We start from the raw sequence: 279,848 nt of genomic DNA, 5'->3' as shown, positions 1-279,848 counted from the left end.
CTCACATAGCGTTGGAAACAGTTAGATGAGCAGCGCCCCAGCCGCATGATTTCCCCCCTAGACCAGCCTCGATTGCAAGCTTCCGTTGCTGTCCCTATTCTGAAAGAGTGCGTCCCAAACTGAGACCCACCCAGCCCAATTTCTTGGAGGCTTTACGCAACACCATGCACAGTTGATAGTTCGTCACCCTGCCCCCATCCGCGTGCCGAAAAACCCTTACACTACCTTCTCCTCCGGACAGAGTCCTCCAATGCCAGTATAAAGGGCATGTCGACACCGGAGAGGCTGCTTCCAGCCATACTCCCTTACCACTACTCCTCTGGTCTGTCTTTGCGCTGGCTAACCAAACATGAATCCCTCTCTCCGACAAGAAAACCTCCTGCCAAGTGACCCCCAATTTCAACCTGGAACCTAAAAGCTCAGAGACCCTAAAGGCTCCAAAAACATCCAAACCATGAGAGTAGAAAACAAACAAACCTCAAAACCATCTCTACAAACCACAGGTAAAACTGCCAGTAAACGCGCCAAATTCTTCCAAGATAACGGCCTACGTGTTAGGCGTTCTCCGCCCGCTCCCTAGCCCAGCCTTCCAACATCCTCCTCCCTACTTCCCCTGCAGAAGGAGAGTAGCCCCACAGACGTTTCCCCATGAAAGAAATACCTGCCAAGTTCCCTGCGATGGTAACCATAGAAAGACCCTTCTCAATGAGGACCAGCATGAATTGTATCACATCCTCTGACCGCCTCCATGACTCCTCCCGTTGACAAGCACCCCATGCTATGAATTCATCCCAGGCCATGGCATAAGCTGCACGAGTAGACGCTGACAATGAACCTACCACCAACTGAATAACCCTGCGTTGCCTACATACCACAGATGTTCCGGCATTGGGGTCGGTGTCCTGTCCGCCTCCTTGGCCAGCCCATGGAATCTCTCCCACTGCGAACGAGACAAAGCATCCGCAATGTCATTGTCCACCCCGGGAATATGAAGTGACCTGAATGCAATATCATGCCTAAGGCAGCCAAGAACAAACACCCGCAACAACTTCAGAAGCTGCTCTTCCCGAGCCGACTGCCTTGTTGTCAATCCTGAACAACACCTTCTTATGTGCCAGTTCCTCCCCCCACAGCGTCAATGCCACTAGTACCGGAAAAAGCTCCAAAAAGGCAATGCTCCTCCCACCATTCCTCCACTACTCCGGCCACTTCTCTGCGCACCACCTGCCCTGCCAGTATAAGCCAAAACCATCACTGTCTGCCGCATCTGAAAAAACCTGAACATCCCAATGAAAAGCATCTTCTCTGACCAATGGTATCCCATTAAAGGAATGCAGAAATGTTTTCCACATGCGCAGATCCTCTTTCACCCCAGCCGACAAACGGACATGGTGGTGAGGCAGATGATGTCCTGCCAATGCACATCCCAATCTCCTGCAAAAGGTCCTCCCTGCCCAGACTACCCTGCAGGCAAAATTGAGATGGCCCAACAAACCCTGGATGTCCTTCACCGTTACCTTATGTTTTGCAAGCATTTCTTCCAACAGACCCAACATTTTTGCCTTCTTATCAGCTGGCAGCCGCGCTTGCATTCTCACTGAATCAATATCAATGCCTAGGAATGACATGTTCGTACAAGGACCCATTGTTTTGATAAGCGTGGATCAAATCCACCTGAGCGACTTACCTCACTCATCTATCATTCTCATATAATAAGCCAGCCGGACAGTGGAGAAGAATTAGAAATATATTTATTAGGACATAAGATTCATCTGCAGATGGGCCCCGTCAGGTCTACACCCCAGGGAGTGCGCCGAGAGGACTGACCCATCCCATCATGACAATACATTATAACATAGCATAGCAGGGTAAGGACACGCCCAGACTGGAAAAGTACTGGGCTCAGCAGAGGGCGAACAATAGCCTCACACAAGAAGCATCTGCACCTGCAAAAGCAACATTTTCTCCCAAGGCCACGGAACCGAGACTCGGCTTCTCACGCGCATGGAAACATTTCTGCAAGAAAAATACCCAAGGCGAGAGATGCTGAAACCAGGGATTTTCTGCTCATAAGGGAGGGGGGAAAACTGTACCATGAGACATTGGAGCTGCAGAGCAAATGTCAGCATCAGAAGTCTCTCTGCCATAGACAAGCCTCTCTTTCTTATGAGAGAAGTTGAAGCTTGCATATTACAAAAATAGCTCAGTGGGTTGCAGCACATGAATAATAAGCTGTAACTGCATATTGGTTAGACACATTAGGCTAACATATTCATAACATCATTAGAACATTCTGCAACAGGAAAATTACTATCTATCAGACCCTTCTTTTAGCCTATTGTGGCTAACATAAGTGCAGCCTTTATTGCTTAAAGGTAAGGACTATACAATTCTAAAGGCATCATTCATCAATCAAAGGGAAACAAAAAAAAAACAAGAATAACTAATAGTATATCATCATAAAAGATATCTGTTATCGGGAAATGAAATACTAGGATGAGCATGATCACATAAGTAGTGCAGCATACTATAGGGCAGGAAATGCAGAGGCAACAAGTAAAAGAACAACCCCTGCAATACCTACTAAGACAATAATTATTCTCTGGGTGTGAGGCACCCTCCTTTTTGACTAATCTAAGCATATGTTCTCAGGGTACCATTTCTCTATAACACTATGTCATGATCGGACTACTTAAAAATACATCCCAGTTTAAGTCATGAGCAGGAATTAATGCAAATAAGATCAAACGGTCATTATCAGGGAAAACATCCTATTGAATTCTATACTGAGGGCTCACTTGCATTATCAGCGAGGACCTATATCTAACATCCATGAAGTAGATGTTTATCGGGCTGAGAAATGTGTTTTACTAAACTACTCAAAGTATACTAACCCTCACAGCTACTTCCATAGGGCAAGAATACAAGCAACAGTTTTCCACCCCTGTGTGTGTATGAAGGCAATGACCCACACACCCAATAATTTGCAGTACTATAAATAACATGTGTCTGGTGCAACATTTGAATGCTACATCATCCTAATGAACTTCCCAGTGCTCCTCTTCGTGAGGAGCTAGGGTACCAATGACATTCTCAGGTGGTGTTGGAATAATACTCATGAGGGTATGCGCCAAGCAACAAGAAACTAATTCTCTAAAGAGAAATATGAAAGCAATAGTTAGGATACAAACAAACACAATATTAAATTTGTAGACCATGAGAACCAAATGAGATCAGGGACATCTGGACAAGGAGCCGCAGAGGCTGCTCCTACTGGGGAATAGGAACATTCAAAGGGACTCATTTTCCTAGCAAAAAGTCCAAAGTAAACTAAAGGAAACAATCTGCAACACAGCCAGCCAGAGGGGAGTCTTCTCCCTGTGTCCGTCTGAGCCTCACAGGCAGGCTCCTATTGTCCATCAAAAATTCAAAAATCATCTGCGTTGGAGCTGCACTTGCTAGCAACTCATCAAAAATTTCAAAAATCATCTGCGTTGGAGCTGCACTTGCTAGCAACTCAAAAGGAAAACAATCTTGGTCAATGATGCAAAGTCTTTCTTGCAGAATTTAGCAACCACCAATCCAGGTAGTGCCCTCCACATATTCTGTCCAGTGTCTCGCTCAGTACACCAGATATGAATCTAACAGATATTAAGAGCACTGCATCTGTACCCTAAGACTAAAGTCTCTCGCTACCTCCTACTTTTCTTCTCCTGGTACACCGCTCTACTGTCGAGGCCATAGATTGTATAAAGTGTAACCAGGTACCTCCTTATCAGCAGACAAAACTGTAGATTCCAAAACAAATGGGGAACAGGGAAACCTGAAGCATAACCACTGGAGAACTGGCGGCAGCCTCTTGCACAGACGGAACTGCCCCTCTCGAGTATTTCTGAGAAACCGTTTCCAACCATTGGGAAATGGCACAAAAGCGAAAAGTGAGTTCTCCATCTCAGTCAGGCCTGCCCTTTTCTTACCCAGGAATCACACACCTACAGCAGCTTCAGCGGTACCTTGGCTCCAAGCAAGACTTCCGTTGGTATCTTCTGACGACGAGACTTGACTTGCACTGAGTCTTGAAGTTTGATCTGATGCTTGGGTCCCCTCTGGCTCCGGGGGTGTGATACATTTCTATTGATGAACAGAACAAAGATCTTTAGACAAGGCATATGAATAAAATTCAATTTCAAAGAAACCAAATTAGGTCTATTCTGTGCTTTCATATCGCTCTACCAATGTCAATTTGAAGGTGAACACATCTCAGGCCTATCAATAAAGTTGTGACCTGACAATAGGTAATACATTACATATCTGACTTTTTCGCTGTATTACCTGTGGACGGACGTATGCATTTACTGAATTCTAAGAGAAGAGAAAAAATAAAACAAAACAGACATGTTGTATTCCCGCATTTGCACTTGAGAAACAGCAAAAGGGGAAGTTCAAATCGCTATTCCTATAGCGAGCACACAGCGTCTACTTTGTGAACCTTTACTGTTGTGCAAAACTTCAAACACTTCTAATATTCTTTTTCTTACTCAAAACAACTATATTTTTGATCATGACCATGCTCACATATTATAGATGCAGCAGGAAACTAACTTCTACAAAGCTTTAATTTCTAAAAAATGTTTTGCTGAGGATCACACAAGCATCTTTCACCTTTCTCACTATTTAGACCATGTAACATTTTGTTTAGGGGAAAACCTGTTCACCAGCTCTAATAGGTATTGTCAGCTCAACTATACAGGCTAACTGATAAGAGACTTGTACACCTTTACTTAGTGCTGCACAATAATTATGTTGTTACCTAGGAATGTGAAGCAAAACAACAACAAAAAAGTACCGACCTATTGTTCCCTTCAAAGGTCAAATAAGGAAACACTAATCTGGGCTGTTCCCTTCAAAGGTCAAATAAGGAAACACTAGTCTGGGGCTACCAGTCCTTTCATCCTTTCATCCCTATCCAATTAAAATAATCCTCTAAAAAAAGACTATCAGTTTATTTTCACAGACTAGCTAATAAAGAACTAGCAATGTACTTGCAAGACTACAATAATGGTATTATCACCCAACACTTGTAGAACAAAACTACCCACATCTAATTCCCCTTTTAGATCAAAGCAGGACAGGCTAATAAAAATTTGAGAAGAGAAGGGAGCAATATACATGTTACCTAGTTTTAATTTATAAGAGAGCTAGCGGGAAACTAGCTTCCAGCGGGGAGCTAGCCTCCTCCTCCAGTTTGACAGGAAGAAATCTGAAACATATTTCACTTCAGTCAACACCATCAACCCCCGGGTGTAGCACTGAGCATAAACAAAATTCTAGGAGATACATAGCACTTTTGAGAGGGCTAGAACGCCTTTTAGCACATGTACAAATGTCATTGCCACAAAATGATGTGTGTGCCTATTAATATCTAATACAATGTAACTAAGAAAAATTCATTATAATTATTTATCTATTACAAAACACACTATTTCTTTTTGAGGCCTTTTATTCCCATGAAGGAGTAAGGAAAAGGAAATGGGACTGGGACACAGCTAAAGTCTCCCATAACTAGGCACTATGCGACATTCATTAGGGAAATGGCGGCAAAAGGAAAATCTATAAAAGAACAAAAATTACTTAGGTGATGGTCAGGCTTGTGACACAACACCATGAGTACACCGTAGAACTCTTGTATTTTTCTTCTATACCATTAGACCAAATAGACATACACTGCTGAAGTGCTGTCTGTGAAATTTAGGGACCAGAACAAATTCCCCACAGAGGAGCTTGTACTAGTATCAAAAATAGAATTGTCAAAACAATACAAAACAGAAACTTACATAAAATATAAACAAGCATACCAAGGCAGCAGGAATACTTGCCGTGCTAAGCACAGAAAGCATAGACAAATCACAATAACACATACAAATGAGCTGTGACACACAACACGATGCCATGCATTTCATGCACAGTGAGCCTGCGGCCCAAAACCCAGCATGCTGGCCTGCTTAATTTGTCAGGCTTAAGATCGATCAGCATACCTACCACGCAGAACAGAACAAGCAATGCACAATAAGCCAAAGAAAACATAAAGCACACAATATAGGTACATGCGTATAAAATAAAATAATACGCAATAATACATATACCAAACACAAAGGCCACAAAAGGAAAACACAATATTAGTTACTCAAAGGACTATATTTTTCTCATGCATGTCATGCATCATGCGGTGTCAGTGCACACTTAATCTGTCTAGCACAAAGCTGCATCAATACTCACTGTAACACACAGATAAAAATATTTCCCATTGCACTGAAACGAAACAAATCAAACCACAAAAAAACAACAACACACAAAATATTGGACAAAAAGGCAACCACTTAGTAAAAATACCTTCTACAAATACTTACTTTAAAACCTATGCTTGGAGCTCATTCACACCAGTTCATCTATATTATCTATCATCACCCTATATATACTAACTGTTCACTTTCCGTTCTGAAAACCCTGTCTGCTATCTTAGACAAGAAACAGACCTAACCTCTTTTAACCGTCAGCCAAAAAGATAAAACATTTAGCAGCATTGAAAATCACATGACAAACTTGTAATGACATTTAATGCAGCATCAAAAAGGGAAAAAGATATACATTTACTTTCACATCTTTCACTTGTCATGAACCAGGAATTTCCATATTTGCGTAAATTTTTTATTCTTGTTATTAAAGGTACCAAATATATTTCTGCACAGACATCTTTCGCTGTCTAAATGGGCCATTTTATAACCAATGCAATTACTCATCTTTAAACAAAAAGGGCGCCATCTCACTACATTTAATCCTGTTGCCAAAGGTATATTCTCACCCCCAGAACATACTAAATACTCCAGTGCACACTAGCAGACATTTGCTCAAAACACGCACTCTGCACCTCCACTCAGCGGGTGGGGCACTGGGCCCACTGCAATAGTGTCCCATGGACAAACTGCATACAAATACTGTTACACACATATATACATTCCCACCAGGCCGCTCCTATGAGCAACACAATCAATATTCTTTACCTACTGGGCGCTATGCATTTACCTACCCTCGCATGATCAGTACTCTCCACTAGGGATCCACTAGCAAAGTCACTAATCAGTATGCCAATCAGAGACCCCCCAACTCAATATTTATTTAAATAGAAAACGTTTATACTATGACTTGGACCAACAGTGAAACAAAAAAATCAACAACAAAAATGGACACAACAGACAACCAATAAATCTCTTTTTCTCTTTGCCTTTAAACTGCACACAAATCAGTCACTTATTCTAAATACTATTCAAACAATAGGAGTAACATGTGCTTAAACTATTGCATCTGAAACACTCACTAACATATTTAGTAAATTAATTTTTCTCAAAACAATCCATCTTTTATCAGAGTAGGCCATTTTAAAGTGTAATTCTATGTCCCAATACAATAATCTGTTGAAAGTTATTCATAATTTTGTTCCTAATACTAAATCACATGTGTTCTGACCAACTGCATTATACTTTCGTCTAAACCAGCAGTGTTTTGCACTTGCATTTATGCAGACTCGCTCCAAATTCACAATTCACATGGCTCCAACTGTGTATCTCTGCCTGTCTGTGCCAAGAGCTGAGCCTCCTAGCCCCCCCACTTGACAATCTGCTGCCTGTCTTCTCTCTTGCTGTCTGTGCTCTGCCATTGGAATGTTCTTATCACACCAAGGTCACATCTGCTCTGCTCCGCGTCTGCAAGCATATATATTTCCATTCTACATAATCTTCCTAGCTCTGCTCACATTCTCTCTTTCCTATTTAACCCTTCCAGAACTTAATAATATTCACACACTGTTATTCTAAACCTTACCAGCCCAGAGCTCTACAACCTTTTTTTTTTTTATTGTAGACTGAAACACATCCACTCAACAGGTCATGTTTAAAACTAACTAAACAACTCCTGCTCTCCACGCCCTTTTGAGGGCCGCTTTTGCCGTTCAGAAATGCATTTCACTCTCACAGTCTTCCAAGAGCTAAGAATTCTGGGCTGCTTGCCAGCCTTCCAGCCTTCCTGGCCCCCCACCACCTTACAGACCTCAAGGCCAAAATCTGCCTCGCGCTCTGCGCTCCTCGTTCTGAAGCTGTCAAAGACAATAGGCCTTCCTAACTCTTTCTAACATGCAATAATTAACTCTATTTTAACAAATACATTTCTCTTTTTCCCTCCTTTTTTCCTTTTCCATAGAGCACAGCCCTGCATGCACTTTTAAACTACATGAAAAACACACGGCAAAAATTCTAATTATCTGTGCATTCCCTTTTTTTTCCACTTCTTTCTAACTTTACACTCTTTCTACATTCTATTAATATACATTCTAATACTGGTAATCAAATTGTTTTTGTTTTCTTCATCTTCTACTGTTCACAAATTAAGGGGATGAAAGAAACCAAATTAAATAGGTTCCAAACACATTTTATTTTTTAAAAGGCCACAGTGGTTTTTTGGTTTTTTTTTTCTTCTCATTCTTTTCTTTACTGAGAGCCAGGCAAAACCATCTCAGGTAGCTCACAAGGACCAGACAATCTAACTCATGCAACAAGACGCACTCACTTCATTCAAACAAACATTTACACAAACAAAAGGCAGCCCACAGACTGCTCTCAAACCAAACCAATTATAACCAAATCAAACATATTACATGAAATACATACCCCATCCTCTTAATCACTGCTCACATTGGCTCACTGAGCCATTAAAAGCAACTTTAAATGGGAACAACCTGCAAATTCCAAATGTACACATTTTGTCTTCTTTTAAAACTAAACTTTTGATCTGTCCATATTCTGGGCTATCCTCTCATCTGTCTTTGCTGAACCTCTTTCTGCCACAACCTTAGGGAATCAAACATGCTCTGACAGCTGTGCCTAGCAAACAATCTCTCCTGCAAGTAATCTATCTTAGCTGCATCAAAAATATTAAACAAAATCGGGATAAATCCATGTTCACATACATCTCAAAATTAAAAGAGTCTTCTGCAGGAGCGGGTTGGCTCTCGGCCAATCTGACATCAGTTGAACTGCAGCAACATCCAAAACATCGCAACTTACTGAAACGCGGCATCTTGCACACTCAATCAAACACCACCAAACTCACTCAATCAGACACCGCCAAAGAACCCACACATACCCAGATACAAAAGAACCAAGCAACTATCTCCACACACAACCACCTACAACCGCACACGCACGTCCTATGCATTGAGTCCCTGCCAAACACGTGTTACCATAATGGGACAAGGCCCGTCGACCAAGTCCAGGGGAACCTGGACCCTACCGCAGACCGTACAGTACACTAACTGTTCTGAGGTTGGAGGACACATCCGCCACCCGGGCGGCACTACAGACCGTTGCGCACTTTACCCCGGAAGATCTGGGACTCTTCCATCAAACCACTCACACTAGGGGTTTGGGTCCTTTCCCAGTATTCAACCGTGATGAGCCACACTCCAGTCTCAGTACCACCCGGTCGGATGCTCTAAAACAGACATCCACCCGAAACCCTCATCACCAATAGTCTGTCAGAGCGCCACTTGCACTCTGAGTTCCCCGGAGCACACTAGCTCCTTTAACCACTGGGGACACACTAGTCCCGGAGCACACTAGCTCCTTCAATCACCAGTCGGACCACTCACCTCCCGCTCACAGAACCGACATCCACCGTTCTCCACCCTTCGGCTGCTGGGACCAACACGGTCAGCACCAAAGTCCCGCCTCCCGGACCCCGGCGCAGGATCATGAACCGGGACCTCTCCCGATCAGCAGGGTGGGGCAGCGCTGCGAGAACCAAGCTCGGCATCAAAGTGGGTACCCAGACCCACTGTGCCGACCAGAGGGTCCCCGGCCTTCTGCTACCCACTTACGGGTGAGAAAGATCCTTATCGCGGGGTCCCTGTTCGGGCGCCATCTGATAAGCGTGGCTCAAATCCACCTGAGCGACTTACCTCACTCATCTATCATTCTCATATAATAAGCCAGACGGACAGTGGAGAAGAATTAGAAATATATTTATTAGGACATAAGATTCATCTGCAGATGGGCCCCGTCAGGTCTACACCCAAGGGAGTGCGCCGAGAGGACTGACCCATCCCATCATGACAATACATTATAACATAGCATAGCAGGGTAAGGACACACCCAGACTGGAAAAGTACTGGGCTCAGCAGAGGGCGAACAATAGCCTCACACAAGAAGCATCTCCACCTGCAAAAGCAACATTTTCTCTCAAGGCCACGGAGCCGAGACTCGGCTTCTCCAGAGCATGGAAACATTTCTGCAAGAAAAATACCCAAGGCGAGAGATGCTGAAACCAGGGATTTTCTGCTCATAAGGGAGGGGGGGAAACTGTACCATGAGACATTGGAGCTGCAGAGCAAATGTCACCATCAGAAGTCTCTCTGCCATAGACAAGCCTCTCTCTCTTATGAGAGAAGTTGAAGCTTGCATATTACAAAAATAGCTCAGTGGGTTGCAGCACATGAATAATAAGCTGTAACTGCATATTGGTTAGACACATTAGGCTAACATATTCATAACATCATTAGAACATTCTGCAACAGGAAAATTACTATCTATCAGTTTTTTCCGGTGCCAAGGGCACCCCCAGCTCCCCCATGAGCTCATGGAACGTGTCCAGCCCTACCTGGCACTCCGTGGAGCCCGGGGAACCAACAAAAAAGAAGTCGTCCAAGTAGTGTGTTACCAGCCCATTACCAGTTTGCTGAGTGAAAAACCACTGTAGGAAAGTGCTGAAACACTCGAACAAAGCACAAGACATTGAACAACCCATCGGTAATGCCTTGTCAACGTACAATTGTCCTTCAAAATGGATTCCCAAAAGACTCCAATCGTCCGGATGTACGGGAAGTAAATGAAATGCAGATTTTATATCGCATTTCGCCATCTCTGCAGTTGCGCCCGCGGTCACAACCAGTGACATAGCAACGTCAACTAAGGAATATGACATTGAGGCTGCCTCCTCATCAATAAAATCATTGACTGAAGACCCCTCAGGCCACGAGAGGTGTTGTATTAGTCTGTACTGTACAACTTCTTTTTTGGGCACCACTCCGATTGGAGAAACAATCAAATCGTCCACAGGCCAGTCATCAAAAGGACCTGCCATCCGTCCCTCACGAACTTCCTTGTCTAATTTTTCCTGTACCACTGCCTTAAGTTCAAATGCTGACTTCAAATTTTTTGCCCAACGCCTCTGCCGAGGACCCTTGTAGCCCAAACGAAACCTTCATCAAAACCCTCCATAAATTCCTGTTTTGCTTCTAAATCCTCGTACTCCCTCAAAGCTGATGCTAATGCTGCCAGTCTAATTGGCATAGGAGCGCTTGGGCCCAGTCCCCTGAGGTCCCTTACCTCTCCTACCTCTCTGGAATTGCTGTGATGACCCCGATGTACTGGCCCCTGTCTGCTGCCACTGCTGATTACCTTGCGGCTTGACTCCCCAGCATCTGTCCAGGGGTGTTTCTTTCCACACTGGGAGCACTCGTGCCGGAACTTACAATAGTCCCTTGTACACATGCCTTTATTAAACTCCTAACATGCACCTGACCCAGCTTGTGTGGCTGTTGCATTCCCCACCCCTCCCCGGGTGGGTTTTCCCTGAAAGGGCCGGTACACTAAAGGTAAACCACTTGCTGTAAATATCGTTTTATCCCACGCCGGTGCCCCCATTGTATGTTGCCATAAATCCAAATCCAACTCCCTCCACTTTGCCTCCGGACCCCAAGCCATACGGACCCTGAATTCTTCATCATACTGTGCCCAGGCATACCCACTACCCGTGATCTGCGCTTTCAGAATGACATCCATATATTTAAAAATAGCCACGCAGCGCTCTGGAAACTTTTCACAATATACGCTGGCATATATCAGAAATGCTGCAGTCCAGTTTTCAATAGTCAAAGGCACCTTAGGCCGCTTGGCCAGCTCATACTCCTCTTCCTTAGATCCTTCCTTGGACCGCACCTCCCTGTGAAGTAGCTTCAAGATTTCAACATACTCCCCCTTCCAGATGCACTCTTTAGTAGCTAACATCAAATATGCACCCAAGGGCTTCGTCACGCCCATGCAGGGCAACTTCTCAAACTTTAACTCTTTACTCTGTAAACCCTCTTTACCTTGCACCTCTGGTTCTGTATTCATGCCACTCTCCACTTTAGCGCCCGGCGCCACAACATCACCCATCCCCTCACCTTTGTCTTTCACATATTTACCCTTATGGAGCTTACCACCCAGCTCCTCCCGCATGTCCTCCCCCCCTGTCCCCACCGACACCATCTTTGGTTTGGCCTGTGGGACAACCTTCTCACCTGGTTCTAGTTAGGCTGCCCGACCAGGCGCCGATCTCCATGCCATTTGCTCCACAGGGTCCACCATCCGAGGAGCCGTCGCCAATGGGCCGCCCTCTCTTCTGGGTTCCAACGACACTGCCCTCCTGGGCTGCACCGCCTCTGGTGCCTGTAAAAAACTAGGAGACACATGAGAAGGCACCCCCCTCCTCATTGTCCCTCAACTCCCCTTCCTCGGGACTGTCCTCATCATAATCCAGTACAATTGCTTCCTCTATCTGTAGAGGATCTGACACAAATCCAACACTGCTGGCCTTAACCGACCCAACATTGCTTACACCGGCCTTAGCGGCCCCTGAAATCACTCCTGGCGGGGGAGCCAACTGTACCCGCCGGTACTCCCCCCTACGTTGACTGTCTTGAAGATTCCTGTCCAGTGGCCCAGGTGACCACCTTGTTCCTCCTGACTTTGGGGCCAGCGAGGTCGCACCGGACCTTCATAAGCTGTCCCCAACGGGATCCCTCGCCGGTACGGAATGTGCCGCGCAAGGCTCCACCCTCTCTTCTCCTCGGCGCAAACGGGCCACACCTCGCCCTACCGAGTCCGCCGTCCCACGACGCTCCCTACCCTGAAAAGAGAAAGTTTGCACTGGTGTTCTGGGACCTTTCAAAAAACGAACTGGCCTACTCTCCTGCCCACCCCAAAAAGCACCTTCCCCTGCCCCCTCACCGTCCTGAACTGCATACCGCGACCAAACCTTACTTGCCCGGGAGCAAATGGGGGGGAGGTTTCCCTCCCCATTTCGTCCCCACTCCATACCAACATCGCCTGCGCAGTTGGCGGAGAAAGCGCCGCAAACTGGCAACCCCTCCCCGCCCCCGATAGGCTCTACAGATTCAAACCTTGCGACCTCAAACCCCCTCATGTTCCCATCACCCCCCCCCCAGCCTATGTGAACTCGGGGGGGAGGTGACAGGTTCCCCGCACCCACCCTCCTCCCTGCCCACTCCCTCCGCCCAGGACGGGAAAACATCAAGGCCCTCCGATGCTTGAACACCAGCCGCCGGGTCCAGCTCCTAATCAGAAAGCCCGCAGGCCCTCGCATTATCCTCGTCAAACCCACACACCTGACCTTGATCCACCCCCAGGGGCTTTAACCCCCCCCCACGAACCTGCGCCCATTCCCCCTCCCCTGGAGAGCTGCCCCCAACTGAAAAGGGCTTCCCCCTACCTGGAGGAGTAGGAGAAAAAAGGAGAGGACTATCTGAATCCCTCCCCCCCTGCCTTCCTAAACCGGCCCCCCCACCTCCCTTTCTCTCCGCCCACACCCACCAGACGACAAACCAGAGTCGTAAAGTCCTAACTTTACTACTCCCAAATGCCTTTTGTGAATACTGAAAGTCGTAAAGTTAGGATTTTGTCTCAGTTTAGGAGTAGTAAAGTTGGGAATCCTAACTTTACTACTCCTAAATGCCTTTTGTGAATACCGAAAATCGTAAAGTTAGGATTTTGTCTCAGATTACATTTGTGAATCGGGCCCCTTGTTTTTGACACACCAGAGGCTGCTTTGGCATGGCTGGAGGAACGCCTCTCTCTCCAACAAGCTACGACTTCTTCACCCACTAATCCAGATGCCGCTTGAAGTCCGTGTATCCGGATCTGGCTTCTGACAAAGTTTTGCCCCCACGGCTGCGGCAGGAGCCTTAATCCCATTGATACTCTTATGTACGTGGGCCTATCCTGGATTTACTTCCTTTGCTACTATAGCAGAGAGGTAGGCAGCTGACCAAGTGGACCCTCTTTCTTTCTTTTTGGTTTGTGGATACTATTATGGGGACAGTTAAGGGAATGGTGATGAGGAATGAGGTTGGGGTAGTGTCGCTCAGTTGGCGACAGTTTCTAGTTTATTCGGCAACAGGTACTTCAAGTTTATGAGGTATGGAGTGGTTCCAGTTCAGTTTTTTTATTCTTCTCACACATCAGACAGCACAGTACATGGTTAGGCCTGACTTGGAGCCAGAAGACTTTCTCCACGTGAGTGGCCACTTGCCTTCCCTTGGAACATAAATGGGCTCTTAGACCCTGTCAAGAGGGGTATGGTGTTAAAGAGTGCAAAAGGGTATTCGGTTGATATACTCCTTTTGCAAGGGCCCCATGTTGTTGGCACCAGATGCTCTTTTCTTGCTCGCATGGGGTACGCACAGGTGTTTCATGCCGGCTTCATTCGAGAGTCATGGGGAACAGCCATTCTTGTGTATCAATGTTGTCCTTTGGTGGTTGACAAGGTATGGCATGACAATCTGCGCTGTTATGTTGTAATGGCCTACTGTATTTGTTCCTCATCACGTTGGCTGATATTTACGGCCCCCACCACTCACATACGAGTATTTACAGACATTGGGGGCCTTGGTGACTCACTTCCCAATAGGACGACGGGTCCTTGAGGGGGATTTTAATGGGGTGGCTGACGCAGAGAGGAACAGGACATCCAAAGTGGGGGTCATGGGTAGGGGAATGCCCCCTGCTAATTTTTTATCCACGCCATTGTTCGGATGGACGCATGGTGGGCCATGCACCCAGGGGAACGGGGTTACACCTTTCACTCTGGAGCCCAGAAGGTCTTCTCCCGGCTTCACTATTTTTTCCTACCTGCTGAGGATTCCACCATGGTGCGGGACAACCACATACATGCCCAAGTTCTTTTAGGCCACTTCCCTTTGAAAACATGATTGCAGCTTGGCTTTCACGGTTGGACTAGTGCTTGAACATGTAGTGGCATCAGGATTCCAAGACCAAGACACATGTCCATACACCCATTAAGTGCTATAGAGATGCAAATAATGGCATGATCAAGCCCCAGGTACCCTCTGGTAGGCCTTGAAGCCCATGGTTAGCAGTGACTTTATCAGTCATATCTCGGGCAGGCGAAAGAAGCGCCACCAGGAGATGACTGACCTGGAAAGTTGCAACCTGAGACTAGAGGCGGTTTATGCTGCATCCGGCTCCCAAAGTGTACTGAGGTACTCCCTACAGCAACAAAAAGGTACTCCGTCAATTGCTTGTGGATGGGGCTCAAACAGCCTGGCTTTCTGCACAAAGAAGCATCTACCAATGGGGTGAAAAAAACAGTAAAACTCTGCACTGGCGCTATATAAACATGGAGCCTCACACCCAAAGCTTACATAACAGACGGGAAAGCAGTTAGACATACTGTGGACACAGTCATTGTTCAATTCTATGCTGCATACTACACCTTCCTGTATGCCCGATCGGGGGGGGGATGCAGAAGCCCCCAAGATTTTGTGAGGTACCGGTCTATACACTCCTTGACTGATTTGGAACAAGCCTCTTTCGACAAAGATATCACCTGTGAGAGCTGGGGGAGGCCCTGTCTCAACTCTGTTCAGGCTTGACCCATGGTCCTAATGGCTTCCTGGGGGAGTTCTTTCAGTCTTACAAAGGGCTACTCATGGACCCTCTTTGGAACATATTCAGTCAGGCTCAGGAGGAGGGCATGCTCTTCCCTGGCCGCCACTTGACTGATATAGTAGTTATGCCCAAACAGGGACTGCCCTCTGACGACTGCTCTTCCTAGTGTCTCATCTCCCTCCTCAAAACGGAGGTTAAGATATGGGCCAAGGCATTGCCAAACAGGCTGTCATGTGTTATTGCTACCTCGATTGTGGCTGGCCAATCAGGCTTCATGCCTAAGTGGGCCACGCGGCACAATATCCGCTGTGTGCACAACACATTGGCACTGGTTGAAAGGTGCCCATGCATTTCTCGTTGTGGACTTCCATAAGGCATTTGATTCAGTCCAACCTGTTCGGTCTGACAAACTTAATTTTGGGACCAAATTCGTCTCTTGGATCCAACTATTATATACTGACCTCCAAAAGAGAGTGAGTGTGGGGGTACACTGTCTGCCCCATTCCCACTGTAAAGCAAGTTGAGGAAGGGATGACCCTTGCCCTGTTAGCAATTTGCGATAGCAATCAAAGCCCTTGTGGGATGGTTAAGGGTTGATGCTCTGTTGAGGGTCCTGGAGTGGGCGCTGGGGATCTCAGAAAGGGTTGCGATAAATACTGATGATGTGATAATTTTCCTGGACGGCCCCTCTGGCTACTGATCCCGGGTCCTTCAGATCTTACGGATTTTCTGAACTTTTTGCATACTTCACATTGATAAAACAAAATCCTCTGTACACCTCCTGGCATGCCGCCAGTGGCACTTGAGGGGGCTGCTGGCCTTTGGATTCACCCAGAGGGTTTTCATTACTTGGGAGTATATGTGACAGATAACTTAGGGCCTCATTTATGAAAAGTGTTGCATCACTGCGTGAAAGCAGCGATGCAACACTTATCAGTGCACCCTCCTTGCGACACCATGGATGCGCCGTATTTACTGTACGGTGCTCCATCTCAGATTTACAGATACGTCAGTATTTCTGATGTATCTATAGGCGGAGTATTGACACATTCTGGAGTGTGTTGCAAAAGTGACGCTACTCCAGCAATGGGTCATTACACATAGGCAAGTTCCTTGTTAAAGGTTGCCTGCGTCAGTCTTTCGCCTGCTGTGAGGCAGGCGTTAGGGGCCTTATTTATGTTTTTTTCCGTAGGGCAGCACAGCAGGCCTTGCTGCTGAGTTGCCCTATGGAAAAAGAAAAGGGCAGGAATGTGCTGTATCTATTAGATATTGCAAAAAAACACAGTTGATGGACAGAATGTAGAACAATGTCATACATTCACCCCAGTACAAGGATCTGGGCCTAAATCCATCATTTTTTTTGCACTCCACACCACCCTGGGTTAGACACTGGCTATATGCAAATCAGCTCTGACCCTGTGCCTCATGGGAACAGTCCAGTCCGAACTACCAAGCCATGTCTTTCCCAGACCGGAATCAAGCATCCAAGGACCGGTTTCTGGCTATCAGCCTTCATCAGCCTGGATAGCTTGACTCCAGTGGTGTGGAGAGCCTGGGACTCACGTCTGAGCATACCCAGCCCCCTCGGGGTGAAAATTGCAAAAAACACAGTTGATGGACAGAATGTAGAACAATGTCAAACATTCACCCCAGTACAAGGATCTGGGCCTAAATCCATCGTTTTTTTGCACTCCACACCACCCTGGGTTAGACACTGGCTATCTATTAGATATGGCACATTCCTGTCCTGTGGATTTTGAACCCAACTCAGCCAGCACCTAGGGAAAACCTATGCAATTTTGAAAAACTAGAAACCCAGGGGAATCCAGAATGAGGTGACTTGTGTGACTTTCACCAGGTTGTGTTACCCAGAATCCCTTTCAAACCTCAAACCTTGTCAAAAAAAACTAATTTTCCTCACATTTCTGTGATGGAAGTTCTGGAATCTGCGTGAATCCACAAACGTTCACCCACCTCGCATTCCCCAGAGTCTCACAATAAAAATGGTACCTCACTTGTTTCTAGGGAAACCTACTAAACCCACACATTTCTGTAAACTAGACACCCGGGGGAGTTCAGGGATGTGTGGCTTGTGTGGATCCCCCAACGTTTCTCTACCCAGAATCCCCTGCAAACCTTAGGGCAGGAAGAGAAAGAAAGTTCAGTGACACAGAGCTGGACATTTTAGCAGAGGAGTGTCACAGAACATGGAAAGCCCTTTGGAAAAAACAGTGTCAGTTCCAGAGACAACTAAAAAGCAAAATTGATCAAGGATCCAAAACCTCATAAATGTAGTGGGTGTTACAAAGAGATTGACGGAAGAGATTAGGAAGCACTGGTATGATCTGCACTCACGCACCAAAGAGAAGGTAGCAACTAGAACAAAGGAGGCTGCAGCTGTGGAGGACCAAGCACAGAAACACCACCCACGCCTAAAGAAGAATTAATAGTGATCACATTCTAGTCTGAAGCCATACCTCGAGTCTCCAATATTGACACTTCAGCCCCTGTATCTGATACTTTAGGTTATTTATTTGCAATGCCCTTATATAAATATATCTAGATTAAACACACATTTTATAACATTTCAGGTATTCATGGTGTTCAAAATAATCACTGTGGGTCATGTAGACAATATGCATAAAACCAATACTAAAATTTCTACTTTTGTGGTGTATATTAAACATCTTATTAATTAAATATATATGTTGTAAATATAACTTCCTTCCTTGCGACATGATTGATGCGTCATATTTACTGTATGACGCATTATGTCACAAGGAGTTACAGATACGTCAGCATTTCTGTCGTATCTGTATGGTGCAAAAGTGTGCATCGCTGGAGTGTGTCACAAAAGTGACGCAACTCCAGCAATGTGTCCTTTCACATGGGGCAATCCTAATGTGAAAGGGCTTTTGTCAGTCTTACGCCTGCTGTGAGGCAGGCGTAAGATATTGACTCATTTGCACCCTAGAAGTGGCACAGTGAAATCTGGTAGATTTCACTGCGTCACTTCTACGAGGATTACTTACGTGGGACCACCCACCTTGCATACATTATACCTGACGCAGGTATAATGTAGCGCAGGGCTTTACAAAGTGACGCATCTGCTTAGATGCGTACTTTGTAAATAGGGTGCAACAGGGGGCATGTTTTATGCCGCCGATGCGTCACAAAAAGTGACGTAACAGAAGCGCAAAACTGTCACAAGGCCTCATAAATAAGGCTCAACATGATTAAAAACATCATTAATATCCGGTGGATAGTACTACAGCATGAACTGTCTTTTTGACCAGAAACTGATATTTGCATTCACCAGATCGCAAAACTTTAAAGAAATATTGTCCAAGAAGATTCTACCCATTGATCACAAAAGTGAAGGACAGGTGAAAAAATTAAGTTGATTCATTGTTAATATATTTAATAAACTTGTAAGTACAAAGAACAATGCATCGGAATCAATATTTCAATCAACATTAAAAGGAAAGGAAAATATTAATTAGTCCTTCCACAGAAAAAGATTTCTCGCCTTTACTTGCTTTGGTAATAACCTGGGTACCTTATGTAGATATATAACACGGTATTAGCGATATTCCTCATGATTGTGAATGTCCCCGCGTTTCATTTAAGTGACAGATTTAGAAGAAAGACGGTTATGGAAGCAGAGTTAATATGGCGACATTGAACTACGCGGGAGAATACGAAGTGATCCAAAAATAGAAAACGAGTTTGAGTTTCAACAGCCTTTAAAACACCCGACCCGGGGTTGTAAATATACCCAAACCGCGTCAAAGAACCGTAAGAACTTTATTGGAAGCCGAGCAAGTGAGATCCCTTATTTGAAACGTGGGGACATTTACAATCACAAGGAATATCACTAACACCGCGTTATATATCTACATATGGTACCCAGCTTATTACCCCAGTCCTAATGAGGCCTAAGATATGTCAGGCCGAAACGCATCGACCTTGAGAGGAAAGGCCCCATAAAATATTAAAGAAATGATATAATAAGTGTGAGAGTACAAAAAAGACTGAGAGAAGGACTAAAAAAACTGTAGTCTAATGTTGTACTCCCCTATGAGAACATGGGGCGATCACTAGACAGAATGATGTTGTGTGTAAATATGAATAAGCATCTGTATTATTGATTAGGGTAACTTTAAGGATTTTTTGAGTATTGATTGGATAATAACCTGTGGCTACATTTTTTATTAGTTAATTGAAAATATGTACCGTTTCTTCAATTTTTCTCAAATATATATATAAAAAAGAAATATGGAGAACTACAGTTTGAGTTGGTGACATTTATTCAAAGCAAATAAAGGCGAGAAATCTTTTTCAGTGGAAGGACTCATTAATATTTTCCTTTCCACTTAATGTTGATTGAAATATTGTTTCCAACGCATTGTTATTTGTACTTACAAGTTTATATATGCTCAGATGCGGTCGGAGTATTAGGGCTACCCCCTTGTTTATTATACAATATATTTAATAAACGGATGAATACCCAGAGGTGTCTTGGCGCTGTAGTCTGAAGAAGCAAGTTTATATAAGGCACAGGTCACTATTTATTGAACAACCAATTTTTCAGGGCCTTCCTAAAAGCAAACAAGGTTGGAAGTGTTCTAATGGAGAAAGGAAGTTCTTTCCAAAGTTTAGGGGCCGCCACCCTAAAGCTTCTTCCACCCCAACTGGCTTTAAAAAATCTCAGAGTTACTAGCAATTTAGCTCCCCTGAGCGCAGGTGCCTTTTAGGTGTCCCTACCAATATAATAGGCGTCTCAGGAACTTAGGACCAGAATCGTGGAGTGCTTTGTCGGTAGTGCAGAGGATCTTAGAGATGATGCAGCTCTTAACTAGGAGCCAGTGCAGCTTTTGCTGGTGTTTACGAACTGAATGATGCTTAGGAATTCCCAGCAGAAGCCTGGCGGCCACATTCTGGATCATTTGCAACTTATTAAGTTGTTTCTTAGGTACTCCAATATAGGGACCATTACAATAGTCTAATTTAGCGAGAAATGGTGAGGTGATCACCGTTTTCTTGCTGTCTACGGGAATAAAAGGTAGTATTTTTTTGATTATTTTAAGCAAGAAGAAACTTGATGAGGAAACGGCATTAACTTGTGCCTCAAAGTTCAGTTTATGGTCAATGATCATGCCAAGGTTCTTTACCTTGGCGGCTGGAGCTGGTGCCGTCCCTAATACAACAGGCCACCAAACATGTGACCAGTTTGGCAAAAAATTGCCAAAGATGACTACTCCAGTTTTATCTGAATTTAATCTAAGGCAGTGAGAGCTCTTTCAGGAGCTGACAACCCGCATGCAGTTCTTGAAATTTTGCACCGGTGGGAAAGTACTTTTTGACACGGACAAGACAATTTGTGTATCGTCTGCATAAGATGTCAAAGCCAGTCCGAAGGATCTAATAAGTGTTGCCAACTCGGAAACACAAATATTAAAAAGAGTGGGGCTCAAGGATGAGCCCTGTGGGACTCTACATGGGAGGAAAAAGGGGGAGACTCGTAACTGCCCAGGGCTCCCAACTGTATTCTACTGGACAGAAAGGAAGAAACCAGTGTGAGTGCTCTGTCGGAAATGGCAACGGAATCCAGATGCTTTAGTAAGAGATTGTGATCGACCGTGTCGAAGGCCGCCGACAGGTCGAGCAAAATCAGAGCAGCAGCGCCTCCCTCATCCAGGACTGTTCTGATTTTGTCTGTGGCTTTAACCAGGGCTGATGCCGTACTATGGGGCCTATTAAAATCCACCTGCCACCGTACCAGGAAACGGGACCGCCCGCCATAGGTGCGGCGGTCTCGCCATGGAGATTAAAATGCCACCGCCATGGTGGTGGTGGCATCCCGCATACATTACATTGTGGCGGGCAGTGCTGTAAGCAGCACCCGCCACAATGCAATCTATGCATGTCGCGCATTTGCATGCACAACGCGGCAGGCACCGCGCAGTGCCTGCCGCATTCTGCATGCAAATGAAGGGGGTACCATGGGTCCTCCCCAAGTGCACACCCAACCCCCCCAACCCCTGGGAGCCCGCAACAGGCCCCTAAAAGGGATCTCCGCATGGCTTTCCATGGCAGAGTCTCCGCCATGGAAAGCCCTGCACCGCCGCCCATCATGATATGGATGGGGTGTCTTGCAGACAACGCCACCATATCTGAGCCCTTTTCCGCCCGGTCACCTGTTTGAGCAGCAGAAAACCGGTAGATGGTCTATTCGGCCGCCGGGGTCCCCCGCTATCGTAATATGGCGGGGGAAATGGGAGGCGGGCAGTAGTAAATGGTGGGCGATCGACACCGCCATAAGGGCGGTGGCGATCCGCCCGCTATTATAATAGATCCCTATGTTTGGCCCAATAACCAAACTGTGTTTCGTCCAGATAGCTGTTGCAATGCGGGTAATGAGTTAATTGTTCAGTCATGATTTTTTCTACCAATTTTGCAGGGAGAGGAAGACGTGAAATCAGTCTGTGGTTATTCGGTTCCATGGGATCAACATTGGGTTTTGTAGTAATGGCAAAATAGACGCCTTTTTCCAAATAGTAGGAAATACACCCTGAGCAAACATGGAGTTAAAAATAGTAGTAATACAAGGAACCAGCGCTCAGAGGCTTGCTTAAACACAGTGGGGGTTAGAGGGACATAGGGGGAGCCTGATTAAGCCTGCTGAATAAAAGTGGTAATCTTCTCGTTGGTTATTGATTTAAATTCAGAAAAAGTTGTTGAGCAGAAGAGCCATCATTGGCTATGATGCTTTTATCTGTGTGAGTAGTGGTATCAAATATAATGTATATTTGCTTCAATTTCTTCAGAAAGTGTTGCGCTAAGGCATTGCAGAACTCTTGTGATGGCTCTGTGGTATTTGTTACTGATGGTCCAGACAATTTGGAGACTACTTGAAAGAGTTCCCTAGTAGAATTTTCAGCCTGCTCAATTTGTTTAGAGAAATAGGAGCGCTTCTTTGTCATTATCAGGTTTTTATATTCAGCCAATAGGGGCTTATAAATGGCTAGTTCGTGGACATTATAATTAATTCTCCAGCGTCTTTCCTGTCGCCTACACTCCTGTTTCTTGGCTTTGAGTGTTTCTGTGCGTGAGTGTATTTTGTCTGAGGCTTTATTAACAGGGGCTATCTTATCAGCCGTGTGTGAGAGCCAATTGTTGAATTGAAGTGAAGCTACTTCCATATCATCCGGAAGTTTATTTTGAGTTTTAGACAGTTGATCATTAAGCATGTTGTTATCAACCTGTTTCCAACTACGGTAGGTCCTAAGTTGCCTTGGGCCGATGATCTTGTTCGTAAGAGGATCATGCAACTCAAAAATAACAGCTGAGTGATCTGTCCATATTAGAAGCAGAATTTCCTTGATCATGATTAGCTTGTTATTAGTAAATATACCATCAAGGTTATGACCGGCTTGGTTTGTAGGACCTGTAACTATTTGGTTTAACCCTGCCATAGTCATAAGATCAGTTACTGCAATTGTGTTTGAGTCCAAGCCATCTTCAAGATGAAAATTAAAATCACCCAGAAGATGGATTGAGTTCTCTAAGGCATAGATTTCAAGCAGGGATTTAATTATGTTTAAAAATCCAGTTTTGCTTCCTGGTGGGTGGTAGAGTAAGACCTCTTTGAATGCAAAGCAATTGGCTATTTTTAGGTTGAAGGAGAAGGCTTCACAATCTGAGCTGGGTATGAGCTCAAAGGATGCTTTAATGGAGTCACAATAGATCAGACCAATTCCACCTCCTTTTTTCCCAATTGTATCGTGTCTAAATACCATGAAACCCTGGGGGACAACCTGGCAGAAATCTGTTCCTGCCGCCTTATCACCCCAGGTTTCAGTGAATTAAAGTATGTCTAATTGCTGAGCCTCAATCAACTCAGCGATGTCTAGCCTATGTTTAGGTAAAGACCAGGAGTTAAAGAGAGCGCACCAAATTGTGCTAGTGACTTTAGGCGTTGTTGGCACGTTGGAAGGGAGAGTGATATGGGGTGTCAGTTCTGTCTGGAAGCGGAAGCCACATTTGGGGCATTTTTCTGATATCTTTGCAGCTAACATACTAAGATCTATGCAAATACAATCTTTGAACCCGTTTGCAGCAAGAGTATTTAATTTGTGTAGATCCTTACCAGAATATAACTTGCGGTCCCTCTGGTGAGTAAAATATTGGGCAGCATCCCAGGCGCTCAGCACGGTCTTAGCGTGGACGGGCGCAGATGGGCTTGCCTAAGGCGCGTCTTCGGCACACCAGCTGTGTGCCCGCTGCGCGCATCTGCTGCCCATTCGATTCCCCATGATTAAGTATGCCCCGCCCGGAAATGCTGAAATGCTAAAAAAAGCTAGACTGTCACCACCACCCTTATGATGGCAGCCGTCACCGGAACTCTCAAGGGAATGAAGGAGGCACTATCTCCGCTTAATCAGGATCACCCGTGGTGGACCGAAGAGTGAGAGCTAGGTGCAGGTAAGAAGGGAGGTCAATATATTAGGGTTTAGTAAAATAACATATAAAAATGCTAAAGCAGGTTAGAATTGGTTAACGAAGTAAAGTAAAGTAAAAGTACGGCGCCTTAACGGAACTTACGTCTGCTGCGCGTTGGATTCCCCATGATTAAGTATGCTCCCCCCCGGAAATGCTGAGATGCTAAAAATAGCTAGACCGTCACCATCACCCTTACAATGGCAACCTTCACCGAACTCTCAAGGGAATTAAGGAGGCACTCTCTCCACTCAATTGGGATCACCCGTGGTGGACCGGAGAGTGAGAGCTCCGTGCAGATAAGAAGGGTGGTCAATATATCAGGATTTAATGAAATAACGTGTAAAAATGCTAAAGCAGGTTAACATTAGTTAACACAGTAAAGTACAGTAAAAGTATGGTGCCTTATCAGAACTTATGTTCATTAAGCTGATTGCAATTCCAGCAACTTAGTTTATGCCATCAAATGCCCTTGTGGCTTATTGTATGCAGGTAAAACTGAAAGGTAAATCAAGATCAGACTAACAGAACACAAGAGTAAAATTCGCAATAACCATGTCAATTCTAATCTTGTTGCTCATTGGATTGAACACAGACGCTCCATCGCACAGATGAAGTTTCAAATCATTAAGGTATTGCAGAAAACAGCCGGTAAAGACAATACTAACAAGCATTTGCAATATAATTGGTCTCACATTAGGAAAGTTTGAGCTATTGGTATTGTAAATGACACATTTTTTATTTATGTTTTGTTTTTGAAAATAGTGAAATTAATAGCTTTGTCATTTACAATGCCAATAGTTATAATTTTCGCAAATGTGACACCTATAGCATTTGTAATGCAATATGTGTTGTATTTACGTGACTTACATGTATTGATATTACAAATAACAATGGCTTTTAAATTTTTTTCAATAATTAATGCTTACATAAAAGTTATTGTAATTTATAATGGCAATAGCTTAAAGTTTTGTAAATAACTTTTGTGAAGATTATGTTCAGTGTATTTTATTGTGACGAAAATCCAAGAACAGAAGTGAAATATTAACATCTTTTTGTTACATTTGTAATAAAGCTTGAAACATTGAGAGAAGATATTTGAACCAGGTGTTGTTGAATGGTTGCACAGATTGATGCTGTGGTGGCGCTGAGTGATGTTGTGATGGCGAACGAGTCATGCTGTAGCGTTCAGTGATGCTGTGGTAGCGCATAGTGATGTTGTGGTGTCCCTGAGTGATGCTGTGGTGGTGCGGAGTGATGCTGTATGCTATGCTATGTTTTTTTTGCTATCCTATGTTTTGTTTTGTTATGCAATGCTATGCTATGTTTTGCTATCCTATGCTTTGAATTGTTATGCTACGCTATGCTGGGTTTTGTTATGCTATGTTTTGCTATGCTATGCTTTGTTATGCTATGGTATGCTTTGTTATGCTATGCTATGTTTTGTTGTGTTTTATTATGCTATGCTATGTTTTGTTATGCTATGCTATATTGTGTTGTGTTTTATTATGCTATGCTTTGTTTTGTTATGCTATACTATGCTATGTTTTGTTGTGTTTGGTATGCTATGTTTTGCTATGCTATTGTATGTTTTGTTTTGCTATGCTATGTTTTGTTATGGTTTTTTTAAGCTATGCTATGTTTTGTTGTGTTTTGCTATGTTTTGTTATGCTATGTGTTGTTGTGTTTTGTTATGCTATGTTTTGTTATGTTATGCTATGTTTTGTTATGCTATGCTATGTTTTGTTTTGCTATCCTATGCTTTGTTATGCTATGCTATGTTTAGTTTTGCTATCCTATGCTTTGTTTTGTTATGCTATACTATCGTTTGTTGTGTTTTGTTATGCTATACTATGTTTTGTTATGCTATGATAAGCTTTGTATTGCTATGCTATGTTTATTTATTTTATTTATAAAGTTTTATATAGCGCGAACTTGATCCCGAAGGATATCAGAGCGCTTTACAATTTGAGGCAAAGGTAACAAATCAGAACATTAGTCTATCATTGGGAATCTAATGGGCAATGAATCACCAGACAGTGAAACTCTCATGAGAAATACTCCACAGAGTTTAAAAAGTATGTACTAAGAACAATGTACATTCTATACATATCTTGTGCAAAGAGAGATAATTCACTTACAATAACCAAGGTCTGAGGGTGCTAAACATCATACTACCTTTAGACTTCATACTGTGTGAAAACAGTACATAGGTTAGTACCTGGCGCACACAGTCCGGGCCGACCTTATGGTGTCACTCAAGTAAGGAAGCCCAATTCAAGATGTAAAATGTAAGTTGGGGCTGATTGGGGTAAAGAAATACAATATTTAAAAAAGGAGTCTTCCATTTGCTGTAACAAAGCAGCATTAACCATCCCTCAGACACCTGCTCCGTATGTCACAGCTGACTTTATTTTAGCTAAGTAAATGTTTTTAATTGCGTGCAGTGCGTTTCCTCCGAACTTTTTTGCAAATCTCTTAACAGCATTGACGCTCCTCTGCATACCCTGGCATCTTTTTTTCACTAATTTAGCCCACGAGTGATCCTTATCGAAGAGCATTCCGAGATATGAAAAGGAGTTAACCACCTTAATTTCCTTACCAGCCATCTGAAAATGGGGATGTTTCTCACCTCTAGTCTCTCCGGCCACTATTATAAATGATTTGGATTCATTGACTTTTAGATCAAGGGAGGCCATGGAGATGGAATAAGCTTTAATTAACTTCTGAAAGGCCAGCCCCGATCTTCTCATCAGTACCGCGTCATCAGCGTATGCCAAGATCGGGAGGGGGTTTGATCGAATTTGGGCACATCCAATGAGAGAGCAGACAGGGAGGACCCAACTGCGTTCGTATGAGAAACGGGGTAAGCGCACACCCCTGTCTTACTCCCTTTTTGATTTTAAAATGACGAGTGCACTCCCCCTTCCTGCCATATCTTACGCAGGCAGTGGCATTGGCATATAGCTGGCGGATTAACCCAATGATCGGCAGGTCAATGCCCATACTCTCCATCATGGACCATAGCCTAGAATGTGAAACACTGTCAAATGCTGATGTGAAGTCCACAAATGCCTTGTATAGGTTCCTCCTTTTAGCCTTTGAGTACTTCCCTATAGTTAGTGAAGGGTTGAGGCACTGATCGACCATCCCCATACCTCTACGGAACCCATATTGTGCCTTCATGATTATATTATGCGATTCAGCCCAGTTCTCCAATCTGGCCAGTAGAACCCACCCAATTAATTTGGAGGTGGTATCGAGAAGAGATATATGGTGGTAATTCTTTGGAGAGCCCCTGTTCCATATTTTCTAAATCGGGACAATTACGCTCTGGATCCATGATGGAGGTGGACCTACTATCTAAATGCGCTTAAAAATATTTGCGAGTAAAGGGACCCATATGTCATAATCTTATTGGAAAAGGTCAATTGGTACACCGTCCCGCCTCGGGGCCTTACCGGGAGTACAGAACGCCTTTCGGACCTCGGATACAGTAAAGGTTAGTCCTTCCCGAGGTGAAGTTTCTGGGGAGCATACTGATGTAGAGGAAGGTGTTGATAGACCAAAAATGTCTTAAACATTTCTCACCCATGCCTCTTCATCTACATGCACGTCTAATATGGGGTCACTAATATCTTTAAAATAAGGAGCATTCACAACTTCCCAAAAATCTTTACTGCTGCCAGAGCTAGCAGCTTGCTCAAGGTCTTCCCATGCCTGTGCTCGCAGATCATTCTCTCGCCCTCCTGCCTAATTTATACTCATTATGTAGTGAGCGGATCTTAAGATAATCTCTGGGGAGAGTTTTTAATGCATTTACTAGGGCTATTTTCGGATTGGTACAGGCAGAGTCAAACCACCCCTTTTAAGCTGTACTAATTGATGACTTCACCGGCGTGATTGCTATTTTTATTTTTGCCAAAAAGGCGATGAATCTAATTACCAAGTCTGCAGGCAATATCTTTTCTCCCAAGCATGCTATGATGTCATTCTTCACCTACCTGCACTAGGATTTCGGGGACCAAAATTGATTTTTTTACTGCTGTCCATTTCAATTGGTAGCCGTTTTTTCTAGACAGGTTCACGTCCTCAACAACCTAGTTGTGTTCTTTAGGTTTTGATAAGATATTTAAGTAAGTCAATAGCATGGCATGATCACTATGGGGTGAAAACCGGATGCTCTTATGGGTCACTTTCCGAAGCAGATGTCCGGACACTAGAACAAAATCAATAGTGGACTCCTGAGTGCCCTTTCTGAAGGTTGTCCCTTGCCCTTTCTCATGCGTCACACCTAGCATAGACAGATTCCACTGAAATAACAAACTGTTCAGAGTCTCTCCATACCAATTATGTGAAAAATGCGAGAGGGGATTACCATGAGCATCTTCTGCTCCACATACCCTGGTCCCATTGAGCTTACAAGGGTGAATGTTAAAGTTCCCCGCCCATATAAGATTCACATTGCCCCCTTTTTTCACTTTGTACAATTTCTCAATCTCCACCACTAAAACATCTACCACAACCTTCGAGTTCCTCCCAAACTCATTATTATAAAAGTTAACAAGAGTGCAGATGGTCTGTTTCCTGATGGCCAACTGTAAAACCTGAAAATGGGTGTGTGAGGGCCCAACTTGTTTAACTTGGAGTGGAATAGTATTTGAAATTAAAATAAGTAAACCCCCCTTTGCCCTTCCAGAGGTTAAAGCAACAGCAGGAGAATGTAAGGTGCGAAACCCCATAAAGAAGGGAGGGTCTATTGCCCAGGTTTCTGGAATAATACTATCTCCATGGATTGCCACTCGTTTAGCCAATGCAGATTAACAATTTTGGAGGCTAAGCCTGCAACATTCCATGATACAATGTACGCCCTAGTACCCTTCGTTATGTTCATAAGGGGTGGTAGGGTCTGCCCTTGTCCCGGTGTGCCTTGAGCTAAAGTTGCAGCTTCAGGGGCCTCCTCAGAGTGTAATATAGTGGGTGAAGGTATCAGTGGACTACACTGTACTGGGGCTGCGATGGTTAGCCTGATGGTTAATTGGGGTGGTGACAGAGTTAGTCAGTCACAGTCCTCCAGATTTTATGTTTTGTTTTGCTATCCTATGCTTTGATATGCTATACTATGTTTAGTTTAGCTATCCTGTGCTTTGTTGTGTTATGCTATACTATCTTTTGTTGTGTTTTGTTATGCTATGCTATGTTTTGTTATGCTATGCTAAGGTTTGTATTGTTATGCTATGCTATGTTGTGTTTTGTTATGCTATGCTATGTTTTGTTATGCTATGCTAAGCTTTGTTTTGTTATGCTATGCTATGTTGTGTTTTGTTATGCTATGCTATGTTTTGTTGTGTTTTGTTATGCTAGGTTTTGCTATGCTTTGCAAAGCTATGTTTTGTTATGTATGCTATGTTTTGTTGTGTTTTGTTATGTTATGCTATGTTTTGTTGTGTGTTGCTGTTTTGTTATGCTATGCTTTGTTTTATGTTATGTTATGCTATGTTTTGTTATGTCATGCTATGTTTTGTTCTGCTATGCCATGTTTTGTTTAGTTATGCTATGCTTTGTTGTGTTTTGCTATGCTATGTTTTGTTTTGTTATGCTATGTTTTGTTTTGCTATCCTATGCTTTGTTTTGTTATGCTATGCTATGTTTTGCTATCCTATGCTTTTTTTTGTTATGCTATGCTATGCTGTGTTTTGTTATGCAATGCTATGTTTTGTTATGCTATGCTGGTGAGGGTGTGTGAGTGTGTGTGAGGGTGAGTGAGGGTGAGTGAGGGTGAGGGGGTGTGAGGGTGAGGGGGTGTGAGGGTGAGGGGGTGTGACCGTGAGTGAGGGTGTGTGAGGGTGTGTGAGGGTGAGGGTGTGTGAGGGCAAGGGTGAGGGTGTGTGAGGGTGAGGGGGTGTGCGGTGAGGGGTGTGAGGGGGTGAGGTTGAGGGGGTGTGAGGGTGAGGGTGTTTGAGGGTGTGAGGGTAAGGGGGTGTGAGGGTGAGGGGGTGTGAGGGGGTGTGAGGGTGAGGGGGTGTATGGGGGTGTGAGGGTGTGAAGGTGAGGGAGTGTGAGGGTGAGGGGGTGTGAGGGTGTATGAGGGTGAGGGTGTGTGTGAGGGTGAGGGGTGCGAGGGTGTGGGGGTGTGAGGGTGAGGGGGTGTGAGGATGAGGGGGTGTGAGGGGGAGGTTGTGGGGTTGTGAGGGTGAGGGTGTGGGGTTGTGAGGGTGAGGGGGTGTGAGGGCGAGGGTGTGAGGGTGAGAGGGTGTGAGGGTGAGGGGGTGTGAGGAAGGGTGAGGGTGACAGGGGTTGTGTTTTGTTATGCTATGTTTTGTTTGGCTATCCTCTGCTTTGTTTTGTTATGCTATGTTTTGCTATCCTATGCTTTTTTTGTTATGCTATGCTATGCTGTATTTTGTTATGCTATGCTATGTTTTGTTATGCTATGCTGGTGAGGGTGAGGGGTGTGAGGGTGAGGGTGTGGGAGGGTGTATGAGGGTGAGAGGGTGTGAGGGTGAGGGGGTGTGAGGGTGAGGGGGTGTGAGTGAGGGGGTGTGAGGGTAAGGGGGTGTGAGGTTGTGAGGGTGAGGGGGTGTGAGGGTGAGGGGGTGTGAGGGTGAGGGGTGTGAGGGTGGGTGGGGGTGAGGGTGAGTGAGTGTGTGTGAGGGGGTGAGGGTGTGTGAGGGTGTGTGAGGGTGAGGGGGTGAGGGGTGTGAGGTTGAGGGCGTGTGAGGGTGAGGGGGTGTAAGCGTGAGTGAGGGGGTGTGAGGGTGAGGGGGTGTGAGGGTGAGTGAGGGGTGCAAGGGTGAGTGAGGGTGTGTAAGGGTGTGTGAGAGAGAAGGTTTGTGAGGGCAAGGGTGAGGGTGTGTGAGGGGGTGTGAGCGTGAGGGGGTGTGAGGGTGTGAGGGTGAGGGTGTGTGAGGGTTAGGGGGTGTGAGGGTGAGGGGGTGTGAGGGTGTGCGAGGATGAGGGGGTGTGAGGGGGTGTGAGGGTGAGGGGGGTGAGGGGGTGAAGGTGGGGGGAGGGTGAGGGGGGAGGGGGTGTGCGGGTGTGAGGGTGAGGGGGGTGTGAGGGTGAGGGGTGCGAGGGGGGGGTTGTGAGGGGGAGGGGGAGTGAGGGGGAGGGGGTGTGAGGGGGAGGGTGTGGGTTTGTGAGGGTGAGGGTGTGGGGTTGTGAGGGTGAGGGGGTGTGAGGGTGAGGGTGTGAGGGTGAGGATGTGAGGGTGAGAGGGTGTGAGGGTGAGGGTGTGTGAGGGAGGGTGCGTGAGGGTGAGAGGGTGTGTGAGGGTGAGGGTGTGAGGGGGTGTGAGGGTGAGGGGGTGTGAGGGTGAGGGGGTGAAGGGGTGTGAGGGTGAGGGGGTGTGAGGGTGAGAGGGTGTGTGAGGGTGAGAGGGTGTGTGAGGCTGAGGTATGGGGTGTGAGGGTGAGGGTGAGGGGGTGTGAGGGTGAGGGGTGTGAGTTTGAGAGGGTGAGAGGGTGTGTGAAGGGTGAGAGGGGGTGAGAGGGTGTGTGAGGCTGAGAGGGTGTGTGAGGGTGAGTAAGGGTGAGGGGGTGTAAGGGTGAGGGGGTGTGAGGGTGAGGGGGTGTGAGGGTGAGAGGGTGTGTGAGGGTGAGAGGGGGTGAGAGGGTGTTTGGGGGTGTGAGGGTGTGTGGGGGTGTGAGGGTGAGTGTGAGTGTGAGGGTGTGTGAGGGTGAGCGGGTGTGAGGGTGAGGGGTGTTAGGGTGGTTGAGGGTGGGTAAGAGGGTGTGAGTGGGTGAGAGGATGAGAGGGTGTGTGAGGGTGAAAGGGTGTGTTAGGTGAGAGGGTGGGTGAAGGTGAGAGGGTGGGTGAGAGTGGTGAGAGGGTGAGTGAGGGGGTGTGTTAGGGTGAGGGGGTGTGAGGGTGAGGGAGGGTGAGGGGCATGAGGGTGTGAGGGTGAAGGGGTGTGAGAGTGAGGGGTTGTGAGGGTGAGGAGGTGTGTGAGGGTGAGGGGGTGAGGGGGTGTGAGGTTGAGGGTGAGGGGGTGTGAGGGTGAGAGTGTAGGGGGTGAAGGTGAGTGAGGGTGAGAGGGTGAGTGAGGGTGAGAGAGTTGTGAGGGTGAGGGTTAGGGTGTGAGGGTGTGTGAGGGTGTGGGAGGGTGAGAGGGTGTGAGGGTGTGTGAGGGTGAGGAGGTGTGAGGGTCCGAAGTAGGTTGAGAGGGTGTGTGAGGGTGAGTGAGGGTGAGGGTGTGTGACGGTGAGGGTGTGTGAGGGTGAGAAGGTGTGTGAGGGTGATAGGGTGTGTGAGGGTGAGAGGGTGGGTGAGGGTGAGAGGGTGGGTGAGGGTAGGTGAGAGGGTGAGTGGGGGTGAGGGGTGTGTGAGGGTGAGGGGATGTGTGAGGGTGAGGAGGTGTGAGGGTGAGGGGGTGTGAGGGGGTGGGGGTGTGAGGGGGTGAGGGTGAGTGAGGGTTGTGAGGGTGAGGGGAGTGAGGGTAAGTGAGGGTGTGTGAGGATGGGTGAGGGTGCGAGGGTGAGTGAGGGTGTGTGAGGGTGTGTGAGGGTGAGGAGGCGTGATGGTGAGGGTCCGATGTAAATGGTGGCAGGGCAGACATCATAAGACAGAGAGAAGAGGCTGTGTTGTGACGGGTTGGTCAGTTTCAGAATCAGGAGGGGCAGAGTCAGCACAGTCTGCGAGGGATCAACGTGTCTCGAGGCAAAGCATAGCCGATGTAGCATTGCAGCTAGCAAGTCGAGGGTTTTCAAGCTGAGTGTCCCTAGAGAGAGGGAAACACAGCAACAGCATTTGAAGAGCAAGGCTACTGTAAACAAGCACGGCAGGTTTTCACTTTCGTCCGGAAAAAAAACCGAGAAAGGTGCAGAGAACGCCAAACAAAACACGGCTTCCCCGCGAAATGGATGCAAAAAAAACCAAACTCTTGGCATTGCTGTGGAAGGGGAGGGGGGGCGGGGGAGTGGGAGTGCATTACTTCGAAGTCTGATTGGGGGGAGCAGCTTGGGACCGGATTCCTTTGAAGTCTGATGCCGAGGCTCAGACAAATGGTGGTGTGCGAGCGGCTTCCTTTGAAGTCTGATGCCGAGGCCGATGGTGTTTGATATGCACGCGCCTGCCTCACATGAACTGTACGCGATCCGCAGGCTAGGTAGACTTTTCGGACTGCTTGCTATAATCTCGCCTATTCAATCCCTAACGGATAGAATAGTCGAGACCTAAAAACTGCTATAGCGTGAAATATACTGGATCAGGAAACTGGATACAATGAATCCCAAAGGACTTATTGATAAAATAGAGATGGGATGTTTCCTATGATAGACGTATCACAGTTTGCTTAGTCAATATTCAACATCCAATGCCCTACCTTCGTTGCTTAATCTCCCAAACAGAACTACACTTAAACGCCCAATTTTCCACCCACACTAAATGTAGTAACAGCTGCACATTTCTTTCCGATGTTATTGGGTCCATACACAAGGTCACCTGACTCCAATTTCATTTTTTAATACTCATTAGTATCATCTCAGTCACACTGCCACTTTACAGACATCCAGTTATATTTTATCGGTTGAGCATATTGACCACATACACAGTTCATGCATGTGGCAGTGCATCAATATGGCTTTCAGCGAGTTTGATAATCAACTCAGATGAATACACTTTGGGCTAGATGTTCGCAAGTTCATGACTTGCTGCTCTCTTCAGAAGAACAGCGACTCGTCATGCATCGTGTTCATCCTCTTTCTATACCTTCTGATAGTTCACTAGTTGCTCAGAATAGGGCTTTGGGGGGGCGGCCGACCAGCGGGAGGCCTGTCACCCCCGGGAGGTTTTGGGGCCGGGGGGGGGTAATGCCAGCACCGTACGAGGGTTGGTTTGGGCTGGGTTTTGGTAGCCTTGGGTTGGGTTGGGCTATTTTTGGGCTGCTTTTGGGCTGGTTGCCTTTAAAGCCAGCCATTTTGCGCCACAGGCCACCATTTCGGTGGAGAGTGTCACAGCAGCTGGGCTGGGGGTGGCAGATAAAATTATTTTAAGGGTGGTCGCGTCGCGTGCGGGGCACGGTCATCCTTAGTTGTCCACGGGAGGGGGCAGGGGGCCTGTAAGTGCTGGGAGGTGTGGTTGTCGGTGGAGGGAGGAGAAGAGGTGGGCGGCGCGCGACGACGACCCGCGGGCCCTGGAGGGCCGGTGGGGTGAGGCTGCGCGGCGCGCCGCTGGCGCTGCTGCGGTGGCCGGATTAGCAGTGGTGCCGCCGCGTGCAAGCCCAGGTGAGAGGGGGGTGGGGTGGGGGGCATCGCGGGCCTGGCGAGAGTGGTGCGGGCGGGACGCGGCCGGGTAGTGGGGCAAGTGGGAAGGGGTGAGGCATTGCGGCGCATAGGCGGAGGGGGGTGCTGCATGGACACCACTGCCTGGTACGTCGGGCCGGTCCTGGTGCCGTATGTGGCGCCTACGGTTTACTAGGGCTCGGGGGTATGTGATGGCCGGCATGTTGTTACGGGCAGTGCCAGCGGAGCTAGCGCCTACAGGGGGCAGCGTCTACTTGTGCTTGGCGGGAGGACGCGCAGCTAGGTACGACGGAGATAAGCACGTGTAGAGCCCTATTCTGCCTGGCTTTTACTTGACGAGCTCGCATCGGCACATCCCACAGGGCGCAGTTAACAGGTGCACAGGGGAAGGAGGGGATTAAGTTGTCACGCCGGAGCTGGCACAAACTAGGGGCCGATAAGGAGGGGGAGGGCTGGGGCAGTTGTTGCGAGCCTGGGGGGGGGGCAGTTTTGCGCCACGGTACGAATGGGGGACGGGTTGGGGGGAGGGGGGCGGACCGTGTGTGGGGGTGGAGGACTGCGAGGGGGGGGGCTTTCAGCAGCAGCTGGGTAGGTGGGGAGGGGGGGAGGCGCGATGGGCGCGGGGGTACGACGGGTGTGGAGGGGGGAGGGCTTTTGGGGAGCGGGGGGTTGTTGCTCCCCCGGCTGGCTGGACCAAACCTCTTGTGCTAACAGGGACGCTGAGATAGGCGCTCGGGGGGCAGCATGCGGCCCCACTCGACCGAGGGGATGGGCCGGCTCTGCCTGTACGGGCGGCCACGCTCCCACGAGGGACCATGCTTGAAAGCGCGAGGGGAAGCAGGGCGGTGTGCCCCCCCCCCCCTCAGTTCCCCTCCCCCCGAAGGGTCGGTACGGCCGCCGGGGGTCGGGGATGGAGTGGAGAAGCGTGGTCAGATGCAGAATTTTACTTACTATTTATGCGTTGGGATGGCACAGACTTACTGGAAGGTGCTGGAGCACTTCACGATAGGGATGGACCTGATACAACGAATGAGAGAAGCGATGTTACGGTATATGAGGTGGACACTCGGGTGCAAACAAAATGGAAGTTGGAGGAATGGGATTTGTGTTCTGGGAGAAGCAATGCTACGGTATATTAGGTGGACACTCAGGTACAAACAAAATGCAAGCTGGCAAACTGTGCAGTATGGGAGGAAAGAGACTGGTGTGCAGAGGAAAAGGGGCAGGCAGCCAGGGGAGACATGATACTGCGAACAATGGAGGACGCTCGAACACCAGAGCACCGGTTGTGTGGGGAAATGGGGGGTAGCGGACAGAGTGTTGCAGGGGACCGGTGGCATGTGCGGGTGACTGGGAGTGCCAATCGCAGGTGGAAGGGTGTTATGCATTTATGGCAACCACTCGGACCACACGTACACATCGGGTCAGCACTGTCAAGGCCACGGGGAATGTCAATTTGGAAAACAAGGTCTGCCTGCAGGTATGGTGGAGGGGCAGGCGTGCATTTGGGAGCATCTGGAAGGGGGAACACTAGGAGGCCAATTTTGTCAGTCGGGGAGGAGTGGTGGTACGAGGCGGAGGCAGAAGGGGTGCCTCTGCTATTTGCGTTGCCCGGACAGGTTGGGCTGTCGACGTCCATTCACTGTAAGGGGGAGTTGCAGGCTGTGGGGTCTGTGCTTTGGGGTTGGGCTGCGCCCCCAGGGAGTTTCAGCTTTCGCATCTTTGTGTGGGGAGGGGGAGTGCGGGGCATGGTGAGGGAGGCAGTCCGGGAAATGGACCCTGTAACGAGGGGAAACCAGCGGGGGGTGGATATCGGGGTCGCTTTCTGTGGCCCCAACAGCATGTGGCCGCCGTTGTTGGCGAGCAGGCTTGTCAGTTGCATTACCTGGGAGGGTGGATGGTGTGGAGGAGGGTAGGACTCCTGGTGCACCGGGTTGTAATGCCGGGCTCCGGGAAGAACATATGGACCTCACAGTGGAGGCGCAATTGGTAGCGTGCGGGCGTTGCAAGGGGGTTGTTGGGATGGTAGATGGCGTTGTGGATCGAGTATGACTCCAAGGGAGTCTTTGCTGCCGATGAGGTGTGGGGGGTTTTCTTGTTGTGTTTTTCTTGGGCCACCCTTTACTGGACCGGGGGAGGTGGAAGTAGGGCGGAACAGAGGAGGAGAGGAGAGGTGGAAGAGCTGGACTGGGGGACTTGCGGTGGTTGTGTCGGCAGGAGGTGGGTTTGAAGGGGTCGGAGCCCAAAAGAGGGAGGGGGCGAGGGGATGTGTGGAAGGAGGGGCCCGCTGCGGGGCAGGGGCCTTGTGGCCTCCGTGCTTGGTGGAGCATGCGGAGGAAGAGGAGGTGAGGCGGGAAGCGGTGGGGGGGGAGCTGAGTAGCGTTGAGTAGGGTTTTTCAGGAATGCCCTCGGATAGGAACGCCGGGAGGACTGGACCATGGGGACAATCGGGACAGGGCAGGTTAGCCAGTCAATACCAGTACATGTTTTGCCCGTTCCCTTTCCAATTTTAAGGGATTAATATTGCTTTTCCTTCAGTATTCTTTCTCGTCCTGTCGGAATAAGGCTGCTTGGGCCCACCTCGTTTCAATGTTAGGACAACGTGGGTACAGGGGCTCTTTCAGCGGAAGGTAGAACGTACCTTTAACAGCAGCAGCATCCTTCTTGCAATGGCGATGTCGGATGTAACCTACAATCACGGGGGTTGAGGCGGGTTCGAGGGGGCGAGGGGAGGACGTGTTTCACTTATGGCTTACTTTTTTGCTTAGAACACAATCTGGCGGCTACCCCCCCTGATTGATGTGGACAAGGATTTTAAGGTCCATTATCAATGTAATCTGGAACATCGACGGAAGGCTGAGTTGGCGTAGCAGGGGTTAGAGCTGACAGTTACACACGAGTCAGGGACGCTCAGAAATTCGTCTGTAAAGAAAGGTGAATAAATGAGCACGTGTTGCTGGATTTGTGATTGTCCATTGCACCAGGATGGGCACAGCCAATAGGCCTCGCCTTGGGACCTTATAGGGGTTTAGCTATGTGATATATTATCCGGGGTGCTGTGCTAGGTACGCTGTCTCAAGTGGAGTGACGCCCGTGAGTGGAGGACAGGGAGTAGGAGGGCCGATTTCAAGGAGAGCGGGTGGCAGGGAAGCTACCATCAAGGGGTGTGCAAGGCTGCAGGGGGGGACAAGCAGCGTTGATAGGGAGGCAACGAGTGTGGGCAGAGGGTGCGGGTTGGGGGGTAGTACCGAGGTGTGTTAAAAGGTGTGTTCAAGGGGCGCATGGGTTTTTTTTGAGCTGGCGGCGTGGTTTAGACGATTCGGTTATTGGTTTCAGGGGGCTTTTCACGGTGGTTAGGCTCTGAGATGGGGATACACGAGCTGGAGGACTTCTTTCTGGGGGGACGGCCGGGTTCGACGGATTGTCAGCGGCAGCTGGTCAGTTGTGCGGGCCTCGTGGTTTGACTGGGGGTGCCCATGGCGCCAAAAAGACATACGGTTCCAGACGGTGATGTCCTGGTTGGAGGGAGCGCGATTTGGGTCATGGAAGACCGCCTGCCAGAGGAGGAGGGGGCGTCAATGTTGGCATGGGGGGCGACAGCTCTTCTCAGGGGAGGTTCAATGTCATATGCGTGGTGGGGACCAATCAGTTCTGTCGGTTGTGGGTGTTTTTCAATGGCGGACAGGCTCTGGTGGGGGACACACTATCTGGTTGACTTCTTTCTGGTGGGACGGCCGGGTTCGACGGACTGCCAGCGGCAGCTGGTCAGTTTACGGGCCTCGTGGGCTGCCTGGGGTTGTCCCCTGGCGCCAGAGAAGAGGTACGGTCCCAGACGGTGCGGTCCTTGCGTGGTAAGAGCTCGACTCCGGGCCATGGAAGCTCGCTTGCCAGAGGACGGGGGGTTGCAATTTGGCATGGGGGGTGGCAGCAGTGCCAGGGGAGGTTCGGTTTCGTTTTGCGGTGTGTGATGTTCAGTCCTTTTGCAGTGGGCTTTTTCCTGACGGGCAGGCTCTGGTGGGTGACGCACTATCTGTTTGACTTCTTTCTGGTGGGACGGCCTGGTTTTCGACAGACTGCCAGCGGAGCTGGACGGTTTTACAGCCTTAGGGTTTACTGGGGGGTGCCCCGGGCCCCAGAGAGGAAGCACGGTCCCAGTTTGGTGCGGTCATTCCGTGGTAGAGAGCTCGACTCCGTGGCATGGAAGCACGCCTGCCGGAGGACAGGGAGGGCAACGTCGTCGTTGGGGTCGGACGCTGGCGGGTTGGCGCTGCTGCATCTTTGAATACGGTGGTCGGCGGAGTTAAGGGAAGTTTGGTGGGGTCAGGCGTCGTGGGGCATTTCCTGGTGTGCCTCTAGCCGGACAGGGGAGGAGTCGCGGCGGTGGAGAACAGGGAGGCTCGGAGTAGGTGGCTTCTGCGAGAGCACGTGGTGCGGTTCAGGTAGGCTTTGAGGGCGGGGTGTCGAGTCGCCGTCGGCGGGAAATGAGGGACGTAGTTGTTGGATGGTTGGGCGGGGGTTTTGGTCGAGGTTGGAGTTGGAGAGCAGGTTGTTTCGTGGTCAGTGGCACGGTGGAGGGGCAGGCGCGGGATGCGTCGTGCCGGCTTGTGTGCAGTGGTAAAGGAGAGAGCGTGCCGGACGAGGCCTTGGTTACGGCGAGTGTTGGCGCTGGTTTAAACGAGGGAAGCGGGACCTGTTAGAGATTCGGCGCAGGTAGGCGGGGTTTTTATGTAAATTGGTCGGATTTTAGGTCACAGGCAGGTTTGGAGGGGGGTTGAGAGGCCTGCGGCCATGGATAGGCCCGGAGGAACTTTCATGGAAATAAGGGCTTTTGGAGGAAAAATCAGGTAAAAAGGATGGAGCACCCGGAGAGTAGGTGCGGGGCAGTGGCTTTTCAGGAAGAAGGGGTACACCTGGTAGTACGGAATGGAGCTTATTGATACACTTGAAGGAGCCTCTGGATTAGGCCACTGGGGGGTGCAGATACACGAAAGGCAGTAGTCCTAGTGGGGGGTCGAAAGCCGTTAGCACGGCTTTCGAGTGGCGGTTCTTCCTAATATATGGGGGAAGTGTACGAGATCTGTTTTGGATTAACGGGGGGTAGGTCAAGCACAATAAAGCATTTAGACAGGTGGAGAGGCAAATTGAAGTTTTTGCTAATTGTTTACTGTTTGTGGATTGGGGGAACCAGTTTAGGGGAGGGGGTGGGGGTTTTGTCAGGAATGTATATATTTAGTGAGGCCTAGTTTTGTACGGCACAGGCCAAGGGTTTTCATTGAGTAAGGTGCACCTGCTTCCAATAAAGCGGCCTTTATCACACCAATTTTGGAGTCTCTGGTCGGTGCTGTTGTCTCCTCCCCCCACCCCCGTTTGGCCCCAATAGGGCTTTGGGGGGGCGGCCGACCAGCGGGAGGCCTGTCACCCCCGGGAGGTTTTGGGGCCGGGGGGGGGGTAGTGCCAGCACCGTACGAGGGCTGGTTTGGGCTGGGTTTTGGTAGCCTTGGGTTGGGTTGGGCTATTTTTGGGCTGCTTTTGGGCTGGTTGCCTTTAAAGCCAGCCATTTTGCGCCACAGGCCTCCATTTCGGTGGAGAGTGTCACAGCAGCTGGGCTGGGGGTGGCAGATAAAATTATTTTCCCGCCCTCCCTCCCTGGGTTTTTTCCTTGCAGCTGAAAAAAAGGGGGATTAAAATCTTGTCCCGGGGGGTCTTGGGGTGGGTGTTTGCTGTTTTTCATGGTGGAGTGGGGGTTTTTGTGGTGGCGGGGATGTCTTTTGGAAGGAGTTTTCTTGGGGGCCGGTGCATTGGAGCTTGTTTGAAGTTTGTGTGGTTTTGTCGTGTCGCTGGAGCAGGTGTGGTGGTGATTTTCTGCCTTTGGGGGCGGTTCTTCCTAATATATGGGGGAAGTGTACGAGATCTGTTTTGGATTAACGGGGGTAGGTCAAGCACAATAAAGCATTTAGACAGGTGGAGAGGCAAATTGATGTTTTTGCTAATTGTTTACTGTTTGTGGATTGGGGGAACCAGTTTAGGGGAGGGGGTGGGGGTTTTGTCAGGAATGTACATATTTAGTGAGGCCTAGTTTTGTACTGCACAGGCCAAGGGTTTTCATTGTGTAGGGTGCACCTGCTTCCAATAAAGCGGCCTTTATCACACCAATTTTGGAGTCTCTGGTCGGTGCTGTTGTCTCCCCCCCACCCCCGTTTGGCCCCAACAGATAAAGTCTAGCATCATTTTAATCCCGCGGCATGATGCACTGGATTATTCATGTTGTTTGAAAGATATCCAAGATGGCACTTGTATTTAACGCGCAGCTTATATGCATTGCAATGATCGTATTTTGGTCTGGACAGATCCGTATGCACAAACAGATTCCAAGATGGGACCCATAGCTACCAGCAACTAGACTAGACGGGACTTTCGTCTTCATCATCTTGAATGATCTAAACCATTACACCCACCCCTTATCCGCACATCTCCGTATGACTCAGATTCTGCCGCTAAATTTAAACACGCAACGATTTGACCGGTAAGAACCTGTTGATTTGTTGTCACCACACCCTGGTTTTCGGAGCCGTGAGATCACAATTCATTTGTTTTAATTTTTTTGCAGTGCAGTTTTCGGCCGTAACTGAGGAACTTACCACATTTCTTTTGAATGTTCTGTCACAAGGTATGGACATGTTCGAATCCCTTGTATATTGTCGTAGATTGTCATGTCCATGTATGTTTTTCATCCCTCTGGTCTTTTTCTTCAGATCAACTTATCTTCCCACCTAGAAAGCAAACACTCACATGTCTACAGTGAGTATTGTCAGTAACTTGTGGATTTTGGCCCTATCGGCATGCAGTTTTTTGTTGCACATCAGTTTATCCTTGTTACAGAGGGTGAGCGATCACGTCAGCTTGTAGTGGCAATGGCATGGAACTTGGTGAACATTCCTTTTAGGTACCGAAAGAGCAATGACTTCATCACGGTGTTCATACCTTTCACTTGATGGTGTTTTTGAACATGTACACAATGCATTAAATCACTTTGACTCAGCATTTTACACCCAGCATGAGCATTCATAGCCACACATCACAATTAGTTTGGAACACACAAATGAACACAGGGCACTGCAGTGCATAAACTGGCATGTGTTTTGTTCACTGCAAATCAACCATATATGTACATTAGAACTCTTTATTTTGTTTTCATTACAGATTTTGCCCTGAAGAAGGGACTTGAATCCCGAAATGCAGTCAGCACACGTTCTGAATGTGATTTTGAAAAATTATGGATTGTTATGATTTGGATTCTTTTTATATAAAGTGTTCATATAAATGAATTTGAACACTATTTACTGCTAAAAAAGTACTCATACAAATAATATGTTAATCACTGGTTGAAACAAATGTGATTTATTGTTATAATCATTGTATGAAATATAGTCAAATCGCTAATATATTGTTTAAAAGTGGTGCATGGAACTTGGCCTTCTTTTGCATACAGCGTGTGCTAGATAGCAACCAGAAGGCGTAGCACACTGACTGCTCTCCTTGTTCACCGAGTGCCATAAACGGAACAAATAATGGGAGTGCACAATTTACACACTTCTCTTTGTAAATATAACTGAAACATAAACTTAAACAATAATGTTAAGATGTAATTAGTGTAGGTAGTTTTTAATACACGCTGATCATTTTTATGAAAGGATTGTATATACTCTCTTTTGATCCACAACAGTAAAATCCGCTCACACAACATCACCAGTAATGCTGGTGAAACATGTCACACAAAAGCTGGAACTGTGATTACCATTCCTACAGAGAATGAAGGTGCATCCAATGAAGGAGCAGTCAAAATATCATCCTACATTAGGAGACCCATCTAAAGCTATTGCTTCCTCTGCTGTAACTCAATACCGACCAACACCATCTATATCTATTTTAGAAAGATAAAGTAGGGCCTACTACTGAAAGGCCCAGAGTTAGAGAAGTCTGGGAAACTTCTCCTACTCCAGCACAATTCTATGCATTTGAGCAATCCAAGTTGAAAATTCAAAGAAATAAGCACATGGCTACCTCTGAATTGAGTAGATGGGTTGTAAACTTAGGTAGAACCATTTCTGAAAGTAATGAGCCATTAATTAGTTCATGCTTTAAAGAGATAACAATGCCTATAACAGATATGGCCACTCAGATGGATCAATTCTGCATCACGCAGGCGACAGAGGTAAACGAACACTCGCAACATTTTGATTGTTCTGTTGAAAGGATGGCTATAGCTACCTCAACTATGTGTTGCTAGCATGCAGGTGGAGTTACTACAACACAGTTGTGATGTAGCAAGGAGCCTCGCCCAAATAGGCCTAGCCCAAATAACAAACACCTTAGAGGAAATGTAAACTGTGAATGCAGGAACTAACGCAGCAAGGTTGGTTGGGAAAACTGAGGAGGGCTCAAGTCTGTGACCAGTACTTCCACTGGTGAGCTTCATAAAGGAATACTGGAAGCCTGAGTGGAGAAGGAAGAGCCACACAGCATTTAAACCAGAGACCAACTATTGGACATCAAAGGTGTCACTACTAAAACATATAACACTATTTTCAAGAAAAGAAAGCAAACACTGTTAATTTTTTGTATATGTTTCTCATCTCCAAATAAGTCTGTGAATAAACAGAAACATTTTTGTTTAGTACTCAATACACTTTGCTTGTATTTAACATGTCGGCTATGTACTATAAAAGTAGTTTTTTGTGACATCATTCCTATGTACTCATTTCTCTGCACCTCCTGCAGCATTAGGCCCAGAAGGTGGAAAGAAAAGGGATTTCTTAGATCATCTTCTTCAGAATTGTCGCTTGCAGAGTCATTTGGGAGCCTTTTGTGGATTGCCAGATTAGGTAGCATAGCATAGGTGGCTAATCATTTCCAGCACATAGCTGGATCATTTTCTAGGGCACCCATACTTTTACACAGACATCTGCTTTTAATTAAACCAAATGTCCGCTCAATAATGCTCCTTGTTTTTCTCCTTTGTCTACGTGATCGAGAATGAAAGCATGGAGTCATTGTCCATGGGCTTAATGCTTATGCAGGGACATTAAAAATTAACTATTTTCTTTTTGAAATTATTAAATATGCAAATATGGACACTCAGGTAAAGTTAAAAAAGAATTACCTAACAAGCATCCTTCTCCAAGCTCTTCTCTTCTCTTGCTGCTACTCATATAGTCCACAGTGCCTAAAGATATAGGAACAGATGTATCATTCTTTGACACAGCGCAAAGCAGCAAGCATTTACCATTACACAGCACATTTCTGTCCTTTCCTAGCACTGTTCCACTTTTGGTTGCCTGGCGCCAATGCAGGTACCCTTGTGCCATGTTGTAAGGGTGCCTGCATTGCAGGCAGGATAGTTTTTGTTCGGAAGGGGTACCATCCTGCACAAAACAATGTTCCTCTTTCTATGTGTGTTGTCGAATGCAGCATACTTAGAAAGAGGAACAAGCATTTGAATGCAATAGGTTTCGATTTTGCGAAAGTTAGAGCTATTGGCATTGTAAATGACAATGCCTATGGAACCCACACTAGGGACGGCTATGAGATACACTTGTGAACCAGCTTTGTATTTATGGCTCATCGAGGCCTGGGGCTACCTGAACGTATGGTGAGCACCGCGTAAGGGTCCTCAGAGACATCTGTTTCCACTTTACACCTCCAAAACCACCGCACAAGATAATGGCGTGAGAAACAGGAGCAATGCAAGGAGACCGTGCGGCACCTGTATTTAAGCTCTGCACTTTCAAGGACGGGTTAAAACGAAGGGATGCCAGACCAGAGTACATGTGTGTTAGAAAGGCGACCCCGGGGGAGGCAGAAGACGTCTGACTGACCACCCCTAGGTCCACCTCTCCGTCAAGTAGTAGCCGAGCGTTACGGAGGGGCCTCCTGGGTGAGGGCCCTCTCCTAGGATCGTACAGCCGAGTAACCACAACACTACAAATGGACACCACACCAGAGGTCGAGTTCGTAAGCTTTATCAGAAAATAAAGGTTGCTGGTTCCCAGCGATATGTACAAGTAGATCGAGTGGTCTTAAAAGTCTCAAAAAAGGGGGTCAGGGTAGCGGGACAGTCTCGGTTGGGGTGTAGGACGGGATACCCTGCGCACAGCTCTCAATCCTCGAGCCGGGGGTTCCGAGAGGTCGAGCCGCGGCAGCGCCAGCAGGCTCTCTAGATGGTTCGGCAAAGGTGGGCCGCGGCAGCGCCAGCAGGCTCTCAAGATGGTTCAGCAAAGGTGGGCCGCGGCAGCGCCAGCAGGCTCTCAAGATGGTTCGGCAAGGGTGGGCCGCGGCAGCGCCAGCAGGCTCTCAAGATGGTTCGGCAGAGATGGGCCGCGGCAGCGCCAGCAGGCTCTCAAGATGGTTCGGCAAAGGTGGGCCGCGGCAGCGCCAGCAGGCTCTCAGGATGGTTCGGCAAGGGTGGGCCGCGGCAGCGCCAACAGGCTCTCAGGGTATCCTCGGGTTACAGGGCCAATGAGTTCTTCTGGTGTCGGCCGTGACAGCGTCAGTAGGGCTTTCCAGTCCAGGATACAACTGCGGTCCTACTCCGGGGCTGGCCCAGATATAGGACGGGAGTCCTTTGATGTCCGGACCTTCGCGCTTGGGGGCCAGAGGGGCCGGGAAGATGGTGTCCAGACACCCAGCAGGGGGGTGGAGCCAGCACCCAGGGATGCCGGGGGCGATCGATACCAGGCATCCGGGGACGGTTGGAGGCCCATCGAAAGTCCCCTTCCTCCGGGATCTGTCGAGTGGCCACTCGACCACCTGGGTAGATCTTGGCGCCTCGAGGTCGGGGTCTGGGCCGGGGCCGAGGCCACGTGTTCGTGACGTGGTGGTCCCAAGATGGAGTCGGGCGAGTGTGGAGGCCCGTGGTGGTAACCGGACCGGTAGTGTTGGGGCGTGCGGGATCGGGCGGAAGGGGCCGCCCGGGGCTCTGGGGAGGGCCGATGTCGTCCGGGGCCCGCCACGCGGGAGGGGTAGGACCACGCCACGAGGCCGGGTCCAACACGCGTCCCCCCCAGCTGAAGGCAGGGGAGAGTCACCCATCTTCTTGGGGATTCTCCTCGCCGAGGCGGAAGAATCGGGACAGGCCGTCAGCATTGGCGTGGTCGTTGCCGGGGCGATGCTCCACAGTGAAGTCCATCCCTTGGAGGGAGATTGACCATGGCAACAGTTTCGGGTTTTCTCCCCGCATCTGCATCAACCACCGTAGAGGCCGGTGGTCGGTCTGGACCCGGAAGTGGGTGCCGAAGAGGTAGGGCCGGAGCTTCTTTAGGGCCCACACGACGGCGAAGGCTTCTCTCTCGATAGTGCTCCATCGATGTTCTCTGGCCAGCAGCCGCCGGCTGATGAAGGCAACGGGGAGGTCGGCCCCTTCAGGGTTCACTTGGGAGAGGACCGCTCCAATGCCGTGCTCCGAGGCGTCGGTTTGGACCACAAACTCCCGGCTGTAGTCGGGGGCTTGGAGCACCGGGGCGGTGCACATAGCGGTCTTTAGGGTGTCGAAGGCTACCTGGCACTCGGGGGTCCAGTGCACCCTTTGTGGTAGTCTTTTTGAGGTCAGTTCTGACAGGCGGGGCCCCACAATGCTCCCATAGTTTTTGATGAAGCGCCGATAGTATCCAGTGAACCCCAGGAAGGCTCGGACGGCGGTCTGGGTGACCGGGGGCTCCCAGGCCTGGATAGCGTCAATCTTTGGCTGGAGGGCAGCCACCTGGCCGCTCCCTACTTGGTGTCCCAGATACGTCACGGACCCTTGTCCTATCTGGCACTTGCTGGCCTTTATGGTCAGTCCGGCCCGACGGAGGGCCGTCAGGACCTCCCGGAGGTGGGTCAGGTGCGCATCCCAGTGGAGGCTGTACACCGCAATGTCGTCTAGGTAGGCGGCGCTGAACTCTTCTAGCCCGGCCAACACTCTATTCACGAGTCTCTGGAAGGTGGCCGGGGCGTTTTTCATGCCGAAGGGCATCACCTTGAAACGGTAGTGGCCATCAGGGGTCGAGAAGGCTGATCGCTCTTGTGCTCCAGGTGTGAGGCCGATCTGCCAATAGCCGGCCGTGAGATCGAAGGTGCTGAGATACTTCGCAGCCCCCAGGCGATCGATCAGCTCATCCGCCCGGGGGATGGGATGGGCGTCGGTCCTGGTGACGGCATTCAGCCCCCGGTAGTCAACACAGAACCGGAGCTCCGGGGGCGTGCCGGGTGCGGCGGCATTAGGGACCAGGACAACTGGGCTGGCCCATGGACTGTCGGAGGGTTCGACTACCCCCAGCGCTAGCATCTTGGCCACCTCGGACTGGATGCAGGCCCGCACTCGGTCGGGCACTCGGAAAGCTCGGTGTCTTACAGGCGGGCTGTCTCCGGTGTCTACATCGTGGACACACCACCGGGTGACTCCAGGGGTGAGGGAAAACAGATCTGCAAACTGCCCCAGCAGCTGCTGGCAGTCATGGTGCTGTTCGGGGGTCAGGGTGGAGGAGAGCATGACCCCTTCGATGGAGCCGTCCTTCTCAGTGGTGCTCATGAGGTCTGGCAAAGGTTCGGAGTCGTCTTCAGCTCCGGCATCGGTCGCTAACAGCAGACTTAGTTCAGTGCGGGCAAAGTGCGGCTTGAGCCGGTTAGCGTGTAGAACCCGGAGGGGGTTCCTGGGGGACTGCAAACCTTGACCCAGTCTTGAGGCGGAAAGCCGGGGCTGGAGGTACTCTGTTGTATTTTTAAAAACTGTACATTTCACTGCACTCTGTCTCTTGTGTGGTGTCACTATTTACTTGTATTTTAAAAACGAAGCACTATTCAGCGCTCGCTCTCACCTTAGCGCTCAGCTGATTTTAAAAGCTGTTCGCGCCTTCTCAGTTGCTTGCCTGCAGCCGCCATCACCAGCGGCGTGTGCGCTGACTCCGCCCCCTTGGAGGCCACGCCCCCTACTCGCCCTACTTAAACCCGCTGATTCCTAGCGGCCACCAGCAATTCTTGACCCAGTCTTGAGGCGGAAAGCCGGGGCTGGAGGTACTCTGTTTTATTTTTAAAAACTGTACATTTCACTGCACTCTGTCTCTTGTGTGGTGTCACTATTTACTTGTATTTTAAAAACGAAGCACTATTCAGCGCTCGCTCTCACCTTAGCGCTCAGCTGATTTTAAAAGCTGTTCGCGCCTTCTCAGTTCCTTGCCTGCAGCCGCCATCACCAGCGGCGTGCGCGCTGACTCCGCCCCCTTGGAGGCCACGCCCCCTACTCGCCCTACTTAAACCCGCTGATTCCTAGCGGCCACCAGCAAACCTTGACCCAGTCTTGAGGCGGAAAGCCGGGGCTGGAGGTACTCTGTTGTATTTTTAAAAACTGTACATTTCACTGCACTCTGTCTCTTGTGTGGTGTCACTATTTACTTGTATTTTAAAAACGAAGCACTATTCAGCGCTCGCTCTCACCTTAGCGCTCAGCTGATTTTAAAAGCTGTTCGCGCCTTCTCAGTTCCTTGCCTGCAGCCGCCATCACCAGCGGCGTGCGCGCTGACTCCGCCCCCTTGGAGGCCACACCCCCTTCCTCCCCCTACAAATGTGTGTGCATAGGACGCGCAGCGGACGAGCGCAGCGGGAGCGCCGTTTGCGCGCCGAAGTCGCGCCTAAGGCTAGCCCGTCTGCGCCCGTCCGCGCCAAGACCGCGACAGGCGCAGGTAACTCTGCCCAACTCACCTCCCGTATCTCCTACCAACCCAGCGATCTTCTTCAACTACAGCCCTCTAAGCATTGTCCATGTATACTCGACCCAACCGCTTTTTCAGGCCTAGTTAGTTGCAAACTCTGCCACTGGTCCACTGAGCTCCACTCAGCTGTCCCATCGGCCAATATCCTTCAGGCCCCTCTACCCTCCTTCAAAGGTGGCCTAATCAATGCTCGCTCCATGTGCAAGCACAACCAAGACATACACGACCTCATCTTGGAGTCCGACCTCGACTGCCTCATGATAACTGAGACATGGCTTACAGCAGATAGTAACCCTGATATTGCTGTTGCTCTTCCCCTGGGCTACTCCCTCTTCAGGGAAGATAGAGCCAAGGGCCGAGGCGGAGGTGTTGCAATCATCCTTAAAGATTCCTTCCCTTGCCACACCTTTAGTCTAGAGCCTCTGAAAAAGACCGAAGGACTAGGTTTCTCTATTAAACTGAACGAACATACTTCGTTCTCTGGCGGACTTATCTACCGCCCACCCGGCAATGCATCTGAGTTCCTCGACTCTCTGTACGATTCTTTAGGACAACTCTCCCTTAGATACCCTTTCTTCACCCTCCTTGGTGATTTTAACCTCCATCTAGAATCGAAAACAGATACTCATACCATCAATTTCTTACAAACCCTCGAGATGTTCAATTTTAGGCAACTCGTCACCTCACCCACCCACTCTCTGGGTCATACCCTTGATGGAGTCTGCACCAATTCCCCTTCCTTGATCACTCTTTCCCCTTTGCCCCAGATTTGGTCTGATCACTCCCTGATCCCATTCCACATCTTGAGCAAAAACCTACCCAATCGTGACAAAGTTGCCTTTCACCCTGATAATTATATCAATTGGAAAAAGGTCCAGGATAACATCACTCTTAATCCTTTAATGCAAACTCAAGCTCCTATTCTCTCCGGCAATGTCGACACTGACGCCGATCTTTTCCAAAACTGGATCACTCAAGAAATCAAATCCAGAATCCCGCCCTCACGCCCCTGCATCTCCCGGCGCAAAACCAAAACTAAAATCAATGCCCCCTGGTTCACACCAGACCTTGCAAAAGCGCATCTGCTATGTAAAAAGGCAGAAAGAAAATGGCGGAAGACATACGAGGCTACTAACCGCTCCTCCTATATCGCAACAAGGAAAAACTACCTTTCGGAAATTAAACTGGCTAAAAAAAAACACTATGTCAATGCCATAAAAAACGCAGGCCAAAAACAAAAGGTTCTGTTCACGATTGTTAAATCATTCACGCATCCAAAGGTACTTCAGCCTGAAATCCCCCCTTCCCAGAAATTTTGCGATCAAATTTCTGATTATTTCGAGGAAAAGATTGCCGCGCTCCAAATCAATTTCCCCCCCCCCATTGCTCCCCCAGTGTCCCCTCCACTGGTCCCCCCAGGCCTTGCACTAAGTCGTTTCTCCCCTGTCACTCTTGAGAAGTCGAAAAAAGCCATCTTGGCCTGCAAATCTGGCGCCCCGACCGACCCTTGTCCCCCCATGATACTTCACCAGCTAATTGATGAGGTCAACCCGACCATCAACAGCCTAATCAACTCCTCGCTTAGCTCAGGCTCAGTACCCAGCTGTTGGAAAAAAGGTATAGTCAAACCCCTTATGAAGAAAGCAAATAAACCCCTGACGGATCTCACCAACCTCCGCCCAATTTCGCTACTCCCGGCCTTGGGACAAATTACGGAACACCTAGTCCATAGCGAGCTGAAACGCTACCTGGATGATAACAACCTTCTTCATCCCCAACAATCCGGGTTCCGCCCCAAGCACTCGACAGAAACCGCTCTCATTGAACTGTCTGACACCATAAAAACTCTACAAGATCAGAGAAAAAATTCCATCCTAATCCTTCTCGATCTAACGGCGGCGTTTGACACCGTCTCCCACACCATCCTCATCAGTAGACTCAGGGACATTGGTATCTCCGACGCCGCCCTATCCTGGATTACGTCTTTTCTCTCGGACCGTTCCCAAACTGTCACTCTGGGCCCATTCCACTCTAAAGACAAACTTGTCTCCTCAGGTGTCCCGCAAGGATCTATCCTAAGCCCTCTCCTTTTCAACGTATATCTCATTCCCCTCCTTAATCTGATAGAATCATTCGGCATACCTGTCACTTCGTATGCCAATGATACACAACTCATTGTGCCACTTGACAAACTATCTACCAAAGCTGAACTCAACCTGAAACACTGCCTGACCGAAGTATTTCGATGGATGGACAACAACCACCTGAAATGCAATTCGAGCAAAACAGAGATCCTCCCGATTGGCACAAATATCTCTTTCTGTCCAGCACTATGGTGGCCGGATAACTCTGTTGCCCCCCCCCCCCAGACGGTGTCGTCAGCCAGGAACCTCGGCGTAATCTTTGACTCTGAACTCTCCTTTGACCAGCATGCCAGAACCATCGCAGGTAAATGCTTCGGAACGATCAGATCCCTGAGAAAGTTCTTCGACTTTCTCCCCATCGATGCCAGAAAGACGGTGACAGTCGCACTCATAATCTCGCGACTGGATTACTGCAACGGCTTGCTTGCAGGAGTTAAAAAGGGCACCCTCCTTAAACTGCAGAGCGTACTTCACACAGCCGCCCGTCTCGTCCTGGGCTTACCCCGCAGATCCTCCATCTCTGCAGCGCTTCATTCACTTCACTGGCTCCCCCTTCACAAAAGGATTCTCTTTAAAATCCTGATTATAGCCTTCCGTGCCTACAACAAGACAGGCCCTAAATACCTCATCAGGCGTTTTCCCCACTACGTGCCCAGCCGTCACCTTCGTTCAACCAATGACAACCTCATTCTTCTCCCGAAATACAATCTGAAAACGAAGGGTGAGAAGACCCTTAGCTTCCTTGCATCTAAAGCTTGGAACAAACTGCCCAAAACCCTCAGACAACAAACCCAGGAAAAACCCTTTAGAAAGCTGCTAAAGACATGGATTTTTAATCTTCCGGACGATTACTCCAAAGCTTCCATCTAACCCCCTAGACTGGTTCATTCAGGTTCTCAAGCGCCAAGATGCTCCCTCCGGAGCGAACGTCGCGCTCTAGAAATACCCCACAAATACACAAATACAAAATACAAATACTCCATGTCCACCAAGTAAGTGACGGGGCTCTTGCGCTCCACCACCTTGAAGGGCCCCGTCCATTGGTCCTGGAGGGCGCAAGGTTCAACCGGGGACATGACCCAGACCTGCTGGCCCGGCTCGAATTCGATGGACGAGGCGTTCTGGTCATACCAGCGTTTCATCTCCTCCTGACTAGCCTCCAGGTTGGCTTCGGCCAGTTCCCGGAACTTCCGAGTTTGGTTGCGGAGGGTCAGGAGGTACTGGTAGACATCTGGTGGAGCACCTCGGACAGCCGTCTCCCAGCCTTCTTTGACCAGGCTGAGGGGGCCTCGGACCGGGTGCCCATACAATAGTTCGAAGGGGCTGAACCCCAGGGACTTCTGGGGTACTTCCCGATACGCAAACAGGAGGCAGGGCAGCAGAACATCCCATTTGCGCCGTAGTGGCTCCTCTAGGCCCTTGATCATTCCCTTCAGTGTTCTGTTAAACCGCTCCACAAGTCCATTCCCTTGGGGGTGATACGGGGTGGTGAACTTATATGTGACCCCGCACTGTTGCCACAGGGATCGCATATACTTGGGGATAAAGTTTGTGCCCCGATCACTCACGACTTCTCGGGGGAAGCCGACTCTGGAGAAGATCCCCATTAGGGCCCGACCTACTACTGGGGCCGTGATGGTTCGGAGGGGGATGGCTTCCGGATAGCGGGTGGCATGGTCCACCAGAACGAGGATGAAGCGGTGCCCTTGAGAGGTGCGGGGGTCCAGGGGCCCCACGATGTCTATCCCCACTCGCTCGAAGGGGGTGGTGACCACGGGAAAAGGCTGGAGCGGGGCTTTGACTTTCCCCCCGCTCTTCCCGCTGGCTTGATAGGTCGGGCAGGTTCTGCAGTGATTATGCACATCGTTGCGCATTTTCGGCCAGTAGAAATGAGTCACCAGGCGGCTGTAAGTTTTGTCCTGCCCCAGGTGCCCGGCGAGGGGCACATCATGTGCTAAGTTCAAGACGAAGTCTCTAAATCGGAGGGGAACGACCAGCACCCGGCTGGCCCCTAGTTCGGCAATCTTCTGCTCACTGTAGAGAAGGTCGTTGTCCCAATAGACCCAGTGGGACCCCGCCGGGTCTCCAGCGGCTTGAGTGGCGGCTTGTTGTCGAATTCCCTCGAGGGAGGGACAGGTGCTCTGTTCTTGTCGGAATTGTTCGCGGGTGGGGCCACCTTCTTGGCGCCACTGAGCTAGTTCTGGAAGGTGGCCGAGCTCGGTGATTTCTTCATGGCTGGGCCCCTGGGGGCCGGGTTCAGGGTCGGCGTCCTCGGGGACGGCGGGCGGTGGAGGTGCGGGCCACTCCGGCTCCTCCATAGGGTCTTCCTCCGTTGGGGTGGAGGCCCGGGCGGACATGGAGCGGGTGGTCGCACAGACCCACTCGGGAAGGCCTAGCATCCCCAGATGCTCTCTCCGCTCTACGCCGGCCCAGAGGGAACTTTCCAGGTCGTTCCCGAGGAGGCAGTCCACGGGGGAATCGTCTCGGACAGTCACTTTCAGCATGCCCGACACCCCTCCCCACTCGAAGGGGATGCGGGCCATCTGGCACAAACTCTCAGAGTTGTCCGCCGACCGTACTGGGCACAAGACGTTGGGAAGAATTTGTTCGGAGGTCACCAAGTGGCAGCGGACCGCCGTCATGCTGGCTCCAGTGTCCCGGAGGGCTTCGGCCCGGCGTCCATTGATGGTGACCCATTGGCGGTATTTCTGGGTGTTATCTGGGATCGGGTCTCGGGGGATCATGTCTCGATCACCCAGGCATGCTAGGATCATGGCGGCGGGCTCCCACTCGGCCCGCTCGGTGTCGTCGCCTTCTTCTTCGCCTCATTCTGCACTCAGGGCGGCGGCCGCGATCTGGCGGCTCGGGGGACCGGTGGTGCCGGGTCGCTGGTTCATCGGGCAGAGAGGGTCGTTCGCATAATGGCCCTGCCGCTGGCATCGGTGGCACGTAACATTCGGGTGGGGCCCGGGTCTTGCTGGGGGCCCCCCCTCCAACCCAGGGATGGCGACGGGGAGGTAGGGGATGACCCCGTGGGGGTGTCTCGGCCCCTGCTCTGACCTCCTCCGCCGCCTCGTGGCCGGTGGTTCCCCGGGGATCCCCGGCCGTAGTCTCCCATCGGACTCCGGGGAACTCGGGTGCCCTCCCATCTATCCGCCTCGACAGCGAGTTTTCGTGGCTCTGTCAATTTGCTGTCGAGGAGGTGCTGCCGGAGTTCGATGAAGCAGTTATTGGAAAGATGTTCCCATAGGATGAGGTCGACCAACTGCTGGTAGGTGGTGACCTGGCAGCCTCTGATCCACCCTTCGAAGGCTCTGCTGTAAAAGTTCACATACTCCACCCAAGTGGTACCGGGGATTTTTTTACAGTCTCGGAATCGCTGCCGGTACATTTCGGGGGTGAGTCCGTAGCGAGTGAGGAGGGCGGTCTTCATGTGTTCGTACGAGGTCATCTTGGCGTCGGGGAGCTCTAGCAGGGCGTCTCTCCCCTCGTTGATGAACTTCCCCCATAAGCCGGCGCCCCAGTCTTTGAGGGGTACTCGATGGGCGGTCATGGCGACCTCGTAGGCTTTGAACCACTGTTGGATGTCGTCGTTCTTATAGTATTCTCGGACGACCTCCTTGGGTATGTGCACCTTCGTGTCCACCGGCGGGGGTGAGGTCTTGCCCCCGGCGGTGCCGGTTTCGTTTGTCTTGGCCTTGATTTCCAGTTCTTTGAGGCCGCGCTCATGCTCGAGCATGAGTTTCTTTTCTTCGAGGTCCCGTTGTCTTCGCCTTTCCTCTAGGTCTCCTTCCAGCCGTAGTTGCTCGAGGGCTAATTTCCTTTCTGCTAGCTGTATCTCTCCTTCTTCTCGGAGTCTGGCGAGCTCCAACTCGTGGAGCCGGTTTCTCTCTCGTTCTCGGGCGTCTCCGTGGGGGAGGCCCGTGTCTAGGTTGGCGGGTCTTTCCCCTGCTGGGTTCGCGTCGGTCTCCGGGCGTCCGTTCGGGCCCGGGTTGTCTCCATTCTGGGGTGGCGCGTTATCGGCGTCCGCCCAGGCTTGCAGGGCTGATTTAAAGTCCTCTTTGGTGTTGAGGCCCGTGGTAGCGATGCCTAGGTCCTTGCAGAATTGTTTTAATTCCTTGTGGCTGTAATCTTCCATCTTTTCTTTCTGGAATTCCGCAGTCGGTCTGGTTTCCTGAGTAGTCATGGTCGCGGTGTGTTTTTCTCGGTAGTGAGTGGATTACTCTCTGTATGATCTGCGTCGGCTCGGATCCCGTCGCCTGCCACCAATGTTAGAAAGGCGACCCCGGGGGAGGCAGAAGACGTCTGACTGACCACCCCTAGGTCCACCTCTCCGTCAAGAAGTAGCCGAGCGTTACGGAGGGGCCTCCTGGGTGAGGGCCCTCTCCTAGGATCGTACAGCCGAGTAACCACAACACTACAAATGGACACCACACCAGAGGTCGAGTTCGTAAGCTTTATCAGAAAATAAAGGTTGCTGGTTCCCAGCGATATGTACAAGTAGATCGAGTGGTCTTAAAAGTCTCGAAAAAGGGGGTCAGGGTAGCGGGACAGTCTCGGTTGGGGTGTAGGACGGGATACCCTGCGCACAGCTCTCAATCCTCGAGCCGGGGGTTCCGAGAGGTCGAGCCGCGGCAGCGCCAGCAGGCTCTCTAGATGGTTCGGCAAAGGTGGGCCGCGGCAGCGCCAGCAGGCTCTCAAGATGGTTCGGCAAAGGTGGGCCGCGGCAGCGCCAGCAGGCTCTCAAGATGGTTTGGCAAGGGTGGGCCGCGGCAGCGCCAGCAGGCTCTCAAGATGGTTCGGCAGAGGTGGGCCGCGGCAGCGCCAGCAGGCTCTCAAGATGGTTCGGCAAAGGTGGGCCACGGCAGCGCCAGCAGGCTCTCAGGATGGTTCGGCAAGGGTGGGCCGCGGCAGCGCCAGCAGGCTCTCAGGGTATCCTCGGGTTACAGGGCCAATGAGTTCTTCTGGTGTCGGCCGTGACAGCGTCAGTAGGGCTTTCCAGTCCAGGATACAACTGCCGTCCTACTCCGGGGCTGGCCCAGATATAGGACGGGAGTCCTTTGATGTCCGGACCCTCGCGCTTGGGGGCCAGAGGGGCCGGGAAGATGGTGTCCAGACACCCAGCAGGGGGGTGGAGCCAGCACCCAGGGATGCCGGGGGCGATCGATACCAGGCGTCCGGGGACGGTTGGAGGCCCATCGAAACTCCCCTTCCTCCGGGATCTGTCGAGTGGCCACTCGACCACCTGGGTAGATCTTGGCGCCTCGAGGTCGGGGCTTCGCTGGGGCCAGGGCCGAGGCCACGTGTTCGTGACGTGGTGGTCCCAAGATGGAGTCGGGCGAGTGTGGAGGCCCGTGGTGGTAACCGGACCGGTAGTGTTGGGGCGTGCGGGATCGGGCGGAAGGGGCCGCCCGGGGCTCTGGGGAGGGCCGATGTCGTCCGGGGCCCGCCACGCGGGAGGGGTAGGACCACGCCACGAGGCCGGGTCCAACAATGTGTGTGCACACTCTGCTGCAAACCCATACAATTATGAGGACCACAATTGTACAGGTGTACATTGAATGTACACACGGAAGGCCACTGGTGGCGGACACCCTCACACACGTCACATTACTCCTACAAGAGTAATAGGAACTACTGATTAAAATAAAATATATGGAACAGCCCTAATGCAGGTGAGGCTATCCTTAGCGCAAGCACTAAGAACCAGCGTTTATTCTGTACTTCAAGATTGCTGCCCTCGTCACTCGCTTTTTACCAACTACAACCAAACCCTAAAGGGTGCAGCAAGCATGGGATGTTAAAAAGACAATAAAACCCCCTCCACAAAAAGAAACCCAAAGAGAGCCTATGTACACAGGGTAACATGAGCAGGAAATAAAAGAAGTAGTCTCCAAAGGAAAACAAACACCTACAGTGTAAGGAAGCTGTAGTTGGCCGGTGCTCCTGAGCGAAACATGGAAGTGATGTAGGGGGATCGCCAACCAATGAAGAGCCAGCAAAGAAGAACGATGCAGGAGTCAACCTATGACAAGCTGCAGGTGGGATTTCATTTCATATAGTGAATACAACGCGTCTTGCATACAGCGCATGCGTGCTGACACTCGACCTAAAAAGCAAGGAACAACACACCTACGTCTGTGAGCAGCAGTACATAGCTGTGACCCCACTCATGTATCATCTCTGTGTTACACAACCGCACTTGAATGCTAAGAATTTTGGCTCATGCTTGCCAGAGGGCAAAGGAGCCGTACATCAGCAAAATAAAACAATTTCTGCAAGCTTTGTAAAGTCAGATGCAGGCCAACAATTGTAGGAAGTTGTATGGGATGCAATTGAAATGCGAATGCGTTTTCCACTGTTTCTTTTTCCCACAATATTACTAATCAGCGTGTTCGAACAACAGTTTGAAGCTCTGACTCTCCCATTAGCCTCCCCATGGGTCTAATTACATGCTGCTATGCTTCTAATTAGCTTCAGGTGGATCGGAGTCCTCTCAAAATCTGTCCATTCCTTCCCCTCACACCATGAGACAACAATGCACACATCTGGCAAATTAATCCATCTTTTGCTCATTACCTTCAGAAAACAATGTATTTGCAGCCGGTGGCCAACTGCTAGGCGCACAGGGCCTGATTCACAGAACTAACTTAAGACAAAATCCTAAACTTACTACTCATGGTATTCACAGAATGCTCTTACAACTGCCCTAAGTTTATGTCCACACTCTGGCCGGAATTTCCGCACCCGGAGTGTAAGCTCTGCACCCGGAGTGTAGGCTCCACACCCAGAGGGGAATCTCCACCACCGGGCCGGAATCTCCGCTTCCATGCCGGAATACCCACAATGCATCAGATATAGTCAATTAACACCAGATTGTGGTATTCCGGCCCGGAAGCGGAGATTCTGGCCCGACGGTGCAGATTCCGCTCCGGGTGTGGAGCTTACACTCCGGGTACGGAATTAACACACTCGGAGTGTAAGCTCTGCACCCAGAGTGTTAGCCCCCTGTCTTTGGGTCCAGATTGCTGGGCACGTTTACTTAAGGTTTGAACTTCAGCGACAATGGTGCAATTCCTTTTAGTTTTATTTTGATGCTTCTGTAACTAGTAATGGCACAAAAAAGTTTCTAATAGGTCCAAATATAGTTTACACTTTTATATGGTTCTCGTAATGAGAAATGGAACAAACTGTGAAGTTTTCCTTGTGTAATGTAACCGGTGCTTATATAATGCATGCCAATACCCTTGGGTCGTGCTATATAAAACAGTAATAGTCAACAAAAAAACCTGCTTTTGTGCCGTACGTTCCCATTCAAAAAAGGGAATAAACTGCACTAAATAAATTGATTCACTTTTTGCACAGAAGCAAAACTTTACGGACTCTGACCCCAGATTTCCTGAACAGGAAATAAAAGTAGTCCCCAGAATAACACATCATTATAACACGTCTTGCAGACAGCGCATGCGTACTGATTCTTGACCTCAAACACGAGGAGAAATTAAGGAATTTCTCCTTGTTATGCCTCAACTGGGAAGGCTTTGGATTTTAATGCCTTTCCAGTTCTACCACTAATGGTAAATCTGGTATGCACCAAAATCCATGGGTGACATGTTGCTGTTCACCTGAGGGACATGGTGCCCCTCCACAAAAAGTAAAGTTCAACTTTATCAACTCAGGGGCATATTACCAAGCAATAGCGATAATTATCGCTATTGCTTGGTTAGAGACAAAAAATTACCGCTGAGCTGCGGCGATTTTTATCGCAAATAAACCTTGGTATTACCAAGGTTTATCGCAAATGCGATAAAAATCGTCCGCAATGCATGAATATCGCTGAAAAGTCCGCGATATTCATGCATTATCGAGCTAATGCTCTTAGCCATGTTATCCACCTCCCATTGGATAACATGGCTAAGAACTGCTCAGGGCAGGTGTTAGCTTTTGGAGATATTTGCGCTTAGCGCGAATATCTCCATAAGTTGGTAATAGGAGATAGCGATGTTAGCGACTGTTTCCAGTCGCTAACATCTTGGCACGCCCACTTTGCATGTCATTAGTGATAAATATCACTGACATGCAAAGTGGGGCCCAAGATGGTCGCTATCTCCTACTAGCTGTCGCTAACTAGTGTTAGCGACAGCTAGGTAATAGGGAGATAATTTTATCTCCGCTTTCTTGGCTTTTAAAGCAAAAAAAGCTGAGATAAACCCCCTTGATAATATGCCCCTCAGTTTTTCTATGCCCCTCGATGACGCACAAGAATAAATAACGCCCTTGCGAAAGCCACTTAAGAAGTAATAAGCTGAAAACAGAAAATCCTGATTCCCTGCTAAAATTGATGTTATGTCAACCAGAGGGAGCCGGGATTTTAAATGTGTTTGCGAGGCTAACCACATCATCCTTTTCTGGATAAAGTCTTTAACCAGCTGCCATAAAAAAATGGTTAATACATTTAGTTGAAAATCTATGAATTCTAAATTCTGATGAGATTATGCATGAAACGGTTCTTGATTCCATAAAGTCAATGCACATTTAAGGGAAAGGTTTGAGTAAAAATGCCTTCAACCAAAGACGCATAAAACATGAAAAATCCATAGAAATGGCTGTCACCAGAACTTTAATTGTAAATCACAACAGCCAATATCTGGTTATTCTTCAGTGGTAGCAACATTTCTAAAAACAAGACAGAACTGTCTTTCCCCCTTAGACCATATAAAGCTTGTCAAACTCAGCATGCAGATAACTTTTTAGGTCATGAAAACAATACATATCCACCATCATTGTCGAACCATGGCTCATTGAAATGTAAAAGGAAGATGAAGAAGGAGAAGAGATGCAACTCATGATCCTGGTGTGGATAAGAAGATCCTAGATGGATATGCCACTGTTCATATGATTACATCAGACAAGACCAATACCTTTCTGGACTATTCAATTAAATTCATTGAATACAAACAAAATCAGTTTAGTAAATCCAATCTTCACTGTATAGATGTTAACTTTAATCTCTATAAATAAGACATTCTGAAGATCTCTATGTGAGTTAAAAGAGGTACTTGTAGATGAGCTGGGCTGGCTGAAACAGTGCCAAGCAAACAGCTGCAATTCCTGTCACATGATCAAAACAATAAGGGCTTTTTCACCTACTAGCTACCCAAATAGCAGCAGCAACACATCATGGTAAAGTTGTAGTTAAGCATGAGAAACAGCAAAGACATTCATGCTTCGGGGTTGCAACTGCAACAGAGAGATGGAACACATCACACAAGTGGAAACTGACAAAAGAATGTTTCTTTTTGCTGGTGATGGTGTTGCGTAGGAAGATCATATTCATATATACTGTAGACACTTATGTTGTTGTGTTGGCTTCACAATTTGCAAAGAGCCTAAAGTGTGGGAAACTCAGGGTTGTATTCAGTGCAGGCAAATCTTTTCATATTCTTGACATTAGTGGTATGGCTGAGGCATTACAATGTATCAGCGTGTAGCCCTACCAGCCTTTCACGCACTGGTGGAATAGTGACGCATACATGCCAATAGATCCGTTTCAGAAGTGCTATTTTTTTAAGCCAAAAGTGGCGTTATTTTACCTAACTCACCCCTAAAATAGCTTCCCCTTAAATGCAAGTCAATTGGGAAAATAAAGCCCACCAAATATTTTTTCCAAAAAAACATCTTTCATGTATTCAAATGTTAGCATGTATGGTGACATACATCAAAGTTTTCAGAAGAGGCATAATAACTTTCCGGGCCACTTGAAATAATGATCCACACATTACGCCCTCTTGTCATACATTAAAGCCCACATACATTAGAAGAGACTGTAGCAGTTATGGCTGCTATTGAAAAGTTTGTCATCCTCGTGTATGACCACTGCATTATGTGCTCAGAGAAGCCCACTAACTAAGGGGGACATATTTGGGACCAGGCTCTTCAGAAATAACCTCCGCTCCGGGGCTTAAATATCTTTGGTTAGATCAAAATCTATAATCGTTGCCGTGGGAACCTCAACAGCCTGTAGGGGCCATGTCTAATGAAATAGGTGTCAAGAATTTATCGGTGCAAGTGTAAAAGTGCATGTGCTTAGATGTGCTTCACTACGCAAAAGTATGAAAGCTCTTTGTTTATATGGTGGTCGTGAATGTGAAGTTTTTTTATTTCATGAACATATTTTTTTTAATGTTTATAGAAAAATGCTTTCCAGGACACATTTTTTAGACATTACCAATTCCATTACTTTATTAAAAAATATAAAGTTTTCCAGAGACAGCAGGTATTAAAAAATGGAGAGAAATATACTCAATCGTCCATAGTTAACTTGCTTTTGATTTCTGAAATGGCCGCCGCCTCTCTTCCGTCCTCTTCTTCCTGATTCCAGTCCCACAGCAGGTTGCAGGAAGGACCCTGCTTCCAGCCAATCACAATGCTGCAATGCAGCGTTGTGATTGGTCTGAGTGCTGTGGATCGGCGCTCAGCCAGGGAATGGGGGCCTGGGATTGTTCTCCACGCAGGCTGTAAAGCAGCCTGCATTGAGATGATGTGAAGTACGCCTGACTGTTTGGCTGGTCCGACAGACCGGCCAAACAGTCATGTGCACTTAGTGGTGGGCAAACCACTCCTCACCTGCTCCTCTGTCATTGGAGCAGCCCTGCTCCAAAAGCAAAGCTGCAGCAGAAGGAAACATAAAATGATAATGTGAGTTATTATCATTTTATATTTCCTTTACTTCACTGCTGCGAAGCATTGGGTCGACACTTCTCCGCGTTAGTGGAAGAGCTGCCACGGTGTGTGAAACACTGGTGCCATATCACTTCCAGCCAGAGGCGTAGCTACTATAAGAGCAGCAGCTGGAGTGGTACCGGGGCCCATTGAACCCTGATAATTGCTGTATTTTATTACCCCAATAGCAGTCAAAAGACCATTTTGATTGCCTACACCAGGACCCATGCATCTTTGCTACTTTGCAAGATGACAAAGCAGCTATTTCTATGAAGTGAATAGCCGCACCTCCATCGCATGGACCCTTCACCATACATTCATTTCCATGAAAACCCTTATTTTGTTTAGCAATACAAGGATATGTGATAAAATGTAAGGAAAATGTGATGCATCTTTGAGCACCTTCCAAGGGGCTTCCTGATAAAGTGATTGGGACAGTCAGAGTTCCACCTTAATTCCAGTGTGCATAAAAAAGCTGTTCTTTTTCAGCCGTGACAGCAGTGCATGCATGCTTCACAGAAGCACAGTGTGCATGTGAGCCTTTCTTACCTTAATCCTTGCGCAGTTAGTGACAATTAAATTAAATAAGCATTGGCATTAGGTCACGCCTTTACTATGTGCTAAGTTGTGTAGTTTGACAATGCTTGCTTGTAAAAAACAAAAATAAAGAAAAACTTTTCAAAATGCCTGCCCCCACATTATCGTGCATACACCCATAGATACATACCATAACCCATCTGGAAATGCTCTTTATTTCATGAAACCCATTTGAAGATGGAATGAATGAATGAATGAATGAATGAATGAATAACTTTTATTGTGTGGTTACTTAAAACCATTACATTAAAACCAAAGTATAAAATTACAAAAGTTAAAAAACCACAAAGTTTCTGTAGGCAGGCTTTTGTAAGAAGATCCCAGAGTTCATAAGGGCACACGCGGTCGGGGACCTGTGGGGACCACCAGGTGTCCCACGACAAAGTCTCTATTCCTGCGTGACCTTGGCAGCTATCAGCTCGAGCCGAGTCTGTTGTACAAAATTTCCAAATGAGGCCATCTGTTTTACTATGCTCAAGGTGTATAAATGATGGATTGCTTCCTTGGCTGTTCGTGTCCCGGCGTCCCTAAGAATGGGCCTAAGGTAGAGGGTGTGGGGTGCACGTAAGGCGGGGCAGCAAAACAGTAAGTGGGCCAGTGACTCTCGTTTATAGTTACAGAGTCTGCAATCCCGAACTCCTGTGCCTGCATTTTCCGGATGATATAGTTCGTTGAGCGGCAGGGGGTGCAGTCTGTAGGCGAGAATCTTGTGGAGAGCTGAGAGGCCCACGGCCTGCGTGAGATGGTTTTGAGGATTGTGCGCGGTATGTGGCAAGCATAAGGACTCGTGGAAGGCTCTTTTCGTGAGGGACTCCAAGTCCAGCTCCCGGGAGCGTGCGCGCACTTGCCTCTTTATCGCATATTTGATGGTCGTGTAGTTGACAAGGTCTGGGTTCCACGACTCGATCGCCAGGTTCAATTGCGTCATGGCAGCTTCGATGGTGGCTGACCAGGGATTCCCTGGTTCAGTGAAAATATGTTTCAGAGCGGCCTTCAGTGTGTTATCGCGTGCCGCTATTGTGAGGTAATAACATTTACTTAGGGCTGCCATCTCTTCCAGAGTTTGTTGGTTAAGGGCCACCAATACATGATGACACAGGCGCACACCAGGGTCCATGTTACAGAAAGTCCCCCGGGGTTGCAACTGGCGTTTATGCCCACTTTTCGTGCCGCGGGGGCACTGTGGTATTACAGAAGGTGCCACAGACACTTGAGCGGCCCCTTCTGTAATACAGACAGTGTTGGTGCACATGTAGCGCCAACGCTATCGATACAGGGAGCGCCATCATTTGCAAGGGTGCGTGGCCACATTGAACTTGAGGGAATCAATTTGCCTCTGTGCCTATGCCATACTACCGCCGTGGGCAAGCATGACCTTAGGAGACGCACTGAAAGTGTCAGTGTACTCCCTGAAAGCAGCCCTCTCAAGGGATGAAAGGGGACACAATGGGCCCCCTAAACATCCCCCTTCTGGTGGATGCAGTCACTTACTGCACCCGCCAGCAAGGGGATCGCTAATTTCTTTTGAAAGTGCAGGCTCCTTGCGTGCCTTGTGTTACCCTGCGTTGGAGAGTGGTTAAATATGCCGAGTAGGGGCGTTCCCATGCATCCACCCACATATTTTGACCCAAACCCAGATTTACTTAAAGACTGTAAACATGGTTTGCACCAAAATGGTGCATGTGCCTGACCTTGGCATAATGAGCAGAAATATTAATATTTCTCCTTTTTACTTTCTCCCTGATTGTGTGCTGTGTTCTGCAGCACACAGACAAAAAGAAATACGTCTGTAGGAATACTTTTGTGCAGGAAGGTATCACTTCCCACACAGAAACCATCCTGACCACAATGCAGGCACCCTTGCGCCATCATGCAAGGCTACCTAAGTGCACCAGAGCAAGGAGAGAGCAGAAGTGTGCCATATCTTAATCAAAACGGCACATTTCTGCTCTCTCCCTTTCACACAATACAGCACAGCACCTTCCCTTGCTGCATTGCAGTGCGTGAGCGTTTAGTAAATCTAGGCCCTTATTCTAGCACTTCCCAACAGCTGTTACGTTTAAATTGCTGAGAGCTCCAACCTCCAAATACGTGCGAGTGTCACTCCTCATGACCTCTTGTTTCTCTCTCTCTGTCTCTACCTACCTCTACCTCTTTAATCCCTCTCTGCACCTCAACTGTCTCTCTTCCTCATCCTCTCTCTGCACTTCACTGTTTTTTCCATCTAACCTATCTATCTATCTTCCATTTTACCTCTCTCTCAACCTCATACCCCTCTTTACATACATCACTTGCCTCTTTCTCCATAACTCATCTCTATACTTTTCCCAGCCCTTTCTCTCCATCTCACCTCTCCCCCTACCTCACATCACTCTCTCTCTCTCTCTCTCTCTCTCTCTCTCACTCTCTCTCTCACTCTCTCTCTAGCTCTATCTCATTTCTCCCTCTCTCCCTCGCATCTCTCTTACTGCCTCATTTAAACCTTACCTCTTGGGTCCTCTTGGTTCCAGTGGTGAGTGTGTTGTGTGCATGTGTCTCAGGTGTGGTTTTATGTAGGGTTTACTATGCGTAGGAAGAGTATTTCAGATCAGTTGCATATTTGAAAGCCATCCAAGGTGAGGCTTTTACACATACAAATATGCCTATGTACAGTATTATTTGGCAACAGAGGCCAGGAAGATACTCAGTCATCTCCCTTGTGAGATAGTCTTAGATGACTTAGTTGCAATTAATGGATATGCTGTGGCTATCAAAATGCTCGACACTCGTCTTAAGCCTCATAGGAATTTCATTATGGAAAGACACATTTAACACGAGAAAACAGCTGTCAGGGGAACAAATGGAAATGTTGTGGATGCTTTCATAGTTTGAGCTGCAACTTGTGAATATAAAGAATTTTCCTAATAAAATGATCAGAGACCATATAGTAGAAAAGACATTGGCATGAAAATACAGGAAACTTTATTAATTACTGCAAAATTCACTGTGGGCAGGGTTATCAAACTGGAGGCAGACATTTAAAGTACAAGGTCATACATGAGGACCCGTCACAAGAAGGGCATAATGTTGTCAAGGAAGTCTAGACCTGTAGAGTGTTAACGTTTTTGGAGTAGAAGTCACCTAGGAAATGCCTTATTTTGTCTAGCTTTAGATAGGGTGTGCAATAAATGCAGATTCAGGGTCTCCTTTTACGATGATTGATATGGAAGATTGGAAGAAATTTGAGGGTGTGGACCTGAGGAAAACCAGTGTTAGACCAGCCTGTTATGGTGGTAACCTTATTGATATCCATGGTGAGTTTGACACATTCTTGTCTTTCAAGGGAAAATCAACTGGAACAATTTATATGGCAAGGATTGGACATACCTTTTAGGTCGGTTAGAGCAGAAGAATCTACAAATGATTATGGATCTCAAAGACCCATAGCAAGTAATTTTAAAAAGTGAGCTTCTTATGAAAAGAGGGGTGGTGAATATTTGTGAATGGCAACAAATATTCCCTAATGCTTTCAATAACAGATTGGTCAAATTAAAGGGATTCACATGTGAGATAAATTTAAAGTCGGATGCCCAACTGGTTGTTTTATAAAGTTTGTTGTGTCAGCATCTGTGCATTCAGAATTGAAGAAAGGACTGGAAAATGTGAGCTTTCAGGATGTTATCAAACCAACAGAGGCTAAGAATACCTATGCAGAGTGGTTCTGCTAATGGAACTTTGAGGATGTGAGTCGATCTATCTGATTTGAATGCCAGGATTTGAGTTGACAGACTTCCGCATTCAAATATTACAGAGATCTTTGCTAAAAAGTGTGCAAAGTGTCGATTCTAAAAGACAAAATGATCACATTGAGAAGAGTAAATTTATGTTTTTTTCAGTGGAATATGTGGGTTATAAGTTTTCTGCTGAAACTAGTAAACCTAAACAGTAGCTGGTACTAGCAACTTCTGAATTCCCTGTACCTGATAACGAGGACAAACTTAGATCATTCTTGGGTTAGAAATGCATTCTAGGTGTGGCGCCGCGGCCAGGGCGACTGACGCTGGAATCTGGGGACCACGGTTCGATCCCCGGCTCCGGCGGCAGGTTAGCCCAGCACCATGTGACTCTGGGCAATAGCTCGCTTAATCTTCCCGACGGCCCCCAGCACCTAGAGACCCTTACCTTACGGGTGATTGTGGACTTTACTTTGTTTATTGTGAGCATTCGGAGAACATCCATAGGCTATGTAGGTTATCGAAAAAAAAGTTGTGTTTTCTGAGGGATCATGCTTGTGATAGGGAGTTTGCCCCAGTTAGAATGGAGATCCCATGTGCCATTCCCATGAAACCTTTTGACACGTGCAACCCCAGGCTTTTCGTAACAGACGCTAGCCAGTACGGTCTAGCTCCAGTTTTTCTACAGGTAAGGAATGGCAAAAATGAGGTGTTTGCCAGGGAGAGAATCCAAATATTGTGCTGTAGAGCACAATATTTTGGCATGCAGGTGGAGTGTTATTCATTTTCAGCAATATTGTGGGTCACTCATTTTAAAGTTCGAGATGCCCATAAAGTTTAAACCACTGTTGATTTATTCAGCACTATAGGTTCAGGTGAGGTGACCCCAAGAATTGAGAAATGGTAGTATAAGCAGCAGGAGTTATGGACAATTATCTTACTAAGCGCCCCCTGGAAGAACCCGTTGAACAGGAAGAGGTTGTTAGTGATGACGAAATGGTGGTCTGTGCCTTCTACAGTAATACACACGTGCAATTACAGAATCAGAATGGGTGAGGGCCTCTGAAGGCCCCTATTTTCACCCTATTTTCTCGAATATCCCGTACCTTAGGGCTTTGCCTGCCTGCCCTCTGCCGTGGTCAGACCATTTCCTAGTCCCGGTAACCTTGCAAGTTGATCCTAGAACTGCCCCTTTTCCGAGGGTTTACACCTTGGAAAGAGCCTGGTCCAGGCTATCACTAGATAACTGGATCGCCAAATTGGAGAGCTCATGCCCTCTCTTAGCCTCGGACCCGGTAGTGGCTGATGCGGATTTCTACCTGTGGGTCACTAATTCCCTGGATGCCATCCTCCCGGTAAAGAGGGTGGCAAAGAAGGGAAAAAGAACGGGATCCGCCCCATGGTATTCTCCGGAATTGCGAATCCTTACGAAAGGATGTAAGAAGCTGGAGAGGGCGTGGAGGAAAGACCGGGGGGTGGCTAGTCGGGATGAATATCGTGCAGCAATGAGAGTATATAAAAACATCCTTCGGCGCACTAAGGCTCAATTCTTTGAGGAAAGAATAAAAAGTTCCTCCAACTCGTCTAAAGAGACTTTTAAAGTAGTAAAGGAGTTGCTCAAAATTCCTGAGCCCCCCCCCCCTCAATCAGGATAACCCAGCTGAGAAGTGTAGGGAGCTGGCGGAATATTTTCATCTGAAAATTGAGAACATCATAAGCGCCCTGGCTCAGACTGTGCAGAGGGCAGATATGGGTGATCTGGTAGGAGGAGAGCGTGCCCTCCTGGACACTTTTGGCCCAATATCTGCAGAGGAAGTTATGAAGGAGCTGGGGTCCATGAAGAGTGGTTCTCCGGGGGATCCGGCCCCAATGAGGTTTCTCAAACAGGTGGCTTCTATCATTGCGGCCCCTGTTACAAACTTGATTAATACGTCCCTTGCCCAGGGTGTGGTACCGCCGAGCTGGAAAAGAGCAGTGGTAAAGGCTCTCCTGAAGAAACCTAATCTGGATTCATCGGATTTGGCAAACTTCAGGCCGATATCTTTGCTGCCGGGACTGGGTAAGATCGCGGAAAGACTGGTTAACCAGCGTTTGTCAGACTTTCTGGAGTCCAACGGTCTGCTACGAGAGTCACAGACAGGTTTCCGGCCAGGGCATGACATCGCCCTATTGGCAGTCATTGAAGAAGCCAGGAGCATTTTGGATTCAGGAGGGTCAGTGGCAGTGATCCTCTTGGACCTCAGTGCGGTTTTCGACACTGTTAACCATCAAGTGTTGATCCAACGGCTGTCTAATGTGGGTGTGGCAGGAGTGGCGCTGCAGAGGCTTCGGTCATTTTCGTGCGGCCGGACCTACCAGGTCTGGGAAGGCAGCGCACGGTCATCAACTATCCCCCTCCAGTGTGGGGTGCCACAGGGCTCTTCCTTAAGCCCCATATTATTTAATGTTTACATGACCCCCCTGGAGGATGTGGTTGCCCCATTCGGGATAAAAATCATCAGCTATGCTGATGATACTCAGCTGGTGGTTTCATTATCTCAATTTGTGAAGAACCCGGAATCGCTGCGCCTATGCCTGGCTAAAGTGCACACTTGGATGTGCGAATCGGCGCTTAAATTAAACGGCTCAAAGACTGAAATAATGTTGCTGGGCCATAAGACGCCTTCACTCCCTCCAACCATCTGGCCCAGCTGCTTGGGCGATCTTCCCTGCCCTAAGCAGGAGATCAAGAGTTTGGGGGTTTGGCTAGAGCAAGATCTGTCTTTTAAGACTCAGGCGAAGAAAACGGCAGGGGTCTGCTTTGGCCTCCTCCGCTCAGCCCGTAAAGTCCTGCCGCTTCTCCCTTTGACATCAAGGAGGTTACTCATTCAGGGCCTGATTATTTCAAGGCTTGACTACTGCAACGCTATTTTCCTTGGCGCCCCTGAAGCAACCTTTACAAAGCTTCAGCGGGTCCAAAACGCCGCGGCTAGGTTGCTGACGAACGTACCAAGGAGGCAGTCAGCCAAACCAGCCCTGAAGTCATTGCACTGGCTTCCAGTGCGGGAGAGGGTCAAATTCAAGGCTCTCTGTACAGCACACAGAATCCTCCAGGGGAAGGGACCCTCTATTCTAAAGAAGCTAGTGGTGCCCTATAAAGCTAACAGAGCCTTGCGCTCTGACCAGAAATATCTGCTTCAAGTTCCCAGGGTCAATAAGGCCCGGACGGGCGGCAGAAAATTCTCGGTCTACACAGCCACCCTCTGGAACGCGCTTCCGTTGAGGATGCGTTTAGAGACTTGCACCCTTCGTTTTCGGAAACTTCTGAAAACACACTTATTCCCGACGTAAGTGTCTGATTTAGTTCTGTGTACTTGGCCGCTGCCTGGACAAGCGCTGGGATGCCCGAGGGTAACTACGCGCTATATAAAACTCCACAATAAATAAATAAATAAATAGATAAAGATGTCGTTCACACAAAAGTGTTGGCATACAAGTGATTGGGATGGCCGTCAGCGAAAGACTTAGGGCCTTATTATATGAGTTTGTTGGTCCAACTGCCGTAGGATCACGTCCACCCCCACCAGTAGCCCACAGCATTGGTGGTCCAAAGACCACTGTATTACAAGTCGACCACAGGCCGTCAGTGTGGAGGCAGGGATTTTGCAGCAGTGGTGAGTACTATTACCAAATATATTGATGCCTGTGTGTGCACTTCGACTGCATTTGTGTCGGATGCACACATATGCATGATATATGTGGGACAAGGTAATCCTGGCATTGGGTATATGGTACGAAAAGGACTCACCTATAGATCGCCACACTCAGGGTCGTAATCCTCAGGGTGAAGATCCTGCTGTGAATTAGGGGCCTGAAGAAAGGGCTCACATTGGAATCTGCCTGGGAGAAGGGGAAAGGGGTGAGTATGCACCTCAAAACCTTAGTCCCCGCCATCTTGAGGCAGGCGGTCGAACCACCATGGTACGCTCGTGGAACAGGCAATTTGTAATGCTCACAGCGGTGCAGCATCGGTGCATCTCCCCTTGTTCTGCCCTATGCCGACTGCCTTTCCCCAATCATGAACCTGGCGGTCTGCGCAAAGCTGATCTGCCCAACTCAAAATACAGCGGAAGGACTGCCGTGCTCACCATGCTCAGACCACCACTGCTGATACAGCAGTTCACGGGACCGTCAAACTTGTAATAATGCCCTCAGTCAAAGAGATGAATTGTCGTTGGTGAAGGACGTAGTGAGAATGTGTGATCTGTTTGTGGTTTCAAGAGTCCTTCATGACAAATTATTGGATCTAGCTCCCAAGGGCCACATTCATATGAAGGCCATGAAGTGTAGGCTTCTTGACAATTACTGGTAGCCAGCATTAAATAAGTGCATTGAACGTGCTGTTCAATGCACTTATTTAATGCTGGCTACCAGTAATTGTCAAGAAGCCTACACTTCATTGCCTGCCTGCACTGCTTGCCCTGTGCTGTAATGACACATATCAAATGGCCAATTTGTGTCCTGTTGAGCAGATTTCGGTACCTGACAAAGCCTGGTCTAAATTGGGCCTGCACATCATCATACGTCCTTTAAAAGTGAAGAAGGGTGTTAAGTATGACATTGTAGCCAGGGGTTACTACTCTTGGTGGCCGGAGGTTCTATTTCTGGAGTGTGCGGGCAGCAAGAGATTTTTGGGTGTGTATGTATAGTCTAGAAATGCAGTTCTTGAAAAAGATGTCACAAATAATGGTTCCCAATAACCTTCAGGGGAATTCTCGAGTTTCTTGAAAGATCTTGGTACCAGACATTTGATCACCTCACTCTATCACTCAGTTGCGTCGGGAATACCAGTTGCGAAGGCGCATTACTTATGATCCTTGTAATTAATTCGCTAGACATAGAATTTTACTAAAATGTTGTTTCACAACAAAACAAATCGAGATCTAAGCATGTACAGATATGGCTTCATGAATATTTGTTCAAGTATTTTTTGGTACTGTTTTGCTGATGGATGTTGGGGGTCTTTTGTAAACATCCGTTTTCTGAAAGTTAGCCGTGCAATTCAATCTGGCTTGGCATAACAGTGGCTTGAATTTGCTGGAAAAGAGTAATACATTTAAAGTTGCTCTGAACAAGGGGCCTTAAAATATGTCTTATCGAAGACCCTCTAAATCTGTAGGAAGCCGTTGCATAGCTGCCACACATTCCAGGTCAATGCGTGACTAGTTTGGCCAGTCTCGTTTTTTGCCTTAGAATTCAGGGACTTGTACTCTTATATTTAACTCCGTATAAAACCAGTACTACAAGCCCCACAATTATATATTTTTTTAAACTTCACTAACTGCTTATGCATGGCCTTTAGAAATTTGGCAGCAATGCACTGGCAGTATACCCAGTTGCTCCTTGCATCCATATGAGAACACTAGGAAGTATGAAAAGGGGGGGCCCTCGCCCCCCCGCACGCATGGCGGCGCGGCGACCGTCGCCCCCCCTTTCCCCTTTGTGGTCATTCGGCGGTGGGGGCGTGCCCTGGGGGCGCGGCCCACCGCCGATTGGCCGGCGGCCTTCCTGACCCGGATCCAGGGTAGTGGGTCCGGGTCAGGGGGGGCGGGCGATAGGAGGGGCCGCCCGGCCCCTCGGGAATAAGAGGTGGGGAGCGCCCAGGAGACCCCCTTGTCCCTGGACGCTCCCTCGCTGAACGTTGTGCCCCGCGCTCGGAGTTGGGCCTGTGGACGGATGCCACCGGGAGTGTGGGCTTTGGCGCCATCCTTGGGAACAGGTGGGTCGCTCAACAGTGGCCAGAAGTATGGCGAACATGGGGCCTGAACAACAACATTGGCTTCCTGGAACTCTTCCCAATATGGGTGGCACTGATGGTCTGGCCCGAACACCTATGTAATAAATCAGTGGTGTTTTGGTCAGACAACATGACGGTGGTGGAATGTATCAATCAGCAGGGGGCGCGGTGTCCTTTCATACTTCGTTTGATCAAAGAAATTGTTTTGCGGTGCCTCAAATTGAATGTCAATTTTAAGGCCAAACATGTCCCTGGTGTTCTGAACAATGCAGCTGACTCCCTCTCTCGCTCCAAAATGCAGGTGTTCAGGGAGCATCTTCCTACAGCAGACCCCTCGCCAGCGCACTTCCCACCAGTACTTTGGCAGATTGGTGCCCCAGATTACAGGACCTCGTGGTCGCTAGCCTAGCCCCCAGGACCAAGACGGCTTACGAAGGGGCGTTTTTGTCTTATTGTTCTTTTTTGGGGCAACAATGGGAAGCGCTTTGGGCAGAGGAGGATGGCTTTGCAGCCTATTTAGAATGGATGCATAAGGAGGGGCGCTCGGTGGCAGCTGCGAATAGACATAGGGCAGCGGTGTCATTCTTCGCTCAAGCTAGGGGCTTCCGGGATCCCACTAATACCTTTATGATACGTAAGGCTTTGAGGGGATGGCGCCGTATCCAGGGACATCAGAAGGATAAGAGAAAGCCCATTGGATTGGCCCGGCTGACAGCCTTACTGGGCACGCTGGACACTGTTTGTAGCTCGGAGTGGGAGGTGCTTCTTTTTAGGGCGGCATTCTCTTTGGCATTCTATGGGGCGCTGAGAATTAGCGAACTTGTGGCAGGTTCTAAGTCAGACCTACTGGGCGGCTTGCAAAGGGCTAGTGTGACGATAAGGGAGGACACCATGTGGGTGATTATCCAGAAGTCAAAGACCGACCAGGAGGCTAGGGGTCACACCATAGTTCTCCAACGGGCCCCCGCCAACCCTTGCTGCCCAGTGAGGCACGTGGAATTATTGCACGGACTGCTGGTGGGCTCAGCGGGCAGGGCATTGCTCTGTCACGCCGACGGAAGCCCCTTGACCAGATATCAATTCAGGAAAGTATTGGAGATGGGGGTTAGGAAAGCAGGTCTTGACCCTAAAGAGTTTGGCTCTCATTCCTTTAGGATTGGGGCAGCAACTGAGGCGGTGGCGGGGGGCCTCCCAGTGGAGAGAGTGAAGACAATTGGGAGATGGTCTTCAGAATGCTACAAACGTTATGTTCGGATTGACATGCTATGATTACAAGTCACTCACGCTTGGTCTCTTTCCGCTCTCTTACAGTTTCTCAGACCTGTTACGCAGGGGAGGAATTTGTCGTCGGTCACCGGCAACATACATCAGCACGGAGCGGCAGCCAGGAAACGATGAAGAACAGTGTTTGGATTGTGGGTCACTCATATGTAAAGCGAGCAGAATGTGTCTTTATGTCAGGTGACAAGAGGAAAAGGGCGGCACAACTAGGGTTGGACATCACGTTCTTTGGCAGAGGGGGGTTGTGTCTGCACGAGTTTAGGGGATTCTTCCAGGGACTCCTAGCACGCCGGCAATCTCCACCGTCAGTGGTGATACTTCACCTTGGGGAGAATGATTTGGCAACACTGGGTAGGCGCATTCTGATCGAGGAGATTATCTCAACGGCGGGTTGGATGGCCAGGACCTGCCCGGGTTGCACACTAGTATGGTCACAACTCATACCTCGACTGCAGTGGCGGGGGGGACATTCGGTCAGGGCGTTGAATCACTCGGTAAAGAGGATCAACACACGGTTGGATAAGTTGTTTCGAGCCCCCGTGTTACAGTCAGTACCTCATGGGTGCATCTGGGGCGACAAGTATTACCTGAAGGACGGAGTTCACTTAACAGAGGAGGGGAATGTCTTGTGGTCTGACAATATCTGGGCCTGGCTAGAGGGTTTTGCAAGTAGGAGGGTTTCCTTAGGTAGGGGCTAGAGAGGGGAGGCCAGATCGTTGGTTAACAATGCTGGCCTGTGGCGGTAAGGTCATTATCGGTGAGCACATATTTGAGGTCTGAGGGGGCGGGCATCATCCTATGGAGGTTCCCGCCCAGGGGGAGGGGCCTGCGGGCCACTCCCAAAACTCCAGGGGCAAGGTAATGGATGCTGCAAAGCAAAGGAGTGCGGGTAGGAGTAGTTCACGCTTTCCTTAGGCTGGTAGCCACCCCGCGTGCGTGGACTCATGACGCCACCGGCGCAGAGTAAGGGCCCTCCTTTAGTGGGTAAATGGAGTTCAGGGCGTAGACCGGGCAATTCCCGGGGTAACACTGCGCATGCGCACGTCTCTAGGGGAGGCGCAGCTTGTAGGACCTGACACCGGTAGTGACCCTGCCATATGGCCAGAAATGTACAAAAATCAAGATTAGGATGTTTAGTCTAAGTTAGGAAACAACATGTATTAGAGTTTTGTTAAGGTCAGGCTCTCAAACTTGTTGATACGAATTGTGTAACTAAATGTCCTGCTGATTTTTGTATTCATTGTTGATTATGCAATTAAAAGCCTTTTTTAATTTCATACTTTAATAAATACGGCCGGGCGACTAGCGCCCGCCTTCCAAAAAGTAAAGACGTCTCGTGTCCACGTTCCTGGGTGTTGGGTGCGGGATTGGGGGGGAGGCGGCAGCTAGTCGCTGACCATGTGAAAAGGGGGGGCCCTCGGCCCCCCCGCACGCATGGCGGCGCGGCGACCGTCGCCCCCCCTTTCCCCTTTGTGGTCATTCGGCGGTGGGGGCGTGCCCTGGGGGCGCGGCCCACCGCCGATTGGCCGGCGGCCTTCCTGACCCGGATCCAGGGTAGTGGGTCCGGGTCAGGGGGGGCGGGCGATAGGAGGGGCCGCCCGGCCCCTCGGGAATAAGAGGTGGGGAGCGCCCAGGAGACCCCCTTGTCCCTGGACGCTCCCTCGCTGAACGTTGTGCCCCGCGCTCGGGGCTTCTTTGTTTTCCCACCCACCATCCCTGGAACAAAAGTCTTGTAGCAATTCTTATGTCTGGTTGAATGGTAAGTTTTGAAGGTACGGTCCACAGGTCTCACAGGGTAGTAGAGATGGATCTGTTGGTATATTTTGTGATGCTTTTGTTTAGGAATTTTTTCCCCTTTTTAGCAAACCATGTGTGAAGTGAATTGTATTTGATGCCATGTGTCTTTAGGCCTTTTTTCCCTTTGTAGCTATATGTTGATACTGTTATTTATTAGCCAGTGTAGCTGTCCTTTAGAATTTTTCCCATAGGTCGTCGTATTTATTAGGTATGGGGCATGCGGTAAGGTCATTATCGGTGAGCACATATTTGAGGTCTGAGGGGGCGGGCATCATCCTATGGAGGTTCCCGCCCGGGGGAGGGGCCTGCGGGCCACTCCCAAAACTCCAGGGGCAAGGTAATGGATGCTGCAAAGCAAAGGAGTGCGGGTAGGAGTAGTTCACGCTTTCCTTAGGCTGGTAGCCACCCCGCGCGCGTGGACTCATGACGCCACCGGCGCAGAGTAAGGGCCCTCCTTTAGTGGGTAAATGGAGTTCAGGGCGTAGACCGGGCAATTCCCGGGGTAACACTGCGCATGCGCACGTCTCTAGGGGAGGCGCAGCTTGTAGGACCTGACACCGGTAGTGACCCTGCCATATGGCCAGAAATGTACAAAAATCAAGATTAGGATGTTTAGTCTAAGTTAGGAAACAACATGTATTAGAGTTTTGTTAAGGTCAGGCTCTCAAACTTGTTGATACGAATTGTGTAACTAAATGTCCTGCTGATTTTTGTATTCATTGTTGATTATGCAATTAAAAGCCTTTTTTAATTTCATACTTTAATAAATACGGCCGGGCGACTAGCGCCCGCCTTCCAAAAAGTAAAGACGTCTCGTGTCCACGTTCCTGGGTGTTGGGTGCCGGATTGGGGGGGAGGCGGCAGCTAGTCGCTGACCATGTTGTAACCAGACTGACCCATGTCCTATGTTCTACCACTAGATGTCACCATTTACTTATCTATAAAAGAAACAAAAAGCTAGCGACACAATGTACTTTTACTAACAGTAAAAGTACAGAGAAGTGTAAATGCAGAGAACCCCAACATCATTGTTTTTGGGTAAAGATGAATGCCTGTACAAATTCATGGTGCATTTTTTTCGGCAGAAAACATAGTTTTCTTTTAGGTCTCCATGATTTCCAAATTCAATTTTACAAGTAATTATTCTCAGATTTTTTCAACTTTTAAAGCCTCGAGATTTTCCATCTTTGCAGGAATGTTCCAGCAGGCAAAAAGCGTGTAGAAACAACAGAAAAGTATGAGTGATATTTGTAGCCAGGGAAGCCGAGACGTACTGCTAGCTAATAGCATACACCAGCAACAATGCGGCGGACGTGTGAGGTACACGTTTATTTTATCATCATACCTGCTCAGCTGAGTTACAAGCTGTGCTGAGCAGCAGGCACATGCTTGGTGAGTCTTGGATGGGAAATTATCCACCCCAAGGCACTTGGTCACCCAGTGACTCCTTTTTCCCACTGTAAAGAGAGGTCATGTGTGTCCAGTTTGGTTACACACATACAAGAGGGCTCGAGGAAAGATGCATGAGAAGGAAGAAACAGAAGTGCTTCTGTGAGCCAGCACCTTGACCTCAGGACTCAGAAATTGTGGCTTAAGAGCGATGCTCACAAGGGGGACAGAGACACTACATATTTATCTAAACAATCAGAAATGTTAAAAAGTAAATATTCTCACTATTTTAACTCTGGCCTGAGAAACACAAATATCATTTTTCACAGTTGTTTCCTAAGAATGTACCTCGCTTTTATGTAGAAATGTGACATTTGCCTTGAGTTTCACTTATTTTTCACGCTGATTTGGAACGCCTATACCCGGGCTTATATTTAAGATGGAAATTAGTATTACCCACTGTTGGACATGACCAGGGCCCGACTGGGAAAGTGATCCTTCCCCCCCAGAATCCCCAACCCCCCCGGGGGTTAGGGGTGCCACGTAGCTCTTTGCCAGGGCCGGTTTTGGTCCATTTTGTTACAGGGCCGATTTTTCAGCTATGCTGCAAAAACGGCCAATGTAAAAAAATGGCCCCCACCCGTGCGGCGCACCGTGTGATTGCCCGGTGCCTGCTACGGCCATTACGGCCCTGGACATGGCCCTTTTTTCAGGATCATCCCTAATCTGTTTGCCTTTCTCCTAGCCTTTTTTCTGACATGGGGCTGGTGGTTTTAGGACTCTTGGCACTTTAGCACTGCTGTCCAGTATAAAGTGGGTGTGCTCCTTGTGATAAATATGGTAAGATTGGTCTACACCTATCTGGCTTATTTAATTTACCTGTCAGTCCCTTGTAAAGTGGTATCTCATATACATGGGGCTGGTAAATTAAATGCTACTGGTGGGCTTGCAGCGCTGATTGCACCACCCACCAAAGTAGACTTTCAAACCTATACCAGGCCTCTGCCATTGCAGGGCCTGTGCGTGCAGTGTTACTGCCGCTGTGACGTGGCACCTAAAGTGTGTGCCACTTCTGTGACCCCCTTTTACTGCATGTCAGTCACCTCTAAGGTAGGCCCTAGCTAGCCCTATGGGCATGCTAGGTAAAAGGTAGGACATGTACCTTAAGTGTGTGACATGTCCTGAAAGTTACAAACAGCCATTTTGGTTTCTCACTACTGTGAGGCTGCCCTCCCATAGGAATGCATTGGGGATTCCCTGATAAGTTTTTCGGTGGTAATTCCTAATATAGGAGGAGCAGCGTGGTCAAGTTTGGTATATTTGGAATAGTGATAATAAATGCTATGCAATGGTGTGCACAGATTTATTATAACTATTTTAGAAATGCCACTTTTAGAAGTTGACATTTCTGTGTGCTATGTGTCTGCTTGCCTGATATGGATTGCATGTCTGGCTTTGGCGTGACAGGGGCTGGTGAGGTGTGTGTGGCTCCAGGAGGGGTAGGGTGAGTCAGCGCTAGGCTGAATAGGGCATCTGCATTTGGAGTAGTGGGAGGAGTAGTTCACTGACCCTGAATAGGGCTGTGCCTGCCTATGTGAATGCTGGCTCCGCCCCCCTGTGGTGTGTCGGATGACGAGCCCCCACCTGACAAAGGGGAAGAGGAGCCTTGTCAACAAAGTGCTCCAAAACCCCCCAGAACCAGTTTAGGCTGGTTCCCCCAAGGCCTGTGCCAGGGCAGACAAAGCAAATATGTGATATACATATAGGGGCTGTGATCCCATGAAAATGTTGTGCTATTTATGCTTCCAGGCGACTTGATGCTGCTGGGCCCCAGGATGAACCGCCACGAGGGACTACCTCCCTGCTGGAGGGCCCTGTGAGTTGGCCTGCTTGGGCCCAGCCTTTGCCCTGGGACTTTGGGGGCAAGAGGAGAGGACTACTCCTGGGGCTTGGCACACCTTCGGTACCCAACTTGCCTTCTGAGCCTCTTGGCTCTTAGCGCCTCGTGAGCGTTTATTTGGCTCCTAGAAGAGCGCTGAAGCTTTAGCAGCGCGGAGCCGTGACTGGTTTAGAGGGGATCGCTATGTGGGGATTCCCCCACATTTTGCCCAACGGAGTGGGAGCCAACCCGCTTTATGCTTTTTTGAAAGGTGGGTGCCCACCCCGCATTGCCGCTTATTTGGCAGTAGCCCACCCCGAACCTGGTTTACCCGCATTGCACCGCTGAGGACAAAGTGAGCCGCCGCCGCTGCGAGCGGTGAAACCGGAAGTCAGGCACCCCTGCCTGACGGTGGGCGGGACAGAGTGCCAGAAAAGTGGTGTCGGAAGGAGGACAAGAGCCTCCCCCACCTCAGTGACCGCAAGACACTGTTGGAGGGCGGGAGCCTACCCCGCATTCCAGGACATCCCGGGCCCAAAGAATAAGGCTGGGGAGAACCGCTTGCACCCTGGAGGCTGGCGCTGGACGGGGCTAGTCTAGGTACATTGCCGGTGCCTATGGAGGAGACCAGAGGAGCCTGCAGAGCCCCAGTGAGTGAGGGCAGACTGGAGCCAATTTGGCGCTCCCGGACACACCGTGGTGCCTGGGCTCATTTTCCAAGGGGTGCTCCCTTGTTTTTAAGAGTCGCGGAGTGGGGCTCAGGCGGCACAGTGGTGCCAGACCTTATTCTACAGCTGCACTGCACCAGCACAGGCAGCTGCAACATTGGGCACATTTGTTAGAAAGTCCCAGTGGGGACCCAGGAGGCACAGTAGTGCCAGCACCATTCTTTTCTTTGGGGGCATTTAGTGTATAATAAGAAGAAAGGGGTAAGGTGCACCCCCCTGCCCCAGTGTTTGACGTTCAGTGCTGCTGCTGCAGTGGTAGCGTAGCGCCCTAACTTTCTGGACAGAAGGCACCTTTGGGCCCATTGATTCTAAATCAGGATCCCCCCACTGACCCCTGTCCGCCTAAAATTCTTAAAGAAATTGCTGACCTGGTCAGTCCAGATCTCACAGAAATTTTCAACTCCATGTTCAGTTCCAGATCCTTTCCCTCCATCTGGAAAGATACCTCCATCTTACCTTTACTAAAAAAAAACATCGCTGGAGCCTTCGGACCCTAATAATTATCGGCCCATTGCTCGGCTACATGTACCAGCCAAATTAATTGACAAAATTATGAATTCTCAATTGACCCAATTTATTAATGATAACGACCTGCTGGACTCCTCCCAGTTTGGCTTTCGCCGTGAACATAGCACTGAGACAGCTCTGATTAAAGCTACAGAAGAGATTAGGGCGGCGATGGATTGGGGTGGCACAGCAGTGCTCATACTCCTCGATCTGTCAGCCGCCTTTGATACAGTTGAACATTCTCTCTTGCATGAGCGGCTCGAGAGAATAGGGATCGGGGGCGCAGCACTGGCTTTGCTATCCTCCTTCCTTAAAGATAGAAGACTCACGGTCGAGATTGACGCCTTCCGCACAGACTCGTACACCCTTCCCTGTGGAGTACCCCAGGGCTCCTCCTTAAACCCTTCACTCTCTTCAACGTTTATGTCTCAGAGCTGGCCCCATTAATTCAGAGCTTTGGTTTCTGCCTCACGTCTTATGCCGACGACACTCAGATTGCCGTAACAGTACATAAAAATGAGACACCTCCCACGGCTCAATTTCAAAACTGCATGCGGACCTTCAACCATTGGATGAACTCCCATTGCCTCAAATTAAACTCTGATAAAACAGAGATTTTGATCTTTGGCAACTTACTACCGAGCTGGGGCAACCTTTGGTGGCCAGTGGAGATGGATGAACATCCAAAACCGGCGGCAAAAGCCAAGAACCTGGGGGTGTGGCTGGATCATAAACTCTCTCTTATTCAACACACCAATGCTACTGTATCAGCCAGTCATTTTCTCATCAAAAAGATTAGGAAGATTCTTCCATACATTCCAGCAGGATCTAGAAAAACGGTAGTAACAGCTCTAATCCAGTCTAAGCTGGATTATTGCAAGGGACTATTGGGAAATGCTCAGAAACAATGCCTAAAAAAACTCCAAAGTGTTCAAATCTCAGCAGCACGACTCCTACTCAATATCCCTAGAAACAACTCAGACACCGCCAGAATTCGTAAGCTGCATTGGCTCCCAGTGGAGCAACGGATCAAATTCAAGGCACTGTCTTTAGCCTACAAAGCCATGAACAAAAAAGGGCCGATTTTTCTTCAGAAACTGCTCTCTTGGTACGAACCCACCAGACACCTCCGTTCCTCTGGCACAAAACTTCTGCAGGTACCAAAAATCCGCACTGGGCAATGGGGCGGGTGCAGTTTCCACTTCTATACCTCCAAGCTCTGGAACGCTCTTCCTTTCGAGCTCAGAAACGCCCCTCTCTCATCGCCTTTAGGAAGGGCCTGAAGACCTGGCTATTCCAGAACTAGCCGCCAGTGCAGACCCCCCTCGTTGTCCATAGCGCCAAGACACCCACGGGTATATGCGTGCTCTATAAATTAAAACAATATAATGACATTTCCCCTCATTGCTAACTAATCAAGCACATAGATAATTTAGTTCTGGGCCTCCTCTATGCTTACATCACTATTCTTCCTGCCAGCCTTTTCCCGGATCGCCTGACACTCCCCTTACGCTAGGAGCTACAGGCAAAGCAGTGTTTATCTCCAACAGAACCTGAAGCTGACACCATTAAATATTTTAGCATCCCTACAACATCTCTTGGTGCTTATAATACTCCCTTCCACTGTGCCGTAGTGTCCTAGACGCGGCTGCAGCGTAGGACGTGTAAGTAAACCTGGGCGGAGTTCCTGTAGCTGCGCTACGCAAGGTTACGCAAAGCGGTACAAAAACTCTGCAACCCTACAATGAGTAACGCAAGCATGCGGAGTTGCTTGTTTTCGCATGCTCGCGTGTGCTCATGTATACTCGTTAGATGTATTTGACAACACGTATTGCGTGTTCGGGGGGAATTATTGCGCAAACTTTACCACGCGGTTGCCAATGGGCATGGCCATCTTGCTTTCCCACTCTTTGTATGGTTCTGGGGCCTGTTTTTCATCCCTCTCTAAACTTTTCAATCCTTGGTTTTTTACACTGTTTTTCTGATCTTTTTTTATTTATTATCTATCCCTCTCTCTCCATAAGTGTATATTTTGCGTTTTATTTCTACTTTTACTGCATTTTTAAAACTTTTTTCTACTGTTTTATAATACTTCCTTTTTACTCTCCTATTTCTTCTCCTGACTTTATTTTTTACTCCTACAATTTATTTTCCGCCTCCTGCCCACCCAGAACCATGGCTAAGGGTAGCTCGAAGTCCAGCAATACCAATGGGAAGCCGCCTGCATCTAGGAAGAACTGCGTTCCTTGCGGCAGGTTGCGCCCAGAAGGAATGCAGGCCCGGTTACTTTTTAGCGAGGCGGAGGTGGCCGCCCTTGTTTTTTTGTTCAGCGCCACCTCCCCTTGACCTTGGCAGCAGGCGACAGGCCTGGTGCTGGGTACGCTACTCAGGAGCACCACCGTCGGTGGGCGAGGGTGCGCCGGGCAGTGTTTCGCTCCTCTGCGGTCCGGCGCACCCATAAACAGCGGACCCAGACATCTTGGACCAGGAGCAGGACCTGCTGGACCTGCTAGGTGTTGAGGTAGTGGGGCTTGGTGAGTAGCTAATAGTAGTATTGTGTGTTCTGTAGACTCTCTCACTGTTATTGTGAATATTTTTTTCCCCCAATAGCAAGAATGCTGCTGCTTACATTGCAGGTAAGTTACGTTTAAAACTCTTCTGTGATTATTCTTATAGACACTAGACAGGTGCTCAGCGCTACCAATCTTACTTGTTTGCAACTTTGCACTCGCTTGGGCTGATTATGTAAGAGAGTTTACTTTAGCAAACTTAAGTTAGGTAATGCTAGAGAGACTCTAGTCCTTTCCTTTGTCCTTCTGTCACTAAGATAGTGGTGCATTGATAGGTAGTTCAGTTACCAAGTATCAGTTGGTAATTATTTAGCGGTCTGTGTGATGCATCCTCTGTCACTTCATGTGCTGCTGAGTGCTGCTGACTCCAGTCCTTAGTAGAACCGTTTGTAGTTTGTTAGTGAGTGAGTAATAGGCTTAGCAGAACATCAGCAGCAACTAACCTACAGTTTGGTGTATGCAAATGTATGTATGCGTCCTCCATCTATGCATTGTTGAGGACTAAAATTAATAGAAATGCAGAACTTAGTGAACAATTGGCCTGTCTGGAATAGGTGGACTAGGTCAGGTGGTACTTAAGCTTAGGATTCTGGAATCAGAATGGAACACAGGATTAGTGTTCATAAATAACTTGATGGTCCACGAATCCCTCAATACTACTAGTGGATCGGATTAGATAGGTCAATTTTATTGCAATTGTTGTTTTCAAAAAATATGGATGACGATACTACGTGATCATGTTGATCGCGGTATCTACCACTAGGCAGTACGATCTTTTCACCCTCCTGAGGCGGATGCCGGGAGGTCTCTCTTTCACTTTTTCTCGTATTTTAAAAATGTTGGTGTTATTTTGACTATTGCTTGATTTAATAAGCTGTTTAACTGGTGACATCTGCTGAGACCTCGCAGAGACCTTTCCTCCCCACCTCGCTGCCTGGCCACTCTTAGCCGAGTACCGACGCTGAGAGTCCGGTCCCGGGTAGGCGAGTGATAGACGGCGGCCATATTGGGTGTGGGCTATTGCTGGGTCGCGCTCTAGCTGCGCATAAAAGGGTATTCGGAAGCCCTGCGCTTGACTAGGCAGTACGATCTTTTCACCCTCCTGAGGTGGATGCCGGGAGGTCTCTCTTTCACTATTTCTCGTATTTTAAAAATGTTGGTGTTATTTTGACTATTGCTTGATTTAATAAGCTGTTTAACTGGTGACATCTGCTGAGACCTCGCAGAGACCTTTCCCCCCCCCTCGCTGCCTGGCCACTCTCAGCCGAGTACCGACGCTGAGAGTCCGGTCCCGGGTAGGCGAGTGATAGACAGCGGCCATATTGGGTGTGGGCTATTGCTGGGTCGCGCTCTAGCTGCGCATAAAAGGGGACGGCTATGTCTCCGCGCAGTGGACACGAACAGCGGACGCGCCGGATCTGTGCCGGAGTCGTGCCAGAGTCCTGCCCGTCTGCGCCCGTCAGCGCTAAGGAGGCGCCTTGCGCCAGGGATACTGTGCCTTACAAACCAGACGGAGGTTTGTACATGAGGGAGAGCTACTTAGTATCTGGCAGCTCTCCCTACACTGTGAGCATTCCTCTCTTGATCCGTTGTGTGGCCCTTTTCAGTGTCCATGTGGCAATTTTTTACTTAATCCCCCAACCCCTATTAGAGCTTTTATTGAGCCCCCCCCACTGTTCCCCCGCCCACCGAGCCTTTGGCTCCTCGGGATCTTAACATTTGGAATCTTAATGTTAGGTCACTGGTTAAACACCATTCCGCAATCTACGACCTTATCTTGGAGGAGGCCCCTGATATTTTCTTCATGACCGAGACCTGGCTTCATGATGAGGCCTTGGCCGAACTGAACTTAGCACTCCCTCCAGAATACTCCATTTACACTCATAATCGTAACTCTAGTGGTGGGGGTATTGCAGTGGTAGTTAAATCATGCTACCCTTGTATTTGGAAGAAACTAGCTATGGATGGTTGCGAGAGTGCGCATTTCTGTATTACGGTTAATCACCATTTTACCTTTTCTGGGCTTCTGATTTATAGACCCCCTGGTAATGACACCGCTTTTAGAAAGGCTCTTCCAGAAACCGTGACCTCTTTTGCGATAGGATCGGCTAACTTTAGTGTCCTTGGTGATCTCAACCTCCATTTTGACCTCTGTCATACCCCAGCTATTGGTAGTACACTTGCAGATTTAGAGGCGCTGCAGTTAAGTCAGGTGGTTACCCACCCCACGTATGTGGGTGGACACATCCTGGACCCCATATTTACTAATTTGACAGTGGCAAATACCTTACCGCCGATTCCAGTAGCCTGGTCAGATCATCTTTTAGTGGAATTACACCTCGCGATTAGAGACCCTCCTTTTAAAATCATAGACAGAGTTGTTCTTAAACGCCCATGGAAGAAACTAAAGCTTGAGGATTTTCATCGAGTGCTCAGTGAACACCCGCCTGGCCCTTTTAACGACGTTGAGTCTGGCTATGATCTCTTTTGTGAATGGGTCTCTCTGGCACTCGATTCCCTGATCCCTGCTACGTGGAGTAAATGTCGCTCTTTAGAACCCAGTCCATGGTATGACAGCGCCTTATTGCTCCTGAAAAAATCATGCAAACAAGCGGAAAGAGACTGGCATAAAACCTATGATGCCGAGAAAAAAACGCAGTACCAAGATAAAACCAAAATTTACCATAGAGCCATATTTAGGGCTCGTGCGGCCTACTACTCCCAAGAGTTCAAACGCAGTAATAATCCCACGAAGCTGATCTTTAAAGTTCTCAAAGACCTGACTGCTAAAAGAGCCCCAGCAGCTGAGATATGCTCAGTGTTCCACTGCGAAGAGCTCGCTACCTTTTTTTCTGGAAAAGGTGCATACTATCTATCGCTCCTTCCCTAGTACCATCCCCAAGAGTGAGGACCAGAGGCCTAGTACCATCCCTCAGAGTGAGGACCAGAGGCCTAATTCTACTACTAATGTGGTTTTATCCACATTTCCTGGAATTTCAGAGGTAGAGTTTGATAGGCTGGTTGGCCAAAGTAAAATCCGGGACTCCTGCCGACCCGCTCAGACCTGCGCAGTTCAGAGAGTCGGCTGCACTTTGCCTTCCCCCCGTGCGCCAACTCATCAATCTTTCGTTCTCTTCAGGGACAGTACCAACTAAGTGGAAACAAGCCTATGTCACTCCTATTTTGAAGAAACCCGCGCTGGACCCTCTCAAACTGGAGAATTATCGTCCGATTTCTCTTCTCCCATGGGCCGCGAAGGTTGCGGAGGCTCATGCCAATGGAATCCTGACTAAACACCTTCAGACTCCAATATCCTGGATTCCTCCCAGAATGGATTTCGGGCAGGTCATAGCACAGAGACTGCTCTCCTTGCTATGACAGAACATCTACGCTCCGTGCTCGACTCTGGTCAAACTGCGGCGCTAGTGTTACTCGACCTCTGTGCCGCGTTTGACACGGTCTCACGCGCGATATTGCTGCAGCGTCTGGGAGAAGCTGGTGTCTCTGACTTAGCACTTGAATGGTTTCGGTCATTCCTAGCAGGTCGCTCATTTCGGGTTGCTACTCCTCCATTTGAGTCTAAGTCCTATTCCATCGAGCAGGGAGTGCCTCAGGGGTCGGCACTTAGCCCCACGTTGTTCAATCTGTATTTGCAGCTGCTGGCTGCGGTCGCCAAGCAATGGGGTCTGACTATGGTTTCGTATGCTGACGATACGCAGCTGGCGGTTGCACTCAGTGGGGACTCCGACTCTGAGGCCCCTAGGTTCAGGGAGGCTTTGACAGCAGTGGCTGGCTGGATGACCGCTAACTGTTTACAGCTCAATGCCAAGAAAACGGAGGTCCTTATTGTTGGTAAGCATAGCAACCTCTGGGGCGTTCAGTGGTGGCCTCCAGAGCTGGGCCCAGCTCCCATCCCGGTACCCGAGGTTAAAAACTTGGGAGTCTGGTTAGACCCCACCCTCAGTTTCTGCGGACACACAAAAAAAGTGGCTGCTACATGCTTTGGTATTTTGCGTGGGCTCAGGCCAATCCTGAAATTCTTTGACACCCCCACTAGACAGTTGATAATCCAGGCCACCATACTCTCGCGGCTTGATTCCGCGAGTTCGCTCCTGTTGGGGACCAATCAGGCAGAGGTTATCCGGACGCAGTGCGTACAGAATGCGGCAGCCAGAGCCCTGGTGGGCCTACCTAGGTTTTGTTCTGCGAAGGAAACCATCCGGAAACTCCATTGGCTGCCCATGGCTCAAAGGATTGAGTTTAAGATTCTATGTCTTTCCTTCAAGATTCTTAAACTGTCCTCTCCCCAGATCCTAGAGCATCTTCTCACCCTCTATGTCCCCTCTCGTTCTTTGAGGTCATTGGGTCAAAATCTGGCTACAGTTCCACGGTTCAAACGCTGCAGAGCGGGAGGGCATTCCTTCCGCTTTCTAGCGGCTAGGCTTTGGAACTCATTACCAGCTCACATTCACGCCCTAGATGAGTTGCTTACGTTCAGGAGGGCTATTAAAACCTATCTTTTCCCCCCTGGACCCTAACATACTGCCCCGCTGCTACTTCTCTCTGGTTTTTCTTCTGTTCTGTATGTGTATTCCTTCTGCCAGTCAAAGCGCCGGGACGCCCCTTTGCTGGGGCAGCTGTGCGCTATAGAAGTTGAGATAACATAACATAACATAACATCTTACAACGCGGGTTTTACAACGCAAGTCGTTTCAACGACTTGGGCTGGAGGGCGCTGGACTTAGGGATAGTACGATTTACTATTCCAACACCAGTCTACGTACAGTAGGGAAGTTTTTGGATGGTAACTCATACTATTCCTTAGCTTACAGCGCCCTCCAGCGCGAGTCGTTGAAACGACTTGCATTGTAAAACCCGCTTTGTAAACCTACCGCAGTGAAACTCCAGGGTAGTAAATGTCGTCTCCATTCCAAAAATGCTTTTTTGAGCGATTTTTTAAATATTTTATTTGTTTCACACCAATCATCACTGTTTGTCTTTTTCTTTATTATGTCTTACATGATCACCACCCAGGGGGAAGAAGAAGGGGTCGGAGTCGGCGGGAGCTGGAGTAGATGCCTCCCTGGGCCAGGCCCGCTCCTCTACCGAGGGCTCTGCTGCTGGCCCCAGTAATCCTCCTGTTGTTAATATTAATAATTATATTTCCCTAACTTTTACAGCACCTTTTTTTTCCAAACTATTATTTCTGCTTCCTAATTCTATTTTTTACCAAGTCATCTTCGATCTAGACTATCTGTTTCTAAATTCTTGTTATTCCTGCCTCTAACTACCTCTGATCTGACTCTCTGTACTACTACTATTAGTCTGTCTGTAGCTAAGCTTGCCCATTTGGCCTCTCTTTATTTTTATTTAAAAAGTTCTAAAACTCAGATTCACCAATAGCTCTAGCCACTGAGTCCAGTCCTTTGGGTTGTCCTCTTCTAGTCTTCTTAATCTTCTTGAGAGGTTTTTCGACAATTTCCACCAATAAAATGCCCAATTAGATATTTTACTATTTTTGATCGGATACGACATACTACTAGTAGTGTCTACTCTACTCTAGTACCCAATTTGTACTAGTGGTGTATGTGGTATATGTATGTATTTTAACTTTATTTTCAATCTTGCTAGTGAAAAAGAATAAATAGGGGGAGGTGTATAAGGCATCTAAAATATTTGTAATGTTTTTTCCAGGCGTACCGACCACCAGTGCCGGGGCCAGCAGCGGGGCAGGCGACGCCAGCCAGGAAGGAGCAGAGGATGTGGCAGCTGCCACAGGGGTGGGTGAGGCAGCAGCAGTTGCGGGTGGTGGTAAGTTATACTCATATTCCTTACTTATTGACAGTAGTTATACACTTGCTGCAAGGGTGTACACAGTATGTTGACAGAGACTAAGTTGTTGTGAACAACTGTTGAAGAAGAAGACACCCTTTACTTAGCATTAGAGCAATAGCATTAGTGGCGCTGCGGGAGTAGTTGAGTAACTAATGGCCTCTTCAATGTAACTTCAACTCAGCTGGGAAAGTTTTATGGAGAAGACTAAGAGAGTCAGATGACCTTAAGGATGGGTTGAACGAAAAGGGACAGAAGGATGGAAGGAGGAAGGACGGGCAAGATGCAATATATATGACTGGCAGAGAAGGATATGTGAGATGCATAGGTGGCTGATAGGAATCAGATGCATGAATGGTTGAAAGATGGGTGGAAGGTGAAGGAAAAGATACCTGCCTGGGTGGGTGAAACTGTATGGGTGATAAGACGAATCTTCCGGGGTGTTTCATGAGTCAAACTCAAAGGCAAGCAAGTAAGGAAGGATGCATGGGTGGTGGTTTAAAAAAATAACAATGTATGTTGTTGGTGAAACAAACTAAGGTTTGTTGAGAGATTAAGAAGAATGATAGACATGTTTACTTTGAATGGATGGATGCCTGGCATCATCATAGCATAGATGGAGACTGTCACTGGTTAAAGAGTCTTTGAAGAGAATGTAAAAGAAAAATTAACCACTCCAGAGTAGCAAAGCCAAGGAGAATAGAAGATTAGAATAAAAAAATATTTAAAGCTAGAAGAGCAATGCAATGATTGATAAATGGAAAAATTGCTGGAAGAGAAACGCAGGACTGTTATTTTGCAAGGCTTTTGATTCAAAGTTGTATTTTCAGAATACTCCCTTGACTGACTCACAGTAGTTTGCAAGCACAGCCTATAGATTGTGTATGTATGTTATCAAGCACCTCCCTCTGACTCCGAGGCCTACTCCCTACCTGTGTTAATTTACTTTCAACTGTGTCAGCCTGCCATGGATGGCCTATTAGCTGCATGGTTACACAATCAATCAAAAGTACCTCATGTTGTTGTCCCATATATAATCAATGATCATTTGGATCAGATATCTGCCTTGTTGTAGTAGTCAGGGTGAAAGTGAAATTGAGCAGTTGCCCTTGATGAGTATGGCCACACATTAATAGAAAAATGTAACATGATTGTGTAGTCAGCTTCCCCACCTGCAGACAGTAGTAAATAAAAATAACTTGAGTCTGTGACTCGAGTATGTTTGCCTAGGGCGCAAGCTGACTGAGCTGGCATGCTGGCTACAACAAGGTTATTTAATTTAGCTACACAAGAGTGAAGAAGAAGAAGACTGGTCTACTCGAGTCCACTCCATAGTGCTAGTATAATGGCTGAAACTCCCACAAATGTTAGAGGCCAAGGAAGTGGGAGAATACCACAAGTGTTATGTACTGAGCTTGCTAGTCTATGTGTAGAATTCATTTGTGTTACTATTTTGCAAGGAGTAAATTGGTTACAATAGTCTTTTTTCTTTCTTGATATAGCTACTCCTTCCCAACCAAAAAAAGGAAAACCAAACAGGAAGGAGTTAGCAGCCATGGCCCGGCCCGGAAGCTGGAGGCCATCTACACAGAATATCGGCGGCTGTTGGCTCTGATGGAGGAGGAGGAGGAGGAGGCGGCAGCAGCTGCAGCCGCCTCCAATGCCCAGGGCCCCAGCCAGGCCCTTGCAGTGGTACTCTTTTATGTCACACGGTTTTCTTAGTTGCTGCAGTGCCGCAGCCAGTTTTTGATTTAAATAATCTGCTGATTTTGTAACACACGAACAGATAGATGCGGTACCCTCAGTGAGTGACTTGTCCTACTAGTACTGTCAGTCTCTCCTCCTAGTCTATGCAGTTTGCAACTGGACTCGAAGGGTGTGGGTGTTTGAATTAATGAATTAATTTCCATTATTAATTATGCCTCCCCCAAACTTCTTCTCTTACCTGTGATTTATGTTTAAACTTAGGCAAAGCGATGGCTGCTTGGTGAAGATGGTTTGGTTTCCCTAGATGCCATGGTAGTGGTGGTAGTAGTAGATACTGGCAGTAGCATTTGCAAAAATAGAAAATGAGACAGTCAGTCGCCTGAGGGAGACTCTGGAAGGAGTAGGAGAACAAAGTATAGTATAGTACACAAGAAGACTGCCAAACAAGAAACCATAAAAATGATTAGCAATGCCAAAGTAAAATAAAACATATTGGTGGCTGGGATAGCCTAGTACAACAAGTAACAGTTACAAACTGTAGTTGACGCGAGTCACTCGACATATGAAGTGGACAGGCGTAACCTTTAGTGCTGGAAGGATGATGAATGCAATTGATGCTGGCTATTTATTATAATTTATGATGGATTATGTTCCTTTGGAAAAAAAATTACTTGCAAATACTGAGCATGGGTGGGGAAGCAGAAGAAGATCCTCGCCCTGCCTTGAAAATTAATTAGTGTTGCTTTCACCGTATCCATCCCAGCAAATGTGTGATCAATTATTGGTGTACAATTAATTTAGACACACCTCAATGAAAATCACACAGCCCGGGGGAATAGGGTTAGGGTTTGATGAATGGTTTGGGAAGGGGTATTTGAGGGAAGGGTTTAACAAAAAGATAAATACTACACTTGGACAGCACAACACACACATTCTTGGCAGATGACCATCATATTCATAAATCTGTTAAGGGAGAAAAAGGAAATGCATGCATAATGACGCCTTAATGGTTAATGATAAGTAGTACTAACTAACTAGACTTGTAGACAGTACAGTACAATATATTATTAATTATTATTATTATGCAATTTGCCTTGCCTGTCTGCCCTCAGAGAGACCCAAATTACATACATTTTATGTTCTGTTGTACCAGGCTTCCTTTTAAAGCTAGCAAAGAAAATTTTAAAAATAGCTGTAGGGATCAATTATAAGCAAAGACCAAACATGATAACAACAACACACAGTCATAATAATTGAAGAGAAAAAACAACGGTCTCACCTTTGCAAAGGTTAGAGCTATTGGCATTGTAAATGACAACATTTTTATTTATGTGTTGGTTTTGAAAACAGATTAATAAATGGCATTGTGATTTACAATGCCAATAGCTTAATCTCTCGCAAATGCGAGGCCTATTGCATTTGAAATGCAATAAGTTGTGTATTTACGCGAGTTTGAGCTATTGACATTGCAAATAACAATGCGTTTTATTTATGTTTCAAAAACACACACACACAGAGCCACACACAGCCACACATAGCCACACACACACACACACAGATACACACACAGAGAGAGAGACACACACACAGAGCTACACACACACACACAGAGCCACACACACAGAGAGCCACACACACACACACAAAATGGTGTTAAATTCCAAATCTCACTCAAGTTTTGGTTTTGCAGTTACAATGTTTCACATTCCTCTGGGGTAAATTTCATCTGTCCATTTACAAATGATTTTCAATGGTTCAGCTGGGGGATGAGTAAGAAAAAAAATGATTGGTTAATTAAAAGTGCAAGTGATATAATCAATAAACACTATCAGACACCGACAGCCAGCCACGAGAGGGGAATTAAATCAGTAACCATCAGACGTCAATAACCGGCTACAAACAGCAGCTGAAACCAGGATAACCCCAGTATCGATTCAGCGGATGTCCAAAGCCTTGTCTGCTAGCAAACGGCCCAGTGGCGACCATTTGTAACTGGGAATTTTCATGAAAGGAAAGAGCTCATCTGATTATTTTATTTAAACTGTATAAACTGTTGATTTGGGCCAAGTTGCAATTTGGCACTTTGCTGCAATTTCTAATTTTGATGTCGTCGGCCCAAGACATGTCCCGTAGCCAGAGTTTTACATCACTTTTTGGAAAAGGAAAGTGACAGATTCCCTGGATGAAGTATGGGGCACGGCTACCACTGGTGCAGCGGGTGCAGTGACACCGGGGCCCATTGAACCTGGATCATATCTGTATCTACTATCCCTAGCACACATCTTGAGACCACCATCGCCGGCGGGCTGCAGGTCCCTGTGGGCCATTGACTTGTATACCCCCTGGAACATCTGCCCTTCGTCAAAGGCTTGGCAGTTCGGGCTAGACTGTTCCCATGGGGCACAGGGTCAAGGCTGATTTGCATATGGCCATGTCTGAACTGGGGTGGTGTGGAGTGCAAAAAACGATGGATTTAGGCCCAGATCTCTGTACTGGGGTGAATGTATGACATTGTTCTGCATTCTGTCCATCAACTTTTGCTTTTGCATTTGTCACCCCGAGTGGGATGGGTATGCTCAGACGTGAGTCCCATGCTCTCCACACCACTGGAGTCAAGCTATCCTGGCTGAAGACGGCTGATAGCCAGAAATCGGTCCTAGGATGCTTGATTCCGGTCCAGGAAAGACATGGCTTGGCAGTTCGGGCTGGGCTGTTTCCATGGGGCACAGGGTCAAGGCTGATTTGCATATGGGGTGAATGTATGACATTGTTCTGCATTCTGTCCATCAACTGTTGGTTTTGCATTTGTCACCCCGAGTGGGATGGGCATGCTCAGACGTGAGTCCCATGCTCTCCACACCACTGGAGTCAAGCTATCCTGGCTGAAGACGGCTGATAGCCAGAAACCGGTCCTAGGAGGCTTGATTCCGGTCCAGGAAAGACATGGCTTGGCAGTTCGGGCTGGACTGTTCCCATGGGGCACAGGGTCAAGGCTGATTTGCATATGGCCATGTCTGAACTGGGGTGGTGTGGAGTGCAAAAACCTATGGATTTAGGCCCAGATCTCTGTACTGGGGTGAATGTATGACATTGTTCTGCATTCTGTCCATCAACTGTTGGTTTTGCCTTCGTCAAAAAATGGCCATCTGAAAAGCGCTGAGAAGCCCCCTGCAGAAATAAAGGAAGCTGCAGACCTGTCCCAACCATGGGGACTCTTGCGGGTCCCTCGTGCCAGATGCCCTCGACGCCGGGTCCGGCTCAAGACGCGAGATCCAGGCCGCCCATGGCGTTTTCATGGGAAGGTCGCCTGTCCTGTCTCCCCTATACACACTGGGCACAAGGGTAGGCAGAGAACATTCTTGACACACCCTGAGGCCAGCAGGTGTTTTCCTCAAACTGTTAGACCCATAAATGCACAAGAGGCGACCCTCTGACCTTCGGAGCAGCTGCTGGGCCTGAGTTTCTTTTTAACTCCAAGGCATCTCCCTCCCACCCTTTTTAATGCCACTCCAGCTCCACGCGTCCCTTGTTACTGGAGCCAGAGATGAATAAGGCTTCTCTGCCGGTTACGTCATTTCCGACGACACAAAATCATAACGCGGTAGCAAACGTGACATATTTTATATAATACAGTTATTTGTATTATGATCTCTTGCATGAAGACGATAAGCAACCTTCGCTTGCTTTATTTAAATAAATGAGGTGCATGTGATTTTGAAAACTGCATTAAATAGTGCCGTGAATTCTGTTCTCTAAAACGTGAGCTTTCTTTCCAAGATAAAATAAACGTTTCCTTTTTAAAGGCCTACAACAGCTGTATTGGTGTCGCACGCATTGGCCCCCGACAAGTCTTGTCCCTCGAATGTTACCCAACTCACTAGTGCTCTGCTTATCGACCTCTGAAGAATGAAAGGCTCAACAAGTGAGAGGTGACACTCGTGAGCTGAGTCTGGCTTAGGGGATGCTTGAGTGGTTTTAGATTAGTGTTGTAAACGTTTCTCCATATTGGAGGACTGAGTCTTCAAAGCGCTACTTGATAAAGCTGTAAGTGTGCAATCTTACTTGGTGACTGTGGTGAATGCAAGGAATTCTGACTAACGGAACTTCCAGATGCTGTTGGCCATAAATCCACGACCGGGGTGGACACTGTTGTGACTTCCACCTTTATGTTTGTTAAGAGGGTCGGTCATGTGCCTTGTGGTTCTGCAAATTCTGGACTCGTGCAATAATTCTGGACTCAAGAATAAAACTTCATCGTAACATGACGAATTTAGTATCAAAAGACCGAGAATGACGAGTACACCATGTACATTTTCAGTATATTCGAGTGACGATTTCACCTCGAAATCATCATTTTCGTTCTAAACCCTCGGCTTCCATTTTATGTATGGCAGCCATTTTGTGAGTTGCCCTTTACATAGGCTTTAATCCAGCTAAATTCGATCCCAAAGGACACGTACACCTTAATCGACTTTCCTGTGACCTGTGCAAGTTGGAACCATTGCCCCAGGCCGAACCTGTTAGGTCAGTTCCTCTCCAGTGGCCGAACAAGATAGCATCAAGGCTCAACAAGCCATAAAACCTTCTTATCGCACACACACCCTGCCGAATCTTGCTCACATCTTTCCCTGCTCATTTCTCTCACTTGCTTTATGATGGGGAGGTGCCCGTTTCTATTAGGGGTCCACTGATATCTGATGGAAATACCGGACCTTGCCGGGTAATTTATTTTGGGCTGGACGAAGTGAAATATGGACATGTCATCATGACTCTGCTTTTTCCCATTGTAACGAAAAATGTTAATAGTATACTGTAAATTTAAGAATGTTTGCCTGAAGCTGAACATTTTGTATAAAAAGAGAAGCCTGGTTTTGTGAATTCGAGCAGTCTCTTGAGAATATACTTCCCGTGTGTTGTACTTCTAGGACGCTTGTTACCTTGGTTGCAGCCAATAAAATCGATCCTTGACTTCACCTAGAAGACTCTGAGTTTCTGTGGTCTGAATCAGGAAAGAACCCGAGGTCTCTGGGTGTACCCTGGCACCGCTGGGTTACCGGTTTGGTACCGGTTCTTACAAACCCAGTACCTCAGTTTGGCGCCCAACGTTTGGGGCGATACCAGTGGTACCAGTCAGCCAGAGGTTCGTGAGGAGTTTCGTGTGAAAATTCTGGAGGACGGCCAACCACTTCATCGACCCCTGCATGTCGACGTGGTCCGAAGGTCTTTGCTGCGAGGTTCCACGCTTCCCGACGGCTACAGAGGACTGCTGCCCTGGCTATTGCCCTGATTTGGACCCTTGAAGTTTGATAGAGCGAAACACTAAGACGAGTCTTCTGGTGACGTCATCAATATCTCAGTTAAGTATAAGTGGAGCGTCTCCCAGTCCTTAGTTGGTTTTGATTTGGAACTTGCAAGTGCCAAAGCCGAAGGACTCGTGTATTCACGAGAAATATCGTAATCGATAATCCTTTGAAGTTTGGAGCTAGACTAGAGAGCGAAGATGCCTGGTCTTAGACTTGGAAATTTGTTTTGTCTTGGTTGTAATAATAGGGACTCCCGATTGGAGGACTCATGTCCGGTTCCTCCGGTTGGAACTCCAACTTACGAGTTATATGTGAAACATGGAGTAGGCCCCATCACATACAATGAAGTGTGGATCAAATACACCAGAAAAGATGGTGTTTTAAAATGGCCCCAATATGGTAGCTTTGATACCGAAATCTTAGATAACCTCGAAGTTAAACTCTTTAAAAAGAAAGCCCGGCCGGCGATGTTTGACTCTTTCCGCCTATGGCGTAAGGAAGCCAAACAGAAGGAAATTAAATTAGCGAAGAAAAATAAGAGAGAAGGGGGAATTTCGATAATGCAAGCTGCTATGCAGTTTAAAGACAATGAAGAAGAACAGATGTGTGAGCAGTTGCACAGGCAACGTAAAATGGTAATAGATAAATGCTATCCAGTTTTGCCACCTCCTCAGCAAGATGCAGCAAAAGGGCTTGAAAAAGATCCCTTAATGTCGCATTTATTAAATTCACCACCCCCCTATGCTCAAAATGCCACGGCTCCTCCGCAACCTTTAGTTGTGCAACCTGTGCCTCCTGTTCCTTCCTTGTCTAACCCAGGGTGGTGTGGAGTGCAAAAAAACGATGGATTTGGGCCCAGATCTTTTGACTGGGGGAGTGTGTGACATTGATCCACATTCAGTCCATCACTTGTTGTTTTTGCAATTGCCGCCCTAAGTGCGCTGGGGATGCCCAGACGTGGGTCCCAGGCACTCCACACCACTTGGAGTCAAGCTAGCCGGGCTGAAGAGAGGTGTTACCTCGAAACCGGTCCGGTCCTCGGATGCTTGATTCCGTTCTGGGAAGGACATGGCTTTTGTAGTTCGGACTGGACTGTTCCCATGGGGCAACAGGGTCAGAGCTGATTTGCATATCGCCATTGTCTAACCCAGGGTGGTGTGGAGTGCAAAAAAACGATGGATTTGGGCCCAGATCTTTTGACTGGGGGAGTGTGTGACATTGATCCACATTCAGTCCATCACTTGTTGTTTTTGCAATTGCCGCCCTAAGTGCGCTGGGGATGCCCAGACGTGGGTCCCAGGCACTCCACACCACTTGGAGTCAAGCTAGCCGGGCTGAAGAGAGGTGTTACCTCGAAACCGGTCCGGTCCTCGGATGCTTGATTCCGTTCTGGGAAGGACATGGCTTTTGTAGTTCGGACTGGACTGTTCCCATGGGGCAACAGGGTCAGAGCTGATTTGCATATCGCCATTGTCTAACCCAGGGTGGTGTGGAGTGCAAAAAAACGATGGATTTGGGCCCAGATCTTTTGACTGGGGGAGTGTGTGACATTGATCCACATTCAGTCCATCACTTGTTGTTTTTGCAATTGCCGCCCTAAGTGCGCTGGGGATGCCCAGACGTGGGTCCCAGGCACTCCACACCACTTGGAGTCAAGCTAGCCGGGCTGAAGAGAGGTGTTACCTCGAAACCGGTCCGGTCCTCGGATGCTTGATTCCGTTCTGGGAAGGACATGGCTTTTGTAGTTCGGACTGGACTGTTCCCATGGGGCAACAGGGTCAGAGCTGATTTGCATATCGCCATTGTCTAACCCAGGGTGGTGTGGAGTGCAAAAAAACGATGGATTTGGGCCCAGATCTTTTGACTGGGGGAGTGTGTGACATTGATCCACATTCAGTCCATCACTTGTTGTTTTTGCAATTGCCGCCCTAAGTGCGCTGGGGATGCCCAGACGTGGGTCCCAGGCACTCCACACCACTTGGAGTCAAGCTAGCCGGGCTGAAGAGAGGTGTTACCTCGAAACCGGTCCGGTCCTCGGATGCTTGATTCCGTTCTGGGAAGGACATGGCTTTTGTAGTTCGGACTGGACTGTTCCCATGGGGCAACAGGGTCAGAGCTGATTTGCATATCGCCATTGTCTAACCCAGGGTGGTGTGGAGTGCAAAAAAACGATGGATTTGGGCCCAGATCTTTTGACTGGGGGAGTGTGTGACATTGATCCACATTCAGTCCATCACTTGTTGTTTTTGCAATTGCCGCCCTAAGTGCGCTGGGGATGCCCAGACGTGGGTCCCAGGCACTCCACACCACTTGGAGTCAAGCTAGCCGGGCTGAAGAGAGGTGTTACCTCGAAACCGGTCCGGTCCTCGGATGCTTGATTCCGTTCTGGGAAGGACATGGCTTTTGTAGTTCGGACTGGACTGTTCCCATGGGGCAACAGGGTCAGAGCTGATTTGCATATCGCCATTGTCTAACCCAGGGTGGTGTGGAGTGCAAAAAAACGATGGATTTGGGCCCAGATCTTTTGACTGGGGGAGTGTGTGACATTGATCCACATTCAGTCCATCACTTGTTGTTTTTGCAATTGCCGCCCTAAGTGCGCTGGGGATGCCCAGACGTGGGTCCCAGGCACTCCACACCACTTGGAGTCAAGCTAGCCGGGCTGAAGAGAGGTGTTACCTCGAAACCGGTCCGGTCCTCGGATGCTTGATTCCGTTCTGGGAAGGACATGGCTTTTGTAGTTCGGACTGGACTGTTCCCATGGGGCAACAGGGTCAGAGCTGATTTGCATATCGCCATTGTCTAACCCAGGGTGGTGTGGAGTGCAAAAAAATGATGGATTTGGGCCCAGATCTTTTGACTGGGGGAGTGTGTGACATTGATCCACATTCAGTCCATCACTTGTTGTTTTTGCAATTGCCGCCCTAAGTGCGCTGGGGATGCCCAGACGTGGGTCCCAGGCACTCCACACCACTTGGAGTCAAGCTAGCCGGGCTGAAGAGAGGTGTTACCTCGAAACCGGTCCGGTCCTCGGATGCTTGATTCCGTTCTGGGAAGGACATGGCTTTTGTAGTTCGGACTGGACTGTTCCCATGGGGCAACAGGGTCAGAGCTGATTTGCATATCGCCATTGTCTAACCCAGGGTGGTGTGGAGTGCAAAAAAACGATGGATTTGGGCCCAGATCTTTTGACTGGGGGAGTGTGTGACATTGATCCACATTCAGTCCATCACTTGTTGTTTTTGCTCCTGTTCCTTCACAGCACCCACCAGCTGTTCTTCAGCTGGCTCCTGTTCCTTTGGTGCAGCCTCCTCAAGGCCCACCGATCACACCTGCTTCACCTGTGCCCTCTACGATTTTGCCTAGTGCTCCTTCTATTTCTCCTGATGCTTCCTCTGCTATTGTCTCTGCCCCTGCCTTGTCTCACCCTGTTTTTCCACCCGTTCTCCCGTCAGTTTCTCCTTCCGTTCGACAGAGAATGGCCAACACTGTTACTAATATTTTCTCACCTCTTTTCGGGTCGCCTACTACGACCCCTAACATGGGGTGAAGACAGTTGCGAAGTCAACTGCCTGACTATCAAGAGAGAGATTCACTGAATCGTTTAGCGCATAAATGGGTTATGGACACTGTAAAGTATGATGTAGAGTCTGTCATGGAACTCTTCCGTCAATGGGAAGCACCGACGCAGAGATATGTTTTTGAACAAATGTGTGTTTTTCTCTGTGAGGATTTGGAAGACAATGATCTGGAATACAACCCACAAGAGTTGTGTCGTGTGCGGTTCAATTTCGCAGAGGGCATGATTGTAGGTCGCGATGTCAAGAGAGCGGTTGAGATATTGTTGTCATATCGGAGTAAGGGAGGCCCTTCTCAGTCGCTATTTGAGCATGGTAGGAAAAAGGCACGACAGTACCCCATGAGAGAGGTTCCCCCACAATGGAGAGAGGGTGATGCAAATGCCAACCCACCTATTCAGCCTCATTTCCAGCGGGTATGGGTACATGTCCCATGGAGGCGAGCTGAAGTTTTAGCCCTTAAACAGACATTACCTGATCCCCGTAAAAATCCCGCAGGGTATTACAAAGAGTTGTCACAGACTGCAGGGTCATGTATCATGAATTTAGCCGATATCGATATGTTATTTGGGAATGTTGTTCCACAGCCTTTATGGGGTAAGATTCGTCATACAGATCATGATCAGGAATTAGGTGACTCATGGGCTAATATTACTGCTGCAGATGCCCGACAAGTTGGTGGTGCTAAGCCTGAGCCTTTAGTAGCTGAACTTCCTGGTAAAATAATTGATTCCATGAAAACGATAATGCCTGCAGTACGTGTAAATTGGGATAAGTTGTCTGCATGTAAGCAGAAGAAAGATGAAAAAGTGTCAGATTTCTTCACCAGGTTTGAGAGACTTTTGTCGACCACAGTGGTCAAGATATGAGCACAGAAGGTGGTCAGGGTTTGTTCGTCGATAAATTCGTGCACAATCTGCTTCCCGAGTTATGTAAAAAGTTAAAAGATTCAGAGAGTTCTTGGCCAGTTTCCTCCTCAGCACAGATATTGGCTACTGCACAATATTACGAAAATAGAGACAAAGACGAGAAAGATAGAGCAGAAAAGAAAACTAAGGAGCTGAAAACGAAGGTTTTGTTGCAACAAGCATATCCGCCACGTGGTGGTGGTGGCCAGAATAGTGGTGGTCAAAATAATAGTGGTCAGAGTAACTATCGAAATAATTATCAGCAGCCTCAACAGTATCAGAGGAACTCGCAAAGAGTCGAGTATACTCAACCACGTGTCCCTGTAGGCCCCAATCAGTGTTCATATTGCAAGGAAGAGGGTCATTTCAAGTATAGTTGTCCTATTTTATTAAAGCGTGCAAATGGTGCTTCTGGTGTAAGAGGTCGAGGTGTTCAGCAAGTGTCTAGAGGTAGAGGACATGGAAATTTCCCCCAGAACACACAGTCTCTTCCACCTCAAAATTCGATGAATAGGTTTGATCAGCAGAATAACGCATCTGGTAGGACAGCTCAGTACTATGCTGATGATTACTATACAGAAGATGAGCATTGGGAAGGTAATGATTGCTAGGACAGCCATAGACAAAGAGAGGGAGTTGTTTCAGTTCCAGTAGATCAGAGTGGACCTTACGTTGAGGTGATTACATCAGGTGTGTCAGAGCCTTTTCTGTTGGATACTGGTGCTACAAAGAGTTCTATTATGCACTCCAAACTCCCTGGCGCACCTTTGTCTGGCGAAATGAATGTATCTGTAGGTTTTTCTGGCGCCCCAGTTAGAAATCCGATTTCTGACCCTTTGTCCCTTTCTGTTGGACCTTGTGAATTCGAAGCACCCCTTATTCTGACAACAGGTTGTGGTGAAAACTTGCTAGGATTAGATTTGCTGAAAAGATTGTATGCGACTTTGTACTGTTCTCCTTCTGGAGTACAACTTACACTGGGTAAGAAAGTGGTTTCTCCAATGTATTTGTCAAGGGACAAACTTTCAACAGAATTGTCATCTCTCCCTAATATTCTTTGGGCTACTGGTCCTAATGATGTAGGTCTTTTAGAAATACCACCATATGTGGTAACATTGAAAGCCAATGTTAGAATGCCACGAATTCCCCAATACAGAATCTCTAGTGAAGGTGAAAAAGCTTTGCTAGCGATCGTTTACGATCTAATTGAAAAAGATGTGATTGAAGAGACAAGAGGCAACGTCTGCAATAGTCCTGTTCTGCCCGTTTTAAAACGAGTTGATCCCTCTCTGCCACCTGTTTACAGATTCGTGATTGATCTTAGAGAGGTCAATAAAATAGTTGTGCCACAATTTCCAGTTGTCCCCGACATTACTACATTATTGACTATGATTCCAGCTTCTGCCACTTGGTTTTCGGTGATTGACTTGAAGAATGCTTTCTTCAGCATCCCGATTGCTGAGGAGAGCAGGGATATTTTTTCCTTCAGTTTAGGAGGACGCAGCTTCCGCTTTAAACGCGCTCCTCAGGGCTACTGTGAAAGTCCATCAATATATAGTCAAGCTCTAAAAACACAGCTTGACACGATTGTTTTACCTGAAGGTGCTACCCTTATTCAGTATGTGGATGACTTGCTCATTGCTGCAGATACTGAGGAAATCTGTAAAGAAGCCACACTGTCATTGTTGCGTCATTTGTGTGATTTGCACCACAAAGTGTCTCTCTCAAAACTGCAATATTGTCGACAAGAAGTGACCTACTTAGGTCACCTCTTATCGAAGGAGGGAAGGAAACTGACCCCAGAAAGAATTCAGGCAATAGCGAAATTGAGTGTGCCAAAAACACAGAGAGAAGTGCGTGCTTTCTTGGGCATTACATCGTACTGTAGACAATGGATACCAAATTTTTCGTTATTAGCCAAATCTTTGGTGGCATTAACGTGTAAAGATACACCCAATCCCATTCCTTGGTCTGAAGAGTGTCAGAAAAGTTTTTCTGAATTGCGCACAGCATTATGTTCGGCTCCTGTGTTAGGTACCCCCAACTACAGTAAGCCCTTTACATTGTATGTCCATGAGAAGGAAGGTTGTGCATTGTCAGTTTTGACTCAGTTGTTTGGGGACAAACAGCGTCCATGTGCATATTTTTCGTCGACTTTGGATCCAGTAGCTAGAGCGTTGCCAAGTTGTTTAAAAGCCACAGCGGCAGCAGCTGTTTCTATTCGACAGTCTGCTGGCCTGGTAATGAACAATACACTAGTCGTGATGGTCCCACATGCAGTAGAAACGTTGTTAAATAGAACCAAGACACAGCACTTAACTAGTGCTCGATTGTCAGGTTACGAATTAACATTGTTAGCGAGTCATGTGCACATTAAACCCAGCTACGTTGTTACCAATTGTAGAGGAATTAGATGCTTCAGAACAGCATGATTGTTTTCTTAGAACAGAAGCAGAAACGAAAGGGAGAATAGATCTTAGGAACACTCCTCTCGCTGAATGTGGTGGTACATTGTGGGTAGATGGTTCATGCTTCAAGCTCCCGAATGGTGACACGACTGCAGCATATGCTGTCACGACTTTGCATACAATTGTTGAAGCTGCACGTATTCCACATAATTCAGCTCACGCAGCAGAATTGATTGCACTTACCAGAGCATGCGTGTTGTCTAAAGGTATGAAAGTGACTATCTATACCGATAGCCAGTATGCATTTGGTGTGGCTCACAGTGTTGGGCGATTGTGGAGAGAACGTGGGTTCCTGACTTCGCATGGAGCTAAGATTCAGCATGGTCAGTTGGTGAATGAGCTTCTTGAATCACTGACCATGCCTCTGCAAGTGGCGATTGTGAAATGTAGTGCTCACAAGAAGGTGACTGATGATGTTGGTCGTGGAAATGCATTTGCTGATGAAATGGCGAAAGAAACTGCAAGGAATGTGATGAGCCGAATGTATGTTGCAAGCCCTGCAAGATGGGTTGGTGATGTTGGAATGTGTGAAGACACGATAGAGAGTGTGAAGTCCATTCAAGCTGAGGCCACAGAGAAAGAGTTGAGCACGTGGAGAGAAAGTACGGGTAGAATGGATGCAAATGGTTGTTGGGTTGAATTGTCAGAGCATCAGAGATGGTTGTTACCCGATGCATATGTGCTTGCAGTGGTTACAATGGCTCATGGAATGGCTCATATCAGCGTGAAAGGGATTTGCAAGTTGTTGGCTCCAGTATGGCAGAATTCAGGGATTCCCAAGTGTGCAGAGAATGTCGTCAAGAATTGCATGGTGTGTCTGAAACACAATCCTGGTAGGGGAACCCCAACTCCAGCTGGTCATTTTGCACCTCCTACGTACCCGTTCGAGGTTTTGCAGCTAGATTTCATTCACATGGAAAGGTGCAACAATTTAAAATACGTACTCGTTGTTGTTTGTGCCTTCTCAAGATGGGTAGAAGCCTATCCCCTAAAAGACAACACTGCCTTATCCACAGCTAAAGCTCTTGTGAAAGAGTTCTTCCCCAGGTTTGGAATGCCTAGAATGGTCTGGAGTGATAATGGAAGTGAATTCGTGGGTCGTGTGATGAAGAGAGTGTGTGAAGGGCTAGGTATCCAACAGAGGTTCCACGCTGCAAATCACCCCCAATCAGCTGGATTAGTAGAATGTTACAATGGCACGCTTAAGTTGAAACTGGCCAAAATTCAAGCGAGCACAGGTCTTAAATGGCCTGACGCTCTACCCTTAGCACTCCTGTCCACCAGAATGACTGTGCATTCACAAGTGAAACTTAGCCCCTACGAAATTGTTTTTGGCCGCCCAGCCAACATATGGGGAGTGCCTAGACCCACTAAGTTCAGTGAACTCGAACACCCTGTTTTGCTTGATTATCTATATGAATTGACGGCTAAATTGCGTGTTTTGCATCAACAGGTTCACGACACCCTGCCTCCGGTCTCTGAGACTCCAGGACATCGGATCGACCCTGGATCCTGGGTGTTGGTCAAGAACTTCCAGATAACGAAGAACGACCAGCCCAGGTGGACCGGACCGCACCTCGTCCTTCTTTCCACAAGATCAGCAGTTCGAGTGGAGGGGAAGGCCAACTGGATTCACGGAATCCATTGTAAACTGATCCCTCTGCCTCTGCCATACGACCAGTGGGTCCAGAAGGGTGTCGCTGACTCAGAAACAAACACCGTGCCACGTTTCCTACCTTTCAGTGATGCACGTGTAAAAGGAACTAACTCTGAACGTGAAAGTGAGGACATTTTGCAAGAAGCTGTGCCACCATCAAAGCGGTTGAACACTTTGGAGCCTGAACTTTTGTTCCAGGATCAGACAGTACCGGGAAAGAAACGCTATAATTTGAGGCCGAGACCTATGGACTAATAAAAATCTTTTTCCCTTCAAGTGCTATTTTTGAAAGTGCACCTCTCCCATCTGAAAACTTGCTTATTTTTGTTTTTCGAACCGCCATCCGGGTTCCGCTGCTAGGGCCGCGATTGCTTAAAGTCTGTGGGGTGCAGCTGACGACGTTAGGTCGGCAGTTCTGGTTGGTCCAAGGGAGTTGCCCTAGACTGACAGAAGCATTCCTTAGCAGAATCAACCTCCCGTCGCGGGCAGCACTTTAGAGAGGATGCAGTTTTCCAAGATGGAGAGACCTGCCAAAAGAGTGAACTTTAAAACAAGGATCTGTAAAACAATGACAAGGAAAAGCTTCTTGATATTGTGCATTTGTATGTTATTCAGTGTGATGATATTTTTAATAAGTTACGTTTTGTTCTCTTTTCGTGTAACCTTTACACCCACTGCATCGCCCATACCTCCTCCTACTGTTTCCTCTCATTCTTTTCAACCCCTTCCTGAACATGAATCAGCTAGGAGGTTAGAGTTCATTAATAACTCTTTGTTCAGCTCTTGCACCAACACCAACTAGTAATGAACACAACTAACTGTTGGGTGTGCGGTCTTATGCCTCACACAACGGATAAAGGTATCCCTTATCTGGTCCTGCCATTCAGTCACAATGGTTCTGTGTGGGCATACAGGACAATGTTCATATATGCACACGAAATCTACCCCCTACGTTCTGTAACAGACAATCCTAGAAATAGTGCTCTAGTTAAGGGTATAGTGGACATGATTAAGGAAGGTATTTCTTATGAGACTATCCCGAGAGAAGAGACACTAGTGTACATAGGATGGAACTTAACCGGATATGGAGCTACTCTGAGTGAGAAACAGCAAGCTAAGAGATCTTCCCCGATTTGGATTGTACCCCATAAGGGTCATCTATGTCTGCAAGGTAATGGCACGAATCCCAGAGCTCAGTTAGGGAAGAGTATCTGCACTAAAACGTATATTTTTGCATCCCAGACTTCCCCTTCGTTCTTAGCAGCTAAGGGTACCTATTTCATCTGCCATGATAGAGCCTATACATGGTTGCCCCCTGACTTTCCGGACTCATGTTTTGTTTCATTCCTGTTGCCTCCCACCTACACAGCAGCGGCAGATTACCACAAGACAAGGGTAGTTAGAGGTGTCTTGAGCGAAGAAGACACTGCAGGTCAAGAATTTGGGGACTTTGCAAAGGGTTTTCTGCCGTTCTGGGGATCCATGGCTAACAGCAGGAACATATGGCAATTGACAAGGGTGGTTGAATCCACCGTGATTGAAACTGCTGGTGCCCTTAGCAACTTGACTGCTGAGCTCCAGTCGGATCGACTTATGACCCTTCAGAACAGGGTCGCATTAGATGTCATACTTGCAGACCGAGGTGGGGTATGTAGATTGATCCAATCGAGTTGCTGTGTTTTCATTCCAGATAACGCTCCAACAGTGTACCAGGCCATCTCTAAACTGCATAAGATTTCAGAATCTATTCATGTGGATAAAGGAGATTGGTCATTAATGGGATGGTTCTGGGAACTGATATCCGCCTGGGGATGGAAAATTCTCATGGTCATTGGGATGGTCTTAGCCATTCTTTTCCTGTTCTGTCAGTGCGTACAGTGTGCTCCTGCAATATGTGGCCTCTGTGTTACATCATGTGTAAGGAAGCCTGTATCAAAAGACGAACTAAGTACTAGAATGATGTTACAGCAACATCTCAATGACTTTAGGAATATAGATCTGGACTCAGATTAGCATGAGGATAGATTAATTGCCTATGTAAGGGCAAAAGGAGGGTTTGTGCAATAATTCTGGACTCAAGAATAAAACTTCATCGTAACATGACGAATTTAGTATCAAAAGACCAAGAATGACGAGTACACCATGTACAAGCATTTTCAGTATATTCGAGTGACGATTTCACCTCGAAATCGTCATTTTCGTTCTGAACCCTCGGCTTCCATTTTATGTATGGCAGACATTTTGTGAGTTGCCCTTTACATAGGCTTTAATCCAGCTAAATTCGATCCCAAAGGACACGTATACCTTAATTGACTTTCCTGTGACCTGTGCAAGTTGGAACCATTGCCCCAGGCCGAACCTGTTAGGTCAGTTCCTCTCCAGTGGCCGAACAAGATAGCATCAAGGCTCAACAAGCCATAAAACCTTCTTATCGCACACACACCCTGCCGAATCTTGCTCACATCTTTCCCTGCTCATTTCTCTCACTTGCTTTATGATGGGGAGGTGCCCGTTTCTATTAGGGGTCCACTGATATCTCATGGAAATACCGGACCTTGCCGGGTAATTTATTTTGGGCTGGACGAAGTGAAATATGGACATGTCATCATGACTCTGCTTTTTCCCATTGTAACGAAAAATGTTAATAGTATACTGTAGATTTAAGAATGTTTGCCTGAAGCTGAATATTTTGTATAAAAAGAGAAGCCTGGTTTTGTGAATTCGAGCAGTCTCCTGAGAATATACTTCCCGTGTGTTGTACTTCTAGGACGCTTGTTACCTTGGTTGCAGCCAATAAAATCGATCCTTGACTTCACCTAGAAGACTCTGAGTTTCTGTGGTCTGAATCAGGAAAGAACCCGAGGTCTCTGGGTGTACCCTGGCACCGCTGGGTTACCGGTTTGGTACCGGTTCTTAAAAACCCAGTACCTCAGCCTGGCGAGCAAAACACACAAGATGATGGACAGAATGTTGCACAATGGCTAAACATTCACCTCTAGTCACAGATCCGGGTTTAATCCTTTGTTATTTTACTCACCAAGCCACCCCAGTTCAGACATGGTCATATGCAAATCAGTCTTGACCCTGTGACTCATGGGAACAGTCCAGACCGAACTGCCAAGCCATGTCTTTCCTGGACCGGAATCAAGCATCCTAGGACCGGTTTCTGGCTATCAGCTATCTTCAGCCAGGATAGCTTGACTCCAGTGGCTTAGTGAGCAAGGGACCCACGTCTGGGCATCCCCTTCCCACATAGGGTGAACAGCAAAACACACAAGATGATGGACGGAATGTTGCACAATGGCTAAACATTCACCCCTAGTCACAGATCTGGGTTTAATCCATCGTTATTTTGCTCACCAAGCCACCCCAGTGCAGACATGGCCATATACAAATCAGTCTTGACCCTGTGCCTCATGGGAACAGTCCAGACCGAACTGCCAAGCCATGTCTTTCCTGGACCAGAATCAAGCATCCTAGGACCGATTTCCGGCTATCAGCTGTCTTCAGCCAGGATATCTTGACTCCAGTAGCTTAGTGAGCAAGGGACCCACGTCTGGGCATACCCTTCCCACATAGGGTGAACAGCAAAACACATAAGATGGACAGAATGTTGCACAATAGCTAAACATTCACCCCCAGTCACAGATCTGGGTTTAATCCATCGTTATTTTACTCACCAAGCCACCCCAGTTCAGACATGGCCATATACAAATCAGTCTTGACCCTGTGCCTCATGGGAACAGTCCAGACCGAACTGCCAAGCCATGTCTTTCCTGGACCGGAATCAAGCATCCTAAGACCGGTTTCTGGCTATCAGCCGTCTTCAGCCAGGATAGCTTGACTCCAGTGGCTTAGTGAGCAAGGGACCCATGTCTGGGCATACCCTTCCCACATATGGTGAACAGCAAAACACACAAGATGATGGACGGAATGTTGCACAATGGCTAAACATTCACCCCCAGTCACAGATCTGTGTTTAATCCATTGTTATTTTGCTCACCAAGCCAACCCAGTGCAGACATGGCCATATGCAAATCAGTCTTGACCCTGTGCTTCATGGGACCAGTCCAGACCGAACTGCCAAGCCATGTCTTTCCTGGACCGGAATCAAGCATCCTAGGACCGATTTCTGGCTATCAGCCATCTTCAGCCAGGATAGCTTGACTCCAGTGGCTTAGTGAGCAAGGGACCCATGTCTGGGCATACCCTTCCCACATATGGTGAACAGCAAAACACACAAGATGATGGACGGAATGTTGCACAATGGCTAAACATTCACCCCCAGTCACAGATCTGGGTTTAATCCATCGTTATTTTGCTCATCACGCCACCCCAGTTCAGACATGGCCATATGAAAATCAGTCTTGACCCTGTGCCTCATGGGAACAGTCCAGCCCGAACTGCCAAGCCATGTCTTCCCTGGACCGGAATCAAGCATCCTAGGACTGATTTCCGGCTATCAGCCGTCATCAGCCAGGATAGCTTGACTCCAGTGGCGTAGTGAGCACGGGAGTGGGTGTTTGATTTGCTCAAACACTCCGTCCAACATCCCCTTTGGTATCGCTTTGTTCGCTATAAGTTAGCAGGGTATGCCCAGACTTGGGTCCCTTGCTCACTTTGCCACTGGATTCAAGATAGCCTGGCTGATGAGGGTTATGAACCTGAAATCAGTCCCAGGATGCTTGTTTCTGGTCCAGGGAAGACATGGCTCGGTAGTTCGGGCTGGACTGTTCCCATGAGGCACAGGGTCAGACTGATTTGCATATTGCCACGTCCGAACTGGGGTGGTGGAGTGAGCTAAAGAATGATGATGGATTAAACTCAGATCAGTTGCCTGGGGGTGGATGTTTGATTTGCTCAAACGCTCCGTCCATCATCCCCTTTGGTATCGCTTTGTTCGCCCTAAGTTGGCAGGGTATGCCCAGACGTGGGTCACTTGCTCACTTTGCCACTGGATTCAAGATAGCCTGGCTGATGACGGTTATGAACCCAAAACCGGTCACAGGATGCTTGTTTCTGGTCCAGGGAAGACATGGCTTGGCAGTTCGGGCTGAACTGTTCCCATGAGGCACAGGGTCAGACTGATGTGCATATTGCCGTGTCTGAACTGGGGTGGTGGAGTGAGCTAAAGAATGATGATGGATTAAACCCAAATCAGTTGACTGGGGGTGGATGTTTGATTTGCTCAAACGCTCCGTCCATCATCCCCTTTGATATTGCTTTGTTCTCCCTAAGTTGGCAGGGTATGCCCAGACGTGGGTCACTTGCTCACTGTGCCACTGGATTCAAGATAGCCTGGCTGTTGAGGATTATGAACCCGAAACCGGTCCCAGGATGCTTGTTTCCGCTCCAGGGAAGACATGGCTTGGCAGTCGGGCTGGACTGTTCCCATGAGGCACAGGGTCCGACTGATGTGCATATGGCCATGTCCGAACTGAGGTGGTGGAGTGAGCTAAAGAATGATGATGGATTAAACCCAGATCAGTTGACTGGGGGTGGGTGTTTGATTTGCTCAAACGCTCCGTCCATCATCCCCTTTGGTATCGGTTTGTTCGCCCTAAGTTGGCAGGGTATGCCCAGGCATGGGTCCCTTGATCATTTTGCCACTGGATTAAAGATAGCCTGGCTGATGAGGGTTATGAACCTGAAACCGGTCCTAGGATGCTTGTTTTCGGTCCAGGGAAGACATGGCTTGGCAGTTCGGGCTGGACTGTTCCCAATAGGCACAGGGTCAGACTGATTTGCATATGGCTATGTCCGAACTGGGGTGGTGGAGTGAGTTAAAGAATGATGATGGATTAAACCCAGATCAGTTGGCTTGGGGTAGGTGTTTGATTAGCTCAAACGCTCCGTCCATCATCCCCCTTGGTATCGCTTTGTTCGCCCTAAGTTGGCAGGGTATGCCTAGACGTGGGTCCCTTGGTCACTTTGGCACTGGATTCAATAAAGCCTGGATTCTGATGGGTTATGAACCTGAAACCGGTCCCAGGAAGCTTGTTTTTGGTCCAGGGATGACATGGCTTGGCAGTTCGGGCTGGACTGTTCCCAGTTGGCGCAGGGTCAGACTGATTTGCATATGACCATGTCCGAACTGGGGTGGTGGAGTGAGCTAAAGAATGATGACGGATTAAACCCAGATCAGTTGACTGGGGTTGGGTGTTTGATTTGCTCAAACGCTCCGTCCAACTTCCCCTTTGACATCGATTTGTTCGACCTAAGTTGGCAGGGTATGCCCAGACGTGGGTCACTTGCTCACTTTGCCACTGGATTCAAGATAGCCTGGCTGATGAGGGTTATGAACCCAAAACCGGTCACAGGATGCTTGTTTCTGGTCCAGGGAAGACATGGCTTGGCAGTTCGGGCTGAACTGTTCCCATGAGGCACAGGGTCAGACTGATTTGCATATGGCTGTGTCTGAACTGGGGTGGTGGAGTGAGCTAAAGAATGATGATGGATTAAACCCAGATCAGTTGACTGGGGGTGGGTGTTTGATTTGCTCAAACGCTCCGTCCATCATCCCCTTTGGTATCGCTTTGATTGCCCTAAGTTGGCAGGGTATGCCTAGGCATGGGTCCCTTGCTCACTTTGCCACTGGATTCCAGATAGCCTGGCTGATGAGAGTTATGAACCCGAAACTGGTCCCAGGATGCTTGTTTCCGGTCAAGGTAAGACATGACTTGATAGTTCAGGGTGGACTGTTCCCATGAGGCACAGGGTCAGACTGATTTGCATATGGCCATGTCCAAACTGGGGTGTTGGAGTGAGCTAAAGAAAGATGATGGATTAAACCCAGATCAGTTGACTGGGGGTGGGTGTTTGATTTGCTCAAACGCTCCGTCCATCATCCCCTTTGGTATCGCTTTGTTCGCCCTAAGTTGGCAGGGTATGCCCAGATGTGGGTCCCTTGCTCACTTTGCCACTGGATTCCAGATAGCCTGGCTGATGAGGGTTATGAACCCGAAACTGGTCCCAGGATGCTTGTTTCCGGTCTAGGTAAGACATGACTTTGCAGTTCGGGGTGGACTGTTCCCATGAGGCACAGGGTCAGACTGATTTGCATATGGCCATGTCCGAACTGGGGTGTTGGAGTGAGCTAAAGAATGATGATGGATTAAACCCAGATCAGTTGACTGGGGGTGGGTGTTTGATATGCTCAAACGCTCCGTCCATCATCCCCTTTGGTATCGCTTTGTTTGCCCTAAGTTGGCAGGGTATACCCAGACGGGGGTTCCTTGCTCACTTTGCCACTTGATTCAAGATAGCCTGGCTGATGAGGGTTATGAACCCGAAACCAGTCCCAGGATGCTTGTTTCCGGTCCAGGGAAGACATGGCTTGGCAGTTCGGGCCGGACTGTTCCCATGAGGCACAGGGTCAGACTGATTTGCATAAGGCCATGGCTGAACTGAGGTGGTGGAGTGAGCTAAAGAATGATGATGGATTAAACCCAGATCGGTTGACTGGTGGTGGGTGTTTGATTTGCTCAAACGCTTCGTCCATCATCGCCTTTGGCATTGCTTTGTTCGCCCTGAGTTGGCAGGGTATGCCCAGGTATGGGTCCCTTGATCACTTTGCCACTGGTTTCAAGGTAGACTGGCTGATGAGGGATATGAACCCGAAACCGGTCCCAGGATGCTTGTTTCTGGTCCAGGGAAGACATGGCTTGACATTTCGGGCTGGACTGTTCCCATGAGGCACAGGGTCAGACTGATTTGTATATGGCCATGTCTGAACTGGGGTGGTGGAGTGAGCTAAAGAATGATGATGGATTAAACCAAGATCAGTTGACTGGGGTGGGTGTTGGATTTGCTCAAACGCTCCGTCCATCATCCCCTTTAGTATTGCTTTGTTTGCCCTAAATTGGCAGGGTAGGCCCAGAAGTGGGTCCCTTGCTCACTTTGCCACTGGATTCAAGATGCCTGGCTGATGAGGGTTATGAACCTGAAACCGGTCCCAGGATGCTTGTTTCCGGTCCAGGGAAGACATGGCTTGGCAGTTTGGGCTGGACTGTTCCCATGAGGCACAGGTCAGACTGATTTGCATATGGCCATGTCCGAACTGGGGTGGTGGAGTGAGCTAAAGAATGATGATGGATTAAACCCAGATCAGTTGACTGGGGGTGGGTTTTTGATTTGCTCAAACCCTCCGTCCATCATCCCCTTTGGTATCGCTTTGTTCGCCCTAAGTTGGCAGGGTATGCTCAGACATGGGTCCCTTGCTCACTTTGCCACTGGATTCAAGCTAGCCCGGCTGATGAGGGTTATGAACCCAAAACTGGTCCCAGGATGCTTGTTTCCGGTCCAGGGAAGACATGACTTGGCAGTTCGGGCTGGACTGTTCCCATGAGGCACAGGGTCAGACTGATTTGCATATGGCCATGTCCGAACTGGGGTGGTGGAGTGAGCTAAAGAATGATGATAGATTAAACCCAGATCAGTTGACTGGGGGTGGGTGTTTGATTTGCTCAAACGCTCCGTCCATCATCCCCTTTGGTATCGCTTTGTTCGCCCTAAGTTGGCAGGGTATACCCAGACGGGGGTCCCTTGCTCACTTTGCCACATGATTCAAGATAGCCTGGCTGATGAGGGTTATGAACCCGAAACCAGTCCCAGGATGCTTGTTTCCGGTCCAGGGAAGACATGGCTTGGCAGTTCGGGCTGAACTGTTCCCATGAGGCACAGGGTCAGACTGATGTGCATATTGCCGTGTCTGAACTGGGGTGGTGGAGTGAGCTAAAGAATGATGATGGATTAAACCCAAATCAGTTGACTGGGGGTGGATGTTTGATTTGCTCAAACGCTCCGTCCATCATCCCCTTTGATATTGCTTTGTTCGCCCTAAGTTGGCAGGGTATGCCCAGACGTGGGTCACTTGCTCACTGTGCCACTGGATTCAAGATAGCCTGGCTGTTGAGGATTATGAACCCGAAACCGGTCCCAGGATGCTTGTTTCCGCTCCAGGGAAGACATGGCTTGGCAGTCGGGCTGGACTGTTCCCATGAGGCACAGGGTCCGACTGATGTGCATATGGCCATGTCCGAACTGAGGTGGTGGAGTGAGCTAAAGAATGATGATGGATTAAACCCAGATCAGTTGACTGGGGGTGGGTGTTTGATTTGCTCAAACGCTCCGTCCATCATCCCCTTTGGTATCGGTTTGTTCGCCCTAAGTTGGCAGGGTATGCCCAGGCATGGGTCCCTTGATCATTTTGCCACTGGATTAAAGATAGCCTGGCTGATGAGGGTTATGAACCTGAAACCGGTCCCAGGATGCTTGTTTTCGGTCCAGGGAAGACATGGCTTGGCAGTTCGGGCTGGACTGTTCCCATGAGGCACAGGGTCAGACTGATTTGCATATGGCCATGTCCGAACTGAGGTGGTGGAGTGAGCTAAAGAATGATGATGGATTAAACCCAGATCGGTTGACTGGTGGTGGGTGTTTGATTTGCTCAAACGCTTCGTCCATCATCGCCTTTGGCATTGCTTTGTTCGCCCTGAGTTGGCAGGGTATGCCCAGGCATGGGTCCCTAGATCACTTTGCCACTGGTTTCAAGGTAGACTGGCTGATGAGAGTTATGAACCCGAAACCGGTCCCAGGATGCTTGTTTCTGGTCCAGGGAAGACATGGCTTGGCATTTCGGGCTGGACTGTTCCCATGAGGCACAGGGTCAGACTGATTTGTATATGGCCATGTCTGAACTGGGGTGGTGGAGTGAGCTAAAGAATGATGATGGATTAAACCAAGATCAGTTGACTGGGGGTGGGTGCTGGATTTGCGCAAACGCTCCGTCCATCATCCCCTTTAGTATTGCTTTGTTTGCCCTAAATTGGCAGGGGAGGCCCAGAAGTGGGTCCCTTGCTCACTTTGCCACTGGATTCAAGATAGCTTGGCTGATGAGGGTTATGAACCTGAAACCGGTCCCAGGATGCTTGTTTCCGGTCCAGGGAAGACATGGCTTGGCAGTTCGGGCTGGACTGTTCCCATGAGGCACAGGTCAGACTGATTTGCATATGGCCATGTCCGAACTGGGGTGGTGGAGTGAGCTAAAGAATGATGATGGATTAAACCTAGATCAGTTGACTGGGGGTGGGTTTTTGATTTGCTCAAACGCTCCGTCCATCATCCCCTTTGGTATCGCTTTGTTCGCCCTGAGTTGGCAGGGTAGGCTCAGACATCGGTCCCGTGCTCACTTTGCCACTGGATTCAAGATAGCCTAGCTGATGGGGCTTATGAACCTGAAACCGGTCCCAGGATGCTTGTTTCCGGTCCAGGGAAGACATGGCTTGGCAGTTCGGGCTATACTGTTCCCGTGAGGCACAGGGTCAGACTGATTTGCATATGGTCATGTCCGAACTGGGGTGGTGGAGTGAGATAAAGAATGATGATGGATTAAACCCAGATCAGTTGACTGGGGGTGGATGTTTGATTTGCTCAAACGCTCCGTCCATCATCCCCTTTGGTATCGCTTTGTTCGCCCTAAGTTGGCAGGGTATGCTCAGACATGGGTCCCTTGCTCACTTTGCCACTGGTTTCAAGGTAGACTGGCTGATGAGAGTTATGAACCCGAAACCGGTCCCAGGATGCTTGTTTCTGGTCCAGGGAAGACATGGCTTGGCATTTCGGGCTGGACTGTTCCCATGAGGCACAGGGTCAGACTGATTTGTATATGGCCATGTCTGAACTGGGGTGGTGGAGTGAGCTAAAGAATGATGATGGATTAAACCAAGATCAGTTGACTGGGGGTGGGTGTTGGATTTGCTCAAACGCTCCGTCCATCATCCCCTTTAGTATTGCTTTGTTTGCCCTAAATTGGCAGGGGAGGCCCAGAAGTGGATCCCTTGCTCACTTTGCCACTGGATTCAAGATAGCTTGGCTGATGAGGGTTATGAACCTGAAACCGGTCCCAGGATGCTTGTTTCCGGTCCAGGGAAGACATGGCTTGGCAGTTCGGGCTGGACTGTTCCCATGAGGCACAGGTCAGACTGATTTGCATATGGCCATGTCCGAACTGGGGTGGTGGATTGAGCTAAAGAATGATGATGGATTAAACCTAGATCAGTTGACTGGGGGTGGGTTTTTGATTTGCTCAAACGCTCCGTCCATCATCCCCTTTGGTATCGCTTTGTTCGCCCTGAGTTGGCAGGGTAGGCTCAGACATCGGTCCCGTGCTCACTTTGCCACTGGATTCAAGATAGCCTAGCTGATGGGGGTTATGAACCTGAAACCGGTCCCAGGATGCTTGTTTCCGGTCCAGGGAAGACATGGCTTGGCAGTTCGGGCTGGACTGTTCCCATGAGGCACAGGGTCAGACTGATTTGCATATGGTCATGTCCGAACTAGGGTGGTGGAGTGAGATAAAGAATGATGATGGATTAAACCCAGATCAGTTGACTGGGGGTGGATGTTTGATTTGCTCAAACGCTCCGTCCATCATCCCCTTTGGTATCGCTTTGTTCGCCCTAAGTTGGCAGGGTATGCTCAGACATGGGTCCCTTGCTCACTTTGCCACTGGATTCAAGCTAGCCTGGCTGATGAGGGTTATGAACCCAAAACTGGTCCCAGGATGCTTGTTTCCGGTCCAGGGAAGACATGACTTGGCAGTTCGGGCTGGACTGTTCCCATGAGGCACAGGGTCAGACTGATTTGCATATGGCCATGTCCGAACTGGGGTGGTGGAGTGAGCTAATGAATGATGATGGATTAAGCCCAGATCAGTTGACTGGGGGTGGGTGTTTGATTTGCTCAAACGCTCCGTCCATCATCCCCTTTGGTATGACTTTTTACACGTGGCATGGGAATGTAGCAGGGTGCAGCTTTTCTGGGAAGATGTATTGCAACATCATTTAGAAATGAAGGGAAGCATATTGCTATGTACGCCTGCACTCTGTATGTTATTCCATGTACCCCATTTAGAAGGGGCTGTGGGTACATTTGCGCAAATAGCACTACTGATCGCCAAGAGCCGAGTCGCTCTACACTGAGAAAGTGTCATGACCCCGAAAATTGAGAACTGGATTAAGGATCTGGTATACTGTAATGAAAACCTGAATGTTAGAAGAACTGCCCATTGTGTCCAGGCCCAGGGATATATGGTTGCCTTAACGCCAATATATGCAACAATTAGCTATCAATAGCCCGCAGAATGAATAGAGAAGGTAATATGGTAACTGGAATGTTGTCTTGCTGCAAATGTAATGAGAAATATTAATGAGACGATTGTCATTAAGTTCATCGTGAAAAGGATGATCACAGACTGGTTGTATGTTAGTTATGGTTATGCTGCCTTGCAAGGCAGAGAAAATCACTTATTACTTGAAAAACCAATAAACTGAATTAAAAAATATATATTTTGCATTAAGCGCATTCCATAAAGAAATAAACTCCCTATTGTAAAGAACAGGGTCAGAGTTTTAGATTCAAAGAACCCATAAAGAGTTTGAAGTCAAGGAAAAGAGTCAGATCAGAGGAGCATAAAGATTCAAAGTCAAACTAGAGTTGCAGAACTTCCCATAAAGGGTAGTTCATAAGACTCAGCTGAGTCTCAATCAATTTTATTTATTTATTTATTTATTTTGAAAGTTTTATATCGGACAAGATCTTTGCAGATATCAGAGCGCTTTACATAGAAGGGGTACATGAGGGAGCATAGTCAGACAGATAAATCAATAGATCAAACAGTACAAATAGGTGGCTGCAGAGCCAATCATGTGAGTAATAAGACAAATAATACAAATAAAGAAAGGGGTCAAACATGTAGTACAGCTCGGTGCAGAGTATTAACAGAGTTCGAGATAATAGTTCAAGTGTATTTAGCCATGAGGATAGCTTTTACTTCATTTTTAAAGAGTGTAGTGGAAGAGATAAGCCTGGTTTCAGGAGGGAGTGAGTTCCAGATCCTAGGCGCCATTCCTGAGAAGGAGCGCTTATATGTTTTTTCCTTCCGGAATCTTCGAGGTTTCAGCAGAAGATTGTTTGTGCCTCTAGTGTTTCTAGCTCCGCCAGAGATTGTCAGCTTCTGAGCGAGATAGCCGGGTGAGTTTAGGTGTAACGCCTTGTGTGTCATGCAGGCGATTTTCAGATGTATTCTGGCTTCAAAAGGCAGCCAGTTCAGGGATTTCAAGTCAGGGGTAATATGGGAGTGCTTTTTTGACCCAGTGATGAGTCTCGCTGCAGTGTTTAGAGAAGCTCTTAGGGGTGCGGTTGTAGTTAGGGGGAGTCCGCAGAGGGCGGTGCTGCCGTATTCTATTCGAGGGATGACTAGTGCTTGTACTGCGGTTTGGAAGTCTTTGGCTGGGAGGAAGGGTTTAAGTTTCCTCAGAGTGTTGTTCTGGAAGTTCGCTCCCTTTGTTGCCTTGCTGATATGTTGCTGCATGTTGAGATTGGAGTCGAGTATTATGCCTAGAGATTTTGCTGAGTCCACGATAGTGGGTTGGACATTGAGTGCGGTTAGGTGTTTAAGCCAAATTTGAGTGGTGGAGATCTTCGCTGGAGGTGAGATCAGAAGGAACTCCGTTTTCAGGGCATTGAGTTTGAGATGATTATCTGCAAGCCAGGATTGGGTGCCTCTGATCGTTGAGTTCAGGAGCAAGATGTCTTTGGGGGATTGTAATTTGAGATAAAGTTGGGTGTCGTCGGCGTACATGTGAAAGTGTACATTGGATGCTTGTAGCAAGGTGGTGAGAGGTTCCATGACTAGGTTGAACAGAGTTGGGGATAGAGAGGATCCTTGGGGGACGCCTAGCGTTACAGGTATTGGCGAGGACATCAGGTTGTTGCTCTTGAATTTCTGCGACCTGTTGTGAAGAAAGGAAGTGAACCACTTGAGAACAGTTGCAGATAAACCCATTCTTGTGTTTAGTTGTTCTAGTAAATTCTCATGTTTAACGGTGTCGAATGCTGAAGAGAGATCAAGAAGGATGAGGAGGCAGGTGTCGTTTTGGTCTAGCATTTGAAGTGCGTCATCAATTATGTGAGTCATAGCAGTTTCTGTACTGTGTCCTGCTCGGAAGCCTGACTGGTGAGGGTTGAGGAGATCAAATTGTTCAATGTGTTTAGTCAATTGTAGTTGTGCGCATTTTTCCAGCAGTTTGGCGAGAGTGGGAATATTGGTAATGGGACGGTAATTGTTGAGATCAGAGGGGTCGGCTGTAGGTTTCTTTAGTAGAGGTGTGACTTGTCCAACTTTGAGGGAGTCAGGTGTGCTTCCTTGTTGGAGAGAGCTGTTGATAATTTTAGTCCAGAGAGGGAGAAGCAAAGGGGTAAAGTCTTTTACTGCGATAGCAGGAAGGGGGTCCGTGAGGTGATTGGATGGTTTCAGGGTGCTGAGCAGTTTGCCAATTTCTTCTTCCGAGTATGTGCCAAAGGTTGACCATGTAGCATTGTTTTTTGGTTCAATGGGTGCTAAGCACTGGGGTTTGGAGTAGAGGCTTGCGTCAATGAGGAGATCGCTCTTTATGTTGTCCGTTTTTTGGATAAAGAAAGCAGCGAAGTCTTCACAGGAGGGTGCTTCATGCACAGTGTTGAGTGGTTGGGGTAGATCCTTGGATTGTGATCTGACTAGCTCAAACAGTTTTCTCGGGCGGTTTTTTGCTTGGTCGAGCTGGAGGCTGAAGAAATCTGATTTTGAGCGTTTTATTTTCCTGAAGTAGGCGTTTCTCTTTTTCTTCAGAGCTTTTAGGTGCAGTGCAGAGGGAGCTGATCTCCAGGTGTGCTCTGCCATTCGTATGTCTCGTCTATCCTCATTGAGACTCCCGTCGTACCATGGATTGGAGATTTTAGTAGAGACTCTTTTTAGCTGCATAGGTGCAGCCTCATTAATTATTGAGGTCATAGCGTTGAGATAGTGGTCAGTCAGGGTTTGAACGTCCGTAGCGCCTGTCGGTGGGAGTAGGAGATTGCAACTGTTAGGGGGCAAAGAGCCTGGGTTGAGTTTTTTCATGTCTCTTTTCCAGACTTTGGGCTTGGAGAATTGAGCCGGGTTGACTTTAACTTTTTCATTGATGAAGAATGTGACAATATGATGATCTGACCAGTCACAGGGTTGGATGGACTCGAGTTGGATAGAGTCCTCTTTGGAGATGATCAGGTCGAGGATAGAGCCTTTCTCGTGGGTCGGGCTGTTGCATATTTGGGTGAGGTTAAGGGCATCGAGGAAATTTTTAAGACTATTTACCACCGCGTCATTGCGATCGTTCCAGTGGAGGTTGAAGTCACCAAGGTATATTTGGGTGAGCTGTCGTCCGGAATTGGTTGAGATCATATCCATGATGATGATGAATCCAAGCTAATTGGCATACAGTTGCAGTAGCAGCCTGCTCGAAAATCAAAAATGGGTAAAAGTTGCAACAGTAACCACAACCATCAAGGGTCTACTTAGGACTGTGCACTAATATAAAGTAGAGAAAACATGTTGAAAACATTGCATCAGGCTTCTTCCATCCATGAACCAACAGTATGGCATTCTTCTTCAGTGAGGTTCCGAGTCCTCCTTTCCCATGAAAATACATGCGGCTTGTAGACCTTGTCACAAGGTAGCTACAGATAGTCTTACATAGTTAGATTCTGGAAACACGACTTGATTCCCATTAACCTTAAAACACAGATCAACCTTCTACATCTAAGTTTGTTTCAGTGCGAGAACAATGAACTATTAAGTAAAAGTCAAAATGAGTGTTAGGTAATGCATTCCTTTCAAGCAGCATTGTTTAAAATGCACACATTATTCTATTCAAACTTTATATGAAACAAGAGCAACTAAGTAAGTTCATGATATTTAATTAATAAAATGTTGCTTGAAAGATAATACATTTGTTAAAACAGAATATTCTGTAGTTAGGACAATATTTCTAAGCATGACAACTTAAGGTCAAGTTTCTAATTCACGTTGTGCACATTTCAGCAATATTGGGTTTGTTTCTAGTTAAAGGAAAATTGCTTCATACCAGTTCTTTGGCCTACACGGGTAACTTGACTGCCTATTGTAAATCAGCACATTTTAAATGTGTGTCTTTTTCTGCATTACATTTTACATTTATTATGCACAATAAACTACTAGATTAAATAATGTTCATGTTAATTAATTAACTTTCCAATAGACAACACTTTTTCCATGGAAATTACGACTAAATTTGCACAGGAATACAATTTTACGGAAAAAACTATCCAGCGTGAAAAAGGAAAATTTAATCTGTGCATCACATAGTACATTATACTGCTTTATTTTAATCATATTAAAATCTTTGTTTTCATCATACTTCAGATTTTTAAATGAAAGTGCTTCATTTGTACTTTAATACCTTCTGATATTTTGAAATATTAGTACATTTCATTTACAAGTATTTAAGGTTTCTTGTGTTAGAAAACAAATGATATCCTGCAGCCTTTTCTTTTACATCCCTGTACCCCAGTAAGATTGACACATAGTTAAGTTTCCAAAATCCTCTCACTCTTCAGAGAAAGAAAAGTAAACATCAATCTCCATCTTCAAAGAATAAGCAGCAATGTGTCCAACTGTCAGACAATAGCGTCTGACATTTGACCTCTGTAACCAGATAAAAAACAAAATTTGGACACATCTTTATTGCTCTAGCATCTTCTGAACTCCAACATGGTTATTTTGGAGGTGGTGCAGAACCCCTGCAGCTCTACATTCAGCGCCTATGTGTCCAGGTTCAAGAAAGCCCATAGCTCAGAGCCATGATTGGACGAGATGGACTGGGGTCCGATTGACAGCCTTAGAAACGGGGGTAGCTAGACCCTGCTGACCTTGGTGAAGCAAGGCTCCCTTGGTATTTGCCCCAATGCAACGAGAATGTGTCCCCAAACCAGGGAGTGAGCGGTGCTGACAAAAGTTCTGGGTACGACAAAGTCCCCGCAATGGAAGATACAAATTGAGGCCAAATCCAGCACCAATTCAGCTCCCCAGGGACCATCTATGTGTGGCCCAAGACGACTCCAGATCAAGCATGTTTGTCATCCAAAGTGGCAAGCAACGTAGTGGGCCACCTGGCCACTATTGCCATGTTCTCTACGTTCCATGAAGGCCTGGACCAGTTGCGTCTGCCACAATAAAGAGGTGGTGGGTCGGGTGGAGGGGAGTTGGGGGAACGCGAGAGGGGGAGCGCACGTGGGTCATAATAATAAAAAATAAAAAAACTTACCTGGAGCTGCCTCGCGCCTCCCACTCGGCACAGTCCTTCCTGGTCCCCACAAGCACTGGGACCATGTCACGGACTCCCTGCAATCCCCACGCTGCTTTCACGTGAGAGCAGCCTGGGGATTGGTCGAAGCAGGCAGACCGATTGCAGCGACCCGGAGTGGCATTACGCCGTAATATAGAGAATCCTATGAAATCTAATGAACAAGACATGCCGAACTAGAATACTTACCGTTCCCAACCACCCTGAGGAAGCCCCAGGCCAATGCCCATGTAAAGGGGTGAAACACGTGTTGACTGTTCTCTCACTCACTATCACGGATATAGTGACTACACCATTATAAAAAAGCAACAAAAATTAACCAATGTGTGATTGGAATTTTTCCATAAAACATATAGGATACAAATCTTGCCCAGACAATCCTGTTCTGAACCTTACTCACATTAGGGGGTTAGGGGTTTTCCCCTGTCAAGGGCAAGCAACCAAGAAGGCTTTAGCTTAATATACGGCCATAAAGGAATCGGGACCTTTTTTTACCCCTATTCTCAATAACTAGGAAAGACGCCCTGCTCAGAGCAGGGAGTCTGGGTTTTCTGCTCAATGGAGCTGGGCTGGAGAAAACCTAAGTGCGCATGTGTGTTTTGATCAGCCTGAGAAGGACGGCCAAAACACATATGCATACTTAGGGAGTGGAGTGCACGTTGCGCTCCTCCTCCCAATGACTCGCCGCACCCTTCGCAAACTGGCTCAGAGTCGTAAAATGAAAAATAAAATTATTACATTGTTTTACTTTTTCATTTACTGCCTCTGAGTCAGGCAGTGAGGCGACACTCAACCGCCATTGTGGAGGAGCCACCACTGCTCTGGGCCAGGCGCGGCCGAGGGAATACATTAAGGAGATGTGGACCCCTCGGGTGACTCCTGTAGTGATACTATAGAGTGTGGGTGTGAGTTGTTCAGGACAGCACCCAAGATTACATCTGCACTGCACAGGAGCGTTCCTCAAACCCGGTATCTGGAAGATGATTGGCTTTCCGTGGCCTCCGAAAAGCTCGAGTCAGGTGAAAACTGTAAACAGCCGTAACCACACAGCGTGAACTATATGGGGCTGAACCACACAGGGGTACCATGCACGTCTAAACCACGAATATGCCTTAACCACGCATAGTTGCTGCTGCTGCTGGGCAGAAAAGCAGGAAGAGGAAGGATCGGGACAAGGTGGAGAGGTAGGTCGGGTTTTGAGGGGGTGGGGGTAATTTGTTGGGGTTGTGGGGTAGCTTTCAGGACTGGGGGGGTCAGGGTAGTTTTCAGGGATGACAGGGGATCAGGAGTTTTAGGGCTCAGGGCAGGGGGCGGAGGTGGGGATAGATAATTTGGATTGGGGTAGTTTTGCGGTTGGGGGGTCGGACAGTTTTCAGGGCTGTTGGGGTCAGGAGTTTAAGGGCTCAGGGGACAGGAAAGGGGCAGTTTTATGGCTGATCAGGCAGTTGGACTGGGTGGGCTCTTGTTTTATGGCTCAGGGTGGGGGCTGGGGTCGGAGTACGTTTTAGGGGGCTGAGTTGTAGGGTTCAGGGCAGGGGACAGGGTGGGGCAGTTTTCAGGTGGAGGGGGCAGTTAGGAATTTTAGGAGTCAGGGCAGAAGACAGAGATGTGGGTAGATTATTTGGAATGGGGTAGTTTTGGAGGTATGGGATCGAGTTAGTTTTCAGGGTTGGGGGCAGTAGTTTTAGGACTTAGGGCAGGGGACAGGAAAGGGGCAGTTTAAAGGCTTCGGGGCAGTTGGCCTGAGATTGGTGGGGTTAGGTTTTAGGGGGTGGGGCTTGTTTTAGGGATCAGGGAGGGAGCTGGGGTTGGAGTAGTTTTAAGGGGGCTGAGTTGTAGGGCTCAGGGTAGGGGCCAGGATAGGGCAGTTTTCAGGTCAAGAGGTGATAGAGCGCGAGAGGTCACCCAGCCAATGATTTCGCCGTTTCCGGCTTCAGGGCCCATATATTTTCAATTCACACTATTCATTGACCAGGCGACTTCACGGGCTGCTACCAATTGTGTGTGTTCCCTACTGTTATTACTTAGTGTACCCGACTTACCATCCACCGACACGGGTACCTATGACTTCAATGGATCAGGGGCCTAGCTGTAAAAGGAAAGGCAGCAAATGCAATTTCAAAATGACATTCAATACTGTTGTAAATGACCACGGACAACTGGAAGTTTTAAAATGTTTATCTAAAGTTCGTTTTCTGAAAGCATGAGATTTACAAGAATAAGGCAATCGATAATCAAGATAATGAAAAGTACATAACTATAGAGAAATAAAGTCAGGGTAATCATTAAAATGCAATTATGAGATGCAAAGGAAATATACTATGCATTCAAGGCAAGAATTCTTTAGAAAATCTAAGTAAGGTCGTTCTAGACCATATCAGGAAATGACAAACTGCAATGCAAAATATGATCTCTAAAAGGTAGGGTAACATGAGAACATATCAAGAAAAATTATGCAAAATGACTTTACGTTTCAATAGTTTGCGGCAAAAGCATGGAAAAATCAACGTATGCAAGATGTCTCTTTATTTGAGCAAAAGACAGAAATATAGAAAGGTGCAAGTTTTAAGGAACTTAGAGCAGTATTTACCTAGACTGGTGTGGAAACCAAACCCTGGCCACGGGTCAGTTAAGGACAGGAAACCCTCAAGGAAGGATACCCCTCAAAGGACAGCAGGTGCAGAATGGACACCCCGGACAGGACAGGATACCCTCAGATTAGGAATCAGGACAGGACCTCAGGACAGGACAGCAAACCCTCAGGACAGGACCGCTCAGGACAGGACCACACCCGCAGTTTGGAAGCAACGCCTGCGTTCCACCCTCTCTGCAGCTATCGATCAAGACCCCGATTGGGTCAGCGAACTCCCAGCAAAGTGCTTCGCCAGCACTTTAAGGTTCAGTAAAACCTTAGTCTATGGTCAATTTCGGACAGAGTGCTCCGCAGCGCTCTGTATCTTCAGTCACCTATTGAATACGATGGGTCAGTGACAGGTCAGCTAAACCAGACAAGTCGGACAATTCCCTAGGTGAACCCAGGGTAGATATACTCTTTTGGGTCAGTGTACCACCCCCCAAATGTTGCAAAGTGTCAGAATCCCCAATTTCGATTGGTCCTAAGGTAGGCTTTGGGTAACACACCAATCATATCAGTCTATTTAGATGCTACATTTACATATTTGGGTACCGCCTAGCGAGATTGGGGTTCCCATGAGAAACTGTGCAGAAATATGAGTGACAAATTACATTGTTGCCGAGCTAGGACAATTGTCTCTGTTTTCCTGGGTTTTTCAGGTCAGTTCTCAGGAGCATCTTGCCCATCACTGCCAGCTGGCTAAGTTCCATCAGCCAAAGTTGTCAGGTCCCTGGAAAGGCGATCATGCGCAGAAGGGACCTCCAAGATGGCTCATCGGTACAAACAGACCCCCATTCCCCGCGGTACATGAAAAGTAAGCGAAAACAAATTAATACATAGAAATAACGTTATGAAAACACATCATTTGGTTTTGAACTTTCAACTTATCACTACAAAATATACTTATGCAGTCTAAATGTTAGCTACATATAACATACACAAGAGCAGTGGCACAAGCAGTACCACGTTGCAGGCAAAGCTATGAATTACGCATGCGCATAAATTTCCCTCCACTTCTGCAGACCCGTCAGGACACGTGAGTGTGGCTGACGCATGCGCAGTAACTAAATACAAGCGGCGGCCATATTTTACAGACACGGATTAAAATTATTAGGAATACACATAGGCAAGCTTCTTAATCCTTATTTAAACTAAATATAAACGTTAGTAAGACGTACACTTATTACCTTGTTACACATAAACGAGGTTCATGACTTCGGCAAGGTCGCAAAATATGCGAAGCTTTGCTTCATCAATCCCCTCTTTGATGATATTTACTATCATCACAAATAAATGGAACCAGATGCCAACTTTTCTTTCACACTTTATACAATTCTATCTCTTCTAGCAATCGCTCCAGCTTTTCTCGTTCAGTTTTGGTAGGGTGAGAATTCTTCACCTTTTTATAGATCTGATTATTCATCTCTTCTAATTCGAGCTCATCCACACTCCGTTTCACTCCTCTTGTATTTACTTCTCTCGCATTCACCTCATACTTCTTTGTGTGCTTGCGGCATTTCCAACAGACAAATATGAAAAATAGGATGAGACCTATAATTCCAATTGGCATCAGTACTTTGAGCAATAATCCTTTACCTAATCCTTTACCTATACTAGCGAACCAATGACCTACATTTGAGAGACCATCTACCAGTCTCTTCCAGGCACTATCAACCTCGAGTGGTCTGAGTTCCTTTGCCAAATTAGTAATGTTTCTTACATATCTTTTGAGCTGCACACTTTTGTCCGGAATATAAGTGCAACAATGTTGCGCCTTCAACATCCGGCAGACTCCGCCCTCTTTTGCTAATAAGGTGTCAAGAGCAAGTCTGTTCTGCAAAACCATTGATCTGATCGCAACCATTTCGGTATTGACCAGCAGAAATCCATGAGCTGTCTCAGGCGACAACACATCCACTATAGTGGACAATTTGCAAATTCTGTGAGTGTTCAGAACCACTCCCACTCCAGGTATCAGTGCACTGAAAATACTACCCATTATTTCACCTATGCTTTCTCTTTTACTACGCACTAAGCCATTAGTATTTTCACTGCTTCCAGCAACTCCATTCACATGGTATATTTTCGGGAAGACAATGCCAAAATAGCAACTTCCATACCAGTGATCCGGCAATTTGAAATAAGCCTTGTCCCCACAAATATAATAAATTCCAGGAAACACAGGCTCTGACCCATTTTTTAAACCCCAACCTCCAATTACCTTGTAATTATGTTCGCATTCACTGGAACCAATGAAAATGTTGTTATAATAGCTAGTCTTCTCGCGGTGAAGACATAGCTTGCCTTTCTTTTCAAAATCCAGCAACAGAGCAGGACCCGCCCCACCAGTTGAGGTGCCTTCCATGTTCTCTGCCCATTTTGGCCTTTTCTGACTTTCGTCATTAGCCTTCTTTTGTATTTTAATTCTCCTTTTCTCTGCCATGTTTAGGAACATCTTTTCCTGCTCATGCAAAGAACAAGTCAAGTTATCTCTGTGTGCGTCCGCTATGTCAATGTTACCTATAGTCAGGAAATAATCCCCCATGTATCGTATTGCGTCACTTTTGGTATGTACAGGATTCAAGTTCCCACGTATAGGAAGCTCAGAAAAGATCACGTCATTATTAGAGTAATAGTACTGTAACGGTCCTCTTTTGTAAAATAAACTAGCTAAAATGCTACAGGAAATTCCGTATGTCAGTGGCAAGTGATGGTATGTCACGCCTTCAGCTACAGAAGTAGGTAGCTTCATGCAGACATAGCAATCTTCAATTTCCATAGTCTCTACATAGTGTATTAATAAGTTTGCGAAAACATTTAAGCGTGTCCTGTTTTTGATTCTATGATAGTGTAGTTCTTCCTCATCTGATGCTTCTAAGTCTTGTTTTGTTTGTCTCAGTGCTCTCTCATGTCTAGCTACACTCTGTGTTGTCAGCTCTTCACTGTCATTATTTACAATTTCAGTAGGGACAATATTAGTATCTTTGCTTACAGCAAAGGGAATGAAAATGGTTAGTCCTATCCAGAGTAATATCAGGACAACTATACTACAGACACATACCTTGCAGCATGTTTTGCAACAGCTGCGACTAGGTCTACCATTCACGTTTGAATCAGACATTTTGGCTCAGAAGAAGTTTCTCAACCCCTCTTGGTGTCTCTACACAAGTATCTTACTTTGTGCAAATTCACGGTGGCTCTTCTTCCTCTTCGTCAGAGTACTCAGGGACGGGCTCTCCGTCGCTTACGTCAGTGATATCGAGATCTTCAAGTTCTTCTAACACAAGTGTCCATTCAGGTGACTTGTACTTTTTGTTTTGTCTCTTTATCCGATCACTCCTTCTTTTGGAAGTGTCTTCTGGTTGTTCTGCTATACGAGCACTTCTCCTTTCTTCTGCACGTTTTTCTTCTACTGTTTTTATTCTCAATCTCAATTTCTTTATGTATTTAGGCTCAAGATGCTTTCTTTTCTTTAGTCTTTTGGTTGGTACTTGGACTTCGTTTTCTTCTCTTGCCCTCTTATTTTCAATAGCTTGTGGCAATTCTGCTTCAGTTTCTTCTTCTTCTATCTGACTAATTCCAGGGCTAGTATCTGTTTCTTCTGCCTGGGTACTAATCTGGCCTTGTTCAGGTATACTGTGTGTTTGCTCTTCAAGTGTCTCTGATTCTGTTTCCTGAACACGTTCTTCTAATTCTATCTGATCCTGTTCAAGCACTTCGATCTCTGGACTTTCTTCTGCTCGAACTATTACACTATGTCTAGTCTGTCCCTTCCCGATATCAGGTGTCAGTGGAGGAGTATCAATCACTTGTTCTGAATTCCTTTCTTGTTCAGGATCCTTCACTTGTTCAGTATCGGGCACTTGTTCCGTCTTATTCACTTGTTCTGTATTAATCACGTGCTCTGTCCCTGTCTGACCTTCTCCTTCCTCAGTTTTGATGTGAATCTCAAGAGTCTGAGGTTCTTCGCCTGTGCCTTGCTTTTCCTCTCTAGTCCACTCTCTACCTTCCCAAAGTCGTTCACTTGTTCGGATGGGGTCTTCGGTGAGATCAATCAAGGGAATCCACTCTTCTGGCCATATGCTTGGCAGCTCGTCTTCAGCTACTTCTGGCTCAGCTTCTTGGACCCCTTCAGCAGGCTGGGCTCCTGGTAGTTCGTTGTCAACTATTCTTGGGCCAACGTCTGCTGATTCTGCAGCTTGACTGGTACTGGGCTGTACGTCGTCAGCTACTTCTGGTCTGGCTCCTGCAGAGTCCTCTGCTGGACGCCCTTCCGCTTCAGGCACTTCGTCTGGTGGTACCTTCTGGGAGTGGCTGGCGTGTATCCAACGCGGAACCCCTGCACACTTGACTGCTGTGGTAGTAACCAGAATCACCTGACGTTTTTCTCCCCACCTTGGCTCCAGGCAGCTCTTCCGAGTATGCTTCTTTATCTTCACCCAGTCCCCCGGGACCAGTTTGTGGAGAGGAGTCGTTGGATTGAGGATGGCGTCTTCTCCGATCTGGCGAGAGATAGAACGCACTTGGTCACCCAATCTCTTGCAGTATTCAAGCACCAAATCATCAGTAATACTCAACAGTTTGCGTCCAGGCACCCATGCTTGTCTCATCACTCTTCCCATAATGATTTCATGGGGACTTAGGCCTGTCTTGCGATCAGGAATACTTCTGAGTCCCATCAGGACCAAGGGTAGGGCCTTCACCCAGGTCAGTTTAGTTGCATCACACAGTTTTGCTAGTCTGTTTTTGATAGTTCCATTTATTTGTTCCACTACTCCAGAAGCCTCTGGACGGTAGGCACAGTGAAGCTTTTGGGAAATTCCAAAGGCCTTACAGAGTTCGTCGATCACTGCATTCTGAAAATGTGAGCCTTGATCTGATTCAATAGTGACTGGAACCCCGAACCTAGGTATCAGTTCTTTTAATAAACACTTAGCTACTGTTTTTGCGTCATTTTGGGGAGTAGGGAAAGCTTCCACCCATTTTGAAAATAAACAGACCATGACAAGGACATATCGCTTTCCTTCACACCGGGGCATGGTGATGAAATCAACCTGTATCCTTACAAAGGGACCCCCAGACCTCCCAATTTTCCCCAGTTCCACCACAGTCCTCTTCCCTGGGTTCATCTTTTGACATGACAGGCACCTCTGGCAGAGGGACTCTGCTACTTTCCTGAACTTTTTACTGTACCAAGTCTGTTGGAACACTAGAATCATGGCGTCCCTACCAATGTGTGATCCTTCATGTATCAACCTCGCCATTGTGCTAAGTAAGTGTCTAGGCAATACAGGCATACCAGTTGGACCTAAGATGACACCATCCACACGTCTTGGTCTACACCCATCGTCCTTCCACTTCTCTCTTTCTTGCCAAGGTGCCGCCTGCTGCCACTCTTTCACTTCATCCCATGTAGGCACTTCCTCAAACACCTGAAGTTGGCAGCTGGTTCCTGGCCCCCCTCGTTTTGGATTTACGATATACCGATCTCTTGCGCACCATTGGGCCACTCGATCAGCATAATCGTTTCCCAGTGATACCTTGTCCATGCTCTTCTTATGAGCAGCACATATTACCACTGCCAGTTCCTTTGGTAACTGGATTGCCTCTAAAAGGTCTTGGACAACTTTTCCATTTCGAATAGGGGTACCTGATGAAGTCAGGAACTCCCTCTGTAGCCACAACTGGCCAAAGTCATGCACAACCCCATAACAGTACTGACTGTCAGTATACACCGTTATGCGTATGTTCTTCCCAATTTGGCAAGCTTTTATCATAGCAATCAATTCGGCTACTTGTGCAGACTTGATGTGATATAGATAACCTGCTTCCTCAATTTTCTCTAGGGACACTACTGCATAGGCAGCACTCAGGCCTCCTTGTTCATGCCTTAGACATGAACCATCTACAAATAGTTCTTTATCATGCTCAGGCAATGGCGTTTCCTTTATGTCTGGGCGTGGCTTGGTATTGAATTCAGTTAGATCAATACAATCATGTTCATCATCCACCCCCCCTTCCATATCCTTTGGGTCGGGTAGTAAGGTGGCTGGGTTCAGAATACTGCACCTAACAATGTTTACATTTGCAGCACCCACAAGAATCCTCTCATATTTAGTCAGCCGACTAGGGGTGAGATACTGAGTTTTTGTTCTGGTCAACAAAATTACCACTCCATGCGGAACATACACAGTTACCGGATGTCCCATGACAATTGACTCACTCTGTTCTAAACTGGCACAGGTAGCAGCTACTGCTTTCAGACAACCTGGTAATCCAGCAGCCACTGGATCTAAGGTGGCAGAGAAATATGCCACAGGCCTTCTCGTTGTGCCATGTTCTTGAGTTAGGACTGACAATGCGCAATTATCGCGAGTGTCACAGAATAGGGCAAACTCTTTGGAATAGTCTGGCATCCCCAATGCAGGAGCAGTACACAGACAATCTCGTAGTTTGGTGAAGGCTGTTAAGCTTTCATCATCCCATTCTACAATTTCGGGTGTTCCTCTCTTAGTCATTTTTATCAAGGGCCTGGCTAGGACTGCAAATCCCAGAATCCACTGCCTGCAGTATCCTATCACGCCCAGGAACATTCTGATCTCTTTCTGAGTACGGGGTAACTGCATCTTTTGAATTATCCTCACTCTCTCCGATGTCACTTTTCTGACACCTTTTTCTATCTGGTGCCCCAGATATTTCACCGATTTTGCACAAAACTGTAACTTGTCAGGGGACACTTTATGTCCCTTTTCACACAGGTGATTCAGTAGGGCAATGGTGTCAATCACACAATCCTTATGACTTTTAGACGCCACCAAGAGGTCGTCTATATATTGCACTAAGACAGAGTTCCCAGGTAGGACTAAAGTTTCCAAACATTTTTTCAAGATCTGATTAAAGATAGAGGGGCTCTCTGTATACCCTTGAGGGACCCGGTTCCAGCAATACACGTGACCTTCGAAGGCAAATGAGAAAAGAAATTTGCTATCTGGATGCAAGGGAATGGAAAAGAATGCATGACACAAGTCTATCACGGTGAACCACTCAGCATCCCAGGGAATCTGATACAGAATCACTGCTGGATTCGGGACAATAGGGCAACAGGGAACTACTATTTTGTTGACTTTTCGTAGATCCTGTACTACTCTGTACTTGCCACTAGGCTTCTTAATGCCCATAATCGGAGAGTTACATGGGCTACTCATCACCTCCTGTATGATGTTTCCTTCTAACAATTTCTGTATTTCCACAGCAACACCAGCTTTCACTTCTGCATTCATCCTGTAGGGTTTAGTATTGGGGTATACTGCATTGTCCTTTATTGCTATCTGTATTGGGTCCACATTTTTCATTAACCCTACATCTTTCCCAGTAAAGTCCCATACCTCTGGCTTTACTGCTTCTTGGAGTTCTTTGGGCAAATCCTGCATAGTCATTCGTTTAATTTCCGAGTCAGGTCTGACTAACATTAATTTATAAATGCCGTCTTCATCTGGGGTCTGAATTTCCACACCCTTTGGTGTGCAAAAGATGGTACAGTTCATTTTGCACAGCAAATCACGTCCCAGTAAATTCACTGGACTGGTGTCACAAACGACAAATCTATGCATTTCCCTAAAATTTCCAATTGAGATCTCCATGGGCTTGGTAACAGGAGTACTAATCAATTGATTAGATACACCCACTACTTGGATGGCTTCTCCCGAGAGGGGTAGGTTTGGAACGTCCACTGTTCTCACAGTAGAACGGGTAGCGCCAGTGTCCAACAGAAAGGTGACATCATTCCCGTCAACCTTTCCTTCAATGTATGGTCCGGACTGGTCTACCGGCAAGGAGGCGCCAAGTACGCACTCCTCGTCCTCCCCTCTCAGGCCCCGTCAGTACTGGTCATCACAAAGGAAGGTATCATTTAAAAGATACTGCGAAGTTGCTGCATTTCTGTTCTCATTGCTTTCCCAGACTTCTATCTCATCTCCCCCTGCCTGTTTTCCCCTGTATACTTGCTTTGGTGCTCGGGGCACCTGAACTGTTTTTACCTGTGGTTGAGTCTTTCTTGGTCTCTCTTTCTGCGTCTGTGGAGTTAAATCAGGAGTTTTGGGGTTATCTTCGGGCAAATATGGACACTCGTTACGCCAGTGTCCAATTTCGCCGCATTGATGGCAGGGAAATTTCTTCATAGCCTCTTCCCTGCTCATTTTGGGCCGGGGCTTGCCTCCTCCCCCTCCCCCAGGGCCTTCGTTCTTTGCATTTTTGACCATGTTACTCAACTGCTTTTCCTGCTGTTCTGCGAGCTTCACCTGAGCCCACATCACTTTTTCCTTGAGAGCCTTTTTCTTTTCTGCCATCTCGTCCTCGCAGTACTTTGCATACCGCAGGACTTCGTCTACCTTTTTGGAGTGCCAACAGATTTTGTTATCTTTTATCCACTGACAAATTTCAGGTCTTAAACCGTTTACAAACCTGTAAATGAAGTGCGTCATGTCCTTCATCTCGATGTTATCTATACCACTGTATGTTTTAAACACCTGCAACAGCCTTTCATAATAGGAGTGCACTGTCTCCTCTCTTTCCTGCGTTGTTCTATCTATCCTGGTCCAATCAGTTTCCTTAGCTGGCACCTTTAGTTTCAGATGCTGAATTACTTGTTCATACTTTCTCATGACTTCCTTCGAAGGTTCCCCTGTTTCTTTATCTCTTGTATACTCCTCACTAGGCCAAGCTATAGCTATTTTACACTCGGTCCATAGATCGACTGGGACCACAATGTCGAAAAACCCATCCAGGTCTTTCCACAGGCATTTCTGCACCTTTATGAACCTTTCCACTTGCCGGTACCATTCAACCGGCTTCTCGCGCAGTTTTGGGAAATCGTTAGTAAAGGACACAATATCCTGTCTGGACCATGGAACGTGCACATACCTCCCACCTGGTACTTCCCGCATGGGGCATAATGTTTCGGGCTTGTCTACTTCTCTCAGAGGGAACTCAGGGGTAGCTTGTCTCGATCGGGCCTCATCTTTCTTACGTGCCCACCTCGTTTTCCACCTTTCCACGTCTCCCCATTTTTGCAAAACTGCAAGCAACTCTTTAATCTGCAACTTCCTCCCTGACACATTCAAGTTCTCTAAATCCTTATCTGAGAACTCAGCTCGGTATGGTTTCTGCAAGGGCTTCGATCTCGATATATCTATCCCCATACTAGCTGCAGTGTCGGTCAGTTTTTCGTGGAGCACCCTAGTACTTCTGGTAAGGCTTTTACACATGAACAGCAATTCTTCTTCAGAATAGGTATTTAATCTGTCTAACCCCACATTTCCTGCCATCAATTCCTCTATTTCTACCCTCAGTTTATAGAGGTCTAAAGGTTTCGTTTGCGGAGCCTGTTTTTCTAAATCACGACTCCAATTTTCAATCTCTTCTGGCGTTACCAAGGAAACACTCCTAGTCCCTGTTGCTGATTCTAATTTAATTTCTTTCGCATCAAAAGGATTATGCCTCTTCTGCACTCCCTTTCCGGTCTGTTTGTTTGGTAGATCCAAGAACACCACTTCGGATTCGCACTCACTGGACTGATCGTCTATCAGTAGGGGCTCTTGCCTCGGCGGGGCCATTATCGGGTTCATAACCGGAGGGTTCAGACCTCCTTGATTATTCCCGTACAACGGAACCACTGGTCCGATTGTTACCGGAATAGTCAAAGCTTCAGGACTGGTATTTAACTGGGAGATCTTCTGAATTATTTCTGTCCTCTGTCTAGCTAGGGCTTCTTGCTCCCTTTCATCTAGTACTCTTCCTAATGTCCGGTCAGGTATCATCTGTGGGGTCAAGTGAGGGGTAAGACTCGGGGCAGTAGGATGCGTTTCACTTGGACCCCCACCATAATTTGGTTTCGGGAACAAAGTTCCTGTCCCCAACGACCTGCGCTCTTCCCCATATGGAGGCTGCAAAAAGGGTACCGTTCTCATAAAGAGGTCTGGGGTAAAATGTTCTTTCACGGGAATATTTTTCCTCTGAGCTCTCGGGCATTCTAGGATATATATTGCGTACCTCCGGGGGCTCGGGTTTCTCAAAATAGGGCAATACCTGGCCCCCTCCCCCCCTACATAGGGATCTGTCCTCCTCCTTAATAGATGGACGCTGGAGATTCTCTCCTGCACTGGAAGGTCGGGCTCCTTCATTATAAGGGGGCGGACTTCTCGTAAAGATGTCATCTAACAATTCATCATCTGACTCTCCAAGAGCTCCCCAATGCTTACACTTTTCTGTCCTTTTTTCTCCCCCCGACGGGGTACATGCTGGCATCATAGGAAACAGACCCTCAACAATCATGCTCTGCCTCCACTGTTTCATCCTCTTGTCCCTTGTCTCTTGTTTCAGCCTGGGGTACCATTTAGTCAGACCTTTGTCCATCCGGGGTTTCTCCCTTTCGAAAGCCTCAATCTCCCATTCCTCTAATGCCTCATACTGCGTTAGTCTCGGTCTGGGATGCAATTCATTCATGCGGGTTCTCAAATTAAATAAAATTCTGCCATTAAAAGTACCGTCTAACGGAAAAGCCAATACTCCGTCATCTTTTGTGTACTTTACCCAATTCTCCAACCACACACAGGTGTTGTACCCTCGGTCAAACATCATGAATGAGGCAGGAGTATTCGGTGGCGGGATAGTAACGCCCTCTCTAGACTTAATCGGGTTGTCCGTTTTGAAGAAATTCTTTACCCTGCTTACAAGGGACATCTTTCTCTTAGCTCCGTACATAATATCGTATCTATTAGCTTTCCACTGATCCCTTTCAAACCCTTGGTTTCTTGGATCGGGTCTAGTCTCTGGACAATACGAGTGCCACATACAATTTCTACGCTTAACTCTGTTTACAAAGTCGCCTCCAATCAGAACGCGCCTTGCAATTCCGTGCGACCAATGAGGTGCACGCGTTCAAATAATTTTGGCCAATGGGTGCGCGGCCCCTTCGTGAGACAGTTCTCACTCCTCGGCGCTTCACCCCTCCTTTACAATTTCAGCCCCGCTACCCGCCCGCTGTTTCTACCAATCCCAGCGCGGCACGGAGTGACGTCAGAGGCGCTTCGCGACTGACTCCCTCCCTTCACAAGGTAACGGAAACTTTCTTTCCTTTTAAAGTGCTCAGTGCTTGGTTATTTTACAACAAATACACATTCGCCACAGTGCTCAAGTGTCTAGACAGGAAAGATTTCTTTTACTGCAAGTAAACTACTTCCATTTACTTTTCACGCGCTGCGGGCAGATCTCTTCCGCCTACCCTTCACTCTAGCATCGGTGAACCTGTTATTCCCCTAAACTCATCCACTCTTCCGGGATATATCCGAGTCTAAGGTTTCCTAGCGGACCCCTTTGCTTTCACCCAAGCTCCGATGAACCTGCTACTCTTCCGATGTGACCCTTACTAGGTTACGCCACTATGGGAATTTTGCCAATGAACCTCGTTACTGACATTTATTCACACATATATTCAGAAAAACCCTAGTTAGTGCTTCCCGGTTATCCTAACCTGCACCTAACTTTCCTTAAGCCTGTGACCTCAGGACAATGGATTCTATTCACCACTTGCCCTTTCAATTCCCCGGGGAGTTCGGACAACAAGAAACAATACGGTTTACAAATGCATGGATTAATACATATAACAATATAAGAACAAGAATAATAACAATACAACAATTCATGAATTTCAGCAGCGTATTCACAAGAGAATGATCGGTTCCCTCGCAACAGCCGCTCTTATAGCAGCATTAATGTACTAGCAGCTTCCGGCTTAACTAGTCTAACCTTTAGCTAGTCCCTAACCATCCTCTGATCTACCAGAAAACTGATAGAGCGCGAGAGGTCACCCAGCCAATGATTTCGCCGTTTCCGGCTTCAGGGCCCATATATTTTCAATTCACACTATTCATTGACCAGGCGACTTCACGGGCTGCTACCAATTGTGTGTGTTCCCTACTGTTATTACTTAGTGTACCCGACTTACCATCCACCGACACGGGTACCTATGACTTCAATGGATCAGGGGCCTAGCTGTAAAAGGAAAGGCAGCAAATGCAATTTCAAAATGACATTCAATACTGTTGTAAATGACCACGGACAACTGGAAGTTTTAAAATGTTTATCTAAAGTTCGTTTTCTGAAAGCATGAGATTTACAAGAATAAGGCAATCGATAATCAAGATAATGAAAAGTACATAACTATAGAGAAATAAAGTCAGGGTAATCATTAAAATGCAATTATGAGATGCAAAGGAAATATACTATGCATTCAAGGCAGGAATTCTTTAGAAAATCTAAGTAAGGTCGTTCTAGACCATATCAGGAAATGACAAACTGCAATGCAAAATATGATCTCTAAAAGGTAGGGTAACATGAGAACATATCAAGAAAAATTATGCAAAATGACTTTACGTTTCAATAGTTTGCGGCAAAAGCATGGAAAAATCAACGTATGCAAGATGTCTCTTTATTTGAGTAAAAGACAGAAATATAGAAAGGTGCAAGTTTTAAGGAACTTAGAGCAGTATTTACCTAGACTGGTGTGGAAACCAAACCCTGGCCACGGGTCAGTTAAGGACAGGAAACCCTCAAGGAAGGATACCCCTCAAAGGACAGCAGGTGCAGAATGGACACCCCGGACAGGACAGGATACCCTCAGATTAGGAATCAGGACAGGACCTCAGGACAGGACAGCAAACCCTAAGGACAGGACCGCTCAGGACAGGACCACACCCGCAGTTTGGAAGCAACGCCTGCGTTCCACCCTCTCTGCAGCTATCGATCAAGACCCCGATTGGGTCAGCGAACTCCCAGCAAAGTGCTTCGCCAGCACTTTAAGGTTCAGTAAAACCTTAGTCTATGGTCAATTTCGGACAGAGTGCTCCGCAGCGCTCTGTATCTTCAGTCACCTATTGAGTACGATGGGTCAGTGACAGGTCAGCTAAACCAGACAAGTCGGACAATTCCCTAGGTGAACCCAGGGTAGATATACTCTTTTGGGTCAGTGTACCACCCCCCAAATGTTGCAAAGTGTCAGAATCCCCAATTTCGATTGGTCCTAAGGTAGGCTTTGGGTAACACACCAATCATATCAGTCTATTTAGATGCTACATTTACATATTTGGGTACCGCCTAGCGAGATTGGGGTTCCCATGAGAAACTGTGCAGAAATATGAGTGACAAATTACATTGTTGCCGAGCTAGGACAATTGTCTCTGTTTTCCTGGGTTTTTCAGGTCAGTTCTCAGGAGCATCTTGCCCATCACTGCCAGCTGGCTAAGTTCCATCAGCCAAAGTTGTCAGGTCCCTGGAAAGGCGATCATGCGCAGAAGGGACCTCCAAGATGGCTCATCGGTACAAACAGACCCCCATTCCCCGCGGTACATGAAAAGTAAGCGAAAACAAATTAATACATAGAAATAACGTTATGAAAACACATCATTTGGTTTTGAACTTTCAACTTATCACTACAAAATATACTTATGCAGTCTAAATGTTAGCTACATATAACATACACAAGAGCAGTGGCACAAGCAGTACCACGTTGCAGGCAAAGCTATGAATTACGCATGCGCATAAATTTCCTTCCACTTCTGCAGACCCGTCAGGACACGTGAGTGTGGCTGACGCATGCGCAGTAACTAAATACAAGCGGCGGCCATATTTTACAGACACGGATTAAAATTATTAGGAATACACATAGGCAAGCTTCTTAATCCTTATTTAAACTAAATATAAACGTTAGTAAGACGTACACTTATTACCTTGTTACACATAAACGAGGTTCATGACCGGCAAGGTCGCAAAATATGCGAAGCTTTGCTTCATCAGAGGGCAGTTGGGCTGGGGTAGAGGGAGGTAGGGATTTTAGGTTTAGGGCAGAGGGGCAGAAGTGTGATCTTTACCACACATGCCCATTTACCAAACATGTCTTTACCACAAAATTGCGTGGTAAATAAAGGCATGCCTGGTAAAGGCGAGGCTGGGGTTTAGACCGCGTTGTTGAGGCATTCGTTTTTCCATCACACAACTGGTGAAAACCTATGCCAGTGATTCATAACCTATGGTCCAGGGACTCCTGGGGTCCACAAAGCTTGCTCAGGCGGTCTGTGACAGCTTAGATAATTAAATAATATTAACATATTAATAAAGTATATATAAATAAAGAAGTAAAATATAAAACTGTGAATTGTAAAACGTGATGTAAATGTGAAGGAATTCGAAATTTGATTAAAAATGAAGTTTATATCCTGAGATTGATTTGTGGGAGTAGAACAAGTGCATCAAACAGAATATAGTAAGGATAATTTAATTTAGAAAAGCTTTAACCGTCCCATTAACATTTTTTCAAAATGTACTTGTGTGAATTAAATAAAATATTTGATCAACTATGCATTTGTTTGAGGAATGCTTGTTTCTGTAATTTCTTTTATATTTTACTCCTGTTTCAACCTAACGCTGTCACCTTTCCATATTTTTACAATATGAATATGCAACTTGCTAGCGTTGTAACTACATATTTGTAACATCTTAGCGTGATCAGCCTATCGCGTGTACCTGTAACTGTATATATGTAATGTTTTCGCGTGTTTAGTCAATCTTGTGTACCTTTTGGAATTTACCGGGTACTCATTTGAGGTCAACTTTGTAAATATGTATTTTACTCCTGCTCTAACCTAACGCTGCCACCTTTTATAATTTTTACAATATAAATATGCAACTTGTTACCGTTGTAAGTGCCTATTTGTAACTTTTTTGCGTGTTCGGACTACTTTATGTACCTGTAACTGTTTGTATGTAACTTGTTGGCATGTTTAGTTTATCTTGTGTACCTTTTGTAACTTACCTGGTTTATAAAGCGCTCCGACACCTTTGGGTAAAGCCACTTTGCCATCAATTCACGTGCCACCTGCCTCAAAATGGAATGCATGAAGCGGAATTTTGTTTTTGGAAAGATAGATTATATTTTCTTTTAACTTCTGACAATGTCCGGTTCCTCGGTAGGGGGTCCCTTGATGGATGGAGGGCGGGAAGAAGTACCCTGCGTGATGAAGTGCCCTGCACAAGGTGACAGTCCAGCCCCCAGTCACAGCTCCCAGCCCGCCCCGCGCGGCTCCCATTGGCTGGGGCTGTTGGGTTAGGCTAAATAACCTGATAATACAGGAATCGGAGTTTGCTTCCTGGTGCAGAGAGAAAGGAGGAGGGACCGGCTGCCCCTGGACAGGAGGGAGACCCCTTCCGTGGGGGCGAATGACTGTAAGTGAGGGTTGGGGGACCGAGGGAATCTTGAGAGGGACGAGGGTTGGACCCCAGGGAGGAGTGAGAGACAGTCCTGAACTTTAAAACAGAGAGGAAGAGGTAGAACTGAGAGGGTCGAGGGAGGTCACGGAGGGGAGAGGGAGTGAACTCGGCGAGAGGTGTGTGAGTGAGGGCACATAGAAATGCGTCCGCGAGGGACAGTTGCATCTGTCACAGCGAGGGGGCACCGGGGTATGTGTGGGGGTCATGGTCTGGAGCAGAGCGTAGAGTGTGGTGAATGAGATAGCACAGTAAGGTGAGCGAGGGAACACAGAGAGGTGAGTGAGCGAGCCCATGGAGTGTTGAGTGAGGGAACTCAAGAGAGGATATTGAGCCCGCGGAGGGTTGAGTGATATTGATTATCTTTTTACTACAACAAATCACATGGGATTTTTCAAGTTAAAAACGCTTTTAAAAAGTCTATTTGTTTACATACATTTTAGGCGCTTTTTATACTACGATAATGTAATATGAAACAATATAATTTGCTTTCTCAGAAAATGCATATATTACAGAACAAAAATGATAATACATATTTTCTTTTTTTATAAGCAGATTAAAACTTGATTGTGAAATGTAGAGATTGATCCCTGTTTCTTGTCTGGAAAGTGTCGCTTGATAATTAGGCAAGTACCTGTTCTGGAGTGAGTAAAAACCAAAAGGGAGAGGTTGTGGCGTTACGGCTAGAGTTGCCGTCTTTGGAACTGGGGAACCATAGACTGGGCGAGGGACCCCTGGAAGAGCTGACTGAGGGTGAGTTCACCATAGGGACATCTGAAGGAGCTGAGTGAGGGTGAGTTTATCGGAGGGACCCATGAAAGAGCTGAGTGAGGGTGAGTGCATCAGAGGGAGCCCTGGAAGATCTGAGTGAGGGTGAGTTCATCGGAAGGACTCAAGGAAGAGCTGAGTGAGGGTGAGTTCATCGGAGGGACTCAAGGAAGAGCTGAGTGAGGGTGAGTTCATCGGAGAGACTCAAGGAAGAGCTGAGCGGGGGTGAGTGCATCGGAGGGACCCATAGAAGAGCTGAGTGAGGGTGAGTGCATCAGAGGGACCCATGAAAGAGCTGAGTGAGGGTGAGTGCATCAGAGGGAGCCCTGGAAGATCTGAGTGAGGGTGAGTTCATCGGAAGGACTCAAGGAAGAGCTGAGTGAGGGTGAGTTCATCGGAGGGACTCAAGGAAGAGCTGAGTGAGGGTGAGTTCATCGGAGAGACTCAAGGAAGAGCTGAGCGGGGTGAGTGCATCGGAGGGACCCATAGAAGAGCTGAGTGAGGCTGAGTGCATCAGAGGGAGCCCTGGAAGAGCTGAGTGAGGCTGAGTGCATCGGAGGGACCCATGAAAGAGCTGAGTGAGGGTGAGTGCATCGGAGGGACCCATGGAAGAGCTGAGTGGGGGTGAGTGTATCAGCGGTACCCATGGAAGCTGAGTGAGTGTGAGTGCATCAGAGGGGCCCAAGGAAGAGCTGAGTGAGGGTGAGTGCATCAGAGGGACCCATGGAAGAGCTGAGTGAGTGTGAGTGCATCAGAGGGACCCAAGGAAGAGCTGAGTGAGGGTGAGTGCATCGGAGGGATCCAAGGAAGAGCTGAGTGAGGGTGAGTGCATCGGAGGGTCCTCCCATGGAAGAGCTGAGTGAGGGTGAGTTCATCGGAGGGACTCAAGGAAGAGCTGAGTGAGGGTGAGTTCATCGGAGGGACTCAAGGAAGAGCTGAGTGGGGGTGAGTGCATCGGAGGGACCCATAGAAGAGCTGAGTGAGGGTGAGTGCATCAGAGGGACCCCTGGAAGAGCTGAGTGAGGATGAGTGCATCGGAGGGACCCATGGAAGAGCTGAGTTAGGGTGAGTGCATCGGAGGGACCCATGGAAGAGCTGAGTGGAGGTGAGTGTATCAGCGGTAGCCATGGAAGCTGAGTGAGGGTGAGTGCATCAGAGGGAGCCCTGGAAGAGCTGAGTGGGGGTGAGTGCATCAGAGGGACCCATGGAAGAGCTGAGTGAGTGTGAGTGCATCAGAGGGACCCAAGGAAGAGCTGAGTGAGGGTGAGTGCATCGGAGGGATCCAAGGAAGAGCTGAGTGAGGGTGAGTGCATCGGAGGGTCCCATGGAAGAGCTGAGTGAGGGTGAGTGCATCAGAGGGACCCATGGAAGAGCTGAGTGAGTGTGAGTGCATCAGAGGGACCCAAGGAAGAGCTGAGTGAGGGTGAGTGCATCGGAGGGACCCAAGGAGGAGCTGAGTGAGGGTGAGTGCATCGGAGGGACCCAAGGAGGAGCTGAGTGAGGGTGAGTGCATCGGAGGGACCCAAGGAAGAGCTGAGTGAGTGTGAGTGCATCGGAGGGACCCAAGAAAGAGCTGAGTGAGTGTGAGTGCATCAGAGGGACCCAAGGAAGAGCTGAGTGAGGGGGAGTTCATCAGAGGGAGCCCTGGAAGAGCTGAGTGAGGGTGAGTGCATCAGAGGGAGCCCTGGAAGAGCTGAGTGGGGGTGAGTGCATCAGAAGGAGCCCTGGAAGAGCTGAGTGAGGGTGAGTACATCGGAGGGACCCAAGGAAGAGCTGAGTGAGGGTGAGTACATCGGAGGGACCCAAGGAAGAGCTGAGTGAGGGTGAGTTCATCGGAGGGACCCCTGGAAGAGCTGAGTGAGTGTGAGTGCATCGGAGGGACCCAAGGAAGAGCTGAGTGAGGGTGAGTCAATCAGAGGGACCTCTGAAAGAGCTGACTGAGGGTGAGTGCATCGGAGGGACCCAAGGAAGAGCTGAGTGGGGGTGAGTGCATTAGAGGGAGCCCTGGAAGAGCTGAGTGAGGGTGAATGCGCTGGATGGACCCCTGGAAGAGCTGAGTGAGGGTGAGTGCATCAGAGGGACCCCTGGAAGAGCTGAGTGAGTGTGAGTGTATCAGAGGGACCCAAGGGAGAGCTGAGTGAGGGTGAGTGCATCGGAGGGAGCCCTGGAAGAGCTGAGTGAGGGTGAGTGCATCGGAGGGACCCATGGAAGCTGAGTGAGCGTGAGTGCATCAGCGGTACATATGGAAGAGCTGAGTGAGGGTGAGTGCATAGGAGGGACCCATGGAAGAGCTGAGTGAGGGTGAGTTCATCAGAGGGTCCCGTGGAAGAGCTGAGTGAGGGTGAGTTCATCAGAGGGACCCCTGGAAGAGCTGAGTGAGGGTGAGTTCATCAGAGGGACCCCTGGAAGAGCTGAGTGAGGGTGAGTGCACTGGAGGGGCCCCTGGAAGAGCTGAGTGAGGGTGAGTGCACTGGAGGGACCCCTGGAAGAGCTGAGTGGGGGTGAGTGCATCGGAGGGACCCCTGGAAGAGCTGAGTGGGGGTGAGTGCACTGGAGGGACCCCTGGAAGAGCTGAGTGGGGGTGAGTGCATCGGAGGGACCCCTGGAAGAGCTGAGTGGGGGTGAGTTCATCAGAGGGACCCATGAAAGAGCTGAGTGAGGGTGAGTTCATCAGAGGGACCCATGGAAGAGCTGAGTGAGGGTGAGTTCATCAGAGGGACCCCTGGAAGAGCTGAGTGAGGGTGAGTGCACTGGAGGGACCCCTGGAAGAGCTGAGTGGGGGTGAGTGCATCGGAGGGACCACTGGAAGAGCTGAGTAGGGGTGAGTTCATCAGAGGGACCCATGGAAGAGCTGAGTGAGGGTGAGTTCATCAGAGGGACCCCTGGAAGAGCTGAGTGAGGGTGAGTGCACTGGAGGGGCCCCTGGAAGAGCTGAGTGAGGGTGAGTGCACTGGAGGGACCCCTGGAAGAGCTGAGTGGGGGTGAGTGCATCGGAGGGACCCCTGGAAGAGCTGAGTGGGGGTGAGTGCACTGGAGGGACCCCTGGAAGAGCTGAGTGGGGGTGAGTGCATCGGAGGGACCCCTGGAAGAGCTGAGTGGGGGTGAGTTCATCAGAGGGACCCATGAAAGAGCTGAGTGAGGGTGAGTTCATCAGAGGGACCCATGGAAGAGCTGAGTGAGGGTGAGTTCATCAGAGGGACCCCTGGAAGAGCTGAGTGAGGGTGAGTGCACTGGAGGGACCCCTGGAAGAGCTGAGTGGGGGTGAGTGCACTGGAGGGACCCCTGGAAGAGCTGAGTGGGGGTGAGTGCATCGGAGGGACCACTGGAAGAGCTGAGTAGGGGTGAGTTCATCAGAGGGACCCATGGAAGAGCTGAGTGAGGGTGAGTTCATCAGAGGGACCCCTGGAAGAGCTGAGTGAGGGTGAGTGCACTGGAGGGACCCCTGGAAGAGCTGAGTGAGGGTGAGTGCACTGGAGGGACCCCTGGAAGAGCTGAGTGGGGGTGAGTGCATCGGAGGGACCCCTGGAAGAGCTGAGTGAGGGTGAGTTCATCAGAGGGACCCCTGGAAGAGCTGAGTGAGGGTGAGTGCACTGGAGGGACCCCTGGAAGAGCTGAGTGAGGGTGAGTGCACTGGAGGGACCCCTGGAAGAGCTGAGTGAGGGTGAGTGCACTGGAGGGACCCCTGGAAGAGCTGAGTGAGGGTGAGTGCACTGGAGGGACCCATGGAAGAGCTGAGTGAGGGTGAGTTCATCAGAGGGACCCCTGGAAGAGCTGAGTGGGGGTGAGTGCACTGGAGGGACCCCTGGAAGAGCTGAGTGGGGGTGAGTGCATCGGAGGGATTCCTGGAAGAGCTGAGTGGGGGTGAGTTCATCAGAGGGACCCCTGGAAGAGCTGAGTGGGGGTGAGTGCACTGGAGGGACCCCTGGAAGAGCTGAGTGGGGGTGAGTGCATCGGAGGGATTCCTGGAAGAGCTGAGTGGGGGTGAGTTCATCAGAGGGTTCCAAGGAAGAGCTGAGTGAGGGTGAGTTCATCGGAGGGACTCCTGGAAAGATTGACTTGGTGACTGACCATGGGTGCGTGAATAAGGGAGAGCCGGGGAAGGCACAGGCGGTTTAGTCTGGATAATGAAAGAAAAAGGGAGGGCACAGTGGAGTCCTGGCATGGGTGGGGGTAAGGGGCGAAGAGAGTAGTCAGCCGAAATGTGTGAGTGAGTTGATGTAACCTTCATGAGAAGATGCTTTAAAGAGTGGCGAGTTAATATGCATGATGTATAGGTGAGTGATGGGTGAAGGAGGGTGCTTGTCAAAGGGAAGCATGCGTGAGGGTATGGGGTAGAGGATCCCTCCCAAACCCCATGGCCTGAGTCACTTGTGTCCCCCTCACCTCCCTTCCCAAGAAACCTGCTCTCCTACACTCAATATCACTGCTCGGGCGCTGCGGGTCAGGTGTGTCTTTTGCAAGGAGGGGGCGTGGTGTCTTAGAAGAGCCGTTGTGTATTGGAATAAAAACGTGTTGCGTATTGAAAGAGGAGGTCGTGTTTTTGAAGGATGCGGTGCTGTCTATCAGGGGAGGAGGCTGTGTTTTGGAATGATAATGTGTACTACAAGGGGAGGCTGTGTTTTAGAAGGATGAGGTGCTGTTGTATCTTAGAAAAGGAGGTTGTGTTTTGGAATAAAGATGTGTATTAAAAGAGGAGGTTCTGTTTTAGAAGTTAGCTGTGCTGTCTATTAGGAGAAGAGGCTGTATTTTGGAATAATCATGAGTACTAAAAGGAGAGGTTGTTATTTAGAAGGATGGGGTGCTGTATCTTAGAAAAGGAGGTTGTGTTTTAGAATAAAGATGTGCATTAAAAGAGGAGGCTGTATTTTAGAAGGATGCGATATGTTAGGAGGGGAGGTTGTGTTGAGGAATAATGATGCATATTAGAAGAGGGGGTTGTTATTGAGGGACTAGGTGTTGTATGTTAGGAGAGGTTGTGTTTTAGAAGGATGAGCGGCTGTACATCAGAAAAGGAGGTTGTGTTTTGGAATAACGACGTGCATTAGAAGAGGAGATTGTTTTGCAAGGGTGGGGTGCTGTATGTTTAAACGTAAAGCTCTTTTCAGAAACATGAGTTTTGTATTTCTGAAGATGGGGTATCTTTTAGCAGGATTAATGTTGTATATTGGATAATTAGGCAGTGTTTTTGAATAAAGAGATGTTGCGTATTAGAAGAGGAATTTGTCTTTTAGATGGATCTGGTGTGTTGCATATTGGAAGAGAAGGTCGTTTAGTAGATTTTGCTGAGAAGCAGACATTGCCTTCTAAGTTATCTATATAGAGCCGGATTCACGGTGTCAAAATGTGATCAGTTGCATAGTGCCACCTCCTGCATTCATGAACATGAAAAGACAATCATTTTGATTCGGAATGATTGTTTTCAGCTCTATGATTGGGACCATCTATTGTTTTAGATATTTGTACAGTGTACGTGCATACTTCTGCTACAATTGCCTGTCTATTGGTTATGTGGTTCAGTTTTAGCCCCTTCATTTCGTTTTTCTCTTTAAAGTTAGCTTGTTGATCACCATACTCTTAAACTCATTTACATATAGTATGTTCAAATTTTTTTTTAACTTTTAGAACATTCATTGGCAAGGCCAATTGGTATTGCGTTGTATTTGCTTCTGTTGCCGTTGCCATTGCTAGGTGCTTTTAAAGTGTGCCACAACTGCAAAGCCAATGGCAGTCACTAGCCATGGCGATAGTCTATTTCTTAAATGTGAAATAAATACATTTAGGAAAAGAGAATATTTATGGACCTAAACAATCAGCACGATACAACATAATCAAAAACAGTGTAAATATAACAAATGTAATGCTCAGTAGACAACCACTAATGCTTTTCAGTTTTATAAATTGATTTAAATTATCTTTTTATTATAAAGGTTATCTGATGATTATATTTATAGAACTTGGTTGTCCAGTACAACATTTTTTAATATTACTATGCTTGAATTTTATTCCTGGTTTTCACAGTTTTTGCAATTCAAAAATAACTTTCTACGTTCATTAAGTCAAAAAACACATTTACAATGTATGAACAACAATCAATGGTGTCATGGCTGTAAATTCTGGTAGTCTATTTCTTATACTTTCAAGGCGCCTGCCACATTGTGTCCTGAAACGTGGTGCGACTCAACAGTCATTTTGAAAGGACAGAAAATAATGTTCCCTTACTTTCAAGGTGGATGACACATTGAGTGGCCCAACATGGCCTAACGCACAATAGAGGGCATCTTGAAAGTATAGAAATGTTTTCGTAGTTCCAAGCTGGCAATCGGGGAGAGGATGTAGCCTTACAGCTATAGCTTCCTACTTTGGAGCTGGAGAACCAGGTTCGCGTCTCGGCGTCCGCTCAACATCGTGTGATTCTGTGCTAATCACTTAATGTCCCCGTGCCTAAAAAAAGGAATGTGTGCTTGTGTGAGGTAACTTGTAAAGCACTCTAATACCTTCGGGTCGAGTTATATAACTCTGCAACGAAAAAAAATCTAGTTGCCTCATGCCAATGGTGCAGCCATGTTAAAAGCATAAAAATAGTTTCATGTGGTCGCCGTCCAGAAAATATAACAAACGACTTCCTAGAAGGCCAAACCCCACTTTTGGCTTTGCCAATTCGGGTGCATTTTATAAGCATCTGATATTGGAAAAGCCAATCGCAGCAGGCAGCATGGAGCAGGAAAGGGCAGCCGAGAGAGGCCCAAAGGCTCAGGAAAGTGCTGCAGGGCAAGAGCCAGGGCATTTCCAAACCCATCATCGGGCGCCTGGCAATCTGCACAGGAGGCATGTCTATCTCTACTTTCAGCTATGGGGCAGAGTGAAGAAAAAGGAACAGTACTTAGAGGAAGGGTGGCAAGGGAGAGATGCTAAGGGTAAGTTCAGGGAGCAAGGGAAAGTGCCCACGTGCACTCAAAGTACACACAAAAAAAATGGAAGGAGCAAGACACGCACTCCCACGAGTGCTACATAACATTTGAAGCTTGGAAAAAAGAAAATAGTACCAGTACGTCATCAGTCGAAGGATACAACTCAACCAATCAAAAGATAGAGTACAGAGGAAACATGAGTGGTGGGACAAGCACAAGAATATGGAGGAATGCCATCCAGTATAGATCAAAGGGGTGGGAAAAGGCCACTCTAATTTTGTATGCAGCTGAAGTGTCTGTAGTGAGACCGCAAAAAGAGGCTGAATTCTAGAAGATTGTGCTATCTTTTAAAAAGAGAATTTGAATAAGAAAGGCTTGCTATATAAACATTGTAGAAGATGAGGGTGCGGTAAGTTAGAAGATAATATATTTAAGAAGATGACTATGGTTATTGTTTTTGCTGAGGCTGTTGTATTTTGAAACAGGATGCTGTATTTTAGAAGATTCGGCGTTTTTAAGAAGAGGATTCTGCATATTAGCAGAAGATGCCCTGGCTTTAGAAACGCTTGCTACGTTTGAGACGAGGAGGCTGTGCTTTAGAGCGGAGTAATATTTTGGAAAGTGTCTTTTCGAATAATGTGCTGTATTGTAGAAGACAGTGAATCACTGTTGTAGAAGAGTATGCTGAATTTTAGAATATGCCGTGCTGGAAAAGCTGACGTCTTTCGGAATACGGTGCTGTGTTTCAGAACGATTAGATGATTGGTGTATTCCATTAGAGTGCTGAATGCTAGAGGAATAAGACGATATGTTTTAGAAGAACGTTCTTTTATGAGTGACATTTTCCTGACTCTGCACTGGTCCATTTCAAAGTCGCCTCCTCCCTCAGTCTGGCCCAGCAGATGGGTTAGTGAGCGTGGGCAAGGAGGTGGGCGGGAGTGTGCTCTCTTCAACCATCAGGGCCCTGGCCTTGAGGGATAGCAGTGCGTGTAAGCGTGTGAGGGGGTCATGCTGTCCTCCCGCTCACTCAGCCAGGACCTGCCTGGATGGGTCGGCAGGATGAATCCGACGGCGGTGGGAGTGCACATGTGCTTGCTGAACCAGCAAGGCCCTGCCACGGGTTGGGGAGAAACGGGGGGAGGAGGGGGAGTGTGTGTGATGCTGTTCCCTTGCTCGTTCAGCCGGGACCTGCCTAGATGGGCAGTTGAGCGTGGGCGAAGACGGTGGGAGTGTGTTTTCTTCCTCAGCACATCTCCGCTAAAAAGTGAGTGATGTGGTCGGAGTTTGTGAGTGTGTGTGGGGGGGTGGGGGGGGGGCGGGGTGCTGCTGGTCTCCTGCTCGCTCATCCAGGACCTGCCTAGGATAGGTGAGCGCGCGAGGAGGTGGAGCGAGTGCGCATGCCACCCTCATCCAGCAGAGCCCCGCCCTGGCAGAGCGTGGGTGAGGCGGTGATGCTGTGCTGTACCAGTCCAGGCCCACTCTGCGGGCAGGCGAATACAGCTGACGGGTGGCAGTGTGCGCTTTGTTCACTCTGCCAAGCCGCGGCATCTGTTAATGATTGAGGCAGGTGAAGGGCAGCGATGGGGCTGCGAGCAAGTTACTTATCACCTCTGCTGCAGAGGAGAGACAGGAAGCCAGAGAGGGAGAGAGAGAATTAACTGTAAACTAGCCCCATGCCGTGAGGGTTACAGTTTTTTCAGTCCACAGATTTCAGAGTATGTGAGGCACTTTAGGTAGACAGATTTTGAGAACCAAAAACCAGGGCAGGCTAGAAATTAAAGTAGGTCCAGGGCTTTAAGTGGGATGAAACAACTGGGGCTCTCACAAAGGGGCGTGGGCAATGTAATTAAGGGCGTGGCTTAAAAACACTTAAGCTAAAAAAATCTGTGCTTCGCATAGTGTGCCGCCCGACTTGTATTTTGCTGTTTCTGTCATTGTATCTAGAGATATGATACAACAAGTAACATCATACCTATAACAAGTCAGGACTATTGGCTTTGTCAATGGTTGTTAGTTGCATAAGCTAAATAAGCAGCAACTATGGCTTGTATATAATATTGAAAAAGCTTCCACTTAAAGCACTGGTAACACAACGACAATGTTGCTGCTCCCGAGTTTCAAAAAGAGAAGGTAAGTCCAGAGAGAAAATGACTCTCTTTCAATGATTTCTCTTCACCTAGAACGCTCACCTTACATGACGTCATGCCATAACTTCACCACTACCCACTAGGGAGAAGTAAGCAGTGTGAGCACGCGCACATTATGTGCCTGCTGTCACTGCAGTCCAGAAAGAAACGTACCGCTTGTGCCAGAGCACAAAACAGAGCCCAATAGAGTCCCGTTTCGAGGCTCCCTCTGAAAAACTGCAGGTGCTCAGACCCGGTGAGACCCGGCCCACTTAAAGCCCAGAGTAGGACTAAAGCCTTTAATCTTACTTCTTTATTTGTCCTGTCCTGGTTGTTGCCTAGCCTTCTAAAGTGCGCATATATATATATATGTGTATGGTAGGTTGGTAAATGTGTGTGTGTGTGTATATATATATATATATATATATAAAACACCAAAGTTGCCTCCAGAATGAAGCCACAACCACGGCAAGTTGAACCTTTTATTCGTGAAATGCAGGACAAACAGACCAGCTGCTTCTTTGCAAATGTCTCGAGCCAAACGCGTTTCGAGCGTAACACCGCTCTTGTTCACTGGCAGAAGGGGAAAGGCAGCGTACGCACCAACAGCGCAAATTTAAATGTCCCGCCTCAGTGGGCGTCTGCGCTAGGAATGCTGGTAGTTGTGGTGCATAACAAATATTATCCCAAGTGGGTTGCATGTCTTGCCCCAAAATGTTCAAAATAAATACCCAAGTGGGCTGCATTGAAGTTGTCCGGAATTTCATCCTGCCCATACACCATCCACGAAGCGGACTCACCGCCCCCACAGCATCTATGATTTCCGTCGCTGTAGGCCCGCCATGTTAGCAGTGGGGCTCCATCGCGGCGGGGCACGCCGCTTAACATAAAACACCAAAGTTGCCTCCAGAATGAAGCCACAACCACGGCAAGTTGAACCTTTTATTCGTGAAATGCAGGACAAACAGACCAGCTGCTTCTTTGCAAATGTCTCGAGCCAAACGCGTTTCGAGCGTAACACCGCTCTTGTTCACTGGCAGAAGGGGAAAGGCAGCGTACGCACCAACAGCGCAAATTTAAATGTCCCGCCTAAGTGGGCGTCTGCGCTAGGAATGCTGGTAGTTGTGGTGCATAACAAATATTATCCCAAGTGGGTTGCATGTCTTGCCCCAAAATGTTCAAAATAAATACCCAAGTGGGCTGCATTGAAGTTGTCCGGAATTTCATCCTGCCCATACACCATCCACGAAGCGGACTCACCGCCCCCACAGCGTCTACTTGGGTATTTATTTTGAACATTTTGGGGCAAGACATCCAAAAGCAGCTTGGAATAAATTTTGTGCATCATACACCCGTGTGCAGGCTCCTTCGTCTTGAGGCAACTCTTGTGGATTTTGATATACATACATACATACATATATATATATATATATATATATATATATATATATATATATATATATATATATATATATATATATATATATATATATATATATATATATATATATATATATATATTACCTACTGGTTATAGTTAGGACCTATTATCCATAGGAAAGCCGCAACATTCTACTTGGAATAACTTTGGCGCCGGTTGACGAATCTTCGCTAATTCTCCGGTCCGCTCCTATCCTGAAAGTGTCGGGGTGATTCGTCAAGCAGGGGCTGAGAAAAAAGGGGGGTCCCCATACGTGTTATCCCCATGCAATTTCTCATAGGAACCTTTAATCGCAGCTACAGCCCGAACTGCTGAACAGAATTAACCCAAATTTGCAAAAAGGTAGCCCTTGGTTCAGAGTCATGCCTTTTGGTTAAATGGTGTAAATCCGTTCAGTAGTTCCCGAGAAAATCAAAATCAAAATCACATATATCTATGGCCGCTCAAGATCCACGCACCCTGCCGAGCAAGAGCTGTATGCTAATTGGCTGTCAACACTCCAAACCAGGAAGTGTTGGCAGCCATCTTGTGCCTCGGTAGAACCGAGGCACAAGAAAGCAGAAAAACAAACGCACAGAATGCAAAAAGGGGGCAGGGTACAAATGCCCTGACCCCCTAGGCCTGCTCAGGGGGTCCCACAAAGACCGCCAGGGCCAAAAAAAACATTATAAAAAAAATTTACAAAAAAAATCAGCGAGATTCGCGCACCCAGCGCGAATATCAGCCAACATTTTTTTTAAACGAAGCGCGAACTCCCGCGCTTCATTGTTAATTAGCCCCTGGGGGGGCCAAATGCCGGGGGCAATACTTATTATGTAAAGTGGGGCCCAGAGGGGCCCCCCAGCCCCAGGTACCGCCACCACCCGGGGCTTCTTTGAAATAGTTGGGGGGGCTCTCAGGCCTCCTCAGCCCCGGGGACTACCACCCCCGGGGATTATTTACATTAGGTGGGGGGGCTCTCAGCCCCGCCCCAGCCCCGGGTACCGCCACCCCAGGGCTCCTGTGCATTAGGTGGGGGGACTCTCAGGCACCCCCCTGCCCCGGGGACCGCCACCTCCGGGGCTTCTTTACATTAGTTGCAGGGGGCTCTCAGGCCCCTCCCCCAGCCCCAGGGACTGCCACCCCCGGGGCTTTCAGAAAATAATGGCAGGGGGCTCACAGTCCCCCCGCAGCCCCGGGGACCGCTACCCCCGGGGCTCGATTTAATTTTGATTGCGGGGGGCACACTGCCCCCTGCCCCCACACACCCCGGGGACCGCCACCTCCCCGGGGCTCTAAATATTTAGATTGGGGGGCTGTGACGGACCCCCCAGCCCTGGGGACCACCACCACCGGGGCTTTGAAAATGTGAGGAGGGGGACGCGTGGCCCCCTCCTGGAGCCATTGATGGTCCTGGGGACCGCCACCCCCCAGGGCCGGGTCCTGCAGTGTCCCAGGGTGCCTACCCCCGGCACACTGTAGTTTGCTATGACAGGGCGGGAGCTTGGTTTGAATTTTGATAGAGAGAGCAGGGAAACCTGCTCTCTCTTTCAAAAATTCAAACCAAATTGTTTTTCCACACGGAGAGCTGCATCTTAGCCGCTCCCTATGTGGAAAAGCAATGCCGGCTTCCGGAGGACGCGAGAAGCCGGCGGGACCGTGGGGGGATTGGGAACCCCCCACGGTCCCCAACGGAGAGGGCTAGCCCCGGAGGTTGGGGTCCCGGGGCTACAAGTGGCCTGGGAGGGGGGCCACGTGGCCTTCCTCCCCAAAAGTTGAAAATAATAAAAAAAAAAAAGAAAAGGCTATGCCCTGGGGGATGGGGTCCTCAGGGCCGATTAAGACCTCGGAGGGGGGGCCATGTCGCACCCTTCCACATATTTTCAATAAAAAAAAAAATTAGGGAGCAGGCTCTGGGGGATTGGGTCCCCGGAGCCCAAAAAACAGGAAAAGAAGGGGGCTACACAGCCCCCCTTCTTAAAAAAAAAAAAAGACCGGCATCACGCCGGAGGCCACGCCTCCTTCTTGCAGAGGGGTAACAAATTCCCCTTGAATACTGTGGGTCCCTGGGGGCCAACTAGCCCACCAGGAACTTCCAGTATGCGCCAGGGGTCTGCGTTGCAGAGAGGTGTTCTGAGGCCACGCCCCTATTTGCACCTCTCTGCAACACAGCTCTGTGGCACTTACTGGAGGTAGCTGGTGGGCTAGTTGCACCCCAGGGAACCTCAGTGGGAGTTAATCCCCCAACTTAAAACGCTCCACGGGGCGCGTTGCACAGTGCTGAAAGGAGGTGGCGGGGCCTGCATTCACATGTGTGCAAACACACCCTGTGGCGCGGTTTAAGTTGAGGAATTAATTCCTCGTCAATCCTGAGGGTCCCTGGGGTCCAACTAGCCCACCAGGTACCTCCAGTAAGCGCCACAGAGCTGCGTTGCAGAGTGCTGTAAAATGGGCATGGCCTCTGAACACCTCTCTTCAGCGCAGCCTCCTGGCGCATACTGGAGGTACCTGGTGGGCTAGTTGGCCCCCAGGTACCCACAGGATTGAGGAGGAATTAATTATCTAACTCAAATGTTTGCAGACATGTCACCTCAGGCCATGCCCCCTTCCTTCACTTCTCTGCAAAAGCGCCCCATGGCACGTTTTATGTTGAGGAATGAATTCTCTTTGAAAACTGAGGGTCCCTGTGGGCCAACTAGCCCAACAGGTATCTGCAATATGCGGCAGGGAGCTGCGTTGCTGACAGGTGTTCAGAGGGCACACCCCTTTTTACACCTCTCTGCAACGCAGGTCTGTGGCGCTTATTGGAGGTACCTAGTGAGCTAGTTTGGCCCTATGGACCCTCAGGATTCAGGGGGACTTAATCTCCCAACTTAGAACGGCCACAGGGCGTTTTTACACAGTAGGGAAGGAAGGAGACGGGGCCCGAGTTAACGTGTGCAAATACGCCCTATGGCGCGTTTTAAGTTGGGGAAATAATTCCATAAGACCATTGGCCCCTCCCCCTGGGCAGCCCCATTCGCTAATGGTGACGCCCCCTAAGGACCTTAAATTGCTGCTCACCGAATATGACCTTACCGCCACAGGCCAGCATAGTTGACCGACTATCTGCCCCCCCCAACTGCCTACATTGAAAGGTCATACCCTCCTAGCAAAACCTTCAACCCATGCTAGCATGTTCCCTATCAATAGGGCATTCCCTGACTCTGTCAAGTGGACCCCATCCCGCAAGTAGAACTGTTCCCCCCAAATGCAACCATGAGCTATACTCTGTAGGTGAGGAGTTCGAAAGAGCTTGTCTATTTTATTGTTGACCCTCTTTACCGAGTGATTCAACGCCCTGACTGATTCACCCCCCCTCCACTGAAGCCTTGGTATCAACTGTGACCACACTATAGTGCACTCCGGTAACTGTTTCACCAGCCAACCTGCCGATGAGATGATTTCTTCCAACAGGACCCTTCTGCCCAAGTCGACTAAATCATTCCCCCCCAGATGCAGGATGACCACTGAGGGCGGGGAGGTGTGTCTTTTGAGCAAATCTGACATGTAGCCCCTAAGCTGACTGAGGCGAAGCCCCCCTCTGCCATGGAAGGAGACATTGAAACCCCGCACTCCGCCCTCCGTCTACCCGCTCCTGAAAGGAAAATTGGTTTAGCACGTTTCACATAAGAATGACCGACTACCCATACTATATGTGTCCTCCTTTTGTCTTTCTGCTGTTGCCGAGATGTTGATGGTTGGTTTTGATGACCCTGTAGTAATTTCCGCCCTGCGTCACAGGCCCGAGAAACTAGAATATAAACATAGACAAAGCAGGCGTCAGGGGGCCTCTCGAGGCCGGGTCACCCCCCTCACTCGCCTGCTGCCCTGCTAGCCAGCCTCCTTGCCCTGCCTGCCTGCCTGCCTGCCGCCACCGCCGCCCCCCCAGCACCCCGAGCGGCCCAGCCACAGCGGAGCCGGCCGCTCGCCACTTTTCCCGCCGCTGGCCCCTGCGGCCCCGCCCACCACCGGCCCATTGGCCCGGACGCACGCCCAGCCCAGCAGACCCGCCCTCCCGTCCCCCTTCTTATGACGCCCCCTGAGCGACCGCGCAGCGGACGCGCGCAGCGGGAGCACCGATTGAGCGCCGAAGGTGCGCCAAAGGTAAGCCCGTCTGCGCCCGTCCGCGCCTGGACCGCGCCCAGCGCCAGGACCCCTGGCCCTCGCAGACCCCAGCCCACCCGCCGGCCGTACGACGCCACCACCCTCAACGCACTCAACGCCGGCCGAACCCCTGGATGCTACCGAGCCACCCCGAGACGCACCCACAGACCCTTCATCTGCCAGGCCTGCAAGTTCTCCTGCATCTGGACCTGCACTGCACCAGCGTCCACCAAGCAGAACACCAGCAGCAACCACCTGAAGTGCATCCTGCTCAACACCCGCTCCGTCCACAGACACGCCGTCGAGCTCTGGAACCTGCTCGACACCACCGACCCAGACGTCGCCTTCCTCACGGAAACCTGGATGAACGCCTCCTCAGCGCCCGACATCGCCATCGCCATCCCGGACGGCTACAAGATCATCCGGAGGGACCGCGTCAACCAGACAGGAGGAGGCATCGCCATCATCCACAGGAACACCATCCGCATCACGACCAACACCGATGACACCATCGCACCCGCCGAACACCTGCCCTTCCATATCCACGTCAACCCCAAGACCACCCTCAGAGGCACCCTCATCTACAGACCCCCGGGACCACGCACACAATTCAGCGAGGACATCGCCGACTTCATCAGCCCACTCGCCCTCCCCTCAGCCGACTACATCCTCCTCGGGGACCTCAACTTCCACCTGGAGAACAACAACGACCGCAACACCACCACCCTGCTGGACAACCTCGCAAACCTGGGACTCAAGCAGCTGGTGACCACCCCCACCCACTACGCCGGACACACACTCGACCCGATCTTCTCTTCCAGCAAGGACATCGCCTTCAGCCACGCCACGGGACTCCCATGGACGGACCACAGCTGCGTCCACTTCAGCTTCAGAAGGACCACGCTCCACCATCACCAGCAACAGGCTCCCCGCAGAAGCTGGAACAAGATCACTGCAGACCAGCTCACTACGTCCTTGAGCAAGAACCCTCCCACCAGCACAACGAACCCCAGTCAAGCAGCCACCAACCTCACGAAATGGATCAGCGACTGCGCAGACGAACTCGCCCCGCTGAAGACCCCGCCGAGCAGACCCGGCAGCAAGAAAGCCCCATGGTTCAACGACGAACTCAAGAGCTCCAAGAAGAACTGCAGAGCACTCGAGAAAACCTGGCGCACAGACCCAACACCGGACAACATGACTGCCCTCAAGCTCGCCACCCGAAAACACCACCAGCTGATCCGCGCCACCAAGAAAACTGCATTCAAGGAACGACTGGACAACAACGCACACAACAGCAAGGAACTCTTCAACATCGTGAAAGAGCTCTCCAACCCCAACGCCGGAAACAACGACATCACCCCTTCGCAAGACCTCTGCAACTCCCTCGCCTCCTACTTCCACAACAAGATCGCGGACATACACAACAGCTTCAGCACTCAACCAACGCACGCCACGACCGAACCACCGCCCCCCACCATCACCCTCCGCGCCTGGACCCCGATCAGCACCGAAGACACCATCCGCACGATGAACTCCATCCACTCCGGATCTCCGACAGACCCCTGCCCTCACCACGTCTTCAACAAGGCCGACGCTGTCATCGCACCCCACCTGCGGGACATCATCAACACCTCCTTCGACATCGCCACCTTCCCGGAGAGCTGGAAGCACGCCGAACTCAGCGCTCTACTCAAGAAACCATCAGCAGACCCTACCGACCTCAAGAATTACCGCCCCATCTCGCTGCTCCCGTTTCCGGCCAAAGTCATCGAGAAGACCGTCAACAAGCAACTGGCCGCCTTCCTCGAGACGAACGGCTCCCTCGACCTCTCGCAGTCTGGCTTCCGGGCCAACCACAGCACCGAGACCGCCCTGATCGCAGCCACAGACGACATCCGAGCCCTGCTCGACAACGGAGAAACAGCGTCCCTCATCCTCCTGGACCTCTCCGCGGCCTTCGACACTGTCTGCCACCGCACCCTAGTACAGCGCCTCAGCAACGTCGGAATCCAGGAGAAGGCACTGGAGTGGATCACCTCCTTCCTCACCGGAAGGACACAGAGAGTCCGCCTCCCCCCGTTCAGATCGGAGGCCACCGAAGTCATCTGCGGCGTTCCTCAAGGCTCCTCGCTCAGCCCAACTCTCTTCAACGTCTACATGAGCCCCCTCGCAGCCATCGCACGCCAGCACAACCTGAACATCATCTCCTACGCCGACGACACCCAGCTGATCCTCTCCCTCACTAACGACCCCGCCACCGCCAGAGCCAACCTGCACGAAGGGATGACAGAAGTAGCCAAATGGATGTCGAACAGCCGCCTGAAATTGAACTCAGACAAGACGGAAGTCCTCATCCTGGGATCCTCACCCTCCGCCAGGGACGACTCCTGGTGGCCCCCCGCCCTGGGCAGCGCACCCAAACCAACTGACCACGCACGCAACCTGGGCTTCATCCTGGACTCCTCCCTCTCCATGACCAGACAAGTCAACGCCGTCTCCTCGTCGTGCTTCCACATCCTGCGAATGCTACGCAAGATCTTCCGATGGATCCCCACCGAGACCAGGAAGACGGTCACCCAGGCCCTCGTCACCAGCCGTCTGGACTACGGCAACTCCCTCTACGCCGGAACCACCGCCAAACTCCAGAAGAGACTCCAGCGGATCCAGAACACCTCAGCACGACTCATCCTGGACATCCCCCGCCGCAGCCACATCTCCGGACACCTGAGAGACCTGCACTGGCTCCCGGTCAACAAGAGAATCACCTTCCGGCTCCTCACCCACGCACACAAAGCCTTACACAACCAAGGACCAGGATACCTCAACAGCCGCCTCAACTTCTACGCTCCCACGCGCCAGCTTTGATCGACCAGCCACGCCCTCGCCGCCGTCCCCCGCATCCGAAGAGCCACCACAGGAGGAAGGTCCTTCTCCTACCTGGCCGCCAAGACTTGGAACTCCCTTCCGACCCACCTCCGCCTGACCCAGGACCACCTCGCCTTCAGGAAGCAGCTCAAGACCTGGCTATTCGAGCAGTAGCGAACTCCCCACCCCCCAGCGCCTTGAGACCCTCCGGGTGAGTAGTGCGCTATACAAATGCTCTGATTGATTGATTGATTGACTGACCCTTACAATATGTGCAGCCGCACATAACACTTATAGGCATTGGAAGACCACCTCCCAATCCTCTTCACATTATTGACATTCAATCCCCTCGCAGTGACCTCGGTGGCTGCCCCTATCCGGAAAGAATGTGTCCCAAATTCCTTCGGGTTTAAACCTGCTTTAGCAATACTCATAGCTAAGACTCTTTGGAACTGAAATCTGGTCAAAGGGGTACCATCCACATGCATTAGCAATGCTCCCCTTGCCTCATCCGCCCGTTGTTTGATTAACGCTTCTACATGTGACACCGGGCAGCACGGGTATTCGGTGCCCGATGTAGCATCAAACTCTCTCCCCTGGCCTCCTGATCAGTCTTGGATTTCCGGATGGTAACCCGCATTGTGTCGCCCCGAATACTGGTATCTCTCAGCTGAAGGCCACCTACCCTGTCAAGTTTGTTGCTAGCCACTAATTCGCCTACCCGGAACGCCCCGTAAAAAGCCAGGGAAAGGCAGCCTTGAATAATATTACCTCTACTGAAGAACTGCATGTGTCTGGCAGGGCGAGGAATACTACTGTCAACCGTTCTAGACCTATCGGCCTTCTGCTTTCGGCGGTGTTTGCCTGTAAGCGCCGCCATCCCTTCAAAGCCTTTTGCATTAAGAAGCTGTTCGTAGGATCCCTGGCTCCCCTAGCTTGTGCGAAAAAGGAAACAGCTGCCTTATGTCTGCTAGCTGTCGCTGCTGAGCGCCCCTCCTTATGTAATGTGTCCATGTACCCATTAAAACTAGCCTCCTGATCCCATTTGTTCTCCCAACCCTGTCCTAGAAATTTACAGTAAGACCTGAACGCCCCTTCGTAAGCTGTCCTGGTCCAGGGAGATAGGCTGGCTGCCACGAGGTCGTGTAGTTGGGGGCACCAATCTGCCAAAGTGTCGATGGGAAGTGAGCTGGGGAGGCCTCTGCAGCTGGCAGGTGTTCCCTGAATACCTGCATCTTAAAGCGAGAAAGGGCGTCAGCTGCGTTATTCAAGACCCCTGGAACATGTTTGGCCCTGAAATGTACATTCAATTTCATGCATCTCAGCACAATCTCCTTTAACAGGCGCAGTATGAACTGACACCGTGCCACCTGTTGATTGACGGAGAAGTGTGGCTCAGGGGTTAGAGGCAGCAGACCCGGAAGCTGAGATCGGTCCTGGACCAGGGTTCAATTCCCCACCTCGGCGGGGTCTTGGGCTAAAAATTCCACGGACTCGATAATTCTCGCCCCGGTGCCTCCTCGACTCACGGGTTCACACTCTGCGACTCTGGGCAATAGCTTGCTTAATCTCCACAACGGCCCCTCGCGGTGGGATGCCTGACTTTCACCTTGTGGATACCCTGCTATCTCACAGGGGAATACCAGGAAGGGTTCCCTAAGCAAGCGCCGGGTAACCCACTGCGGGTAGCTGTGCGCTATAAGCTCAACTACATTTACATTTACATTTACATTGATGCATTCCACCACGGTCATGTTATCTGACCAGAAAATAACCGATCGATTAGCCAATTGCTCGGGCCATACATTTAACGCAACCCAGATTGGGAACAGTTCCAGGACCCCAATGTTTGCTGTCAAACCGCTCTCTTTCCACCAGATGGGCCATCTTTGTGCCACCCACTTATTGCTTAGTTTGGCACCAAACCCTACACCGCCCGCAGCGTCAGTCCATAGTCCTAACTCTGCTGAGGTCAGCGTGGGGGCACCCCACAGTACTCTGCCATTGAAATCCTCCAGGAATGCAATCCATATCCGCATGTCCTGGCGAACCTCGACTGACAGTCGTGTGCAATGATGCTTTTCCCGCAAGCCCTTCATGGCTTGCGCAATTGAGCGGGAAAATGGGCGTGCCATAGGGATGACCCTCAAGGCAAAATTTAGCTGGTCAACTGTCTGCTGCAACTGCTGTAATGTGACTTTCTTTTTCAGCAAACATAGTTCAAGGGTTGCCCTGAATTTCTCGATTTTTTTCTTTGGGTAACCTGAAACAGCCTTCCACGGAATCCAATTCAATTCCCAAGAATTCCAGACATGTCATTGGCCCTACTGTTTTCCCTTGCGCGAGCGGGACCCCAAAAGCACGCATGAGCACGCAAAATTCCTGCAATGTCTACGCGCACTCCTGTGAGCCCGCCAGACCGAGGAAAAGAAAATCGTCTAGGTAATGCATGACATACTGGTGGCCCGTAGATTGTCTCAGAACCCACTCAAGGTTTCAAAGTAAGCACATGAAATAGAGCAACCCATGGGCATACACATATCCATGTAGTATTTGCCTTCGAAGGAAAAACCTAGCAAGTGTTGGTCTGCTGGATGCACTGGGAGTAGTCTAAACGCTGACTCAATATCTGATTTTGCCATCAGTGCCCCAGGACCCAAAACTCTCAACATTTCAACTGCCTGGTCAAAAGACGCGAATTTCACACTACAAATGGACTCATCAATCGCATCATTCAAGGATAAGCCCTTCGGTGCAGACAAATTGTGTATGAGCCTATACTTGCCCTTTTCCTTCTTTGGGACCACTCCTATAGGCGAGCAGACAAAATTCTGTACAGGGATGTTAGGGAAAGGCCCCGCTACTCTACCTAGGCGCAGTTCCTTCTCTATTTTGTTTGCTACCACCCCGGGATTGTTCTTAACTGACAACTGGTTCCTACACTGTGGTGTCCCGGTATAACCCCCAGCTGGAATCCGGAAACCATGTGTGAAACCCTCTTGGAGCATCCTTGCGGAAGTATGGTTAGGGTATCTTTTAAGACAAGGGATCATAGCCGCCACTATAATAGGTGAATGCGCAATAAGGGGTGTCCTCCGCTATTCTGGTTTCCTCCTCCCTCTGTTACCTGACGCACTACCTTTTGACCGGCATGTCGTTTCTGGGTGGGAAGGGTGGCCGCATATGTAACACGCGTGCCTGAATTTTCAAGTGCCCAGTGCCCTGTTGCAAGTTCGCCTATTGAAATCCCAGCAGACTCCTTTCCCACCCGTATTCCCTCTGGCCTTATTGGCCATTTCCCCGCCTTGCGCTGGCCGAAAGGGCTGTTGAAAGGGTTGCTGGGGCTTGGGGCAATAACCTTTGTTCCAGTTAGCGCTAGTACCTGCAGGTTGCCCCCTCTCAAACTGAGAATGCCAGGAAATAGAGTCAACTTTGTCCCAGGCTAAAGATCTGTTAAACTCCCTCGATTTCCTGAAAGCTATGTCATATTCTTTCCACGAGTCCCCCCCATGATTCTCATTAAACATTGTAATCCTACTCTGATAGCAAGCCATCTCAGCTTGCATACCGGGGAAACGTTCAGCGGTAACTGCACTAAACACAGAAAAAGCCCTGATCCAGCTGATGAGCGTCTCCTCTACCCTAAATTTGTACAACTGAGACCGCCATTCACTAGGCAACATCATATCCTTCTGTGATTTAGCATATTCCCACTCCCTGTTGTCAATCAGCAATGAGAAAATATTAATATATTTGTCTGCCCAAATCAATTCCTTCACACTTTGAGATACATGCTGCGCCAAACTCTCCCCCTGGAGGGAATCGCGCCTTTGCCCAGTACTGGCAGGGCAACCTCCTTACCACATTCGGCGGGTTGCGTTGGTTCCACGGTCTTGACTGTGCCCCCATTGCTCGCTGGACCTGTTTGGGGAGAAATCGGTGCGCCCGGCGTGCTACTTTCGCCCCTAGACACCAAGATTTGAGCAACCATTCTCTGCGCTTCTGCTCAAGGGTCTGCTGCGGGAGTTAACATTCCCCCAATTCCCAACCATGGAAGCACTGCTGCTATCTGTGCCGCTAGTTCTGGTGGAAGTACCGGCGGGACAATGACCGGGACTGGGTTAATCGGTGGCGCGACTGGGGGCGGGAGAATGACGGGTACTGGGTTAATGGGTGGCATAACTGACGCTATCGGCACGCTTACTGGAAGTTGCGGGGCAGGCGTTGGTGACCCAGGTGCAACAGGCGCTCTATTCGGTACTGGCCTCGGGGACCCCTCTCCCACTATGGGCCTGGGGGGGCGACCACCAACTGTCTTAGTTCTGGCACGTTTCAGTGGTGTCTCGAAATCCCCCCTCGTTTTGGGTGGTACTATGGTCCGTTTAGGCCTTCCCGTCGGTCCTGCCTTTGCATCAACCCTCGCACCCAACTCAGCGACAGTCTTACCCAATTTGTCCACTTTCCCCAATCTCTTGTCTATTGCTGACATTCTGCGCATCGTTGTCTGAAACATTAGCTCCACGTTCGAACACCCTGCACCCCGTCTGGCAGACATACTGCTCTTACACCTACACTGCTCAGTGCGTTAGTTATTGGAACAATGTGCCTTGAACCTGTCCAAGTTGGAGGCTCACAGGCTGGCCGTAAGCACCACGCAACTGTGACCGCACACACCAGCTAGCCTGGAGTGTTTGGGCGAGCGAGCTCTAGCCCAGAAGCAGTGAAATGCAGGCCTGCCCGTGTCCTCAGAGTCCGCCGTCCACCGTGAGCTCCTCAGCTACCCGGTCCGCAGCGGCCCTTGTCTTTAAGTCTAAAATGAGAAAAATTGTTAAAACCGAATTCTGCAAAACTTCCTACGTGCTTTGCCTCAATTGTTATTGGATCACACAGCCTGAATTCAACACACCATTGATCCTACTGATCACTGCATCAAAGGCTGAAACTGGGCCGTGGTAAACAGTATGCTAGTTCAATAACGAGCTGTCTTATAAATTGTTTTCTAAAGTGCAAAATTGACCTGAAACAGCTATCAAAGGCGCTTCACTTGGCACCAACTCAGTTTACCTTGTTAAGTAACTTGCCCAGAATCACACCTTATAACAGTTGTATATAATGCACACTTGACTTGAGACCGCTATCTGGAATACATTGATAGAGAACACCTTAATTTATTAGGCGCAGTGAGTTTAAGTGATTTGCCCAGGATCACACCTTCCCCAGACCTGTCCTTTTTCCAAACTGCCTTTAACGTTTTTCTATGCAATGGACCGGTCTGCCCTCGCTAAAATGCACCGTGATCCGTTCTGTGCTACTACCAAACCCAGCACTGGTCTCCCATTCACTCGCTGCCCGGGCCGACCCTCCTTCGCCCGTGTAACTCGTTCCGAGTATGCCTTGCAGATCGCACCCGCTCTGTCGAGCCAGTCCTCTAGCGGCCGTACCGCAGAGCCCGCCACGTACCTTCTAATGATTAAACCTGGTCAAATAAAGCCCGCTCTTTGTGCCTGAAACTCCCACCGCCCCGATGGACTCGAAACTCCGGATGCAGTCCCCGATCGGCAATCCGGCTCTTCTCGCTCAATTCAAGCAAGCCGGGCTGAAGACGGCTGTAATGCCAGAAACCGGTCCTCCGAAGCTTGTTTCCCGTCCAGGGAAGGCATGGCTTGGCAGTTCGAAAGTACAATGTCCCACAGCGGATCAACTAGCAAGCACCTCGGATTTCCAAAGTCCCATAAATTGTATATATAGTTGTGCTGTAAACCTCCAGGACCTGCTGTGATTGAGTCCCACTGGAATCCCAGACGAGAAATGTCAAAAGTAAATGGAGGCAGCACCAAATTTAAAGTAAATCAATGGAGCCAGAAGTTATATTCCAAAAGTAATTTTTCTTTTTATTTTCTTATTTCTCAAGGTGCACAAGACAGCCAACGCGTTTCGCTCCCAAAAGGAGCTTCGTCAGGGCAATTATGATGAACGATAAGTCTTTCGATAGTACAATCAGGATGAATAGAGAAGTTCTAACCAATATGATAAACCACGGAAATTGATGTTCTAGGTATAGTGCATAGAGCGACGTTTGCGCAGACCTTGATAAGCTGCCACACCACGAGCTGCAAGAAAGAATTACAGCACGAACAGCCCAACGCGGAAACACTCGAATGGCTTGGCAGTTCGGGCTGGACTGTTCCCATGAGGCACAGGGTCAGACTGATTTGCATATAGCCATGTCTGAACTGGGGTGGCAGAGTGGGCTAAAGAACGGTGATGGATTAAACCCAGATCTTTTGACTGGGTGTGAGTGTTTGATTGGTTCAGATGCTCCGTCCATTACCACCCCCTTTTGTGCTCGCTCAATGAGCACGCCAACCGCCGCTCCAAATCGCCGCTAACCTGAAAATATAAAGCAAGAAAATGACAAGCCCCACAGCGGGGCGAGGAGTGAGCCTGGGAAGCGTGGGCACAAAGAGGACGCTTCCCGCGCTCCCCAGGCTCTTAAACCCCCCCTTTTCTAAAGGTCCAGCCCCTTTGACCCGGAAGTGAACAAACGGCTTCCGGGTCAATGGCGGGACCCACGGACCAATCAAGGCGGGTGAGGGGGCCGGGCCCAGCCATGTGTGCGTGGGGGCCGAGCGCCCCCCCCTTTCCTGGCACTCTCGTCAGGTCACTCAATGGCCTCTATCTGCATTTCTTCAGAAAGCTGCTGAGTGGGTGTTCACTTCATGTCAGTTTGGGCCTTTGAGGGTTGTCTCTGGTCTTGTTCGCACTTTGCAGCACCAGGCACATCACTGCAGCACGGACACGCAGGTTCGTAACCTCTAGTGGTGCAATAAAACGTCTATGCCCAAAATGGAGCCAACGTCCGTCTCAGTGAACTTCAGCAACAAGTATCTTCTCTGCAGCCCTAGGGATTTGGTTCTAACCCCTTAAAGGATGACAGCCATGGATTCTGGCTGAGTCCTTTCTCTACATAAGCTTGTAGAGCTTCAGCGAGATACAAGATGAACAGAGGATGAGGATAGGAGATCGCTTTTATTCTGTCTTGTGGATTGTTGCATCTCCATATGTCCAATCAAATGAAAAGTGTGCACCAAACGTTTGGAGGAGCCAATCTTTGCGAAATACATTCCTCTTTTATGCAGCCACATCTCCATGGCAGCCATCTGGGTGTCAAAAATGCCATTTGTCACATGTCGAGTTCCAGGTTAATGGTCTCTGCTCACAGCACAAATCAACAAGCATTTACAATGCAATGGTTTCGCCTTTGGAAAAGTTAGAGCTATTGGCATTGTTAATGACAAAATTTGTATTTATGTGTTGGTTTTGAAAACAGATAAATAAATGGCATTGTCATTACATTGCCATTAGCTTAATCCCCCACACACACAGAGCCCCCCTCCACCTAAGTGTACAATTTAGCTCATTAGGATACTGGTGGATGGAACATGGCCAGGTCAAAACAATCTGTGTTTTCCCTGCTCTGAAGTTAGAGCAATTAAGCAATACTTCAATTATTTCCTGCTGCTCCAAAGAGCAGGCAAGCAGCTTTTACTCGGGCAAAGGAGAAAAAGCCCATGAATGGTGCATTATTGTAAGCTTTCCATACAGCACTGTTTTAGTCCCACGTGATTTAATTTTATTGTCGGTTGCCTGCCAGCTGCTGCCAAGGTTCGAAGTTGGGGGGCCACAAAAACACAGGGAAGCTCTGTTAGCGCTCAGCAAAGCAATGCTTCCTGAAGGTATTTTATTCACTAGCCACACAAGAGACATTACAAAATCACCAGGTAACCATACAATAAAGCTCAACCAAAACGTAAATGGCAAGACGTTTTCTCACATTAGAAACAGAAAAAAATGAAATAAAACATGGAAATTTTACAGGGCAGTAAGCGTGTGACAAATGGAGTAAAATCAAGTTACATCTCCCACCCAAAAATAACAATAGCAAGCCCAATTCAAGAAAGCTACACTGTTCTGGTGGATGATCACTTCTGTCAGCAGCTTACATACATGTGCTAACATTGACTGCTTGATGTCCGATAATAAATCGTAGTCCATGGTTAGAAGTAAGAAAGATGTGGTAAAACACCACAAAGTTGACATACAAGTACCTTCTTTGTATTCACACAAAATGGAAATCCTATGATGATCAAGATGTCTCAGTGTCAGTCGCAAGCAGTGGACTTTCAGAGTCCTGCTTCTCTGGTGTAAAGAGGTGCAGCTAGATGGTCCTGGAAAGTCGGAAACTCCCAAAAACATGACCCATTTTCGTGTGAGAGTGACAGCAAGGAGTTGGTTTAAAATGACTGAAGGTATTGACACAGAGGATTTTCTTTTTAGGAAGGGTGATCACCACTGATCTGTGAGACTAGATAGATATTTGCTCATCAGTATTCCTGCACATTTGTCAGAATACTGCAGTGTCCATATAAATGTCATCACATTAACGTTTCTCATGCACTGATGCACTGAATAGATGCCTGACAGAAATACCCGTGATATGGTTGTAATGAAAATTTCTAAAACTTAGCTCCAATTTCCTTTATAAGCAGTGTGGTTGCTACACATTGTAAGAGTGTTTATTGCCGACCTTTGGGAGCAGCCCATCCCGGGTCTCCTCCGTGGGAGCAGGCCAGAGGAGCCGGGCTGTGCTCCCCTGGGAGGCTGGCGCTGAAGCCGGCAGCATCCATTCTCAGACAGGCAGGCAGCCCATGGCAGCGGGGATTGTCATTCCAGCACCAGCCCGGGCGGGGGTTGGGTGAGGGGCGAGCATTGCTCAAACTCCCGTGACACGGTGGGCAAACTCCGTCACTACCAGGTACCGCTATTCTTTTCTAAAAACAATGGGTCCTTTGCCCACTTTCAGCTCCACAGAGGATGGATGCATGCACAACACCAATGTATGTCCCCGCTAACTTCCATGAAAAAGTTCCCATGCCCATCACAGTTTGTGGGGAATCTCCGCCATCTGAACCCTGCCCTCCCTCAATTTAATCCCTGTTGGGTCATTATCTCCAGTCATTCCTTGGTGGACATGATGGGGGCCCTGTGCTATCTTTTGGTCTCCGCGCACCTCCCCGCTCCATTATTAGATCACAGTTGCATTTATGACGGGGGTTGTGTGTGTGGTTTCATCTCCTCTCCAGTCCCGCCGTACAGACGGATCTCTGCTCCCCTCGAGATGTGTGCGGTGGGTCTCAGAACAGCACTTATTCTAAATGATTCCCCACACACGACTCCTGTGACTGGAGTCCAGACCCCTCTTACCTGCTCTCTTCCGGGGGTGTCCAGCCGCCCTGCCACGAGAGCCCTGGCTCTCCCCTCGCGGTGGTCTCCCCACACTGCCCCCCATTGCAGGCTCAGACCCTGGGGCTCGGCATCTCCCCGCCCCGCACGGGCTCCAGGTCCCTGGGCGGGGGGGGTCTTCACTGTGCCTGCAGAGGGTGGGCGCTGCTGCCCGCCCGTCTGGGCTCCATGCACGGGCGAGCCGGGTCCTACAAACAGCGGCTGAAAGTGAAAGAATACAGACCCCTGGAGAAGAAAGTCCTGGGTGTCCCTGAGGGCATCGAAGCCCCGTCTCCTCCAGCTGCACGCTGCCCTCCCGTCGCATTTGCTGCTGATGCGTATATTGGGAGCCGTACATGTAAGGGGGCTGTCACTTCATGTGGTAAAATATCCCCCCCCCTCCTCTTGGCCCAGCGAGTGAACACAACTGCCCATAATCACTCGAAATCACTCGAGCACTGCCAGGACGAACACACGGAAAGAGCCTTCGAAAGAAACAAGTAGCTCCTCAAAGACACGGACAGCGGGAGGGGGCGGGAACAGACACACGGACAGCGGGAGGGGGGCAGGATACAACGATGCGGGACCGGGACGTGGGGGTCTTCAGAGGGGACCAGGAGCGGCAACACTACGTCCATCCCGGCAACAGAGATGTTAGCAATGACGAAAAAAACATCCCTGTAAAAAAAATTTTTTTTAAAACGCCCACCTCCGCATGACGTTGTCAGAAGGGGCTGGATGAGAAAAACATCCCACGAGTCGCCTCGCAGGATGACGGACGCCTGTGTTTGCCAATGGCTAGCGTCCATTTATGGAGCTAGCCAATGGGAAACAGAGGCGGGACTGAACATCCATACTGTAACTCAAAAGATTTCGCCCTGGGCGGGGCACTGCAAGCAGTGCCCTCGCCAGGTCGAAACCTAAAAAATGTGGAAAATGCGGGTTGGGTTATCATCCCATTTGTTTCAATGAAATGTTGCTATTTTGCCACATCACCCAGTCAAAGTTTTTGTCTTAGTAGTACTCTCTCTCGGGTCATACCTAGAAGTGCTGGAACTCGCTTTAAGTTTTCAGCACAGCGCACATAGTTCTTCATGGGAAATCGTACTGAAAGCCAGACAGAGCCCTTCCCTTCACAGTGTATTCAAAGTAGATGGAGGAAATTAAGGGAGCAGTGTGGGGGAAACTGAATTTGGCTAGCTTACAGAACATCCTACCATCAAAGAGGCTTCCTATACACAGGATATACCAAACTGCTTACCCCATCTCACATGTTCCCACATACTCCAACTAATCTGTGATTTACTACACAAATGTCCCATATAGAGTAATCCCCACAACAAGGTGTGGGTAAAACGGCCTGCTCATGATTATTAGAATCAGCTGCCACATACTTTTGATAGCGTTATAGCTTGAACATGGCATGTGGATCACAGTCAATCATGCTAAAAGGAGTGTCGCGATGGGTGGTCCCCAGAGCGTAGCATCTTTTGGTGAGAAAGAAGTTATATTCACCTAGAGCGCTGGTTCAGAGACTCGTGACATAGGTCTCTTGTACCAGAAAACAAACTGACTTTGCCAGAATTGTTGAATTAAGGTGGGCACTGAGCTAGGTACTTTCGGTCCTTTAGATATGTGCTCAGAAGAGTAAATAAAACTCAAGATGAAATAAGAGAACTGAGATGACAGAGTTCTGAAATACCCAACAAATGTTAGTCAAAGATTTAGATTTGGCTTGTATCTTCACCGTATATTAAGGGTTGATCCAGTAGAGAGACCCCACTCACAGACACCTACCTACTTGATGGTAGTGCATATAAGGCCTCTATAAGATCGAACAGCATTATGGTGTAGTACTGTTGAAGTCGCTTTTTTAAAAAACTTCTTTTTATTGTTCATTTGAGATAAAAAATGGAACAGTCGAACTAAACCATGTTAAAACACCAGCACGTGCTCTTTCCCTCTCAACTGCTTTCTTCCCACATTTGTAACAGGCCCCAAAATAAAACATAATTCCTCAGGATGTAGCCCGCCGCACTCAACACCCGCACGATCTCCTGTGTAATGTCCTACCCTTCCACCCGTGTGGCTGCCTGTCTCTCATGTCAGTTACAGAATGTTGTGTTGTTCCCGCCATTGTCCCCAGATTACTATGTATTTTGGGGGGCAGCCTCTGGATTACCACCTCTTCAGCCAGTGAGCTATAATTCATCCCTCTCAACCATTTCGCTCTCAGAGGGGCCACACTGGATCTGCAATGACCCCCAATATCCTGTTTGGCTATTATACACCCAACCCGTAGCTTCTGCCCCCGATTTGTTTGTCCCACCCTGAGAAGACTCCTAGGATTGCCAGGTTGAGATACTACTCTATCTGGATGCTGGTTGCTGTTTCAAGTACACGAGATATTGAGACCTGTTATGACCATATTACCGTATTACCATGTGTATTAGCGTGCCCCTGGTGATACCACAGTGGGGGCATTCAGGACCACTGCCAAATCCCATTTTCCATAAGCTTGCTGGGGTATAGTATATCTTATGAAAATACTTAAATTGAATCAATCTCAATTGAGCTGAGACTCCTAGCTCCCAAGCTTTCATTTTAGCCTCCATCCACGCTTCCTATTCCAGGGCCTCAGGTCAGATTCCCATTGTTCTCTTAATCTGATTAGCGGGTCTGGGACGTTGCACACCAGGAACCTTTTTAGGTCGAGGGACCGTAGGCTTGGCCGTAGGCAAAGACCGGAAGTCCGGAGAATGATTGATTCTTAGAGTGGCTGCTTTATCCCGCCTCTCTTTTCGTCTCTCCTCCATTGGCTGGCTTCCTAAACCGAGGCCAGCCATTGGAGGAGAGAGCCGTCACTCCGATTTATCCCCGTCTTTTTCGGATTTGGGGGCGTAAGTTTTGCTGTTCTTTAGACAGTGACGTTGTCTGTCACTCAGAACTACAAAACCACGCCCCCGATTCCGAAAAATTCGAAAGCTTGCGGCCGCCATTTTTTTTCACCGCAGTGAAGGTGAGCATCGAGCCTCTACCTCTGCCCCCGTTTATGCCGTTTTTAGTGCTCCTGCACCCCTGTTTGATGCTCTCTATCTCTTATGCTGCCCCCACAGTCCCTCAGCCCCCTCCCTGCTTGTTCCAGATTTCTTGCCAGGTCAGCGATCGGGGTGGAAGGAATGTTGCTCTTAGTTTCAGAAATGCTGGAGGTCTCTTTTGTCTCGTCCTCGTCTGTTCGCCTCGCGCTGCTTGAAGGGACACGCGTGCACCGGGGTCACCGCGCCCACGGAGGCCACCGGCTACCTGCAGCCACATCTGCCTGGAATGTGCGCTCACACTTAAAGAGCCCGGCTTACACTCAGCGTGCGGTGCCTCGAGGGCACGTCCTCTCGGCGCCTCGCGGGTGATTGTTTAGGGTTCAGTGTGTCCGGAACCCCCATCCTCTGCGCAGCTCCGACTGATGGTAACTACAAAGGGTTAACTCGACCCTAACCGGCGGATTGGGAGATTCCTCACGAGTGTTTGAAGATTTTTAGAGCCGATTGCATATAGTCAGGCTGAACCGCTTCCCGAGGGATGAGGTCTGGCTGATGTCTGAAATCTGAGCCCCACTCAGCCTGGCATTGAGCGAGGAAGGCTTGCCGCTCGCTACCTGTGCTTGACTCACTCCTGTGCTGGCAGCATGGACCGGGCGGTGTGGGCCCTGCTGCTGCTGCTGCTCGCCTGCCTCAAGCTACCGGGCACCAGCTCCGTCCTAAAAGGTAACATAACCTGGGCAATGCACCTGAGGTATAGAAAACGCGAAATACTAGTGATGCAACCTGCTTCGACTATCTGTTTTGCGTACGTTGGAGCTAAAGCTCACAGTGATAAAGCTATTTGCCCAGGATCACACAGGGCATCGCCTGGACTACAGCCCATGTAATCTGGTTCTACATCAACAGTTAGGCAGTTTGCTTTGACCTACTTGCAGGCTGCAAAGGATTGTTTTGGTGATTTTTAGAGACCGATGTACACTTTGCGGCTTTTAGCTGCTACAGGAGTAAAGTAAATGATTTACGTTGTTTATTTTGCATGGAGCTAAACGGGGATGGAAGATGCGTCAAAGCACTTTCTGGACGTGGCATCTCCGAGAGAACACACTGATACATATGTTGAGGTGAATGCGTACATCTTCCTTGGTTGTAAAGTAATTTGTTTGAGCAAAACATTGTATATTTTATTAAAAGGAACACGGCTATTTTGACCAGTTGGTTTCCATCAAAACGACATCATTCTCGGCAAGCTCTAGAGAGGGGCCAACAAATGAATGGGCATAACATCTAAACTGATGTGTGTCTCTTATCTGAGCTGTTTTGAGGTACAATACTACTATGTGTGACAAAATGAAACTTTCAGAATCTTCATTCAAAGTACCCTATGTCTGCCTCATCTCACCTGCCACAAATCCAGATTCTAAACTTTTCAAGCAATTCTGTGCTGCGTTCCGGGCTTTGTTACAGCGCCTTGACTCTCCGTGTACATCTGTGTGAGCTCCTTCAGGACAGAGGGCTCCCTCAGACACTGCATGCTTTTATCCGATGCAATGTTTCGCTTCGGGTTTATAGTGTCTTACAAAGTGTGTAGCCCGTTTCAAATCGCTCCTAATATTTTCAGATACTGTGGACCTGCTGCACGGAGGTACACTGAGTTGCCTAAGATCACACGCATGTCTACAGGTGCAGATTCAACTCGGGTGAGTCTCCGTATTTCGCTGTGTAACCTGCAGCTTCCACCCTTCCTTTGTTCTTCAGAAACACGCTTTTGTGCTTTTTTCTTCTTCTGCAGAACGACTTCCAAGGGGGCGGAGAGGGACGCGGAAACTATTGCATGCGTCTTCTTGTTACAAACTTTGTTTCTGGACTAGAGCATAAAACAGGAAGCGTTGCCATGGAGACCCCGCCAGGGTTAGAGATGTTGGGTTCGGTCACGGTTCTAACAGGCTCTCTTGCGGTAAAGCAGCCCGCAGCGTGTCTCTGCAGCCCGTGCTTGTCCATGCCAGGCTCCCGCGGGGCCCTAGGCTGTGACCTCAGCATGAACTGCAGGCTCCAGTGTGCATTCAATTTATATCTGCCGCATATGCGCTGAATCCTAGGCAGCGCTACTCTTCCTACATCATGATAGACAGGGGTCCCCTGGGCGGGCGGGCTCTGATCCATAAAGGGGCGAGGGTGGTGTGGGGGGCAGAGTGGCAGAGGGGAGAGTCAAGTGCTGAATGTAGGAGAAGGTGTAACATCTCTCTGTTTACACTTAGAAACAGAGAGAACCCTGCCCCCTGCTGTGCTTGCTCCCCTGCCCACTGGCTGTGCTTGCGGGCGAGCGATTAAGCTATTGGCATTGTAAATGACAATGCCATTTATTTATGATTTTTTTTTTTAAAATGTCATGAGCAATGCCAATAGCTCTACCTTTAATAATGCCGAGACCATTGCATTGTAAATGCTTGTTAACTGGTGGTGCCTTTCTCCTCTATAGCCACCATCGTCAGTCTGGCCTATAGGGGGCTATACTCTGGGTCCCTTTGGCCTGCAGCTAGTATTTGTCAAGCGAGGGCCCAAGTTGTAGATAAAGGAGAAAATTGTTATTTATGCAAATCATATTTACCTGTCCATTAGGACATCGTATGGTCAGACATCCCCCAGTTTGAAAATTTCTAGCATATCCCATTTCTGGAAACTTTGGAGCCCCACTGCTTTGGATAGCTACTTGCCCATCCATAATTGGGTCTCCCTGGCGAGCAGTCTATGCTACCTGAGCCACCTCAATATGTTATGTTATGTTATGTTATGTTAATTGTATTTTTATCGCGCACAGCTGCCCCAGCAAAGGGGCGTCCTGGCGCTTGGACAGACACTACAACATAACACACAATAAAAGAAAGGGGCAACTATTCAGAGACGGGAAACAAGAAGGTTTTAATCGCCTGCCTGAAGGTAAGCAGGTCGTCAAGAGCTCGAATATGGACCGGAAGCGAGTTCCATAACCCTGCCGCAAGCACCCGGAAGGAACGGCCACCCATTCTGCACAATTTGAAACGGGGGCATACTGCCAGGTGAAGCGACTCAGATCTCAAGGACCTTGAAGGAAAATAGGGAGTAAGTAAGTTGGCAAGTGCCGGCGGCGAAGAAAACTTCAAAATTTTAAAAGCCAGACACAGCGCTTTGAACTTGATTCGCTGTCTGACCGGGAGCCAGTGTAGGGCCACGATCGTGCCAGCCACTGAACAGTGTCTGGGAAGGCCCACAATGGCACGTGCCGCGGCATTTTGAACCCTTTGTAGTCTAGAGGCCTCTGCTTGATTCATCCCTAGCATCAGCGAACTGCCGTAGTCCAGCCGGGATAGTATTGATGCCTGGACCACAAGCTGTCTAGTGGGGGGGTCAAAGTACTTTAAAACCGGCCTTATACCCCGCAAGATGCCATAGCATGTGGCCGCCACCTTCTTGGTGTGATCCATGAAGGTGAGTGCAGGATCCAGCCAAATGCCTAGATTTCTGACTGTTCTCCAGCAACAGATGGGGAAGGCCCTGAGCTCTGGAAGTTTGGGAGGGGCCACCCCATGCAGCCAGGACCATGGGGCTTTCCCGGTTAGGGCAGTCCATTCAAGTCTCGTGGCCGTGTTGCCCCAATGTCAAATATCCAGTCGTTAATCGGGTGCAACGAGTCGTCCAATAATATAGTTTCAAGTCCACCACGCCCAGGCCGCTGTCGTAGGGGGTTTCAATGTACTTCATGTGGGAGACTTTCGGTGCCGACCCCTCCAAAAAACTTATGTGTTAATACTGGCCTGCAACTCAGTGAGCTAGTGCAAGGGGACTTTAAAGGGGTAAATGTGTAGAACATAGACCAATTGTAGAAGTCCCACCATTTTAAGGAGTGTGATATGCTTCATGATGTTCAGGGCGAGAGAGCTCCACCTGGCCAGATGTCCCTTTATGTGGCACTTTGCTTACTCTGTCCCCAAACAAAATTGCGCACATTCTATAATGCCTTTAATTGTTTATCTTCAAATTCTAACTCTCTCAACTGCTGGCTTAACATTTTATACATTTTAAGAGAATTTCCTCTGAATGCTAAGCAAGCTGTGAGATAGCTGGTATTGCAAATCTGATAATGAGATAATTATCTGCAATAAGAATTGCGGCAAAGCAGCACAGTTTCACACTCTTCTTTCGCACCAGCTCTCCTCGTGTGAGTGTAAAAATTCAGTTTCTCCACACATCGTTGGTTACCCTTGTTTGAAGCACTCCGTTTTTAGGTCAAGCCTAGCAGCAGCGCTCATTCGTTGCTCCCTCTGCGAGGCATGTAGTAGTGGAGTATGGATTTGAAGCCCCGCCCACAGTATTAATTGGCTTTTGTCATTGTCATCCGTAAACGCTAGCTTCCGATTCATTATGAGGCTTGTTAGTCCCTCCTTGGTACTGCCTTGTCTCCATTTGTTACCGCCCATAAGGACTGGACTATTTACCGGTGTCCTTATTGTATTGCTCACATAAGCCCTTCGGGAGAACTCCTTAGTTAATCAATCTAAAGACTGCTAGTGGGAGGCCAGCTTTATTTAGCAATGGCAGCCGTTTTTAGTAACTTCTTTCAGCTTTCACAATGTGCCACACGCAGCCACAGGATGGGCCGCCGCAGAGCACCCATAATCAGATCACTGCTTTTCTTTAATTTAAATGAGTAGAGCTGCGCAATAACATAATTTGGAAAGAATCGCAGGTCGTTGAGCCGACACCAAGGTTTGAACCCTAAATCCCCAGCTCAAAGTCGGCAGCTCTGGCGCTGTGCTACACGCTCTTCTCTCAATGGCCGTCTTTTTTTTGGGTAACTTTGCAACTTTCACAATGTGCCACAGGCAGCCATAGGACAGGCTGCCGCACTGCGCCCAAAATCAGAGAGCAGCTTTTCTTTCATTTAAATGAGTAGAGCTGCAGGATCGCTGCTTTTCTTTCATGAGCTGGGGGACTGAAGGTGCTTTGTGGCAGGAGGCGGCTGGGCAGAGCCCCTTCTTGGTGAAATCACAATACATCGCTAACGCAGGCGTGGTTTCACCTACAAAGTTTGTCAACCGAGAGACAATTTGCAAGTTGTCACTCACAGCACGGTAACGGCGTACACCAAGATTCCTTACAGAGGATAGTAGTCGATGAATGGCCACAAAGTCAGACTTGTAAAACGCGCATCAGGAGTTCGCACTTAAAGACAGGGTTGGTGGGGGGGAGTCACAGTGCGTGACTCATTGATGCTGCATTCAGAGGGTCGCCCTCCCCTTCGGAGCACAATGATTACTAGGCCTGTGGCAGTGACACATGTGTGCTGATCAATAACAAAGCCTGCTACTTACCTGTGAGGGAGAACCAATGAGGGGAGACTCCTGCAATGCCCCAGGCCCCATCAGGTAAGCTAAAGACAGTGTCTGTTGTTATAGCCCGGGAGTCTGACTCTGCAGGTGGGAGTCGGGCTGTAAGGGTGACCAGCTTAGACCCCCCACTAGGAGGCCTTCACCCATGTCCTGGGATTAGCTCTGTCCCTGCAAGGTAAAAGGTGCTACCGTAGTGCAATCAAAAGCGTGAGGGAGCAGCAGAACTTTAAATATCCATTATAGAACGAACGTGCGTGCTGAGAAAAGGGGATCAGATGTCTTGTCCTTTGCTTTTAGCACCCAGCAGCACGTCTTGCCTGTCTGTGATGAAGAGACGCCATTTGTAGACAAAGAGAGCATGTGAACGCAGGGGCAAAGAAACCCTCTTTTGCGTACAAAAGACTTACATCACGGCCTGTCTGGAATGTAGGTGAATACTTTATAGTTTGATTACTAAAAATCATTACAATAATGGGCGTGCATCAATAAAAAAAAACGTATATCAGACGATTGCTAAAATATTTACACATAGGGTAATAAACAAGCGTTAACTAAACTCCTGTGTCTTTGCTTACATTGTTTCCTCATGCTTTTTTAGACGCCGCCTAATTGCGGCCATTTAATACGTTAATAGCGTCACGAGCAAATGGCAAGTAATAGAAGGGTGTGAAGTTCAACAATAAATAATTGTATGAAAACCTAACAATCTATATCTGTTCATGCTGTTAAAATGTAAACTTCATCTAGACAATATGCCCTTTTTAAGAAACAGTTGAGAGACGTGGTGATCCGTCCTAGTTTTGGCGTCGACGAAGGCCATAGACATTAGTCATTGCTAAAAAGCTGATAGCTAAACCGCTAATAGTGTAATTCTATTTGTAAATAAGTAGAACCCCTACATATAATAATTAAAAGTTCCAGTATCGCACAAGACAGAGGACATTTTGTAAACAATGTGCAAAATGCCATATTCGACCGCTGTCAAATAGTACAATGGTGTAAATAGATTGACAAAACAACATCGGGCTTAAGTCTCCCCGTTATGGATTAACAGTTGTTAGCTTGCTGGCTCTCGCAGTTTATAAGTCTTTTTGCTACTCTTGTGACAAACTTGGTGAACCAGATATTAAGCACTGTATTGTACGGATTCATAGATGCAAGAATAGCTTGTCGACAAGTGTGAATGCGGAGTTTAGTCCATTCGCCCTTCAGCAAAATCTTTTGATCATTAAGAAGTGCGGGGCAAAGGCATATACCACGTGCTCAATTGTTTCCTTACTGCTCCCACACCGCCTGCACATTTTGTTGGTGTTTGTGCGGCGCCAACCTGGCAAGTAATAAAAGAATCGTCATTCACCCATTCTGAGGGCCAAAAATCTTTTTTTTCCACATCACTGAGTAGGTGCATGACATATGAGGCGCCACAACCCCTGGCTTAAACCCTGATATGATTTACCAGGCATGTTTACATTGTACCAGTTGGGTTCTGTCCAAATGGTAGGACCAGAAGCTGACATTTCTTTTGACGTAGATTTTGAGTGCCTACTGCGATGGGTTGGAGATCCAGATTTCTTCTGCATCCAGGAGTTTTAAAGAGTCTTGTAAATAACACCGGTACGATCTCCCAAGCTGACCGGTTGAAATTTCCTGCCACAAAGAAGCCTCCAAGCTTCCTTCTCCGGAAGTACGTAGCTTGTTGCACAACCTGATGAATGCTCCAGCCCCTACCGCTCGGTGATCTTGGAGACCAACCTCAAGTCGGATTTGAGCGGGGGATGAGGTTTTTGGAAGGCTCAGCACTTCTTTAAAGATCCTTGTTATTATTTTGTTCATAAGGCTGTTATCTTTCCCTTGCATGTTTTCCTGGCTGTATGTGAGGTAATTGTGGGTTTTTGCCTGCATGACACTTATAAGAGGGGTCAGGCTTGGACTGGACAACTGCCTTGCAAGGTTCTTAAATGCCACCTGGATTGTGAAAGCTTTGGCTTTTACCTCATCTCTGTGTTTTGAGAATCAACCCCTTCTGTCCATGTGGACCCCCAGATAATTATATGAAACGGCGCTATCAATACTTTTACCCTTGAACTGCCAACCGCCACCTTGGTATTTCCTTAACCCGAAGGTGATTGCCCTTGTCTTTGATAAGTTCAGTTCCAATTAATTTTCGGTGGTGTAGGGAGACAGCCGATCGAGTAGTCTCTGCAAGCCGACCCTGGTGTGGCTGAGCAGGACAAGGTCATCTGCATACAGTAAATTGCTAACTCTTACCCCATCAAGTTTTGGAGGATGAGAGTTGACTTCGTCGAGTGACTCCGACAGATCGGAAATTAAGAGATTAAAAAGGAGGGGCTCCAGCACACAACCTTGTTTTACTCCATGTGATGTTTGTATTTTTCTGGAGATATAGGATCCATCTCCAAGTTTTATACGGATCCATGTATTAGTGTGTAGCTCAATTATGGCTTGTCAAAGAACAGATGGAAACCCCCATTTCCGCAGTTTGAGCCATAGTTGGCGTCTGGGCAAGCGTTCGAAAGCGGCCTTGAGATCAACAAAACAGCCATGCATTAGTATTCCTGACGCCGCCGCTTTATCCAACAGGACAGATATTGCAAGCAGGTTGGTTATGGTACCTGATTTTGGCACAAATCCTGTCTGGTTAAAGGGTATAAGATGATGGTGGCCCAAGATGCCAGATGTTGAAGGAGCAACTTGGCGTAGTATTTGGATTCCACATCCAATAGAGAAATCATCTTGTAGTTTTTCGGATCTGATCTCTTGCCACTTTTGTAAATTGGATATATAATGACGCACGCCAAGATTCCTGTAAGACCTGATTAGTCCAGCAGTAAGTAAATAAGGGTACCAATTGTTTAGCCCAAAAGTCCGTGTCCTGTTTGTATAGAGCCTGGGGTAGATCATTTGGCCCGGGAGCTCCGTCTGAGTGGCCACCGGTTATAATTTGTGTTGTTCTTTTCGTTAGAGTTTCCAGTATTGTGGGTACCCATTGCGGTGATTCTTCATGCTAGAGCAACAATTCAGTGTCGGTTACCGATGGCATCCTTATGTTCAATTCAGTGGGTTCCTCAGGTGTCCCAACATGTATTGTACCTAGCGATTGGCGTGACTTAAGTTGAGGGGCCAGAGTTGAAGGTTTGGCCGATGGACCCTCTTCCTTTTCTGGTTTTTCAAAGTGGATCATTAGAAAGGATATCCATTCGACTTCAGGGATGTTCGCACTACTTTGTCCTCCTTGGTTGTGTGTTTTCGAGATAACAAGCGACCAAAAAGATTTTGGGTTATGGTTTTTACTTGCATGGTTTTTACTTGCATGTATCAGTTTTAGCCAGAACTGCTCGGAGCGCTTAATATTCTCTAAGAATATTGCTTGTCAAAATACTTTTTGAGTTTGGTTATATGAATTACTTTTTTGGGTTTTCGTGTGGTACATGGGAAGTTTTTAAGCAGTTCCCAGGAGAAGAGTTCCCATGATGTAGTGAGCGGGATTTCATCGATGCTTCTTAAACCTTGCAGTGCTCTGCATTTAATCATTATTGTTGGTATAATAGGATCTGACCATTTCAACCTTTTGAGGTTCTCTGTACGAATTCCTCTTGTTGTCCGGCTTGTCGCAGCATGCCGTGCTACGTGGCATGACATAGTGATCACTTGGGGTCGTTGATCACTGTCTTCTCGTGCAACTATAGTGTAATTCTCAATCAGAGGGAGCATTTCCTTGTTGCAAATGGTGTAATCTAGAGAGGAATGAGTACAACTTTTTGTTCTTGTCCAATTTGGTGGACTATCCTTTGGAAAGCGACGGTTCAGAGTTGTGTAACCCAGGATGCTGAATTGTAGCACCATGTATTTGCCAAGTTTGCTATATTTGTTACCGGTAAGTGTTGTTTGTTCCAAGATATCTGGCCATGGTGCATCATACTCTTCAGGAAGTTTTTGAAAAAGGTTTGTATTGTAGTCGGCAGATATTAAACAGGCTGTTCTTCCGTGATTACTTTGGAGGTTACACAAAATCTGGATTAGGTGATCAAACTTGGATGTTTTCTCCCTGGCGCCTGGTGAGATGTAAACGTTAATCAAGAACAGTTGTTCAGTCTGTTTGGTGTTGCCAATTCTTATACCGGAAATCCAGTTTTACGCAAATGTCAGTTGAAATATATTAGCGTTCAACTTGGCTGCGAAGTAGATTGAAAGAGGGTCGGCCAGACTTGTGCAGCCTCTGGGCTAGAGTTATATATTTCAAATATTCTTCTATTGGAAGGCTGGCCAAAGACCATGTTTCCTGCAATAGTATAACCTCATAGTGTTTTAAAAAGTTTATCACGTCTGGAGATTGAAATTTAGGGGTAAGGCCGTTAATGTTCCACGAACATACTGAGAGGCCGGGTTGAGCTCCAGTTCAATCGTGGTTTCCCCCGTCCAGGGACGCTGGCAGCCATGCCCAATCAACCACCGTGGTTTTGAACTCCTCTATTTCAGGGTGGGTAGCCCTTACGGGGGATCGACCTTTAGCTGATCTTAGTATTGAAAAAGATGGTGGCCCGTATTTGTCTAGTGAGGCCAGAGTTTTTGTAAGAATCAATGGGTACAGTGGTTCGGTTTGACGAACTATTTTAATGCCCCATTTATTAAATTGATTAGACCGTAGTATTACCTGCTCCTTAATTGCTACTGTTGAAAAAGTAATTAGCCTTGGTTTCGGTGGGTTGGTTACTTCTGATGGATTTAAATTCAATTGAAATTATATCGCTAGATTCAATATGACACAGTTCAGAAATGGATTTGAAACGTTTGAGGATGTTCCCTCTATTCAAGATGTCGTGTGGTGCTCATGTGAAGTATTCAAGGATAAATAACAATTTAGCTTTTTGGTTTGTTGCAGTATAATCATGGCCGGGGATCATGTGGTAAGTTTTATCCGTTGTCTGGAGTAGGTCGATTCTCTTCTGAATGTGTGATAGTTGTTGCTTGTGTCCTATTTGTTCACCTCGAGGTTGGTAATCCACTTTATTGGAAGGGTGTTTACCCATTTGTGTTGTATACAGATTCTTTAACAGTGTTATCTGGAAGTTCTCCTTATCTCTTGACCTAAATTCATCCTCATACTGTTCTGTGGCTTCCCTATTTTGGTTCTCCTTGGGTATGTTTGCCATGTTTATTGGAATTGTCGAGTCTTCTAGTCCAGTCTTTGAGGTGTATGGTGGTGATTTTAATTTGGTGACCTTTTCCAGCTCGTCTAAGATCAAGGGTTGTAGGGTCTTCGCTGAAACCTCTCCCCTGGCCCCGGGTAAATCTCTGTGCTCTTTACAGTGGGTAGATGCCGGTGTCGCCTTGCTAATCGGCTCTATTATTGTTTGTAGAGGTGATTGTTGTGGCAAAAGGGAATTGCTGTCAGAACTTGCAGAGCTGATCGAGCCAAGTCGTATGTTACCTTTTTGTTCTATTTTTGACGTAATTTTATTCTTATTGTCCGGTTTGGCTATTTGGAAAATACCATACTCCTTGGGTGGCGCTTGATTTGCTAGAGACGGGACTCTGCTAGGGTGTCGGTCGGTCGTCTGTCAACTTTTACTAGTGAAACCTTGTATCCTTTATTGGTTTTGCTTTGCTTTATGCTTTGGTCTTTGGCTTTCTGAGTGGTTAAATTGGTTGGATGTGAGCATAAAAGATGTGGTTGGCCTTGCGGACTTGATGGTAATTTCCCGATTCCTGTCAGGACCAAGGTGAGGAATTGGGGAAGCGAAGACAAGCTGTCGACTATTGGCGAGCAACAACATATCGCTTGGGTCAAGTTGACGCTGGATTGTACTTTTGTAATTAAGGTTTCAAACCTTCCAATTTGTTGTCAATCCCTTCCGTGAATACTGCTAGTGTATTTAGTAGGTCGACTTGTAGGTCAAGTTGATCTGAATGATAGTTTAATGCGGACACTGTAGATTTTAGGGTTTTCAAAAGCTGGGGCCAGACAGTAGCGAGCTGAAACGCTGCTGAATTGTGACCTTCAATCATATCTTTTGTCTTGTTAAATTCTGTTTTGAAAAAAGATAAATCCAAAAGAGAGCGATCATTAGGCTCTCCTGGCTTTGTTTCGGGGGTTCATGATGAGCCAAAGCAAGAGGCGTTGTTGGAGTAAGTGGTTTGATGTTGCCTGGGGAAGTCCTGGTCCACTGTGCACCTTGAGGGGTATCTTGTTTCCAGGAAAACCTGTGTTGTTAGTATGAAAATTAGTTTCCTGCTGTTAGAGTGATCTCAGGCTGATGGGAGAATCGTCACCTGAAATAGTTATTGGTGAAGAGCTTTGTTCCTTATTTGATTGTTGGACTAGGATAATGTGTGTCTCTTGACTGAGTGACTTATCTTAGCCTACTTTTTACAGGAGTAGAAAATTCGTCCCTTATAGGGTGACCATCCGGTCGACGTGCTGGTAACCTAGTTGTGAGGCTGCTCGTGAATCATGGCCTGCACTTTAATTGGAACTGAGTCTGTATTGAGGGGAGTTTGGAAAGGCAATGCTGCTGTAGACAGTGTTTCGTTAGAGTTAATTGAGGCTTGGGCTGTGTGATGTCGTGCGGGGTACATGCAATACAAGGGGGGTGACAAGTATGGGGCCCTGGGGGCTAATACTGTAGGCTGTGCAATAAGGACACGGACACTTCTTGGTTGCTTCACTGGTCTTCCACGCCATCGCCTATCTGGCGTACGTGCGTGCGTAGACCCTATTTATTTGCCAAAGGTCACGTGGGCGTGACGTGTCCAGCAGGTTACTTCACCGACTAGAACACAACATTCCTCTCCAACAAACATGAAAACAATCATTGAACAAAGAAAAAGTCTTGTATGATATCCACTATAGTCTGTCATGTTCAATTCTTCTCAGCTGGGACACAACAGATATATATAGAGGAACAGTCTTACGTTAGGTAGTCTCTCAGGCGACTGGAGGGCACCGGATTCCGACGTAACCTGTATTGGGACATCCCCGGGATCGGGGTCTCACCGACACTGGACTCGGCTTCGGATGACACTTCCTCAGTCACTAGTTCCGGACCACGTCCACTGCTGTCAACACCTTCACTCTCCACTCTGTCACTCTGGCTGGGCGCCCAATCAGGGGATTTCGGATTCTCAGTGGGAAAAACCATGTCCATTAGATTTCTAGGGCTGGCACTTTCTCGAACCGGGATCTTCTGTTGCCACAGGGGGTGTTGCGTTAACCCCACCAACTTGGTACATCATGAAGAGAGCTACATTGCGAGTCACAGTTTCCCTGCCTCTGGTGGCGATGACCCTGGTGCCTTTGACACTGACCACTGTCCAAGGGTCAGGCTCATAGGGGAGTCGGAACTTTCCACTGGTGACCCGGTTCTTCAGCAACACTACATCACCTTGGGCAATCTGGGGCACTTGGGCCCGTCTCCGCTGGCTGACTTGCGCATGTGTTCTCTGGCGCCTCGCTTCAACCTGACACTCATTGGGAGATGCGGGTCGCCACTGCGGATGGTGAGGTATGGAGTCCATGACTACACGGCCCATGGGAAGATGTCCTGGAGCGACACCCGTGGTGGTATGGGGTGTCTGACGATAGTTCAGTAAAAATGTGAATATGGCCAGTTCAATGGATTGCCCCTTGTTGTGGGAAATCCGAATTACTTTATGAAGAGTCCGCATAAATCTTTCCGCTTCGCCATTCGCTTGTGGCCATCTCAGAGTAATTCGATGATGTCGGATACTTGGTGCACTTAGATAGTTGTCTAGCTCTTGGCCTTGAAACGGAGGTCCGTTATCGGTCTTCAGTTCTCGCATCAACCCATGCGCCGCCATGATCTTCTCCAATTTCGGGATGACTTCAGTAGCACTGGTTGTGGATATGATCTCCACCTCCGGATATTTGGAGTGATCGTCAATTGCCACCATTGTGTGTCGGCCATCTGAAAGGCTGCCAAAATCAAGGCTGACGCGCGCCCAGGGAGACTTGGGCCTGGGTTCCACCAGGATCGGGGCTGGTCTGGGAGGCTCTCCTGCTACTTGACATGCGGCACAGGACCGAACTGTGGCCTCCACTAGGTCGTCCATCAAAGGAAACCATACCTTGGTCCGAAGGCGAGATTTGGTCTTGACCATGCCTTGGTGGCCCACATGAGCCAGTAGAACGACCTGATCCGTCAGGGATGAGGGTATCACCAGCCGGTGTCCTCTTAGCAGGCATCCAGTGTTGTCCTCATTCAGCTCCTCTCGCACATGATACAAGCTGTCCATAATGCATTGCGCGCCCGGAGTCAGGATCTTCCATTCCTCCTTAGCTCTGTGCCAGTTTCCACTTTGTACGGAAGCTCTGGCCCTTTGAAGGCAGTCATCCTTCCTGGTGGCTTCTGCGAGGTGTTCCATGGATATTGGCAGGGGACAGGACCGGGCGGTGACGTACCTAACATACTCTTTCGTGTCGGCCGCATCTTCCATCTCCTCCTGGGTGGCTGCTCGTGGGTGTCGTGATAGATAATCTGCGGGGTTGCGAGACCCAGGTTGATATTCCACCCTGCAATTATAATTTTGGAGCTGCAGCATCCATTTCTCAATGCGCGGCGGAGGCTTAGTGGAGGTCCCTGAAAATAAAGCAACCAGCGGCTTGTGGTCAGTGGCAACAACGAAGGGTTTTCCATACACGTATAGGTAAAAGTGACGGCACCCCCAGTGTATTGCTATCGCCTCCTTCTCAATCTGGGAGTATCTCTGCTCCGTTTCCGTGAGGGACCGGCTGGCGAAAGCCACTGGGGCCCAATCCTCTTCTGCTCGCTGTCGCTGCATCAGCACCGCTCCTAGTCCGACGGGACCAGCATCCACACCCACCAGTGTCAGCTTCCTTGGATCGAAGAATGCCAGGGTGGTGGCCTCAGAGAGAGCCTCTTTGATGTCTTAAAATGCTTTGGCTTGTTCTGTGCCCCATTTCCAGGGCGTGGCATCTTTAGTGAGCTCCCTCAGTGGTAGCGTCAAGTTGGCCAGGTCCCGCATGAACCTTCCACAATAATTCACCATCCCGAGGAAGCTTCGGACTTCCGTGACGGTGGTGGGGGGTGCAGCTTCTTTGATGTCCTTCACCTTCTCTGGATCAGGGTTCACCCCCTCGATGGAAAAGGTGTATCCGAAAAACTGTATCTTCCGCTTCAGAAATTTACACTTTTCACGATGCAAGGTGAGTCCCGCATCTCGCAATCTCCGTAGTACCTGCGTCAAACGGCTGTTATGCTCCGGGATGGTCCTCGCATGTATCATGATGTCATCACTGACATTGATTACCCCCGGGATATCTGCAGTGAGCTCCTGTATCACGTTCTGAAAGACTTCCGCCGCACTGGAAATTCCAAAACTCAGGCGGGTGTATCTCCTGAGCACTAGATGCGTTGAGAACGTGGTGATATTGCGGGAGGCTTCGTCTAACACTAACTGGTGGTAGCCTGATCGTAAATCCAACTTGGAGAACCAACTTGCATCCGCCATTTCACCTATGAGGTCATCGATGGTAGGGGTTATATGGCGTTCTTGCCTGGGGAGCCGCATGTCCACACAGATCCGCACAGCACCAGGCTGTTTGGGTTTCCGCGTGACCATGATTGGCGAAACCCATGGGGTGGGACCTGTCACCTTCTCTATTATCCCCGCATTTTCGAGCTTCTTCAGCTCCTCTTCAACCAGTGGTCGCAGGTGGAACGCTATTCTGCGGTGTCTCAGGGCCACTGGTTGGACCGTGTTGTCGATGTGAAGGTGCACCTCCTTTCCTCGGAATCTTCCAATACCCTTGGACACCTCGGAGAACTCCATCAGCAGCTGTTGGATTGATTCCTGATGGACGCCAGCAAAGGACACCAATCCTAAGCCTTCAGCCGCCCTGCATCCTAGTAGCATGCCCTGTCCATCCTCTGATACGAATACATTGGTGGTGATGGATCGATCTCCATGTGATATTGATGTCCTGAATTTTCCTCTGATCCTTAAAGGGGTATCCTGTCCATATGCAAACACCGTGATGGCTGACGGAAGTAGCACTGGCGGTGGATCTAGAGTTTGGTGTAGGCCGGAAGCCATTAGATTGATGGTCGCCCCAGTGTCCATGACTGCCATGATGTCTTGGGTGCCTACCCGGATACCACACTGGGGTAGACGTCGGGCCTTCCGAGTGGTGGTGCTAATCATGTGCACCTTGTGCACCGTCCGCTTTTCCTCCTCATCATCATCCATGTCGCTTTGGCTCGGGTCACCTTCTGGCACAGCGTTCACATCCTGGCGTGGTTTTCGGTACTTCTTTGCTCGGCAGACTTTTTCGAAGTGGTTGAAACGCCCGCAACCCGAACACCGTTTTCCTTTTGTGGGACATCCTGCCGCCGGATGTGGTAGTCCCCCACAGTAGCCACACGACTTTGGTTGTCCTGTTGGGACTGTTCCAGCTCCCTTCGTGACCCATTTTGTCGGGGACCTGACGGTCACTTTGTTGACCGGTTAAGCTTTCACTGGCGCCTGGAGGGCGGCCTCCATGTGCGTGGCTCGGGCCTTTGATAGCTCCTTGGTGCGCCCCAACGTTAGGATGTCCACTAGCGACTTGCCGGATTCTTCTAAGATTCGTTCCCTCAGCTCGGCGGAGGCACAGCCTTGAATGATCTGGCCGCGGATCTCTTCTGTGGTGTCAGAGAACCCACACGTAGACGCAAGATTCTTTAGGCGCACATGATACATGTCTAGCGACTCTTCTGGCAATTGTCTTGCCTGCCTAAATATGAATCTTTCGTAGTCCTGGTTAGCCATGGGCTCGAAGTGCGCGTTCAGGGCATTTATTAATGTGTGGTGGTTCTTCGGGGTCACTTCCACTATGGTTTTGGTTATATTGTGGACATCCTTGCTTCCTAGATGAAGGACCATGGCCCTTTTTTGGTCCTTATGAACTTTTGTGGCTTCGAAAAAGATTAATAACCGATCCACCCAGTCCTTCCACTTGGGGGTGAGTGATGAGGGGGAGCCCTCCACCACAAACGGCTCAATGGGGGGTATCGTGGCCATGGCGTGCGCAGGGATGCGTGACTGGCTATGCAGTGATTAGCGATGTTCCTTCGCTGTGTCCCTAGGGGCTGTCCCATAGGCGAAACACCCTCGTGGCGGTGACCGTGGCTATTTGGCGTGGCCAATGCTTGTTGAGATTAGGGTAGGCTTGATTTGACTTGTTGGTATTAATTGAAATGTCCCTTTTTGTGAAGCCTGTATGGTGCTCTGGATGTGTTGGTGCTTATACCTTCATTGCCTTCCACCCATCTGCCTGGGCCTATAGTGGGGCCTCCTTCCTCCTGTTCACCCCTGCTTGCTGGCCTCGTGGTGCTGGAGGGCCTGTCACCAGGGTGGAGCTGATGGAGATTCCCCTTGCAGCTGAGTCACTGGTGGGGCCTTGCATGCTGCTGTTGCTCCCTCTCAAACGAGGCCGGACACGGTTGGGGGCCACTCGCGGCACTCTCGTGACCGTGAGACAGGGCTGCCCCTCCCCTACTCGCACACTGCCACGCGGTGCCGGGCCGATTCCCGGCCGATGTTCGTCCTCTTCAGCGAGGGTCGACGCCCCTCACCTGGACCACGCGCGCTGCCGATGCAGCTGCGATTGCAGCACGTTCGCTCCGGTGCACGGAGCCAGCAGCACCGCGGGGGTCACGCCGGGCACGAGCGCCGCGAGCCAAAGGCAGAGCTTGCGGCCGCCCCTCGGCAGACGCGGCGACACACAGCGAGGACACACCACCCTCGTCGCCAGCTGTGAGGTCGTGCGGGGTGCATGCAATACAAGGGGGGTGACAAGTATGGGGCCCTCGGGGCTAATACTGTAGGCTGTGCAACAAGGACACGGACACTTCTTGGTTGCTTCACTGGTCTTCCACGCCGTCGCCTATCTGGCGTACGTGCGTGCGTAGACCCTATTTATTTGCCAAAGGTCACGTGGGCGTGACGTGTCCAGCTGGTTACTTCACCGACTAGAACACAACAGGCTGTAATTCCACGTTTCTTAAAATAATCTCTGAGGGTCCTCTTTTTTGTGCCGTTAGTTGTTTCATCTTGCGTATTATATTGTTGAATTGAGGGCACTAGGGGTGTTGTTGTTTCCATCTCTGGGGTGCAGCCTATGGAGCCAAATCCCTGTTCAGAGTACTGCAAATGCGGGGGTGGTGGCGCCGAGAACCGTCTCTGATTCCACAGGTGATTTAATGGGTTCTTTGTTCAACTTCTTGCGGGGTTTCGCTGTTTCTTTTCTGAGCCTTCCGGACCGCATTGTGGTATGACTGTAACTTGGGGCGGCTATTCCCCCCTTTCTTTGGCACTTTATCTTCCTTGTGGGTCAAAAAATGTCGCCTTCCGTCTTGTTTATTGCGAGTTTCAGTTTGCCCCAGTGGGCGGCAGCTACACTCCACTCTATTTCAGGCTACTCCTGCTGCCCGCTGTAACCTCTCCCTTGCCCACCCACAGCCCCACCTGTGCAGTAGCAAGGGGGGCTGAGGGGGTTGGGGAGGGGCGCAGTGAGTAAATACAATGCCGGGTTGGTGCAAGGCTAGGGCCTCTGTGGTTTAATTAAATTAGAGCTGCTAGGCCAGCGGGCGGACGACTGTAGGCAGCCCCACCGGCTCGCAAGCAGCACCGGCCTAGCTCCTATGCTCAAGTCGCCAACCGCACCTTAATGTCTCAGAAAGGAGTAGGGCAGTGGCAGGGCAGATGCGAGACGGGTCTGTCAAGCAGGGGGCAAAGCAAGGCAGGCGGCAAAGCGGGACAGCGTAGAGCCTGGTGTTCTTGACGGTCCCGAGATGCGTTGGGATGACGCAGTCCACACCACCCCCTCGTTCACCCCTCGCCGCTGCTGCCTGCACGCAGCTCGCTTCATACCGCCGGACCCACTCACACTCGCACATTGTGGTCACTCTGCCCCGGCTCCGGCTCCGACTCCGCTAGCTTCCGCTTCCGGTCGTGCAATCCTGGAATGCAGGACTGCACGACCCGGGCACATCAGCTGCACAGCTCCATTGCTTGAACGCGTAATTTACATTACTATTTACAGGGTGGTATTGCAAACCAAACTTTCCTTAGACTGTGTGTGCCTGGACTGAGGCGATGGTGAGGAGTAGGGAGTGATGAGCCTTAATGTCCCGTAGCTTCAAGTGTGTCATCATTACCATAGCACTGCTGTCTTTCTATCTCAAATGTGTTTGCATGTTCCCAAAGCTGGGCGTCACACCCATAGAAATATCTGTCTTGTGAGCAGCGCCATTCCCTTGTATGTAGGGCTTTCATGGGGAAAGAAAAACTGTGTCCTAAAATTGCTGTTAAAAAAAAGTCAGGACTACGTAGTATCACACGTAACATGGGTCACTTAGAAACTTTACTTTGACATTGGCTAAACAAAGCAGATTGATTTCGCGCTAAGTTTGAACAATGACTGACCATGTTATAAAGCTGGATTCCGGAAGAGCTGGACCGTTAGTTACGTTAGTTAACTTATATCATATGTCCATGCCTATATGTGCTCCTTATTCTTAAAATAGGAGTGCCTGTTTCAGGGGATTTTCTTGTAATGGTAACAACTTGAGCAAGATTTGGAAAGATGCTGTTCAATTTTATCGTTTTATACTTCGACCTATGCTTGGTTGCTTGTGTTAGATAACAGTCGGGATGGTACCTCTCAGTGGCAATCAAGAAAATAAATAGATTTTTTCCAAAGTGGCCAAAATATTTTATTGACAACTGAATCTCGCACATGTGAGTATCCAGAGAATGACGTAATGCAATCTGCCAATTTCAACTTGCACTCTCGGTTCTGTCCAATAGTCCTAAAGTACCATATTACAGTGGCCTCGCTGACAATAAATTGATATGTACAAGTCGTTAACTTTTCAGTGGCATTCTAAATATAGAAATTAGAATTTCCTTTTGTGTTGGGGGGGCGAGGCAACTGAGAGGATAAGGTCTGAGAGAGTGGCAAACTCATGCCACATCTGTTTCCCATCCACTTGGCTTGTCCAACATACATCTTCCACCAGATGAGATTTTTTTCACAGAGAGTAGGTTACATTATGGGATGTTAAGTCAGTTTATTGAAATTACATGACCAAAAAAGTTAATTTCTAATATTTATCTAATGATATGAGCATAGGTCCTTTGTTTTCTGGCAATGAAATATATGAGGAACTGAAATGTCACACATATGTAAATTCCAAACTTGGCAGGTATGAGGATAAAGTCAGTGTAGAGAAAACGTTTTGGCGACGTGGGAAATTTTTCATGAACCGTGACCCCACCAAAGTCCATGGGAGGCATTAAACATACCAAAGGATATAAATGATTCCAAGGTGAGAGAGGGCGAGCTGAAGGGCATACCCAATACAATACCCAATACATCCTGCAACCCACCGAAAACACAAGTGTCACTGCAAGTGTCCCGCATTTGGCCATTGAATGTCACTCATAAGGTCACTGAAACTAAGGAACTGTCACACATAAGCATTCTGAAACCTTAGCAGCTATGAGTTGGAGTCCTGGAGAATGAGGCTACAACACACGCCGGAGAATGATACCATACACAAGCATTTGCTATGCAATAGGTCTTGTATTTGCGAGAGTTGGCACTATTGGCATTGTAAATGACAATGTCTTTTATTTATGTGTTCTGAAAGCCTGCAAGCGCTACATAAACACACACTTTGTACTTATAGTCATTGCTTACCAGAAGCAAGGCTGGCAGTAACTGCGCCTCATTTACTGCCAACCTTGCTTCTGGGAAGCAAGGACTGTAAGTACAAATTGTGTGTTTACGTACCTCTTGCAAGTTTTCAAAACAGATAAATAAAAGGCATTGTCATTTACAATGCCAATAGCTCAAACTCTTGCAAATGCGCAACCTATTGCATTGCAAATGCTTGTTTGTAAAATATGTGAACTGCTTCACAGTGATTAGCCTGAACTGCACGCATTTATAAGACCAGGATTAGAATTTATCCACACCTAACTGCACGACCACTAGACAAACCTGTTCTACCTCAGACCTTCCGCGGAGGCATTGCCAATTAAAGCTCTGGTTTCTCAGCTATGATTAATTATAGGGGTGCCAATTCAGTGAAGCAGCCTGGAAGCAGTTTTACTTACAATATGAATTAGCATTGGGAGAAAAATGAATGGTTGAAAATACCTTTGGTGCATTCCATACATAATTGACCACTGGTAATTACTGCTGGGTGAATTCCATCAGAACATTAGCCAAGACCTTTTGATTTGGTTGTTTCCCCGCCAACACCCATGTCCGTTGTTTAATCGCCCACGCTTCACACTGTTTGTTTTTACCTTTCCGCCGTCGGTTTTTACCTCCCCCACAACCCCATTGTGTTGCTTGACCCCTAACCCTGAGTTTTTAGACATTGGCTTAAAGGGGAAAAGAAGCACTATGACATGATCAATGCTGGCTGCGTCAAAGCAATTTTATATATTTTTACTTTAAACCATGTTGTGCAGTTGCTCGTGCTGCTGTGCAACATGTAAAATTGACAAAGCCGATAGATATTCCATAAGCGAAACCTATTGGCTTTGCCAATGCTTGTTATGCCTGAGTTAATTTCCCTACGTAAAATAAGAAAATGATCTGGCCCAAGCACGCATCTTCTGTGGAGGGATTTTGTTGCTGTGAAAGCCCCTTCAATTCAAAAGTGGTGGCTGGTGAGCACGCACATACCACTATCCTGACGGAGAGGAGAAATCTACAAAGAAAAGGCAGCATGTCAGGTGGATCTGGAGGAGGAGAGTGATTTGATGACCTTATTGAAGGCTAATCACCAGGATATGATACAGAAATGCAGTATCTCCAGCATTGAATAAGCATCTTCTGGACCTCATTCCCCACAGATACCCAAAGTAAATCCCATTCTCTCGAGTATGGCTTCCTCAACATCACTTGATCGAGTGGAAGCATTGTTGGTTGATCCGGCAGATAAAAAGATGGTAAGTGCCTTGAAGTGAGTGTATGCAGAAGCACATTTTTCAGTTAGGACCAGTGAATAGTGCAACCCTTGACCCTATACCGGCAGCTCGCTCCCCATGCCGCAGCAGCACCACCTGTCTGCCCGTGTCCCAGCTCGCTGCCTCTGACGCAAGTTCGAGGTCCTCCTCCACCCGCAGGCCACCACCTGCACCTCATGCATGGTGGCCAATGGTAGGCCCTAGGTTGCTTAATTTAATTGTATTGCCTTGCTGTATTGTTTATTTTGTTCTCATTTTCGTTTTTGCTGTATTGTTTATTTTGTTCTCGCTTTTCATTCTCCTGCTGCCTCTTGTGCTTCTGTGCCCTTGCCTGCCTCTCGCCGTTCCTGCCGTGGTTCCCGCCGCCGCGTCCCCTGCGGTCCCGCCCCCCCCCCCGCTCGCCACACTTCGCCTTAGTGTTTTTGTTTTAGCACTATAGTTGCTACGCCTCACTCACCCCCCGTTTTCCTCCTGTGCTATTCTGTGCCCTTTTTTTGCCTTCTGTACTCTTCACCTTCCTCCCTTCTGTTTTTTCCCACCGCTGCGGCCCCGCCCCCCTGCTCGCCCATTCGTCTGCCCCCACCTCCCAGCTGCTCCTCCCTCCCACCTCCCCTTCTTATGGTGGCCGCGCGCAGCGGGCGTGCCGATGGCAAGCCGAAGGTGCGCCTTTGGCAAACCCGTCTGCACCCACTCCTAGACTGCACCCAGTGCCAGAACTCCTGGTCCCCATGACCGACACGACACCCGACACCGCTACGATGCCAGCACCCTCCATGCACTCAACACCGAAAGATCATACACCTGCTTCCTGGCCGCCCCGCAGCGCACCCATGGACCCTTCTCCTGTCGGAACTGCAGCTTCACCAGCACCCGACATGCCAACCCGCCCACCGGGAAAGAACCCAAATACCTCAGATGCATTCTTCTCAACACCCGCTCCGCATGCAAACACGCCGTTGAACTCTGGGACGTACTCGACTCAACCTTCCCAGACGTCGCTTTCATGGTGGAGACCTGCCTGAACCCATCCTCGGCACCCGACATCGCCATAGCCATCCTGGGAGGCTACATGATCACCTGCAGGGAGCGCACCAACGGAGTAGGAGGCGGAATCGCCATCATCCACAGGAACACTCTTAGAGTCTCGACCAACACCGACAACACCCTCAGCACAGCTGAACACCTGCACTTCCAGATCCACACCGACCCCAACACCACCCTCAGAGTAATCCTCGTCTACAGACCCCCAGATCCTGACCTCAGTTCAGCGACTCCATCACCGACTTCGTCAGCACACACGCCCTCGCCTCCACGGACTACATCCTCCTCGGGGACTTGAACTTCCACCTCGAGAACAACAACAACACCAACTCCACCACCCTGATCGACAACCTCCCCAACCTCGGACTAAGACAACATGTCACAGCATCCACCCACTCCGCCGGCCACACGCTTGACCCATCCTCTCCGCAATCCCTCACGTCTCCTTCAACCGCACCACCGAACTCCACTGGACCGACCATCGCTGCATCCACTTCACCTTCCGGAAACCCACCGCACCCAACAGATCCCTCGTCGCTGCTAGAGCAAAGTCACCGAAGACCAGCTAACCACCACCCTTGCCCAGAGCCCACCCGCCGACCTCGACACCGCTGCCCGCAACCTCAGACAGTGGATCAACGACTGCACCAACACCCTCGCCCCGTTCAAGAAACCCTCAAACAGCCACACCAGCAAGAAAGCCAGCTGGTTCACTGAAGACCTCCAGGCCTCCAAGCAAACCTGCCGAAAGCTAGAGAAGAACTGGCACCGTGAACGAACACCGGACAGCTAAGCAGCCCACAAGAACACCACCCACAGACACCATCACCTCATCAGATCTGCCAAAAGGGCCTCCTTCAAAGACCACCTAGACAACAACGCACACAACAGCAAAGAGCTCTTCAACATCGTGAAAGAACTCTGCAACCCCGGCTCCAACACCAACGACATACCGCCTTCGCAAGACCTGTGCGACTCGCTTGCCACCTTCTTTCATCACAAGATCGCAGACATCCACGATAGCTTCAACGCCACGACCGCCCCAACAACCACTGAGACCTCCGTCCCGACAACCACCATCCGCACTGACCGCCTGCTCTCCTGGACCAACATAAATGACGACGACACCATCAAAATCATGAACACCATCCACACCGGATCCCTGTCAGACCCATGCCCACACCACATCTTCAAAAAATCCAGCACCACCATCGCACCACATCTCCGGAAAGCCATCAACATCTCCTTCGAGACAACAACCTTCCCGGAGAGCTGGAAGCACGCCGAGATCAACGCCTCACTCACAAAACCCAAGGCGGACCCCAAGGACCTCAAGAACATCAGGCCCAGCTCCCGTTCCTGGCAAAGGTCATCGAAGACCGTCAACAAACAACTGACCCGCTACCTCAAGGAGAACAGAATTCTGGACTCATCCCAGTCCGGGTTCAACAGCACCCACAGCACCAAAACTGCCCTCATCGCCGCCACCGATGACATCAGGGCCCTCCGAGATAATGGAGAAACCGCGGCCCTCATCCTCCTGGACCTGTCAGCCGCCAACAACACGGTCTGCACCGCACACTACGCACATGCCTACACGACGCTGGGATCCAAGAGAAGGCCCTGGACTGGACCACCGCCTTCCTCTCCGGCAGAACACAGAGCGTCTGCCTCTCCCCCTTCCGCTCCGAAGCCACCGAGATCATCTGCGGTGTACCCCAGGGCTCATCCCTCAGCCCAACGCTGTTTAGCATCTACATGGCACCGCTCGCCCACGTCGCCCGAGTGCACGACCTCAACATCATCTCTTACGCCGATGACACCCAGCGGATCCTCTCCCTCACCAAGGACCCCCACACTGCTAAAACCAACCTCCACGAAGGAATGAAAGCCGTCGCCAAGTGGATGAAGAACAGCCGACTGAAGCTGAACTCGTACAAGACGGAAGTCCTCATCCTCGGATCCACCCCTTTGGCCTGGGACGACTCCTGGTGGCCGACCACACTGGAAACAGCTGCAACACCCACTGACCACGCACGCAACCTAGGGGTCACCCTCGACTCCACCCTCTCCATGACAAAGCAGGTCAACGCCATCTCTTCCTCCTGCTTCAACACCCTCCGCTTGCTCCGCAAGATCTACAAGTGGATCCCCACCGAAACGAGAAGAACGGTCACCCAGGCCCTCGCCAGCAGCAGGTTGGACTACGGAAACGCCCTCTACGCAGGAGCCTCGGCCAAACTCCTGAAACAACTTCAACACATTCAGAACGCCTCTGCACGCCCGATCCTCTACATCCCTCGCCGCAGCCACATCACACCCCACCTGAGAGACCTGCACTGGCTCCCCGTCAACAAGAGAATAACCTTCAAGCTCCTCACCCATGCACACAAGGCACTCCACAACACCGGACCAGCGTACCTCAACAGACGACTCAGCTTCTACACCCCCACCCGCCAGCTTCGCTCCACCGACCTTACCCTCGCCACAGTACCCCGCATCTGAAGAGCGACCTCCAGAGGCAGATCGTGTACCCACCTCACCGCCAACACCTGGAAAACCCTCCCCATCCACCTACAGCAGACCCAAGACATGCTGACCTTCAGAAGACTCCTCAAGACCTGGCTTTTTGAGCAGTAGCTGCATTTCTCTCCCCCCTCCCCCACCCCCCCCTGCGCCTTGAGGCCCTCACGGGTAAGAAGTGCACTTTACAAATGCTATGATTTATTGATTGATTGATTATATGCAGCTTATGCTATACAAACAATGCTAAAGCATTTTCAGCCTCTATTTGATTGCCTAGAAGGCAGCAAGACCCAACGGCAATTTTAGGAAGTATGGAGTTGTTCAGAAAATATCCGACACTACGTTGGACTGCTTATGGTCTGCATCAACAGCAACGGGGCTTCATTAGCATCTAAAAGGACACTCAGGTTGAAGTGGTGGAAGTTAGAATCCACCCTGAGAACCTTATTCCAGAAGCATTCGCTTTGTGGCCAAAAATTGGTTGGAGAAAGGCTCAATGACTTAGAAAAAAAGACAACTGAAGAAAAGAAAATTCTGCAACCATTTAGAACTTTTTCTGTAAGGAAATCCTTTTTTCAGTTAAAATTGGTGCAAGCAGTGCAGAACTCATGTCTCTTTTGGGGTTGAGTCTGAGGTCGAGGGCTGAGTACTGAGATAAAGCCAGAGCACAATGGCCCCAATTCCAAAGTCATGACTGTCAACAACTGATGGTGGGGACAATACTTCTTGCTTTTTTACAATGAATGGAAGCCCCAGGTGAACGACAAATGGGTTCTGACAGTAATAAGAAATTGCTGTTTTATAGAACTCAAAGAACAACCTCTGCAGTCGATCCGGTAAATCCCCATATCAAATAATATCATAAAGAAAGAGTACCTTTTAAAAATAGTAGACACTGTTTTATCGAAAGGAGCAATATGAGAACTTTCCTTCCTGGAAAGAAATCAAGTTTTTTATTCTCTCTTTTTCCTTGAGCCAAAACCAGACGGACCTTTTTTGGGCAGTCAGGGATCTAAACAGACTAAGGGCCATATGTAGGTGGCCAAATACCGGTCGGTAAAGCCGAAAACCGGTAAATTTCGGCTTTACCGACCGGTATTTAGCCCTGTGAGATGTACGTATTACCGAATGGCATCGGTAATAACGAATCGGTAAGTAATTACCGTTTCCCTATTTACCGATCGGAGAACACCGAAACAATGAATACCGAATCGGTAAATAAAGAATGGGTAAAATCCCAAAATGCGATGTAGCAAAAATCGGTATTACCGAATTTGAGCAAATTCGTTAATAACGATTCGGTATTTACCACTGATCCTGAGCAGGTGGTAATCAGGTGCAGTGCATAAAAACAGCCCCAAAATGCAACAGTGTGAACATAATGGCAGGCCTCTACCTCATAGCAAAGCGGCTACGCTTGAGAGCAGCAGGAGTGAGGATCTGGAGACGGGAAGAGCGGGTGTACAGACTGCGCATCACATTGTTTCAATTGACTGAACCCAAAATCCATGAAAGGTACAGGCTGCACCCACACACCATCCCTGACCTAATACGGGACCTCAAACCCTATCTTGAGCATCAGACACCAAGGGTGCACGCAATACCCACCCATGTCCAGGTACTCTGTTGCCTGCACCTCCTGGCATCAGGAAGTTACCAGGGTGTGATAGCCGCAGTAGGTGGTGTGTCACAGAGCTGTCTATCCTGTTTTTTTAACACCTTCCTCGATGCCATGATGGACAGAATGGAACATTACATTACCTTCCCCAGTACACAGGCGGAGCTGCAGAGGACCAAGCTGGATTTCTACCAACTGGCGCTTTCCCACACGTCATTGGCTGCGTCGATGGGACCCATATACCAATCTGCCCACCTGCAGCAACAGAATACATTTACCGCAACCGCAAATCCAACCACTCCATTAATGTTCAGGTGATATGCGATGCCAAGTTCATCATAACTGACATTGTGGCCAAATTCCCAGGGAGTACACACGACTCGTACATAATCCGGAACAGTGGTATCCATACACGTCTGGCTGCTGGTGATTTTGGAGAAGGATACCTACTAGGTAAATCAATATGACACACCCTGATGTACACCTTGGCTCAAGCTATTGATCACACAAATTAATGGCACTTTCTTTTGTATTTAGGTGACAGCGCTTATGCCCTCCGGCCTTACCTACTCACACCATATCTCAACCCAACCACCCCAAGGGAGAGGAGATACAATGCGGCACATAAGAGCACACGCAACGTGGTGGAGCGCACCTTTGGACTGTTCAAAAGCAGATTCCGTTATCTACACAAAAGTGGAGGTGCACGTCAGTACAGCCCCATCAAATGTTGGAAAATTATTGCTACATGTGCAATGCTACACAATCTTACCACAAAAAAAAGGAACAGCAGTGGAACTAACTGGCTCTGAGGACGAGGACGAGGACAACCCTCAGCCAGAGCCCTGCGCAGCTGGTGTTGCAGTTGAACATGATGGGAGACAGAGACGGGCAGAGATAACGTCAAACTATTTCTGAGTGAGTAACGAGACAGAGCCAGTAACAGTTTTTTGTAATGGTGTTTAATAAGCACACCACCAGTATTGTAACCAGTGTCCATTTGGACATGGGTTACATCACCCATCTAATGTTTGGCAATTGGCAGTGGTTCCTACTTCCTACTTCCTGCGTCCACGCGCTGCATGTGCACGTTCCCTGCCAACACTGTCTGTAGTGTCAGACTGTTCCTGCGCAGCGTCGTGGCGTTTGCTGCGCCTCCTGCCCTCGGTGGGAGAGGGCGTAATGCTACCACGGCTGGTAGCCTCCTCACTGTCCCCCCCTTCCATTGTGGCCGCCTTCGCATTCTGCAGGAGCTCTAATGCAGAGGTCATTGAAACCATGCCCCTGGCCACATCCCTGCTACAATGCGCCATCTCCTCCTGCATGGCGATGGACCTGCGACACATCAGTGAGGTTGCAGTGGTCAGCCGGTTCACTGCCTTGGTATAGGCCTGGAGCCTCTGCCTCTCCCTGCGCCTGCCAAGACGGTCCTGCTCCAACTGGCTGCAGAGGTTGTCAACAGAGGTTGCAACTCTCTGCATTCCCTCACACATGTTGTCTCCCATTGCACTGATGCCCTTTTCCATCCTGTGCATGTGTTTGTTAATGTGTGCCACCTCCCTGTGCAGTGATCTCATCTCCCTCCATTGCAGGCGCTGGACCTTCAGCATGTTGCCTTCCAGTCCAGCAAACACACTTTGACCCTGTTCGGATGCTTCAGGACTGTCCGGCCTTGCCCTGCGGCATCTGAATGAACTGTGGGCGCCCTCAGATGGAGTACCAGCCCTCTCCCTGTTGCCCCCCTCATGGACTGGAGACTGTTGGCCCCCTGTGCCCTCCTCCGACGACTCCTCCATCTGCTGGAGGGTGGCCACGGCATGCCTCCTGCCTGCCTGACTGTGGTGGTGGTGGTGGTGGTGTTGGTGTTGGTGATCGTCGCAGTGAGGACTGGGTATGAGGGGATGGCGGTGTTCCCTGGCGCTGTGGTGATGCCTGTGATGGAGGAGTTGGTGGTTGTGGTTGCGCGGAGCTTGTGGTCCCTGCAGGCATGCTTTCTTCCTCATGTTGCCTCCCTTCTGGCCTGGCTGTCTTTGCTCTGCTCTAATGTAGTTATACTCACTGCTCTGTCTGCATTTGAATTACATTAAACACCATGCCTACATATCACAGTGATTGTCCTGAGATTGCCTATTACTTTCACATTGACTGTCCTATACATCAGTTCCCTCGAACTACATCTCCCACAATGCATAGCAGGTAATGAGTAAGACATGGAGTGTAGTGGGAGCCCCTATGCCACTATGGGGATTGGGGTTCGGGAGGGGGTAGCACAGCATGCAGGGCATGCGTCTTACCTTGTTTCCTTGCTGTTCTGGCAGAGCTGTCTGCGTCTCCCACGCCACTTACACTCTCCGGCTGGAGGGTGGACTCCACCATCAGTTCCAGTGGTGTTGGTGCTGGTGCTCTGTTCTTTCCTCCACCAGTGTTGCTCCTGGCTCCTCAGCTCACCTGCCTGCCTCACAGTAAGCTCCAGGTTCTGTGCAGCTCCCTGGGCGTGGCCACTTCCTGTTTGGGAGGTGATTAGGTGACACAGGATTGGCTGATTCATCGAATTACGAATTTTTGAATTACCGATTCGGTATTCACAGATTCGGTAATGAATTCGGTAATTCCGATTCGGTATTGGTTTTTCGGTAATTTTTTTTACCGATTCTTTACCGATTTTTAACGAATCGGTAATGTTTACCGATTTTTTTATCTACATCGCATTTTCCAATTCCTTAATACCGAATCGGTAAAATTCGGTATTAAGGAATCGGTATTCAAGTTTTACCTACATATGGCCCTAAATCTTTTCATACAGAAGATTCTGTTCAGAATGTTGGTCCCTCGGGCAGTAATCACAGGAGGTGTCAGTAGGTGATGTGCTGATGACCCTGGATTTTCAGGACACATACATCAATGTGGCAATACACTCTGCAAGTCAACTTCTGCTTTTTCCCAGTTTCAGGGAGTCCTTACCAGTTCAGAGCTCTGGCATTTGGTTTGAGGTCCTCAACAACAGTGTTCACAAAGGTATTGGCACTAATTGTGTTTCTTCTACCTTTGAAATGTATGCGGATCTTGCCTTATCCGGACGATTAGGTAATGGTTTCTGTTGGACAGGCCACGTGTAAGGCTTGCTCCCTCCCCGCACGACCAGGCCCGAGCCCCGCTCCTCAGGCGTTACACGCAACAACCACCCGTTTCCCGTCTCCTATAGGGCCCCTGCCCCTGAACATCTCCACATCGTGGGCCCGATTCCCTACCGACCCTCTCGCCCGGCCTGGGCGCCATCTTGGACACGGCACCACGAGGCCGCGTGGCCTCCGATCAACCCTAGCCCTGGGCCTGGCCAGGCCCCGACATCCCGGCACCACCATCCACCCAGGAGGTGAGCAGACTACTTGGCAGGTCAATGGGAGAAAGAGGTGTCGATGGCTCTCCCCCGCCAGGTGCCGATCGCCCCCAGCTCCCCCAGGCGCTGGCTCCACCCCCCTGCTGGGTGTCTGGACTCCCTCATCCCGGACCTCCCGACCTCCCAGTGCGAGGGTCCGGACATCAAAGGGCGCCAGACCTATAACTGGCGCAGCTCCAGAGCAGGAAGGCAGTTGTATCCTGGAGTCGAGAGACGCAGTGAAGAACTCATCCTTGACGGACTACTGGCGCTGCCGTAGCCCTGCCTTGCGAACTACCGATCTGCCTGCTGGCGCTGCCGCGGCTCTCTGCACCCATCTTCATCGGGACCTGCTGGCTCCGCCGCGGACCGTCACTACCTTCAACCATCCCGGGACCTGCTGGCTCCGCCGCGGCCCGATCATCTAGAACGCCGAGCTCGAGGATTGTGAGCTAATTCATCTACCACCACATCCCCCAGAGTGGTAACGAGACTGTCCCGCTACCCACCTTACCCAACCAAGAGACTAGAATAGAGGGGACCCCGGAGTCCAGACCTCCCTGTACCACCTCACCGTACTTAAAGAATTGCTTATAAAGTAACGTTGAACCTTATCCTTGTGTGGTGTCCGTCAGTGGGGGGGAAGTTATTTGTCTGTACGATTGCTGGAGACGGATCTCCCCGGAGACCTCTCCCCTTATCCTCGGCCGACCCTCCCGGTCCGTCTAACATTGGTGGCAGCGGTGGGATCCGAATCAACGCGTAATCGTACAGAGAGTAGCTCACCCCACGACAAAACCACAATGTCAACCAAAGAAAGCGGATCCACCGAAAAATTCCAGATGGAGAAATTGGAAGAATACAGCCATCGTGAGTTGAAACAATTCTGCATTGAACTAGGTATCGCTACCACCGGTCTGAATACTAAAGACGATTTCAAGCACGCCATTGAGTCATGGGCAGAAACCGGGGCCGTCAGACCCCCGGACCAAAATCTCGCAACAGCAGAGGAAGACAGCACGGCTCCCGAGGAGCGAAGAACGGGTCTCTCGCAAGATGAGATCCAAGAACGAGAAAAAAACCGACTACATGAGCTAGAGATGGCCCGGCTCAAAATGGATGGCGAACTCAAATTAGCCGAACAAAAACTAAATCTGGAACATCTACGGCTCCGAGAAGAACGGGAAGAGAAACAGAGACAAAGAGAGCTTGAAGAGAAGAGACTGGCGTACGAACACGAACGCAAACTAGCTGAGATAGACTTACGCAAGCAGAACAAAGAATTAGGAGTGCCCGAGCAACCGCGCCCCCCGGGGGTGACAGAAAGGAAGGTACACATCCCCAAGGATGTCGTTCGAGAATATTTCCGAGAGGACGACATACAGCAATGGTTCAAGGCCTACGAGATCGCTATGACCTCCCACCGGATCGATCGAAGCGACTGGGGAGCCGGTCTATGGGGGAGGTTCGTCAACGAGGGTCGCGATGCCCTGCTACAGCTCCCAGACCATCTGATGACCTCCTATGACCACATGAAAGCTACCCTCCTCACCCGCTATGGGCTCACACCCGAAATGTACCGCCAGAGGTTCCGAAACTGCACTCGGATCCCGGGCACAACTTGGGTGGAATACGTCAACTATTTCAGCCGGGCCTTCGAGGGGTGGATCAAGGGAAGCAACGTAACGACTTACGAGCAACTCTTCAATCTCATGGTATGGGAGCATCTATCGAACAACTGCTTCGTCGAGCTCAGGCAGCACCTCCTCGACAGTAAATTAACTGATCCACGACAGCTTGCCGCCGAGGCTGACCGGTGGGAAATTACCCGAGTGGGCCGAACTGGGCCCCATGAACAGAACCGGAACAACCACGGTCAGCACCGTCCCCGAGGAGGAGGAGGGGGCCAGGGACGAGGGAGAGACAACGCCCCGGCCGCTCCCGCTACCAGCACCCCACCCCCGGCCACCCGGGGCAACACCCCGGCGCGGCCGGGATACAGAGCCAATGTCACGTGTCACCGATGCCAGCGAGTCGGCCACTACGCCAACGACCCGAATTGTCCACAGAGCCAGACTCCGAGACCCCGCCAGATGGCTGCCGCCGCCCTGGGGGAAGAACAAATCTACGAAGAACATGAGGAATGTGAGCAAGAACGCCAGGAATGGGAACCAGCCGCCATGGTGCTAGCGTGCCTAGGGGGAAGAGACATGGTCCCGCGGGTCCCCCTACCCGCCAACACCCGGAAGTACAGTCAATGGGTGAACATTAATGGACGCCGGGCCGAAGCCCTACGTGACACCGGGGCCAGTGTAACGGCCGTCCGATGTCACCTGGTGACCCCAGAACAGATTCTGCCGAACGTCCTCTGCCCTGTCCGTTCAGCCGACAATTCGGAGAGTCTATGTCGGATGGCTTGCGTCCCCTTCGAGTGGGGAGGAGTCTCCGGCATGTTGGAAGTGACGGTCCGAGATGATGCCCCCGTAGACTGTCTCCTGGGAAATGATCTTGAGAGTTCCCCGTGGGCCGCCGTAGAGAGGAGAGAGCACCTAGGGATGTTGGGCATCCCGGATTGGGCGTGCGTAACCACCCGGTCCATGGCTGCCCGTGCCATCCCCCGACCCGAAGAACCTGAATGGCCGGCACCTCCTCCCCCGGTCGCTCCAGACACCGACCGTGCCGTCACCCCAGAACAAACTCCCGAGGGGCTCGTTCAGCCTCAGGACCTTCCCGGCCTGGACCAGTGGCGTCAGGAGGGGGGGCCCACCCAAGAACAGTTTCGCCACGAGCAGAAGACCTGTCCCTCCCTCGAGGGACTCCGCCAACAAGCCCTCGCCCAGAGTGCAGGGGATACCTCCGGAACCCATTGGGTCTATTGGGACAATGACCTGTTGTACAGCGAACAGAGAATCGCAGAGTTAGGGGCCAGTCGAGTACTAGTGGTGCCCCTCCGCTTTAGAGACTTCTTGCTAAACCTGGCCCACGATGTCCCCCTGGCTGGCCACCTGGGTCAGGATAAAACCTACAGTCGCCTGGTGACCCACTTTTTCTGGCCCAAGATGAGGAACGACGTACTCCAACACTGCCGATCTTGCCCCACGTGCCAGGCCAGCGGGAAGAGCGGCCGCAAGCTTAAAGCCCCTCTGCAACCTTTTCCAGTGGTCACCACCCCGTTCGAGAGGGTGGGGATAGACATTGTGGGACCCCTGGACCCCCGTACAGCACAAGGACATCGGTTCATCCTAGTACTGGTGGACCACGCCACCCGCTACCCCGAGGCTGTTCCCCTGCGAACTGTGACAGCCCCGGTAGTCGGCCGGGCCTTGATGGGGATCTTCTCCCGGGTGGGCTTCCCCCGAGAAGTCGTCAGCGACCGGGGCACAAACTTTATTTCAAAATACATGAAGTCCCTCTGGCAACAGTGTGGGGTCACCTACCGATTCACGACCCCCTATCACCCTCAAGGAAACGGACTGGTTGAGCGGTTCAACCGCACGCTCAAAGGGATGATTGGGGGGTTGGAAGAGCCCCTCCGTCGCCAGTGGGATGTGCTACTACCGTGCCTTCTCTTTGCCTACCGAGAAGTCCCCCAGAAGTCCCTCGGCTTCAGCCCGTTCGAACTCTTGTATGGGCACCCGGTGCGGGGGCCGCTCAGCCTAGTCAAAGAGGGCTGGGAAATGCCCCCTCTAAAGAACCCTCCAGATGTTTTCAAGTACCTCCTAACCCTCCGCAACCAGACCAGACGGTTCAGAGAGATGGCAAAAGCAAACCTGGAGGCCAGTCAGGAGGACATGAAAAGGTGGTACGATCAGAATGCATCCTCCATCGAATTTGAACCCGGCCAACAAGTGTGGGTAATGTCTCCCACCGAACCATGCGCCCTGCAAGACAAATGGACGGGGCCCTTCAAAGTAATCGAGCGCAAGAGCCCTGTCACCTATCTCATCGATATGGAATCTTCACGAAACCCTCTCCGGGTCCTCCATGCTAATAGACTTAAACCCCACTTTGTACGCTCAGAGCTCAGCCTCTTGATGGCAACCGACAATGGAACCGAGGAGGACTCCGAACCCCTCCCTGACCTCCTACGGTCTCGGGAGAAGGACGGCTCCGTGGACGGGGTCCGACTCTCGGAGGCCCTCACCCTGGAACAGCGCCAAGGCTGCCGAGACCTCCTGCTGCAGTTCGCCACCCTGTTCTCCCTCACCCCAGGGGTCACCCCCTGGTGCTTACACGACGTGGACACTGGAGACAGTCCCCCTGTCCGCCATCGGGCCTACCGCGTACCAGATCGGGTACGGGCCTGCATCCAAGAGGAGGTGGCCAAGATGCTCACGCTCGGGGTCATCGAGCCCTCAGACAGCCCCTGGGCCAGCCCAGTGGTACTGGTCCCCAAAACGGCCGCCCCCGGCGCCACGCCGGAGCTTCGGTTCTGCGTCGACTACCGGGGCTTGAATGCGGTCACCAGAACAGACGCACACCCCATCCCCCGAGCAGATGAACTAATCGACCGCATGGGAGCTGCCCGCTACCTCAGCATCTTCGACCTGACAGCGGGCTACTGGCAGATCGGTCTCACACCCCGGGCCCAAGAACGATCTGCATTCTCCACTCCTGATGGCCACTATCACTTCAAGGTCATGCCATTCGGCATGAAGAATGCCCCAGCAACATTTCAGCGGCTAGTGAACCAGGTCCTGGCAGGACTCGAAGAATTCAGCGCCGCCTACCTGGACGATATCGCTGTGTACAGCCGCCACTGGTCCGACCACCTCCACCACCTCCGAGAGGTGCTACAGGCCCTCCAACGAGCTGGCCTCACGATCAAGGCCAGCAAATGCCAAATTGGCCAGGGGTCCGTGACCTATCTCGGGCACCAGGTGGGAAGCGGTCTGGTGGCCCCTTTGCAACTCAAGATCGCTGCCATCCAGTCGTGGCAGCCCCCCATCACCCAGACCGAGGTCCGCGCCTTCTTGGGACTCACAGGCTACTACCGGCGGTTCGTGAGGGACTATGGCAGCATTGTAGGGCCCCTCACGGAACTCACATCCAAAAACCAACCCAAGAAGGTCAACTGGACCCCAGACTGTCAAGCGGCCTTCGAGAAGCTGAAGGCCGCCATGTGCTCCGCCCCGGTGCTCCAGGCCCCCGACTACAGTCGGGAATTTATCGTCCAAACAGATGCCTCCGACCATGGCGTTGGGGCAGTCCTTTCCCAGCTGAACCCCGAAGGACTTGACCAGCCAGTGGCTTTCATCAGCAGACGGCTCCTGGCCCGAGAACAACGCTGGAGCACCATCGAGAGGGAGGCCTTCGCCGTGGTGTGGGCCCTCAAAAAGCTCCGGCCTTATCTCTTCGGCACCCACTTCCGGGTCCAGACCGATCATCGACCCCTGCAATGGCTAATGCAGATGCGGGGGGAAAACCCGAAACTACTACGTTGGTCCATCTCCCTGCAGGGGATGGACTTCACTGTGGAACATCGACCCGGGCAAGACCACGCCAACGCGGATGGCCTGTCACGCTTTTTCCGCCTCGACGAGGAGAGTCCCCAAGAGGATGGGTGACTCTCCCCGCCTTCAGCTGGGGGGGACGCATGTTGGACAGGCCACGTGTAAGGCTTGCTCCCTCCCCGCACGACCAGGCCCGAGCCCCGCTCCTCAGGCGTTACACGCAACAACCACCCGTTTCCCGTCTCCTATAGGGCCCCTGCCCCTGAACATCTCCACATCGTGGGCCCGATTCCCTACCGACCCTCTCGCCCGGCCTGGGCGCCATCTTGGACACGGCACCACGAGGCCGCGTGGCCTCCGATCAACCCTAGCCCTGGGCCTGGCCAGGCCCCGACATCCCGGCACCACCATCCACCCAGGAGGTGAGCAGACTACTTGGCAGGTCAATGGGAGAAAGAGGTGTCGATGGCTCTCCCCCGCCAGGTGCCGATCGCCCCCAGCTCCCCCAGGCGCTGGCTCCACCCCCCTGCTGGGTGTCTGGACTCCCTCATCCCGGACCTCCCGACCTCCCAGTGCGAGGGTCCGGACATCAAAGGGCGCCAGACCTATAACTGGCGCAGCTCCAGAGCAGGAAGGCAGTTGTATCCTGGAGTCGAGAGACGCAGTGAAGAACTCATCCTTGACGGACTACTGGCGCTGCCGTAGCCCTGCCTTGCGAACTACCGATCTGCCTGCTGGCGCTGCCGCGGCTCTCTGCACCCATCTTCATCGGGACCTGCTGGCTCCGCCGCGGACCGTCACTACCTTCAACCATCCCGGGACCTGCTGGCTCCGCCGCGGCCCGATCATCTAGAACGCCGAGCTCGAGGATTGTGAGCTAATTCATCTACCACCACATCCCCCAGAGTGGTAACGAGACTGTCCCGCTACCCACCTTACCCAACCAAGAGACTAGAATAGAGGGGACCCCGGAGTCCAGACCTCCCTGTACCACCTCACCGTACTTAAAGAATTGCTTATAAAGTAACGTTGAACCTTATCCTTGTGTGGTGTCCGTCAGTGGGGGGGAAGTTATTTGTCTGTACGATTGCTGGAGACGGATCTCCCCGGAGACCTCTCCCCTTATCCTCGGCCGACCCTCCCGGTCCGTCTAACAGTTTCCTTTTCTCTTTCTAAGGCGAAACTTGATCTAAAAAAGGTTTCAGTTGCCTCGACTTCATGGGATTCCTCCTCAACCTAAAGAAATCTGAGTTGGTGCTAGCACAACAGAGACTGTTCATTGGAGCCCTTTTCAACACGGAGAGGGCAGGAGTGCTTCTACTGGAGCTAAGAATTCAAGGAGTACGGGAGGCCACCTTATCAGCTATACAAAACACTGGCATAGTATTGAGAACTGGTGTAAGGTAAAGAAACCTGTTCTGCCGCCTAGTGTTCCTCCTTAGTATTTACTTACAGGGTTAAATGGTCCTCAGAAGCCCACTTTTGCACTTTTAGAGGTTACTTCTCTTCAGTAGCTTACAATTACTAGTAACAATCACGTCAGGAACACATGTAGGGTAATTGAGGGCAATTGTGGCCGCACATCCTTACATCCATTTTCTCTTGGTAGGGCTGTTCCTAAGCTAGATCCAAAATGTCGTCCCAAAGTACAATCACAGTTTCCCAGACACCAGGAATTAATACTTCCAGTCTTTCAGGTCCAAAATAAACCCTTGCATCCCTGGGCTTTGGGTGATAAAAGGGCATTGATGCTGTACTTAGAAAAAACCAAAAGAAATCAGAAAGTGTCCTTCTTTGTTCGTTGCTTTTGGCCCTCCGACTAAAGCTAAAAACCCTCTACTCTGACCATGAGTAGATGGGTGCGACAGGCTATATCAACAACCCATGTGCTAATATGGACCTTCCAGTGCCTGGTTCTGTTCAAGGCAGTCCAGAAGCGGTGTGGCAGCCTCATGGGCAGAAATTTGTGGTGTCCCGATAATGAAAATCTATAGGGCTGCCGCCTGGTTGTCAGACGAGATGTTTAACACTATAGGTTGGAATTAAATAATTCTGTTAATTTTGGCTGGGGTACTTGCATCTTCTATTGGTATAGCTGTGTACACATTAAAGCGATGAGCATGAGTATTGTTCTGTCCCCTTGGTGCTGGCATTCAGGAACTGGATATCTGTTTATTTCCTCCTACAGTGTAAACTGGGACGGGGACGTGTTTTGGGTAATGAGAAAGTTGCTTACTGATAATCTTCATTAATGAGAAGCTACTAAAATGGCTGCCTTTCACTAGGACTAGCAAATTTAAAACCTCAGTGCAAAAGATTTATGGTGAAGCGTGACATTACTATGGAAAACTCCCTTTTTTATGTCGAGCATTCGAGACCTCTTGTATATACTTTAGTATATACTTATATGTGTATGTACTTTGTGGGCTCTGGAGATCAGCCCTAGGGCTTGTCTGCTACCGCCTAGGGTCTCTATTTAACTATCTTGATAGAAAACGTCCAGTAGAGGTCAGTAAAATACCAGAATTGCTTTCTGCCTGTTCAACTACTTCTATTTAACTGTCTTGATAGAATATGACCAATAGAGAGAGGTCAGTAAAATACCAGAATTGCTTTCTGCTGAGGGACTTTCTTTATTTTGTATTTTTCTGGCAACTGCCTCTATTTAACTTTCTTGATAGAAAACGACCAGCAGAGGTCAGTAAAATACCACAATCACTTTAGAATTCTCTAGATTCCAGTCCATAGAAATTGTCTTCCACAAGCACCTGTAGACAATAATATCTTTTTCAAATCTTGTATTTTCAGTGGTATGACCTTCAAAGGCCATGATTTTAAATTAAAAACAGAGCTTTGGACTATACCATTTCCCGGAGAAAGGCAATATTTCTCTCCATGAGTTCCCAAACCTGGTGTGTCACGCAGTTTGGTGCTTACTTTCCTTCCATGTTAAAGAACAGTAGATGTTTCAGCACCCAGGCTAATGTGCTGCATAGCTAAATACATATAAGGTCCCAAAGGCGAGACCGACTGCATTGCAAATGTTTGTTTTCTTGCTGGCTGCTGCAGTTGGTGATTTACACTCCTAGTAAAAACTGCCAAATGTATGGCCGCCCTCTCCTGTACAATAAACATCTTTACTCCAGACAGGAATGAAAGAAGGAGTTCTGCCAATTTAGAAGGACGACTTTGTTGACTTGTTAAATGAAAGTAAATACGCAGATGTGTTTTGCCTCTCCCTTCATCCAGCAAGAATATCAGGTTGGCTTAGAGGCGGACACTGGAAGACTGCAGCATCCCTCTTGTATGAGCGAATAGAAGCTGGGACTAAAGAAGGCCTGTGCTAACTGCAAATAATTGTTATTAAGGCCGCACCGTCATTTTCTTTACTCGTTAGTAGGTGGGCCCACCACATACGGTCTGCGCAGCAGCGGGCATTTTCACATGCAGGGTTTAAAGTTGGCAACATTGTTGATCTCAGGGCGCCTTTATTTACGACAAAAGGATTTGGAGTGCTCGTAAAAAGAAATAACGGACTGCTTCCCACCCACGACAATCTAATCATGGGAGCGTGGTCTCACGGGAAGGAACAGAGCCCTCTGTGGAAAGGGCGAGAGGAAGGGAGTGTTGTGGAACAGCCCTGATGAAGAGGAAGGAAAGCGGGCGGGGCTGGCCTGGGGGCTAAAACAGCCTAGGAAAATATTTAACACCTATCTAATAGTTCCCAAAGCGAGCGAGTCGGACCATTTCAGGGGAAGTTTGGAGAGGTCTCCCCTGAATACATTACTTTTTGATGATTAGGCGTATCTATTCACTTTACTGTACAATCTTCCAGACGCATGGGATGGAAAGAAGTTTTCTCATGGAGACATTTCTGAACAGAATCTGGTGAAATATCCCAGTACCTCGGGGTCAGGTAGTGTGCAGGAATATTTGTTCTCTGCACGATCAAATCAGGTATGCCACACTGGCAGATGTGCCGCCCATGTCGTGTGACGCTTTAATACAGCCCTGACTGTGTTTTCAACTACTAGTCGCCTTCTGGAAACGTAGGTCTGCTTTTTACACTTAAGGCACGGGCTCGAAAATACCAGCACGCCAAATGTTGAGTAAAAATCAAGGACTGGCTGGAGGAGCCGCTTTAGTGGCCGCCAGCGCATCTGCCTAGAGGTAGACTTGTAGGACACTTCCTTGAGGATGCTGAGCCAAGTTTGTTCCAGGGTCAGGGTGGTATGAAGCTCACTCCGCATAGTTTTCTATGAGCACTGTTGTAAGTATAATAAAACTTCTGGAAGTCACGTCTGGTAGGTAAAAAGTATTTATTTACGGAGCAGACAACCAACATGCACCTCGCCAGCTGACAAGATCTTAACTGTCAAATCTGGAATCTTGCTTGGCTGAGGCAAGGCACTAGAACGTATAGAGATTCTGAATATGAAACATCCTTTACAACGAAACTTTTACAACACAGTGCTTTTACAACGCAGGTTTTACAACGAAAACCATTAATTACAACGCATTGCGCTGGGGGGCGCTCTAGGATAGGGAATACATTTAATTTCATGTCCAACGTCTTCCCTACTATCCACGGGGACTGGAGTTGGAATAGTAAATTAAACTATTTACTATCCAGCACCCCAAAGCGCTAATCGTTGTAAAGGTTTGCGTTGTAAAAACTGCGTTGTAACAGCATGCGTGGTAAGATCACTGAGCGAGTTGCACCTCAAACTGATCAAGGCCCGAATTTCAAGTAACACCAACGGGCAAGCTTGACCTCACCATGATTTTGGGCCAACTTTACTTTGCATTTTTGCTAAGTCGAGCTTTACTTAGTACCTATCCTCGGATAAACTTCTGCATTACCAAGCCTTTCTGAGCACTGGCCCGACCATGTCAGTGATCTTTGCTAAGCACAGCTTGGTCAAAGACTCCTTCGTAGAGTCTTTTCATCTCTTTCAGCCGTAATTCGGTCCATCTCCCAACACCAGTGTGGGACAGAGCCCCTACAACAGTCCAGTGATCCTGAGGGAAAGCTTCAGAATATCATGGACTTTCTCAACCTTAAAATGATGGGAAAGAATGAACATCTGAGCCAAACCTTCTACCAAAGCAATGGCACTATGCTTTTTTACATTTTTTTGAATAATTTTTATTGAGTTTTTTAATGTGCAAAATTCTTAGAGATATTCGTAGGGGAGCAGGGGCATTCTTAGGGGTGCAAAATTTAAAAAGAAAAGTGAAAGGATACTTGCCTTATCCCGGGTGCTGGCAACACCCGCTACACTGATGCATGGAACAGCGCTATGCAAACTGTAACCCATGGTCTCTGCTGTTTTGTAAACAGGATTTTTGGTGGTTTTGTTTTTTCCAAGCAATAACAACAAAACATATATTTTTCTGGGCATCTTAATTTCTTGTATACCGTTATCTTTTCCCCTCATTTTCATACTCCTCTTGTCTACCATCCTTTCTCATTATTTACTTGGGAACCGTGCTTGTGTTCCTAATTAAGATTCTATCTATGTAAGGCATGCTGTTTTGTTCTTACTTCCGGTCAACGTGGTTCATCATTCATTGTCTGTGGGTATGTCAGATAGTGTACACTGTCTCAGTGATAGTAGATAGTGTACACTGTCTCAGTGATAGTATTATTTCCTCTGACGCCCATGCACTCTTCATCTTCCCCATACCTCCTCATACTTTCGGGGTCACTCCATCCCTTTCTCCATTCCCATGCACATATCCATGTTTCTATGCCTTTTTATGATTGTGAATGGTTCATATGTTCGCCACTTTTGTACTACATCTCATTCTGCTACTACTAATCCTTGGTTTATCAATATTGTCTGAAATCTCATGAGATTCTGTGTTCTCAGAATACCCAACAGTGTGGTACTGGTTTCTAGTTCTAGAGGGCACCCACATATTGTCTCCCTTTCTCTCTGGATTCTGGACCAATTTTTGTGGATAGCTTAATATTCCCATAGTGTGTATGAAGGTCCTCTGTTACCTGTATTTTTACAAGCATGTGTTATTTCCTGTTCTGCCGAATTTCATCAGTTGCTTTCGTGTGTAATACAACCTGGGTAGGATTTTTAACTAAATGAGTCTGAAATTCGATCCTATTGATACTTCACAGTGGAGCATTAAGGCCTGCCACGCTTCATCGTCCATTTCTCCTATGTCTTGCTCCCATTGTATTTTTGGTCTCTGTTCTGTTGTGCTATTTGGCTTTAGTATAGCATGCAAATGCCACTAGTGTGGCACTGTCGGAATCTCACTGTGTGGCATGATTACATGTGAATCTGTATGTGTTTTGGGAGAGGTCAGTGGTTTTAGTATGAAATGTGGGAAGAGTTGGGTGAGGTGTATGGACCTCACATGTGGTCCGGTTGCATCATGTTGCACGCCATACTGTGTAAATGTTTAAAAAAGTATGTGAGATGATTGGTGTGCAGCTTATCCGGCATGTATTCCATGTATCTGACTGATGAGTAGTAGTTTGGTGGGAGTGCTAGCCATTCTTCTCTAGGGTGGTGGTGTGTTCTGTGAGGACCACCCGCTGGAGGGAGGCACGACTAAAGACGTCCACAGGCAGCATCTGTAGATGGGGCCCTCAAATAACAGAGATGGTACACCCATGGACAATCAACAGAAACTGACAACTCAGTATGCGGTCTACGGTGCGGTCTACGGTCAAAGTGATTTGAGGCCCTGGGTCAGGGCTAAGCAGAGTTCAGTCTAGGATCGATGCTAGGTGAAGCTTAACTAACACTTGATCCTAAGCGAAGTTCAGTCTAGGGTCAGTGTTAGGGAAAGCTCAGCCTAAGTTAAGTGATCTTCAGCCTCATGTCTGTGCTAGATGAAGTTCATGCAGGGTTAGTGCAATGTGATGGTTACTTAGGGTCAGTGATAAGCGAAGCCCATCCCATGTTAAATGCCCTGTGAAGCTCTGTACATGGTTGGTGTTAAGCAAAGAAGGCACAGAACTGGTATTAAGTTTAACTGAAGCCTGGGGTCTGTGATATGTGTAGCTTACCTTAGGTGTTACAAGAAGCTTGACACGGAGCCAGTATTAAGTGATGCTCGGTCAGTGTTGCTGATGTTGCGCCTCTCGATTCATCCTCTCCCTTCCGACAGGCCATATGTTTCCCATATACTCCAATAGGGCTCCCACTCCAATCGAGTGAAACAGTACCTAGCACACTAGGAAGGACACCGCTTAAACTAAATGCCCACCTAAGATACTGACCACTGACTGCCAAAGGGTCATATAAAAAGCTTCACATGTTTGCCACTTGTGCCATGTGTCAGTTGGATATGTTCATCTAACCACAGGATGAATATACTGACTGAGCACACAGCCTGCCTCTTTCATTCCCTCTGCCTCAAAGAATCAAAGTATTAAGACTGTTGTTATGCAATAGGGTCCAGAAAAACAACGTAGGAGCGTCACTATTGAGAATGACTACAAAATAAAGCAAACAAGTAATCTAGCACATTGTCTTGGCTGCTTATGAAAAACCTCAATAGGTTTGTTTGAAAGCCCTCACTCACCGACCTGGTCGGTGACATGCTTCATCATCGGGCCCCACCAGGAGTGGCCGAGTGCCACCCTGGTGTGCTGCAACGCCAGATTACTGCGGAGCTGGTTATTTGTGAATGTGAAGTGCAAGATAAAAAGGCCAATTGAGTCAAAAAAGGAAGTTTTATTTGTTTTGCCAATTGGACAGGGATAAAAATATATATTATATGTAGGATAACGGACCAAATTATAAGTCCACTATCATCCTAGTGTGAGGTCGGTCAACATGTGTCAGCCTATGTGGAATGTTTTATCAGGCATTCATCAGGACCAGTGAGTTTAAAATATGTACAGTGGTGTGTGTCAAAACCTCGGTGGTGTGGGCGCGCTAAGGCCCACCCTAGCCAGAGGTCAATTGTGTAAAAAATAAGAACAATTGTCTAAGATTCCAAATGATTGGGGTGGAACCGAGTTTATTGGGGGGGCGCTAAAATTTAGAACACCATGGATCTCGGGAGGGGGGTGGTAGCAAATTGGCACACCGTCCTGGAAGCTAGGCACCCGCTCGGTACCTGCAAACGCCCTCGAAAGCCGGACCCCAAAGGGCTAGATTACTTGTTTGCTTTATTTTGTAATCATTCTCAATAGTGACGCTCCTACGTTGTTTTTCTGGACCTTAACCTTTACCATGCTCATTACGAGCTACGCTCGTCATGAGGCACGGTGCTCCGGTGCTCAGCTCGTCATGAGCTGTGGAACGCTCAGGTGCGGGGAGAATTCCCCTGCTGTGCTGAGCGTTCCACGGGAGCCGGTGCACCTGTGACGAGCTCAGCTCGTCATGAGCACAGGAGCACCGTGCCTCATGACGAGCTGAGCTCGTCATGAGCATGCGGGCGCTGTGCGTGCCCCCCTTTCCCCCAGCACAGCGGCGGAATTACCCCCACAGCGAAGGGGCTAATCCAAAGGGAATAGGAGTGTTCCTTGTCTCCCTTCCTCTCTTGTTGTTACTAGTTATGCAATAGGGAACATATGACTTCCCCTGCTATCACATGTGTGTGTCATAGGCCACTTACCATGGAGCAGGCTAGCAAGTCAGCATTGTCCTCCAGATCATATGCATATCGAGGCACTGGTGCTGTCACAGCAGATTCAAAATGCTCACTTGCTGGTGTAACGCCTTGGTACGTGGCCGAGTGGATGTCTACCGATTCCTGTCAGGCCCAATCCTACTCCTGAAGCTCCTGTCACACCTACCACCATTAGAAGACTGTTATATTCCTGCTTCTCCTGTCATTCACGAGCATGCATGAGAGTCTGGAATCATCATTGTAGAATTAGTTTGATTCCAGATTCTCTGCATTCTGGGGAAGGCGGTTGCTGAGGCAGGATAACTGGAGCATCTTCTGTAAACCATGCCTATCAATAAACCCAATCTTAATCCTACAAATCTCGTTACCTGGATTCTGTATCCACAATATTTTGGCGACGGATCTCCTACCTCGTCCATCTGTGTCTACGTCCTGCTCCCGATCCACAACTTCGTGAGCTTCGTTTTTCTCCGATTTTTCATTTGCTGTTGGCAACTACCATGGAGAGCTTCGTTTCTTCTTCAGCTTTCATTCGCTGGTGGCAGCTATCCGGAAGGTACTGTTTCTCCGTGTTGTGTTGTGTTATTTGGCAATTTTCGTCCTCCACGCGCTGTCCATTAGTCGCGAGACGCACTTTGATGTGCGCGCGCAGGCAGTAAGTTGCGTTATTCAAGTTCCTGACGTTATTGCTTCACGACGCTTCGCGGCCATTTTGTGACTTTACCTTCGATTTGCCAATCATTTCTTGCCAACCACGCAACGCATCTACACGGAACCAACGTGATTTCGAAATTTTTCACATTTTTGACGTTCGGCGGCCATTTTCTTGCACTATTTGACTGTTGCCAACCAATTTGCCAACTACGTGTTTGTTAAACACTCGTTTTTGGACTGTGAATTACATGTTTGTTTTTTTCTCACGTTTTTCTTTTTGTGATATTTTACTACATTATCTCCTGCCTCAGCCTAATTCCGCGTACAGTACAGTAATATTATTCTTGGTGCATATTATACATTTACATATACTTATCTTTCATGGCTACTACAGCTAATTCTACTATTGCACCGCCACCTCCGTTTTTAATTGATGGTGATACCCCTACCATTGAATGGGAGGAGTGGCTAAGTATTTTTGAAAATTATTTAGAGGCTATTGATGGGCTTAGTTCCCTGTGTCAAGAAGGAAAGCAATTTTTTTAAATTCCCAAATTCCCTTGGTAAAGAAGGCCAACATGCTTTCAAATGTTTGCCAGAACTAGTTGGTGCGAATGGTCAACCTGTGGATAATCCGTATAATGAAGCTAAACTGAGGCTTGAAAAGTATTTTGTGAAACAAGTCAATATTGTGATGCAAAGACACAAATTTTACACTCTTCCGCAAAAAGAGAAAGAAACTGTTGACCAAATGGTAACTCGCCTAAGGGAGCTTTAGTTGAAATGTGACTTTGGTGCTATGACAGATCAGCTTATCAGAGATCAGTTGATCATTCAGTGCAAAAACAAGAGGATGCAACAAAAACTTTGGGCAGCCAAAAATCCAACTTTAATGGAAGTCATTGCTATTGCTAAGGTGGTGGAGGAATCGGATAAGTGTATGGAAGAAATGCGTACCTTGGAGTTGAAAAAGAAGGATTCCATTAATATTGTTAACAAACTGGATAAAGACTCTGCTTCTACTGATGTTAAGCCCAAATTTTCTACTTTCAAGTCGAAGCCTAAAAGTTTTTTTCCTGAAGGGAAAAATACATTTGTTGGTTGCTTTCGCTGTGGGAACATGTCTCATGCGGCGGATTTCGTAGGTTGTTTTGCTCGAGATAAAACTTCCAGGAAATGTGGGAGAAGGGGACACACCAGTAAAGCTTGTAAAAATCCTTCTGTTAATAGAGTTGCGTATGTTGAAGATGACATCGTTCCTCATGATATGGCTTTATGCATAGAGGATTGTGCTTGTGTTGGTCTTCGAAAACCTAAAGCTGTCTTTATTTTGAATGGGGTTTCTGTAACGCTCTTAGTTGATCCCGGATCTATGTTCACCATTATCCCTTTCCGCTTCTTCAAAGAATGTTGGCCCCATTTGCCGTTATCCAAAAGTGATAGTACCCCTAAGGGTTATGGAGGTGAAGTTATCAATATAAAGGGCGTTATGGATACCTCTTTCGAATTCAAGGGGATATTTTCTTCAGGGAAAGTGTATGTTTCTGATGATGGTCTTGCTATTCTGGGTTGGACGCAGCAACATGATTTGCATATCATTCTAGATCCTATATCTATAGATAAAGTTCTTGTTATTGATGATTTTCCAAATGTTGATGCTATTTTTTCTAAGTACAATGATGTTTTTCGCTCACGTTTGGGTAAATTGGAGGGTTATGTGCATGAAATTAAACTAAAAATAAATTGTTCGCCTGTGAAACATACCCTTAGAAGAATTCCCATTGCTATACGTAGTGAAGTTAAAGAAATGCTTGATGATATGCAGAAACAAGATATTATGGAGCCTGTCGAAGCCTCTGAGTGGCTTTCTCCTGTGGTCGTTACTCAAAAGAAAGATGGTAGACATCGTTTTTGTGTGGGCCTTAGGTCTCTCAACCAAAATATTATTGTAGATAAGTTTCCCCTCCCTAATATCTCGGAGATGGTACTGTTGATGGACAAGGCAACATTTTATAGTAAACTTGATCTTAGATCAGACTACCTTCAAGTTGTTTTACACCCTGACTCTAGGAAACTTACTGCATTTGTAACTATTGATGGAGTTTTTCAATTTAAAAGATTGCCGTTTGGTCTGGCCTCAGCGGTCAGCGTATTCCAACGCATGATGCATTCTTTGTTGAAAGACCTAAAACATGTTCATTTTTTTCAAGATGATGTATTAATTATTGGTATAGATGAGACTGAACATAAGGCTAACTGGGCTAAAGTTTTGCATCTATTTTCGAATGCTGGTCTTACCCTAAGGAAGAGTAAGTGTCAGTTTTTGTTAACTGAAATTGATTATTTGGGTTACACCATTTCTCATTCTGGTGTGAAGCCAAAAGAAGATTTATTGAAAGCCATTAGGTGTGCTCCCATTCCCTCGAATAAGGATCAGCTAAAATCCTTTTTAGGATTAGTAGAGTATTACTCTAAGTTTGTTTCAAATTTTGCTCACAAGACTGAAGCTTTGCGATTATTGCTTAGAAAAGGGGTACAATTTGTTTGGGGTTCTCAACAATCTGAGGCCTTTGAGAAAATTAAACTTGAGATTGTCAATGCAGTTATTCTTACCACTTTTGAACCAGATAAAGACACTTTTGTAACTGTTGATGCCAGTGCCCATGGTATTGGTGCCATTTTATCACAAAAGAAAAATGGTTTGGAGAAGACGGTTGCTTTCGCTTCACGCACTCTTAGTGCTTCAGAGCACAATTATGTGGTAATTGAGCGTGAGGCGTTAGCTGCCGTTTGGGGGGTTTCGCATTTTCGCACTTATGTGTGGGGCACCCAATTCTCCTTAAGAACTGATCACAAGCCACTCATTAGAATTTTGTCGCCAGGAGGAGCTAATAATGGTTCTCCTCGCTTAATGAGATTTGCTGCCAAACTGCAAGAATATACATATAGTTTAGTATATATTTCTGGGTGGAAAAAAAAAACAAGCGGATTGCTTGTCTCGGTTACCTATTCAGTCAGAAACACTTGATGATTTTAATGATGAAAATGTGTGTTTAGTTGCTAGCTTTGATGATGCTTATTCAGGCGGTTTCAATTCGATCTCTAGGGATGAGTGGCATCGAGCAGTGGTTGAGGATCTTGATTTTAGGGACTTAATTAGTGCTATACGTCTTGGTTGGAAACGGGAGGGTGAAGTGAAGCCTTCTCTACAGAATTTTGTTAAATGGCAAGAAGAGCTCAGTTTGGGTAGTTCTGATGATTTGGTGATGAGAGGTGAAAGATTTATACCTCCGAATTCTCTTAGAAGAAGACTTTTTCTTCTAGCGCATGAGGGTAATCTTGGCCAGAGTATGACCAGTAAACGGCTTAAGGTTTTTGGTGGCCTGGAATGGATGACGATGTTAGAAGATGGGTTGAGGATTGTTCTCTATGCAAAGAGAGTGAAAAGAGGTTAAAGATTGATTCACGTACACAGGGTTCCATTTCGTGTGATAAAGACTTACCATGGCAGAAAGTCTGTTTGGATTTTATTGGTCCTATGGATTATTTGTCTGGAGATCGTCGTTTTGCTTTGGTTTTGGTGGATGTGTGTTCTCGTTAGATGTGTGTTGAGTTCATGAAGAATATTACCACAGAAAGTGTTATTAGGCCACTCAGATCTATCTTTTTGAAGGAGAGTTTTCCTTGTATTTTGCTAACGGATAATGGTACTCAATTGACTTCGTCATCCATGCGTTTGTTCTTGTCTAATCATGGGATCAAACATATGTGTACTCCCTTGTATAATCCACAAGGTAACGGTATTGTGGAGCGTATGAATAGGATGGCGAAGGGTACTATTCAAATGTCTGTGCAAGTTAAACGTGATGTTCGTAGTGCTGTGGAAGAATTCGTTTTTATCGTATAACACTACTGTTCATAGTGTCACCAATGCCATTCCTTTTGAGCTTATGCGTGGTAGGGTTCCCAAAACCAAGATGGTTCCTCAGTGGTTATTTGAGGGGAAGATACCTTTAGATGTCAGTACTTTCAGTGGTAAGTGTGGGGAAAATTTAAATTCTTCCAGTGGTAAAGTGGGAAGAGTTGATGTGGGTAATTTCGTCAAAATTAAGTTAAGCAGAAAGGAGCATGGTGTTAATAAGTTTTCAGAACCTTTTAGGGTTAAGGAGTTTCACAAGTGGCATGTTGTTTTGGAGAATGGGCAAAATTGGAACTTCAGAAGGATTGCCTTGTATTCTAAAGGAGGCAGTGTCACTGATTCTGGTTGTGTTGCTCCTAAGAAAGATATTTTGATGAGTAAAACAGTTCTGGGGGGTAAGCGAATGAGTTCTGCACGGCAATGTCGTGTACCAAGGAAATATGATGATTTTAAATTGTATTAATTATTTCCTGAAATATAGGTTTTTATGTCATCTTTTAAAATGTTTAGGAAACATGTTAATTTTAGAATGCATTGATTGTTTTCTTGATTGTAGAATGTTTTGATTGTTTCCTTGAAAGCAAAAAAAAATTCGTTTTTTATGATGTTTCTTTCTTTTAAGTTGTAGTGCGTAATGTGCTAATGTAAATAATGCTTATAAGTTTAGTTTATAGAATGTATTTTGTGTTTTTCGGGTAAGTGATTCTGTGTCAATTTTTATTGCTTATACTTGCTTTTGTCTTATTCTTTTGTTTTATAAGGAAGGAAGATATGTTATATTCCTGCCTCTCCTGTCATTCACGAGCGTGCATGAGAGTCTGGAATCATCATTGTAGAATTAGTTTGATTCCAGATTCTCTGCATTCTGGGGAAGGCGGTTGCTGAGGCAGGATGACTGTTATTCTATTAACCAAGCCTATCAATAAACCCAATTTTAATCCTGCAAATCTCGTTACCTGGATTCTGTATCCACAATAAAGACCATGCAGAATCCTGCCTCAGGTACGTCAATGCGTGTGTGGGGGCAACTAGGAACACCCAAAAACCAGGGAACCAGAGAGCTGCCATACAGCAGCAGGAGAGAGATAGCTCCTAAACACCTCCTGCTGACAGAGGCAAAACCAGGTAGGGCCAGCAGTGTTTCCCTATTGGACCTAAATGCTTCCACAGCCCATGGTCAAAGTTAGTTGAAGATAACCACAAGGAGGGCTCATAAGTTGGATACAAAATTCACATCTAATTTTTCAGTGAATCCGGATCAACAGAGAGGCTCAGAAACAGATAGGCTTACTGAGCGTGAAGGTATATGAGGAGAGAGGCGCCTGCGCCAAGTTTAAAAGAAAGTGTCCCTTAAGATATAAATTTCCTCTCAAAAGGGTAAGGACTTTCATGAAGAGGCAAAGAATCATGTAACTTGCTTGTAAATTATAAATTGTAATTGTAAATCACATGCTTCAGTCATTCTCAATAACTTATCTGTGCTACAAGCTTCTCACAAGAAGTAATCTTTACTGGAATGTTGTTGAAGAATTGATGTCCTGGTCTAAAAACATTGGGGCATATTATCAAGACAGGTGTTGAAATTATCGCTGCCTTGGCGGCAGAAAACTGCGGCTAAAACGGCGATAATGGGCTTGATAATATGCTCTATGGAATTCCAATTGAAGCCCGTGTTAGATGTCCTTCATATCTAACATGGGCTTCAATTGGAATTCCATAGAGCATATTATCAAGCCCATTATCGCCGTTTGAGCTGCAGTTTTCTGTCGCTAAAGCGGCAATAATTTGATCAGCTGTCTTGATAATATGCCCCATTATCTTTTACAAGCTTCTTGAAGCCAATCTGAGTGAACAGATGTATCTAAAACTTCGCAAAGCCCTTCCCAGTACCTGTTTTTCTAAGACCTTTTTAAACATGTTTCCAATAACTGATGTCTTCTAAAAGCTTCTCAATGCCTTTACCTGTAACAAATACTTTCCAAAGAGCTTATGTACACACTTCCCTGTAATCACTTGACCAGAATCTTCGTCAAGCCCTTCCCAGTAAATGGTGTTTTCTAATCCCTTTGTTCTCTTCTAATAGGTTCTTGAAGCCCATCCAGTTTACTGATTTCTCCTACGGTTTTTGCTAAGCTTCTTCCATTAATCAGTCTCTTCTTGAAGTCTATCCCAGTAACCAGCCGCTTGAAGTTGCCTGCAGCTCTGAAGTCCTTGGCAGTAACCCGTTTATGTTTTTCAGCCTCAGGGGTCTGCTGATGTCCGCGATGAGCCCGGCCTGGCAGCAGGGGCCAAGGACTTCGGCCAGGGAGCCTCCTTCCAACACCCGACATCCCTCGTCCTCTGACAGCGACTCTGGCTGCCCACAAGAGGAGGTCCCCAGCATTGCATCAGACTCCACACCAGATCAGGTATGGTCAAAAAGTTCTTGTAGCAGACTCAGTGTCCTCTGGGTCAACATGTCCAGCCAAATACTGCAAAACAGGAACTGTAGCTGTGTTATGGTACTTAGAACCTCCTCGATCACTGGGTTAAACCTCACTTTAAAAAAAACGCAGTTGTATTATTTTACATATCAAACACTGTCAAACCGTGCATAGTACATGATATTTCCAAGACACTTTTCTTCATCTGCATCTCTAGCAAAATAAAACTCCTCTTGGGGAGGTATGCATTGTCCATAATGGTGATATGAGTTTGGAGGTTTGTCAGTATGCATCCTATGTTAAATCTCACCTCAGCCGTGGGAGGCGTTCCATCACTGTGCTTAAAATCCGGGATGATGACCTCTACCTTCTGCTAATCCCTGCTGTTGTGCAGGGACCATCATTAACATACTTGACCCCTTAGCCCCAATGTACCCAAGCTCCTACTATGATTGTAGTTGCATAAATTGCACTTGTGTTTCTATTGCTCTTCATACCTCTAACGAGGCACCAAGGTGCATTAGCAGAAAGGGAGTGTGCTATTCTGTAGGCATGCCACGTTTGGAAGTGTCTGTCTGTCGTGTGTCCTATATGGGTCATGCTTTGGTGGCATATGGGGTGACCAGTTACACTCTTACTGTGATTTGTCACACCAGTTGTGAGGCTGAAGGGGCCAGGGGTGAAGGACAGGACTCAAGGATAAAACTGGTGCATGGATGGGTAAAGAGTGTGTGAGTGATTTCTGGTTGTGTGTTAGGGGTTTTTATGTCATATGTACAGCTGAAAAAGCTAGGCCCATGTTTCCGTAGGAGTGAGGCTGCACACATGCAACTGTTTTAGAAGACATCTCAGAACAGACTTGGTGATGTAAACATGCAGATACCTACAGGGTTACGGTGGGTGCCATTGGTGGTACAAGGTGGTACATGCTTCCGTTGGTTATAGAAGAGCCGCTGCATTCCACAGGTGTCATGGCAGCAACTCACATGAAACAGACATTCTACAACTGGCCATGAGTGGTACGTGCTACTCCTCCCAACCTGGAGATAGCGAAACCAATGTACTAACACCTCCTGGCTCACTTTATCCAACCCCCAGTTGCATATAAAATATGTCCCATATCATTTTCTCCATTTACCTTGAACTGTAAATGGGAGATGTTGATTGAGTCTTCTGCTGTTTACTGGAGACTAGAGGAAGGACATTTTTAATCAGAAAGACCTGTAAAAAGGTCATACGATTTAGTGCCAATTTTGTTCAGAGTTTCGCACATGTCGCAGATATGAATAGTTTATTAAGATTTTCAATTTATGGAAAATGATCACTCCCAATTGTAGCTTCTTCCTGTCCCTGCAGGTGGCAGTGACGAGTCTGTCCATGAAGGATGCAGCAACCCTACCAACGAGCAGGTGCCCACATCGAATCAGGACTCTGCTGTGCCAGCTGCCACCACAAGACAGCGATGTAAGAGAGTTGGCCACTGCATTGCCCACATTCTCTCAAAATGCCCACCTTGACCCGGTCCAGCCAAATCTCTTTCTCTTCCCCCTTCATGGCCCCAAACCCCTTTGACCCACCCTTGTGACCCCGCCGGAGGCTCCACTGCTCCTTCCCACTACAACTTCATACACCCTCTGCTTCTCCACCGTTGTGAGCTGCTTCTCTATTATTTCCGGTGGCCGTGGGGGGCAAAATGTCATCATTCACACTCCACCATCTTTCACTGACTCTACTCTGCGTTCCTTGATTCTGCCCTCTCCTTCATTTAACAGCACTGTAACCGCTTTGCTCACTCTACTGCTCCTGGGTTTGGTAAATGCCACCTCACAGCGTTCTGTGAGCTTTGGCTCACGCTTGTCCCTTCTGCTTGGACAGGGCTGTAAGAACTTTGTCTAACTCCCTCACCTGCCAGTGTGCCGACATCCTTGAGTCTCACCAAGGCTGCTAGGTGAGGTCTGCCCTCCTTATTCCCAAATGCACCAGGGCTCTGTCTTCCCAGAAGAGAAGCTGTGGCGCCTGACTGCGGTGTGTTTGTATTCCAGGAGCGGTACTGCACAGCCCTGGCAGAGGAGGAGCGGGGGCAACTGCAGCAATTCTACATCCAGAGAAGACTGCAGTCCTTGGGACAAGGGAGTGTGCGACCTGTGAAGGCTGTGCATGCGGGGAACCTCTGTGAGCGGGTAAGATCCACAGACAATATTTATGTTTACCTTTAATTTACTCACAATGCTATCTTCAATCTTCACTCATCAAGCTGTAAGCCATGTTTTGCCATCAAAACACAGTTCTGGTGTCATTTTCATCTTCAAGTCAAGGAGTAGAACCTATGTTTACTCTGCAGTCAGAGGGTGGAAAGAACCTTTATGCACCCCTTGAATGCAGACTGCCACTTTTATCTGATAATCAGTATATGAAAGACACTACGGTCATCAATAGGGTTAATGGCAACTTTAACCTCCAGTGGAGAACCAGCTCCATCATTACTCTCCACTCAGAAGAAGATGCACTATTTAAATCCTCAGAGAAGAAGTCTGAAACAATATTTACCCTAAATCAGAGAGTGGAATCCATCTTTACTCTTCATTCGGATTTAGAAGGCCATCTCCCTCTGACAACCAGAGTATGAAGCCAATGTTATCCCCCAGTAAGTGTACCTATTGCATTTTTATCCTCCAACAAGGGACACGCCACTGAGAGGGCAAGATAAGACCATTGCCCTCCGACCAGAAGATGGAAGCAATCTTTACCACGCAGTCCGGAGGTGGAAGTCATACGTACCTGATGCTCACAGAGGGTGGAAGGTATCTGTACATTAGTCAGATGGATTGATGTGATCTGATTCCTCCAATCAGAAGCCAGACGTGTCTCTACCCTCCAGTTGGAGAATACAATTAATCTTTATCCTCAAGATAGAGGGTTGATGTTCTCGATTACCTCGAATCGCGGTATATATGCCTGTTCTCCTGAGTTCATTTGAATGCACATGAATTTAACAAATAAGAATGAGCACGTGCCCGATGAGTAGGCTCGTCCATGTCAAAGGCAAGTAGTCAGAGGGATGTGGATGGTACACAAGAGTAATAAAGTGAACGGGGCAGGGAGAAGATACGTACAGTTGTCTGACGTCAATGCACCAGTCCCCCACATGCAGGGACTAAAGTGATGAGGGTGGTACACAGCACCTGCCACAGGTCCGTTCACCAGGATGACTAGGAGAAAAAGAAGAGACTTCTGCTGATGTCATCTGGGCCTTCTGGTGGAACCCCGTCCACTTTGCTCACATAAGGAACATTCTAAGCATCAATTGAGTCTGCACAGCAAGTTTGCTTATTGCTGTGTATTCTGGATGCGGTTACCATAACTATTACCCCCAAGAACCAGGAAACCCTCCAGTGATACTGGAGCACTAAAAATGAATTAAGAACTATGAGTTATGGGGCTATGCCAAGGACAGAGGACAGCGCAAACATGTGCACACTCTGAAGAACACCAGGTTGGTAGGAAGGGCAGCTGGTACATGTGAGGACCATTTGAGTCCACAGATAAGAGAAAGGGAAGAATTGTGGGAATGGGAGAAAGAAAATCAGACATGGGGGATGCTTGGTGGTGAGCGAGGACAAAGGGCAAAGGGAACCATACAACTCGGAAAAGTTGTGAGGAGTCCGTCTGTTCCTGCGCTCACTGCTTTGCCTCCCCTGGAACAACTTGACCTGCTTTCAATTGGACTTTTTCTGATTGGCTGTAGGGTGCATCTTGTCCCGAAATGTCTGCCTCTGAGTCAACCTCATCCTCCATTCCACCATTCGCCACAGTTTGTAACCTCTCTTGTTTGTAACCTAAACCTAAGAGTCCTTTTCTTTGTTGAAAGGGAACAGGGGCATTATGTTCCATTGTGTGCCATAAGTTTAGATGTTTCTTGATTAATCCGGTTACAGATATCCATAACAAATATGGCATTTACCTGTTATGTTATGTTAAAAATATTTATAAAGCGCTCTTACACCAAGTGGTTTCATGGCGCTGGCAGCGGGGTGGCAACGGTAGTAGAGAGACGGATGCTTACTCGTATGCTTGTGAAAACAAGAAGGTTTTAAGACGTGTTCTGAAATGAGAATAAGAAGTTACAAATCTGAGTTCAGCTGGGAGGGAATTCAAAAAGTGGGGAGCCAGAAAATAAAGTTGACCAGGGACATAGGGTTCTCACCCATGTCATGTTAGCAGGAAGAATGTTGTGGAGGAACGGTGATGTAGCTGCTACATCGAAACAGAAGCTACATATTCCTCTACAGCAAAAACACTTATGCTCCAAATGGAACCTTGGTAGTCTCTTCTATTCTCCGATCAGAGGGTATAATCCTATAGCTATATAGCTATAGCTCGATGTAGCATTAAGAGACCAGTTCTAGAAGATAAGACAGACCCTATAGGTACCAATGGCTAAGCTGAAAATTCTGACCATAAACATTTGTGGGCAAAATGATATAAAAAAAAGACAAAGAACCACAATAAGCTTAAAATCAATCGGGGCAGATATCGTTTGTCTGCAAGAAACTCATGTTGAGGGGACTCAAATACATTTATTGAAAACATTAGGATATAGAGTTGTCATTGCTACAACTCAGACAAACAAAACTAGAGGGGTAGCTATTCTAGCGCGGGGTGGAGGGGTACAGTTTATGAGATCTGCAGTTGATAAATATGGCCGATGGGCCATCTCTGAGTGCCGATATGGAGAGGGAGAAAAACTTACGGTCTGCTCTATATATGGATGTGTCACTGATGATCCCGATCTCCTGAACTTTTTAACTAACGAACTAGCATATTGGCCGGTTCCGATGGTTGTCTGTGGCGACTTTAATCTAAATCTCCCGTCAAAGTGGTCATCTGTTCATAATTTTAGCTACCAGGGTAGGAAACCCAAAACATTTAGTGCCCTTAGGGATCTTTGTAATACACATGCAATTTCTGACTGTTGGGAAATGAGATTCCCAAGTAACCCGGGGTACACCTTTTTCTCTCATCCCCATCTTAAATTTGCAAGATTGGATTATGCTTTTGCATCAGATACCATTATATCACACTGTTCGGTTGACCGACTACCGAGGGTTTTATCCGATCACAACCCCCTAATCGTTAGCATAAAAATAGGGATTCAGCAAGTAGACCGTAGTAACTGGACATTTGAGAGGGCTTTACTGACTAACGTTAAATATTGTAACCTCATGAAAAACTGGATCCCCGAATTTTTGGAGTATAACCTGGGGAGTGCCCCGCTGGAGGTGGTGTGGGATACACTAAAGGCTGGCGTAAGGGGAGAAACCCTCAGGTTTTCTATCAAAAATAACCAGGAAATAAAACAAAAATTAATAAATCTACAGGATAGCCTTGCTAGTAAAGAAGAAGATCTGATGTTAGCTGTTCAGGGTAATATCAACATTGAAGGAGCGGTAAGAAATGTTGCAATCGCAAGAAACCTAATTTAGTAAACACTAACTACTAAAGCTATAAGTAAAGCCACTCTGAATCTGGAGAAAGTTTATGAGCTTAGCGAGCAGGTTGGACATCAACTGGCCGTCCGCACAAGACAGCAGAATAGCGATAATACAATTAAAGAAATTAGAGATCCCATTATTGGCCTTACCTGTGATTCCAAAGAAATAAGGGTTGCGTTTCATAGATATTACGAGGACCTATACACTGAGTCTGGGAAGAGTCAATCTAAAATAGATACATATTTGGATCGTGGCATGGGGGTCCAATTACTCCAAACAGATAAAGATATCCTTGAAGAGGCACCACAATGGGTCGAAATCCTTCTGTCTATTAATAGCCTCCCAACCGGTAAAGCAACGGGCTTAGACGGAATTCCGGCGGAATTCTATGCCAGATTCAACAAACAATTAAAAGAAATTTTAACCCAGCTGGTTAATCATGTCTTCCAGGGGGGTCGACCACCCAAATCGTGGGATCAGGCCAAGATTATTGTTTTTCCAAAAAAGAATAAAGATCCAACGGATCTAGGGGCCTATCGCCCCATTACATTAATCAATAATGATGCCAAAATATACTCCAAATTACTCGCCAGTAGACTCGCCCCAGTAATCCACAAAATAATTTCCGCCCGACAGCACGGAATCGTTCCAGGAAGATCCACTACCGATCATATCCAAAGGGTGATCACACTCTTTGATCACCCTTTGGATATGACATAGCAGACGATACAGGAGATCCTATGGCATTAATACTTCTAGATGCCGAAAAAGCCTTTGATAGGTTCTCCTGGAAATATCTTTGGACTGCTATGTCAAGGAGTGGGATCGGGGATGTATTTATTAATGCGGTTCGTATGATGTATGTTAAGCCAGAAGCAGTGGTTTCGATCAATGGTGAAAACTCAGCTACTATTACAATATCTAGAGGAACAAGGCAGGGGTGTCCGTGCTCCCCTTTGCTTTTTGCTATATTTATCGACCCGTTTATCCACAGGTTAGAGACGAATACATCTATCATGCCAATAAAGACACTTAATGGTGAAACTAAGTCCCTTGCATACGCCGATGACATCGCTATAGTCACTCCTGATCCAAATAATTCCGTCGATGCAATGGAACAAGAGGCAAAACATTTTGGAGAAATCTCCGGATATAAACTGAACCGGAATAAAACTCAAATCATAATCAATAGTAAATGTAATTATGCGGATGAAAGAGTGACGAAGAATGCAATGTATCTCGGTGTTAATCTTACCGCTAACTTAAATAATCTTGTAAAACTCAACATGGACCCCCTAATGAAACAAACGGAAAAAAGCCTAAAAAAACTCCATAATCTGCACCTAACAATTATCGGAAGATGTAATTTAATTAAAATGTTATTCTTTCCAAAATTCTTATACTTTTTTCGCACAATCTGCTTAAACTTTGAACCACTATTATTTAAGGAAATTGACGGTATTTTTGCCCGCTTTATATGGGGATATGGAAGAACTCGTAGAGCTAACAGATTTATCACCTTGCCGACAGACAGAGGAGGTCTCGCACTCCCTAACCTTAAAGTTTATTGGTGGGCGACAGTCCTTAAATATAGTAGACTGCTGTTAACTTCACATCAGGATAATACCCCAGACTGGTTAGTTCCAACTCCTCAGGAACTTATTCTAGGTGAGCAAGCGAGCGCACATTTGTGGCGACTGACTTACGATTGTCAATTCAAGAAAGTGCGCTTCAAAACTCTTAAAGGCATTTATGCCGCCTGGAATTATGTTATTCAGTGTAATAGAGTGAAAATTGGGGGAAAAAATAACAATTTAATTATTGATCTTCCCGATGACCTGGATAAACATACTCAGAACTGGCAGATTAAACTTGGAACTTCAGTTAGCTCCATACAGAAAGCATTTCAATGTTCTCAGTCACTTTTAATGTCCTCTAAATTGCAAGCTCAATTCTATAAAACCTTTTTCCACTTATATCACACCCCCTATAGGCAAATGGAGCACTGGTAAAGGGACTTTATGCCCCTGATGCGCAGAGCCAGAGGCAGATCTAATACACATGTTTGCTACATGTGGGGCACTCCGAACCATTAGATGTGAGATTTCTAATTTTCTTTCGGAAATATTTGCGACTAAAATGGAGATTACTACGTCAGAAATAATATTGGGGGTAGACAGTGACATCCGAGCGGACAATAGAAAGGGACTTCTGTTCGTCTCTATGGCCGTGCTTAGAATCTGTCTGGCTTCGGCTTGGCTGGACACTGTTCCTCCATCCTTTCAACAATGGCGGGCACGATTATTATCGACATATAGTCTGGAAAAAGCAATATACAGCAGGAAGGGTATGAAAAAGAAAAAGAAGGGACTAGAAATCTGGTTCCCACTCGCACATTGGATCGAATGTCTAGAACTGTAACGACTATAATTATTTTATTGAAAACTTCAGTAGTTTTGTGTTTATGTAATTGGTCAATTTTTTTATGTCTAGTATATGTAGTGTATGATGCTTTGGTTATTAGCTTCGTGGAAAATTGCCTGTATTGGAGTGGGTGGGGGGGGTGATATAAAATGTTAAGAACATTTTCTGCAATAAAGATTAAAAAAAGGAAAAAAAGAGGGTATAATCCCTCTGTACCCTTTGCATAGAGTACCTAAAACATATGTATCCTGCAAACGCAGCGTGGAAGTCAGCTGTACCTTCCAACAAGTGGATGTAAGCCATCTGCACCCTCGAATCAGAGGACCATCTGTGTTTGATTTGACAATTATAAAGCGTACATTGTGAGTCTCCCCCATTGTTCTTGGAGCTGCGAACATGATCGGAAAAAAAGTAACCGTAACTCACCCGTATTTTTGTAGAATTTTTTATGAACTACAGTAAAATAGAAATACCAGTATACCCAATTACATATCATCAAAATCTTAAGTAAGAAACTCAGGAAAATTAGTTAAAGATGTGGGCATTGACTGTCTATCTGAAGGGGAATAATTTTGGAAGTATCCACATTTCTAAGGCAATATTGCTCCAGAATGAAGATGCTTGAATCTAGAACCTACAACTTTCGATAGCCTCTCCATTTGAAATTTTATCTTGGAACAACCATGATCCCTGATTGGCCGGATCTCACATACCGCAATCGTTTGTAATTCTCTTGGTGCTGTAGCTGTTGAGTTGTATTTCCTAACGCCAAAAAAGAGGCAGCTTACACCACTCAGTGGGCAGAACCAGATAAGTGTGCTTTGGCCTCATCGAACTTGGAGTTTACCAATGAGTTAATACTTTTTCTTGCTGGATGCAGTCTGAAGCGTGGACAATTTTCACAGATGTATTAATGTAACTGCACGGAGTTAACATCCATATTGTTAGCACAGAGAACAAACAGCACAAAAAAATAACTATACTCACAGTGATCGTTTAATTTAATACAATCACACACTGCAATTAGAAATAATGACACTAAAAATACAGAAGAAAGAAAAGGTTTCAAGCACCTATTATCAGCAAGCATTAAAACAAATGAATTCCAGAGTAGGGTGTGGTTGGAATTCCAGAAGTTAGATACCAATAGTAAGAAAAGACGAAACCTTAAAGGAGCACAAGGTGGCTGATGCCATGTAAAGAGACAGAGGTAGAGTTCTTGGTAAAAGGTAATCAGATCTTAGTCTGTGAGATATGGGGAAGAGACAGAGGGTTTAAACTCATGCAGATACTACACAGAAGTCCATGCGAAGTAGGAGGTCGCTAAAGATGATACCAGGAAGGAATAATATCAAGAGGAATGAAGACCATACAGTATATTTACTGACTGAAGGGTGGATGTAAAAAGTATTAGAGTGTGTTGAGATAGATCAACATAAAGTGAACAACTGAAGTTCAGGATTTGAAACCATGGTTTGGATAATTTTGGCAGACAAGAAATCTCTTTTGAGATCTGATCTGTTAAACGTTGTATAACAAAAAGCAGCACATGCGTGTAAAAGATCAAGTTTATAATAATAGTGAAAATGTTGAAAATGACACTTTTATTACATGCTGCTGTGGGAAAAATGTAGGATGAAATCAATAAATTGGAGGACGGTTGAGAAAGACTAGCAGATGGGTTAAGACAGGAGCAGGTATTTCCCACCCAACATAGAGGTAGAGAGGCAGAATGCATGTGTGCAATACATCAGTGAAGGACGAAAGTTAAAAATAGATTTGGATGTTTTCTTTTATAATGAGAATGAAACCCAAAGGAAGAAATGATAGAAGAGAGAGATGGGAGAGGAGTTGGCCTAACGGCTAGGGCGGTCGACCTCGAATCTGGGGAACTGGTTTCGAGTCTCGCAATGACGCTGAACATCCTGTGATTCTGGGCACATCACTTAATCTCCCCTTGCCTAACAAAAATTAATGTGTCCTCATGTAATGCAACTGGTGCTATGTAAAGCACTCTGACACCCGATTCAGGTCAAGTTCGCTCTATATAAAACTCTATAAAATAAAATAAATAAAAATGATAGAGCATGTAGATACATTTAAAGTGTGTGAGATTACGAGGTAGAAAGTGAAAGAGATGCTTTCCACGAACCTTGGAAAAAGCAGCCAGACAAAAGGGAGGACCCTCTGGGATTAAACCAGGAAACAATACAGAAGAGTGGGGTGATCAACAGTATCAAAGGCAACATGAAAATCAAAAAGTGCCAACACAGAGGATAGGTAAAACTGGAGACAGCAAGGAGTGCAATTTCACTTAAACATCCTAGTCACAAGTTAGAGGAATGTAGGTAATATAAAAATTGTGAATTAACAGTTCTTTTCAAAGTTTTGCACAGGCACTATCACTAGATAATAGAGGAAAATGAAAAGTCAGCAGATGTTTCATGAAATGGGATTTAGGCGAAACTGTCGATGTTACTAAGGGTAGATAACAGTAGGATATGATAGACATAATGAATAAGTAAAGTAGCAATGGTGTCAAAGGATCGGCATGACATACCTGATTAGACATTGGAGCAAAGGACTGGAAGACTGGTTGAGGCACGTTGGGACACATTAGCTGAGGACCTAACCAAGGAGAAAGCTGGTGAAAATAAGGCATAACCCAGCTGGGATTTGGAAGCAAAGCATAATGCAACCCCCTTAGGAGCTACATTGGAAGAACATGACAGATTGGTGGAGGATGTATCAATGATCTATTCATAGTGGAGGAAAGGTGATTGGATTTTAGGAAATGAGCAGGAATGTTCTTTTTAGCAAACTTGAGCACCTGACTGTAAGGTTAGTTGAGTGAAAGAAATGGTTGTGTATTTCTAAGCGTTTTGTTCTCATTTGGGGGTGGTCCGGTTGCCAAAGTAGAATATACTAAGAGTTTATGGTGGAAGAAAACATGGCTGTGATCCTTACTAGGTGACTTTGAGAGGCTTTGCAGGTTACAGGGTATCATTGGGTTCATTTGCAAATAGATCCACTGATAGCAGGTGAGAGCAGGGGGGCATGGTAGCCTTAGAAAGTGGTAGGTTGAGCGAAGTGCCCCACCACGTTCTTAAAAAACCTATTTGAAAAAACGCCTCCCTCCAAAAGTCAACAACAACAACCCTTCCCTCCAAAAGCCCAACTAAAAACAACCTCTCTACCCAAAACCGCGAAAAAAACATAAACACTAACCTGATCACTACTTCCATGCATTACACATTCCTAAAAAACAAAATAAAATAAATTGTACTTGCCCACAAGCTCCGCGTCCTCCTCTGTGTTCGTCTGCAGTCTGATGCACGAAAGATGATCCTCTAACCAATCCAGGTTCTGCTTTCCTGCTGCTATTCAGCATGACAACAGTGCCAGAATTGGATGGAGCGCCTGGCTAGACGTCCTGGAGGCCTGTGCTTGGTCTCAGCCCAGCTGTCTATGACAGCTGGATGGAGAGCTTCAAAGTGCGCATGTCACTTTGGCCAATGCAAGACAGCTGACCAAACTGATGTGCACTTTGGTAGAGAGTCCAGTCAGCCACTAGTCTAGTCCTTTGCTGCCAATTGGCAACAGAGAACCCCCCCCCCCCCATTTCTCCTGGCTCGGGACAGGCTAACGGCTGCGGCACTCTATAGTTTTTTATTATTTATTGCCATTTTATATTTCACGTTTAGTGCGGTTCCCAGCGGGCAGGGAGGCGACGCTGGGTGAGAGCTGTAGCAAATCACACAGGGATAACGTCTGTGCATAAGATCATATGGTCAGAGAATAAGATAATGTTAGTCTTGAGGAATGTCCAATGTCCAATGTTGAAAGGATTCAGTAGAAAGTTATTAAAAGGTATGAAAATTATATTTATAGTGGTCCCTTCTATTCAGGGGTGTAGACTAGTCAATGATATTCGGAGAGCGTGAATCTTAAATTTCACAAATGAAAAAGCAGTGGACTGCTAAGAGAATGGGTGAGATGGCCACTGTTTAGAATGGACTGTTCCCAAAAGGGGCCTGTAAACTACTTATTTGCATTAGGCGGACCTCTAGGGCTGATTTAGAGTTTGGCAGACAGGTTACTCTATCGCAACGCAACGAGTACCCTGTCTGCCAAACTCAAGGTCTGACCTCCTAATTTTGAGTTGTGTGGACCACAAGTTGTGCGCCGAAAGAGTGCAATTTACTCTGCCAGTGTAAAATGTCCTCTGACGGCCTGGTGGAGCAGGGGCCGTAGGAGGTGAGCCATCTGACTGTCTGATCTTACCTACTTAGAGAGGACGGTTGATTGGCTTTTTTAGTCCATTACTGCCAGGTATATCTTTGCACTGAGCGACAGTAAAAAAAGCAAAAATTCCCCTTACACCATGGGAAATAATTCCCATGGTGTGGGGATCATTTGCTTTATTTATTTTTCAAATACAATTTCCCACTTTAGGAGTTTGTTTTTGAAAAAGAAACCTCTGGAGAAGTTTGACGGCCAGCCATCATGTTTGACGGAGCCATCCATCAGACTTTTCCTACATTAACAGGAACTTTCATGACATCGGTTCCTGCCAATGTTGCGAGATGTCCGCGAGGCCAGCGGACATCTCAAATGTGGGTGGAGTTAAGACAAGGTGGCTGACGTAAAGTCCTCCGCCACACTGCCTGCCATATATAAATATGTTCCTGGTCGAAAAAATTATATTTAAAACCTCTTAGTGAAATCAGAATGATGATAAAAGCAAACTCAGACATAGCAGATCTGACTCAGGGCTCCCAGACCTAACTGCCAAACCAAGAATACATTTATTTGGGGCGATTAGGTCCCTGCTTTTATCTTGAGGGTGTGTAAATGGGAATACGCATAAAAAGAGAAAGATCATCATTAGGGTTTCCGGAGTTGGAAAAACAGAAGCAAATTTGAGTCTTCAGAGAAGGATAGTGTGAGTCTGACTGGGAAGTAGATGACTATAAGTGGAAGCAGAACATAGTTTAGAAAGCGGCAAAAGGGATATTCAGAAGAGGCCACAGCAGGGAGGGGTATATTAGATTATTTGCATATCCACTCAGGTTATAATAAACTACCCACTGCTCCACCATTGCTGTGAGTCTTGGGAGAAGAAGAAACCGAAGACTGAGCAGTAGTAAGATTCTGTTGGTGTGTTCATGCTCTAGCTATCATCCTAGATTTTGCCTAGATTGTATTCCTTTTTGCCGTGTTCTGTCTTGTGGTATTTTTTAAACTTTATTTGTCATTTTATTTTAAACAACAATAACCAAGAAACAATGGCTCAATGCAGCAGTCCAGTGTCATACGGTATCATAAGCATTGTTCATGGTTTAGGAGCATCAAGTATGCAATCCTGTGTCGGCAACAAAGCAATAGAAACACATATCATCTTGATCACAACCGTCAGTCATGGTAGTCGTCACTGTTCCTCTCCATCACATCTAGCGAGTGAAGGGGGGTAGAGGTAGTTCCGTCCCTCCCTCCAATTGGTATCAGCATCCGCCCTGTTTGTGCCTGATCTCTGTAAGGTATTGTTATACTGGCAGGAACCATTTGAGGTCCTTGCAAGGACTGATTGTGTACCACCTGCTGTCCCCTCTATCAAATCTAACATTGCCACCCAGGTCTCCAAGTTCCTCTCTACATCCTCATCCCTGCGTGTCTTGTGGTTAAGAAACAATGATTTCTGCGTAGCGGACCTAACAGGGTCCGCTACGCAGCTTCTGTTCAGATGGCAGTAATGATCTGAGCTTCCAATGAGAGGGTGTAACCTATTAGGCAGTGGATCCAAATCCTAACAGCCTTTCTGTTTCTTGTAGTGTGGCCGGAGGATCCCAAGTGGTGCGCTGGCAGTTCTGGCAGGTGGGCTGGAGGGCCAGTCCAGCTGGCACCCCTCATGCTTCGTCTGCTGCACCTGTGAGGAGCCACTCTTCGACCTCATCTACTTTCACCACCACGGACAGATCTACTGTGGTCGCCACCATGCAGAGCTATTCAGACCACGTTGTGCATCATGTGACCAGGTAAACAAAATGAAGGGCCTGGGTTATTTACTGGTGATAAACATACACCGTTGCCAGTATAATGGCCTGCCCAATGAATGTATATGCTGGTGGTTCATAGTTTAACAACAGCGGAGACTACTTTGTTTCCGTCATGGCCAAACTTTTCTAACAGGCCGATGGAGTAGGGCCGCCAGAAAACTGGCTATATGTCCTCCCACCTAATATAGATGGGCGGACATATAGTCGTCTTTTACTGCCCTTCATTGCCATACAAAGCCTGGGGGTAAGGCACAGTAAAAAACAAAAAATGTCCCCAATGCTATGGGAGATGACTTCTATGGCGAGGGAGGATTTTTTTTTTATTTCAAAAAGAAAATCCTGCGTCAAACTTAAGAAAACATTGACAGCAACCAGGTGACAGCGGTTCTACCAATGCTTTAGAAATTACCCCCAGCGTGGAGATAATTTCTAGAATTGGCAGGTAGTTATTCCATCAGGGCGGCATAGTAATTTACTCCGTCATCCTGATGGAGTGTCTGCCAAAGAATAAATAGGGCCCTTAGAGTGTACCTTAGGGACCATGTGGGGCTAGAGGAACCAACACACTACTGGGGAAGTGAAAATTACCAGTGAGTGCTACAAACGCAGACACTGTAACTCTGGTTAGAGACCTCATTAAAAGGCACCCTACCCAAGAAAAAACACATTCGCCCCAAAGCCCTATTTAATTTTAAAGTTTTACTGAAATCCCTTACCCTAGTGCCCCGACCTCAGAGTGCCTCGATTTGATAGGCCGTATCCTAAAATTCACTTCTCCAGAGTCTCGCTACTCCAGAATTTGCCTTTTCAGGTGCTTATTTACAAGCTCCTTGAGCCACCGGTATTTCCTGTGTTAAAAGTGATGCACCTGCGGCACAAGGGACTTGTAAATAAGCCCCTGAGTGCCTGAAAACCGCAGTCACTAACTCCCCAAGTGTCCAGGTCTGAGAGCCTCCATCCCAGAGCCCATAACGGACACCCTAATCCTAGTGTCCCCACCTCTGGAACCTAAACACAAAGCCTACCCCATATAGCCACCCCATCCCTAAAACTCCTGCAAAGAAAATTCCCATCTTGAGCCATTATTTCAGATCCCCATTTATGAGAGCCTTAGTCCCTGAGCCCCACCAAAGCACATCCGCACAGCTCTGAGAGTGTCTGACAAGAGCCCCATCCCAACCCACAAATATTCCAGAGCCCTACCTCTGCTTTAAGAGCCGCATCCCAGAGTCCCCGCTTTGAGAGTTCCCATTTCAGAACCTCACCCTGGTGTCGTGTTAGGTCTTAGAGCTCATGTCCCTCAGATCCTGCTCTGACAAGTCACTTTGACACCCCCTTTGCACTGATTTTGCCCTCCCACGAGAGACCCATTCCAGCTTTGTGAGTTGCTGTTCCAGAGCCCTAATTGACATCCTTTATATGCTGTTTTTGCCCTTCAGCTCATCTTCACCAAGGAGCTTACAGAGGCTGAAGGCTGGCATTGGCACCTTGGGCACTTCTGCTGCACAGACTGTGGTATCGCCCTGGGAGGCCAGCGCTATGTGATGAAGGGGGGCCACCCTTACTGCTGTGCTTGTTTTGATAGCACCCACGCTGAGACTTGTCACACCTGTGGAGAGACGATCAGTAAGTGCTGGTTTGAAATGCTCATTGAAAGTGATGAACACTCCCTTTTTAGCCTCTCTTGTCATATGTCCTTCAGAATCCATGGCTCTGTCTTTTGTTGGGCTCTATTTATATAAAAAAAAGTGCTTGCACAATCACAAACCAGGCCTTGGTTATGTCACCATGAATTCTCAGACTAGTGACTAAAGTGCGTTGCTCTCTGTAGTAATGTGTGGTGCAATCTCAAAATATCACTATAGGGAATATCCTCTGACATGCAAATCATTTCCGAAATATCTTTCACAAACCTATTGTCCCATTGATTTTAGATTTTCTATAATTAATTCCAATGGAGCGATATTTTTGTATGCAATATTTAGGAGTCGATATTTAAGTCAGACGATATACTGACATTTGATAGTCTGGTACTACACCATAGCTCATATATTCTTATACCTTAGCGCTTTCAGTTTGAGGAATACTAAGTTCTGCCATCGGACAGTAGCAGAGAGTAGGTGCTGTGGCACTGTAACAGCTTAGAAAAGTATGCTAGAAGAGTGAGCGTGGTTGGATTTTGCAACTCCTAGGCTCTGCCACCACTTCAGCCCTCATTCTCCTCCTGTAAGCAGTATCTATCTCAAAGTTTATTTCCGGTATAAAACCATAAGACATGCATACAATCAGAATATAAGAATATATTTTTTTAAATTGTAATAAAATGATCAGTTCTTCACTTGATGCGAAATCGAAAACTGACTGTGTACATAATCTCGTGTGATAAGAAACAAAAAAAAACACGCGGCCTACCTCACGCCACTGCTATTTCATCTCTCTGGGCTCCGGCCTGATGCTTCCTGTCCCTGCTGTCACTGCCCCAAGCAGATTTTTATCACATGATATGGCTCTGTCCCGATATTACTCATTACTGGGAGCTAGTGACCGCTGATCTTACTGAGGTCCTGGGCTGGGGGGTCCCTATGAACATACTCTTGGAAGTTACTGATGGTCTGGACGGGAACAGGGCAGAGAAGCTTTGTCTCACCACGGCTCTGATGGTAGCTAAACGAGATATTGCAGCCCTTTGGATGGACCCGTTGGCCCCTTTCATGACACGGTGGCACAGGGGGGTAGATAGGTGTGTATGCTGCCCGCAGCTGCCCTAAAAAGTTTTGAAGGGTGTGGGGTGGTAGAAGACTGAACTTCCGGAGGCTTCCCTATGGACATGGTTGTGGAGACTGTCGCTTGCTATTCCTAGTCGAACTAGTGTTTGTGGGAGGCTTACTCCCCCCGTTTTGTCTGTCACTGTTATGTACTGCTCACTGAGCGATACACTAGCTGTGTTTTCATTGCTGCACATGTGTTCATTTAAAATCAATAAAATTGATTATCAAAAAAAAGAAACAAAAACGGCCAATCATGTACAAGAACAAGCTACAATTGTAATAGACTGCAGTGCTGAATGATCCAACCTAGCACATAGGGCCACCATGATCAAACATACAGTTTGCCTGTCTTGAGCAACCTGCCCCTCTCTTTCATGCATATAATGATTATCTGGAAATGGCACATACAATGTATTCAAAGGCATCTCATTGTCACACTCCTGAGCAACAGAAGGCTCTAAAACAAAACATGCACACATTCCTGTGAAGGGATCAAAACAACATAAAATAAACCTCTGTTTCTTCTAATTTCTTAGCAATAAAAACAGTGTTTTAGGGGTCACCTAGGCTGTGCATTCGCTGTCTTCGAGAAATGTGGTACTCAGTCTGTGGGCTTTAAACACGCCCAGTGCTTACCATTGGTTCTTTCATTTCGCTTTAGAAATTTCTTTGTTTTAGTTGGTGAATAGTATACATTTGTCCTGCCTTTTGACTGTTTGGTTCTGCCCTGGAGACTGCTTCTGCTACATGGATCCTTGCACTGTTGGCCATAAGTTTAAGTTTTCGCGCACTACTTTTTCTTTCCGTTCTCTCCTTGTCACTCACTGGGGCTTTTATTCCTCTACAAGTTCTCCCCAGATGCGTGCACTGGTTGGGAGTTCAACCATTGCCGTAGTATAATCAGCAGTCGTCAAGCATTTATAATTATGTTCAGTTTCGCCATTGTTTCATTGTAATGGTTCCAATGGGCAAGTTTTTTGTAGGCACAGAGAGAGCCAGCACCGAGACTTGGACCTGGCTCCTCAGTTTCAAAAAGTGGTGGGTCCTCCGCTGAGGCAGAGGAGTGTCGCCCCACTTCTATGAAAGCAGTATAGATAAAGGCAGTACGGGATACAAGAAAAATAAAATGATAACACTAAGTTAATATAATTTTATTTTGTCCTTGTTGCAGCAGTGTTGTGGGCAGGGCTGTTTTGCTGAAGGAGCAGGGGCAAGGAGGAGTGGTTTGCCCTCCCATGGAGCGCATGAATGCTTAGCCGACCATTTAGGGCCGGCCAAACAGCCATACACACTTTGCATGTTTTCCACACAGGCTGCATTAGAGCCTGCATGCAGAACATGCCCAGGCCCCCAGTCACCATCTGAGCGCCGAACCACGGTGCTCAGACCAATCACAATGCTACATTGCAGCGTAGTGATTGGTTCAGGGGAGCCTGAGTGCTGCTCTGTGCTCCTGTTCCTGAGACGATGGTGGAGAGGGCGGCAAGACGCTGCAAGAAAGTATGTGTTTTTTTTTTACCCCCTGTACCCACCACCCTCCCCCCCCGATATGTGCCAGCCGCCACTGGTCTCAAAGTCGAGAGCTCTATATGTTACACCACATCCTCTTACTTGGTTGTTTTAGCCACATATAGTTTCTTGTGTTGACTGTATATAAAATGCACTCAGAATACATTTTATGGGGAGCTTTACATTGTGTTTGGTGGCATTGTGCGTTTAAATGTTTGCTGCTAAAATGTATTTAAATAAAAAACTACTGCTGTGGGTATATATTTGCGGTTCTCTGATTTCCGTGTTTTATTGCCCCTGCTCCCCATCACAGCCATGTCTCACAGCAGCAGCACCCCTCCTCACCCCCCTCCTCGAAAGCGCCCGTCTCTTCGCCCACCATCCTGGCAGCTGCACTCTCCATTCTGCAGGACCCCACTCTGCTCTATGCTCCTTGCACAAGAACCCCCATCCATCGCCCCTCTCCTCTATATGCTCCCTGCAGTAGCCTCCTCTCCCTTCTCTTTACTCCCTGAAGCAGCCCCCATGGATACACCCTGTATTAATTACCTTTACGCAAATGTTTATTTGCTTTCTTATTTGAACACGCTTACCTATTTGCTAAGTAACTGACTTTGACCCAGCCGTACCAGCTCTTTTTTATTTAAAACGTGCTCTGTTTACCTTATGTGCGGATCTATATAATGTTTGGTCACATTGCACTTTGAATTGATAGGTGACAACAATTATTTAGAAAACACTACTGATGTGTGCTGGGTGTTTACAGTAGCAATTAAGTTGCTATCAAATAGCACATGTTGAAATATTCGTGCAAAAGCAATATCGTATGGCGTCTAAACACAGTGTTAAAGGCCATATATTACTGTTTTTGCACAAATATATAATCGTGCGTTATATAATAACACCTCATCTGCACCTGTAAAAACACAACATTTGCATTTTTGTAAATGAAGTTGTGCTGCAGCCAAGTAAAAATGCAATGCTTCAAACGTTAACGTAATGTAAAGCTCCCCATAATCCCTGCTCAGATCATGTTTTAAATAGAAAAGGCTGGAACGGCTGGGACTAAGTTACAGCCTGATTCATCAAGGGGCCGTTTTGCGAGCCCCTAATAGCGAATCATAGCGATTCGCTATTGAGGACTCGCAAAACGGTATTCATGTAGGAATTGCTAAATAAATAGCGATTCCTACATGTTCTCTATTTGCGAGTAGCAATTTGCTACTCGCAAAAAAAGGAATACCTCCCCATTCATTCCTATGGGCCAAAAGGCCCATAGGAATGAATGGGGAGTATCCCTTATTTGCGAGTAGCAATTTGCTACTCGCAAATCAGATAGCGATTTTAAGGGTGCCAGGGGTGTCCAAAGGACACCCTGTAGCACCCCTAAAATGCACATTTGAACAGGTGTTGCGCACACACATGTCCAAAGGACATGTGTGTGTGTAACATGCAAAAGAAAAAAATGCACTAAAGTGCTTTTTACACTATTTACGCAATTTACCACCAAGTCAGACCTGGTGGTAAATTGAGACCAAATATTGCAATTTCGCTATTTCTATTTGGTTGATGAATTGCATTTAAGGAATCTCTATTAGAGATTCCTCAAATCCAATTCCTCGCAAATATGCGATTTCGGTAATAGAGATTTTTGCATTTGGGATGATGAATCCCAAATGCAAAAATCGCACTCGCAAAGGGCCAGATTCTCAGAATCTGTCCCTTTGCGAGCGCAAATCAGCTTGATGAATCAGGCTGTTTGTTAGTTACTTATTAATTAAGTTAAAAACGCTTTGACAAGAAAACACATTTTTAATTGACTAAATCTAAACAATATTGGTGTAGAGTCCGTGAAGAAACAAGCAGGGTGTTTTTGAAGGGTTGATGGTGTTGGGACGGAGTAAGTGATTTGTACCAACTGTTCAGTGTGGCAGTGAGATGCATGTAAAGCAGAACTCGCGGTTTACTGACTGCATGTTTTAATGCCAGAGCAAAAATAAAATTTACTAAAACTAAATAATATTGTTGTTCAGTCTGTGATGTAAAAAGAATGTTTTTGAAGGGCTGACAATGCTGGGATATAGTAAGATACTTGTACCCACTGTTTTGGAACATTAAACTAATTCCGTCTTGAAAACATAGAAGCTTTGTGCAGAATCTGTCAGTACTTTAATCGCAGCAGTAAATAGACAACTCCCCTTTGTATGTATTATAGTATGGTTTGCCAGCAGTTGACTGAAAGAGGAGTGCCGCCAACTGTAATGTACAGCTCACCATGGACCAACATATCCGCTTTATAAATGGGAAACTCTTTGCTGAGTAAAAGTACACACCCTTAAGAGTTACCGCCAGTCCATTAGTTTTGTTGTTTTCAATAGAAAGCTTAGTGTTATAAAGAGGTCATATTGCTCCATGGAGAGCTGTATATTACAATTGACTTCATTTCCCTTTTAATAGTTTGCAGACAAGCATTATTCAATTAAGTACACATGAAGATTGCATTTGTAGAGCTGTGGTTGAAATACTGATGGATTCCGCACAGAGGTTCTCTGATTTCCCTGTTTTATTGCCCCTGCTCCCCATCACAGCCGTGTTTTAAAGCAGCAGCGCCCCTCCTCACTCCCACGCCTTGAAAGCGCCCGTCTCTTCTTCACCCACCATCTTGGCAGCTGCACTCTCCATTCTGCAGGACCCCCACACTGCTCTCTGCTCCTTGCAGAAGAACCCCATCCTCTCCTGTATTTGCTCCTTTCAGGAGCCTCCTCTTTCCTCTCTCTACTCCCTGAAGCAGCCTCCCCATCTGTACTCCCTGAATTAATGACATACAAATATTCCTCCTCCCAACCCACCACACTCTAATCTGCCCCACTCCAGTCCAAGACAAACTTCCCCACTTCTAACCAAAATAATCTTCTCAACTCCAATCCAACAATCCACCCCACTCCAATCTGTCCCAGTCCAATCCATAGCAACTTGCCCCACTCAATCCAAAATAATGTGCCCCCCTCAAATCCAAAACAATCTGCCCACTCTACTCCAATCCAACTCAACCCACACCGCCCCAGTTAATTCCACCCCACTCATTACAATTCACCCAGCCCACCACATTCCAACCCACCCCACTCCAATCCGATCAGATCCAACTCAATCCAACTCAATTCAATCCAATACACTCCACTCCAATTCAGTCCACCCCATCCAACCCACCCCTCTCCACTCTAATCCACCCCACTCCAAACCACCTACTCTATTCCAAATCACTCCACCCCAATTCAATCCAATCCAATCCACCCAAAACCAATCTAAACCACCCCACTGCAATGCACCCCACTGCAATGCACCACACGCCAATCCACCACAAGCCAATCCACCTCACCTTATTTCAGTCCACTCCAATGCAATCCAAACTAATACATAACTGTTTGTAACTGCTCTGGGCTGGGAGTTAAAGTTGCCTGGTTTAACACATTGCTTTCTTTAAATGAGTAATGAAAGGGGCCAAAGGAGATAATATTTGGGCAATTGCGCCATCCTTTTGGGTGTAAGATCAATGTCATGGATCGAGCAGGTTTACTAAGCTGTTATCGGCTTTCTCCATGATAAGACAAGTACTGTTTCTATGTCATTAAGGTAGTGAGAAGCCAATTGGCACTTATAACAGCTCTAGAAACCCTAAGCTTCAAATAGGGTCCCTGAAGGTTCCCTGTGTCTCCAGTGTTATTTAATGTACCCCTGTCTTCGCTGTTTGAGATACTAAGTAAATTCCACCATGAGATACCATCATTCCGGCAGCCAATTTTAAAGAAATGCAAGATTGCTTTAGGACTGGCTAGCATTGAACTGTGTGCAACTAAACAGTAATTAAATTAGATAATTTTTTTGTATCTTCTGAATATGTATTTATCCCTCTGATTTATTGGGATAATCTTTTAGAGTTGCCTAAAAAGTTAAAAGCTTTGGGCTTATTTATCGATGAACATGACTGTGATTTCTGCTTTGTCAACAGAAATAATTATGATAGTCGTACTCTCAGTGAAATACAGAGGTATAATTATAGATGCAGCTAAAATGCATGATTAAATTACTGTTACATGCCGTCTTACCAGCTAATACACTAAAAGGCAACATTTACAAAATGCGGCACTCAGACAGATCTTTGGCCTGGGGAAAGTATTGTGCATGCACACTGGGGTCTTACTATCCATGATGGCCAATTGGGTGTTCGCAGGCTTTTTGAATAGAAAATGTTTTGCATTCTATCTAGAGTCACTGTGCAGATTTCCAGTGGGGGCTGGTGACATTTGAAAGTGGTGGGGCGTAAAATGATAATCATACTGCACCATAGCGAGCGAGCATAGCGATCGAGCCCGAACCCCCTAAGGAGGGTTCGCGGGGATTTCCCCCGTGAAAATTTTGAAAAAAGAGTGGACACATGGTGCATTTTCAAGCAAATTTGAGAAAGCAGGAAGGTTAATAAAGCAATTGTGAAAGCTTGTCCAGCATCAAAAAGTACACTTGAGTAGGTGGCATTAAACCTTGGTTTCCAATTTTTGCAGGTAGTGGCAACTGCAGGGACTAGCACTAATTTTGGAGGAGTGGGACCAATTTTAATTTCAGACTTTCACCCAGAGCAAGAGAGAGAGAGGCAGAAAAGAGAGGAAGATAAAGATAGGTAAATAAAAAAGCTTTAATGATGAAGAACCTACAAGTGAGATAGCGAAAGATTAAGGGTAGGGTGGTCAGAGGAAGAGGCATTAGGTGGAATCACTATGGGCAGCCTTGGTATTTAACTGTGGCAATAAGCAATGGCAATTTGAATTCCTAACAAACACTTTGAAACCCTGCACAATATATATAAATAGTATACACTTTAAATGTATTTTTTTTTAATTGAGTACTGATGACGTTGTATCAATTGCAAACAGTTTCCATCGATTTCTTTCTGGTACAAAGCATTGCTTGCATTGGCGACTACACATCCTGCAGTTCTGGCACCTGGTCTTTTATGCATTCAGCAACATCAACAATAATGCAGATGTTGCAGATAAATTACTAAAGGTATACTCAGGTTTTAACCATGGCATTGTATGACAATATTAACTATAGATGTTAACAGTAGGGTCAAAGGAATAAGTAACTTGGAAGGGGGGGGGGTCTTAAATGTTTGTCCGCTCTTTTGTTTCAACTTTCCAGAACTTTCTCTTCTGACCCAACAATCTTTGAGGCTGCGAAAAGGCAAATGCAAGGAATCATGCCTTTTTCAGAATTAGTGAGTTAGGAAGTTTACATTGAAATATTCCTTTGTGCTCCCTCTTATTGGTACCCCCAACTACTACTGTTCTCCCTAAGACACCACAGTCCACAAAAACGATACACCTATTTGTTAACTCAGTTGCTTATTCATTCACTTGTTTAAGCTTTAAAATACTTCTATTTGCCTCCATGTGGTATCACTAAAGATTTCTTCTTCCCCACACAGACTGAACTCATTAATTCACTCACTCAACCTCCCAATCCTTGAAGTAGAACCCTAGTGCAAAATGAGGTAGGGATCTATGGACGGGCATCTTCCACAGGTCCTAAATTCACCCACATGCAAGTCTCAGCCCTCATCAGGGCAAAAGTATACAGGCTTTATTTCAAAAGTTATGTTGGGAGCATAGCGTGAGGTCTTAAACCCAGACAACCTAACTGGAGTTTAATCTGTGCACATGTTGCAGGCAAATGGCACCTGCAGTCATTTCTGGAACTTGGGACTTAGGTTTTACCATCAGACTTTGACCCAGAATAAGAGAAAGAGAGAGATAAGCAGAAAAAGCGGAAAGGAGGAAAAAGTGAAAGATAAACAGTGAATAGGGAGAAAGCAGGAACCAAAAAATCTGCAAGAGTGAAACAAAGAGTCAGGAAGCAGGAAGGGTAGATTTGTGGACATGTGGCTTTATGCTGCAAGGTGTTGGAGCAGCCCCAGCTGGAATGTGCCCCTGCTAGCATTTTACATCCTGTAGCACCCTTAAGGTTTGTAACAAAGACAGTGAAAGGCAGCATGGTGGGCAATCTGTGGAACTCTTGAAGTAAATAAAGGGAAGCTACTTCTTTACCCTAAAACGCCCAACTCATTGGTGGTGGGATCAGCAAGTGCTCCGTGCAAGGTATTGGAAAATTAGGCCTGTCTGGATGAATTATAGCCCTCCAAGTACAATTAAATGTTACCAGTTGTAATACTCCCCATACACCAAAGAAAAGCTATTTTAGTTTTTTCCCCAGCATCTAGCTCGCTCACTACAGGTGGCACTGTAAGGATGGCAAGTTAATGTTCCTTCTAGAAGTGCTGATTTTGGTTGTGCCTACATACACACTTGTGATTGCCACGTTTGTCAGGGAAACACACCGCCATTCGAGCTTGGTTTGGTGTCCCGGAAGGGCCAAGAGCCAGCACTTGAATAACAGTCACTGGTGGGTTTAAAATGAGTGGTGTTTGGTTTCTTTTAACACTGCAATTCTGTCTCTTTTTGCTTTAAAACGATTACGAGTCTGTACAGCGTTCGCATTATTTCCGACATATTTCTATCTTGCATTTGCTGTTTTACTTTTATTATGATCTCACACTGCCCACACTGACACGCACGGTACCACACAGTCACTCACTGGATGTCGGATGATCTTCTCCAAGTTCCAACGATCTCCACCACGAGTCGACTGCAGTGCTGTAGTAGAGAGGAGGAGGAAGGGTGAATGGCCGTGGGCCGGCCCGATTTTCCCAGCAACTGCAGAATGTTGTCCAATCACTGAATGGCTTAACACTAAGCCATTACAGTGATTGGGCATTGCCATTGCCCCACGTTGGATGCTCCCACCCCCGCGGTGCGAGACTAGACTGCACCAACGACAACCCAGTAGCCAATCCTGACGCTGCTCTCTTCAGAGGAGAGCTGCTCTCTAAAGAGAGCAGCATCAGGATTGGAGTGAGCATCAACAAAAACGCCGCTCATTTTGGGACCACTGGGGTCTGTGGCATTAGGCAAACCCCGTACTCAGCGGTGCTTGCTTTTCAAAGCCCACTGGGTACTTTGCTGAAGAAAGGCAGCCGGGCAAACACCACATGCGCAGTGCGCACCTGCAGCAGCGGCAACAGACTCAGTCAATGGGCCAGCCATGTCACGTACGTCATGTGATTTCTTTGAAGGCATGATGCCGCAGTTTTAATAATTATCGGGCAATTTATTCGAGCGGCGCGTTAATTAATACAAGTTTTTATTAATGCGCCGCTTGAATAAATTGCCCGATAATTATTAGTGGGGCAACGCCCCACCGCCCAAATGGTAAAACCGCCACTGCAGATTTCACCAGCATTAAATTATAGAAAGGATATTAAGCATAAAAAGGATCAAAAATGTGGTGACCGTTCTTTCAGCGACTCTGGAAAAGACTTTCTCTCTCTCTCTCTCTCTCTCTCTCTCTCTCTGTCTCTCACTCTCGCTCACTCACACACACTCACTCTCTCTCTCTTCGTCTGGGAATTCCCAGTATACTGGTGAGTGCAAATAGTTGTAGGACCTGCCTTACCATTTGGCCAGTCTACACCAAATTTGACAGGCTACAAGATAGCCTCATTGTCAGATACAGTTCAGGAGGCCACAGGGCAGCCAGGAGTTAGTGGCTCACAACTGTGGGGGTTGAGGTATTTTATCACTACTGTCCCGGTGTCTGCCTTACTGTGGCGGGCAAAACTGGACTTTGGCTCTCACTAGTAGCGAGGGCAAGCAGTCACAGGAAAGTTAGTTTGAGAGTTACTCATGATCAACAAGCAACACCACCCCCACAGCAGAGCAATAACATCAATTCCCAGCCCAGTGCTTCTGTTTGTGAACAAGACAAGTACTTTATTACACAGAAAACATCCCACAACACAATCAATTATGCCAAATAGTCGGTTTGTGCTCTAGGAGCTTCTGCCAACTAGTCCTTCGCATGCCTGTCATGGGTCTCTCTCTCTGGGCTCTCTCCCTCAGCAGCTCATGCTATCCCCTTTGATCTAGTTTTAGCAATCATTTTTAGTTTAATCTTTCACCAAATTCATGGTAGCAGCACCAGGCTGCATTTGGCCTTCTCTCTCGGTAGTGGGACTGTTATATCCTGTTATTATTAAGTGCCTATATTAATTATGCTTGTACCTCTTTAACTGCATGAGCCATGCTGTGTTTCCTTTTAACTCTGCATTCTTAACAGAGCTTTGCTCATACAGCATTCTCCACTGTTAGTCAGTTGTAACCTGTGTCCTGCTGTGTCAGGACTGGATGCTGTGCTGCTCAATAAATCATCTCAACTACAACTGCTTCCTTGGATCTTTACAAAATTGGCGACGAGGACAACCTTACTCCAGCCATCTACAGCACAGGAGCGGAGTTTGAACCCATTTTTGGATATATTTACTTATTTTTACAAAATTCTACTGATCTGCCTGCTTTGAAAATACCCAAGACACCCTGCACTACCTACTGGCTTCTACCAACGTCTCTACCAACGTTTCCCTGCAATTTGGATGTTTTTGTGGCATTTATTTTCCTTTTCTGACCTTTAAATGTCTTTTGGCATCTTTCAAGCTGGTACTTTATAGCGCGATCGCTTCACGAGCGTTTCTGCTGCCTTGACAACGCGACTTCTTCACGAGTGTTCCTGCTGCCTTGACAACATTCACTCGTCATTGCCTCATTCCTTGACAACGCTTTGGTTGCCAGCGCACACGTCATCGCCTTGGTTAATTAGCGATGACGCTTTGAACATCGTCGGAGTCATTTCAGCTTTCTACGCGCTCCTTAGCGACCAGCTACAATTGGGCCGTAACTTCCAGCAACGCCTCCGCGTCATCACCCTGCGTTACCAGCCACGCTATCATTGGTCTGGATCTGCTAACAACGTCTTCGCGTCATCACGCACGCATTGTTTGGACGTCTACACGCACGCTACATCACGTGCCTCCATTTTGTTTCTTGGTTGCCTAGCAACTTCACACGGCGATCAACTTTCACGAAGGAACCTTTTCCAGTCATCGTTTTACTTCGTTTCTTTTTGATTTTATCTAGTTTTTAGCCCTTTTTACTAGCGTTTCTCTTAATTACAGTTCACACTGTTTATTTACCTCGCCAAGCGCTCCACAACCATTATTAAAACCACAGCTTCGCCTCTTCTCCACTGACAAGCTACTGACCACGCTGACTTCAATTGGCATAAGTACTGTTACATTTTACCTTTTACCTTTTCTGCATATTTACATTTTGTTTTTTTTTTTGTATTTTATCATTTTATTCGTTTGTTCAATTTTTTATTCTATTTTACTATTAACAACATGCAGTTTGATCCTCCTGCAAAATTTTTACAAGTCAAGGGCGATCCACCGTTGCCTTGGTCAAGGTGGAAAGAGGAGTTTTTCAATTATATGAAAGCTATTGATGGAGAGCGTATGGGTTCAGAAAGAAAAAAAAGTATTTTGTTACATTGTTTAGGCTCTGAGGGTCAGGAAATCTTTAGGACCTTGCCTCCATTTGCTGCGCCTAGTGGTAGTGGTGACTCTGTGAATGTTTACACTGAAGCTCTTGGTAGGTTGGAAAAACGCTTTAAGCCTACCGCTAACATTGCGTTGAATCGTTTTAAATTTTATACTAGAGCACAAAAACAAGAGGAATCCTTTGATGATTTTCTTACTTCTCTAAGAGCATTAACCTTACATTGCAATTTTGGTGCCATGGCAGATGAAATGATTCGCGATCAGATCATTGTCCATGTCAAAAACAAAAAAATTCAAGATAAGCTTTGGTGTATAGGTGACCCTAATCTGGAAGAAACTATAGCTATTGCTAAGTCTACAGAAATGTCAGAGAAATGGATGAATATTGTTGTGAAACAAACATCTAATTCTCACTCTGTTAAATCCAACACTGAAGAAGAAGTGTGTATTGTTAAATCCAAAGTTGATGAAAAAAATGTTGTTCCTTTCCAATCTAAATTTAAAAATACTGTGGGTATTGGTAATAGAAGATTTGATTCTAATAGTTCATCACTTTTATGCTACAGATGTGGGAGTAAATCACATATAGCCTCTTTTCAGGGCTGTCCTGCCATAAACAGAACTTGTAATATTTGTAACAAGGTAGGACATTTCAGCAACGTATGTAGAGAAAGGAGGTACAATTCTCAACCTCGTTCTGGACGATCTGTCACTCCCTCTTCCTCAAAGGTATCTTCTGTTGGGGTGGTTGAAGTACAACATGAAGTTGAACGTGGCTATGTTGTTTCTATTCTTGGATCAACCACTAAGAAATCTCCCAAATGTACTTTTCATGTCTCAGGTATTGCTATTGAACTTATGGTAGATTCAGGATCTCCATGGACAATTATTACCAAAGAATATTTTAACGAAAAGTTAACAAGTGTTTGCAATATTTCTGATTTACAACCTTCAGACATTTTAGCTGAAAGTTTCAATGGAAATACTATCGATATTGAAGGTTTCTTTGATGTTCTTTTATGTTTCAGAGGTAGATCAGCTCAAATCAAGCTTTATATAGCTATCAAAGGAGTCAATGTTCTGGGTTGGCATGATCAATGGGAACTTGGCATCACGTTGAATCCACGTGCCAAGGATCCCATCTCTCTTTGTAGTGAACAAGATATGATCAACTCTGTTTCTGATGTTAATGGAAAGGATGATGTAATTATTTCATGGTCTGAAAAGTTCAATAAAGTTTTCTGTGACCGTTTAGGAAGATTGGAAAATTTTGCACACAAAATTGTTCTCAAGGAGGGTGCTGTCCCAGTCAAACAAAAGCTTAGGGGAGTTCCTTTAAATGTTAGGGATGAGCTAAAAGAAATGTTGGATGACCTACTCAAGGACAGTATTATAGAGCCCATTGAATCTTCAGAGTGGGTTTCGCCCATCGTTTTGGTGCGCAAACCTGACCAGAAATTGAGGGTCTGCATTGATTTGAGGGCTTTAAACTCTAATATTGTTATAGACTGTCATCCACTCCCCAATATTAATGAGCTGGTTTCCTTGTTTGATGGTGCGCAGATCTTTTCCACCTTGGACCTTAGATCTGCGTATCATCAAATTGAGCTTACTGAAGATTCCAAGAAATATACAGCCTTCATTACCCCTATGGGACTATTTCAATATAGAAGGATGCCGTTTGGATTAGCATCCGCTGCCTCCGTTTTCCAACGCATTATGTTTCAAATCTTTAGGGATCTTGATAAATTCGTAAAATGCTTTCAGGATGACATCTTAATTTTCTCAAAAAATGAGGCCGAACATAGTTCACATTTGAGTATGGTATGCAAAAGATTAGAAAAATCTGGCTTTACCCTCAAAGCACACAAGTGCAAACTTTTTAGGAAGTCGGTGGAATACTTAGGTCACACCTTGTCGGGGGAAGGTCTTGTTCCTAAAAAATCTAATGTTGAGGCCATCCTCTGTGCTCCAGCCCCAAAGAATAAGGAACAACTTCTCTCTTTCTCCGGGATGTGTGAATACTATAGTAAATTTGTTGTGAATTTTGCCACCAAGATGGAACCTTTAAGAAAACTGTTAAGACAGTGCAACGATTTTGTATGGGAAACTGAACAGGAAAAAGCTTTTACAGATATCAAACATGATATTGTTAATTCCCCGACTTTGAAACCATTTAGAATTGGGAAAAAATGCATCATCACCACTGATGCAAGTTTGTACGGTCTTGGGTGTGTGCTATCTCAAACTGATGATGTTGCAGAATGGAACGTAGCTTTCTCCTCCAGAACTTTGAGTGAAACTGAACGCAGATATGCGGTTATTGAACGTGAGTTGCTTGCTTGTGTGTGGGCCATTGAACACTATAGGATTTACATTTGGGGCAGTGAGTTTATTCTAAGAACGGACCACAAACCTTTGGTGCATATCCTATCAGCCGGGGGTGGTTGGAATTCGACAGCTAGGATTGCACGTCTTTCATCCAAGCTACAGGAGTACAATTTTAAGGTTGAATATATTCCAGGGAAGAAAAATGTCACTGCTGACTGTTTGTCACGTCTTCCGTGTGAAAGTAAAGTAGACAATGTGAATAGTCTTTCTGAAGTTGATTTTGTGTTAGGATTGACAGATTTAGTATCTCCCCAGTATCAAGATATTTCTGAACAGTTTTGGTTAGAATGCCAGAATAAGGATGAGAAATTTGTTAAGCTGAAGAAATACCTTCTAGAAGGTTGGCCCAGCAAGAATAACGTTGAATATGATCTGCTACCATTTTACAACATAGCAGAAGAGTTATGGTGTGAAGGGGATTTGTTCTTCAAATCTGAAAAATGTATTCCACCAAGTGGGGTGCAAGAACTTATTCTCAAATTAGCACACAAGACCCATCCGGGCATCTCGGCCATGAAGCGTATTATAAGGTTACATTTCTGGTGGCCTGGAATGGATAGATTCATAGACCGTACTGTCAGAGAATGCAATGAGTGCTGTAACAGCGACAAGATGTTAAAATTACATGTTCCACCTCTTAAGACAGTGAAATGGCCAGAATTTCCGTGGAGCAAGATAGCATTTGATATTTCAGGACCCTTCCAAGTGTTGCCAGAAAGTTCACGTTTTGCATTGGTCATTGTGGATTACCACTCTAAGTGGCCAGAAGTGAAATTTGTAGCCAAAATCACTTCTGAAGTTGTCATTTCTTTTTTTAAAGAAGTTTTTGCTAGGGAAGGCTGTCCTTCGGTATTGGTTTCTGATAATGGGGTGCAGTTAGTCTCCGCTGAAATGAAATTGTTCTTACAATCCTGCAACATCAAACACATGTGTACATCTCTTTACGAGCCACATGAGAACGGGCAGGTTGAGCGTTTCAACCGTGTTTTAAAGGGTTTTGTCTCTGATGCCATCAAAGAGAAAGGGGATTGGTTAAACCGTATCAGACAGAAACTTTGGACTTATCGTATAACTCCCCATAGCACTACTGAGATTAGTCCGTTCAAACTACTCAAAGGTAGGGATCCTGCGTCAGACACGTGCCCTTGGTGGTTCAAGGAAAAATGTGAAGCTCTGGTACAAAATAATGTAGATGTCAAGGAAGTTGCAAAGAAAGTAAGTGGGAAACAAAGTAAATCTGAAGTTTGGTACAATAAGAAGTGGAAAACAAGAGAGCATGAATTGTGTGTTGGGGATTGGGTAAGAATCTTAAAACCTTTCTTAGTCACCAAAGGTACGAGTAAGTTTGGCAGACCTATTCAAATCAAAAGAGTTTTCAGTAACTCAGTTGTTACTCAGGATGGCAAGGTTTGGAACTCAAGCAGGGTTGCTAAATGTCCTTCTCAAGATGTGTCTAAATTCCAACCTCACGCTGTTACTGATAGAGGTTACATTTCTGATGGTGGGTCTGATTCATTTTCTGATTCTGTAGCTTCAAGGATCAAAGACGATAGGCGAATCAGAAGAAGACCAGTTTCTTTGCAAGATTTTGTATAGCTGTTTTTTCTCTTTCCTTTGTTTGGTCTGTAGCCCTCCCAGCCTTACTCTTTTATTTTCATTTAATGAGGGAGGTGTGTTATATCCTGTTATTATTAAGTGCCTATATTAATTATGCTTGTACCTCTTTAACTGCATGAGCCATGCTGTGTTTCCTTTTAACTCTGCATTCTTAACAGAGCTTTGCTCATACAGCATTCTCCACTGTTAGTCAGTTGTAACCTGTGTCCTGCTGTGTCAGGACTGGATGCTGTGCTGCTCAATAAATCATCTCAACTACAACTGCTTCCTTGGATCTTTACAGGGACTTTACTGGCAATAGGAGCCTACAAGAAACATATATTAGCTTACTCAGAAGCCATGTGGCAGCTGGACACATAGCGCATCGCAGGGGGACGGGGGGTGGGGGTCACAGCAAGAGTGGTTGCTTCCGATTGGGGTCATCTTCAGGGCACCAGGTTGCAGATTGTGACTCACTCTGGAGCTCTGGTGTGTACTTGATTCACAACTTGGCTCATTCCAACACTCCAGTGAACACTTGGCACTTCTTGAGCGTGAATGCTACACTGCTTCTGAATCTTCGTTGCTGAGATGCCAGGCACTTACTTCGGCACACAGTGCCCCAAGTTGATGAACTTGATTCTTCACGAGGTGCCCAGAGGGTACCTCTTAGGTCCCAATCTTCCGGGTTGCCTTGGACCCAACAACCCACTTGGCATTGTTGTGGTCATGTAGTTCGTCTGTGGGAAACATATGCCACCAGCAGATGTTTATCTAGGCTTCAGTAGGGGTTACCATACAAGCACACCACTACAGGTGCCTTACTTCTACGACAGGGATAAATGACGATGGTTGCAGTGCCCGATCTGCTGATAGCACTAGTCCTTCAGTGGACTTGCTTAGCGAATTCTTGTCGGACAGAACTCCACTGGGGTCAATAAAAAACAGACACTTTCACATTCCGCTCTTCTTAAAGGGTTGATACTTTCATTCCTCACTCACAAGTAGGATATTTTAGCACCCAGAACATCCCATTAGTTCCTCCTTCAGATCGAACTCCAGGTGATGTTCCCTCACCTCTAGGGAGATGGCTGTCAGTACAACACCAGCCCTTGGCTGCATAGCATTCCCTGAGTACTCTACAAAGTACCCTTCCTCAGAAGAAGAGACTACAACAATAAACACAGATGGGTCTTGAGCTCCCATCTTTAGACCGGTCTCGCAGACAGAGGATGTGTATTCCAAATCTACTTCCTTGGAACTGGTTTTGTTCGGTTCCCCTTTCATGTCTCCTGGCCAGGCCACCTTCCACGCTTGCCTGTCTTCAAGGGTGCTGTGCTCAGTGGGGCAGTTATCCAGGTGGAGTGCCTACCGCAGAATTACAAGGAGGCAGGCGCAGGCTGCACCCAGCTATTTATGACCCCTCCTCACAGAGATCAAAAAGAGAGACAGTAATCTGTGCCCCCTTAAAGGGCTCCTTTCCCTAACAACAGATACTGCATGCCTCACCTTGTACTGCCTGCCATCTACCTAATGGCAGCTGCAATCAGAGTCATTTACAGCCCATGAACCAGGGAAGGCCTGGGCATCTCTAAAGAAAGTCCATCTCCTTTTTAGGTTTCAGCTCTAGATGGCGCACATGCATTGTCTCGAAGTGATATTTATCTACTCGAGCTCGGCGGAGATGGGTAGGTTTTTCCACGCGGACACGGGCAGAGTGAGCTGCATTCAATAGACTCATCCCCGATGTACTGACCCGCCGACCCCTCATGTGGCAAGTAGTCCCTGACCATTAGGCATAGGAGCTTCCACAGAGGTATTGTACACCACACACATGACACAAGCATGTTGTTGTAATTCTTTTTCTTCTTTACACTTTTTATAAGGTCCTGATGAATCGCGGGTGACTTTACCCTGAGCGAGAAACATGTCGACCAGTCTCACTTCTAGCCCTCTCTAGGGTCACTCGACCTAACTGGCTGATACCTAGCGAGCTAGTTTCACCTTTTAATAGCAGCCAGGGGACCCTCAGAATAAAGTTAATTCCGGTACCCCTTGCTACATTTTAATATTTTCGCTACACAACACTACATCCTGCCCACACACCCCCACTTCACCATAAGGCTGTTGGATAAAAAGATCTCCGCCAAAGAGCCCCTCTTTGAGGTGAGCCCGTCGGGGATTACACCGCCTCCCCGACGAGGAGCAAACGCCGATGATGAAGCATGACACCCTTCTGGGTGTGTGAGGCAACTAAATCCAACAAAATGGATGCCCTAGGGTGTCTCTTTCCACACCTTGGTCACGCCAGTCAAATCCCCCTAGTCTGTCTATAGGAACAGTTCAGAAACCCCTTTATTGCGCCAGTTGTCTCGAAGTGAGACATTCTGTGTCTATATTGTGGGTTATAGCCAGCCCAGTGGCTTCCTATTTGCTGGCACCATTGTCACTCCATTTTGCCTTCTCCCAATTTGTCAAAGGCATGCATACGTCATGCCTCTTCCGTTTTTAGCCCTGGCCGAGTTATTTGTTTGAATTTAATTTTATAGTTTTGGAGAGCGCACAGATACCCTGAGGGTTTCCCAGCTCTTGGCATGATGGAACAGAACTATCTAATTAGAAAAGCCATGTCTTCAAATCTTTGCGAAACGCAAGAAGCACCATAGTCTGCAGCTTTAGCCGTAACTCCGCTCACCCAGAACCTCCAACTGCAAGGGCTCAGGTCAATGTACTGCAGTACACTAAGGGGCTGATTACAATGGCGGATGGACTGGAATCCGTCTGCCATCGTGGTGGTTACCAGGACTTTGCGCAATACATGCGGCGGTCAGACACACCCAATTAGGATGCGACCGCCACTATGGGGGTCGCATTTTGCACTATTGCGGTGGGTGCTGCAGACTGCAGCACCCGCTGCGATGTTCAAAATGCATGTTGTGTATTTCACTGCACCAAGTTGCAGGCAGCGGTGCCTGCCACTTGGTGCAGTGAAATGTAGGAGGGTACCATAGGTACCCCCTCAGTTCACCCACATCTCCCCCCAACACAAGTGGGGCCCGTAACGGGCCTCCAAAGCCAATCTCCACCAGCCTTTCAATGGCGGTTTCGCCGCCACAGAAAGGCTGGCTGAGGACAGCATACTAATGTGGCGGATGGTGCCTGCTAGGCACCACCACCATTTTATGGATGCAGAACCCTCCGCCAGGCAATCGCTACGATTGCCTGTGGCTTTTTCCGTGGCGGACGCTCTTTGTATCCGCCACGGTCGCAGTCTGGATCCCCCTGCCATCGTATTGTGTTGGGGGGAAAATCACGGTTTGATGGCGGAAGGACCGCCACTGCATTGATGGTGGTGACGGTCCTTCAACCATCGTAATCGGCCCCTAAATATCTCTCTTTTTTTAAAAAATGCTGTTTTTTATAGTGCAAACACCACACGAATGTATCAGAGCTCTTTATGTGAGCGCCAGTTACTTTACACAAGAACACGTTCCTTTTTGTTGGAACAGGAAGATTAAGAGATCTTCCCAAGGATGTTGTGCAGGCGCCAAAATTCGAATCCTGTTTCTCAGCACCATAGTCAACAATTCTGGCCGTAGCTCTGCCCCTCCTGAACCTCTAACTCCTAGAGCTTGGGTCAAGGTACTGCAGTACACTTTGTATTCGTCGGTCATTTTAGTTGTTAATCGCTTTTATTGTCTTTTGGTGAATGTAAGCACTGGAAACAAGAAACTTTAGACCAGCCTTTCCTTCTTAACATAAACCCAACTTACCCTCCTCAACCCAACCCTCCTCCCTCATACCCCAACGTCCTCCCTCAGTGAAAGTCATTAAAGCTCACAGTCATTTTAAAGCAGACAGACGATCCACCAGTCTTTATGGGTTATCATTTCACAACTTAATATATATTGCCCTCTGTATCTGGCAACGCAGACTCATCTTTGAAAACCATGCAGAAAGAATGAGTTCCAGTTCTGTGGACCAGTTGAGAGATGGTGACATAGATGGAGCTGAACAGTGTTTATGTGCAAAAAAGTAACAGCCATGTAGGTAATGCAAAATGAAGCTACCAGTTTCCACATGCTAATAGATTCTGATAAACGCTGATGTGCAATGCTTGCGTGAGGTTTCCATATAAGGATTTTTTCTAGACGCAGCCGGACTGCATTTCTTTTCTCCTCTGCCTGCCTTTTACTCTCCAGTGGTCTGCAGTACCAAGGATATAACCGGAAAGCTAACATATTCTGTGTTCCTCATAACACAATCCCTATGTTGTTTTTTTGTTCCCGTCCGTTTGAAATGCATGGCTGGTTGTTGGATTTGTTGCATATTCCGTTACAACACGTAGGTTTCTTTTCATATAATGCATAAAGTGCTGAATTTGTAATCAAATATGTGTCAGTTCCCTCATCAACATTCCACAGCAGCTTTAACCACCCATTGCCCCTGCCACCACTGCCAATAAAAATACATACCCATAGCACCTACAAATGTGATAATTCACACTACTCCACGCCCCCAAAGCTATGCTTGGGCAGTAGGAATTAATCGCTCTAAATGTATATTGCATTAATAAACAGCTGTTGTTCTTCTCATCTCTAATTACACTGAGCGCCACCATGTGGTGGACTATCGTAAGTGCCGGTGTTCACAATTAAGTGCCGGAGTCAAGCACCGGAAACCACCTGCTCAAATTAAGTACTGAATACATGTAACTCATGGCTCATCTAGTTATCTCTGATTGCAGTATTTTTATGACCCAGTTATCTATCTATTTAAATACGAGGCTGTCTTCAGAAACTTGCACACGCATTGAAAATCTGATGAGAATTGCATCAGATGGCAAAACATGATTTTTTTATCTGCTGGCTCTTGTGGTGTCAACACCAATAGCTCTCGGATTGCCGACAGAAACTGCATGCCTCACCCAGTACTGCTGCCATCTACCTAATGGCAGCTCCAGTCAGAGTCATTTACAGCTCCATGAATCAGGAAGGGCCCTGGCATTTCTAAAGAGAGCCTTTCTCCTTTTTCCTCACCTTGGCGTCTAGTGCTCCCCTCCCATCTAGGAGAAGACAGCAATACACATATGCTGCTGTGAGAAAGCATCCTCTCCTCCATCGTCTATTCATGTCCATGTTGTGGGTTTTCAAGATGGAACATGCAGGCCTGTATCACTCATGCACAACACACTATCACGTCTAGCACACATGCATACGTACAATGCATGGCATGTTGCATTCAGGATTCAGGGATCATCATGAGCAGTGGAAGTGTATATGAATGGGCCTGGAAGTGCACATTCATGTCTCTCAGAAAAAAAGCCTGTCACTATAATTCGCCAACCATGGTACTCTGCCTCCACCGCGTTCCACGCATGAAACCCGCATTAGGGTTGGCAGTCCCATGAGTCACTAAGAGAGTGTGATTGGTGCATCCCTCCCGGGTCATGACTAGGTCCAGAACTTACCATTGTGAAAAGATCAGGGCTAGGTCAACACATGCCCACAGGATACTAGTATGTGGCATCACCGAAAATGTTTTTTTTTACAAAAGATGATCGCAGTCTGTGCAGTTTGTGCTCACAGAGCAGCGGACACAACTGTACCTCATGCAGGGTACATTCCTATCCCAGCACAGGTGTATCCTATTATCTCTAAAGTTAGCACAGATATGATGCATTCTCTTCCCTATTGAGCGTGGTGGCAACGTTAACACCGTGACTGCACCCCTGTGGCATGTGTGCATGCAAAACTCTAGCAGCAGCGAGGGTTCCACCCACTAGGCTACCTTCCTGCCTCTAGAAGCTGCCAGTGCGCCAGTCCCGCTTTCATGAAGCCATCTCCTTTAGTCCCGTGGAGAACAGCAGCACCCACTTAAGCAGATCCCAGACCCCCCCAGCAGAACCATTGGGCTGTGCAGTGACAAGGCATAAAGCCAGTTTCACAAATGTGTTTGTTGACCTTTGACAAGGCCCCTCGGCTGTCGCTAGCCTCTTCTGGTCCACGCCCTGCTCGGCCTTATCGGGTGACTGCAGCCCTGGAATGCGGGGCTGCAGCTCGGGCTCCCTGGCAGCCCAGCAGGGCACAGACCAGGTTACCATGGCAAGCAACGCAGTGCTTTGTATTGGTACGTCGCCTGTCGATTAATCGTATGATGTACATGGTGTGCTTCATGTGTCACGGCATGAAATGAGGGCCTGGCGAAGACCAGGGGAGGGGAGAGAGGCGAAGAGGTAGAGAGGATGCGAGGGACGGAAGCACGAAAGGAGAGAGAGAAAAATATAAGAGCGACAGAAACCGAGAAGGAAAGGAGAAGGAAAGCAATGAACAGGAGAGGGGAGGAACATCGGGATAGTGGGAGAAAGAGAAAAAGACAGAGCAGAGCAGAGGCACTGGGGGTAAAATGGACCATGCTGGACAGAAAGGAAGAAGGAGCCGATGCTTACATGACAGGAGAAGAGCAGACAAACAATAGGAGAAGGAACTCCGAGAGGGACAGCGGAACGGCGACAGGGGGAAGATGTGGAGAGTATAGAAGAGAAGGAGAGCGGGAAGCAGTGACAGATAGAGGGAGCGAGGCCGCGAGGGCAGTGAGAGGAGAGAGAAGTAAGTGGTGAGATGAAGGAGGAGTGTGAGATATGGGAGAGCAGAGTGGAGAGAGACAGAGCGTGGAGTAGAAACAGTGTGCCCTGTGAGAGCAGGGGATGCTGCGTGTTTGTGTGTGTGGGGTGGGGGGGGGGCGTTGGCTGTGTTCTGGCAGAGCAGAGATATGTGTGGATCTCACCCATCAAAGGCTGGCGGGAGCACCAAGGTAGATGCTTATTAGGATGGCGCGTGAAAGAGAACACGTGCGGGCGCTTCCTCTCAGTACTGGAGCAGGAAGGGTGCCAGGTGAAATGTTGGGCTTCAGGCTAACAACTATGTGATAAGGCAGAAGTTGGATAGATTCAGAGTTTGAGCTAAACGTCCTTCGAAGTATCATCTTACTGAGCCAAAAGTCCTTCAAAGTATCATCTTACAAAATTATAACTAAACAAACACAGCAGAATATTCTTGATTCCTTAAAGATAAGGACGGGAACAAAAAATAAGAATGACAGGGAAAAAGTGGGGGAAGTGGTATACATAGGGTAAGCCTAATTAATTATTCGAACAAATATATAAATCATGCAGCTACATTATCTATACACGTTTGCTCGACCTTTAAATGAGCAAAGATAGCAAAAGAACGAGCTCTGATCAAAAGTAAAAAAGCTAGCCATGGAAAATTATATTTTTCGACTAGATAGTTGCATTAACTTTATTCTTTCCACATATTAGCTATTGGGGACATCCTAAAAAGACATTTACGTTGACGTTAACATGTAAGAAAACATGTATGTGCTACTCCCTTGCGTTTCTACACTGTTAATGTATCCAGAACCATCTTCCAGTCTGAATGTTGGCTTCTGGGTTCATCAGTAGTATGCTACAGAATGTGGGGAAGCTTTCCCTTGCCACACTGACAGTTTTACCTCTATTCTGTACAATCACCTCACAACTTGTCATCTTATCACTCAGAACCAGCCTTGTTTTTTTATCCAAATCCAGAACATTTGGGTATCACATGGTGATGGGGACTTTCATCTTGACTATGCCATCTGTTCTCATCCAAGAGATGTTTTGTTTGTGTCATTTCTGGACATCCTGCCAAATCATTCTAAGGAGTGGGAGGTAGTTAAGCGCAGCAGTTTGAGCCTTGGAAGACGCAATCTTAGCACTTTGGCTAGGAGAATGAGTTTTAGTTCCAACAAATGGGAATCAAGTTGGTTTAACCGTTTCCTCTGGGCAGGAGGAGTGTGCAAAAGGACTGGAGAGCCTCAGACTTGGAGAGAATGATGTTATATCCTTGAGGCCTCCAATTACCGCAATAAAGAAAGGATCAATGTTGGTAGGCCTGTAAGTGACACCATGATGTTGTCTGTGAAATTGTCTATTTGAAAATGCCTCTGCTAACCTGTATCCCCTTCATATTAGTAGGATCCTTGTGTATTGTACTATTCACATGCGGCTCACTAGGAGTGATGTCCATGCTGAATCCAACAGTATGAAGGATCTTTTTTTATAACACATTTTATTGTTTTATACTAAGAAAAAGTAAATCGGAGCATTAACATAAAAACAACAACGTGGTCGTGTCTACGGCCCCAGTAGCCCCACGCCGGGGCAAGGGGCTCTACTCTGAAAGTGGTTGGTGATATATCAAATCACCAATATAAATATAAACAGCATCAACATAAACAAATAACAGCACAGGGTGCCCCTCGCCGGCAGCAAGCTTCCGCTCCACATCCTGCTTGAAGGCAGAGAGTCCTCCCATCCCTCGGCAGGGTAATTCAGCAAGGGAGCCCTGTGCTGTTTCTCCAGGGAGCCCATATGCGCTTGTAGTTATATGGGACTCCCCTATGCCTTATAGACCAGCTTCTCCATTGCGGCACAGTAGTCGATGACCCTTGTCGACTCAAGCATTGGCGGTGCCTGTTCAGCTCTCCAGTGCCAGTGGAGGAGTGTGGCTCACTGATTAGAGCAGCAGACCCTGATGCAGAGGTCTGGCCCGGGACCAGGGTTCAATTCCCGACGCGGCAGGGTCCTGAGCCCAAAAATGTCCACGGACTCGATAATTCTCGCCTCGGTGCCTATTCTAATCATGGGGTCCCACGCTGCAACTCTGGGCAATAGTTGCTTAATCTCCACTACGCCGGCCCACCCGCTGCGGGATGCCTGGCTTTCACCCTGGGGATACCCAGTAGGGGTTATCTCACAGGGAAAAAGCCAGGACGGGTTCCCAAGGCAAGCGCCTTGATGCCTTTGGGTGATACGTGCGCTATATAAGTCGCATTACATTTACATTTACAGTGCCTAGACAGGTGTTTCTTAGCTACCACATAAGCTGTGGCTATGAGGGCACATGTAGCCCACGGCTCCCCCAACATCGCCATGAACCCCAGCAATATAATTTTAGGATAGAGCGCTAAGCTACAGCAGACCACCCACCCAATCCTGTCCTTAACCTCCAGACAGAGTTTTCTCACATCCGGGGAGTGGTGGCAGCGAAGAGACTCAGTTCCCGGGGCTCATCCCAGGTGCCAGAGCCTCTCTGCAGGAGTAGTAAATCATATGAAAGTGTCTAAATTGAATCAAGGGCAAGCGCATGGAAAAGCCAGTTCATGAGTGGCCATTTTTGCTTCTACCTATTCATCATCGTCTAGGGCTCCCACGTCTTCTTTCCAAACGGGCCCTAAGAGTGAGTAAGGGGTCTGGTGTGTTATTGACTAGGATCTTGTAAAGGCGCAAGATGCTACCCCTTCCCAGTTCGTCTGAGCAGTTTGCAATCTAGCAGGCTGTATTCCGGGAGGGTGTCTAGTCTCAGTTTGTATTTATTAAGTACATGACATAGTACTTGTACAGTTGAGAAGAGTGTAGACCAAACTCGGTGGCAAGTTCCTGGAAGGATTTCATGTGCCCCCCCGCCCAGATGTCCCCAAAGGTAGATATGGCTATGAGGTTCCAGGAGCCCAATCCAACGTCCCGTGTAGCAGGGGGCTGCCCTGGGAAGGGTACAGTACCATTTACAGGGCCAAAAACCAGCATTGAATGGGGACTGGCAGATAGGCGGCAGTGAGTGTGGGGGGGGGGGTGAAGCGCCATAAAGCAATACAAGCATCCCATGTGAGTGCAGAAACTTCTATTCCAGCCTGTGGGCAGGGTCATTTCTATCTGCTTGAAACCAGTAGTTGTTGACAACTAGCTGTGACGCCCAATTATACAACTTGACATCCACGCCCCCCTGGCCCGCCTCATACGAGGAGAACCTGCATTTTGTAAGGGAGACTCTAGGTAAAATTTGCCAGCCCACAAGAAAGAGGTGATCTGAATCTAGGTCCATGAAGAAAGTGGGTGGCAGTGGGTGGGGGTAGTGTTGCAGTATATATAGGAAGCGGGGAAAGCTACCATCATAAAAAGGGCATCTCTGCTCTCGATCTAGTGAGGTAGTTTTGACCACTCGCCCATCTCCAGCTTTGTGCAGGCCAGTAATGGGGCAATGTTTAGGTCCAAGTATTGCATCCCTGTGAGGGCCACCATCACACCCAGGTAGCTGAAACTGTCTTTGGGTACGCAGAGGCGGAAGTCCACTCTCCCACTGCCCAGCACCCCTCGCATGGGCACCAGGGTCGATTTCCCCCAGTTCGCATTGAGGCATCCCTATAGATCACAAGTATCTCCATGGGCAGAGGAATCGTCTCACTGCAAAAAAATGAGCATATCAGCATAAATGGAGATGCGATCAGTATGAAGGATCTTAGACATGAATGTAAAGCTCACTCTATCAAATGCCTTTTCTGCATCCAAAGCGTGCAGCAGGACATTGTGTTTTTATCTCAATGTTCTACATTACAGGAAGTAGCTTTTTTGTGTTAGCCCTGCAATGTCAAACCTGTACAAAGTCAGCTTGGCCTGGGTCCATTATATTCAGCAAGATAGGTGTTAATTTTGCAGCTAGAATATCTGTGAGAAGTATGATACCAACATTGAGCGGTGATATAGGTCTATGAAAAAAAGCACATAGGGATTGGTTTTCCCTGGCATGGGGATCACTACGACAGCATCTAGCATGCTTGCGGTGACTGTGCAAGATTCTCCAAAGTAATTTAAAGACTTATCAGCAGCGGGGCTTATGGCTTACAAATTATTTTTTAGAATAGGTCTGAAAACCTGTCTAGGCCAACAGACTTCCCTATTTTAAATTTTATACTATTTACCAATAATCAAGTGTAGTCATGAAAAAGAAGGTTCAAACAATATTATACCTTCGAAACGCGTCGACACCCATTGACCACAAATCCAACGCTCTCAAACCTACCCCAAATACTAATGAATTTTGACAGATTGGGTGGTTTGTGTAAAGTTTTCAGCAGGGGTTGTGGAAATGAATGACAAAAATCTAATGTCTTTTTGTATCTCTTGGACTGTCTTTTCGTAAATATTATTTGTGGTTTTATTTTGTGTTTTCTGATTAAATGTTTTTAACCATGTGACATTGTTTTAATAAATACAATATATTGATACATGTACTATAAGTTTTTATGCCAGCACTCAGATCTAAGGAATGGGACAGTAGTCGCTCTAATTGATTGTAGAAAGATAGTATCTTGAATGAGGGGTGATTGTGTATGTGAAAGATAAAACTATGGTACCTCTGCTTCTGCAGGTTCCAAATAGATGGAGCGAGGCCACGCACTCTGGTCTGTTGGTCACGTGCCATTTGATAAACTCCTGTAGGACCGTCACTGCAGCAAGGAGATCTCACATCCATGGTTCATACTCACCAACCCTAAGTACCTCGTCAGTTGGGGCCTGCCCGTCTATGGGACCTCACCTCCTGGGCAAACATCGACAGCCCTCCAGCCCAGCACTGGCCCTAGGGGTGGGGCAGTGTGGGCTGAGTGTGTGCAGCCAGCCGCTTCACTCAGACCGCCTCAGCCCGTCTTGAGAGCCACCGTCCACTGGTTCCTTCTTGGTGCTGCTTGCTAGTTTTAGATTGTACTTTTGCTTCGTTCTGGCCCACTTGACAGGAAAGGCCCCAGCCATATTCAGATGGATTCAGTGCTGCAATATGGCTGCCTTCTGTCTCGCGACTCAGCCTGTCACCTTGCATCTCACAATATCAGCCAGTGAGAAAAGTTTGTTTGCGCTAAGCAGTCTAGGGTGCTGCTTAGCTTATCGCGGCCCTAAGACATGACTAGGGCGCTGATTTTAGTTGATTTAATTTGAAGGAGAGCGGAGTACTTGGGCATCACGATTGCTCCATCCCCCTGCTAGGCCACTCCCCTCAGTCAACTATATTTTGATTTATCTCCTTTCGCCGTTGAATTTACTTTCTGATTTGAGCCTCCTCATAACATAACATTCTCAGTCCTGTGAAAGCCCTGGGCTAACCAGTCCAAAAGAGTGAAATACATATTGGCTGAGGTTGTGTGAATCTCCATGATGTATAGAAACATAATGTACAAGTAAGACCTGTACTTGGGTCTTAATTGACCTCTAACTTGTACCTTTTGCCATACAGCTATCAGTACAGTATACAGGAGAATATATTTGTTATTGCTCTTATTTTACAAATAACCATTTATTATACTGAGGTAAATGGCCAAACCCAGACTTGAGCTTTTTGGACACACGTGTCTTTTCTTTAAATTGGCTGGCTATTACCTGGAAGGTAATCTATTCCCTTGGCCTTAATTGCACAAGACTCTATCCCAAACAAAGGCACACAACATTGTTATGCAGAACATCACATCCCAGACAAGTCTTCCTCCCATGACACATTCTGGATAATCCTAGAAAGAAATGACAGGTACTTCAGTTGAAAATAGCCCCAAGAAATATGGCAGGTGATAATATGAAATCAAAAGTTCAAAGTCTCGACTAATGAAGAATAAGATTAGAATTTCAGTGAAGGAATAACAGTGTTTTTAACCACAAATGTGCCCAAATACGCAAAAGCCTGAACCTTGGGAGGCCCAAAGGAATAAATGAAAGCAGGCCCAGAGCAAGTATGGGCCCAAGATTTGAAAATGCTCTGGAGAGCGCCAATCTCAGAGTGGGATCCGGGCAGGACCTGGATCACCTATGGTTGTGAAAGACACAACCTGACGGATACACCAGGAATGAGCAAAAAAAAAAACTGTTAGTTCTAATACTGCTGGACCTCTCAGCTGCTTTTGACGCGGTCGATCACACTACCCTGAGCAACCGTGTCACCAGTATGGGTATCCATCACAGGGCAAAAGACCTGCTGTTATCCTTTCTCACCAACCGCCCTCAGTCGGTAAATTTGGGCACCTTCTATTCTACCCAACTGACCCTCCCGTGCGGTGTTCCGCAAGGCTCATCCCTACATCCGACTCTTATTAACATTTATGTGTCGGACTTAGCCAGAGTCATCAAGGCACACGGGATGGGACTTACATCATATGCAGACGACACCCAGTTGGTGCTTGCAATAAACAATAACGGAGAAAGGGTAGCAGCCAGCTTTCAAAAGGGCATGCTGGCCATCAGTAGCTGGATGGCCAGCAATTGCCTTAAATTGAACTCTGACAAAACGGAGGTTATGACCTTTGGTAAGCTATCCCCCATCTGGTCCCACTCTTGGTGGCCCCCCCCCCCTGATCCCACTCACAAAGGTTAGGAATCTGGGCGTCATATTTGACGACAGACTGACCTTTGCATCCCATGCCAACTCAGTGGTTTCGGCCTCATTTATAAACTCAAAATGATGAAAAAGATTTAGCCATTTCTTCCATTGAATGCTGGAAAAACCTTGGTCAGCACATTGGTCATGTCTTCCATAGATTACTGTAATGGGCTGCTTGCAAATGCACAGATTAATGTCATTCAAAAATCTCAAACAGTTCAGAACGCGGCAGCCAGAATGCTATCTAGAACCCCTAAGTTCAAGTCCATCTCTCATGTCATCAAGAAGTACCATTGGCTTTCTGTGAAAAATAAGATAAAGTTCAAGGTGTTATGTATTGCCTATAAGGCCTCCCGCAAAACAGGACCCCAATTTTTATTAAATCTTTTAGCTACCCATATTCCGAATAGGACACTCCGCTCATCCACCGCATTTCATCTAAAAGTACCGCGTACCAAAACCGTTTCCTGGGGCGACAAGCGCTTTGTTGTCACCGCTACAAAGCTCTGGAATACTCTTCCTGTGGAGATCAGATCCTGTCAGTCCTTGCTAACCTTTAGAAAGATGATAAAGACCTGGCTGTTCAACCAATAACATACTCATTATTGTATCTGCTTGTTGTCCGTAACGCAGAGACACCCTTGGATATTTGAGCGCATTATAAATCTCAAAAATAAATAAATAAAATAGTAATGTATTTTCCTGCTGACCTGATCTATACTCCCCAGAACCCATGTATTGATCTTCTCTTTAGCATGTTTCTGCCCCCACTATTGATGACCAGCAGCAATTAATTGTTCCATACAATGAAACTCTGAGGTGGTGTAAGTGAGGATTGCAATAGAGCTCACAATCACCATACACCTAGCAAAAGAAACCTTTTACGCCTCTGCTCTAATTTTCCTGGTGAATTTCAAAGGGATCCCCACTTTCAGTCCCTCTTCAGTCGGCTTGTTTTATTTTTTTATGAATTTTGTTCCTGTATAAACGCAAGAGTTTTTCCTGACTTTATGTATTTTATATTGCTTACTGATGGATCGCATGCTTACAGTCAAAGCATGCTACATAAAAAGGTGACGTTCAATGTGATCGAGACCCCACCCCCAATATGCTCAGACAAAACATAAAGGTATTCTCTGGTTTGGCTTTCACATCATTCAGATTTCTACTAAAAAAGAGGAAGCCGTGACTAGAGACTCTGAAATGGCCTTCAGCCCTCAGTGATTGATGTGAGGCGTCTTGTCCTGAGCAGTTCACAGACAGTGTATCCAGCTTCCCCGTTAGCTCCCCGCCTTACTGTGGCAAATATACCACCATGTACCATTTGTAGAACAGGATCCTGAAAATGAAAATCTTTCCGAGGGACTCCAGTACCAGGCTGGCGATTGCAATTGATACTCCATCAACAAACCCCAGTTGATGGCAAGATTTTGTTGTTAGACTCCGATTCTTGGTTTCGCCAATGGAGCCAGGTTTTCATGACGCCCATTCTTTGAAATGCAACACAGCATGAGTGGCAATATGGTGGGTTACTTGACTTAAAACAGTATTTCTTTCTAAGGGTGGAAGGGCCAAGCCAATTCAAGTTTCCGAATGTTCTATTATTATTAACAACTGCACAAATGCTAATAAGTGGAATCTTTATTATTAATTGTGGACACCAGATGAAGGATTAACAGAGTTTAGGTAAGAGACCGGTGCACAAACCATTTGTTCAAGTTGGGGTAAAAATGAAATCATTGAAGGCAAAGAAGAACATGCACAAAAGGGGCTCCTTTATGAACAAACTTAGGCAGAGGTCCAGTCACATGTCATTTGTAGGTATAGTGTTGACTTCCTATTGAAAACATCAAGAACTGCCAATGCGCTTTCCCAGATGGTATATGAGATTACGCACCCTAGAGATTCACAGTTTATCCATCCGGCAATTTTTGATTGCTTAAAAAATCTGAGCTACATTAATGAGGTTGAAGGATTCCAGTCACAGAAACTGGTTTAGATCATAAACCCCTCCAGAAAAGAAAGATGGTTATGCAAATCATTGTTGATGCTGCTTCATTAGGAACAATCCAACCCACACAGCTAAGCGATGCCCTGTCACTATATCGACAGTACAGATTACCTTCCTGGCACATGAGTGGATTGCTACCTCGGAATGTATTGTGGTTGTACTTTATGAGCCTGTTCATTGTTTGTAACTGTGAGTCTGATCTTGTACAAGATAGCCCAGAACTAGTCACACTTTGTGCCACCTGAATACTGCGGATACAAAGGTATTAATGATGAATTGTATAACATCCCAGAGATAAAACAAACAATTTGCAGACATGATGATCTGATTTTCTATTAATAAGTGAAGATCTTTGTTGACTAACAAAAGTAATTGCATTAAGTTTCCATGAGGACAGTGGTAAGAAAAAAAATATTTTATGCTCAGTATTACTACCCAAAACTCCACTGGCGTACTTAAGTTAAAATGTTAATCCAGAGTCCCATGAATGCCAAGCACCATTTATGAAGCCTTGACTTCTGAACAGAGCCAACGACAACAGACTTGTGTAATCAGTGTGAGAGGGACAACACATCAAGAATGGAAGTAATATTTATTAGTTATAACAGGTACAGAAACCTCCAATCCCTTATGTATAATCATCATCTGTTTATGCTATTCTTGATTTTGGATGATCTATTTTGCTCAGAAAGGAAATATGAATATGTTTAAGACTGGAGTACACTGACACTTGTCTTTGGGTCTTCCTCCACAGGCCTGGACTGTGAGCGGGTAACGCATCAGGGCCAGCACTGGCACGCACATGCGTGCTGCTTCCGCTGCCATCGCTGTCATAGATCCCTCCTCGGCCAGGACTTTCTTCCATGCGGTGGAATGCTTTTGTGCTCTTCATCCTGCAGAGCACTGCCTGACTCTTCCTCTGGCTCAGACTCTTCAGACTCTGCCTTCCTGTCGGCTCCATCGCCTGTCTCCAAGCGCTCCATTAGGGGAGCCGGTGGGCCGCGCACTGCCCATTTAACACAGGTGAAGCCAACAGAGTGCAAGTGGGCGAATGAGAACAAGAAAGCGGACAGAGCCAAAGCCAAGGTATCTCAAAGCGGTGCCTTCATCTCAGCTAGCATGCATCTGGAATCAAGCCACTTTCAACCAGAGGCCCACAAATCTATTGAGGTCCTCACCACTGAGGCTTCACCATTCGGGACACAAGCGCTTGAGGGAGGCAGCACGGCCAATGGACCTGATGCACATTTGAGTGGACAAGAACATGGTGATGGAAGATGCAGTGGTATGTCATCTGCCTGCAATAAGGCCCAAGGCACACCATATAGCACCACTGAGAAGACACAGGTTGACATGCAGCAAAAACAAGGTAGAGAATGAAGTACTTGTGAAATGCATGCAGTCACATGGAAGGCTGAAGTCCTAGTCATGGTTACAGGCCCAGGTATGGGGCCCAGTGGGGAGAGTGAAGTATAAAGATGTTTTATCTCTAATGCGAGAACCACTTGAAAGGTATTCTGTTTAAGGACCACATATTAGGGACACAACAAGGGTAAAGTAGCCATTTTAGAAATGTATGAATACCAAACTATCCTGACGCCCTCTCAGTTGTTGAACCATGTACGCTGTGTACTGCTACTTAATTGTGAATCTCAGACAAAAACCTGGCAGTGAGGTGACTAAAAAAGACAAATTGAAAACTAGGTACTGTCAGGAAATATGTCTATATTTACATATGAATTAACCAACCTGCAAACCAGATACTGTCGGAAAATACATAGAGAGTTACATACACATTAACTAGTTGCACATATGAACAGAAAAATAATGCATACTGTCCAGAGGCAATGATGAATGTGTGGAAGAGAAACAAATTGCCTGAAGAACAGGGCAATGAAGAGATCAATCAGTCCATTTTCCAAAGGGGGCAGAACTCTTACAGCAAGATATCCAAAGTTTTAGATCTGGCATCACAAATCCATAACTTGAATCCATAACTTGAATCCACTTAGTCTTTTTGGAATTAGTGCTCATTTGGACTGAAGGGACTGAGGGTCTCAGGCCAGTGCGCAATAGTTAGCCTGATATCATTTGTAGCTCGACAGTATTAGTGGAGCCACAAATCTTTCTAATGGGTTCCAACTACTTCTTGCTTTTAAGGAAGAAAGTAGATATGTATATGTGATACTTGTATAGAGATAACCTAGTTGAAATGCAGAGCGACTTCTACAGAGACGCTATCAGGGAGTGACTCTAGGTAGGGTAGGTGTGTAGGAAGCTGGCTCTTTATATAGTATACCAAAAAGAGGTATGCTGTGTAAAGAGTCCAGGTATCCCTTATGAGTGGACAGGGCTTGCTCTAGTAATCCCAAGGTGCTCTATCTAGGGTACTGTGGTCAAGCAGCCTTGGGCTTATCAGAGAGGAGTGTTAGGCCTTTGTTTCACACACACAGAGTCAATAAATGATTCACACATTCTAGAAGGAGATCCACACCAATTTAGAGGTATTTTGTGTATATGTATTCTGAAACCAAGAACTTTGTACAGAGGTAAGGACTTTTTCGTAATAGACTTTTTAACAGTTTTAGAAATGTTAATCAGCAGTGTGTTTTTACGAGTAATGATTTTCTATGGGAGAAAGAACATTCACTGAATACATATACTTTCATTACTTTTTCGTGGGACAACATTTGGTCGTGAGGTGGTAGAGGGACAACGACCAAAGCTCCACCAGCAGATCAGTCTTATCTGCCCTACTTAGCCTGGGTGCAGAGGTGCAGGACAGGATGGCAGCCTTCCGCCCAACATGGCTCGGCTGCAGGGTGTTTGTAATTGGTTGGCTTTTGTGCATCAAGGTGCTCACTGTTGTTGATCAGGAGCAGCAAGAGGGACCAAAACAGGACAGCTGGGTCACTCTATAGGGTTAGCATCTGGGGTGCTGGCAACCCTTGTCGGCTGTCATTGTAGTCCGGACTGGACTTTCAACAAGCTTTGGTTGCGGCAAGGGTATTGGTACAGGAGGGCTTGTGAGGTCCTTGTATTTTCAGGCTTGGCATGAAGATGGATCAGATCTCCTTGAGTGTGCAGACCTTTTCCTGGGCGGCTACTGCTCGGTGGACATGATGGACAGCAGTTTCTATAAACCGGATGTCGCAGTCGGTGCTTGCAGGCTGCAGGGGAGTAGCTCCTCTACTCAAAGTGAGATGCTGACTGCTTGGCGAAGTGCTGGAACCCTCTGGGGCTTGTGGAGGATGCACAGCTGCAGGATGACTCTGGTCTTGCAACTGTCGAGTTTCTGTGCCGCGGGCAGGGTTTGGTGCCAAAAGTCCACAGGATTCTTCAGTTCCTGCTGGAGTTGACTCTTCATTGTAGTTACTGGAATCTAAAGTTCTGGATATAGGGGGCCACATAAGTACTACATTTAGGGACATTAGGGGAGTAAAGAGTAGTTTCCAATGGGCTACTTACCCTTGGGGTCACTACGCTCCCTATATGATCAATTCCTGTGGGAAGGGGGCATAACCCTCTCCCCATTTCCTAAATTCTGCCAGCATCAAGATGGCGGAATTTTCCTCGAGTGGGGCACGTCAGGCAGCTCACCTCAGGGGTGTGTCTGACCAGAGTGTGCTCCACGCCTACTAATTTCCCGCCTATTGTCGGGCTAAATGGGCCTCAGGGCAGAGGGTGGCATCTGCCAGGTCTGGGGGGATGCCAGGGTCACATATCAATGGTGGCAAATGCTTTGAAGCCTCTGGCCTTGGTAAGGCTGATTGCTAGCCATCCTGTGTGGAGTAGGTGTAAACACCTCCTGCTAGAGCAGGCAGTGTTCCTGACCTCTGAGAGTGGGGCTCTCACCTCCTAGGGGGTCAGAACGGCTAGGGCGCTCGACCTCGGACCTGGGGATCTGGGTTCGAGTCTCGGTAACAACGCCAAAACCTCCTGTGATTCTGGGCAAATCGCTTAATCTTCCCGTGCCTAAAATGAATGTGTGTCCTCATGTAACGTAACTGGTGCTGTGTAAAGCGCTCTGATACCCGATTCGGTTCGGGTCTAGTTCTCGCTATATAAAACTCTGCAAAAAAAAAAGCACATCTGTGGTAGCAGGCAGGACTGTACCAGTCAGCCAGCCCACTAGTGGACGAGTAGGTTTTCAGGGGGTACCACTAAGGTATCCTCTGGGTGCATGTATCAGTAAATCCATCACTGGAATCAGTGTGGGTTTATTAATATGAGATGTTTGAAATACCAAACATCTGTGGGTTTGGTGAAGCCATCCTGTAGCTGGGGAACTCATGATCACTAGTGCCCAGTACATATACTTAAGATGACTTCTCTGTTCACTTGGAACATCTAAGAATCGACTTAGACATTACAGGAGCATATCTGTTCCGAAGATATGACCACACATGTAATATAATGCACCCTACATTAGGGCTGTAAGGCTTTCTGTAGGGGTGACTTACATATATTGCATGCAGTGTTTGCAGGTATGGCATACAAAAGGCGTGACATGTTGTGTTTTCACTTGTGTCTGCACCATGTCATGCTGCCTGCAACTGCAGTTTGCATGAGTGTGGTGAGAGATCCCTTAGGGTGACACAATACATGCTGCAGCCCTTAGGGACCCTCTTTAGTACCCATGCCCTAGGTACCAGAGGTACCATCTACTAGGGATATACAGGGGTGCTAAAAGTATTGCAAATTGGGGAACAATTGTACAGTATTAAGGAAAGAGATCTGGCACTGGGGACCTGGTTAGCAGGAACCCTGTGCACTTCTATCAAAATTGCATCAATTAAGAGGCAAAAAGTGGGGAGGATCATGACAAAATGGGGCACTTTTCTTTAAAGGGTACTTAGTGGAAAGGTGGAATATTTACTTTGGCATGATATTGTGTCCTTTATAGTGGTGTCTTACACTCTCTCCTACTTTGCTGATGGGTAGAGGTGGTCCTGGAGAGGTTTTTTCAGACACGTTGGGGCAGATTTACAAGCCCTTGCAACATTTTTATGCTGCCGTTGCATCACTTTTGTGACACAGCGGCAGCGTAAACAATGCGCCATGTTGCGACATATTTACAACGTGACGCATCTAGTGAGATGCGTCACATTGTAAAGGCCTGCGCTACATTATACCTGCGTCAGTCGTAATATATGCAGGGTGGGCGTTCCGTCACAAGAAGGCCGCGTAAAAGTGACTCCGTGAAATCTACAAGATTTCACGGAGTCACTTTTACAACCCGCTGCGTCAAAACCTTACGCCTGCTTGTAACAGACGTAAGGAGTGACGCAGCACAGCAAGTACAGGGCGCCCCCAAGCAGTGCTGGAGTTGCGTCGCGCTTGCGACACAACACCAGCACTGCTTCACCTTTACGGGATCAGATGCGTCAAGCATCTGTCTATTCTTGCGCCATGGTGCGCCGCATTATAAATGCGGCGCATCCATGGTGGCGCAATGGGTTTCTGCCTTGACGCAAATTAACTGGCACATCCCTGCTGATATGCAGGAATGCGCCAGTTATTGTAAATCTGCCCCAGAGTGCATAGATGGAGAAGGCCTGTTGTCTAACTTTTTCTTTCATTGACTTTGTCTCCAGTCTGATGACAGTTCATGCTACAGAAATGCCAAGAGCCATCGTAGAGAGTGAGTGTTTTAGCAGAGAGGCCGGAATACTAGTCCTAATGATTTTGTAGACGATGCAGCAGACTTTGAAGATGATGCGAGAGTACAAGGGCTTGAATGTCAGTTATGAAATCGCTGTATGGGAGGACTGGTTACACTTCCTTCAGTGGGACATGGTAAAAAGCCATATTGGTTTTCTTGGCGAATTGTTCCAGGAGTGTGAGGTCAGTGTTAAGGGTGAATCCTAATGGCCTGGCATTGGTTGAAAATTAGGTTTCAGTGCCACCACATTAATATCATCGAGCCAGGTGTTGACTATTGCTTGTTCGTGGCAAAGAGAAAGAAGTCACTTTTGATCAAACCAGATTTTAGTTTCTTTAGGTGCTGGACATCCATATATGGATGATGTGCTGGAGGAGTTTGATGTCTGGAACGTATGAGATGTTTGTGTAGAGTTGTGTGTCTTTGCCATATTGATGTATTTTGATGCTGTTAGGCATGAGTAGGGTTTGAAGGGTTTCTATATTGAAGATTACAGGGGACAAGATGAATCCTTATGGAATTCAACTGGGGATGGGGAGCTTCTGGGATTTGGAGGAACGCAAATTAACAAATTGGTGTTGTTTGGAGAGGCAGGAGCGCAACTACTGGAGGACATAAACAGTGAATCCTATCTGAAACTGCAAGATGTTGATGAGGTTAGAATGGTCGATGATGTGCAATAGCTAAAACATTATCAAAAGGGAGAGGCCATTTTTATTTATGGTCAAGAGGACATTGTCCATGATTTGTAAAGTAGCTGTTTCTGTCCTGCAGTGTGTTTCGAAACAGGATTAGATGTCTGGAACATATGAGATATTTGTGTAGAGTTGTGTCTCTTTGGCATATTGATGTATTTTGATGCTGTTATAAATTAGTAGGGTTTGACGGGTTTCTATGTTGAAGATTACAGGGGACAAGATGGATCCTTAGGGGACTCAACAGGTGTTGGGGAGCTTCTGGGATTTGGAGGTGTGTGCATTAACACATTGGTGTAGGTTGGAGAGGTAGGAGGGCAACCACTGGAGGACATAAACAGTGAATCCTATCTGAAACTGCAAGATTTTGATGAGGTTGGAATGGTCGATGAGGCTCATTAGCTCAAACATCATCAAAAGGGAGAGGCCATCTTTACTTTTGGTCAAGAGGACATTGTCCATGATTCGTAAAGTAACTGTTTCTGTCCTGCAGTGTGTTTCTAAACAGGATTAGAAGTCATGCAGGAGACCGTTTCCTTTGATGTCACCTCAGAGTTGTGTGTAGACTCCTTTTTAGGTCTCGCCTGTCGATGCGCATGCGCATCGAGCTTGCGAGACTATGGGGGCTTAAACAGTCTTTAACCAACTTGCAAGGAATCGTGGCGATTCCTTGCAGTGCCCGTGAAATTCAAGCTCAATGCGCATGCGCATTGAGCTTAAAAGCGCGTGCACATGCCCCCAGCCGCCTGCCTTGCATGTATTTTCCCTCAGGCGCACTCCACCCACACCCCCGCTCCGCCCCCTCCCCTGCCTGCCGTGTCGCATTTCTTCAGTTCCCTCAGCCGCACTCCAGGCCCCTGCTGCTTTCACACCCTCTCCCCGCTCCGCCCCCTCCCCGCCGTGTCGCATTTCTCCTCCCCCCTCCCCTTCTCTGCCTTCCCTCCGTCTTGTCTCTTTTGGTCTTATTCTTGTTTTAACTTTTTTTTCATCTTGGTTTGCCTTTCTTCACTTTCTACTGCAGTAACACACTCAGTTTGTCCCTTCACGCGACAGCATCTCTCAAATTGCAGTAAGTCTACAGCGGGTTCTTTTTGATGCTCTACTTCGTTGCAGTTTGTATTTTAAATTTGCACACTTTTGATGCGGCCGCTGCTTTCACTTTCGCGTGCACAGGGACGAGTCCTCTTCACATCCACCCCCTACAAGTAGTGCCTCCCGCTCACGTGCTGCTGGGTGGCTCTTGTTTACCCCACACTACCCAACCCCCCATCTTCGGGCCACTGCACTGTCTCGCCCGCCAGATTTGCATTTTGCCTAGCACCCTCGCCTTCAGTTCTCGTTGACAGTAAATAATAAAGCGTTTCCGCTATGCCGGCTCTGCAGTGCAGGGCCATGAACCATGTATGATAACATCACCCAAAGTCGCCATTCACATACCGTCTATACTACCGACTTTCAAAGGCCCTCATGCTTGTCTGGCTCCTCCCTAAGTAAAGCAATCCAGAAGTACAACTCTGAATCAAAGACTCTCTGCCTCATCACCATTTGCCAGCATGCGGAGACTTCAAAGACTTCAAGCTGTGGCCATAATCAGGCCCCCTGCTTGCCATAACCCCTCCCTTTTCCCCCTCCCTCCTGGACAGCCTCGCTCTCCCAAGCACCTCGCTTAGGCACATACATACACCACTCACGTGCTCCCCACCCCCCTCCTCCCCCGATCACTTTCACGTCCGTCCGTCTCCCTAGATATAACACAATTACACGCAAAACTGAAAATGTACAGCTCAGCTGTTGATCTCCCAACTCAATGCCGTATGTGCGACATCAAAGAGTTTAAATACCTATATTCCAAGTGCTACTGTTAATGCAGGTTAAGTGAAACTACTAGTTGTTTTGAAACTGGCATAATAAACTCATGTTTTAAAAATATTATTTTAATCTGTGCCAATTGATTGTAGTTTGCACTCGCCACAGGCAGCACAGTCACACACCCAATGCCACTCACACACGCAACGCCACTCACACACGCAACGCCACTCACACACGCAACTCATCCACGCAACCCCACTCACACACGCAATGCCACTCACACACGCAACGCCACTCACACACGCAACGCCACTCACACACGCAACGCCACTCACACACGCAATGCCACTCACACACGCAACGCCACTCATCGATGCAACGCCACTCACCGACGCAACGCCACTCACACACGCAACGCCACTCACACACGCAACGGCACTCACACATGCAACGCCACTCACACACGCAACGCCACTCACACACGCCACTCATCCACGCAACGCCACTCATCCACGCAACGCCACTCATCCACGCAACGCCACTCATCCACGCAACGCCACTCATCCACGCAACGCCACTCGTCCATTTGCAAAACGAAAAAGGTCAAACTCTTCTATTGCGAGACCTATTGCATTTTCAATGCTTGTTCGTTGATGTTTCCAATAAAGTGTAGGTGAGTGAGGGCCAGCGGTGTGGGTTTCTTCTGGAGTTAGAGTTTCTTTCCTGTCTTGAGAGCTTCTTGGAAGTGCTGATGATATCAAATAAGTTAGCGGGCTCTTATAAAGGATGGGGGTACAACAGCTTTATAAAAGGTGGCTTTGAGAAAGTTAAGGAGATTGGCATGGTCTGCAAGAGGTTTGAAGGGTGTCAATTGCTGGATGCAGCACTGTGGGGTAGATCTATGAGCAGAAGCAAGCTTGATTTTCTCAATTTGATGAGGGATCCTATGATTTGATATTTTTCCCTGTAGAATAATATAAGGGTATTAAACTTGAGTGTTGGCTAATTTATTTAAGGAGTTGATATGGTACTGTTTAATGAGTTACCTGCATGTTGCACACTGGCACGTTAGTAATTGAGGGTTCTGATTTACTTCCATTTTCATCATGGTCTGTGGATAGAATGTTTGTTTGTGCTGAGGTCTCCAGAGTACAAAGGAACTGAGAAGTTCCTCCTGCACTTTAATTTTCTGTTCTGTAAAATGTCGAAAGCTTGGTCTCAATTATCCCTCAAACAAAGTATTCTTCAGTGAGCGGATTGCTTACAGGATACTTCATTAATAAGCCTAGACAAAAAGGAGCTTATTTACAAGCCCATAGCTCTGCCGGTGCATCACTTTTATTGACGCACCAGCAACGCAATGGGCTTCCCCATATTTACAAGTCAATGTAAAGTCACCCTGCGTGACCTGTCATGGCTTTGGAAATATGTTTCCCTTTCACGCATAACTGCAGCACGTATAGAAAGTGCAAAATGCCTTTAATGATTGTTTTTGTGCAGGAATCTTAACCCTCAGCGCAGGCACCCTTGCAAAATGATGCAATGGTGTCTGCGCTGGTGCATGGAGGAAGGACAGGAATGCACCGTATCTTGTAGATATGGCGCATTCCTGCCCTTTTATTTTAATTCACGGCAGTAAAACAGCAAGGCGTGCTGCTCATTGTAAATGAGGGCCAAAGTGTTCCACTAATTTACCAATAGATGTGTTGGCCTCTGAACAGCAAAATTGTCATCTTAAACGCGTATCGCTTCCCCCAACCCAATTTCCTTCCTTTCCCTCTATACCGATCTAGATGAACTTTCAGGTCTAGGTGCCTCAGTTCATTATGTATGTATCTATATGATATTTCTATAGCATAGACCTTGCCAAAAGGCAGTGGAGCCCTGTACAGGGCTGAAGGCAAGCATAAAGTCAACAATTGGTAGGCGATAGCTGGGCTGTGGACAGTTAATTAATGGTGATGTAGCATGCTTTAAAGAGGTGAGTCTTCAACACTTTCTTTAGAATAAACTTACCCCACTCTAAAAGCCAAATAAATTAATTTGTGTATGATGATTTCCTCCATCACAAGACATCATACACATCTAAAGAAAGGTTTTAATACACAATAAAAGTCACTCATACTGCTGTCTTACTTATTCAGAGTGGGTGTCTATACACTGCTGCAAGTGAGTGTTCTCAGTGGTGAGAATCACACACCACAAGACTTTGCTGCTACATTTTTCGTTTTGTTGTAAATTCTGTTTATTAGGCACTATAAAGCCCAGCACAAGGGCAATGCAAAGTAGCACATTTCTTACATGTATTATCATGTACTTTTTACCTTCAAAGAACTAATAGATAAACAAGAACAAGCAGAACGCGGTACAGGTTATATGTCATTTTGATATCATCAATAATACAGACCCAGAAAGCGGTCTCGAAACCCCTACCAGTTTCCTCAGTTTCTCATTAGCAGTCCATAGTGCAATAAGTCTACTCAGTCCACATACTCTCTGTCATCCCTCTCAACCTTTCAAAGAGCAACCCATTCGACTTTGCTGCCAATTTTGCGATTTTGTGAGTGGGCGTGACTGAAATCCTTGGTGAAAGGCACCCAAAATGAATGAGACTTTTGGTGTCTCACATTGGCATCTTGTGACCAAATTCATAACAAGTTTTTACTCACGGTTTCTTATGGCAGATTAATGATGTTGATGTTGGTTTTCATGCTCTCGTTCACAGATTCAGCAGCTCGGAAAGCTTTGCCCTCCTTATCCTCTCTCTCCATCCACAAGAACCTCTACCTGGAGGACACAACTGCAAGATACAAATATTCCCTTGTGCCAGGCCCACCTGAGTCAGATATGCAGTCTCCAGCAGAAGACAGCAAGACATCAGCATCCACTGCACTTCAGCCCTACAAGGAGCAGCAGCACCATGGCAACTCTATCAGAGCGAGCAATACGGGGCAGCTTTGGATGGACAAGATTCCTTCACAGGAACATTTTAGAACCCCTGATAACATGGTTGACCACGGGCACTGTCTCCCAGGAAAGGCAGCAAGCAGCCATGTGGGCACCAGACATGAAGAATCCAGGTGTCCCACCTGCTCCTCATCTTCGGACTCAGAGCAAGAAGGTTTCTTCTTGGGGAGGCCCATCCCCAGCTTCATGTTAGGGGTTGATTTTGGCTCTGATGGAACTAAAAGACTACATCACAAGAGCAGTCCTAAGAGTAAACACTGCACCTTGTCGTAATGGTTACGAAGTGGTTCCATGTGGGTCAGCTTGAGTAACGGTGGAGCGAGGTAGACTCCAGATCCAACTTACCCTTATAGTCCTTCCGTGACAGATACGTGAATGTGGATAAATGGACCCCTCAAAGCCAATTAGTGCATCTTGAAATTGTGACGAAAGGCAGATCTCGTAATTGTCTGAATACACCTTCTTTTTGCTAAATGGCATAAACCAAGAGGCATGAATTATATCTATATTCTGATTGAGATAAAAAAAAACATATCTGGGGTCTGAGTAACATTGGTCTTAGTAGGGTGAAACAGGCCGCTGGGGCCCCAAATAACTTCTCTTTCTAGTAAGGAACAGCAGAGGCTCAAACCATCCCTTCTCAATCATGGGACCTTTGTTTTTAGTCATAAACATTAGCCCAAGGTACGAAGCCAGGCCCTAATCAGAAGGAGGATGTGAGAGGCTGGAGACTATAGGAGAAGCTGATATACTTCAGAAGAAATAATTGATCTCACTTAAACAGCTTTTGTAGCTAGGTTTCCATGATGACTATAAAATCAGAGTCAAGATGGCGTTGTCTTGAAAAGGAATAGAATGAGCTCCAAAAGGCAGCTCTACAAATGTCATTACCATGAACATTGCTGAGGACAGCAGTAGTGGCTGTCTTTCCTCAAGGTGACTGCTTTATGATCAGTTAATCTTCTGATGGTATGGTATTTGAAGATACAGGAATCAATAGTCCTGGCAAGGTCTGGAGTTTGAAATACACATAACTCCAACAAATAGTGATGTAGGTCAAATGTAAGCACTGGCAAAAAAAGTAACACCTTTAACTCCTAAGAGAAATAAAGTATTTTTCTAAGGGTAGATACACAATTCTATGACTACCTAAGAAATCCTTAATTACAGGAGTAACAGGCTGTTATAGCATAAGAGGACCATAATGGGAGAGATTTGCAAACAGCCTTGGCAAGAACTATTGTGATAAGGAACTGCTGTCTCTTATTGACATGCCTCCAATGTGAAGACAAAAGGTAACCTTGTAGCTGGATGCAGGACCTCTTTCAGAATGTTCATACATGTAGGTAACATGTCTACCGGTTAAGTATTAAGGAGTCAGGCATTTAAGCACACTTGTAGAAGGTTGTGCTGCAGAAAGCCACTGCCCATCTTGGAGAGGAGGTCTAGTCTAACTCGCAATCTCATATAGGACCGTCCTAAGAGTAGGCAAATCTAGAATTGTTCACTGGCCTTGCAGCTTTGGAACAATAAGAACAGTTTTAGTTCTGGCCTTCTTCAGCTGGGGTATGGCCTGCTGCCAATGAGGAATGGGTTTGATGCACAAACAAATGCCTGACCAGTTGTTCAAAAATGCATTACTATTTGAGTTTGGTTTAATACCTGGACCAAAAGAGGTTTTTGCATTTCATAGTGTTGCAGAAACCTAAATATATGTGAGGTCCCAACAGGTTGAAGACTTCTGCGAGAACCTGGTAGCTGAGAACCCACTCACGATCTTCTGAAAGAGACCTGTCTTTCACATTTTTTCACCCTGGAAGTTGGGTTGATGTAATGTACAGGCATCATCAAGCCAGTGACAACTTGATAATTGATTAAGCTTCCCTCATTTCTCTGTTTGCACAGAAAACATGTTTGTTTATGTTGTTGGTTTGAACCATGATTCTCCTCAATTTTATCAGAACACGTTTGTGCATGAAACACCTCCTAAGCAGAGATTTAGCTGTATGTACATGGAAGTTTCTTGTGCCGGTGATGCCGGTGTATCTTGAGCTTCAGACGACAGAGCTCTTAGGATATCTATTGGAAATCTTGAAGAACTTTCTGGTAAGAGCGGACCTGCAGAAGCCATTTATCTAGGTGGGGGGAAGAATTAGAGATAAGCAACT

General features: G+C 47.6%; 1 protein-coding gene across 1 annotated transcript; it reads left to right on the top strand.

The window, feature by feature from the left end:
• Positions 1-137,859: 137,859 nt before the first annotated feature.
• Positions 137,860-278,814, top strand: PRICKLE4 (prickle planar cell polarity protein 4). Its single transcript, XM_078644728.1, has 8 exons — positions 137,860-137,944; positions 219,374-219,542; positions 220,914-221,021; positions 221,600-221,737; positions 233,305-233,508; positions 234,969-235,155; positions 267,299-267,913; positions 277,439-278,814. Exons 2-8 carry the CDS (start codon positions 219,390-219,392, stop codon positions 277,951-277,953), a joined length of 1,920 nt encoding a protein of 639 aa, XP_078500854.1. The 5' UTR covers positions 137,860-137,944; positions 219,374-219,389; the 3' UTR covers positions 277,954-278,814.
• The last annotated feature ends 1,034 nt before the right edge of the window (positions 278,815-279,848 follow it).

Source organism: Lissotriton helveticus, chromosome 5_1, assembly GCF_964261635.1.
Source record: "Lissotriton helveticus chromosome 5_1, aLisHel1.1, whole genome shotgun sequence".
Lineage (NCBI taxonomy): Eukaryota > Metazoa > Chordata > Amphibia > Caudata > Salamandridae > Lissotriton > Lissotriton helveticus.
The sequence above is the reverse complement of the archived record's forward strand: the minus strand, read 5'-3'. Positions and strand labels throughout refer to the sequence as shown.

Excerpts from the sequence above, each read along its gene's own strand:
- PRICKLE4 (XM_078644728.1), top strand. The coding sequence starts at position 219,390 with ATGTCCGCGATGAGCCCGGCCTGGCAGCAGGGGCCAAGGACTTCGGCC. Across the intron at positions 221,738-233,304 it reads CGGGGAACCTCTGTGAGCGG|TGTGGCCGGAGGATCCCAAG; the intron begins GTAAGATCCACA and ends TGTTTCTTGTAG. Across the intron at positions 235,156-267,298 it reads CACCTGTGGAGAGACGATCA|GCCTGGACTGTGAGCGGGTA; the intron begins GTAAGTGCTGGT and ends CTTCCTCCACAG.